At 43.5% G+C, this 244405-nt stretch overlaps 13 protein-coding genes across 20 annotated transcripts; 8 read left to right on the plus strand and 5 right to left on the minus strand.

Annotated features, from left to right (window-relative positions):
• Window positions 1-32109: 32109 nt before the first annotated feature.
• On the minus strand, window positions 32110-34453 carry foxd2 (forkhead box D2). Its single transcript, XM_070961153.1, has one exon. The coding sequence runs from the start codon at window positions 33978-33980 to the stop codon at window positions 32877-32879; it is 1104 nt and encodes a 367-aa protein (XP_070817254.1). The 5' UTR covers window positions 33981-34453; the 3' UTR covers window positions 32110-32876.
• A 5506-nt stretch (window positions 34454-39959) lies between these two features.
• foxe3 (forkhead box E3) lies at window positions 39960-41219 on the minus strand. Its single transcript, XM_070961495.1, has one exon. The coding sequence runs from the start codon at window positions 41217-41219 to the stop codon at window positions 39960-39962; it is 1260 nt and encodes a 419-aa protein (XP_070817596.1).
• Window positions 41220-48878: 7659 nt separating this feature from the next.
• Window positions 48879-53313, plus strand: haus8 (HAUS augmin like complex subunit 8). The gene is made up of 10 exons (XM_070961863.1): window positions 48879-48975; window positions 49385-49449; window positions 49948-50009; window positions 50230-50356; window positions 50693-50803; window positions 50890-50993; window positions 51514-51672; window positions 51754-51895; window positions 52129-52270; window positions 52397-53313. The coding sequence occupies exons 1-10, from the start codon at window positions 48911-48913 to the stop codon at window positions 52521-52523; spliced, it is 1104 nt and encodes a 367-aa protein (XP_070817964.1). The 5' UTR covers window positions 48879-48910; the 3' UTR covers window positions 52524-53313.
• sac3d1 (SAC3 domain containing 1) lies at window positions 53147-56728 on the plus strand. 2 transcript variants are annotated; one of them, XM_070961861.1, is made up of 4 exons: window positions 53147-53262; window positions 53976-54393; window positions 54960-55242; window positions 55638-56728. In XM_070961861.1, exons 1-4 carry the CDS (start codon window positions 53234-53236, stop codon window positions 56102-56104), a joined length of 1197 nt encoding a protein of 398 aa, XP_070817962.1. In that variant the 5' UTR covers window positions 53147-53233; the 3' UTR covers window positions 56105-56728. The 2 variants fall into 2 exon arrangements, with proteins under 2 accessions (XP_070817962.1, XP_070817963.1); XM_070961862.1 differs by having other exon boundaries at window positions 53244-53486; window positions 55638-56595.
• Window positions 56729-56974: 246 nt separating this feature from the next.
• On the plus strand, window positions 56975-98141 carry cpamd8 (C3 and PZP like alpha-2-macroglobulin domain containing 8). The gene is made up of 44 exons (XM_070960459.1): window positions 56975-57591; window positions 59607-59758; window positions 60244-60266; window positions 60900-61065; window positions 61389-61441; window positions 61962-61979; window positions 62588-62642; window positions 62819-62932; window positions 63366-63450; window positions 63648-63756; window positions 64011-64238; window positions 64370-64540; window positions 64627-64755; window positions 64915-65113; window positions 65225-65403; window positions 66488-66637; window positions 66928-67089; window positions 67191-67333; window positions 68020-68082; window positions 69006-69237; window positions 70917-71070; window positions 72471-72601; window positions 72762-72813; window positions 72951-73249; window positions 74128-74205; window positions 74293-74449; window positions 74614-74790; window positions 76344-76425; window positions 80335-80491; window positions 80804-80878; window positions 82703-82868; window positions 83414-83500; window positions 83669-83805; window positions 83957-84112; window positions 84919-84981; window positions 88376-88665; window positions 88761-88848; window positions 91603-91677; window positions 91904-92009; window positions 92215-92325; window positions 92405-92617; window positions 93910-93984; window positions 96159-96360; window positions 97030-98141. Coding segments are annotated over exons 1-44 (5649 nt in total). The 5' UTR covers window positions 56975-57505; the 3' UTR covers window positions 97031-98141.
• Window positions 98142-99856: 1715 nt separating this feature from the next.
• On the plus strand, window positions 99857-102213 carry cimap1d (CIMAP1 family member D). The gene is made up of 4 exons (XM_070961239.1): window positions 99857-99896; window positions 100690-100800; window positions 101249-101362; window positions 101641-102213. Exons 1-4 carry the CDS (start codon window positions 99857-99859, stop codon window positions 102126-102128), a joined length of 753 nt encoding a protein of 250 aa, XP_070817340.1. The 3' UTR covers window positions 102129-102213.
• cks2 (CDC28 protein kinase regulatory subunit 2) lies at window positions 102184-104279 on the minus strand. The gene is made up of 3 exons (XM_070961240.1): window positions 104080-104279; window positions 103450-103577; window positions 102184-102747 (listed from the first exon to the last, which is right to left on the minus strand). Exons 1-3 carry the CDS (start codon window positions 104136-104138, stop codon window positions 102704-102706), a joined length of 231 nt encoding a protein of 76 aa, XP_070817341.1. The 5' UTR covers window positions 104139-104279; the 3' UTR covers window positions 102184-102703.
• Window positions 104280-107618: 3339 nt separating this feature from the next.
• On the plus strand, window positions 107619-122328 carry shc2 (SHC (Src homology 2 domain containing) transforming protein 2). Of its 2 annotated transcripts, none has more exons than XM_070960900.1 (13): window positions 107619-108626; window positions 111973-112043; window positions 114741-114801; window positions 115056-115175; window positions 115339-115392; window positions 115597-115648; window positions 115947-116073; window positions 116764-116944; window positions 117561-117654; window positions 118988-119161; window positions 119275-119603; window positions 119799-119950; window positions 120612-122328. In XM_070960900.1, the coding sequence occupies exons 1-12, from the start codon at window positions 107865-107867 to the stop codon at window positions 119925-119927; spliced, it is 2154 nt and encodes a 717-aa protein (XP_070817001.1). In that variant the 5' UTR covers window positions 107619-107864; the 3' UTR covers window positions 119928-119950; window positions 120612-122328. The 2 variants fall into 2 exon arrangements, with proteins under 2 accessions (XP_070817001.1, XP_070817002.1); XM_070960901.1 differs by having other exon boundaries at window positions 107865-108626; window positions 119799-119970; window positions 120612-120709.
• A 220-nt stretch (window positions 122329-122548) lies between these two features.
• ankrd24 (ankyrin repeat domain 24) lies at window positions 122549-135499 on the minus strand. Of its 4 annotated transcripts, none has more exons than XM_070961342.1 (21): window positions 133732-133850; window positions 133334-133464; window positions 132717-132805; window positions 132567-132631; window positions 132381-132438; window positions 132123-132193; window positions 131908-132014; window positions 131208-131380; window positions 130546-130568; window positions 129733-129855; window positions 129532-129651; window positions 129295-129424; window positions 128951-129129; window positions 127838-128001; window positions 126554-127314; window positions 126142-126458; window positions 125639-125872; window positions 124146-124322; window positions 123914-124075; window positions 123752-123817; window positions 122549-123006 (listed from the first exon to the last, which is right to left on the minus strand). In XM_070961342.1, the coding sequence occupies exons 1-21, from the start codon at window positions 133798-133800 to the stop codon at window positions 122938-122940; spliced, it is 3288 nt and encodes a 1095-aa protein (XP_070817443.1). In that variant the 5' UTR covers window positions 133801-133850; the 3' UTR covers window positions 122549-122937. The 4 variants fall into 4 exon arrangements, with proteins under 4 accessions (XP_070817443.1, XP_070817445.1, XP_070817444.1 ...); XM_070961344.1 differs by lacking the exon at window positions 133732-133850 and adding an exon at window positions 135431-135499 and having other exon boundaries at window positions 122567-123006; XM_070961343.1 differs by lacking the exon at window positions 133732-133850 and adding an exon at window positions 135431-135499 and having other exon boundaries at window positions 122813-123009.
• Window positions 135500-138835: 3336 nt separating this feature from the next.
• Window positions 138836-160607, plus strand: shdb (Src homology 2 domain containing transforming protein D, b). Of its 2 annotated transcripts, XM_070961492.1 has the most exons (8): window positions 138836-139059; window positions 139742-140125; window positions 141974-142124; window positions 144826-145041; window positions 152685-152762; window positions 153527-153695; window positions 155740-155859; window positions 159097-160607. In XM_070961492.1, the coding sequence occupies exons 2-8, from the start codon at window positions 139793-139795 to the stop codon at window positions 159281-159283; spliced, it is 1254 nt and encodes a 417-aa protein (XP_070817593.1). In that variant the 5' UTR covers window positions 138836-139059; window positions 139742-139792; the 3' UTR covers window positions 159284-160607. The 2 variants fall into 2 exon arrangements, with proteins under 2 accessions (XP_070817593.1, XP_070817594.1); XM_070961493.1 differs by lacking the exon at window positions 152685-152762.
• Window positions 160608-168416: 7809 nt separating this feature from the next.
• On the minus strand, window positions 168417-171981 carry s1pr3a (sphingosine-1-phosphate receptor 3a). 2 transcript variants are annotated; one of them, XM_070960972.1, is made up of 2 exons: window positions 171644-171981; window positions 168417-170884 (listed from the first exon to the last, which is right to left on the minus strand). In XM_070960972.1, the coding sequence occupies exon 2, from the start codon at window positions 170758-170760 to the stop codon at window positions 169561-169563; it is 1200 nt and encodes a 399-aa protein (XP_070817073.1). In that variant the 5' UTR covers window positions 170761-170884; window positions 171644-171981; the 3' UTR covers window positions 168417-169560. The 2 variants fall into 2 exon arrangements, with proteins under 2 accessions (XP_070817073.1, XP_070817071.1); XM_070960970.1 differs by having other exon boundaries at window positions 168418-170884; window positions 171729-171981.
• A 21852-nt stretch (window positions 171982-193833) lies between these two features.
• mier2 (mesoderm induction early response 1, family member 2) lies at window positions 193834-202439 on the plus strand. The gene is made up of 12 exons (XM_070961803.1): window positions 193834-194012; window positions 194097-194262; window positions 194976-195089; window positions 195212-195323; window positions 195996-196075; window positions 196354-196423; window positions 196502-196653; window positions 197059-197140; window positions 198711-198805; window positions 198906-199036; window positions 199692-199834; window positions 201454-202439. The coding sequence occupies exons 2-12, from the start codon at window positions 194236-194238 to the stop codon at window positions 201906-201908; spliced, it is 1461 nt and encodes a 486-aa protein (XP_070817904.1). The 5' UTR covers window positions 193834-194012; window positions 194097-194235; the 3' UTR covers window positions 201909-202439.
• An 11638-nt stretch (window positions 202440-214077) lies between these two features.
• plpp2b (phospholipid phosphatase 2b) lies at window positions 214078-231744 on the plus strand. The gene is made up of 6 exons (XM_070961585.1): window positions 214078-214479; window positions 225002-225153; window positions 225394-225656; window positions 225756-225813; window positions 227499-227675; window positions 228661-231744. The coding sequence occupies exons 1-6, from the start codon at window positions 214419-214421 to the stop codon at window positions 228817-228819; spliced, it is 870 nt and encodes a 289-aa protein (XP_070817686.1). The 5' UTR covers window positions 214078-214418; the 3' UTR covers window positions 228820-231744.
• Window positions 231745-244405: the final 12661 nt, after the last annotated feature.

A 244405-nucleotide genomic window follows, 5' to 3' on the forward strand; every position in this document is an offset into this window, starting at 1 on the left:
AAAAACACGAGCATATTTGTTCCTTGACTAAATCCACAAACTACACACCCATAATACTCTGAAAAACAGCCTCTTTCATCTGTTTTCTTTTTCCTTTGCCTGTGTTTCCTTTGCCTTCTATTGGCGCATGTGTACTGTCTACTGTCAGCATACTCCTTTATACTTGTTCATTTACAGTTTTTCTGTTGATCAAAGGGCAGAATGACTGGTCTAGTCCTCTTTACAAAGGCTTTGAAAAGAGAACCAGGAGAGTTGTTTGGGTTTCCTTTTATGTTGGTCAGTTGCTTTGCAACAGGGCTTTCAAAAGTTAACCACAATGCCGTGCTTCTTTTGAACCTCACATGTCACACACTCAGAAGTTCCATTTGAAGGCAGCACAAGGTGTCTTGGTCATGTAAAATATGACTGAAATGTATAACTTGGATTGTAAGTATGGAATAACAAATTCAGAACATTTCGACAGCCAGTTTACCGTGAGGTAAGAAAACAGGCTCCCATAATGATGGCGAGCCTTCTCTCCTCCAGGTTGGCCCTTCCACATCTATACCTGAAGTAAGACACTTGATTGGATGCTACTGCACCTGATGTCAGGGTAAACAGGCTAATTTTGAGCTAGCTAATGTGTTTAAGTGAGTGAGAGCCCCTTCTTGTCTGAATATGAAGTGTGACTTGTGTAACATCCTCCAGTATGTGCGCCATTCAATGCAGTTTAAAGTGAAGACTCCAGCGATGCTGAACAGTGTATGATATCTACTGTATGTGTGTAAAGGACAGCATGTCTGGACTGATTGATGGAGTTTACAGGGGGACTGAACCATCAGTGAATGGAGACTTGTGTCACACAGAGAGCTTGACCTGCTCTCAGCTGAGCCCACAGCTGAGATTAACACTGTGATAGTGTGGAAGGGGCCTCCTATCACAGATAATCACCGCTTTGAGCAAGATGCCGCTGAGTTGAATGACCCCACTGCTAGAGCCTTGTTATTTCTTTGTCACTCACACCTGACTGTGAAAATACAGCGTGTATTCTTTTCATTATAGTAAAGCTCAATATGACAAACTGGTTACAAGCAGGATGATCATTGTCACTCACTGCTATGACATGAGAAATTATTTCAAGTTAGTTTTTAGAATTTATCAGATTAAGGAATTCAGACAGTGGTGTTTAATTCCAAATGCTGAATCAGGTTTATTGTTATTTGAATTGCGCCTTCTTATCACATAATCACTAAATAAACTGAATTCCCCCCCCCCCAAGAAAACAAAAAACAACTAACTAGCTTTTCCTCAGCTGCCTCTGAGTGTTTATGCATGACACCAAATCATTACCCCCGAGTGCACGCGTAACGGTGCCTCATTAGCTAATCAAACCAGAGTCTCGGGCATGTGAGGAGAGACGTCTCATTAAGCACGAGAAGAGACGATAAGATGAGGGAAGAGCCATCTTGAGGATTATCTTAAGCTGTTGTGCAGTTATGTCGTTCTCGCCGCGCCCCGACACAAACTCGAGCTCAACGAGCGATCAGGATCGTCACTTATGAAAATCTCTTGTACCAAAATTTGCTCAAGGTCAAAGTTCTGATTTAGAAGTGATTTACAGAAGCGCTAACGTCTAAATCAGCGGTTTGCTTTAATCTTATTTTCCCAACATTTATATACAGAAAACTGTTGACCTTGTTTTAAGTTGATCTTCCATAGGGGAAACCAGCTTAGAATCCCTGACAGTCACTGCAACAGGACATAATTTTTGTGCGTTTTCATTCGTAATGATTTTGAATGACGCTGAAGAATACGGGAAAACACACGGCTGCTCCACACGTCTGCGGGAATAGAAAAGCAGGGACAGGTTGATGGAGTGTGCCAAGGGTCAGCTTTGTTATGGGTATGGATTTGAGAGGGCTGGTGCACATTAATGACCAATGTTTCATCCACTTGTGCTCTAAAGCATGAAAGTACAGTCACATAATGGAGCCGCTCAAGTGTTTGTATCAGAGTTTTTAGATATAACGTGAGTCATCACAGTTTGGAGCTGCGCACGGGGAGAATGGAGTTATTTCGGGGAGCAGCGAACATTATTGATTATATCATCACTTAGGCTTGGAGAGCAGAGTTATAGTTCGTTGTGACAAAGGTAAATGTTATGCAGGATGTTTGTGCTGTGTGTTGTTCCTGCTACTATATAGTAGAGTTGGGCGGTATCCAAATTTTGATACGGTCAAACTTTCCCCACATTTTCCCGGGGTATACGGTATTACCGTGACTAATTAAAAATCACTTTGCAGGGCAGCGTGACATGCGCGCAGTTCAGACAGTCAATGCTCACGCGAAGAAGCACCAGTCCTAACTTGTAGCATACCAGAATGATGGGGAGAAACTCAGTTAAAAGCCTCTACCAAGCATTGCGACCCAAACGATACATAATTCATACCCCACGAAATATGTGCAATATGTGCAATTATATGTGCATGTAACGAAAGCACGAAAATAGTGCACGTCAAAGGCACAGCATCTGCTGATTTCACCACTTCACGCAGACCACAAAAGCCCGGTATCATATGAAATCAGAGAGTCTGATGATCACGAGATGTCTGACTCCACACTGTGCGACGAAAACTCGGCGAGCTAGCAGCCAAAGAGTAGCAGAAAAAAACTTGGCTAAATTCTAAAGTATGTTTTATCTTTGCTGTTTTGTGGTCAAAATTTATATTCCAGCCTGAAAAAACGTTGCTAATGTCTCCTCCTATGACTCTGCGTTAGTTTGAGATCAATCACGAAGGTCCCGCTTGTTTACATAAAAAGGAGGGGGTTTCTAGAGTGGAGGGAGCGCTCTTCATGCAATAACCTATCTCTGGGGTTACTTCCTTCTGGATCGTCATTGGTGTTTCTATGATGAATGTGGGCGGGTGGCTGAGCTATTGACCGGCGTAACCACGCAGTTAGCTTCACCGCTCCGTCTCATGAAAGAGCTGAGCGCTCACAGAGGACTCTGCTGAGCAGCCCGAAGTGTTATTTTACTGTTTTATTTGCATTTCGTCCTTTTATGAGAGCTAAGAATAATAGCAAGCAGAAAAAAGGCTGAAAAAGCGTTTTCAACAGAGGAGTTTCTCCGTATGCTTGGACGAGATAACGGTACTCTGCGCCTGGACATACCTGTGTTAAAACACCTGTAAAACTGCTCAGGTTCTTTTTGTAGCATGTACTTTTGCACAGTCACCTTTTTCTCGAGTAAATTCAACCAGATACATTGAACGGAGTGGATTTCATTTGTGTTATGACATGCTACAATTATGTTAGACCCCTATAGACCTATATGTGCAGCATTTTTTTAATGACGGTAATGAAACTGATACTGTTGCTATTTTTAGATACCGCGGGATACCTTATTACCGGATTACCGCCCAATCCTACTATATAGTGATGAAGAAATCTATAAGAAATGCCAAGTCTCTGACTGTTTCATATTAAACATTAACTCATGCCCTCAGCTCTTTACTTTTTACCAACCAGCTTTAAAAGCACTAAATTCCTTTTGTCATACACCCATCCTCCCTCCTTCTGACCTCCTCTTGCTATCGATACTTTCTTAGCCTCTCCCTCCTCATGTAGTTTTCCTTTCTACTACATCGCCATTACGCTCCTCCTCACCTAACCACGATATGAAGTGCTTTATTTCAAACCTTATCAGGTTGTGATACTGTGAACAACAGTCATATGCAGCTACTGCAGAATAAGATGCCAAGTCTGTCTGCCCCTTATCAGCTGTTTACAGTGACAGTAAACATAAATCCTTTCCACCATTCCCACCATCACAGGCATCATCATCATCACCATCAGGCATCAGAATCGCTATATCCACCTGTGTAAAGGTGCCATGAGTACAATCTTAGTGTGGGTGACAGAACAGCGCCCACTACAGCTGGTTAGTTTGCACTGTCATCTCAATCTTTTGGCTCTCTACTCCATCCTGCTGCCTTTAAACTACACTCTAAGGGTGTCTGGTGGTATGTTCCCTACATGAATCTGGGAGGGTGTCATATCAGCACGCCCACCTGTCTCCTTTCCCTCTGAGGAACAATAAGTCTGTGTGGACAGGAATGAGGAGCATCTGAAGTGATGGCCGTGGAGTCATCTTTCCCTTTCCAGTCACACTGGAATGTCACATCCATCTGTCTGTCTGACTGTCTGTCTTTCTATCTATGTAGCCTACACAATGACCTAGACCAGATGTTCTACTTCAGGGATCCACAGAAATCTGTCCAACAACAGCAGCAGTTTTCTCCCAAGAGCAAATATTGTGCTATGACTTTTTATGATTGAGTGATTCAATGTTATACAGCATTTGTGCACTTTTATGACGCGCGTGAGGCCCAAAATGCTCAGTGAAGTACAGTGACAACAGACAGTAACAGAGAAAAAGACCATGACGAAAGCAATGGTACAAGCGTAGGCAGGGGGAAAAAAAGACACAGGAAAGGAAAATTTCTGCTTCATGAAAGTAACAGAGACTTTTACAGACTTTTGACTGAACACATCATTATCTATAAAAACTGGAAACCTGATCCAAGTGAAAGGAGAAAGTAAAAAGACAAAGAGAGCGAGGGGAAGACAGACAGCTATGGAACGGGTTGACGTTTGTGAAGGGGAACATGAAGTGGCAGACTGAGTATTCAGTGTCAGGGTTGGGTTAGGTTTCCAACTTCAGCATTGTCAACACTTTCACTCCTTCTGCCTGGCTTTGCGTCGCTCTGCAGCCCACCATGCATTGGGCAGGATGGGGTTCGCCCTCAAAACAGGAGCTGGCGTCGCCCCCCGTGCCAAAACCACTCTGACTTTACAACACATGGAACCTGCGAACATGACACCGGCGCTCGGTGGAAAACAGCATGCAGGAACAATTCTGTCACGGCCCGGGCCATCTGAAATGAATGTTCTCGCCCCACATCGCTTGATCTTGTTGATCCGTCCCCTTACTCCTGCCAGTTTTGGATTTCCCCCCTCTCACAAACACATTTTGTCACACATGAACCCTCTGGATCAAAGCCTAATAAATTTACAATGCTTCACTTTTGACTGTGTTTGACTTATGCAGGCCTATTTACCATGTGTGCATTTGACAGAGATATCCGCTTGAGAGACAGCGCAAGAAGTGAAGGAGTCAGAAGATCAAAGATGCTGGGTGCAGACGGCGTAAGAGAAAGAGCTGGGTGGGAAGATATGAAAAAATATTTCTCAGTGTAATACCGAAGGAGAGAGAACATGTGTGCTTGTTTAATGTTGGTGTGGGAAGCCGATAGGAGTGTAGTAACAGGGTGAGAGGGAATAAGTTCTGTGGCTGCTAGTGTTTAGGTTCAGCAGTGTCTGATGACAGCTAGCTGTTCTTGAATGTGGCTACGTGCTGCCCACACTGCTGCTACAGCCTGAATAAGAATTACTGTGGACTCAAAAGGCTGCAGGAACACTTCAGGTTACATATGACTGACAACTGACAGATAGATGATGAGCATGACTGGGGGAATGTATAAATAAGTAAATAGGTAAATAAACTGAGTCAGTGCGTGTGTGTGTGTGTGTGTGTGTGTGTGTGTGTGTGTGTGTGTGTGTGTGTGTGTGTGTGTGGTAAGTCTGTCGATCAGCTTTGAATGTGGGACAAATCAAAACTGAATGAATTTGAAATAGTTTGACATCTTGGGAAACAGGCTTTGTCCGTTCTGGGCTACTGTAGAAACATGGCAGTGCAATATGGCTGGCTCCATGGAAGAGGACCTGCTCCCTCTGTGGATATAATGTGCTAATTCTAAAGTGACGAAACCGCAATTCTTATTTTCAGGTGATTATAAACTAATGAAAATATAGCTCTGAATGTTATATTACATTTCTGCCAATAAATGCCCCTAAATCCTCCACACTAGACCTTTAAATGAGATGACTGATGTCAACAGTTAACCGCTAACTGGTTAACCACTGAGAATATTTTTGACCAGTTACACATGTCGATCAATAGCTTAATTTGCATACACACAAATACTCTGCTAACCATTTGCTTAGCCTGAAGGTAAAAGCTCCCTTAGCCTGAGGCAAAGTGCTGTGTGAAAAGCCTATGAGGTAAAAAGTGAAGCACCCAAAACGAAGCTCAGCGTGGGAACAGTTCCTCCAGAGAGGCAACTAAGTCAAATGTAAGTGTGTGATGCTCTCTTCAGTTTAGTAGTAGTGGTAGCACTATACTGTTCAGCATTAAGAACAAGCAACCAGCTGCAGTGACCAAGGACAGCTCGCAGCCAAAGATCACATCGCTGCTAGCCGTGGGGGGAAGTGTGATGCTGGTCCAAGGCCATCGCCCAGTTAGTGTGATGAATGATTGCGATCGATATGCTGCCAATCAGCACGAAGGAGGGCGAGGGACTCAAAGAGGCAGGGTTAGGTTTGGTACCTCAACCTTGAAAATGTTATGCATCAATACAATGTGCCAAAATAATATTCAAGACTAACTAACCCCATGTAATTATGTGGCCCCACAATATCATTTTTTCTATTTCTTTGATCACATTTTTAGTGAAATACTGACGTTTAATTAATTTAAAGTCACTCTGTACAAAAAAAAGAGTATATCCAGTGTATGCAACATTAATGTCCTCTGCCACTCACATGCATGTTTAAGTGTTGAACTGCAGCACTTGTGGTATTTTTCAGAGATGGTTTTCATACCCGTGCTACAATTTTCAATCTCTGTAGCACCAGTGCTATGTACAAAAAAAGTGAGCATTACTTTTTCCATAAGTATTATGTAATGAGTAGTTAATTCCATTCAGTAACTTGTCAAACATGTTAATCAGTGAGCTTTAGAGGTACTGGTAAGGACTTCTGGACTGAGCCAGGTCAGCTATTTCCTCATACTTCCAGTCCTTATGCTAAGCTAACCAGATATGAGAGCGCCGTCGATCCTCTCATGTAATTCTTGGCAGGAAAGCAAATAAGCATATTTCCCAAAATGTCAAATTATTCCTTTAAAAGCACAATCCCACATCCCCAAACTGAATATGGCTCTCTGCTTGCTGTGTTTTTCTTAGCAAGAGTCAGTATGAAGTGAAACACTTAAGCTTTCAATACTTGATGCCTTTTTTATTAAGCCTGGATATTTTATGGTCAAGAGGAATGAATTATATTGGCTAAATGCAGTTGTTTTAGGGCCTGGTGGTTACTCGATTAGAGTAGTCATTTTGGTCTACACCTCATTCTGCAGCCCATAAAGAGTAAAACCTCAGAGAATGTGCATGTGTAAGCTCTGCGTGGAATAACAATGACACAAGAATAGAAGTAACTCTGTGAGGAAAAGAAAACTGATTAAAAACAAGACGAGAAAGAAAGGATCAAACAGCCCAGCAGGAAATATGAGATGCTTTTGATTACTCCCATGGCTGAATACTTAGCATACGGAACTCCTTTCGCTTTCTGACTTTCTCACATGTACACACAGCCATTAACACACACATAAACACACACACAGGTCGCCGATCATGCTGACCACCCAGCCAGTGGCCCCTGGCCCCCACCTCTCACCTCGCTCAGGGGCGCTAAAGCTGAGAAAAACTACACCATTCACTTCCTTCCCTCCTCTCCTCCTCCTCTGCTTTTCCTCCCTCCCTACCTCATTCCTCCCTCCCTCCCTCCCTCCCTCTCTCTGTGCTCCCATTCATGTTGCAACAACTCGTAAAGGAAGGAGACTTTGACCCCCTCAGTAAAAAGTTCCCAATCTCTTTCGTTCATCTGCTCTGTGTAGGAGGCTTAGGCAAATTCAGACCGACTCTCCTGGAGTTGACGGCTGTGTACTGACTTCCTGTTCAAAGTTCCATTGTAAATGTCCAGCTGCTAAAAGTGGTTTTAGAAAAATAAACTACTGACTTGTATTATGACCCTTTGCAAAGGCTTAAGACTTATTTTAAATGCCATGACTATTCCTTTTGAAAGCAGGAAAACCACCCACAAAGTTTGTATTGAACTGTACTCCCTGCCTGTACAATATTAGAGCAACCTTTCCGATTTTACCAGTCTGGTAGTATTATGCTAAAGAATTAGTAACAAATGAATCTTCCAAATCTCTTATCACTGGGATGCTGCATCACTCTGTTTAGTCTACTGATGTACAGTTACTGTTATACCACTACTTTGACAAGCTTGATGTTTTTCAAATGAGCTATTGAATGAGGCAGCGTGTTTTCAGTTTACGTCACTGTGGTGTGTTGTTGAGATGAGATTTCATTTGTCAGCCTACCGAGAGTGAAATGCAAAACCCAACATGCCTGCAATCAGCTGCACATGAGCAGCAAAAAAAAATGATGGAGCATATCCAACATCAGCCTCTACCCTGTATCGAAACTCTCCCTTTTCAGGGCTGTGGGAAGGGAGGAAGGAATCAAGGACACAAAGAAGGAAGGAAGGAAACAAGACAGGTAAGAAACAAGAAGGAAAGAATGGAAAAAAAAATGGTCCAGTGTTGACAAGCTCTGTAAGCACCTATGGGGAAAGCTAGCCAGCCGGCCAGTCATATTCACTGACCCCTCTTACCAGACAGTCACACTGACCACTGCAGACAATGCAGCACACTTCAGCAACAATGGCAGAGCAAAGCCAGGGCCACAACTGAAAGATATTTTTAATTTTCTTTCCACTGAATTTGGCAAATCATGCAGCCAAGGGGGAAATGTTCATAATATGACCAAACCTGCATGGGCATTAACGTTATGAAACACACCATCATCAGCTTTTATGAAAAGGCAACCAGTTTGATTGAAGCAAGGACAACAAGCATAACATTACGCATCCAAAGCAACAGAAATACCAGAACTACCACCAGTGAATCTGGTTCCTTCCAATCATTGCGTTGAAAATGTCTCAGGTCCATGAGTCAACAACAGACCTAGTTTTCAAAGGGCAAGTAACAGGGTGAAACTCATCCTTCAGCCTGTTAAAACACCCAACCACATGTGTTGCAACAGCAGTAACACACTTGTTCATACTCTTTAACATGTGCATCAGTAATTCTGCAATTAAAACAGGCTGTGTTTCACCTGCAGGTAATCAACTTGTGCATCAGAGATCTGTCCATGGCATATGAATGATAGAGAATCAAAAACCTCTGCATGTGCTGGCGAGCCATGCACAGCTGTTGTGTTCACTGCTGCTGGTTGAACATGAACACAGACGTGAAATAGGGGAAGTTCAGTGAGCATGCAGTGTGTTTTGGACTCAGAGAATTAGCTTTGTTTTAGCTTTTGGAGGAATATGATGACATTACAAACACTGAGGGTGGAATTTCCATATCTCATATATTAGGGTGGACATGACCTCCTATCCCTGCTGCAGTATATTCCTCTCTGAGGAGCAGGACAGCAAATCCCACAAGGGACTGTCTTTCACGCTGTCCAAATTGTTATCTTCTTCCAAATGTGAATGTTCTTGCTCTTTAAACTATGTCAACTGGCTTCCCCCTTTGCTTCTGTCAAAGTTACTAACGATGAATTGAAATATGGATGGTAATAATCCACTTTCACAGACGTCCTATACGGCTGTTTTCTGCTGAGGACGGCTGTATTTAACATCCAAGTGAACAGGCATGATACGTATACCTGATGTTGCTGGATTTGTTGCATGTCACATCTCAATTTTATCATCCTTTGACCGAGGTGTGTCACCTTTAACATGACTTGCAGATAAACTTGCCTTGAAGACTATAAAGCCTTGACCTTCATGTCTTATCTGTTGCCCCACGAACAGAGGTGTCTCTGCTGTAAATTAACTTCGCTGAATATATCTCATTGACAAAAACATTGTTTAGTTAAACTGTTGCTAAAATACTAAAGGCTAAAATTATAAACATATTATCTCAAACATTATCTATTCAACTTTGACCTGTTGTACTTTCCGTAGCTGTGTCCATGCAGTTTTTCAGTGCAGTGGACAGTTATGACAGATTTATATGGTGAATACAGTTTGTTCTCTCCGGCTACGACTGCCTATATCTTAGTGCAGTTCAAATGTATGAGGCTATTTCTTTTACATGTACAGTATCTTTTGCAAGTATGGATGACATGACATTGTTTAGACAATGCACAGAATAACTGATTTTTATGTGAGAGCTTTGACAACAGTACTTTCGTGATTTCTAATTCCAATTCTAAATTAGTTGGAGTGATCACAGTTAATGTTTAGAACAATTTCAACAAATTTAAAGGCCATTTCTTTTGTAATGATCTGTATCCTGTAATTTAAATGGTTCAATAAAGTGTGGAGTGGGCAGACAGACAGGTGAGGCAGTCAGTAAGACAGGGATACACAAAACAGCATGCATGAAGACAGTCAGCCAGACAAGACAAGTCAGGCAGTCATTTAGCGAAGGCAGCCAGAGCCATGTGTGGGAGCAGTAGCTGGGGAACCAAACAGAGGTCAGAGGTCAGGTGGGATTTGGATTTCCGGCTTCCAGACCCCAGTGGGGCTCAAACATGTGTCCCTTGCCTCAGAAAACCATCATCTCTGCCTGGATCTGTTCTGCTCTGCATCCTCTACGCCTAACACACCTGTGTTTCTCTGTTTTTATCTAAATATTAGCAGAGCTGCAACTGCACCTGGACGAATTCTGTAGTGGTCATTTTCTGAAGAACGCTGCCTAAATGCTAATATTGAACACGCTGCCAGCCAGAGGACTTGTATGTCATGAAGATGAGAATGGAGACACTTCTCCTCAGCTGTGGTTGAGGGTATCGTTCCTTTGTTTTCCCTGCTCGGTGATTATGTTACAAAAATGAAATGAACATTATATTTCTCGCTCTCTCCACTTGCACTAGCAAACATGCATGAAAAGCATGTCAAACATGACATGGTGTGCAGCTTGCAAAATTGTATTTCTTGTAAGGACAAAGCCACAACAGTGCGTTTCTCGTGTATGTGCGTGTTTATATATATTTTTTATGCATGCCATTGTTTGCATTACTCACGTCTAGACGTACACATGTGCGTTTTTGTATATCCTATGTACTGTGCAAGTGTGTGCATGTGTGTGTTTATGTGGGGGCAGCTCCCAGAGCAGCACTCTTTATAAACACATCAGTTGGGCTGACAGTGCACAGCGGGAGGGAGAGAGAGGACCTTAAGACAGCCTGGGACAGAGGCCTCATAAAAAATCACTTCTAATTTATTTCCCTCCAAATTGGAAAGTGCACGCTCACACCTGACTAAATCATCACGCGTCAACTGGAGACGGCCCCCCACTGCACGCTGACGAAACCTGATCCCAGTTTTGCCGCGCAGGCCCAAGCCAGGTCTGGCAGAGAAAACACAGCGTCACGCTGCATACATATACACTCCTTAATGGCTTTTGCAGATGTGCTGCTCCCGATAGCCTCGTCCCCACCCATCCCTCCCACCCGCTCAATCTGGCCCCCTCCAGCCAGCAGGGCTTCATCAAATTTTTCATTTCAACCCATTTCTTGTGGTTTGCGTGGCCTCCACATGCCCTCTTGCTCTTTCCCACCAACTCATCCTCCTCTTTCCACCCCTTCACTCTTCTTTCATAGTGATTTCCCCATTTCATTTCCACTACGCTTTTAGATCTGTTTTCCCTCCCGTGTCTCATCTGTCACTCTGCTACAAGACCTGAGCTCCACAAAGCTTTGAAAAATCTTCTTTTCCTCACTCTCTTTATCTCTGTGTCCATTTCTCATTATATACTCCTCCATCACTCTGCTGTTCTCCAAGGTGGATCCCCTGCTTTTCTAATGTGAAACACGCAGGTTTAAGATGTGTTTCTGCTTGAGTCTACTGATGCCACAACAACACAACAAGGACAACAAGGACATGGGAGGTCTAAAGAGTAAGGAAAAACCTACTCAGACATCATGAAGTAACACACTTGGTGTTTTCAGTACAAAGGACCGATAGAGAGCTTCATCACATGGTGCAACGACAATAACCTGAAGCACAAAATCAGCAACACCAGAGAGCTTGTCATGGACTACGATGCTTCAAATATGCATGTTGCTGCAAACAATCTACAAATTATAAAATGTATATGCTTCACACACCTTCAACCCAGCAGCGCAGGAGATCTATACAATCAGCAGTTTCGAGGCAACACCCAAGATTGGTGTCACCATTTCAGCATCTGATCAAAAGTAAAATATGGTCACGATCTCCCCTTCTGCTCCAGATTTATGGTGTGGAACAACAGCCAGAAAAGTATTTTTGCAGAACATTATGATGTCACAGTGAAGCTGACCTCTGACCTTGTGCATATGAAATGGCATTACTTCATTTTAACGTTTGAGACATTGGTGTGAAATGATGTCCAAATTAGCACACAAATTCTTGGATTAAGGCCATAAATGTGTTTTGTGTGGCCACGGTGACTTTTGACCTACAAATTCTTCCACCTGAGTCCAAGCGAACGTGAAGAAGATGATTTTGAAGAAAATGCTTCATGAGATACTGCATTCATGAGAATGGGACATATGATCAGACAGACAGACAAAAATCTGTCACCCCTGGCCATTATAAATTATTGAACACATATCACAATAACCTCTGCCATGACCGGAACTGCTTCTCTTTAGTGAGGTGCTTGATGTCAGATGGTAGTGATGATGATGATGATGATGATGATGATGTTGCTACCCTTTTCCAGGTTTGGATGAGTCAGTCTTGAGCTGAACTGAGTCACAGTCTTAGGATGTTGCATTGCAGCTCAATGATTTCATGTTGTAGGTTGTAAGGCACATCAGCTGGTCCACACAGCAGTTCTTTTTGCTTACTATAACCTCTCACCAAATGCCTGAAGAGTACTTGGTGATGTCCACCATGAAGGCCAAATCACACAGACACTTGCTATCACAGAGTTTCCACATCAGGTTCTCCTCCATCTCCATGAACTATTCCAGACAAAAGTGACACTTTGGAACAATTTTCATTTGTCTGGTGTGAGCAGCTCCACAGCAGCAGCAAGACTCTCCTTCACAAATTCTCCTTCTGAAGGAGGTTTCAGCTTCTTAGCTATTAGCTCACTCACCACAAAACTCGCCTGTCTAACACTGTCTGTCAGAGTGTGGTCTGGTGAAAGCTGCTTGCTGGGACACAAACTCTGCCAAAGAGCGTTAACGTGGGCACACTGACTTGGCTTTTACTTCAACAACAAAAAAATATAAATGTTTGTCCATTTAGTCTTGAAAACGCAGCACCCCACTTCAACTTAGGTTTTATTGACAGGCGCCATGACACGTTGACGTGATATCAGCTGCTCCGTGTGTTGCATTCAAGGACCGCGCGAAATAGGGTTACAGTACAATTTGATGTTATTTTCTTCATTGATGAAGAAAACATGAAAGTAGTTGCTTTTTTTTTTTTTTTTTTTGTATTTATGAATTGCCTCGCGGATCAAATAATGAAGAGCACCGTCATGCGTTTTGTAAAATATGCCACATCACACAGAGGGCAAAAACGTTGCAAGCAAAGAAGATACTGCAAACTAAAAGGTGCTGAAACATGCTCCACCAATGACACATCACCACACATCCCTCAAGTAATGAACTAAATGATGAATTTATATGCCCTTTTGTGTTTACATACACATAATGCAGGGATGTTCACGGCATTTCACTTTCAACCAGCTGTCTGATTCTGACCACCTAATTGTCATGACTTATTTAATGCAGAAACTAACGTTAGTGAACACAATCCTTGTTGCTCTGATATTTTAAAGCAAGTGGCTGCCCAGTGGTGATTTTAGGATTCAATGTGTGTACTGCTGTCTAAATGTACCAGGTAAGTGAACATTGGTAAGGGTGGTGGGAAGGCCCAGGGCGGGGAGCAGGAAAACTTCCCTTACTTTCAAATCCCATAGTGATAGATATGGTACATGGTTTGGGTGTAGTGCGGCCCATTGTATAATCCTCTTCATTTAAACCGATGAAAATGAATAAAATGTTTACCTTACAGCTGTTTCAGTCCTGTCGAGACGCTTGTGCTGGAGAGAAGAGCAGAAACTTCTTGGAGGGACCCAACTGCTCTTCCGGTCACCAATGGCGCTATCTGACTTTGTGGAGGTCTCAACAGTGCCGTGTCTGTCTTCATCAGAGGACCCAAACAGTTTTCCCGGTCACCAGGAGGTCCATCTGGATTTGAATCCAGCGTCAGGTCTATGCTCGCACTGCTACTGCTAGCCGATGCTACCAATACTTTAATTAGCAGCCTTTAGCAAAGCGGTTAGCATCGTTACTCCAATCTTAGCGGCTAACCGCTATACATTGTTAGAAAGTCGGAGACGTTGACGGACACAAACATTAACCTTAAGCCTAACTGAATGAGGCAGGTAAAAGTGCATGTCGGCGTTGTAACCTGCGGCTACGGTAATGTTATTATTTTTCCTCCGTTTGCGGTCCGTGTTTTTGTGTCCAGTATACTCTCACCGTGGTGCGTTTACTTGCCCTCTCCTCACCCACTGTCAGTCACAGCTACTATCACTGACTGACCACTGATAACACAAATAATAATAAAGAATTTAAGCTATTTAAGCTCAAGACGCCATTTGTGTTTTTATTTCAGTTAACTTCTCTTTTTGTTCCCAGATTTTATTCAAAACTAAATTACTTGCAGTTTGAATGTCCCACAACTTTTTTTCACTTAACTTTATTTTGAAATAAATTACTCCAATTGCTTACTGCTCACAGATTCTTAGAAATAATCCAAATCTATCACATAACATTTACAACAACAAAAAAAAAAAAAACTGAAACTGACATCTAACTCGCTTCCCATCCCGAAAACATTCAACAGCTGTTTTTGCTGATTCATCAGTCTGCATAGCTCAGCATGGCTGGCCGACCAGTCATGCGTGTGTATTCCAAACACTGTTGTGACCTCCACCTTCCCACCACAAATACTCTTCCCCTTCATTATCTACAGAAGACTGTGGCTGAGGAGTTACAAACCAAGCAACAAATTCCAGCATGTTAAATAAAAAACAGCATGGCGAGACAGAAGAAATGTGTCATACGCATTCCCTCAAAAGATCTCAAGTAAATAAGAGACTGCTGATAAATGAGGCGAGGACTTGCCTATGTGCACCTGCATGGGCCTTCACATGCAAACAGATCTCCACACAACATAAACTCAACATATAAATAAGTAGTACAAACAGAGGCAGACAAAGAGCATGGCAACATGCTCTTGTGGAAAGGGTTTCTCTCTGCTGAAGCAGACTCTTTGCTGATGTGGCTGGCTTGCATTCGTAGTGCTGATGTCTGTTTTATTGCAGGTAGAGAACAGAGCGGTCAGATGTCGAGTTCACTAAGGAACAGTTTACAAACTCACCCCAAGGCCTCGAGGTCAGGAGCGGAGGGCAGCAAAGGGCTGGGAGGACAGGACAGACACACTTTTGTTTTTACAGTGTCGTCTTGCTGTCCTTTTTTTGCCTTTCTGCTTCCCTCCTTTTTCTCTCCCTCTCTCTCTCCCCCTGTGTCTCGTTTTCTTATTTAGGTTCTGTGGCGTTTTGTTGCTGGAGCTGTCTTGCTGGATTTGTCAAGAACAGCGAAAGGAATAACAGCAGCATACTCTATGTAAGGCAGAGGCTTTTGCAAAAGGCATATCGCTATTGGATAGATTATTATACCAACTGCCATGTTATCATTTGATCCAAGACAAATAACAGAGATTTGCGCTTTGTTTTAGTTGCTCAAAACGTCATACAGTAAGAGCTGCCCATCATAGTAACTCAGGATCATGAATCCCCACTAATGTTGCTGAATGAAGCATTTTGATTTGAGCTAAGATTAATCATGAAGATAAGATTAGAGACTAAATGTTTAGTTCAATGCACATTTTAGAGTAGACCTGTATTCACTTACACATTTTTCTAAGTCAAACTTCCTGCAGACGCTTAAGATCATAAGGTGCATACGGCTACACAGACACAGCTGGGGTTGCACACGCATCCCTTTGAATTCCTCTTTCTCACCACTTGTCAGTGAGAAAGAGGAATTGAAATACTCACTGGTATTTTAGTGTTGATTTGGTAGAATAATAATAAATATTTGGCTCTTTGGCTTGCAAGATGTTGTTGACTCTTCGTGGGACTGACAGTACACACAACTCTAAGCCTCAGACTGGTTGACATCCTTTTCAAGACATGAATAATTTGCAAAAAGTCTTCGTCTTCTCATCTCTGTGTCTGTCTCTCTCTTGCTGTCAGGGATGAGTAACTCTATCTCTGCTGTCTTTGTGACCAGATGTTCAACTCTGTATAACCCACGGCTGGATAATCCAGGCAGATCACAGTCCGTCCTCGTCTTGCTCTCTCCACTGGCACTGTCATGTCCTCATTCAGATGAAGCCAATACATTATTAAATCACATCACTTCACAATAAAGTTCCAAATAGTACTTTCCAATTATTTCATCCAATGCAGCATGTTCAGTATGTGATGTAAATCAAATTTGTGTTTGTTATCAGCATACCAGAACTGACTCACACCCACGGTGCACCCACACACAAGATTTCTGGGGGGGTTTTTGCCTTTGGGGCATTAACGGTACAATATGTAAGAACTGACCATCCGCCAAACTGATACGCCAAAAAAATGGGCATATTTCCAAAGTAACTGCTAACTGTAGCTGCCATTTGCTAGTTAGCTCAGTTGTAGAGTAGCTTATCTGACTGAAAACTCCCATGACAACAGGACATGTGAATAAACATTTTGGTATAAATGCAGTGAGGTTTGTTTGTGGTGGTGTTCTAATGGGAATGGTCTTATTTTAGCACTGTGGCAGCTATAGCAGACAACTGTGCTTACAGTTGGTGCTAACAAGGGTTTTAACATAGAGTGCAGTGTACTGGGTTAACTGGTTGGCCTACCCAGTGCAGCTGTATTCAATAAAGTACTAATAAAAAGTCCCAGATCTGAGCATTTGCAAGTACACTTTTATTCACAATAAACATTTAGACTTGTTATAGCAGTAAAAGCACAGGTGTAACTAATAACATTAATGATGTTTTATTTGATTGGGGTGCACCAGGAATCCACTCCAGTGAGCCAGCATGTGCAATACTGGCTCTACAGCAATGTAGGTTGTTTCTCTGGTGTGTATAAAGCTTTAGCCTGACATGACACAACCCATCTTTTACTGCATAATCACTGAAAACATTAAAAGAAGCAAATGAAGAACTGTTAATATTCCTGTTTATGCACATCAAGTAGAATCTGTATTGAAGTACTGTACACATGGACACCCCCAATGCTGCTCCTCCCCTGCTGGTATTGATGTAGATCCCCAGAGAAGTGACCCAGCAACCTACAGGCCAATTCCCCGTCCTCTCATATCCTGATGTGTGCACAGAGGCCACTGGCCCGTCCAGGGCAGGTGAAGCCCTGAACTCCATTACATAATGACAGAGGAAGTCATCCGTCAGTGTAGTGGAGTGGGGTGGCACTCAACTATGTCCCATTTTGTTTTCTCTGTGGGAGCTGCAGCTTCCAGCTTGTGAGGGTGACAGAGCAGCGAGCCTCAAGTGTTTATGTAAGCCTAAATCAGTTTGAGAGAGGTGGAAACAATCCAGGGGGCTCAAGGCTGTGTGTGTGTGTGTGTGTGTGTGTGTGTGTGTGTGTGTGTGTGTGTGTGTGTGTGTGTGTGTGTGTGTGTGTGTGTGTGTGTGTGTGTGTGTCTGCCTAATGATTTATTGTGACAAATGATCAGCCATAAACAAACAACAAGCAAGCCACCCGTCGGCCCACACAAACAAACAAACTAACAAACAAACAAACAGAGGAGACAGACAAACAGGCCGTCACACAGGCAGCAGAGTTTAAGATGATCAATCACAGTTAGGAAGAGATCAGTGCGGGCTCATTTTGCAGGGTGTATTGTTGTATGTATCTGTGCATACATATGCTCACATACATGATGCAGATTCTCCTCTATTTACTTGCATGTGAACACATGGTTTTGGTATGAATTTGTGTGCCTGTGTATGAGGTTGCCAGTCTGGCCCATCATATGTGTGCGTTTCTGAGCGAGCAAGTGTGCGTGTGTGGGATGTAACCTAAGCCAGAGCGGCACAACACAGCAGCATGTTCAAAGGCCCGTTTGTATTATTACAGCTTGTCCAGCTGCTCAGGACAGACAAACAAGACTTAGAGCTCTGAGCTGCAAAACACAGACCTCCCACCCCATTGCAGAAACCCCTGTGGCCCGGCCCAGCCCAGCATTGTGGTTCAGAAATGGACAAACAAACGCCTACAAATAGACAAACTGCCAGGCTTGAGGGGAAGTTTTGTCCTGAAAGGATGAAGGATGAATGCAAATTCAAATCATCATCAAAAGCAGCGCGTTTCCGTGTTTTCTTGTTCTTCCACTGACTGTGAAGAAATTGGCCATCTGGGATGTTTCTGCTGAATCTCCACCAAATTCTGTTCCCCGTTTCACAATCAGCCTCCCAAACTCATAATTCATATGTGTTCTAGTTGAATGACTATGGGATTTTCCATGATGCAAAGCTTTGTTTCTAAATAGGCAATGTTCATTTATTTAAAACAGATATGGTATACTTATGTCAACATTTTTGTAGTGAGTGGCAATGCCCCCCTCCCTGCCCTATTCTCTTCCTGTGAACAGTATGGAAAGTGTGTATACGTTTCTGCACCACACTTCAATGAGTAATGTTACCTCCTGTACAAATATTGAGTCTCCGTTCCACATTCGCTTTTCAGATCTCACGTACTACATTGAGCAATGATCCCAAAAACAAAATATTGCTTTATATACACAGTGATCGACTTAGAAAGCTGCTGAAAATTAATGCCTGTATTTCTAGCGCAGACTTTTTGCCGCAATATTTCTTCTGGTGTGTACTCAGTGTGCACTCTGTTGCCCTCAGAACAGCTCTCTCCTCTGGAGATCTCCCCAAATGGATCTGATGGAGGCGATTAAGATCAGAGTAAGCTAACACTCTCGCTCCCTCACACCTCTCACTCTCCTCCTCTGTATGCTCTTCTTTTCACCTCAACTTGTACCATTCGTCCTCCCCTCCATCCTCTATCCTCGTCACTCGTCCTCCATCCTCCTCACTCCCCCATTCCTCATCTATCCTGCTCTCCTCCTCCTCCTCCTCCTCCTCCTCCTCCTCCTCCTCTCCCTGTGCTCCTGCTCCCTCTCTGACTCAGGGTCCCTGTGTGCCTGTATGTAACATCAGTAAAGCTGTCAGGCAGCCAGGCCAAGGTAAACAGCCCAGCGCTGGGTTCAGGGGTGACGGGGGCCGAGATGTTTTTCCTCAGGAACCCTAGGACCCCCGGAGGCTTCTGGCTGGGGCCAGGGAGGGGCAGAGAGGGGAAGATGATCCCCTCGGTTGCCCCCCACAAGAACACACACTAGCCAATCTTTTTTTTTTCTTATTTCTCTCATTTTATCTCCATCGCCTCTGTTCTCTCTTCTGTCTCCTTCCTCCTCATCACTCTCTCTTTGTGGTTCATTCTTTCTCTTTTTGCATCTGTGTACACAAAGTTCTTCAACAGCAGCTTGACGCATGTACAATCATTCATCAGCACTCTCACATACTCCTACTCTCATGCTTTCTTGCCTCAATCATTTCTGTGTTGGCATAAAAGAGCTACACACATGTATATGCCTTTAAATATAGCCCATTTATACAGCACATAGTATATGGGACATGTTGGAATCATAAATACCATTTTATTTCCAAATACATGCCTCTCATAGTGGAATGACATTTTTAAAGGTAGATTTGGAGTGGGATTTTGGCTTGATGTGCTTCTGGAGGTATTCAGCAAATCAATTATGTCACTTGAAGAGGAAAAGAGGGAAGGAGAAAAAGAGAAGGAGAAGGGATGTGTGGAAAGGAGAACAAGAAAGAAAGAAGAGAAAGAGATATCAGCAAAAGAGAGGGAGTTAAAGGCTGAACAAGGAAAGGAAAGATAGAAGAAGATAGGGGAGAAGTGATATCCCTCACCCAGGCATGACCCCTCTCAGCCCCAGTGAGCAGCTCCCTCTGAGGGAGGCAGACGGCCCGGAGAGGGAGAGCAAGATGGGGTACATCCAGAGGTTGCAAATCAGAGGCAGCACTGAAAACACAGCAACTGGGAGCAGGAGAGACAGAAAGAGGGGAGAGAACAGAGGCAGAGAATGCTGGGAGTTGAAGAAGAGACTAAAAATGAGGTTTAAAAAAAGAGAGAAGAAGGATTTAATGGAGAAAGCGGGGAGGTCAGAGAAGAAAAAAGAGGAGGCAGAGAGAAAAAATGTTGAATGAAGACGGGAGCCGGTCAAGCCAAGAAAAGCATGTAGAATTGAATTAGGGGAGGGGGAACCACCGAGCACACCAACAGGAGAGGAAAGCAGGGGTGCAAGGAGGAAGAGGAGGGCCATTACCCCTCGTACATCAGCCGTTACATCCCTTTGCGGCTGTCGGGGGCAATGGGGGGGGCATCACAGAGTGGATGGAAGGATTAGGATAATTGGAGAGGAGAAAGAAAGGGAGAGCAGATTCAGCGGAAAGAGAGGTTAAGACCAGACTTTATTTGCAAATGCTGTTTGTTTTAACCTTCTCTGAGTAGCAGGTGGGTGGAGTTAGGAGCTCTGCTGGGAGATGGGGGAGACTGAGTGATTTTAGGGGGTGCAGAGCGAAACAGAGTCCCTGGAACATGCCAGAGATTATAGATATTATTATTATAGGTTCTGGTTCTGGATGGCACTTTTCAAATAGTCAAAAGCAATCAAAGCCAGAAAGTCACTTTAACATTCCCTTTCTGTAACATAATAACTCACCTGACATCATCACAGCTGTGATGTTGTGGTCTAAATATTTCTAAAATGGTATGAATCATTTGCTCTTTAACGATTTGAAAAACAATTTGGCCAAAGTCTGATTTTCAATCCATCGTGGTGTTTTTCTTCTTGTGTCAGACCAGATGTGAAGCAACAACTCTTTTGCCACACAAGTTTAATGGGAGCTTGACTTAGAAGGACACTTGCCCTGGAAATTCCTGATAACACATGAAAAAAAAAGATTAGGGAGTGTTTGGAGAGCCTCCATCCAAGAGCACAGTATTATCATTTTATCGATGTCCAGCAGACGCTGACATTCAGGTGCTTGAAAGATAATAACAGCTGGTTAACATTCCAGTCTACTGACATTAATTCGTGATGTTCTCCTGAGTATTTTAATTCGTTAACAATCATGACATAATTTTCATTTAATGCCCTGCAAAGCTTCACATAACCTCTCATCTCCATTTTCATTTTGGTTCACATCTCTACCTGCAACTTGAGTTCTCTTCCTTCTCGTCTTCCTCTTCTCACCTCCTCCTCTTCCTCTTCCTGTTTCCTAGCAGCCCTTAGTCATCCTGTTGCTGCTTCTCATCAATCCCACGCTGCCACAATGGTGTGTGACAGCGCTCTGACAGGCCCATGACAGGCCCGCCACCCGGACGGCCTGTCCCAGCCAGCCTGCCTGCCCACACAATATGGGAGAAGACAAACAGACATGAACATGCACAACTCGCTTCCCTCCTCCCCAAACCCTGTTGGCGCCTGGCTGTGAGGCCCAACCCTCTCCACTCTTAGAGCCTCTTTCTCTGAAGCCACTGCCCACTTACCTGCCTGCTGGCCTGGATCATGTCCTCCCTGTCATACTGTACAAATACTGCAACGTGGTTCCAGCAGTGGCAATGTCGGCCTGTCCCTCGCTGCACCACTTTGGTCCAGACTGAAATATCTTAACGGCCACAAGATGGATTGCTGTGGAAGTGTGTACAGACATTCATGGTCCCCAGAGGAGGAGGTCTGCTAGCTTTGATGATCCCATGACTTTTCCTCTAGCACCACCATGAGGTTAAAATTTTACTTGTCAAACACTTTGGTTTATGACTAAAAACACGCAAAATTAATGACATCCAGCCTCAGCTCTACCATGCTAGCACATGGTGCTAACTAAGACCCTAAACCAACATGCTAATCTAAACATCAATATTTTAGCACGGTTACTGTGAGCATGTTAGCATGCTAGAGTTAGCATTTTGCTCAAACTCCAACTCTGTGCAATAGTGTGGCTGTAGACTCTTTGTGTAGTTTTTGTATCTTTGTATTTAGTGGTCCTGTGGAACTGCAGGTTTTTGACTTAATTCCCATTTGGATGTTGCCTTTCATACTATTGCATTATTTAAACAAGCTATATTTGTGAGGTGGCACGTACTTATTACTCTCGTGTTGAGTGATGCCTTAATCTCCAATAGCTTTGTCTCACTTTCTTACCAGGAGGCTTTCTTCTGTTGGTTAACCTTTAATTTGCAGAGAAGGTTTTTAACTATTTTGCCAAACTATAAACCAACCATAAAGTTGTCGTTCTAAACTTAACTTTAACCTTTCATCTGAGTTTATGGTTTCTTTCGGAAGTTAAATTTTAGCATTAGAAAACAATACAATGACATTGCAAAATAGTGATATTGATACAAAAAACAGTTGGTTGTGTTGGCGAAACGGCACGTTCGCGTACTTTGTGTCCATGTAATCATTTCTGTGCCTTAACTCTGTGGACTCAGATTTTATGGGACTGAGTTGGCAAATTAAGTTGAATTTATTATAAAGCAGTGGAATAAAACTGTATTGACTTCAGAACCTAGCAATCAAATATGATCCCTAACTGGAAAAGTTTTGATTATAGCCAATTTGTCTTCCATTTTGTTGCTGCCAGGTGGAATGATTATTCATCAGACACCAGTGCATAAAGCAGAGAGTGCAGACTGGCTTTTTAAGGCTACAGACCCATCGTCTGAAGATTACCCACCACTAAGAAGCGTGCTCATCATCCACACACTGTCGCTTGCTTCCTTGCTAATACATTAATTGTCGTGTTGTTCATTTTGAGAATGTACATTTGCAGGGGATGAGGAGCTAAACTAATGTAAAATACATTGGTTTGAAAAGTTTGAAATCTGCCACAAATACAATATTCACACTATAATTATGTCTTGGTGGCACTCTCTGAAATATATCAAGTCTATTTGTTCCCTCTTTCCCTGTTTCTCTCTCTCTCTCTCTCTCTCTCTCTCTCACACACACACACACACACACACATACACACAAACACACACTCTCCTACTCTTGATCTGCTTAGATCTGCAACATCTAACTGCCACTTAACCTCACTTTCTCTACTTACCCATCTGCTCGCCCCTTCAGCTTCCAATCCATCATCCAGCCGCGCCTCTAGCCCTTTGAAATGACTCTACTAGTCATGAACAACATTAAGCTCCCCCCATCCAAATGCACACACACACACAACACACACACACACACACACACACACACACACACACACACACACACACACACACACACACACATGCACAGACACATGCATGCATGTGATCAGATGCCCCCTTACCTCTGCTCAGAGTGCAATCTCAGGCTACTTCACCCCAGCATCAGCCTCTCGCTGTGGAGGCTGTTGTTTCTCTGCGCTGCTTTCCTTTCTTTATATGTGACATTGCTCCTCCATAAGGAGCCTCAGAGTGGCCTTATCATCTTTGGCCTTTTTATTCACTCCGCCTTTGAACCTGGGTGTTCTGTCTCTTGCACTCACATACAGTCACGCAGACGTACTCACAGACGTAAAAATGCACTCCACTTATGATACATCACCACTAATTGGATTTCAACCTTCGAACTGGCATAGTCTTGCAATGAAACACAATAATGCAGCTGTCTTTATCACATTATTATATATGAATAGACTTGGGCGGATAACGTGAACAGAGAAAATTAATTTAAATAAAGGCCATCCATGCTTTGGAGGCTCAGTTTGATAAATCAAGAATTGCCGTCTGTAGTGTGAGTCGACATATGTGCGGTATTTGAAGAGCCGCTCTTTGTAGAGGGAATATGTGCAGGCTGCTATTCATAAGACTTTTATTATGTTTTGTCTACCTGCATGTGTGAATGGTTACAATTAACCACATAAAAGCTGAGCAAGGCCAACTGATATGAAGAAGGTTTATGAATTTAAACCTCCTGACGCACACTGACTTTAGCACATCTTCCATGTTACAGGGAAAATAGCAGTGTGTGTGTGTGTGTGTGTGCATATCAATGCAATATGAGTGTGTAAGCATCAGCAAGGGACCTCCCTGCACATGAGACCATTTAGGATGCTCTGCAGCGTATTTCCTTGCAGATGAAAATAAGTCTCCTCTGCTCTAAAATCAACTATAAAAAGTAATAGACGTAAGAAGTCTTGATAATATAGCTTTTTTTTTTTAAACTCATTCTCTCTTTATCCATCTCTCCCTGTGTTTCCGCCTGTCCTTTGACTCTTCCTGTACACTCTGCCTCTCCAGTGAAGTGGCTGCTTGCAGGCTGTGATGCTGCCAACTCCATAACTGCTGTTGTGGCTCCTCAGGGCTCTCATGTGCTGAAGAATCATATGGGGCTATATTGTGTGCAATTGTACAGGCACTTTTGGCCAATAACTCGCATAAAAAAAAAGATGTCCATCTTTGGAGGCTGATGATCTTCATACTCCTGCACTAAGCAAATTTGAGCAAGATCATTATACAATGTGGAGCCAAAGAATTTTTTTTGTTTCATACAGAATTTGAGTTTTTTAGAGAGGAAATGTTTACCAGTGACACCTGAACATGATATCAATTTTCACTCACGAGCCAATGTTTTATCCTTTAAAAAGGATTCTGTCCCTCTGAATAGTCACTTTTAGCCCTATTGAATTAGGACCACACAAATAATAAGTGAAACTGTAAATTAACAATTTAATTAAATATGCTGAATGTAACTGAACTCACTCAGTTGCTCATTCTACATGGGAAATATATTTGCAGCCACCAGAATGATACTAGTCCTCTGTAATCTGTCATTAATGTCCATAAAGAAACGAAGCTGTCACTTGACAGAGGGCCGTGGCCTCCAGTCTCTCCCTTGTGTATACATGCGCTTTCCTCTGGGCACTCTGTGGGCACAGTGCGCATGTCTGCACAGCCGCCTGTGCTGCAGCAGTGTCCAGCCTGCGTCTTAGATCGACGTTGGTGGCGTGGTGTGAGCTGCCCAGAGGGGGAGAAAGTGAGGTGCTGGGGGGGACTCCGCTGCTGAGGTGGTTAGGGTGACGGGGTTATGGAGGAGAGATGGTAAAGATAGAAATGGACGGCACGGACACAATGTCTAATGGCAGATCCAGCTGCGAAAACAAAAATACCCAAGGAACACTAAAACCTGAGGGGTAAAAAATATGCGGGTCTGGCGGGAGGTCAGATTCCCCACCGTATCTAATTCAATTTTACAAACTGTAAGGAAACACGCTGCTGCTCTCCAAGCGCGGGGGAAATGCGCTGCAAATATGGGCCGTTTTTACACTTCACAATGAAACTTTTTTTTTTCGTCTTTAAATTAGTTCAAAAGTCTGGTGAGACAATGCCACTTTCTCCCAAATGCAGTTTCGCTTTTTTGGCATGTGGTGTCAAGATTTTAAAATAAGGTGAATGGATTGACCCAGAAAGCAAGAAAGCTTGGTAAAAAAAAAATAAATAACAATAACATAATTTGGACTTTCAGGACAATAAATAATAGGCTAGGTTGGGACTTAATACAATATGAAAATAATTGTTTCTAAAGATGGCGTTTTTATTTCAGTAACATTTTTTAAGTCACAGATGAAGCAGTAAAGTCTATAAAGTTAAAATATCATCAGAAAATTTTGCTGCAACTGCATAAAACAAGTGACTGTTTTACAAAAAGCAGAATCTCATACGGTCGTTTTGCTTCGCATCAGACGTTATATTTAAATTGCAGCTCATACAGAATGAGGGTAAACTTTGTCCACTCATTAATATTCACTCTGTTTTTAATGCTGGGTTATTGTACCACAGTATGTTGCCCTGAATGCAGCCCTGTTATGAAAAGGCCACAACAGGCTGCGGGGAGCTGCGCGCAGTCCTGCTGGTGGTCTGCTCAGGCCTGGTAAAGATATTAGTGCTGCATTCTGGGGGAACGGGGAGTCCCATAGACAGCGCTCACTTCTCTAAATAAACATTAGTCTTAAAAAGTTTGGCCCCGCGACCTCAGCATGATCGCATTTCACTCTGGATAGTAAACTCCAATTTTATCGCGAGGTTTTCTCTACTTTTCGAAAACACACTTTCACGCTGAAAAAGATTAGATAAACAAAGTTTCATTTTCACTTTTTTTCAAGGGGCACAGGAGACTGCAGTGTCCTTGGTATTTATTATATCACACCCAGAGCTGACTTTTGTTTTACTTGACTGACTAACCTCCATGTCTGAGGTGTAATTGTTACACTTAAGAACCATTAGTGACTCTGATAGGTAAGAAAGCAGACAAATTGAAGTACTTACATCGTCTTATGATTGTGCTCTATGAAAACGCTTGATGACTGCACAACGCTGCTGGAGGAAAAGCAATGAGGAAAAAAGCAACAGCTCGCATTTTAATTGGCCTTGATTCATTGGACTATATGGGCTCAAATGTCTTACGCAGAATAAATATGAACATACTGTTTATTTTGCGCATTTCTCACCGTTAATGAAGTTGGCGCAGGACGCTTAAAACGGTTTATATCAAGAATGAAACGAAAGGGTAAGTTTTATTGTCGACGTTCAAACATCTAAACATCGCCTTGTAGACCTGCTTTTGTCAACTCAGAGCCTCTATCTATGACTAATTTAATTTAATCCAGCAAGACATGTTAATAACTTTTATTGTTTGCTTCATAGGGAGAAAACTGAACAATTTCTATGCACAGTGGATATAAAGAACCAAAAACCGAGAAATAAAATAATAAGAAAAAAATAATCCTAAATCAATGATGATGGGGTGCGGTAAATGGCAGTGGATCCTGGCTGTGAGTGTAATGCGCTGGCATCAAAGGTCAAATGGGAAGAAGCCTGGAGAAGCGCCCGCATGACGCGCTGCTCATTGTGTGTGAGAGCGACCAAACAGCAGCTGCGCCTCCGAATCAAAGCAAGAAAGAGACGTGCTGCACGCTCTCCTTTCCTTTAGCGCGTCCTGGTAAAGCCAATCTGAGAGGAGGTGATGGAGAAAGACTCACGTTGACCAATGTGAAGCCCGAGGACCGACAGGGGACGTTGGAAAGCACCATAGGTCCCCATTGAGACGCAAAACAGTTTAATTTACATAAACGAGCGCGTGAATGTGCAGAGATTTTAGCTATGGTTTCACGCCAGTGTTGGAATAAAGCGGCGGCAGAGGGCAGCTCTCCACCTCATGACACCACCTCTCCTGTCCACAGCCCTATAGATCACTTCAAGTGCAGAGATCACAAAAAAATGATAATTACATTACACCATTACTTTTTGCAAAATTTCTACTAATTTCTTCTGCCATTGTAATAACAGATGGACATTTTAATCAAAACTTGAATCAAGCTTCTTAGAGGAGCCCAGACTGGAAATAAAGGGGATAAAACTGCAGGCAACAGTGATGGTGTCTCTACAAAAACAAAGAAAGTAGATTTTCTCAGCATGCCTAACTGTTTCTATGTATGGGGTCTGTGTTATTGGAGAGGTTTTAAATTGTTTAACACTGCTCAATGGTCCCATTGTTAAGCTTTTATTGTTGTTTCTTAGTCTCACTGCTCAGTATTAAATGTGCAGCTCCAGCTCTGTCTGGCGACTTGAATTATCTCCTGGCATTTGTGCGTAATTGTGCTGGTCAGTGGTTCAAGACACGCCTCCTGCGTTTCATGTGGTGCCCAGAGGTGCGTAATTTGCTGTCAGGTCAGGTCACGTGGCCGATCTGACTCATCTTAATCATTTGCTGCAACTTGTGTGGACACTCAGAGCAGGGTAATGTGCTTTCATTGTCATGTAAAGCAGATGCAGCTACAACTGCACGCACATGGCGGAAAAACAGGGAGAGTGCTTTGTATTCTCACATCACTGATGTATGTCAGTGCCGTAAGGTGTGCCAGATTTCACACACAGATGGCCACAGACAGGCAGACCTTAATTTGAACGCAGCCGCAGTAGCAGCTTTAAAAGCCATTCCACCTCAACGGATCTAAAATGTTTAAGGGACAGAAATCTGGCCAAAAACTTAAAACAACAAATAGGTTCTGGTCAGAAGGCATGATTTAAAAAAAAATAAATAAATACACCAACCAGACTTTACAGTAGGCTAAACACACGTTCTCACTCCGCTTAAAGAGGCCTGAATGACGGGTATCACCTGCTATCATATTCTGGTGATCTTTGCAGGATAATATCTACAGTCATTAATACCCCTGCCCCTACTGTGTGTGTGTGTGTGTGTGTGTGTGTGTGTGTGTGTGTGTGTGTGTGTGTGTGTGTGTGCCCGTGCACGCGCGCTCTCGTCTCTCTCTCTCTCTCTCTCTCTCCCTCTCTCTCTCCTGCAGCAGGTGTTCGTTCAGTGTGTCAGAGTCGGCGGGGCGAAGATCTTCCAAAGTTAATATTGTGTTTCCAGAGATGATGGGGAGTTCACTGTCCTCGCTTTATTTACACATTCTAAATTAATTAAGCGCAGGATTCCTCTGTCTGTTGCAAAAACACGGAGGCTTGGAGGAAGACTGGGAGCAGCGAGGGGAGGCTGTGATTTATAGCGGCTGTGCAGCTCGGGCCGCGGCTCGCCTCACCTCGGGGCCGGGGAGCTGCGGACCGGGCCAACATTCCTCTGCGGGGGCGTGGAGGCTCGTCTGCCGCGCGCACAGCCACACACACAGGAGAAGGAGAAGGAGGGCGGAGGGGGTATGGGGCATAAGATATGGTCCTATTTGTTTCAGAGAAAAGTGAAAGAAGTGGACAAGTGCGCACACAAGTTGGTTTATAAGCAGCAGAGCGGCTGTCTCGTCTCCACGAGGCTGGGACAAGTTTTTGTGTGTGATCGGGAGGGGTGAGGGTTTACATGATGTCCCAGAAAGTAAAAAGTGAGTGGTTTATTTTGATTATTACTCCCTAACATACAGCCCAGCTAAAGCAGTTTAGAGCGTTTGGTGCATTTATCCTCCAGAACAAAGTTCACGAGAGTCTCGTTGAAGGCTCAGAAACTAGTCGAATTTCCGTTAGAAGAACAAATTATCAAAGCTCTTACGGTTCATTTCAGAGGGTCTAAAACCCTTGATCTTCAATAGGTCTGTATGCATGCTGTTCCCCACTATGTTAATGATGCAGCCCTTCAGTTACACCATTAGAAAAATGTAATTTGGAGGCCAATGTGCATTTAATATAAGCCTGTGGGCCTAAACTTTGCAACTTCATTATTATATTATATTATATTATATTATATTATATTATATTATATTATATTATATTATATTATATTATATTATATATTTTAGTTAGTGAAGAATGGCTTCAATAGCTTCAATTGACGAGCGTGACCTTGAAGAAGAGTAGCCTGACATCTCTATCACTCTCTCTCTCTCTCTCTCTCTCTCTCTCTCTCTCTCTCTCTCTCTCTCTCACACACACACACACACACACACACACACACACACACACACACACACACACACACACACACACACACACACACGCACACGCGGTTTCCTTGTGGTGTCAGCATAGCCTCTGTCCTCGTGTCCTTCAGGACACAAGATGCATCGATCAGGGACGTAACGTTATTGGCAAGGCAGTGAAAGATTTAACTAGAACGATTTCATTTAATCCCCTGCTGTCAGGCGCTGTTGAAAGGAACGAAAAAGTCTTAATAATAATATTAATCATAATAATAACGCACTTACTATAAGCGTTGCTTGTCGTTCCCGGGACTCCCCCTGGGAATCCTTACAGGAGAAAATATTTAGTAAAAGATATAAATCTATATTTATGTTGACATCTAAGTCTATAAATAAATTATATTGGCACGGAATATGGGTTTAAGCGTGCTTACGCCCAAACAGAGCATATGGGAGCGCTTAGAAAGAGATGAGAATTGCCTCGAAATGTATAAATGTGTTTTTGGTGACTGCTGAATCATTTGCCTGTCACTTCGCATATCACTCACTTCTTATTTCGTTTGAGAAAACGCCACGAAAGATGACGAACGTCGTCGCCTAAATAAAGACACACGCTCTGGTGCGGAAGCCGTGGGTGGTCCCGAAGTGACAGCCGAGCACGGAAACCGGGATCCGTCTGAAGCGTCGACGCGTGAGCGGTGATGATATCCCATTAGGACTAACATGAAAAATTAAAGGGCGTCTTGAAAGATGCTCCCCGGATGTCTAATGTGTTCAGTGTTTGTGGTGGTTTGAAGAAGAGCAAGTTCCAGATCTATTCTGGTCGCAAGCCTGTAATCTTACAGGCAGAGATGGACAGTTTGTGCGCGTTTGAGCTGAAAATCCATAGAAATGGGTTCACTCTCAAATCGTCCATTTTCAAAGCTGGTGCCTTTGGCTGGAGCTCCCCGTGGCAGATCCAGTGTGTGTGTGTGTGTGTGTGTGTGTGTGTGTGTGTGTGTGTGTGTGTGTGTGTGTGTGTGTGTGTGTGTGTGTGTGTGAGAGAGAGAGAGAGAGAGAGAGAGAGAGTGCGCGTGTGCATGTGTGCCTTATGCTTTGTGTCTGCTGATTTTTATTGGCTTAGTTTTCGTCCCTGCCGTTATTTAAATGGTTTTTTAACCAGCTCTGCAAACGCTTCATGTGGATTTTAATGGACTGATGCGGTGAGTAATGACTCCCTGTCAGGGCGAGTGCGCGCAGAAAACTTCAATAGTCTGCTAATGTTTTTCCCCCTCATTTACTCTGCAAATTATACGTGCAGGATATCAATTAACGTCGTGGACGTGGCTGGAGAAGCTCTAATCAAAATTATTTCCCAAATCCTTACGCGATATATCAATTGTCCAATTTGCGCTCGCAGGGAGAGAGAAAGAAAAAGAGAGGAAGAAAGGCTGCGCCTGGAGAAAGAAAGTAGTCATGTGTTGGTTTTCGTTTCAAAGACTTTCAGTGAGCTGCGCTGAGGGAAAACAGAGGAGTCAGCCCTCCCACCCTTCATCCTTAATAATCATCTGTCAAAACACCCACAAACTCATTTAACCATTTGCACACAGATCTGGTAAATAAAGGAGGCTTTACACCCCCTTCTGTCTGGAAACATGTGCTCCAACAACTCTGAAAAAGACCAATAGGCCTGTTTTCTGTAGCCGGACGAGTCCCACTGCTTCTTTTATATGTATCCCGAGACAACACAGATGACATGAAAGCGGAGCAAACCGAGGGCCTTTAGAGAAGATTGCTTTTCAGGGTCTAAATGTGTGTGGCTGGTCTCACAGGGGGACCGCTCGCTGTGCGCACATTCACTCCCTTGGGCCAGGGGTCCACACTGACAACATCAACAAACGGCCAAAAAGCCGCATTATGGTGGATTAGGTGCCTGATGAAAAATGCTGCTACAAATTAGCAACGAAAACCCAAAAGACCGTGGGTATATCCTTGTTCACTTTCAATTACAGACCGCCGAGGCCTGCTGACGTGCCCCATTCATTTAGGGCCTTTGTAACTGGCTAGAAAATGGTCCTTTACAAGCGAGCAAGAGCCACACAAGAGGAATACTTGCCCACTGTTGCGTGATATTCATGACTGTTGTATACAACAAGTCGTGTTTGAAATATGTAAATTTGGTGCGTTTCTCCCACCTAAAAGAGTCTTAATGAACTGCTTCACTAAGAGACTTTTTTTTTTTTTGGTCTGATCACCTTGTTGTAATGAGTTAACTGGATTAATTCAGATTAGAATCTTAACTCTTATCAAGCTATTAATATTAATTTTAAGATCTGACCTTAATGTGCAAATTGGTAAATAATAAAAACCTCCTTTTACGAAAGGAAAACAAATAAGACTGATTTAATATGAAACTACATACATGTGAGTTCTTTCAAAATTGTTCATTTCACTTAAAAATTAAACAAAAAATTAAAAACACCATATAGCCTGACTGAATTTACTTCACCTCATCAGCTGCTCTTTAGTCTATTTTACTCACCCTTTTTTTTGTGGAGCAAAAACTTACCATGCAATAATGATAAAAAAAAAATAAAAATTACGATTTTCTTTTTTTTTTTTCAAATTCACAAACATTTATTATTCTTGTCGTTACAACAAAAAGAATGACCTATGAACATTTAGGTGTCTCTCTATGGGCAACACATGACATACTGTATGTTTCACAGATTAAATTGTGAAATAGATAGGAACGAACAACAATTAAAAGGTTGAGAGAGGTAATGCGCTCTTTTATACCAAAATCACATAGCCTACGTGTCCACCGACAACATGAAATGATATTGTCACAAAATCACCACAGAGGAGGGGGGTGGGGGTTGGGGGGGAGTGGGAAAATGGTTATTTTTGTGTCAGACACCCTCCCTTCGTCTCCATGTGCTTTCTAAGTAAGTAAAACCTGAGTTTGCCGTCTCTGTCAGCCTATGTCAACAACAGTGCCATTTTCTCACGACGCACAAAATAAAAACAATATAAATCATATTAAAATTCTCAATTATATTTTAAAAAAAAATCGGGTGTCACCTTTAACTTATGTTAAAATAACATGATATCTTTTTCCTTTACTCCCACTGACACGTGAAGGCCACATGCCAGATCGCAGACCAGCATTGTTAAAAAGTCCCTTTTTTCCGAATTTCTCTTGCTTTTGTCTCTCAATATTATACACATATTTACAAAGCATAAATAAACCTTTCTCTCCTCTTACGTTGTTAGGAAACGGGGAGAGCCAAAACCTCATTTCACCGAGCATGTACAGCCTACCTTCACATAGGACGACGCCACAATTGGTTTTTTAATAAAAGATTTTTCAGCCGGCGATCTCGCCATTTTTTCTAGAAAGGACAAGTGTTCATAGTCGGGGTTTTGCTGGAAAAAGTCTGACTCTGTGCCCCGGGTTGTAATATGCTGTCCTGTGAAAGGTTCAAATGGTTGGAAGCAGAGGCCAGTGCTGGGGTCAGCATGGCCAGGATCTGCGCCTGGCTGCCCGGCTGTGCGCTGTAGGAGGAGGCGGTGGAGTTGGCCGCACCGATGATATTGTCAATAGAGAATGACGGCCGACTCGGGGCGCTGGAGTCTGTCTTGAGAGGCGGCAGAGACGGGCTTAGCTGAGGATAAAAGGGCTTTCTTAAATCGGCCCCTAACAGGGAAGGCAGTTGATGCGGCGCGGGGAATATGGAGGATGATGGGGGCAAGGTGCAGGGGGCGTTAGGGAAAGGGAATGAACCACCTGTGTGGTGTGGGTGATACGGGTTGTGGGCTGCGTGAAAGTTCTGCAGCTGAAGTCCATAGTTGTATCCGTACGGGCCGTATCCAAAGCCGGGTAGAAAGCCACCGGTGTCCCTGAGGATTTCATTAGCTTGGTGCCTCTTGAAGCGCTTCCTCCTGCGCAAGAAGCTCCCGTTGTCGAACATGTCTGCAGAATCCGGGTCCAGGGTCCAGTAGTTGCCCTTTCCGGGGTTGCCAGGCTCTCGTGGGATCTTCACGAAGCAGTCGTTTAAGGAAAGGTTGTGGCGAATAGAGTTTTGCCACGCGGGGAATTTCTCCCGGTAGTAAGGGAATCTATTGCTGATGAACTCGCAGATCTCACTGAGAGTGAGACGTTTCTTGGGGCTCTGCAGGATGGCCATGGTGATCAGGGCGATGTAAGAGTAGGGCGGCTTCACAAGTGCACTTTTTCTGGGTTTGTCCCCGATCACGGTCCCGACCTCTGCGCCGGACCCCATCTGGTCTGACGGGCAGTCGGAGCTGCTGAGCCCGGGAGAGGAAGCCCTCTCGGCCGCGTTCTGTGTGTAATTATCGTCCGAGTCATTGTCCAAGTTGAACTCGTGGTGAATGTACTTCCCGTCCTTTCCCACGGATATGTCACCCCCAACCACATCGATGTCCACATCTTCGGACAATGCAGAGCTGTCGGACATATCCGTCCCTAAAGTCATCCTTGGAGACGCCGCTTCTCTTCCCCCTCTCTCCCAGATTTCCTCCTCCTCTAGTCCGGTGAGGCTACTGAGCGTGAGCGCACACACACACTCCCTCTCCCCCTTACAACCACACCAGACTTTTACCGCAGCTTTATCTCCAACTACTGAATGCACACATGGCTAGAATCTATTGAAAAGATAAAGAACTCTTTGACCTGTGGTGGATTTGGCGACTCCTGGGCGTCCGAGGCTGGTCAAGCAGGGCCGTGCGAGGTTCTCATCGAGCACAAAACTTCTGCTTTTCAAGCGTATATGAAAAAAGAAGTCAAAGATCTCGCACCAGTCTGGGCTTGTGTTGCCTTCAGATGCGATCGTTTCCGTCTGTGATCAGTTTATGCTGCAGGTCATTTAAAAAGCTACTTTTGGATATCCACGTATCTTTCCAAAATATCTTTTACGCACGGGATTGGGTAGGTATCCAGCCAGACTATCACACTATCCTCCTTAACTCTCAAAAGGTATTTATAGGACCACGCTGATCACGTGGTCTTTGAGTCACTGTTACCAGGAACTGGACGAAATTACCCTGCAAAAAGTAATATTTGGATGTGCTCCCTAATCTTAAAATCATATTTCGTTAAGAAAACCTTAACAAAAAAAATTTTTTTTCAGCTTTTTTTGTCGGCTTTATAAACTGGGAGTATCATGTGTTCCTGTTAAGGTGAATTTAAGAATTAGAATATAAAGCTTAAGAATATGGTAGATTTCCCTCATTATGTGCTTTATTGATATAGTGACAGTTTAGAAACAAAACATGAATATGGATAAAATCCATAAGAGACAAAGTTGTCTGACAACCAAACGATTTCTCTTTTAATCATGTAGACAGAGATGATTTTATTTCTGAACAGGAGGTCGCGTGCCTCAATTAGATGGACTTTTTTTTTTTTGCAGTGGGAGGTGAGAGAAGCATAAGGTGTCCTCGGATCATGGTGATTGTGATCTCTGTGAAATAACCTTCAAACACGCAAAGCATGTGTCAGAGTTTTCAAGGTCAATTCAAATCTCCCATTTGTTTTATTGCGTGATTACGGGTAAATTATAAACACGTCAGCAAAATATCTGCACTTCACAGCTCAGGGAAGATAATGATGTGGGTCGATGTGGGTAAATCCGGGGAACATTTAAAAAGTCCTTATGCAGAGATGGTCAGCGGTACAATTATTATCATTAATAATATTATGATTATTATTATTATCACGATTGATGATAATTGCATTTACTTTTCAAATGCAATTTATATCCTGAATTTAGAAATGAAATACATGCAATTTGCGCCCATAATCTGTTAAATAAAAATCAAGTTTATAGTTTCAGGATGTTGCCACATTCATTAAAATAAGCCTGTTATCGCTCTTTTCGCGTGACCTTTAATTCTTTAATTCCTATTTTAAAATTTTCTTTTGATTCATCACATTTTGATTTGCTGCACCAGTGGTTTGTCAGCTATTCCAGGCGTTCAATGAATGCAACTCAAACGGAGCTCCTCGTCTCTTCTGTTCCCTATAGGGAGCCAGTTTATTATAATAAACTGGCTGATTTGGCCGGATTGAACCCCCCCCCCCCCCCCCCCAAAGATTTTTGCCCAGTAGCCTAATTCCCTGAACCCTTCTCACGGGTTTTGTTTTCCTTGTCAAGAAGTCACAACATTATCCATCTGCATTTTCTGCATAATTCACCAGGGTGCACAGGGGTGCGAGTCAGCTGCAACCTGCTCCAGTTCGTCTTCGTCAGGAGTGAAAAGGCCAGCGGATGTGTGTGTGTGTGTGTGTGTGTGTGTGTGTGTGTGTGTGTGTGTGTGTGTGTGTGTGTGTGTGTGTATTCAGAGCAGGCTGACATTCCACATCATTACGGTGCAGTAAGGCATTTACATCAGCACCCCATTCATCTTACGGGTCGAACAACACACAGACTGTCACATTTTTTGTGTTTAAATTTTATTTTATTTTTTGGTTTATCAACGAACAACAACGTTTTCATCCACCTCGACACCATATATCTGTACTGTTCGTTTGCTGATTTATTTATAGAAGTTTGCATTTCTGTGCTTTTTCTTTATTGAAGGAAACGACCGATCCACGGTGGAATTAAGTGCAAGTCAAGCATGCAACTTGTTAAACAGCCCACAGGAGCCCTGACCGAGCCGTGCGTCCTCCTCTCTGACCTGCCTGTCACAAACCTTTAAAATCCCACACAGACGCACTGACACCTGCCTGACAGCTGCGCGACACACACGACGCTTCACTTTCTCCAGGTCTCTCGAGATGCCTGTATTATGACATACTTCTCATTTTAATCACTAGACTCGCCAAAGTTTTTTGGAGCCTTGGGATGAAAACACTGCGCACATTTTATTTATTTCACAGCGTGGGCCTAGCTGGTTTATGTGGCTGTAACTGCCTACACTTGCTGATTTATACTGCATTTCAGTATATTTAAAGATATGTGACAATACCGTGCCTGAGGCAGCATTTTATTGATTCTTTATTTACTTAATTTTATCGAATTAATTCAAATTTAACTGCCTACAAAATGTGCGCTTCAGATATTTCTTTAAGTTTGCAAACGTTCAGTGGGATTTTGGTTCTTAGGAGCCATGATTTGCCTGGTTGGAGGGTGGTGGTTGTGGTGGGGAGGGGAGGGGTCTCTCATAGTTGTAGTTAGTTGTGCTGAAGCGCCCCCTGCTGTTGTTCACGTAATGAGTAAAACGCCAAATGGACAGGTCATATCTGTTGTAAATATGGCCCAAATAGTAAAACTGTAAAGTTTCCACTAAACTGAGATTGTGTGCAAAGTTATCTTCAAAGTCAAGCCAACTAAGCAGCATAACGTACATAAATTGTTAACTACATATTCACATGCCTTTCCTTTAGAACAGTAAAGATTAGATCACAGATTGTGAGATCATAATAAGCATCTTGCAACACCAGAAGGTTAAATGAAGCAAACCGTTCCAAATATGGTCCAATAGAGGACTTGACTTTAAGTGAAAGAGGCAGTCTGCATGTGAGTTTGTGACTGTTTTCAGTTCATCACAGCGTAGCAGTAAGTGTCAGTAAGACACATGACAACAAGCGACAACTGGAGAACAAGAATGGACAGAAAGTTAGATAGTTGCACAAAGAAACCCAGTTTAAAAAGCAGCTCTGCGTGCATATTTGTGGATTTTTTTTAAAGTCAAAGCAGCAAGTCCTGCTTTTGAGGCCAGCCCCTCGTAATTCTTTCAGTCTAGAGTCCAGGTTGTGCTCATGAAAAGGTGACTTTATTGTCATTTTATTGCAAAGAGATTTAATCCAATATGACAAACAAGAACTGATAACCATTTCTCAGCTTCCTAAGAATATCTCAAATTCTATGCAAACTTCCTGCTTGCATCAAAAGTCATAAACAATTAGCAGTTTCTTGCTCTGCTATCGTCCTTCCCTTTTCAGGTGAAATCAAAGTTTAGTGCAGCGGTCTCACAGCGATTCTCTTGTAATTAACAAAAGCAATTCTGGGACAAGGAGGAAGTCAAAACCTGAAGTATGACCGAATTTATGTTGGTGCTTCCTCACACAATAAAAAGTGTTTAAAGACTTCAAAGTCAAATCAGTTCAGCCAAACACAATAAAAGATTCATATCATGCCTTCAGTTATTCCGCTGTACAGATCAACAAACTGTCTGAGCTTTTGGAACAAATGCAATTATTATATATTATAGCCGCTCACTTCAGCAATGATTTCAGTACTGACTGTTGACCAGAATAAGTGTAATTAATTATTGTTACAACAACAACAAATTGCAAAAGAAATCCTTATGGAAGAGTGAAAACAATCCCACAGCTTGAACATCTTGCTGTTGCTTCCATCTAGTGGTGGAAAGTTTCAACCTCTTTAATCCCTTAAAGGCCAATGTGAACCATCATGTTGTCTGATGCAACATGGGTTGATCCATTCATACTGAGCGAACTCCACAGGAGTGATCTGGTTCAGCTGGTTAAGAGGAGGCCGACACTTGAATTTGACAATGCTGCTTTCAAATAAATATGAAATATGTGGATATAGATTATGGATATAGATGTTTGGTTTTTATTAAGATGCTGCCCTGCTTATCAGAGACCGTCTTCAAACCAAACAACCACCTTTGTAAGTTCACACTTACGACTGCAAACTGCTTCAGCCCCATATTTTATCACGTGCACGTTCAGACTGACCCACCAGGTGGCCCTGAGGCAAGGATGATATGTTTCCTTCTGCAACAGGTAGGAGGAACAGTGGCTGGGACTCCAGAGGAGTATGAACATCACACAATCCTCACAACAGTGCTGAGTGTACCATGGGTCCGTAGCATAACTTACATCTACCGCTTTTATGCATCAATAGTTTCAGTGCGGTGCAGATGTTTAAAGGCCTCAGTGTCAGACCAGGATGTGGAGCTTGTGGTGCTGGAGGGCTAATAGTTCTAACTTTCATCTGGCCTGTAAATGAGTTATACATACAAATAAATCGGCATATTATTGATAGCTCATTTTATGAATGTTTTTTATATATTTGTGTCTCTATATTTAAATTGTTTTGAATAACTTAAACATTTAATCAGGCACAGTGGCTGCATTACCTCTCCATGATGGGAATTGTCCGAGTTGAGTTCAAAAACTGAATTTTATCTGTCATCATCACCACAGAAATAGTGACAGAGCACTGAAATGGTATATATTACCTGTGCATCCACACCTTTGAATTAAAAAAGATATTTTTAGGAACTTAATGTTCCTAAAATGACTGACAGGTAAGCATCCATTTAAAAAGTCACAATATAAGATTTTAATTAAGAAAGGGGAAAGAGTAAATTCACATATTCTGAATAAGAACTTGGTGGAATTAGAAATAAATAAATTAATTATGCTAAAAAAAACTGTGATGGAGATTGTTTCTATGCTTTTAAAAGTACAACATCCTGTGGTATGGTCACCATGTACTGTCCTAGTCCTACACTGCAGTTCTTAAACCCAGTTGCAGCCAAACAGACGAGAACATTCTGCATAATTTCTACTTTATTTCTACATTGTTTGAGTTTGATTAATAATTCCTGTCCCTAATTTCCTGTTAATTTCTCTAATTTCTAAAAATATCTGATTTTTTGAAGCATAATTGATTTGTTGCAAATTTCTAAGAGCTGAATGAGGGCCTATTTGGAGCTAGTTTGGTGTGGAATGTCTTCAAATATTAACAATATAACAATATAAATTAAATAGCACATGTATAATGTAGAAACTACCACCTGCCGTAGTTCTAAATGAAACGATATCATTGTGCATGAATAAAATAAGGTGTTTTTCTGACTGATCGGGTGCATAACCTGCAATTACACTAAAAACAAACAGAATGAAAACAGATTTTAAATGTGGTAAAGAAAGTCCAGATTCATTTTACTGCAAAAAATGAATTTATTTCGGGCGAGCTGTCGTCAGCAACAATAACACTCTATTTTTATACATCAACCAAGTATTTACAAGAAAATCAGCAGACGTGAGTGATAAAACAAACACATGTAAACTTCAAAACACACTCTAAGACAGGAAATATGAACGAAATGTGGCACAAAAAAGTATTTTCTGAGATACAGTCATGGAATGTGACAAACGGAGCTTAAATGGCTTTTCACCTTTTAAAGTAGGAATGTTTGATCAGGAGGCTCGGTCGTTTTGTGCCATTGATTCTCTGATTTTTGCCAAAAAAATATGAGAATAATGAGTCCATGGAGATATTCTGGAATATAAGCCCTATGTCAGTCTATAACATCCCAATAATAGTCTGATCAGGACTGTTAATGTTATGATACAAGACCTACTGTATGTTTCATCTCATGTGGACTCTATGAGGGCAAATTCCTTTAATATGGGACTATTTAGAGGCCTAAAATTAAGAAGGATTTTTTGTTTTCTGGCAAATAATGTTTCACATATACCGCTCTAGTCCTGACGCAAAGTTGGCTTGTCTCATGTAGGTGTTGTTGTAGGAGTTCATGGGGCTGGAGAGGCCCAGCAGCTGCTCCGTGTGCTCGGCGCAGGAGCCCGGGCGCAGGGCCGGCAAAGACAGCCGGTTGCCGGTGCAGTACACTTGAGAGCTCCCCGGGGAGAACCCGGACTGGGTCATGGTGGGCAGGTTTGGAGGAGAGGCCGAAGAGGAGTAGGGGTACCCGGCAGCCAGGTTGGATGAGAGGTTCCCGCTGTTTCTGCTCAGCATGTTCGCTGAGGGGTTAACAGTCTGGGTCTGGAAGCAGGCAGACGGGTCGGCGCCGGTGACCGAGCAGCTGGAGGTCATGGTGCCCAGGTCACCTCCGCCCAGCCCCAGTGCTTGGGAGTTGAGCTCTCCCCCTGGGCCGCCCTGCACCACCGTCTGCTGGCTGATGATGTTGTCGATGCTGAACATGCGCGGCTGTCCTTGGCCGACCCCGGCGGAGGTCTGATAGTGATGCAGCATGGCCGGATGCGGGGATGTGGCAGTCAGCTGGGAGCCATAACCAGAGCCTATCCCCGCGTAGAGCGTGTTTGGGTATGACGGCCTGCCCATTGGGGTCGGCGTAAAGGCGCTGGAGCTTTGCATGTAGCCGGGGTAGGTGCTCACATCTGTGCGCTTGAACCTTTTCCTCCTCCGCAGAAAGCTCCCGTTGTCAAACATGTCCTCAGCGGCGGGGTCCAGGGTCCAGTAGTTGCCTTTACCTGGCCTGCCGGGCTCCCGGGGGATCTTCACAAAACAGTCGTTGAGGGTCAGGTTGTGGCGGATGGAGTTCTGCCACTTCTTGGAGTTCTCTCTGTAGAAAGGAAAACGCTCCATGATGAACTTATAAATGCCTCCTAAGGTGAGCTTTCTCTCCGGGGAGTTGGCAATGGCCATGGCGATGAGAGCGATGTAGCTGTAGGGAGGCTTCCCCCTCTGGACGGGCCTCTTCCTCCGGCGGCTCCCGGTGGGCAGGTGCTCCTCAGTCTGCCCCAGAGCGGCTCCATCCTCCGTGCTGGGGCTGCTCCCGCGGGGCTCGGACTTGATCAAAACATTGTCCTTCGACCGGGCCTGCAGCATCAGAGGCGGCGGAGGCAGCGGCGAGTCCAGGCTCACATTTGGAGACATGACGACAGGACTCGCATCGGCAGGCGAGTGCTGCGTCTCAGCGGTCATGTTGCACATGCCAGAGAAGTAGGAATAGTTTGCCAGATTCATAAAAGAAACAATGTAATGCGCTTCTTTTTTGTGGAAATGATCGGCTGGGGAAAATGCCCGTGAAAGACTCAAGTTGGGTGCGCCTGATCCCCCTCCCTGCCAAAAATAGCCCCTGTCCTGGTGTGGTGTTTGTGTGTCAGTCCAGGTGAGAGAAAGGCGTTGACAGTCTTATAAAGCAGGACACGGATGACGCCACTGGCTCGCTCGTGACGATGGAGGCAGGAGGACAAAACCCCCCCAAAAAATCTTAATATTCCTCATACGCTATTTGACAGTAAGACCTGATGATCGTACAGTTGCGGAGTTTGGGTTAGTTTTAGCTACAGTAATAAATAATGTGTCCTAGTCAGACGTCAGTATAGTTTAGTTAGTTAATAAAAAAACAATTTTATTTTGAAAAGACCCTTTGTCAGCTCAATAGTAGCAGAGAAATAGTGTTGGGTAGCTTACATAGATTAGAATAATACTCATAGCACCTTAGGGATGTGTTGAAAGCCATACTGGGGCATTATTAGCTGAAGCCTTTAAACTTTGAGATTGTCCCCCCCCCCCCCCCCCCCCTCTCTCTCCCTGCTGGTCTCTGCCTGCTTTCACTGACAGCTCTGTGTATATCCAGGGTAGAAACAACACTCACAGAGCTGCTCTGTGCTACTCCAAACCCAACAGCCAATCCACCAATTGAAAAATAATAACAAGCCACTGAAAACAAGCAATTGAGCTATCAAAGCTTTTGGGGAAGAAAAGTAAATATCCCCTCATTTCATTTTCAGTTTTGGAGAGCGATAATCAAACAGTCCGCTGGCTAGAGAGCAGAGGTGTTATCTTATGGATTTTTAAGTAAAAACACAGTTCTGCACACAGTTGATATGCAGACAACACCATGCATGTGATAGTGCTTCTAATTGATTATTTAGGCAAATAGAGGGTTGGAGTTAATTACAAAAGGTAAGATACACAGAGAGGAGACCCGCTGCCATCACTTTTAACAACGTGGGGAGTGATGTTGCGAGTGATATGTCTGGACTGAGCCCAGCAAGAACACTGATGTCATCATGTCGCATTTAATACTCAAAGGACACAGAAATAGGTAACAAATTGAAGGAAAAGATGAATAAAAACTCATCATTGGAAATGAAACATCCAAAACAAAACAGTGTGAATCATATGAAGTGGCTTCACAATCACCGGAGCTCAAGCTAATCAAACACGAGGAGATTTTGGACCAGATTGTTTGCCTGTGTTTTCCACCACCGTCAACAAAACAGCAAATGAGGGAATATCTTTGAAAAGAGTGATGTAGAATCTGTGCTGAAGTGCACTGAAGCTGTTCTAGCAAACGCACGTGTATTGGTTAAACACCTTATTAAGAAACTTAATGTTAGTGTTGATGGTGGTGTTTTTCTGTTGTTTGTCGCCCATTTGAACACATGCATCCACGTAGGAGGACAGATTGAGAGGACTGAGATGATGAGATGACAACATGGCTAACTGTTCTGTCAGCAGGCCTGATATGAAAAAATATGGTGGCAATGATCAAACCACAGTCATTAATCATAACCGCCCACTGCCTTACTGGACGTCTGTTTCCCCGTCACCCTCACTCCATCAGCACAAAGTAGCCGGCATTCCCCCCTCCCCTGAGAGATGATCGGACCCCTCCCGACCCAGCCGCAGCTCAGACAACACTAAGCCCAGCTAGCTACTCACAGCCAGTGGCTAACAGCTTCAGACAGGCGTGGGAGCGGGGCTGTATCCAAGCAGGATCTGCCCCCAGAGCTGCCAGGTCAGGCAGGACAAACAGGGGCTCAGGCCAGGAAACGGGCCCTCTGCCTCAGGGCCTGCGGCCTCTTGCTAATCCCCTCTCCTCCTAAACCACCCCAACATCCCACCAAAGCTTCCCTGTACCTCTGCGCACCATGTGTGCTTGTCCTGGACTGTGGTCAGTTTATCTATTTACGATTTTAGACTCTGTGCCAACACGCACATGTGTTTTTTGTGCACGGGTAAAAACGTGTTAATATGATTACAAAATGACCCTATAGGCAGATGCTAGTGACCTGCAACACTGGGGACTACATTAGGATCTACAGTATATAAATTAAAAGGAAAGAGGATTAAAAATGCCATATTTCTACTATTTCACTGCTAGTTTCTGGGCTTGTTTGCATCCTCTTCTGCAACAGCTGCAAGAGAGCCTCGTGCAACAATGCTCTGTTTTCATATTCTATTATTTACTCAACAAAAGTTACCTTCAGCATGGCTGAAGTCACTTTTCATATAGAGCAGGTCTAGACTGTAGGCCTGCTCTATGTGATGTTATATCCAACAATTGTGTGGTTGCAGACAGTCAGAAGATGGGGGATTCCCTGAAGCTGAACTCAGCAGGAGCTGAACTCCTGCTGATTCAGGTTCGTAGTAATGATGATAATTGTAACTTTCTGGTATTAAGTTTATTTCACTGTATTGCCTCAAACAATTGTGTTTTATGTTATCTTACCAACAGTAGTTGCTGTTTTCTAATTGTAACCTCAATCACATTTTAACATGTAAATCTGACTAAAGCATCTAGAATATCATATTTAAGGCAATGCCTAAAACAAATGACCATGAATATGTTGTTTTGACATATTAGAACAAATAACATTGTCATTATCTACAAATACATCAATTCAATACAAGCATGTGGACTGACACAGGGACTGGAGCATTTAACAGTTTGAGGATTTATTGCTTTTTCACATGCTTTTAAATGAGTATGTCCTGTATTTAGAGAGAATTTCTCAAATGCTGCTGATGCCTTAATGCATTTTGTGGACATTTACTACCAATATAGTCTTCATTTTGTTAGCCAAAGCTAATGTCTTACCATCAGCCAGGATGTGCTTTTGTTTTGGTACCTTCTTACTTCTGTCATACAGAAAAATAAAACATGAGAAAATTAAATGACAAGCTTCTAGTATTATTTCTCTTGTATTTGTTATAAGTTGTTCATTAATATGTAAATAGATGTGTTCTATAGAGCATGAGGTCTCCTCCTTGAAATGGCATCTTACAAGAAAGGTTTTATTTTTACATCTAGATTTCAACCCAGTGAAACGTGGCTGTAAAAGAAAGTGGTTGGACATGTCTGTGTCAAAATGTCCCTGAAAGCTTTAAAATAATATTCAAACGACTGTTGTATTTGTGACAGATGCTAATCACAAGATGTTTCCAAAAAGAGAGTGAGCTGAGCATCGTCTCCATGTGTGCATCTGAAGTCACCGTTGCAGGGATGTGCAGTGCATCCCCTGACATATTCTCCTGTTTTCTGTAAGATGTTCACCTTAAGTCTCAGGCGGTCTCTGGTGGTAGTTGGTCTGCAGGTTCTCTTCCTCTTATAGATGAAATCCTGAGAAATATAGAGGGACAGGCAGAGTTGCTGAGCAAACACTTGGAATCCATTCATTCGCAAAGTGGCTCCAGGGGACGGGGAGGAGGAGGGGGAGGCATGAGAAAAAGAGGGGGAATAAAAGAGTGAGAGACAGAAAGAGAAAGAGAGGGAGACAGTGAGAGAGAAACACACGAGAGAGCGCAACCTTTTTCTTGCTCAAGCTCATCAAGTACGGGCCAGGGCTCCTGAAAACGCAGGGATTACCAGGGTACTGGGGCTGTCCTGGCCTGGGCCGCCTCTGCTCACTCCTGCACTGCACGCTACACTGCCCTGCTAAAGCACTGCACATGGTTCTCACACACACACACACACACACACACACACACACACACACACACACACACACACACACACACACACACACACACACACACACACACACACACACACACACACAACCAGTCATGCTTGCTGTATGGTTCTCATCTCTCATTCGCAAAAAGTTCACATGGATGCCTAACACATACATACAAAAAGACAGACTCTCTCTCTCTCTCTCTCTCTCTCTCTCTCTCTCTCTCTCTCTCTCTCTCACACACACACACACACACACACACACAGTATTTCAGGATTAAATAACTGAATTAAAAATCTATCACACAGTCATGTACATATTTGACTTAAGGGTCATTTTCGGCCTCAGCTTATGTGTTATATGTAAGGTTGGCTGGAGAAACAGACTCCACTTGGTATAAGGACACAATTCTGCAGCAATTGTGCAACTGGACATTTATTGCAGACCATAAACCTTTGACCTGTAATGATGCAACTGAGGATATACTGTTCTTAAAGTTTCTGCCTGGATAAATGTCCCACTGCCCCCAAGACACCTGTAGGAAATCCCCCAGCCTCCAGCCCTGCAGCCAGGGATGCTACAAGGTTCACCCAGTGAACACCAAGCTGGGGTCACGTCCTGTGAAGATAAGCACAGTAATTAAACATTTAGGAGTTGAAAACCCAGAGCTTCAGGTCATTTGATGGAGTGCGTGGTGTTGGTTTTGCTGGACATTTTGGACTTATTCGCTTTCTTGCCAACTTAGATAAGAAGATTGATACCACCCTCTTGTCTCTCCCTCAGATGTGAAGCTAGAGCCAGGAGAGAGGTAGCTTTGCTTGCAGGAGGACACGGCTAGACTGGCCCTGTCCAAAGGATTATAAAATCAACCTATCAGCACCTCTAAATCTCAGTAATTTAACACCTTGTATCTACCTGTGGACACCTATGCTAAGTTAACTGTCTTCTTGCTACATATGTTGAACAGACAGATATGAATGAAGAGTGATGTTGATCTTCTCATTTACCTCGTGGCCACAAAGTAAATAAACCCTCTTTAACCATAATGTTAAACACTCCTTTTAAAAACCATATTCTTACATAATGCTAATTTCACTGTGTTGATAACTGCTGGTTTTCAGTGAGAATATTGTCTATCATTGCGACATAGGCTACCCGCAGTTATACACCCAAAGTATCTGGATTTGGAGATTATAAAGGGACAAAATGGCCAGCAGAGCCGCCCAGATGATGTGAAGCTAAGAAGTAAACACTATCCTAAGACTCCATTGCTTACCATGGTTAGCCTACAGAGGCCGGCTTGTTAAATCTTTCCTATAACAAGGGCCAACAAGAGCAAACGGTAGAGATCACACACCCGTTTGCTCTGGAGAGCTAAAGTACTAAGGACTGAAAGGAAATGAAAATATACCCTCTGCCTGTTAAGATCTTGATATACGGTATGTAGTAAAATACAAACAATCACTGGTTCAGTAAATGGCCAGTAAGCAAAAGCACTATTACATGATTATTAAAAGCAAAAGCATTAAAATCAGATTTCAAGAAGTGCGATTTAGTTCAGATATCCAACTGGATGCTGTAAATACTGCCTGTTGGCTTTACTGTATGAGGCACTGTCTGCTTGAGGCATTCCTGGAGGGCTATGTGGACCAGACTGGCAGACTGGGTAGTGATGAGTAACAGTTTACCGCAAAGGGAAGATGGGCTGGTGTGTGGGCTGCATGGGTGGGTTGTCTGTGTGTGCATAATCACGTGTACATGCATGTGCTCGGAGAGCTGGCAACAATTTTGCCTTCACTTCACTGAACTGAAGCTGTTTCATCTTGAATTCTAATCACCCTAAATGTCCTAAAATGCAGAGCAGAGTATCAGTGAGGTCACAGTGACACAGACGAATCCTTCATAAGACGTCAGAGTTTCGGAGCAGAGAGAAACGCGAGAGAGGTGGGCTCAATAAAGAGACAAGGACTTTCATTCAGCGAGTCCATGCGTCTTTATGGCGCTGTCTTTCAACATGCACTTCTCACTCTTGCACTTCAGCTCTTCAGCCATTGGAGTGGATCTCTTCCTTTACTCCAGAGAAAAATAAAACCAAAATATCTTACCAGTAAACATTCCCATTATTTAATCACATAGTATTACTGATTGAATCCAAAAGAGTCCATGCTGCTCATATCACATCATCAATGGCACTTGTTGTCCACCTCAAAGCAGCTATTGGTTCGGGCATTGCTTGGTGGTGAGAGATGGACAGCCAGCACGCGGACACTCAGCAGCCGGCCTCAAGGCTTTATTACACCGAGAGAGAGCGAGGAGAGCAATGATAAGACTCGGCCTTTAAAACAGAGCGATAAAGTAGGACGCACACGCATCACATGCTTGGCACACGCACACTCATACACACACACAAATACAGTATGAATTTGTGTGAGATTTGTTTTAGTGCCAAATGTTCAACCTTTATCATGAAAATTCATTAAAGTGGAAAGGTCAGAATAAAACTAGTTTCAATACCTGGATGTTATCCAGCAGACACACTTTATAAAGATCTAATTCAACTACTGCTTAAAAGATTATATTGAAATACAATTATGGGATGCTTGGTGTAAAAAATTCCCATGCAAATGCCTGTGGAAGTGACTTAGCTGGCCAGTGTTTACCACCCAGTCCCACACCCTCTCTCTTCCCATTGTCCTTCCTGTTGTCCGAGTCCAGGTCAGACGGGTGGGATCAGCACCCATTATGTTCTTTAAGACTCATGCACACAAGCTCACAAAAAAATGAGAACGTGCTAAGCAGATACCCACACATGGGATGAAGGTACACACATGCAGGTAGGTGCAGATGAGTGATGGTCATCTTCACTGGTTTACAAGAGCAAGTTTGCATCTCATATGTGGGTTACTTTGGGTGCTTCAGGTTAATGTGTTTAAGTATGCACCTTAAGTGGACTGGATGCTCTAAATTGGCTGATAGCATCTCATCTGGTTACCTGCTCAGAGTTTACACAGCCTTTCCACCATGAATTGCTGGCTAGGATTAGCTCCACCCACTCTGACACTAAATGGTAAAAAAAAACAACTGATAGATAAATCTTTATTAACTTTATTTTCAGTCAACATATAATAGAGAGACATAATCTTTAATGTGGTCTGTACAAAGTGAAAGCTTATTTAACTTGAAAGGATTGTCACCAGAGTGTGTGTTTACACTGACAGTGAATACAGACCCTTACACCCATCTAGTGGTTACTAGAACAAATGTAGTTTGACATCCCTTAAAGTTAGAGTAAAACAGATGTTGCATTGTGTCTCTAACATATAGTTTTTGGATGAATGCCAAATAAAATATCTGTCTTCATGAACATAAAATTTGAATATTCACACTCCAATAATGTCAGACAATAACAGGACCACTGAAAGTGAATTAGTGAGTGGGATCAAACATAAATATATATATAAATATAATATATAACATGTCTGTGTCTTTCTTGTGTTTACCAAATGAAAGTAGATTTTATGAAAAAATAAATAATAATAATAATAATTTCTATCAGACCGAGACTATAAGTGATCAAATAACACAGTGTGGGGTGTATGTAAGGTTGAAGGTTGAAGCATAATTATGAACTGCCAGGTTTTACCATTGGCTGGGGCAAAACAGGGCAGCCATGGACAAGATTAGTATTTATTTATTTATTTATTTATTTATTTATTTATTTATTTATTTATTTATTTATTTGTCTATTTGTCTATTTGTTGTTGTTTTTTTTAATCAGTATGAGGATTATTTAGTACCACGAGTCTGACTGTACACACTCCACTACAGTAGATGTCAGCATAGACTTCTAATGTTGCTTTGAAATTCGGTCTAACCACACAAAGAAGAAAAGCGGAACTAAAGGATCTCTTCTTGTTTCTGACGGTTTACGAAAGTGGGCGTTCAGGCGGTTTGCTTCAAAACATTATGGCGTCGAGAAGAGCAACAGTTGCGCCCAGTAGTTTTAAAAGTGTCTCCAGTGACGCTAAAAGGTAATTCTTGACATGCTTTTTTTCTTTCTTTTAATCGACTGTCGTACATTCCGCAGATTTAGTAAATTCAATTTTCGGAGAATTTGACGTAGAGAAGACCCGGTCAGGTTCAGCCGCTGAGGTTAAGACGCTCTACGATCTTTTATTTAGCATTAGCAGTAGCTCTTTACTTAATGTTTCCACACTGCTGAACCCGAAATATGGTTCATAGGCAACGTTAGGTTACAAGTAAATTTACCCGCCTTTTATTCTTTATTTGTTACTGTTCTTGTGCGTTGCAACACTAAATTAACGGTAGCTAAGCTAACACTATAGCTTAGCTTTGTGTTTAGTTCGTTTCTAAATAAAAATGGGGGTTACTTTTTATACATTATTGAATTTGACAGTTACTTATGTTACTTGTTTTCAGCTCGAAAAGTGGGAACAATGCTAATAAAACCAATAACAGTGGAACTGGGAAGAAAAGCGTTAAATGTAAGTATTCGCACAAACCATGGGGTCCCGGAGTCTGGTAACGTAAGGTAATAAATTGATGGTTGTAGTGCTGCTGTCGCGTATTAGACATGAAAACACAGCATGGCATAAAGCTATCCTTCCAAAGTGTCTCTACAGGATTGCCTTTCAATGACACAAAATAACCAAAATCAGCTTGAGTTGTGTTTGTTAATATTTCATTGGTGAGAAGTGTAACAGTAGAAAAGTATTAAAGTATACAAAGAAGCTTCTTAAACCGTTCCTGTTATACAATCTTCTTTTTTGATCATCCGTGTACTGAATATAACTGATATTATATACGGTATTACAGTGCAGTCATCCCTCATGATTTGTAATATTTTATATCACGTATTGTTTTGCGAGGCTGTACTCCTCTTTACTGGTTTCAAATTGTTGAATGAGATTCAACTAAGCCTCATCACTTTCTTTATTATATTCTTTCTTTATTTGTTCATATGTTTTAATCTTCATCTTTAGCAACGGGCACTATTGTCAAGTCTCGATATATGCAGGCAGCTGAGAAGTCATCTCTCTCAAAGGTAAAGCTATTATTTGTACTATTTTTGTTTTCATTTAACATTTTTCACTCATGGTAGTCAAACTACATTAGGTGTCGTTACTTAAGAAATGTATCTAAACTCTTCTGTGAAAATCTTGTATTTGTGCAGTTCAGGTGTCTTCATTTCTTTCTGTATGTTGTTGTCACACTTATGTTATGTAGTTGTATCTCACTGGACCCCTGTAACTAACTATTTACAGAGTAACTCACTGACAAACGAGTCTATTGCTGTGCCGCCGAAGCCTTCCTCACCTAAACCCAGTGGTGTCAGACCAAAGGTGGGCACTCCACCAAGACGCTCAATGGCCCCACAGGCTCATCCAGCATGTAAGTACTTTGTATCGCGATAATTGTGAATGTGTAGTCACACAGTAATGATAGATACATTTCTCATTTTAACAATGTGAATTTAAATCAAAAGAGTATTTGAAGTGTGCACAGCAGTGATGATGTTAAGTTCCAATTTTTGGAACTGCTTTATAGCAAGTCTTTATTTTTAGGTATAAAGTATGCTGTTGATAATTGGATTGTGTATGATCGTAACTGAGTTAGTTATTGATGTCTTGCTGTGAAATCCAACAGTGAAAAAAATCCTTTTAATAACTTATTTTTATTCTGAAAGAGAACACTGAATTAACAGTTTTTATGTTATCATCCGTACAGCAATGGCTTCATGTGAAACTGAGCCATCACTGCTCGGGAAAAGTTTTCTGCAGTCCACTTTCTCAGATGGACACTTCCTTCGACCAGATTTTGATATTTCAGTCATTAAAGGTAAACTGATTTAATCTGCTAAAATGCTAAAGTTATTTACATATGGGGTAGTCCTTAAACAGCTTTTTTTAATCTGTCTCTGCAAGATAAAGCAGTGACTGAAAATGCAGTTGAACCTGATAGAAATCCAGAGAATGACAAGAGGCTCATTGAGATGCAAACTTTCCTCCTGGCCTACCTCACAGCTAAGGTGAGTCAGTTTTCCAGTGCGTCTGAAATGCTATAGACTGCTATTGATGTGTCTGCTTTGTTAAATCAGTTTACAGGACTGATGCACGGATTGACTCTAATGTCGTCCAACTCTGAATGTACACATCAATCATTCACCCACCCAAAACAATCGTTGAAAAGAATTTCAACAATTTAAAGACCTGCACCTACATTAACATTTCACTACATCTCTCCAGGTCTGTGTAGGGTATATTGCCTCTTAAAATATGCCAAGCAATGCAAGCTTTCCAGCATTTCTTTTTGTGTGCTGGATTGATGTAGTTTATTTTTTATTGGCAGCAAAGATGAAAACAGTAGTTTCAAAATTGACAGGACAGAGAAAACTCTCCAGAGAAAGCAAAATTATTCTTTTAGCTCCAGGAATTTTTATATTATCTAAGTAGTTTTTGTGACTTCTTGATTGTGTACTCTGGGGAATAAACCTCTTGTTGAGGCCATGTGTTGTGATCTGGCTCCATGTCTTTGATGTTAAACTTCAGATGGAGAGTAATACTGCAAAGCTTAAGGCTGAGGCGGAGGCAAGGATCCTGCAGGAGATGGGGGAAGAAGAGGTGCTGCATAATGAGGTCCAGGAGAAGAAGCGTCAGTACCTACTCATGGAGAAGGATAGGCTAGTGAATGAGATGCTGGATTTGCAGGTTAGGAAACCACCTTCCTTTTTTTTGAATAGTATTTTGAAATGTAAATCTCATCCTACTGACATTATCTTTTTCCATCAGATTGCTGCACTGACTCCTGTGGCCGAAGCTGCCAAGCAGTTCACAATGGACTACAAGTGTTTTGCCACAGCTGTTGACACCACTCGACATGAGCTGCCTGTCAAGAATTTCTACATCGACGGGGACAGAAGGGAATTTTTAGGTTGTTGTCACTATGTTAAGACTGTCTGTGGCGAGATTACTTCAAAATTTCATTTTAACAGCTTGTTTCACGATTCTGACCATTTGTTACGCAAGCTGATTGATTAGACAAATTTCTTTCAGTTGTTCTACATGATATAACCAGACATAATGACATAATGTATGTTATATGTATTTTGCTGGAACTTATAGTAAATGTTACCATAATCATCCACCTGTATCCACCCGTTTTAGATAAAGCTGAGGTTTGCCTGAAGGAGAGTGAGAAGTTGCTGGAGGAGTGCACAGAGGGAGATCATAAGGACAACAGCACTTCTCTAGAGTGCCTTAGGGACATAAAAACGACATCAAAGGACATCAGTAAGCAACTATCAGGGTAAGCACATAGATAGAACCTGGTGATCCTTAATCATTGCCAAGTATTGGGTAGCACCTGAAAATGCATCTTGACTCTTATCAGGTTGCGCCTCTACTCAAATATTGGTGTTGTCCATTTTACTAGTGCATTTGCAGAGCTGCTGGAGCTGACATCGTTGGTCTGCCGCCACACAATTCATGTCCAGCAGTCCACAGAGGAAGAACAGCTTGGTACTACAAGAACCCACGAGCTCTACTGCCCCAAACAGTGAAGGATTACACAGCATGGGATACACAGTACATGCACTTTGGATACCCTTCCACCTCAGATTTCCCCTCAGTATGGATATATTTGTGCCATTTTAGTATTGTTTTTATGTACAGTATACTGTTTAATTTCTTTGCAGCTGTATTATGAGATATTGTAAATGTTGAAAAATGACTGATATTGTTTCAGAGATGTAACATTGTTAATAAATTTAACAAAAGCAATGAAAATATAAATGAGCGGTCAACATGAAGCAGCAATGTGCAACAAAGTGTTCTAGTTTTTTAAGATAAGATTAAAATACATAATGTTAAATACAGCTGCAAGAAATATCAAAATCTGAATGCATCTTACTACTAAAAAAACATCGACTTATGAGAGTTTGACAGCACAGACAAGTTTATATACATGTTAGATTTATGTACGCTAAGGGACACAATCACAATTTAATAATCTAATTCAGAAACAAAGTCCAGTTTGAAGGGTTCCTCAATCCCCACTGTGCGCCTCATCTATATCACAATTAAATGTAACAGGAGAGGCACAAACTGCGGTTGGAAATGGTGTTTCAATAGTAACTGAATTCAAACAGTGCCACCTGCTGTTTACAAACCATCGCGTCCAATTCCGGATGTGACGTTGCGTCAAAACAACAACGGCACATTCTTATTGGCTGATGATGGAAAGTGACGACCGGTTTGCTCAAAAGGACCAATGAACCGCAGGAGAACGCCTCGTCGGATGTGAGTGCATGGATTGTCTTTCACGTATATCAAATATTTTGATCAAAGTGGCATCTAAAGACAAGTTTTTTCAAAGTGTCTGTTAACGTATGGTTTCGTTTAACTTGAGTATTGTTCGACCGTAGAAACGCCAGTCGCGCGCTCAGTCGTTGGTAGCTAGCTAACCGTCGTAGCTAGCTAATGACTGGATACTAGCCGGTTGGTATAGTCACCCAAACTTCGAGGTACTTGCATCTAACTAGGAAATCACGTTATAGTGGGTTTAGTTAGGCTACCAGCTAATAACTGGTAAAACATAGCCGTTTTAGTGCTTTGTAACATTATTGTATTCAACATTGCGAACGAAAACAGTGCCGATGTAACCTAGACGACTGATAAAACCGTTTGCTTTTTCAGACTCAGTTATATTAAAGGATGTGCTCTAGCATTCATTTAACGTTAATTAAACTTGACTCAAAGATTGACTGGTTGATTGATTGATAAAAACATTTTGACTTCATGGGAACGTTAGTTAGTACAAAGAAATGCGTAACTCCACAGTAGAGAAGGTAACCATGCCCAGTCAGAGCTGAACTTTAGGATATCAGAGCAGGTACAGATTGTCAGATGTCGATGAAGGCCACCACACATGAGAGGAGGCAGTTTGTGTGTATCCTTATTGTATTTAATTCTTAATGGATTACAATTTAAGCTTTTACCTAACCTGTTTGCAGCTCTCACTCTCAGAGGAGGGATGCACCAACAGGAGAGGAGTGGAGACAGAGAAATCAGGATGAATGGCGAGGCCGAAGCAAAGCACAGGGGAGAGAGCCAGTGGAGACTGAGAGACATCAGCAGCAGGGGAAAGAAACTGCGCCCAGGGGGGCCTGCCAGACCATGTGCCCTGCTCGAGAGCTGCGGGACCGTGAGGCGCAGAACCGTCTTCACCGCTTTGAGATGTTAGCAGGCACAGAAAGAGATCGACGGCCCAGGGGAGACCCCTTGCGTGCAGTCAAAGAGTATTCCAGACCAGCAGCTGGCAAAGACTCAACCAATCCCACTGACCTCCGCCCGCCTGCTGTGTTGTTGAACACTGTGAGTTACCTCATTGATGACATCGCTGCCTCCCCCCATCTGCATCCTTGGACTGAGGTTGGTAGGATTTACACATCATTTCCCCAGTCGCCCAGTTTTCATTATTGTCAATTTGACTTTGGTCAAGAAAAACAAACTTTCGTATGTGTGATTTTTATTTATTTATTTATTTATTTATTACATAAAATTGAAACTGTTGGTGTTAACTATGCACCCTTAATGACAGTTCAAACATCTGTTGTCTTTCATTTTACTGCGACACACCGTTAGTCAGGACAGCTTAATGTAAGCCTGTTCCAAAACAACATACATGTCCATGTGCCTATTCTTTGAGTGCCAAAACAGCCCATAATTACCATACATACTGTATGCAGCAGTGAGTAAATATGCCTAACAAAATGCCAAAATGTTGTGTGACCATAATAGTTGTACATAAATATCTTATGTAGAAGACTAAGGTGAAACATTAGATCGAGGATGATAGCTAGTGAAAGTGATTCTGTCATTGCTAATGTGTCAGTAGCCCAGCAGGAACACAGTAAGAATGAAGTTGCATTCAGGAATATGTATAAAAAAAACTCTTCACAACAACTTCTTTTATTAAGATTGAACTTGTCTTCCAGGTGTACAGCTTTGTTTTTGATCGACTGCGTAGTGTGAAGCAGGACATGATCATCCAGAGGATGTCTGGGTTGAACTGTGTGGCCATTTTGGAACGGACAGTGCGTTTCCTCATCTATGCCTCTTACCGGCTTTGTGGCGAGCCCCTGAGGCTCTACGACCCGTGCATTAATGACACACATCTACAGGAGAATCTGAGCTGGCTGTTGGATTGTTACGCAACTGGAGCAGAACCGTATCCCAACCAGGAAGAGTTCCAGGCTCTTGGTCTGCTGTACAACTTGGGTAAGTTACCATGTTTTTTAGCTTTAGTACTTGAAAAGGCTTTTGTGTAATTGCATGCATGTCTAGGCATCATGTAGATTAAAGGATTATATGTAATAGTTCATTGTTGCATAAGCACTCTGTTTATGCAGGGATCCAATGAAAAATGTGTCTTTATGGCAACAAAGATTGTAACTCCAGTCAGGGGTTTTCACAGAGAAGAGATTTTGTAAACGTCATCCTCTGAGGCAGGCAAACTGCAGCCTGAGTTTTATCTGTAGCTCTTTCTGTTATCCACGCTTTAAAAATCCCTCCATTTGAAAGGTGTTTTAAAGGTTATTCACCTGAAAGGTGCTCTTTCGACATTATTAGGATCATTTCGTCATGCTTGCTTTCTTTTTCCTCATCTCTCCCAGGCTCAGCTCGTGCCACACAGCACATCATGGAGCTCCCTGAGCGGCTTCGCAGCTCTCCTGCCATCACACTCGCTCTCTCCATCAACAGAGCTTTCCTGGAGCGAAACCCTGTGTGTTTGCTCCGACTGGCTCAGAGGTTGAACTTCTTGCAGAGCTGTGCTCTACACCGTCACCTCATGGCATGTCGTAGAGATCTGCTACTGATATACAGCCACGGATACAACAGCCGCAGCTGTCGCTTTCCTCTTGACAGACTGGCACAGCTCTTGTCCTTGGACACGTCGCTCGCAGCCCGACTCTGTCAAGCATATGGACTGGAGGTAAACCCAGACAACCAAGTTGTTTTCTCCAAGGCTGCTTTCACTGACCCTGAACAAGGGAAACTGTACTGCAATCTGTATCACAACATAGTGGCTGAGAAACAGAAAGGACTCACTATTGAGAACATCATTCATGGCTGCTCTTGAGACAAATAAAAGGTGTAAATGAGTAAAGCAAGTCATTTCATCCTCTACTGGAATTCGTTGGGACATTGTGTGTTTGCTCCTGCTAGAGAGGTATTACAGTGCCGCTCGCATTCAAAACCTTGTTTAAGGGCACATCAGCACTGAAGCTGTTTTGTCCTTAAGTCATTTCATCTACCTACTCATTTTACCTATACTGGATTTGAGCCTCGAGGCTTCCTTCTGAGATGCCCAATGCCAGTATGTTTTACCAATAAAATGCTTTAGATTGTACATGTTCAACACAGGGGTCAGGGTTGTTGTAGAACGAAAGGTCTGCCATGTTCAGCCTGAGAGAAGCTGAACTCAGAAAGAGGTTCCCTGCACTTGGTGCCTGAGTTACTGTTTTATTTTGCTGCTCATGTTGATACTGTTTAAATATTAAATTAATGCCATATTGTATTTTACCAGTACCTTAGAAGCATTTCAATAAATTTTGCAACCTATGAGAGAACTACTTTGGTCCTTCATTTGAACTCTTGTGGCTCTTGCTGCATCTAAACTCATGCACCAGTAGAGGGCAGTAGACATCTGCAGAGGGCTTCAACGCACTCCAGCAAGTACAAAAATAAATGACTAAAATTGATATAATCCTGCCTCAAGCACGTTTGTAGTGTTGTGTTTTTGAACTTTTTCCAGCTTTGCAGTCTTGTGGTGTTTTCCAACGCAGAAGGATCTAGTCGGAGCTGGTTGATCTTTCGATCTGTCATCTGAACCAAAAGTATGTGAAATGTGCCGGTAATTTATAGTGGTAGAACTGCAGGCTCCGCGCCGGTCCTTCCTCTGGGCTTAGTCATGCTCCTGCAGCACAGAAGTGAGAGGAGGTATTGAAGTGAATGAAGCGCAGCCTGACGCCGATCGCCTCCCGTCTCGCTGCTGTAGGAGCGGAGGAAAAAAAAAGGATCCATCGACTTGAAAGAGATCACCAGGAACAATCCGGGGAAGCAAGAAGTTGCACGGATTTTACATGTCAAACACTTCTTTACAGTGACATTTCTGCTCGCTGAAGTGGGAGGACGCTTACAATTTGTAATGCTGAAATATGAGAGAACGGAACCGGGGCGGGTGAAGGCACATGGGAGAGGACTGTCCGTGTACTCTGGGCTCTAAAAGAAAAAAAAAAAAAAAAGATTTTCTTGGAACTAGATTTGGCGAAGTGGAATGATTACAAAAAGTAGATCTTTGGTTCCGGGCGAAGCTCTGCACACCTACCACGCCAGCCAACCTCAATGGATAGATAGACTGGGAGGGCTGTAGGCACAGACTGTTGAAGTTTCATTTAACTTTTCATCAGCGCTGGAAGATCCAGCCTCCTTCAGAGAGGAGAGCCGATAATCCAGCATTATCTCGGTTACTGAGGCCAAAATGTTGCGGTTGTCTCTGACAGCTTTGAGTCTTTCGTGGACTTTGTTCATCTGCAATGTGAGCAGAACTTCTGCACAAGAAAGACAGTAAGTAGCCTCCGCTTGCATGTGTTGTCTTTGAAGCGTAGTGAAGCGCTTTAACGCCGCTACGAGCATTTCCGATGCTCTCAGTCGGGAACTGCAACATCTAAAACTCTAAATCCAGCCACTAAGTTTCTCATAAACTGGGAAAATAAAGTGATTATCCAGTTCATGTAACCTGTGGTCATTGCAACATTGGCCGTTCATTTCATACATGTGCAGTAAAGCGTCTTGATCATAAGTTTATTATATTTGCTGGATAATCAATCTGTCCTTACTGTCATGTTGTTGGTGAATACGTATGAGAATTTCATGGCATTACAGATGGTGACATTATCCTACAAGACATGTTTTTTCAGAGCGTTTCATTCACTGATGTGTTATTGGACTTGTGAGCATATTATTATTGAGACTGCGCTGCTGTTGTGTGCAGCTTTTGGAGAGTTAATGACAAATATTTAAGGTAAATTCACAGATTCAGTGTATCTCTGCGGTCCCAGAGGTGAAACTGGCTTTTGACTCTTTGATGCCATCAGTCACCTTCCTGTCAGCTGAGTCCTGACCTTGAGAGTAAAGAGTTGTAAACAATTCTTCCAGGTTATCCTTGAGTGCAGCTCTATGCACCAAATTCACAAAATTACCGACAACTGCAAGCTTGATTCACAAAGGAGAGCTTAAATCTAGTGTTGAGTATTAAACCGCTCAGCTGAGGGTGAAATTTGGGCAAAAAGCAAAAAAAGGCTAAGAGCATAAAACCATGTGACTGAACTAAATAGAAAGGACTGTTGAAAGACTTCACCTACAAAAGGGATCACAAATCCTTATCAGGCAGTGACCAGCTCTCAGCAAAGGACAAAAGTTGGCCAAAAACAATGAGAAGTTGAGTACATCAAGCCATGTGACTGAAATAAGCATGGTCTCCACCACCTGATCCAGGCTCATCCAAGAGCTGGTTAAACTCACTGTAGATCAAACACACAGAGTCAATTTCCTCGTATTATCTTCCTCCTCCCGAAGCCTTATTTTCCAGGGGATTTTCTCATGACTTTCTCTCTCAGGAACTGCAGTTGCCTCCGGCTATAATGCTGTAGTGCTGTAATGCCAACCACCTGATCCTTCTCTCAGGCATGCAGTTGGGTTTGTGCTCAAGGCTTTGCTCACTCCTAATTTGTGTGATCTTCAGTTAAGTTTTCAAGGGGGTGAGTCGGCCCAATTGCCTTAGAAATTGGAGTTGGAATGAGGGTGTCAGCACTGAAACAAAGAGATATTTAGGCTTATATTGTTTGACATGGTCTGCCACATGTGCGTGGATGCTTGTATCAGCTGCTCCACACACCCCTAAGAGAGCACCTATTATTCTCTTTGTTACCTGAGACATATCTCAGCACCAGATGGCATATTATTCTGTCACCCAAATAAAACTTAAATTGGGTTTTTCCCCCCCAGACTGTTGATTAGCATCAAAGACTGACCTTTGCTCTGTGGCTTCGGTGACACACTCCTTCCCTCAGTTAAATGTCAGAGTGACTGTGTGGAATCTCAGTCGTTATTCTTTTAAAACAGATGCTAAGGCTCGGTCAGAGGTGCCACCCAGAGAGAACACAAGAGGGGAAAGCTCATTGGCCAGCAGGTACTGGTGTCCCTGGTTGCCGTTGCAATCAAACCTGATCTCGCCGCACAAATCCGTGTGGATCTTGTGTTTGTGGGTGTGTGCATGGGTCAGGGAGAAAATGCAAAAGACTGGTTAAATTCTCTCAGGAATCAGGGATGGGAAGTGGCATCAGTGCCCATGGTATTCCTTCATATGCATCATGTATTTACCTCTGTCCTCCTTGTGTCTCTTTGTTCTATGACCTCTGACCTTTACTTTATCTCCTGCCACCACCTCTCCCTCTGCGATACCGCTTCTACTCTCTCACTCTTAATGTCTTGATGCTTTCCTTACCCCCCCTCCTTCCCCCTGCTTCCCCTCCTCTTCATCTTTCTCCGGCTCCCCTTTGTCCACCTCGCTCTTCTCTCAGGGGCTATTTAGTCGCTGCACCATCGGTGTTTCGAGCAGGCGTGGAGGAGAGCGTGAGCGTAACCATCTTCAATGCGAAAGCGGAGACACGCGTCCAGGTGCAGCTGTCAGTGAAGGGACAGACGGTCGCCCACAGCCACGGCTCAATGCTGGGTGAGAACAAATTCAGGAGCTGAGGTCATGCTGGCACAATGCATCACGTTTGGAAGGAAAACTTGCACTAACAAGTTGAGCAATGAGACATCCCCCTTTTGTGTGATTTATTCAAAGGATGTTGAGATCACACAGGCTGGCAAAAACATAGAGGTATATTGAAGAACACACAAAGTGAGGCTGCTTGTCCTTTGCCCTCATTGTGTGCTACTGACCAGCAATGCTTTTCATAGACATTATCTTTGATTGGAGGCATCAGCTCAGCCTCCCCCACCAGCCACTGAGTGTATACAGTGTGTGTTTTGTTTGACAGCAACATTAATAGATGATGCTAGCTCTACCACATAGTGGCACAGAGACAGGCTGCAGCTGGATTTCCTGCTAACCCAGTCTAGTCGCTCTCATACCTACTGGATATTAATAGCATTATACAGATGTTCATACAGATTTCATGACATTAAAATGTCTCATTGTTTCTGTTTTAGACAAAGGCACCATCAAACTAAAGGTGAGTCTGTAACTGTGTGTTCATCTTCGTTTGTTATCTCAGCAGTGTCCCACAGTATGCGCATGCTGCTTCCCAGCGCTGTTTAGCGGTGACAGCTGCACAGTAGTGAGAGCCCCTTGTCCGTTGTGTGCACATTCCTCAGGCAACATGCAAATCAACACTAACATTATTTGTAATGCAACATCTGTCTCTGCTCATTCATTGGGAATAAGGTAACAGCCTCAATATAATATGCAACAGCTGTTGACGTGCATGTATGGTCCGCCGCCCCCGAAGGCTGGAATAGATCAATCTAGTATACACAACTCGATTCTTCCCTTCTGTCTCTCTCTCTCTCCCCTCCCTGTAACCTCCACCCTCATTCTCGTGAAATACAGTCATGTGTAGTGTGCTGTGTTATAGCTTGGCATCTTCCTCTGGTGTTCAAATGTAGGTCTTTTCTTGTACTGTAGCTTTTCTTCTGTAAAAATGTACTAAAAATGTTGAATCAAGGTGAATAATTTCAAATTCTGCACAGCTGCCTAGAGTAAACATTTCAATCCTTCCCCCGTTGACCTAATTTACTTTCACTGAGTCCAGCCCTGATCCTCTTTGTGCTTGCTTTTGTGTATGTTTATGTGTGTTTTCCACCAGGTTCCCTCTGGGTTAAGGGGCCAGGCTCATCTGAAGGTGTGGGGGAACCGTCACCTCACAGAAGGAGGCTACATCTTCCACAACTACACCACCGTCACAGTGGAGAGCAAGGGCACGGCTGTCTTCATCCAGACTGACAAACCTGTCTACAAACCCAAACATAAAGGTTCCCTCATAGTGCGCTTGGTAGCTGATCAGTTAATTGCTGCACAAAAATGTAGAGAGTTGAGGATCTTTTTTAGGGTTTTGTCATAGAATTAAACTTGGTCAATGAGCCAAAATTGTTGGGTGTCATGGCCTACTTCTAATCGGATGTAGCATTTTAATTCATCTAATTAATCTAGACTCTCAATTTAATAAATTTGTTCAAGCAAAAGGTTTTTAGAATTTGGTCCGACACGAGTCAAAGATTCCTTGATCCAAGGAAAACTTTCAGTAATACTGGATAATATACCTTTTTTATAATGCTGTTTCCCTTTCTGCCTTTAGTGCTCATTAATGTCTACACAGTCACCCCCGAACTGAGGCCAGTAAACGACAAGGTAACGGCAATAAAGCTGCAACTCCAACACATGCACCAAAAACATCACAAGCATTAGACACAACTGGTTGCAGGCAAACAAACAATAAAGAACGGGGTAATGGATTTTGGTCAAAAATGTCCAGATACATTCATATCACTTTGGAACTTAATATTCAGCACGATCTGTAATCACTGGAATTAAGAGGGGAAACCTCGTCTCCAGTGAGTGCAGAGAATTGTACAGTTACCTATTTACAGAAGCCAAGCTAGAGTCATTTCTCTTGGAATGTCAGCAGCGGCTCCAAATATACTGTGCAACTGTGCAGACAGACGGTTTATTGATGTTTGCAGCTATAAAGGTCTGCTGCTGGTAAAAGGCAATACTCACTTTCACAGATGGATGATTGTTGGATAAGGAAGGAGTGGGGAGAAGCGCGGGGAAGAGAGGCATAGGATCCTCTCTCTGCTTTGCAGTTTGATTCATCGTGTCTTGTACTTGTCTTTCTCCTTTTTTTTTTCTTTTTTCAATTTCTTTGCAGATTGAGGCGTATGTTTTGGTGAGTGGAGGCTGGCGGGACCACCCAGGGGACACTGGCAATTTTAGCTCCCAGCCTGGTCGGAGATTACAGAGCAGAAGTCAGGGCAGCTCACCTAGATAACAGGGTGCTCTTTGGAACAGTACAAGGATAAACAACATGAAAGGAACCTCCTCTTTTCTCGTCTCTTCTCTTGGTTTTGTCTTTATCAGTCCCCCCACACTGTGTCTCCCTCTCTCATACTTACTGACCTCGCTCATTTATTGTCTCTCTTCCCAGATCTTGAGACGATTGCGGGGCAAATAACAAGCTGCTGTTTCATAAGAAGCTTAGGGAAGCCCATGCATGACTTATAGCTAGCGACAAGCACATCGATGTGTTCTTTTTACTACTCTCTTGCCTACAGCTTATGTATCACCTGAGGAAAAGCTGTAAAAGTATTTTGACAGTGATCTGAGACAGGAGCCAGGCCTCTGGGTCAAGTTCAGTTCAAGGACTGTCAGACCTGACTCAACAGTTACAATATATGACATTGCTACTGCGTAATAACAATGTGCAAATGAATTACTAACATACAGTCATAGTTCAACACTTCAGCTGGTTTCTGAACTTCTAATTTGATCTCTCAGGATCCAAGAGGATCCAGGATGGTCCAGTGGAAAGGCCTAAAATCTATCTGCTGTGGTGAGCCACATCTTCTACAATGCATTTACATCATCTTTGTGCAGCCTGTAGATTCAAATTTAATTGCAGTGTTTCTCTCCTTGATAATATCACTGAGTGTATGTGTGCACTACATGGTTCATCACTCCCAGGCATACGGGCATCGATGGTGTTAACTAGATTTCTCTGTCCTGAAGGTGTTGTGAACATGAGCTTCCCTCTGTCGGACCAGCCTGTGTTTGGAGAGTGGTTTATCTTTGTGGAGGTGCAGGGCCACACCTATAACAAGTCGTTTGAAGTGCAGAAATATGGTGAGGTGCCGCACATGCGAGAGAGTTCTGCACAGCGGTTGATAGCATTGTTTAGCAAGAGTCCTTTGTGTTTTATTTTATTTTTACATTTTAAGCACTTTAAATTGCCCTGTAGTTAATTCTTGTTTTGTCTTTGTAGTAATGATATGTTGATATTCCATGTTTGGTGGATTTTTTTTCCTTTGTGGAGCAAACAAAACTTAAAAATTGAGTCTTTCAGAAATTAGTTGTACTTCATTCTGAAAAACGTCTTTAGAGAAAAGTAGAGGAGCAAGTTTTTTTCCCAGAAGACGCACTCCTGCAATGAGCGTGGTTGCAGAATGACATTACTTAGTGCATCACAGACAGGCCAGAAAGCTACTGATGAGCTGTACAGGATATAATACAGCAAAAATTAAAATTAAAAAGTCATATTCTGTCACCTTCCTCACAGTGATGCCCAAGTTTGAGTTGGTGATCGATCCGCCGCGCTACATTCGTGATCTGAACTCCTGCGAGCAAGCTACAGTCAGGGCCAAGTAAGTCACTGAAAATACAGCATAGAATACACCAAACAGAAATCTCCCTCATCTGTGTGAAGGGTCACTTTTGTTTGGCTCACTATCCATTTAACGCTGGTACCTGTAGCTCTGTTTTATTACGTTCATGGAGCTTTTTCCATCGATTCTTGATTCTCTGACCTTTGCTGCCTTTTACATGTGTCAATGTTGTACAGGTACACCTTTGGGAAACCAGTGGCAGGGAAGTTGACAGTGAACATGACAGTGAATGGAGTGGGCTACTACCGGCATGAGATGGGTCATCCTGTAATTAAAACCATGGAGGTCTGTTTACCTATTCCCTGACACTGCGTGTTAATGCTCCTGTCTTTGAATTTATAATCAAATTCAAATCTTGAAATGAGATTGTTGATTGTGTGACCTGAATTGTTAGTTTGGGCTGAATTTTGAACCCCTCAAAATACTATTATTATCATACATACGTTGCACATAATTATTATTATGGGTGATCCAAACCCTGGCACTAGAATTATGTTCCACAAGTTCACAGTACCGTATCCCTCCTCTGCTGTTCTCAGATCAAAGGCTCTGCAAACTTCAGCCTGTGTGTCAAGGACATGATGCCCTTGGATGTAGCTGATCACTTCAGGGGCTCTGTGAGCATTTGGGCTTCAGTGACCAGCGTAGATGGAAGCAGGCAAACCACATTTGATGATTCAACACCCGTCCATAAGCAGCTCATCGACATCAAATACTCCAAGGACACACGCAAACAGTTCAAGCCCGGTCTGCCTTACAAAGGGAAGGTGAGGCAGCAAAATTTTGCATTTGACACTGTAGACACACAACCACAGTATGGACTAAAGAAAACATAATATTTGCCATCTTATAGCTATAGTTAGCTGTTATTGGTTCATGTTTAACCCTCTCCCTGTAGATTGAAGTGACCTACCCTGATGGGAGCCCGGCTGATGGGGTGAGGGTGCGTGTCAAGGCAGAGCTGACCCCCAAGGACAATGTCTACACCAGTGAACTGATCTCCAAAGAGGGCCAGGCCACCTTTGAGATCCCCTCCATCCCTACCGCTGCCCAGTATGTCTGGCTAGAGGTCAGTGGCTGTAGTAGCAGAAGTGAGAAGGTCATTTAAAATATATCTTATGAAAACTTAGTTTCATTTTTTATTTTTTGGCATAGACAAAGGTGACGTCCATTGACGGCAAGACAGTAGGAGACCAGTATTTGCCCAGCTACCTGTCAATCAGTAGCTGGTACTCTCCCAGCAGGTGTCACATCCAGATTCAGAGCCCCAGCGCCCCACTCAAGGTAAGAGCTGCCTTCTTTGCAGTCTAAATTTCCAGGCAAAATCCTCTGAATGTGCTCTTGTTCAGCATTAATGTTGGAATTTTTCTTCAAAAGCATGATGGTACAGTATCACCAGTAACATATTAATGGCAGCTGATTTGGCTTTTTCTGTTTGTGTAGGTCGGCCAAGAAGCAGAAGTTGCTCTCAAATCCACCTGTCCCTGTAACTTCACCCTCCACTACGAGGTGACATCCAGAGGGAACATCATGCTATCCGGCCAGCAGTCGGCCAATCTGACAGCCTCTCACCGAGAAAAAAGGGCGACAGTCACCTTTGACAAGAACATTCACACCACCCACCTGCCTCCGTCTGCCTCTGGTACGTATCCCCTGGATTTTAATAGATTAAAGATGTACAGAAAACTTGTTCTGCAGTCCTTTTTAGGACATCTGATATGTTTTTTTGAATCAGCCTCCTCTGCCGTGTCAGGTGTTGCAGGCTCCTCCTCCTCCCAGGCCGAGATGGACAGCTGTGTGTCATATCTACGTTTCCCAGTTAGCCACAGCATGGCACCCCTTAGCCGTCTGCTTGTCTTCTACGTGAGGGAAAATGGCGAAGGCGTCACAGACAGTCTGCAAATCCCTATCCAGCCTGACTTTGAAAACCAGGTTTGTATTATCTTGAAATTGTGCAAGGCCTTATTCCTGCCTATTTGTTTACTCCACACATGGCTGCAGGGAAAAGCATTTCATCTGTAGCACCCTTTATTACCCTATTAACGCACATTAACGTTATGATAAGTGGGAGTAATTTCCTTGGCCAAACATTGATGTTGGATATAAATGAGTGACTGTAAAAATAGTTTTATTATATAATAATTAATAAAAACCTGGAGAAAAAGTGGTGCAGCCTGTGTATACATTTTGGAGCTGAGCCCAAGTGTCCATGCACCAGCTCTGTCCACAGTGTAATGTCTGTAAACAAACAGCTGTGTTGGCCTGGGAGAGCTCCCCAGTTCCTGCCTGCATTAGGTGGAGTTAACTCCCTGAAGTATTTACAGCTCCCTGGTATGTCATTACAACACTCTGTGTGTGTGCGTGTGTGTGTGTATGTGTGTGTGGGTGTGTTGGAGGAGGGGGTTGTGAGGGCATGATTAGACAGAGGCCATGCAGGCTGCAGGCAGATGAGTGGGGTCGTGACAGGAGAGGATGACAGGTTACAGAGTGGTGAAAGGAGGGCAGCGGAACCGATTAACGGGGCTAATTTGTGACTGCGCGCTGCTGAAAAATGGTTTTGATGTGTGAAAGTTTATGGCCGACTCTCACCATCCCTCCTTCTTTCAAAGCCTGTAGTTTTCCACTCTGTCCTTCCACATCGTACTGTCTAACACTGCAGGACTGACGCTCCTCTACTGTATACGACACAAACATGCTGAACAACTGTCAGGCAACACTGCCAGCTACTGCTGAAACATTTAGTCAGTTAATTGATTCGGTATGTCTGCAGAAAAGTAAGCAAAAGCAACTTTAATGATTGATTTATCGTTTATGTCATTTTAAAATGCCAGTGCTGGCTCCAGCTGTTCAGTGAGAGGGTTTGCCGTATAGATTTTGAAATATATCATTAGTTGCATCCCTGCTGCCAACTGTTGAGGTTTAATCTGCAATATTGTGGTCTAAAAACTTTAAAAAATGCATGCTTGCCCATAGAAATGCTTATTTTATGATTTGCATATCGTTTGTTGGTTTGCAGGTGTCTGTTTCTCTGTCAGCTAATGAGTCCATGCCGGGGGACCCTGTGACCCTGCATGTCCGGGGAGAAAAAGGCTCCTGTGTGTGTGTGGCCACTGTGGATAAGAGCCTTTATCTACTAAAGCCTGACTTCCAGCTCAGTCCAGACAAGGTCGGCCTTAAGTTTATAGTGATGTCTCATTCATTGTCTAGCTGCTGTTTTGAAAATAATCTGGCATTCAATGATGTAGTTTTGTTTTGATCTGAGCATCCAGCTTCATATATTTCTCTCATTTCACTGTTACTTTTTATACATATTTGCTTTGTCTTAAAGCAGTGATTCTAGATGAAAATGTGATGACTTTTGACCTTACATATTGATGTATATGCATGTCACTTGGAGCTGCATTTGTTTGTGTAGCTGTGTTTGTGTGCTTATATGAATGTGTTTCGTCTGTGCAGGTGTTTAAAGAGCTGGCAGACTTTGACGTTTCCGATGCCTTCGGCATTCCTAAAGACGACGGGCACTTCTGGTGGCCTGGGCTGTCATCGAAGAGACGCAGGCGGTCCTCCGTGTTCCCGTGGCACTGGGACATCACCAAAGACGCTCGCTTCGCTTTCACAGTGAGAACACACACTTGGCTTGACAGCCCACAGCGAGGACACGGCAATACAAAAATAGTAATCTTAGCATGTGTTTTTATTTCTCCGTATGTTTAACTCAGGAAACAGGCCTGGTTGTGATGACAGATATGGTGAGTTTAAACCACCGGCAGAGTGGGGGCATGTACACAGACGAGGCCGTTCCCGCCTTCCAGCCGCACACCTCCACCTTAGTGGCTGCCATGCATTCTCGACCCTCGACCAGGTAAACGGCCTTCTGCAGAGAGGTCAAAGATGGTCTCTGGACATCAGCTGACCACTCAGGTCCAGAATTGTTTATCTAAAAGTGAGATTTTAGGTCTTGCTTAAAGAAATTAAGCTTCTGACGTTAACATAATGGCTGTTAAAAAGATAAAAACTGGCCTTTCTCTGTTAGCATTAACCCGTATGTGTTAGGATGGTCTCGCTCATCATTAAGGATGTCTGTGTTGGAATGCATTGCTTTTTAAATGACCCTGCTGCTTATTCCACTCCTCTTAATGCTGCATGGCAGAAGTTATCGATGTGTTATTGATACTCGACCACACACTCAGATACATATGCGGTCACTTCTCTGAAAAGCAAGCTCATGAGAAAGCAATGATTACTTATTATATTCTAGCAATACACAGGATTTCTCATGCTTGGGTTGAACAAGTTCTCCAAAATGAGTAATAGGCACGCAGAGAAAAACATGACAAAACAAATTAGCTTTGTTAGTTTGTCCATATTTTAGGCCTGCATTCCTTAATGCCACGGATACTTCTCATTTTAGTGATGAACATTAAACACATGACGTGACTTAGTGAATGTCAGCGTGGAATTCAGAATAATACATTTTCCAATTATGGTATTGCTTTATTGTGAGCAGCTGAAGCCTTTTATTGATGTCAGCTTGTGTTTTGGTTGCAGAGCAGAGAAGCGTAGGCGTACATTTTTCCCAGAGACTTGGGTGTGGCACTGTCTCAACGTCAGGTATTTCAATCTTTATATAAATATTTCACTTGTGTGTGTGTATGTGTGTGTTACATGCCTGTGGCTAGATATATCAGGTGCACCAGATTGTCTGTACTTACATGGGATTTAGTCAAAATCTAAAGCGTGTAGGGGAGAAGCAAAAACATGCAGGGATGAAACAGAGGCAGGAGACAAAAGGAGAGAAGTTCATGGAGTGAAAGAGGAGATAAGGAGGAGACAGAACAGAGGGAGAAATCGAGGTGTGAAGGCAAGAATGTGGGAATGGAGAAGAAGAGGGGAAGATGGGAAGGAAGGATAAGAGGGAGGTGCTGGAAAGGTGCGAGCAGAGTTCGTGTGAGAGGACGGATGTTCCATCACTCCAGCAGCGTCCAGCATTTCCCCCCTTTGGGTGTGAATGTGCCTCATTTAAATTGGGCGATCTTGGAACGGACTTTCACTTTCTCAACAGCTCCTTCCATTCATTTTCAGCCAATATAAATGAACTGCCCATAGATTTCCATACGCTTGATTCCTTTGGATGGGACTTCAGCTCTGCCTAATTTCCTGTGAAGTCCAAAGCTCTGATTTCCCTTAAAAGTCCATTAAAGCGGATTTTGGGCAACTTTGATCAAAAGGAAAGGCGTACATGCAGTTTTTCAAGTTTATTATGCCCTGTGACAGTTTGCCAAGACTAACATTAAATATGTGTTGCCAATAATGATCTCAGCCCATTTCATTCAAAGAAACAGATCGGGTCAACACCTGACTGTACCTCACGCCTATCCATTTTACAGTGTTTGCTGTAGTTACACTGGTGCAGGTGGTGGTGTTGACACAGGTGTTGCTAACATTAAACATGAAAAGGATGCTAAAATCTCTTTTACTGCACTGTGCAATTAAGTCTGCTACTCAAGTTGTATCTCAACATGTGTCACTTACAGCTCTGAAAGCGGGGAGGCTGAGCTGCGATTCGACGTGCCGGATTCGATCACCACATGGGTGACAGAAGCTGTTGGCCTGTCAGAGGAGAAGGGGCTGGGCATAGCGAAGAGAGCCGAGCTTCGTACCTTCAAGCCCTTCTTTGTTGACTTCACGTTGCCCTACAGCTTGATCAGAGGGGAGCAGACCAAAGTTCCTCTCACTGTCTACAACTACCTGCCAACCTGCTCTGAGGTAAAGTGATGAATGAGAGGGCAGATGGAGAGGAAACAAGGCTCATCAGCATTCGCCATCGCACAGCACAAACCTCACACTCTTCATCTCAGCCATATTTCTGAACATGGCAAGGGGATCACTTCTTCACAGGAAGCAGGGATGCAGCTTATAGGGCCAAGCTCATGTTTTGCAAGTTTTAGCCCATTACCTACAATTTCTGAGCATTTCACCTTACTGTCAGCCATTTTCCAAACATGCTTTTAAAATCAGTGCAAAGGTTTTCAGAGTATCTGCAGGGTGATTTCGATATTTCCTGCTTTTTTCTTCTGTTTTAAAACGTTACATGAAACAGAGTTAATATAAATGTTTTTACTGTGGTGAAACATTGCATACAGTAAATTAACAATGATCTGATAAAGCTTGAGGCACCCTTGGCCCAGCCTCAAGGCACCCTGGGGTGCAGATTATCCATTAATCCATTCATTTTCTGCCACTTATAAGGGTCCAGATCTTGTTAACTTAATCATATCATTAGGCTTCATTGTTATATACTGCTGGAAAACACCGAAACAATTCATATGCAATGATAAATAATTCAAGTCCACATTTTCCCTCCTGGTTTGACCAGCGAAACAGGTAATAGATTGCATTTTATGTGGTATGAAAAAAGTCTTTAAAAACCCTCAATGTCAAGTGAAAAAAAGTCACTGGCGACTTTATATGTATGAGACAAGACACACCTCTTGACCATAAGTGGGAGTCAGCATCAACAAGGATAGAGCACAGGAAATTGTCCACTTAAATAAATCAGAAAAAGGGTTAAACTGCTAAACAAAAAAATGTCTTAGCAAGTTGATTTTCATATTATATGGGCATTAGTAGATAGCAGAGGTTGTCTGGAAAGTAGGAAAGTCAGTCATTTTATACAGCTCAGTATTACAGTCAACACATGATGTGCTTCACAGGTGATGGGCTAAAACATACAAACCACTGTGATGGTCCTTTTTTTATTTCTGCACTTAGAGCAACCACTGTGATGTCAAACCAATGTGATAAATGATGCTTGTTATGGAATAACTGGAGGTGAGTAGGCCCGGGGATACTGAGGGATTGGAAATGGTGGCCAAAGGAAAGCACAGGTTTGTACGGAGGAGATATGAGATTAGCCCAGAAGTATGTTTTAGTGCTCACTTTGAATAGCCCTCTAAGCTTCGTCTTGGCCTTAAGTGGGTCCATCCTGCACTCCACACAGATGACATCATGATGTTTGCAGATGAGCCTGTAAAATGGCCTGTGCGTGTGCTGTCCTGATGACATGTTAGGTGAATATGCAAACCAGCGTAGCCCTTCCTTTGATGTCCACCCCAGCAACATGTGATTCCTATATTTTCTGCTCAGTTATTTATGACTTGTGGCGTGTGGATAAAGAACAGTTAAAAGATCCCTCTGCATTACCGAGCCCTCTGTGAAAATTGGACGATGAGTGGAACTTAATCCTTCAGGGAGCTTGAGAAGCATGAGTCAGTCAGCATGGAAAATTCACAATGTGATTTAAAAATTCTCCCTCGCTTTCAGAGCTTTGAGGAGAACACGCTATATGAGGGAGGGGCGTACCGGCAGAAATGATGTCATTGTGGCCTGTCAGAGGAGATCAATTGCCTCTGATTTGTCTCTTCCTCTCCCCTCTCCTCTCACAGGTTCATGTTAAAGTCTCAGTTCCGAAAGGCATAAAGTTTGTTGGCCACCCTGGAAAGCACCACCTTACCAGGAAGAAGTGTGTTGCTCCTGGAGAGGCTACACCTACATCCATTGTACTGTCTTTCACTGAACTGGGGTCAGCAAACATCACAGGTACTGTAGAATAAGGGAAATTAAATTGCAATAACTACATCTAACTATGTGCTTGTCTGTCAACTATTAGTATTACATCATTTTAAATGCTTTTCTAGGCAGGGTGGAAGTATTTTAACATGATCTTGTTCCCAAAAGACACTCATTTTTTCATAATGCGATCACACAAATTTAGGTGAGATGATCAGATATCGTATATTTTCTAAAGAAAAATGTTGCTATTTCATTAAAATAGGTACGAAGGAGCTTTATATTTGCTTAAAGACATTGAGTAATGTTAAAATACTGCAACAGTTTAAGATCAGCTGTTTTAATATCCCACAATCCCTTTGGCATGATCGGAAAGGAAGCAGCTGAGCCTTTGTTTTCAACATCCGCGTCAGAGTTTTAATGCTCATGTAAACAATGCAGATTAGATTGTGCTGGGTCATGGAAATAGTGTTATTTGAATTCTTAAATGGCATGGCACTTAAAAAAAAAAAAAAAATAGCAGCCTTTCACCATGACATCAGTGCTCTCTGTGTGATGCCTTACAAAAAGGCAAGCCTTTGACTTAAGCGAACTCTGCTGGCCAAGGAGCTGAGCTGTGTGTGATCTGGTCACCCACCCAGAGTTACAAACAGTCCCCTCCAGAGCGCATGTGAGAACAAAGCGGGCCAGCAGTGGGGGAGCAACCAGAGCTGTGCTGTGACACTCAGTGGCATGTTGATGAGTTTGCAGGTCACTGGCGGTCAATGGGCCCCCCATGGCCCCACTCCTAGTCCCCTGGCCCCTTGTGTTTCCCTCTCAGTACACACACACAAAGAGACGCCACTGGCACAGGGCCACATTTCCAATGTGCTCCCCAGCAAGAGAACTGGGAGTCCTCTTACAGACATGTTTGTCCTGCGTAATGTATGTTGATGTCCACAGTTGACATTAAAGATGCGGCCTGATCCAGGTAGTAGTGATTTTTGACTTCATAAACAAATGTTTTGATGTTTTTTTCAAATCCTTGATGTTTTATCAATATCATTATGATATGTATGCTGCATATTTATTAAATCCCCCCATAAAGAGTGACTCATAAGTACTTCAGTAAGATGGAGGTTAATGTGTAGATTGAAAAAAGGTCCCTCAGCCCCAGTGCTCCCAGCCCAACCATTAGCATTTTATTAAATAACATACTGCATATAGAAGTGGACAATAACTCAAACATACTTTTCTCTGAGTGGGTAAAACCAATAATTTGTGGCTTTGGAGAGCGATGGCCACTTTACATGTTCTTCAGGCTCTTTAGGGACTAGCAGCTGGCTTGGGCCGACGTTCCACAGAGCCTGTAGACAACCAAGAGGGGTGATAATGTGCTGTGACATAACTGAAAGAAGGAAAGCTGATTATGTTCTCTGCTGGCCCGATAGCCCGTGCCATTGCCTACAGTGAACCAAGCTGCTGCTCCGATGGACTCCAGACAGGCAAAACGGGCAATGATGTGGACGAAAGAAGGACCCCAATTGGCCTGGACTATGTCCGCAGGACTGTCCAGGTGGAGGTAAGAGAGCTGATATTGACTAATAAAGAAGACTTGCATTTATATATTTAATTTATTCAGCATTAGGTTAGAATTTTGTTGAGATAATCTGTCAGAACCTTTTATATTTTTTCCATTTATCCCACTTTTCCTTTTTCTCGCCCTCTCTCTCTCCTTGTAGCCAGAAGGCCTTCCCAGAGAATACACCTACAGTGTCTTCTTCTGTCCTAATGGTCAGTGCTTATGTATTTTCTTGATATAATTTTTCTCCCTAATTACATATCTTAAACTGATTTGTGCATAATGTACATACTGTCGATACTGTCACTAAACCCAAACAACTAGGTATATTTACTATTTCCATTCACAGAGAGAATCCACATTTCCACCCCTAACAAGTACGAGTATCAGTATGTGAAGAAGCCGGCCAGGATGAACCAGTTCCAGGTGGCAGTCAAGACCCACAACGATGCCCATTTTGCCCTCTCGGCCAGCCCCCATGACAGTGCGGAGATGCTAGAGATCGTTCTTGGGGGAAGGCAAAACACCCGCTCCTGGATCTCCTTGGGCAAGATGGGCGAGCCCTTGGTCAGCACTGCCACGCCAGGCATCCTCTCGTGGGACGAGTTCCGCAGCTTCTGGATCAGTTGGAAGGGAGGTGTAGTACAGGTAAGGAGATCATATAGTTATGTAATAATATACATGAAGAAAACATATATTGCTTTAGATTTACAACTCCCAGTACTGACGCTCCTGTGAGTCAGTGGTTGGATGTATAAATGCATTGGCAACAACTGATCAACTGTTGAGCAGGTGAACAGATGAGCGCATAGAAAGATGAAACCTCCTCCAACAGATTTGTGTTCAGATCACAAGTGGATGCTCCTGACACAAAGAGAGGAGAGTGAAAGAGACTCAGCAGGCCATGGGGTCTGTGTGTTAGGAGGACTGGCGCCACTTTTACTGGCGTGCCTTCCCATAAGGTCACGCTTAACGGGCTGATGTCAGTGAGGACACTCAGTGATCCATGGCCTGGTGCTCGCATGGCACCCTCTGGCTGGCACACTGCTCCCCAGTCCCAGCATTAGCCTCGCACCATTCACCAAAGGCAGCAGTTAAAAGCCTGCATATTACAGCCCAATAGGGTTCATTTATTTTGCAGAGGGGGGCGGTGCGCTGGCATTTTGGGCTAGATGAGCTGTGGGGCTCGCCCTTGCATGGTCTTTGGTTTAATGCGATTACACAATGAAACTCTAGTACCGGGGAGGAACTGTGCTCTACGTGGGTCTGTTTGTATGTTGTGTTTGTGTGTGGGAGGTGAGTGAATCACACTGGCATCACTGACACTTGGCAGAAGGACGTTGTTAGTGCTCAGTATGAGGGAGTAAAAAAAAAAAAAGAAAACACCAGTTTTTTTCTGAGGATTGTGATGTTTTCCTGTTGACTGCTATCTATTTGTGGTCTGATTAGGGAACAGTTATAGTACCACCAAAGAACACGAACAGATGCGATGGGATTGATCATGAATGTGTTTGCCTTCTCTCCAGGTTGGCCATGGTTTACATCCATCCAATGAATCAATGATCCTCCAATGGGCAGTGGGCAATGGGCAGTTCCCTGGCCAGGTTCGACTCCTTTATGGCATTTTATATACTAGTTGTATTCATTTATCTTGAGAGATCATTTCCAACATTTTTTGTTTGTCCATCCAGGTGCGTCACATAGGTTTCTCAACAGGCTGGGGCTCAGTTGGGGAGTTTAAGATCTGGAGGAAGGAAGACTCTGATGAGAACCACAATGAGGCCTTCACTCTAGGGGTCCCACACAACATGGTGCCTGGATCTGAGAGGGCCACCGCATTTATGATTGGTAAACTTTTTTTTATGTGTACCCAAATTATTGTCTATAAGAAACATGTACTCACCTTGAAGCTTTAGCTTTAGATCAGTAAAGCTGACATTTGAATGAAACTAAAATACATTTTGAAATGTGCATAAATGTTGTCTTTGTGCGTGTGTGTGAACCTGTATCAGGGGATGTGATGGGGCCAACTCTTAATAACCTGGACAAGCTGTTGCGGCTGCCCTTTGGATGTGGGGAGCAGAACATGATCCACTTCGCCCCCAATGTCTTTGTTCTCAAGTACCTGCAGAAGACCAGGCAGCTGAGCCCTGAGGTCGAGAATGAAGCAACTGACTATCTGCTGCAAGGTAAAGAAACTGCAACCCAACCACACTCTGGTTTCATAACACCAAACATGTAAAGCAAACTTACCCAGTGGGTCAAAGATGGCGTCCTCACTAAGCTTTAAAACTACCATTGCTCTCCTTACCAGAGGTTTTACATGCATGTGTCAGGGAAATATGGGTTTCCATTTTTTACACTTTCAATTTTAGTAATTGTCTTTAAGAAGTTTATTCTACTTGCTGTAATGTGGTTTGGATATGATGTCCGGTAAAATGTTTCAAATGCAAAGATATTTATTAGAAGCAGTGTATCAGGAGGACCAAGAGCTCTTAATTCATACAAACTGTTTTCCTGGACTACTTACTTTGGACATACCTGAAGCAGTGATCTAGTATTGGACACCGAGATGAAGGATCGCCTTCGATACCACAGATTCCACCTGTCTGGATGACTGGTTCAGATAACTGATGAGTGTTTATCCAAGATGCGCTGCATTCCCAGAATCCTGCTAACGTACCTCCAATTACCTAACAGCTGTTTAAGCAGAGGAAACAAAAGCATCAATTAAGCTCTCAGAGTGTGCCGTGAATCTCAACAAGTCAAATCCCTTCAAGCCCAACTGTGAGCAAAGTGACTTAATGCTGAGCGGAAGGAATGTTTTCTAATTGTTGGCAAACTGTGTGTTGTTGTTGTTGAGTTTTCTGGAAACTGCTGAAGTGAGGTTTACCTTGGATAAAGGTTTTTGTTTGTGGAACTGTTGATTTCTTGACAGACCAGCCTTGACCTGGCTGGCACTTAAAACTTTGGCTTGTGGACTGGAACATGAAGCTGGATGTGGTTACTCAGACTTACCAATCTTTTCCCGGCCTCCTCTGTTTTCTCCACGTACCCCCACAAAGACTCACTCAGTCACCCTGACAGTGGAAATGACATTGAGACTGACTTGGCTGTCTTTGATGACAGCGTGGGACACCTGGACCGATGACGCACTTTTATACATACATGCAGGCGCAGCTCGCTCTGCACTAAAGAAGTTCACTTTGCCCCACGTCAGTTATGTGCAGCTTATTGCATCCCAACTTTGCACCATGTGCACTGTGCACTGCCTGAAAATACCACAGAAATGGCCAAAGAGCATTTCAAGGTCAGGAAAATACCACATGTTGAAGTGCTGCTTTTGCCAGTCTTTGCACCGCCTGTCAAATGGAGCCCAGAGTTCAGTCTCACCTTGTTGCTTCTCATTTCCTGCCTGAGCTTCAAAGATCACAGGATGACAGGAGAGCCCTCACTTAATACCCTGACACTTTTCTACAACATTAAATACAATTTACTTTAAAATCTGTTAACTCTTATTATATTACGACTTCACCTCGAGCAGTTAGCGTGCATTTATCCTATTACATACAGTATGTGAGGGTCCTATCCAATGCTGTTTTAAGCGGTGGCAGCACTGATGGACAGAGAAAATGTTCAGTTCCAACAGACTTGACAGGCTCTGTACAAATCGAACAAGTATGTAGAGTAAGTAAGAAAGTATGCTCTCCCATCACCTCTCCCCCTCTTTATTCCTATCCAGGCTACCAGAGACAGCTGACCTACAAACGGCAGGATGGATCCTACAGTGCCTTCGGAGAAAGGGATTCCTCTGGCAGCATGTGGTAAGTCCTTGTAGGTGTAGCTGTTAAAGTTTGCTCAACTCATACCAGCCAAACTATACTTAGCCGTAGCCACATTCTTCACCTTTAAGTGAGACATAGGTTGCTGGCCAAAGCAATGAAGTTTTTATCAGCCTCTCAGCACACAATGCTCAAATTAATCTATTCCTGTTGATGTGTTTAAATCACTGGTGAGTGTTTATTTCATGTTTACACTGCCTGGGACCAAGCAGGCAGACAGAACCATCTCATTATATTTATAAAACTGAAATCAATGCTCTCAATGGGGAGCTCCGCTGCTTGCATTTGGAGGCCCATGCACAATGTGCATACCTCTGCTTGATTTATGAGCTGAGGTGGGTATTATGATATTTAATAGAGCTAACGCTGTGAAACAGCAGGTTACATAAACGACAGAGAATCATAAACAAACTGCATAATTGGATCCCTGAGGTAGGCAAAGCTGTCAAGATTTATTTGCAGTTAATCAGGGTTCATATCCGTGGCACCGAGCGGACCCATGCTGCTTTGGCCCCACAGACGAGCTCTTAATGCCACAATTGGAGACATTGTTCTAAGTTGTCTGGAGCCACTTCACCAAATGGCTCTCTACCCTTTTTTTGGACATGGCCTAGAAAATCGAAGTGGAGCATGCCTCTTAATGACTCACTACCTGGGTGTAATTGGTAACATTAAACTCCTATGGAAACCTTGAAGTCTTCCCGTGATGACTGTGAGAGGATATGAGGATGTAACAAGCAGAGGTTTGGAGTTTTCCTTGGCGCCCAGGGCAACAAGTGTGGGTTGTGGGCACAGTTTAGATGGTGAACCTTCAGTAAACCTGCATCAGACACTTTATGAATCCATCAGCAACATGTTTGCATCCAAAACAAGCCCAGGTTTTGTTTTAGATCCAGAGTTCACGAATAGAGTAGTGCATTTACTGCCTGCTTAAAAGCACCCGTAATGCAGTGTTAATGTATTCCAGCTAGTAAAATGTATCTGAGTGGAAATTGACAGGATCTAATGAAAAGATTGAACATAATGACAAGGGCTGGCAGTAATGCTTTGGTTTGCAGCGCTGGCTGTCTGTTGCCAAGGCTGTTAAATCTGCACAGTGTGGACTGAGGGTTCACTGACTTACTGTAATTTAAAGCAGGGAGACACTGACGAGGAACGATAACGGGGGATGTTTTTAACCCCTGGCTCCTTTTCATGTGGAGTTCAATGAGAACTACCTGCCATTTTGCAAATACAATAATACAGATGTTGGGTGGAGGTTTGTGCATACACGCATAGGTTTTTATTGCCATACTTGTGAGGACTTTTCATTGGCTACATTCATTCTATAAACACTGACCCCATGTGTTGCCCTTTTAACTACATCCTAATCTATCCTAATTTCAATCATTACCTTAATTCCAAGTATAAATTCCCCCCTTTGGATTTTGTAATGTTTCCATCTTCTACCATTATTATCAGCATGAGGACACACACACACACACACACACACACACACACACACACACACACACACACACACACACACACACACACACACACACACACAGCATCCCAGCCCCCCATTCTCACTGCATACCTCCTCTTCCTGTCCTGCTGCTCCGTGCCCCCCTGTGACACCTCCACATCCTATTTTATAATACCAGCCCAATGTGCAAGTCCATAAACCTCAACTGTCTTGCAAACCTTCTTAAAACGACAGTTTATCTAAATAATCTAATAAAGCCTCCAATTTCCATGTGTTCTTCCATTTTAGCAACAACAGAGAGAACTGAGGCTACGGCTGAACTAATGAATAGCTTTTAACAGGCTTGTCAAAAGTGTGCTCTCTCCTTATATAATTATTTTTAAAAGTGGGCCAGGTCTCTTTCTTTCCTCATTTTCTCTGACAGTCCCAGTTCTGGGCTCTACATGTTGAGGCTGGCATGGCATTTGTGTCTGCCCAAAGACTGATCTGACAACGTGAGCAGGGTTGGGGGGCTGAATACCAGAGATTGAAAGAACTGATATCTGCTGCTGTATTGACCTAATAGCTATTTGCAGTCTTGGGCCAAACTGGTAAGCCGATCTTATTTCTTTTGCAACAGCGTGGCTATAGAGCCTCTGAAGGTGTGTGTTCGTAAAATTAAAGCTATCTTTCGTCTATATGAAATATTAAGGCTTGTTACAAAGCTATAATTCAGAGACAGCCTGCAAAAAGTAAGCCCTAGAACTGAAATATAGCCACGTCCAACAAATAGTAATAGAGAAATGATCAGCCACAGCCAGACATTTGCTAACATTTTACATGTGTCTTGATTTAATTTCCCCGTTTAGTAGCAGCTGTAGCACCTAATCCATCATTTCAGCCTCAGAAGCCTCGTGGCAGCTACCCCTAACCCTAACCCCTCGTTAGCAATATGTTTGTGTAATCAAGATTCATCTAAGTTTAAGTGATAGACCCCGGGATGCTTTCCAAATCAACACACCAGCAACACCTCAATAGTAAAAGCGCTTAATCAGGGAGTGGGGAACCCGTTCTCTGAGTACAACTCCCGACATTCCCCCTTTAAGCTTGTCAAGTTAGGCTTTATCATGGAGCACACCCGTGTATTGTCTTTCAAAAAAAAAATCCTTCAGATCTACCCTTTGAAGCACAGAGCTGGATAAGGGTAGCTCAGAGAGGGGATTTAGAAGTGGGAAGTCAGAAAACAGGAGAGAATGGGGGGGGGGGGGGGATCCAGAGAGGGTGACCCCAGCCAAGGGCTGAGTGGTGGAAGTGAGGTTGTCTAGTGCTTCCTTCCTTCCCCAAACTAAATCATATTTACACTTTCCAGTACCTTTCCCTGGGGCCCGTGATACGATATTACTTAACATTATAAAAATTCCAACAGGCTTGCGCCTCCATCCCTACTTTTGTCTCGGGGGAGGAATAACATCCTGGTTCCAGCCAGGGAAGATTTAATGTTTCGCTTTATGAGAGCAGGGCTCATTTTTTCATACTCATCTCTCCTGGTGCTCTTTCTTGGATTGTGCTCTCACTTACGAGCGGTGCTGAGAAACTAGAGCACAACCTGTTTGTTTATTTCTTCGTTTCCATCTCGCCTTTCTTTCTTTTTATGGTAAGCAGCTTGCCTCATCCTATAAGTCAGTCATGGTCAGGGGTGCTGTAATGGAATGTCTTGCTGTCACTGAGGAGTTGTTGGCCAAAGTCTGCAGCTTTCGACCACTACCGGGAGGTCTGTTGTTTATGGATGAGTGTGTGTTTATTAGCTCAGCCGTGTCCCCCAGGGCTGACCTTGGCCTTTCTCCGTGGTTCCCCTGGTCCTTCTCCATCATGGCCCACTAAAACCAGGCCTCATAAACTTTCAGTCGCACACCCAGGCAAGCCAGATTCACAAACTCGGTGCCTGGGATTTGTATAAGTTGCAGAATGCTTTTGGGAAATCTCCAACAAACATGCAGAGAGATACTGTACATGAGCGGCCTGTGTGAGATTTCACATTCTCAGTGGCACAGCTGCCGCATCCTCTAGCGGTGATCAAACCCTGCCGCACCCATCTGCTCCCCTCCTCGCTTCCTTTCTTTTTTCCATTTCCTCAGATCCATCTATACATACCAGTCCTTTCTCATTCTATCTTTGACAAAAACATCCCTCCATCTGCTTCTCTATCAGCCCCGCTCCCCCTCTGTTGACAGATTGAAAGAGTGCGACTTGTTGGAAAACTCCTCACTCTGTTGAAAAACTGATTGCCGTCAAACTCCTGATAGTTAAGTATTTTTGCTGGATTTGCCAGCACATGTTTTAAAGGATCTTAGATATCTCTCCTCTCTTATCTTCTTCCGCTCCCCCCCCCTCCCCATCTTTATCTCACACTCCCCCCACCCCACCTCCATCTCCTCTCCCTTTAGGTTGACAGCATTTGTGCTGAAGTCCTTCGCTCAGTCTCGGGGTTTCATCTTTATTGACCCCGAGGAGCTTCGTGCAGCCAAGTCCTGGCTCATCAAACATCAGAGAGATGATGGCTCCTTCCCCGCCATGGGACGCATCCTCAACAAAGACCTGCAGGTAGGCTTGTGTCTTGGTGGATGTCCAGTCACAATGGACTGCATTTATGTCGTGCTTTTCCAGTCTAGTTTAATCACTCAAGTGCTTTATAACACACTCTCATTCATACACACACACACACGGCATCAGGAGCAATTTAGGGTTCCGTATCTTATCTAAGGACACTCAGACATGCAGACTGGAGGGGCAGGCGATCAAACCACTGATCATCTGATCGGTGGTCCACCTGAGCTCCTCAGCAGGGACAAACATAGATGCACCAAGTCCCAACTGAAGTCCTAACTGAAAGCTGAAGTGTGCTTTTGTCCACAGGGAGGGATCCATGGGAAGATTTCACTTACAGCATATGTGGTAGCAGCTCTCTTGGAGACGGGGATAACCACAGAGGTAAGCAGTAAGCAGCTCAGCATTAAGCTAAACTGTGTTTTAATGTGACGGCACTTCAACAAACCCATTAAAGAAACAGGTACAAATGTTCCCCTTTGCCTGATCTGTCACTTAGAGCAGATGCAGTACAAAGTGTTTCACGCCGCCAGCGGGTTAAAAGGTCTTTTAATCATTTGGAGCGAAGTGCAGCGCGCTGCCTGTCCCACTTGAACCACTTACTCCTGTAGCCCATCCTACCAGCCTGCTGTGGATTTAAGCACAGGTCGTGTGTGGACGTATCTCTGCATTCCTGATAGTTGTGAAGATGGATGTGCTGGCAGTCAGCCTACTCATATTTGTTCTGCCCCAGTGCTGCTAATCTAATATCTAATCACATTTTGGACTACATCAAAAGATTTAGTGCTGACGTGCAAAGACAATTAAGTTCTGTGAAAAGACACCTCGGCTGCATTCCTCCCCTTCTCCTTTCTGCTTTTTCCCCCTTTGCACTACTTTCCTTCACTGCATGATTTTACTTTACTGTGTTACTAATAGCCATCCTCAGTAATCAAATATCGGCACCATATGTGCCGTTCAGTCGGTGAAAGATGTGGGAAAAGGAAGAGGACCATAAAACTGGTGAAATCATCCTCACAATCTTATTGCAGCCTCTGAACCTCTGATTGTTTTTTTCTTCGCTCTCCATTTATTCACATACTTGACTCTTTATTTAGCATTTCCTCCTCCTGGCTCCTCTCCATCCCATCTGTCCTCCACCTCCTTTCCTCTGCTATCTATCCCAAAGGGCTTCTTCTGAGAGTCTGTCCTTTTACAACTGATAAAAACTGAAAAGGTATCCTTCACATCAAAGCGGAACCTTTAACCCCCCCCTCCAATTTCACTTAATTAAAAGATGACTGCTGCAATTACAGTGAGTGGCTCTGGAGGCCTATCATCTCAGGGATGAGAGGGAAGGTCACATCTGCATGAGATGAAAGTCAACTCTCAACTTTTTAATGGCCAGAATGAATGTTTATTCAACAACTGCATCTGAGCAAAGGAGACGAGGGAGAGTTTGGACAGGACCGCCTCTAAACAGTGTGTGTGTAAAAGGTATGCCAGAGGTCATGTTATGTCATGTAAGAGGCATATCTGGTGATCTCAGGGGTATTAGGTTGCCACAGCACAGAATACAAAATAGAAATAGAATAAAAGAAAAACTCAATCCTCTAGAAACATTAAACAGATGCTGTATTTTCTAATGTACTTGTATGATAAACTATATTTGTACTAGAGTAAACTGTACTATTATTGTCTATATAAGACATAATAAAGCGTGTAATATTGACAATTGTCATTATAAAGCATATCAATGTCCTTTTTCCGTTTTATGCTCGTTTGAAACTTGAAAACTTCACAAATACTGAGTGAAAAAAGATTTTATTACGTTTCATTTTTGTTTCCTAAACAGTCTGTGGGGCCATGTTTCAGGAGCTGGCAGTCACTCTTGTATCTATTGCCTTACAGGACAGCTTCCATCAACACTGGGCTCAATAATCCAAAATCCTAAAATTTATGTATGAATTTAGATATGTTGACACTTTACAAATGAATGGTGTTTTAATCAGTTACTCAGATTGAGTAAAAAAAAAAAAAAGCACCATCAGCACATTCACAGGTTTAAACAGCAGGTTATCACTAGTGGAAGAATAAATATACATAAATATCTCCAGGCCTGCTTGCAAATGCACCAATAATTAGACTAAATTCTAAAAATTCTAACAAAAATGACTCTCATCACATGTTAATTTGTGTTTGTCTAACGTCCTGTCATGTCTGGTCCAGGAAGAAAAGGTGGCGGTGGCCAAAGCCAAGGATTTCCTGGAAAGCAACACCTACTCTGCCGACGACCCTTACACCACGGCCCTGTCTGCGTACGCCTTGGCTCTGCTACGCAGCCCATACGCCCCGCTGGCTCTGCGCCGCCTCAACCACATGGCCATCACACAAGGTGCTGCCACACTCTCTCTGTGGAGGTTCTTCCACTCAGAGCTTAGTAAGCTGGACAGCAGATGTTGAATGCAAGTGTTCTGTCACAACAAGGCTAACGAGAATATGTAGAAATTTATAGCTCATTTCTTTGGTCAGATAATTACAATTAAAGCCTCATGTCTTAAGGCTGCTTGCAGGTATAAGATGTAGGACATAAACAAGGGTGAACGAAGCAGCTGTAGTCCTCAGCAGTGGTTCAGTTCACTCCTCCCTTTCCCCCTCTGCTTCTTATCTCTCTCTCGGTTTCCTTTGGCCATTTCCTCCTCTTCCTCTCCACTGAAACTTTCTGCAAGTTTTGGCAGATTTGACAGAGTTGAGGGGAACACGACAATACTTGATCACAATCATTTTATTCCCCGAGTACACCGAAGACACAGGGCTTGGCTGCACAGTTGCTGAAAGATTCAGACAATTAGGATATTGATACAGTGAGTCATATGATCCAGGATGCCGCCCCTGCACCCTCACCACCCTGTCTTCAGCTCACTTTGTTTGTCTTTGTAGATGGACTCACCCACTGGAGTCTGACTGGCAGTACTATGACAGATGAGGACACTTTCATGGGCTTCAGTGATGGCCTCTCTCAGTCAGGTATACTGTTCAACTATTAGATTTAATATTACCTATTGGAAATATATGACTGCTCCATTCATACTGGCTGCTTCCTGTCATCCTCTTGTGCAACCACACAAAGCTGATCTGGTCTGAAAATAAGATGTAGAATCCAAATATGAATCTTCATAATTCATTTGTTCCCAGTGGTGTCAGCAGAGGTGGAGATGACAGCCTACGGTCTCCTGACCTACACCCTCCTAGGAGATGTGGCCTCAGCCCTGCCTGTGGTCAAATGGCTCTCTCAGCAGAGGAATGCCTTGGGTGGCTTCTCCTCCACGCAGGTAGCCCTGTTTCTCGAGCTTCTCTTGTGTTTTGGTCCAGGCACTCTGTGCAGTTTCTCTCTAAATATAAGTCACAATCAAATAAATGAAAATCAAACTAAAAATGCATTTACTCAAGCCTAAAGTAGATCTGTCTGAAACTCCTGTGCAGGACACGTGTGTAGCTCTGCAGGCTTTGTCCGAGTACGCCATCCTGTCTTATGTCGGAGGGGTCAACCTCACCATCTCACTGGCCTCCACCAACCTCGACTTTCAGGAGACCTTTGAACTCAACAGGGACAACAAGAAACTCCTCCAGAGTGCCAAGGTAATCACGGCCCTGGAAACAGTGATTAGTAGAAATGATTCTTTTATGGCGAGCGTGCTCTGCGGTGTTTTTGTGCGCAGATGAGGCACGACAGGCGGTTTGCCGTGCTGCTGCCTCGAGATTGTTTATCTAGGTTGACAGCGCTCTATCAGCATTAATTGTCAGTTCCAGTAATCATTACCAGGTCGTCAGAGGGAGGCATTTCACCACAGAAAAGCCCTATTATTTTCATGCAATTAAGAAACTTTTCCCTCTCGACAACAGTGATTGATGAGCATCTATGTACCAGAGCCACACTCTGGCACTAACATTAATCTCTGTGTTTCTGTGGCTGTTTAGTAACCAGGACCTTTTTCACACTGCCAAACCAAACCAGGCTTAACTGGGCTGGATTTCCCAAAACCACCTTGTTGGTCTGTTGATTTAATAGCTGTGTTTTATTGGCCCATTTGCCCACACATTGCAAACTTGACAGCGTGGGCGTGAATTACCTTGGCCGGGCCACTGTGGCATCGGGTCATTGCTGCTGTGTGTGAAAGTGCTCCATCAGACAGCCAGAGTGGTTCAGGTGAGAGTGCAGTGCGCTCTCTCTGCCGGGCATGTTCCTCTGCTGTGATTAGTGGTGTCAGCTTAATTGGGGGCAATTAAGGCCTGCTGGTTAGTAGCCAGGGAACCACTAGTGGCAGCGCAGCAGCCTACAGCATTCATTCACTTGATAAATGACTCATTCACCTCTCCCTGCCCCCTCTGACTCTCTTTGTTTCTCTTCTTTCTTGCGTTTCTCTTCTTTCCTTCTTTTTTTCCAGATCCCCAGTATCCCCACAGGCCTTTTTGTCAGCGCTAAGGGAGAAGGCTGCTGTCTCATGCAGGTATTGTAGTGCTCACACACACAAGCTCACATAAACAGACACATTTGCTTTCTTGAACATTGCCAAAAAAGGAACTGTAATTCTTACTTCATGGGTTCTCAGCAAGAATCTGGCAGTAAAGGGGAGTCAGTCGCCATTGCCCCATAATGCCCAAATTCCTCCCTGTAAACTGGAGTAATCTGGTAGAGTTTAGCCAGCTGTTTTGGAATGTGTTGATCACTCCTGTTTATTCCTGTGGTCCCGTGGACAGGATGCTGTTTACTTCCACGTTGAAACAAGGTTCATCCAGCAAAATGCAGCTGAATGTGTTTTTGTGTATCTGTTGCTTTAGAGACAGTGTGTTCTGCTGCAGTTCATGAAGGGTTTAATGGAATATTTTTCACATGGATGTGTAAAGTACTTGGTGTCAGCGGAGATAGAACATTGTGCACCGTGGCCGCAGCGGAAAAAAACTGTGGGTTGATTAGACGGCGGTGAGACAGCGTTATGTGGTTTTCTAGTGTCAGAATGAAGCCGTCTGTCTCCCAGGTTGTGACGTTTAATTGTGATCAGGGGAGGCACAGCTGATATTTAGACATGAGTTACAAGTTTCATGCTGTTCCATCATTAGAAGCAGAGTTTATATATTGCAGACAAATCAGTCCGCTCTCCTCTATCACCTCTCAATATCATCAATATATTTTTTACCAAAAGGCAGTCTTGAACAAAATGTCTTTTGGAGTGGTTTCTGAACAAATTTCTCTTCCCATAAACCCAAAGCAGCAAAAGCACCGCCCCTAGCTGTGCAAGTAATAGAAATCCAAACACTTAAAGAAGCTCGTGATGAGAATCATTTCTGACAGTCTAAGTAGGACTTCGGATGTTTGCTGAGGTAATGGGTGAGAGCATCGAGACCTATTTCATGATGTATGCATGTATACAGGCTCTGCAGGCTCTTGGAACACTCTGGTAATGTTTAGTATATCAACAGTGTCTCCAAGGAGAGACATGAGACAAATCTCGTAGCGAAGAATACATGTATTCAGGGGGAAGGGGGGATTGATGGTGGAATTTATGTACTTTGCACAGACCATAAAAGACAGGACAGTCTAGCTCATTCAGCAAGCAGGAAGTCTTTTTCTTTTTCTGTTGTCCATCCCCTTTTCAAAGCAGAGCCAGTGTATTCATGAATTCTTTAAGTTGTCAGTACGGTGTTTGACTTGAGTTCAGTAACACTCCACCTCAGATAGTTGACTTCTCATGCTAGAGTTGTGTTGCTCAGAATCCATAACCACAACTGGCACGGCTTTATCACTGATGATGTCTTTCCTAGATCCCAGATTGTCCGAAACAAAAGAGCAAAAGAACACAGACTCTTTACAAGGGAAGCTCAATCTGAAAGACAGACTTGTTCTTGCTCTGATGCTAGAAAACCACCTCACTCTGTCTCCTCACTGGTTTACCAGCCTGCAGATCATTTCCACTGAGGCCATCGTGCACAATGCTCTAGCTCATTGGACAGCAAGTACTTTACTAAAACAGGCTCTGAAAAAATTAAATCCTTCATTAACTGCAACAGCACACGCTGTCTAAAAGCTGGAATATCCCTGTTGACAAAAAAGCTTTAAGGTATCTTTTCTCTAATTTGTCCCACTTAATGGATGTTTTGTACTTGTGCATTTATCTTTGTAACTTTAAACAGAGGCCTGTGTTCTTTTGTTCATTTGTTGGTGACGTGGAGTTACGGTTGTGGCACTTGGACACTGACTCTGGCAACTTTCACCCTTGGATTCATTATCCAAACATTTGAAAAACCTGGTCTAGGTTGATTATATATGTTGTTTTCCTCATGCCTTTGTCCAAGCTGAAGATCCAGCAGTGCCACAACGTCTGTCTGTTATCGCTAGTAAAGGCTATGAATCAATCGGTGTGCTCCGTCCTTTCTGTTTACGTCCCATGATGTCACAGACAAACAAAACCCCCTTTCATAAACAACAGGAGTCATTTTTTCCTCTTTGTTGGATGACATTCTGTGCTCTCATCTTATCACTCATGTTGAAACGCTTGTCTGCTTGAAAACCAAGCAGGACGTAAACGAAAAAGCATGTGTGATCAAAGATGTTTAAAATCCTTTTTTTCGGAAGCCCGTATGTGAGATATGACTTGATATGACGGAGGCACAGTCACCCAGCGCAGCGGATGTTGCGATGCCTGAAACGTCCTCCAACTCGTTCTCCTCAGCTTGTTTCTCACACACAAACACACAATTTCTTTCTTCACACCTCTCTCCCTCTCTACTTTCTCTCCATCCACACCTCCCCATGCGTCAACACACCCCTCTGACAGCCCCTCGGGCCAGCAGCACCTGGGCTCTAATGAAATACAAGAGCGGGGCAATCAAAGAGACCTGTCAGTGTGTGTGTGTTTGCAGACATACTGTATGTGATGAGTTTACGTCCTGTGCCTCAGGATTATTATTTAGTAGCTTTGCAAAGGTCTCAAATCAGACTGGGTGATTTATTCAGAATGTGTACAGGTCTGGGAATAATAATCTTCTGTGAAATTATAAAGAGCATCAAAGCAGCGAGTTGTCCTCAGGCTGAAATACTAGTAGTCTTCTGAATGCATGTCTTGTGTCCAGTGAATATGATTTGTGGTTTATTGCTTTAAAGTGCAGCCAAACTGCCTTTTTTTCCTGACTTTCTAGTATTTTCAAGGCCGGAGGTCTTAAATATTTGAACTCCAAGTAGTTTGTTTCCAATCCATGATGCCAAATCGTATTAATTTTGTTTCTCCATACACATTTTTTTTTTTTTTTTTTTACAAATAGCTGCCTCAAACACATACCAGATATTTGGCGAGCAAATGAAAACTTTGATAGCAGACAAAATGACCAACTATCACGTGATCTGGCACACTACATGTTGCTGCTATAGGCCTACACAAGGCCTCCGCTTGATGTTGGTCATTTCTGCAAATGAAGAAGTAAAACTAATGTCCTAATCTCCTAATCACAAAGGGAAAAATGACAAAATCAACAGCCATGCAACTGGCTCTGTCAGGCTATGTTTGCTCATTTGCACTAAACTCAAAGTACAGCTGAGGTTGATAGGAATGTAATCAGTTCAGCAGGTATTTGACCCAGTGATAACATTAGATTAAAATTCAATGTACTTAGGAGACATGGATGTGTGTGCACCACATTTTACCAGTAGTTCATCCAATAGTTATTGAGACATTTCACTCAAAACCACAAATTTAAACCTCATGGTGGCACTAGAGGAAAACTCTGAAGGATTCATCCTCTGGGAACCATGAATGCCACCCCTAGAGCCAATCAGGTGCTCCGTCTGAGCATGTAAAGTCTTCCCGGATATCATTCTTAAACACTGCACTGCTCCCTGTTTGTCTGCAGATTGATGTGTCTTACAACCTACCTGACCCAGTATCCAAGCCAGCCTTTCAGCTCAAGGTGGACCTGAAAGAGCCTTTTCAGGAGCGACACCTGCAGCCCCCCTCCTCCTCCTCCTCCTCCTCCTCCTCCCCCTCCTCCTCCTCTTCCCGCCATCCCTCCTCACGCTCCCGGAGCCGTGCTGACAACCGCTCTGAGCTTAACCGGAAGCGGCGGGCGCCCATTGATGACGACGACCCAGCGGCCCACCAGGACAAAATGGACTTCCACATTTCCTTAGAAGTCTGTGCCAGGTAGATCACACACACTACGCATAAATAAAGATGTTGACCTCACACATGTGCACAGTTCTGCTTCTAACAACTTACATCCCCGACTCTCTGCCAAGGTGGCTCCATTCAGGCTCGTCCAACATGGCCGTCATAGAGGTTCCCATGATTTCTGGTTTCCGAGCAGATGTTGAAAGCCTAGAGAGGGTATGTAATCACATTAAAACACACGCACACACTTTGCCAAAGGGTTAGAGATTGTATATCCTGAACATACACAGACCCATAGACCCCCACTGGCTATTATTCTTGGTTGTAGCGGCTCACAGATTGTGGACAGGCAGGGCAAGCAGTCAGGTAAGTGCCCAGACCCAAAAAGCAGGTAGTAACAGAGACAGATGCGTCCACATCTGGAGGCCATTCGATGAAACGCAGTATGTCATGGAATTCATCAGACTCCTCCTGTTTCCTTTGCAGACCCGCTGTGAAAGCCACTCACGTGTACACATTCACACCCACACAGGATGCATCTCCAAACACGCTCGCGTAAACAAGCTCACTTTGGATACGGATATTATTCTGGTGGTGCAGTAGAATGTGTTGTGTAAATATTTGTCAGAGCAGCAACGAGTCAAGTGTTTACCTGTTATGCTCTCCATTGTAAGAAGTTGTTGGATAGAACAGCTCCTGGAGACTTCCATCTAATGGGACAGGCTGCGCAGATGTGCAGTGAGAGAGTATTTCACGTGTTTGTGTGTGTCATCGTCACGGGAATGGTCGTTAAGGTGAAGGTCCTTTTTTATGGTGTTTTTTTGGGGGGTATGATAAGAGACTAACTCATGCGCTGCTGGGTTACAGTGTCCCAGGGTCAGAGGCCATCGGGCCTCTCTGGGCCTACAAGACCAAAAACAGCCCCCTCATTGGGCCACGTGAGGTAGAGCCTTAGAGAAAGTTTACAAAAGACAGAGGGAAGAGGCAGATGTCCTGTAATAAACAGAGGATCGGATTAAAGGTGTAACAGATGTAGGATGGATGAGTAAATTGAGGAATGGTAAATACTGATGGAGAATAAGAGAAATTGACGAGAAATTTAAGGATCCAGGTCAGCTCCCCAGCCACCCATCAGAGGCCTGTCCCTCATTACTAGACAGTTATAGGGCCTTAGTCTGCAGGCTCCCACCTCTAAAAGAGTCACCTCTCTGACTACCTGGGTAAACGCACACACATACACACAAACACTGCTGTGAGTGTGTCAGCCGAGGCTGACCCGAGCTGTAGCGGCTAACAAGCTCAGTTTACACCCCTGCTGGCCTCCCTTGGAGTTTTACTGCTGCCTGCCCGACTGCCACTTACATTCCTCAATTTATGGTGGCAAGCTTGGCTTCTACAGTCATGTCTAGTTGCTCTCGGGGAAGCTATAGTCACGAATGATTAGTCCGGTGACTGACTGGGAGCTACCACAGCCACGGCCTCTTATCACCCAATATAATGAGCTTTGTTTAACAGCTCAGCACACACTGTGGATATAACATTTGAGCTATGGGAGTTCATTGGCAATGTTTAGTTGCTAGATATACAAACAATGCTTTCGTAAACAGAGGGACCAATTGTGTAGCGTGTGTGTAAGAAAGAAAGAGAGAGAGAGAGAGAGAGAGAGAGTGTGTATGTGTGTCTCGGTGGCGCCAGCTCAGGCTGAGCACCTCATAAACCCCTGCTGTCCAAAGGCTGCCACCTTTGACAGAATAAAAAAAAATCCTCCGGTGGGGGGAATTAACTCTGCTGGCTCTCTAAGCACACGCTCACATTTGCAGTAAACAGCTTCCCCATTACTCATTCATACACATTCTTAACTACATTTGGTTATGCATGTCTGACCCAGCTCTACGTTTGCGCCCAAGCTTCACAAACACCAGAAACTCTCTCGTAAGAATAAAACAGTGATTAGGCGATCCCTGAGGAGAGCTGGGATCCCTCGCTGATTTCGACTAATATGAAGTCCATGATTGGCGACCTGCACTTTTTCCACCTCTGCCATCGTGTCGTGGTCGAGTGCATGTGGTTTGAATTCCACTTGTGGCTCACAGAGCACATTTAAATGCAGACCATGTGGACTCTGACAGGCTGGTGATGAGGGCACTGTACAGGAGGTGTAAATTATGAATCAGTCGGCTGATTCGAATCCTCCTGTTCTCGTCAGTCTGATTTGTAGTCGCTGACTGTGCAGTTTGTTCTCCTTTTTGTCTGAATGAAGTGGTCACACCTCTGTTCAGATTCACTTCAGTACGAACAGCAGCAAGTGAGCACATCACCGTTCGTATCAAGCACCGTCGAGCACTGTTTATAAGGTTAATGGCTCACATCTTGTCACATGTTTGCGACATTTATGACGCCATTCTTGCTTCTGTGGTTTTCGCTGTCATTTAATAAGCTTTTAATGAGGTCATGTAATGTATCTCAACTGAACTGACAATGATGGATTGTGCGAGGGCCCCTTAGTATCAACATGGCCAAACGGCTCACAGAGCCTTTAGGACATGTCAACCCAGGGTTTCATTACATATTTAACACTTAATATTTAATCTCAGTGAATAGTAAACCCTAGTTAGCATGAGATGGAGCTGTCCAGCCCACTGTGGTGCTGATTACTATTTATGTCCATTTCCATGTCCATGACTAGTTGTTGTCCATTAATGTTGGAAACAAATGTACAGTTGGTTTGACTACAAGCCATGCGTTCTTTGTCCATTTTCTACCATTAACCAGTTAAAGAGTCAAAAGTCACCGCAGAAGTCTTTCAAACGTTACGTCCCACTGCAGTGCCTCACCAAGGACATAAACAATACTCTCACAACGTTTCTGGACCAATTCCAGGACTCAGCCAGGCCAAACTCTGTCAGAATCCAGTTGTCTTGTGTATTTTTCTGCACACTGAGCTTGATTTTCTCATGTCTTCCTCATCAGCTGCTGATGGACAAGCGAGTGGGTCTGAAGAGATATGAGCTGAACGGAAGAAAGGTGTTGTTCTACTTTGATGAGGTGAGTCTTATCCGAATCCCTCCTGGTTGTGTCCATCGTGGCTCTGCTCATGCCGAAGAATAATGTGCATGCGGTGATGGTGGATGAGGAGGGGCTCGTTCACCAGTGTTTGCACAGGGCTGGGGAGGATTTGTGTGTTAGTGTGAATATTTGCATTTCTCTACATTTGTTTGCTTTTCTGGGTGTTTTTGCACATGTTTTTTCTGTGTTTGTCACCCCTTCTTAGATCCCCAGCCAGTGTATGACGTGTGTGGCCTTCCAAGCTGTCAGGGAATACATTGTGGGCAAGACAGCGCCTGTTCCGGTCAAGATCTATGACTACTATGAACCAGGTGTGCCTCTGATGAATATTTTAAGTGCTGCTCTTTAAAGAGTTACACAGCAGGAAAACGTCTAACTCAACATGATTTATGAAGTGGCTTCTTTTTTGTGGAAATGGGACTTTTTAAAGTTTATGACCTAGTTATGGTGAGCATCATCGTTGTTTTGTGTGTGGATGTGTGAACGTGCCGGTGTGGGTCTGTGCTTGTCATGCAGCCTTCGAGGCCACCCGGTTCTACAACGTTAGCGAGAGCAGTCCGCTAGCACGGGAGCTGTGCGATGGACCCACTTGCAACGAGGTGGAAAGTTCAACCAACCAGTGGATAGGTGAGACTCATGCTACACCCTTACAGATTCCCTGACACCCCACTTCCATCATCGCTTAAAAACGTATTTCTTTCTGCAGGTTTTGTGCAGGCGAACCAGTGCAACAATGTGTTTGGCTGTCTGGAGGAGGAGCAGTTTGAGCGCTGCACTTGCTACAGAGACTGCGGTTACGACGGGGAGCCAGTATGTGGCTCAGATGGGCAGCTCTACCAGAACCAGTGTCAGATGGAGGTGTTTGCCTGTCGAAACGGGACTCGCATCAAGCAGGTTCCGCTGTCCCAGTGTCCTCACAGTAAGAGCTCTGTCACCGCATATCACTGCACCTGGTTCCAGAGCTGCATCTCAGATTTGTTACATTAAAACAGGTCTGCTGGCAGGAGAAACTACTGATTGGTTAGGGCAAAGCAAAACACAAAATTGGCTGCCATGAACACAAAGTTGGGCTGAATGAGTGAAGGTAGTTCAGTCTGATTATCATGCTAACACTACTAGACTTGGATGGAAGTTATTGCTTAGATGTTGACAATTATTTTGAAAGAGCCACAGTCTGATTATACTACTGTTTATCATATCTTGCTGCATGCACCCATCCTTAATTCAGTGAAATTTAGAAGATTAGGTTCAGAGCAGGAAATAGCTGCTCTATTAGCTTATATCAACTGTATAGCCATTTATACAATGAGTGGACTGTAATTCACAGACATTTACAGCATATCCCAGAACTTAAAGTAGTCTGTAGTATGAGTGTGTCTTCACAGGAACTCTTGTGACACTTTATTTTATCAGATACAGTCAGTTGCTGTAACTCCATGTGAGTGTATAATGATCCACATGTCCGCTGTGTAACGTATCTGCATGCATGTCTGTTCGCATACACATGCAAGTGCGTCTATGCTCCTCCGTGTGTGCCATGATCTGAGCTGTAGAAACAGCTGTTCAGGTGTTGAGCTGATTACTGGATGAGTTTTCTGAGGAGAGCTACCCTCCGTACCCCCCCCACCCTCTCTCGCTCTCTGCTGTATTACAGGGCTCTCTCCAAATGACAGAGTGCTTTTGTCCAGCCCTTTGAAATCCTTGTCACATTCCTTTCCGACGCACAGCCCAACAACAAAGGAGCCTTCATGTTGTGGAGCAGATTGGGAAAAGGCATAGACAAAACTTTGGTGGGAAAAGACCTCGGTTTGTGCCAAGTGGTTCATGCTGTAGATTATCAAAAGAATCGTAATTTCGTTTCGAGCTCCCTGACCTTGTTTGTTTGTGTATGGTTGTGTGGGGGAGATTCATGCCACCATTTCCCTGTTTTGAAAGGGAAAAAGATACAATTTGTTTCCACACACGGCCCCTCTGGCTATGGTTTGGCCCCTGCTATTTTTGGAAAGATTTTAACGCAGGCCTCTGCTGAGGCTGAGTGTACATCATTGTTTTGCCAAGAAGTGTTGCTCAGTGGGGTGGATAATGCTTCTGTGCAGCATTTAGATTATGCAACACTGAAACTCTGTTGAATTCATTACTATTTTTTTTTTTTTAGGTGCTGTGGCACATAACCGTAGATAATCCAACGTGTGTGTGTGTTTGTATTTCCAGTGGAGAAAACGGTGGAGGACAGACAACCAGTAACGAGCCAGGAAACCGAGCAGCCCTCAGTGCCTGTACACACAGGTAACCTCATCTACCTCACCTTTCCCTGCTCACACACAGCTATGCATCATCTCCCCCATGCACTCTCCTCTCAATTTTTACATTTCACCCCTCTTTCCTTTCAACCTTCCCCCATCTGCCTGCTAAGGCCAGCTGCAGAGGCAGCGCTGCTCTGTATATTTTCTGCCTATAGTGGCTTCTACTCCTTCACTTGATTGTGTGTGTTTTCTTTTCTAACGTGGAGAATGGGAGTTCACAAGGGCAAGAAGAAGAAAGAGTGAGAGAGAGAGAGAGAGAGAGAGAGAGAGAGAGAGATGAAAGGGTGTGTTAGGGGGTGTACAGCTGAGAAAAGAAAGGGGAGAAAGACAGTCAAAGAGGGATGAGCGGGAGGTGAGATGAAAGAAGAAAGAGAAGGAGGCTAGAAGGAGGGAAAGGATGTGAGGAAGTAAGTAGATACGTAGGTGGGGTGTGTGGCAGCACATTCCCCTGCCACCACATCATGTCTACAGTCGGTGTGATAAATAGGTGGATAGGTTTCACACTGCAGGCTTGATTGTAGCTCTGCCATGAGCTTAGATCAGCTGCCACTTCCAGAGAGGCAGCCAGAGAATTCCTGATAGGATGTTTGGCTGCGTGTGGAGGGAGGACGTAGCTGTGTTACATTTGGCAACAGAAACATAAAAAGACGCTGCAGTCATTCACAAGCTGCATACTGTACATGCACGCTGCGTGTGCACGGATTGCATGTGAGCTGATGTATAACATTAAGTTCTGCCTATATGAATGTCTGAGTTATGTACAGGTGTGTGTGTGTGTGTGTGTGTGTGTGTGTGTGTGTGTGTGTGTGTGTGTGTGTGTGTGTGAGATGTGGCACAGCCTGCACTGACTTGTTTCCCAGCCTGCAGCTCCCGGTAGCTGCTGCTCACAAAGCTGCTCTCAGTCAAAGGTCTCTTTAGTACAAAAGCTAACACTTCACACTCACCACAGGAATGCTGTTATGCACTCACACACACGTGTATATCTATATATGCACACACACATTCACGTATTGCATGCTCACACAGGCAATGTCCTCTCACTCGCGCACACACACACACTCAGCTACAGTATGATAACCCTGGGATGATTAGATTGAATTAGTACTGTAAAAACACTGTCATTGTAAACCATTAGAACATCGACGACATGCCCGCTTAGTGCGCTCAGAGTGTAATAGGTGAAGGTGGGCTGTGCCAAGGAAATGACAGTTTCCACTGGAGCAGCAGAGGAAGCTGGAGCTCTGGAATTAGCTTCCCTGTGCAGACTTGTCTTATTAGTGAACTTGTACCAGAAGACAGCGTACAGAATAATGGATATGCAGACTTGCAGGCTTCATTTCGGAAGCTTTTTAGCCATGTGAACCTTTAATTCCCCGCTTTAAAAAGCAACTGTTACATGTTCATTTTGTGTATGCAATTGTGTGTTTAGACCACACCATTAAGTCCAATCTGTACCACAAACTTCTGATTGTAAGATCTGGTGGTAGTGGACTCATAGTAGGTACTCATAGTAAAATGAACATGTAATAAAGTTATACCCTTATCCAAAAAGTGTGATTTTGGAAATAGCGTGCCATGTGAGAATCCACCATTTCAAGCAGGGAGGGACCCCTACTGTCTGTGATGGGGTATTGCGACCAGAGCTTCAGATGCACAGGATATTAAAGGTGCCCCGTGGAGTTTTCTTGTAAACAAACAAAAGCAATGTTCGTATTCAGTGTTTCTCACCAAAAAAGCGTTGAGTTCTAAAAAACAGTCTGAATGCATTTTCTTCCTTTTTGACAAGACAGTTTCTTCTAAGTTTGAAACCTGCTATGTTTACTGTTGGCTTCCCTCTTTGTGTGTTAGTTTCACCAGTAGATCACTGGAATAAAATAAAACCATTGGTGGGAATGTGTATCGGATCACCTGCCTGCATGTTGTTTCTGGACACACTGCTCCATAAAGCTACTAGTGGTCAAAAACTCCACAGGGGCACCTTTAAGTCTCTATGACACCCATTTCTTTCATCTCCAGCAGCTAAATGAAGTACTTCTTCACTGAATATTAGATATTGTGATCAACCCGTCAGTGACTCCCTTGTCAAAACCCAGTTTCTACCTGCTCTCATTTGTTTTAATATGTCTCAACATCTCATCCCACCCCCAATCTCCCCAGGTGAGGAGGAGCAGGGGTCCATGGCAGAGGTGTCCTACTACTCCTACGAATACGACCCAGATTCAGAGCCTTTCCTCGCTGACGCAGAGGGAGGAGACCATTTTGACCTTCCTGAAGGTGGAGGGCATGTAGGACAGAAGGCGCTCCTGCCCGCAGATACCCAGCTACCCACACTGGACACAAAAAACACCCCTGAGCGATGGTACGAGCCGCACCATTAATGCTTTTGACTTAAGATTGTTCAATATGTTTCTTACCGCCAACAAAACTCATGAAAACCTAAAAAGCTGTCTCTCAGTACTTGCTGAGTTCCCGACCCTTTAGCTGTAGCTGTCAGCCTAAAGCTCATTCACGCCTACAAAAATAAATGTTTAAAAGGGCTCAGTTTTTAGAAAACATCAGGCAAAGAAGAGTAAACAGGGTATTTGCTGGGATCTATTTTCAGGCGCTCTAATGAGTATTTACAGCAGCAGGGAGATGTAAGTGGGATCGACTCAGCATAAACTGCACTGCCCAGCTTCATAATATTGAAAGAACATGTCAACCAGTCTGGCTCAGTGAAGTCTTTTTAACGAAGCTGGGTACATAGACAACATTGTCATGCAGTGTGTGCGTCGGTCTTGTTGAAAATATAGAAATTATTCAGCCTTGTCCTCAGAATACGCTGCAGTGAAACTGAAAATGAACTGAGGTTTAATCTCTCGTCTAAACAGCTCGATCACAGGGTCAGAAGCAGTCTTTTAAAAGCAGTTATGGGTAATGATGTGCAGGTTTGAGGTCTGTCCCTGGGGATAATGCTAAAGAGAAAACAGTTTCCTGCCTACAGCAGGTCTCACAACGAATGTGTGTCCCGTTTTCTTGTCGTCCACAGAAACGCCCGCAGAGTGAAGCCATACCACCTCCAAATTGTACATTATTTGTGAATATGCTAGTGAATGGAAAGAGAAGAGAGACTTGGGACCTGCTCAGCCTGAAAGGAAGAGACGGTGGAGTCTGGAGAACGTGTGACTTCGTGTGGGAGTGTGTGTGCTGTACGCTGTTTTGAATGGGGTCTGCGTGGATGCATTTATACGTTTGTGTGTGGATGTGACTGTGTGTGACTGCTGTTAAGCTAGTGCCCTCCAGACTTAAATTTTTCCTCCTCCAGACTCCCAGTCACCAATAGGCACCATAGCTTCTTTGTTATTCACTGTACTGCCTTTATAATCACTAGAAGAAATAATCAAGTATTTATGTTTGTAATTACACCTGACTTTAAGCAAAATATTTTGTTATATTTTCTATCTGTGGTATTTATTTGTAGCTAGAGGTCATATCATTTTTATTTTTATTTTATTTTATTTTATTTTTTTTTGTCATTGCTCACCCATACAGTCTACTTTCGCCCTCGTGGTTCTTTGAGTTCAGAAGGTATGTGCTGTCAAAGGCTTTTTTTTTTTTTCTTTCATAGCAAGCTTTAACCCAATTATTGAAATGTTTGATGAAATTCCTGTGCTGGTATCCTGCTGGAAAAAAGACATATGCTAACCATATGCTTTACAGAAACATAAGCTCTAATGTTTTTCATTTTTAAAATTTTTCTCGGGCTTTTAGCCTTTATTAGATAGCACAGTAGAGATTGACGGGAAACATAAGGAAAGAGAAGGAGACTGGTCTCTGGCCGACTCAAACCACAAACTTTACCGTTACAAGACACGCGCCTTGCGACCGCTGGTCCTCTTAGGATGTGCCGGCCCAAATGTTTCTGGAACCTTTATCTACCCTCAAGCCACCTTTCACCTTACCTACCTTGAGATTTGATTGTACAGTTCATAAGCTATTTTGTTTTTGTTAAATTTTGATTCGTGAAGCAATCAACTTAAAAAAATCAAGAATGAAGTTTTGAATTCCTGTAAATGTACCAAATTTGATTAAATGTAGCCCCTATTCATATCAAATATTGTGCTTTTTCAAACAAACGAGAATAAAATTTGTATACAATCCAAGGTTTTGCTTTCGTTGCCTTTACATTCAGCTTTTCAGCTGTGGTGAATAAGCGGATGAACCTCGCTCGTGTGTCCACTCGTTTATGGGTTGCCTGGTTTAAGGAAACGCCTTTTACCCTTCCTGCTTCTGTTTTAGCCAGTGCACTTACACTTTGTATAACAGTAGGAAAGAAATACCTTGACCCTTGCTGCTTTTTAGAACAATCTGATCTCTGCAGACGCGGCTCGGTACGTGTATCTGCTCCACGAGCGGAGGCTGTGTTGCTCCATTTCCTTTGAAAGGCTAGTTAAGTCTGGAGATAATTTCCTGTCAGCAGTGAGCTGTATTACAACCCTGCTGTTTCACAGGGCCCTCTGCTTTGATAACTGACTCTCTGATCCCAGGCATGCCTCTGCGTTAGAGACAGAAAGCATGTACGTGTGTGTATCAGTGTTGTACACACTGTATACATCTCTTAAGTGTTTGTGTACGACAGATTAGTGTTACCTAAGCAGCAGCCTGGGAGAGAGTTAAAGCCTGTTAATGTTTAATGTTTGTTTTCTGCACGTCGCTTGTCGACCCTCTCAGTTACTGTGGCCTCTAGCAGCCCAGGCCTTTAAACGGGCCCTTCAAATCCCAACTACAAATCATCGCTGGGATGAGAGGGGATCAAAGAGGGCAAAACTGGAACTGTTTGCTGGGTTTGACCCTCAGTTAAAGATGAGAAACCAGAGGATTGCATGTTGGCATTTCACTCAGCCTGTAACAGCTCCAGGTGTGCTGCACTGCATCTGACCCTGCATCTGTGTTTGGGGGAAGAAAATGTGCACAACACAGCGTGCAGTGTCAAGGCAGTATTGTGCATGTACTCACAATTCACATAAAAGTTTTGGAACATGCCAACAACTTCACCCCCTAAGCTTTGGGCAGATGCAGCAGGATTTCCTCCTCCGGTCTAAATGGAAAAACTTTGTCCCAGTGGTGACAATAAGCCAGCAGTGCGGGGGACCTGGCCGTGGCAAACTATCCACAGCAGTCTCTGTGGCAACCGCATGCATGGCTGAAGAGTGATATTGCGTCTCCACACATGATGAGCAGAAAGAGTGAAAGGAGAAAGGAGGGAGAGGGGGATCTTGGTTTCATGGTTTGCAGGGGAGAGGGGGGGTAGCATTACACGAGAGAGAATCGGAGTGATGACATTGTTCCCGAGTACCAGCTGAGTGCACCTATACATCCACCTCTGTGGAGGAAGGGCTATTCACCTGTCCAAGCCACCACAGATGGACAAAGGGACAAACAGGCGGACAGACAAAACCCCTCCAGTGCACGGTCAGCTCTGCTGTTGACGCGTTGATGTGTGTTATTCGTCTCAGGTTTCCTGATTGTTTTCAGAGGAAATTAGGGATTGATTCTGGATCATGCAGCGTTCTGGGTTTCACTGTCAGCCAGGGCATGAGTGATGCCGGGTCCAGGAGACACAACAATCATCTGAAGACAGTCCAGCAGGAGGGACACGGATTAAGGAGTGAGGTCCTGCTCTGATGCTCATCAGCATGCAGCATGGCTCAGTTCCAGCTGAGAGAGGGAATTACCTGTGCAAAGGTGCCTTTTTGATGATTTTAAAATCATTATTTCTTCAGTCTTTTGTTGTTATCTTTAACGTGTGAATGTTTCAGTAGGATTGCTGCCTTTGAGGGATTCCTGAAGTATCCATCACTTCTACAAAGAGTCAAATGGAGAGAAAATACCCAGAAATTGCAGGAAGAGAAAAAGGTAAGTTCATCGATAAAAGAACAGTTCTTCCACAATGCTTCTCCAGGTGTATAAAGCTGTTCATCCTGTGTTAAGGCGTCAGTATCACTCGTTATGTTCCAGTCGCTCATTTCGTAATGTCACAGGGGGAATACTGACTTGAACAGAGTAGAGGACTTCTCGGTGTGCAGACCTGCCGGGACTCGCTCCTTTCTCTGCTTGTGCACATGGAGCTGAACACTTGTATGCTGATGTAATGCTTCGCCTTAGGTTGTGTTTTGATGTGCGCTGCATCCTGCTTGCTAGCTGTTTGTCTGACCCAGCATACACAATCAGATGGCGGTCACAGTTATTCTGAGTTTTGCAAAGTTCAATAATTTTGCATAACCCAGCAAAAAAAATGTCAAAGGTTTGCTGATTCCAGCTTCTTAAATGTCACGACTTGCTGCTTCTTTGTCATTTATGATTGTAAATGAGGAGTCTTTGTTGCTTGGGCCAAAGAAGCAAACTGAAGACATCACTTTGGGCTCTGGGAAATCGTGATGAGCAGTTTTTACAACCTTTTATCATTTTACAGACTAAATGATTTATTGATTATTGTAAAAATAATCAGTAGATTAATCAGTAATGGATATAATTGGTAGATGCAGCCCTAACAGAACCCTGGCAAAGCTGCTTTCATGACTACAGAAGTTATGACAGAGAAGCTGTTGCTACTTCAAATGACAACATACATGTGTTATTTGTGCATCGTAAATGTATTTGATAGCATGTGATGTGCGCTTGTGATATTTCCCTCTGTTTCTGTCTCTAGGGCCAGGACCTGGGCGCTATGGGCTTCCTCCCACTATTGGATTCATTGGCCATGACTTCACCAAGCCAACAAGCCCTGCCTATTCTTTCCATGGCAGGATGAGTGACAATAGTGAGTTCTTCATCTCTGCCTCTAACTTTGAGACTATCATATAACTACAAAGGAACCATTTATTATTCATGTAATTAAACACTTTGATACGGTCTTGGTCAAAGCCATAAATCTTGTCATGGTTAAGAATAAAAAAGTAGAGCAGGTGCCAAAAAGAAACATCACAATGAGTTTTTCTATATAATTTTTATGATTACAATTATTGATGTGCTCATCTTTTCTGAATGATTTCACCTCCTCAAATGCATCATATGAGCTAAGTCGCTGAGAGGTGCAGGTTTTCAGTGGTGTAATGTCACATGAAAGCCAGTGGGGGGAGACAACGCCTCATAGTTGTGTAGTTGTTTTTCAGCTGATGTTCATCTTGCCTGTTTGTCTTAGGACCACTGCCAAACTGACAGAGGAGGCATCATGTTGAACTGATGGTAAATGTTTACTTCCCTTGCAGTGTATTGTGTTGACTCAAGTCCAGGGCCTCAGTATCGTATTGATGCAAAAGTCACTCGTTTTGGAAGGGACGGCACGCCTGCATACTCAATGTTGGGCCGGATGAAAGCAGAGAGTAAGTTCCAATACATAATAGTAAAATGAGCATTATTTTGATAGTTTCATTGATTCGTGTGTATGTTGTAATGATGAATTTTAAACTAAGACCAAATGAATAGCTCTATTATTATGAAAGCGTGAACCCTTGTACAAAGACATTTGTTGTTGACACCACTTCTAGAGATCCAGCGTCAGCTGTTACAACTGACAATCTGAACCCTGCTAAGTGTGCACACTCTAACATATGGTGTTGAGTTGATGGTTTATGTTATTCAACGGTTTTCTGTTCACTAGAGGAGCTCTTCCAGACACCTGGACCAGGTGCATACAGCCCCGAGAAAGCCCCACCATGCAACCTCCAACGTAGAGCCCCGTCCTACACAATGAGCTCTCGTACACACTACCGGGGCATCGACTCAGTACCTGCTCCTAACAAGTACTGTCTCCCTCCGATCATGGGCCCTCAAGTCCCAAACAAGCCAGCCAGTGCAAGCTACACAATGTCAGGTAGTTACAGCACAGGGGGACCATCTGTGGATTTAGCCAAGACGCCAGGGCCTTGCAGGTACAACAGTACGGACCCAAGTGTTTATTTACACCGACAGCCTGCTTTTTCCATGTTGGGACGCCACAACTTACCCAGAGATGCCACCAAGAAACCTGGCCCTGGAGCTTATAACCCAGAGAAGGTGACAGTCCACAAGGCTCGGGCACCAGCCTACTCCCTGGGTATCAGACACTCCGAATTTGTTACTCCACTAGTTGTCAGTGTTTCTGACTGAACATCACTCCGGCAAACATATTTCTGTGATCTGGTTGAAAAAAATATTCATGAGTAAACGCTTGAAGACGTACATTTTATTTTGTTCTTGCAGCAACAAAGAACTTGTTGAATCAAACATGACTCACTGTCAAAATTTATAATATCTAGAAATAATATTATGTACACAACAGAAACAAAAGTTTAAAGAACAGGAAATGTCCAAACACAGAAAGCTCTTTTGGGAAAGTCTTGGGCTTGAGGAAAAAAACACATCCCTGTGCATGTACAGACTCCGTAAATAAACCAATCAAAACAAAATGGCACCAAAAGACATTTAAAAAAATGTATTAAAATGTACAATTGACAGGTAATCTTTCACCTTCATATTGTTTAGATGTTTATCATTCACAGTGGAGTCAAGCCATTTGCCTCTCATTACCTCTAAAAATTGAGGGAGTTTGAAAAGACAAAAAACACAACTAAAGGTTTTCTATGCAATAGAACATATATAGAGATGTATGTAGGAGAGATGTATGTCCCAAGACAGTACAAATCAGCAAAGATGATAGCAGGCATTTTATAGATGGCTCCCATTTAATCCTTTGGGAGGGGTCTTCTGAAAAGCAGTATGTGTGGCTCTGGAGAGTAAAGCAAAGGAGAGGCATCTTTAAGCATCATCCACTGCGCTGCGGTTACACCATACAGTGTCATGCACATAGTTGTGGTCTCTGTGCATACAACTCTCATCACAGTTACAACAGGGTTAGGATAGCTAGTTTAGGGCAGCTTCAGATATTGATCTACGTTACTACAACGCCCACATGTTGATGTAAAACAAGAGTTACTGGTCACTGTAATCATTCCACTTATATTCCATATATTGGTCATGAAGAGATCCCTTCATGACCTCTGAAGCTGAGCTAAAGCTAAAACGAGGCTTCAACAGTATCAGTAAGACAAAACAAAGAGTTTTTTTTTCCAAATTTACAAGTCTTAAACAAGTCAAAATTCCATTGTTGGATTTCTCTGGTTAGTGTTTCCTTACTGCGCTGCATTGGAGTGATAAAGGGGAATTTTGTTCTAAAAATACTACAGCTTTGGAAATACCCATGCAGCTGCTGAAACCATACATTGCCTTTGGCTGAGCACAGGACAGGGATTGTAGATTTTGTTCCCCATCTGGTGTCGAAATGGTAAGAAAGAATCTCTTCATAACCAGTGCGGACAGAGAGAACACTTAAAATGATCAACAGCTCTTTCGGTAAACACATCGGCTTGTTAGCATTGTTTTAAGACTCGGAAAAAATGTGAATCTATCCCTCAAGTCCACGGTTACCCACCTGGTTTGTGGATCATGTAGTGAATCCAGCCCTGGCTTTGCTGCACCCCGAGTCCCCTCCACTCGTCCTCTGTCATCAGGTGGGAGGTGGGCACCAGTTTAGACAGCTGCTTTGGAAGCACGACATGCCTGAGGAGACATAAGTAAAACTGTCAAGAATGACGAAGAAAACGTATTTTACAAACGCACTGTTTATCAGTAACTTAACGTAACTTTAATGTTAGCGTTGAAAAGGTTACGACACTCGTAAGTTGAGTTAAATTAACATTAATGTTAACATTAATGAGTTAATGTTAAGTCTTTTTTTAACATAGCAATTACAATAACTGGCGTCATCCACACGACGTTCAAACCAAACCCGATCGTTAAGGTAGCAGTTAGCATGGCTAGCTATTAAGTGGACAAGGGGGTAACGTCGAGCCCTGTGGTTTGTATGTTTTGCTAAGCTAAATTATATCCTCAGTAGTTTGCTAATTCACCCATACCGAAATTAAGGTGCCAGCAGACGTTAACGTTATGTTGTACCACGTACGTTAGTTAACCAAACCAACCGTGCCTTTATTTTGACGTTAAGCTAACGGACTTTTGAAAACAACGTTAACAGATGCCAAAAACGGTAATCATACGTTACCTGTACTCGAACTCCTCGTCGTTGTACTTGTCCGAATAGTAAATTTGTTTTTTCGACATTTTCAGTGGAGGACAGAAGTCAAACTTGACGTCCAGAAAACTGTTTTCCCCTAATGTGGTATAGTTAGCTCGGAGTCTGAAGTTCTAGCAAAATAACCGAGCGCAACAAGCTGCTGTCATCTGCCGCTGTTTTCAGAGGATAATTCAAACCCCAACGGTTGCCCGCATCGCCCGGGTTGGTCAGAGCAGCAGCACGTGAACTTCCCATTTGCTGAGATCGTCTATGTTTGAGAAGATGACGCACTCGACTGCGAAAGTACAACTCTTCAACGAGGAAGTACGGTTTGCAACAGCGGTTGTATTTCCATGTAAATTGTTTAAAAAGATAAGTTTTAGCTACCATTGCAAGGGTTTTTTTTTTAAATAGAGTTAAAAAATTTTAGCGTTTGAACGGAAGATATTTCATGTATTTGAAAACGCTTGTGGTCTTTCGCAAGAGAATTTGTGAAGGCGAAAAGGAGATCAATGAGAGCTCTTCACTTCCTCTTCTCCTCCGCTACGATGCGGCTCCGCCTCCCCTCGTCACCGCGGTGCGGGAGGAGGTGTGGCAGCAAAATGTCGCCGTGAGTGCAAAAGTTGTCCAGTTGTGCTGAATTCGACAACAAATATAAAACATTTAGGACAATATTGACCACGTGGGTGAATGTATATGTTATACTGACAATTAATTATGGTGCAACCACAAAACATTACTTAAAAATCAACCTATTCAATGCAAGAAAGTGGGCATAGCTTGCAAAGCTATACATGATACTAATGCATGCATACTGTGAATTTGGTTGAAAATATTTAGTTGGAAATCAAAAATAAAGGCCAAATGGAATTTTGCCTGCCGAATTGTCAATTATAAATTTTAATTGCATTGCATATATAGAGCAACATAAAATATATGTTCTGGATAAACATGCTGATTTGCCTGACCACAGTGACTGCAAGTAATACTTAATATTTTCTGTAAGTACTTAAAAAAGATAGAATAGATAAAAATAGAATAGAATAAACTCTTATTTCTATTTGATGTATTTTAATTGACTTAATAGATTGTATTCTTGATACAACCATTTCAGTGGTTACATCATAATAGGCTATACTGAGAAATACATCAGTCACCGGTTATATTTTCTCTCTATTTCTTACATAAATATGTGACTTGTTTCAGTCAATGATTTGTAAGTGCATTGAAAATAAACTCCCCCTTTACATGTTAACCAAACAGTATAGTTTGAGGATCCTGTGCTGCACATAACCTATGTTGTTCTTAGTTGTAATCGCTGTTGTCAAGGTAATGCCTGCTAATGAGTGGTGGTATATTCACAGCGTGATGTGTTCCACTTGTATATGCAAGGTACTAAAGTCAGGAGGTAATTATGTTAACTCTTCACTTACAGAGACTTACAGTAGAGCTGAGCGATTGAACCTATAAGTGTAGCATCAGATGCAGTTAAGTATTCTGTTGTTATTTGTGGAAATTACATCTTTAAATGATTACTAGTGCGTCTATTAGTTTTTAAATACATTCAGTCAGTTTGGTTTGAGCTAATAATGGCTCCAAATCTGTTTTGCAAAGAGTATGTTGCCTGATGAGTTGTTTGTTTTTTGACAGAAAAGGGGGACAGATCTTATTGAGGAAGGCCAGTTTCATGTGCATCTGCCAACATGCATTGATTCCACCTAGTTTATCAGTAACTTATTATCCTAACAGGTTATAGCAAACAGACCAGAACTGATTGGCTGTTTGGAAGAAGGTGGGATGGCAGTAGTGGTGGTGTCATGGCATTTTTGATGGTGGTTTGTTTGTGTGTGTGTGTGTGTGTGTGTGTGGGGGGTCTTTCAGTGTGTGTGGTGTGTCGTAAAGTGGACTAATGACACTGAATTATTCTCTTATTCAACCGCAGCTGCAGCCTCTTTGTACTATGCTAGTTGAAGTAAACACCTTACTTTTCTCTGACGAAAGACATTGGAAGTTCATGGGGCTGGATCTTATTTTCATCTTCTTTGTCCTCAGAGTTTGACGTTCAGGTAAGCATCCCGCCTGTGATGCCTCTCTGAATAACGTGCAGTTTACAAATGTTGCAGCGTTCCTGTTTGTTTATACATTGTTTACTGTGCTGTTCTTCAGTTACATTTTGTCCACACTGATTATGGCACAAAACAAATTGCTTGCTTTATTGAATTTAAGCAGTTGACAGGGACATAATGAGCCTTTCCTTGTCTGTGTAGGAGGCATTATTTACTCAGTTCATTACCCCTCTTTTTGCATAAGAGATGACCCTGAGTCTTATTTCATAATCAATGCAGAGATCGCTCACATCTGTGTGGCAGATGCCTATTTTTGACCACCTGTTTATGGCGCTTTTCTCTCCTTTATTACCCCTAACTGAATTACCTCTGTGGCTATGGTAGCTCATTCCCGATATGATGAGATACACCGAGCTTTCTTTGCGCGTGCACGATCTGACCACCACAAAAAGAAAGACAGAAGTTGCACAGTGCAAATCCTAACTCACCCTGTGTTTCCCGCTGAGAATCCTGACTGCTGATGCCTTTGTGTAACATGGGAAAACACAAATCTTGAGTGCAAAACAGTGAAGAAAGCAGAGTGGAAATGCTTTGCCTGAGAATGAGGGATGGAAAGGAACGGGAGGGGATGAGGACGGCATGAGGAGCTAAAAGGATCGTGCTGAGATGGCTGATTGCTCTCCAGGGAGGCGGCTGGGAGGGAAGCTGAGAACAGAATTCAGACAGATGGGATAGGGTGGATGTTTTCAGACACGTAGTCCCTTATGAGTGTGGCTACATTGTTGCCTTTGTTAAATTTTTGTCTACTGCCAGGGCAAATGGAGTTACACCCCTCCACACACACACACACACACACACACACACACACACACACACACACACACACACACACACACACACACGACATCGACTCACAACATACACTTTAACTAATTGGATGAGACTCATGCTGGTATCGACTCACAATGACAATCGATGTCTTAGTTAACGTTTTTATTTTGCATTTCATTGACCTTTACTGAGACTAATTATGGCAGATTCTTATTAGAAATTATTCTTCAAGTGAGTGTTGACGTTGCTTTGTAACCCAAAGCAATATAATCTCATCTATAACCTTATATTTTTTTTTTTTGTTTGTCGCAATTCATACATTGATGGCATTGTTCATTTTGAGAGACTGGAAATATTTCTGCTAACCTGGCCTAAAGGTAACGTGCACGGACACGCTATTCATTTGTGCAATCTCCTTTATTCAGAAAAAGTGCTCTGTAGTGTGTGAATATGTGTGTGTGTGTGGTTCAGGCAGATGTGTTTTTGCTAATACAGTCTGAGAGCAGCCGGGCAGGGCAGGGCTAATAGACCCAATGACATCATCCAAAGAGAGAGAAAGAGAGAGAGAGACTGGGAGCATCCGAGCGAGCTTGCCTAAGGCAGTGAGAGGAAGCAGGCCGGCTCAGACAGAGAGGAGAGTGGCATGAGAGCGGGACAGTGTGTGTGCGTGTGTGTGAACAGGAGAGGACCAGACAACATTCACTTGACAAGGATATAGGACTACACCTGGAAGATTGTCCCTCCAGTTTTCTCCCCTTTTTCCATTGCACCTCTCCCCCTCCCCTTTCCCCTTTCCCCTCCCCGCCCCCCCCTCCCTCCCATCCTCTGGCAGTTATCCCCCCCTCACAGCTCCTGCTTCAGGCGGCTCCTCCGGGCATGCTCCTTAAGCCAAAGTATGGCCGCTTTCGCAATGAGTCTGTGACCTCCTCCGACGACCTGATGCAGAGCTTAGCCATGAGCGGCAAAGTTGTGGCCACACCGGTGGTCCCCTCTTCCACCCCGAGCCTTCCTCTGCCTCCTCTGCCTCCTCTGGATCCCACTGCCCGATCATCTAACTCTGCTGGGGCTGCAGCCCTGGCTGACTCCCCTTGCCTGGATGGAGAACAGGATGCCACCACGACCTTCTGCATGCTCATCCCTAAGATGCCCCAGTGGAAGTTCTCCAACTCCCTGCTCAGCCGGAGCCCGTCCAACTCCAGCTCCAGCTCCAGCTCTAGCAAGGACTCGAGCAAGACAGCAGAAGCTCCTTCTCAGGCCTCCCTTTCTTCATCATCACACAGGGCCAGTGGTGTGACCACAGCCAGTGGCCCTGTGGCCAGTCTCGCGGCCGTGCTTAACTCCTGTGACCCTGTTTGTGTCACCCCCTGTTCCTTGCAGGCTATTCGAGGGCAGAGAGTTGTTGCAGCAGCAAACTCTGCCAGCCAGGGGGGGCACGGATTTGGGGCCACGGAGGCCATGGCGAGCCCTGGGGGATCCAGCAGCTCCAGGTCAGGAATGAACCGCAGGACAAGGGTGGAAGGTATGTGGCTTGGGGGAGAGGACTTCACCCAGAAGGGTAGCTTCATCCACAAACCCTCTCAAGGCTGGCTGCACCCTGACAAGAAGATTGCAGGACCAGGGGCCTCTTATATTGTCAGGGTGAGTCAGTGGGAACCTTTTTGTAATGCATTCTGTATTTCCATTGTGAAGGCACAGCCACCTAATTTAGGATTTGTTTTGAAAGTGTGCAAAACAAAAAGAAACAACTTTTCTTTTTCTGGTGCTCAGATATTAATTAAGTGCTCATATGAGCCAGTGAACCACATAATATTAATGACCCCCATTGAAAGGTTGCTCTATCTGGGTGGGAAACAAAAGGACACCACAGTACCAGGCAGTTTGTTATGCAGCTCATGTGGCGCGGGCTGGGGAATACATAATTTAATCCAGATAGATGGCTTGGTGTGGCTGGTAGGGAGACTGCGTCAGGATAGCACACAGGCGTCAGGGTGGAGAAAGATAAACCATGAGATTATGTAGACAGACTGTAGTGAGGATCAGTATTCTGCTGCGCTGTTTATCATAGGTTGTATGCATAATATACTATACTTTAAAACAACGCCCATCTGTATTTATAGTGCATGTAACCTATGTTTGTTTGTGAGCTTCCACTGTAAGCTTATGGGAGTGGTGTTCTTTGTGTGGTTGTCAGGATTGTTTACATTCATGTGAGTAATGATTTTATTCATAAAATGTGATTTACAATCCTTCAGCAGGGTGAATCCCAGTCTTTATCATAGTTAGTATCGTTTAAGAATGCTTAAGGGGTGCACCGACTCATTGTGTTTTGTTGAAAATAAGCTCTGGCTGCATAAAGAAGTGGATGGTTGGCTGTCCCAACAGAGGGACAAGAGTGATGTTAAATTAAAAAGGCAGTTTTGTCTCAAGAGAAATCGTAATCTGTACGTGCTTGTGATTTGTGTTTACAAAGGGTTACCATCCCAAGCAGACTGCTTGACGTCAATGTCACTGATCTCCCCTCAGCGATCCCCCACGCCTGTTCACCTCCTCCCCTCTTGCACCGCTCTTCCTCCCTCTCCTCCTCAAACTAATGGCGTGGCTCTTGATTAGCTCAGTCCGAGGCCCAAGCACACTTTCTAAGGGCATTATACAGGCACCATTCATTCGGAGATTCAATTATGGTTAATCACAGTCATTTGCATCATGTGATGTGGAAGACGTATGGGAGGGGTCCAGTGATGAGTACATATGAGCTCTCATCACAATGCAGGACTTTCTGAGATTCATAACAAGTGCTGCTCTAATATTTGATTGATATCTCACTAAACAAGCTTTTAACAGCTTCTCTGAAGGTGTACCACACTAATTTTAGGTGATCCCTGTATGCTAATGTTTGAGATGCATTTCATGACAGCTAAAGCAGTGCCATATGTGCAATCCAGTGGTGGCTCTGTGCAGGGAGGAGTACTTGCTGCATGTATTAGTGTCAAAGTGACAGTAGATTTCTGCTGTGCTGTGCCATTTTTAATCAGCACAGCCACCACAGTGCACAGCTCTCTCTCCCTCTATTTCTGTTTCAGTGCTTCTCTCTCTCTCTGTCTCAATCACACGCGGTCACTCCTCTGCTGGTAAACACACAGATATGATTCTTAGCAGCCTATTGGTTTCCTCCTTTACACTTTCTCTTTGTCAGGCTCTGCGTCTGGCCTGCATCTGCCATCTTTGACAGCCAGAACACTGCAGCAACCATCAAACAAAGCACTGCAGCTGCCAAAGCAGCCACCATTGAGAGAGCTATATTAAAACCAGGTTGCTGTCATTTTATTTTGTCCCCTTACAATCTGGTGCACTCCTCAGTCAAATTCTGAATATCTGTAATGTCATTTTTGGTTGCTATTGGTGCGGTTTTACAGAAAGGTGCATTTTGTGGTCTAAAATCTGCTGTGAGAAAGGAACATGAAAGATTTACGTTGGTGTTACTCATAAGATTGGATTATTAACAAGACAGGACTGTATGTACTGAACATAAAAACAAACCCAAACATTCCCCATCTACAATATCCAGGTACTGTTTGTTACCATGCAACTGTCCTTAGCATCTGTCCATCATCTGCCCACCCCTCGTTACAGGTTTCTTGACCTTGCCTTGCTGTAATGATAAGATGAGAAAATATTAGATAATGAGCTGGGCTAAGGACATTTTCTACATTGATAAACAGTAAAACCACTATCTATGATTTATCTCGAAGGCGGCAGCCATGATGCTACAAAGTTTGAAGGCCAGCGTTATTAAATTTCAGCGGAATGCTTCTTGGAAAGTCAGTGTCCCTGTAGTCCAAGAAGTAGTGTGCTGGAGACTTGGTCAAGAGGACAGGAGTAAGGATATGGTGATAGAAGAGGGAGTGTGTTTTATCAGCAGATGAATGTGGGACAATGGAGGCATTGGCAGAGAGGGGGAAAGAAAAAAAGAGGGAGACAATTTTCCTGATGGAAGACTTCCCCCCCGGCTCCAAATCTGGTTAGAAAGCTCATTAAACTCTCAGGCTCAAAGGTTGCTCTCTTTCTGTCTCTCTGTTTGTTTGTGCGGCTGCTGTGTTGTCTGTCTGCTGTCTGTTGCAATCACAGACAATCCTGGAAATTACGCTAAATATGACCTCGACTGAGCCAAAGCGCTGCAGGACAGAGAGCACGTAAATAATGTAGCACCAAATCAGTTTCACGAGTTCGTTCATTTGCTGCGGCGTTTTACATCACTAAATTTTGCATGAGATTTAAGATGAGTTCTCGTATAAGAGGTCCTTTTTCAAACAGGAGAATCAATGCTCACATTTATATCAAAGTCACATGATTAGTTTACACAGATGTTCATTATGTGCATGTTCCATTTTACTGTCTTGATACTCACAGAAATGCGACGCTGTAGATGTTGATCTCCACTCCATCTTTTCACTAAACCTCGCAGTTAGGCGAATAAGTACAGGGCATCCTCATATACGTTGATTGTATACACAAACACACTCACACTCGTAGCATCCCCCAGAGGCCAAAGAAGCTGCAGTTTGTCCATGATTTGAGCTCTTAGAGCTGCTAATCTAGTCAAGGTGCCATTAGCACCTCAACCTGACAGCCATTAGGAAGCTGCTCAGCTGGCTGCTCTCCGCTTGGAGTACAGTTTAATGGCCTGTATGTGGATTTGAGTTAGGTTACGAAGCATTGCTGGAAGTAGTCATACTTATAATAGAGGATTACATTTTATCTTCTCAGGGAATGTCTACTGACATACTGCACTGAAGTTTTACTCCAAATGCAATATTTACTTGTTTTTTGATGAAATATTTTAAACATGTTTATTCATTATGTAAGTTAATGTCCTTTTAATTTTGCAGCATTTATTTTTGAAGTGATCCTGCATTTTTAAAATATCTAATTTCTTAACTCTCTAAACGTGCTTTTGTTTCTCTGTTTGGTTTGTTTCTTTTTACAGTACATGGGCTGCATTGAAGTATTAAGATCAATGCGCTCCCTGGACTTCAACACGCGGACTCAGGTGACAAGGTAAGCTGGTGGCCACCTCTGTTGTTTGATACTGGAGAATTTGATCCAGCATGTATGAGATGAACCATAGTATCAGCCACTATGATATCAAACTGCTACCAGCGGTGTGTCAGTTCTGGGCATTTAGTTTTTATTTTCATATTATTATATCAATGTGACGTGAGGAATGTTAAATGAATAGAGTCACTCCTGTAGCTTTTTGTTTAAAACAGTTAATATTGCAAGAAATGTAGAGAAACTTCATTCTGGCTTCGCTGACAGCAACACAATTTTAAAATTTTCTATTTTTTTGACCTCTTATGCCACTGTGTCTGTTTTTTGTAACCTGCTTGCTGTAACAACTAAATTTACTATCTATCTATCTATCTATCTATCTATCTATCTATCTATCTATCTATCTATCTATCTATCTATCTATCTATCTATCTATCTATCTATCTATCTATCTATCTATCTATCTATCTATCTATCTATCTATCTATCTATCTATCTATCTATCTGGTAGTAAACTCAGCTAGTTGCAGTGGAAATGTAATGACAATGCAAGTATAAAGCATGTGAATCAAAACATAAGTCACAAGGTTTTGCACAAGGCCAGCGATGTAGTGCTGTGTGTCCCAGTTAAGAGACAAGCAAAACTACTGCATGCACTGGTACTGCACTACTCCATGTGTTCTGTATAATGATAGGTCATGATATTTTGTGTATAAATCCTCAGGGTCTTAGTATGTCTGTATGTTTTTATGCTCCACATGTGCTACTGTTACAGAAGCAGGGTTCGTTGCAAGCCTCATGGGAGAAGCGTACTCCCCCACTCCCCCTCTGTGTCTCACCCTCCTCTCTCTCCTCCACGATCGATCGGCAGTAATCGGAGCCCACCCTGCATCCAAGGCTTAAGTGCAGGGGGAGGAGGCAGCAGAGATGGAGTGATAGAGAGGGAGATCTATTATTGATGATGTTTGCTAATGACTGTGGAAAGCTGCAGAGGCCCCCATGAACGCGCCGTGCTGGATAATGTCTGCGGTTGTAACTTCTTGAGGAGGAGGAGGAGGAGGAGGAGGAGGAGGATGATGAGAGTTCAAAACAAAACAGCAAAACAAAACATTCGCTAAGGCAGAAACAACACCGAGCATAAGCTGACGACACCAGGTTGTGTTAGTGTGACTGCATGACATCAGTTTAGTCATCACTGTTTCAGTGCATTGATGACGACTGTGTTCTGATTTTACATCCTTGCGGTTTGTTGACCAGGCGTTTGACTTTGAGTGTGTTTGGCCTTAGTTTAATTTGCTGCAGCCTTTTCCATTCAGCTGCATGTGTAAGGCAATTTATCAATGACAGCTTTAAAACGTGCTGCACTTCCAAATGTTCCAGTGACGCTAACGACACGAGGCCCAGGTCTCTGATTCCCTGGGGAAGGTGGGACCGGCCATCTGTCCTGCAAGACAAAAATCAGTGATTGTCTTAATCAATCAAGATGACTTTACAGATATTTCAGCATGTGTGAATTGTTGCTGGATTCAAGAGCAGCATTTTAAAGTCAGAGCCTTTAGTACGCGTCCTGAGCTGGCCTTTTTTTCACCTCGCCGACTTGTACACAAGTTAATTTACTCCCGGACAAACCACAGCTAAACATTCAGTGCTTGTCAGAATTTTAAAAATGCACTTCAGCTCTTAGATTTGAAGAAGCTGCACACTCCCAACAGCACTCTCTGTGTCACGGTGTTGAACAGCAGCACCAGTGATAATGAGGGCTAGCAATTTATTGCAGGGCAGATACCGAAGCTGCAGAGAAAAACAACAACAACAGCCCATCTCTCTCCTCCTCCTCCTCCTCCTCCTGCTGCCCTCTCATCAGCATGACTCATTCGAACATTGTGGTGTTTTTTCAAAAATCCCTGAGAAGACCTTTACTCGAGATGGGGCCCAGGACGCTGCTTTTTAAATATTTACGAGCCACTTGATAGGGGCAGCTGGGTTCTTGACTGCTGTCCCCGCTGTCCCCTGGCAGCGAGAGCGCGAGCTCCAGCCTCTCTCCCGCCATCAGACACACAGGGGACAGGAGCTTTAAACGTCCATTAGGCAGCCATTCCCAGGAGTTATGGCAGCGTCACTGCAAAGTGGTAACAAATCTGCAGAGAGAATTGCACTGCGGAAAATAAATGTGACTAATGATGCCGTAAAGAAGCGGTGGGAGATGTGGAACTGCGCGGACCCTCTTGGCTCAAATGATGCTGTTTATTCCTCCCACATTTGACAGGGAATTGAACATGAGAGTAATAAACACTGTAGATGATGGTGATTGTTTTCCTTTTGCGAGGTCCTTGAGCATCAATGTTAAGAGCTAGTTTAGTAGTTGTGAACAGACCTGCTGGAAGTCTTTGCTTGACCTTTGAACTGTGATGGGTGTGTGGCCTATGACCTCAGCCCGAGGGAAGGAACACAAAGCTTCTGTTCATGTTTAACCTCAGGTTTTTCCATCATTGTGCTGCAGCGGTTGTTTTGCAGCTTAACATGTAAAAGTTTAAATCTCGGTTATACTCCCCACACTGCTGCCACAGGATGGTTACTATCTGCACAGTTAGCAGGAATCTGTGTGACTGTTAGAGAATAAATGTGTCCTTGTAGATGTTTGCTCAGTTGCCAGTGTGTCCCACCACAGTCTGACCACTGACCTTTCTTCATTCCTCTAATTAGGGAAGCCATCAACAGGCTGTGTGAAGCTGTGCCAGGCGGAAAGGGAGCTTGGAGGAGGAAGGTTAATAGTAAACTTTAATCTTACAGTGTATTTCATTATGTTAGATGGGCTCAATACACCACAGAGTGTTTTTAAAAAATTGATGTATGATACTCTGAATTTCGAATTTTCGTTTATGATAAGTGATTTAAAATATGATAATCTCTCAAAACAAACGCAGTAAATAAAGGATGACATTTCTGGTTTCTGAATGTAAGAGCAGTTTTAAATCTGTGATGGTTATTTCCACTGTACTCTTTTCCCTCTTCATGTAGGCCCTGAACAAAGCTCTGCAGTCCATCATGGGGAAGAGTAACCTGCGATTTGCAGGCATGAGCATTGCAGTGAATATTTCCATAGATGGCCTTGGTCTGCTTATCCCTACAACACGACAGGTATGATGGTAAACCACCATATGTTCATCTGTATAAGGATCAGACTGATATAATAGCCTTTATCTTCTTGTCCATCTGTGTTGTTAATATGAATTAATAATGAATTGTTAAAGTAGACTACTGGCAAACCTCTGCCTCTCTTGTATCCACTTGTCTCTTTCAGGTGATAGCACACCATCCCATGCAGTCTATCTCATTCGCCTCCGGGGGCGACACAGTGAGTGCAGCGTTTAACTCCCACCTCTCCTTCATGTTGTTGTTGTTGCTGTTGGAATGGAAATGTTGGCAGACTGCACATATCTGACTGGACTCCATTTTACTGGTTTCCAGTCTCATGACCGGAGAATCAATGAGGGCTTTAATTTAGTTACATAGGTCTAATTTATCTGGTCAAATTGAATTTTTCTCCCGTCTCTTGCAGGACACGCCTGATTATGTTGCATATGTGGCCAAAGACCCAGTGAATCAGAGGGGTAGGTCCTGAAAAGCTTCTCCTTCAGCTGCCTGTTTCATAACCATTAATACAAGGATTACTCAGAACACATCTACAATTTATTTTTGCAAAAAGAATTATGTTATCTACCAAAACATAATTCTCCAATGAAGTTATTCCTGATATCAAAATAAACTTTTAGAATGTAAATCAATGATGTTTCTCAGCAAATTATCACAACAATTAAAAAGGAAAAAATTTAAATTACCATACAGTGTTTTGGGGAAACAAATGCTTGAAATAGTGGGATTAATACTACTCTTTTTTGTCCCCTTCAGCGTGTCACATCCTGGAGTGCTCAGACGGTTTAGCCCAGAGTGTCATCAGCACCATCGGCCAAGCCTTCGAGCTGCAGTTCAAACAGTACCTACACAGTCCTCCCAAAACCATGGCGTCTGTGGAGAGGTAACAAGCCAAACTTATGGCTTCTATGAAAAGATGAAAAGCCTTTAAAGAATTTTTTTGTCACTGTCCTCCATGTATGTGGCATCCGTGGGGCACTGTGAAGGTTGCTCTTTTGTATTTATCATACTAATTTTGACATAAATACTCACCACGAGTCCTGCATAAAAGAGCTCAGTCACATTTTCCACCACAAAAATCTGATCCACTGTGCAACTCTCACGTTCCTTTGTTATTTATGACAAGGAGACGCGATAGTTTGTTCTTGTATTACCTCAGGATCCTTCCTATCGTATTGATCCCCACAGATCTTCTCACCCCTTTGAGCGAACTTCAGGTGTTGCACTGATGCCACTGCAGACACTCCGGACTCTTAGTCTTTTTCTACTCTGGTTTCAAATGAACGCCTTCCTGCTGGTGATCTATATAAATCTCTAGCAGATTTTATAGATCACTTTCGGATGTGGAGATGTCATCTGATCGGACTGAATCCATTTGAGAACACAGATCTGCTTATCATCATCATCATCACTATTAATATCACTGCAAAGAGTAATAATGAAATCATAACTATCAGCGTAATTATTGTGTAGATTGTAGATGTTGTGGTATTGATTATGAATACTAATTCTGCTTTCACTGTAAGATTTGCACCTGCATAAAATGCACCTTTCTACTTGTGTCCCTCTTTAGGTCTGTGAGGGCAGAAGAGCCAATGTGGGGGGAGGATGAGGACTTCTCGGACCACGATTACTACAACAGCATCCCAGGGAAGGAGCCTCCTATTGGGGGAGTGGTGGACTCCAGGCTCAGGCCTAGTGGAGCCCTGCTGGGTCACATCCACACCCAACCACAGAGCAAGGCATCAGCACAGGTGAGTCTCCAGGCATGATTTTTGCAAAGGTCACCATCTGGATTCTGGTGTGTTAGCCTTAGCTGTACAGTGTAGTTTTTTTTTCTTCTGACTAATCACCATATGGAAGTATGTGAGCATGGGATGCAACCTTATCATCTAATGTTATTACAGATGTAATCAAAGCTACTTCTGGTCATTATCAGGAAGCACACAACTATCCTTTACCAGACACTGACAGCCAGACTCAAGCTACACTCTTAGATGCCCACCTCCTAACCTTGTGACTGATATGTTTTCCTGCTCCTTCCACGTATTGTTTACATGGAAGTAAACAGTAGGAGCATAAAAATATACTCTATATCTGTGTTCATGATGTGCCTGCACCAAAATTGCCAGAGACAGATATGATTAGATCAAGAGCCTTGGCTCCTCTGTTGCCTACCGGGTGAGAGGAATCATCGCTCCCTCCCTGCAGCTTGCTCAAACATACGGTGACATGCTGTAGCTAATGTTTCAAATAGAGTGCTTCGAAACTACATTAAGTTGGGATAAGACATGAGAGAATTGTCCACTCAGGTATGGAGACACAGATGTATTTAGGATGCGTTCTTCTGATGTGTGTGTGGGTTTGCAGATGGGCTCACCAGCTCGCAGGGAGCAAGCATCTTATCCCCCTGGCCAGCTGTGCTATGAACTTCACTGGGACACTGACACGACAGGCAGCTCAGGTGAGACACCCTGTGGCGGCGCACAGGTATAACAGCTGAAAAAAATGGATGGACTTGAGGGTGTGTGTACTTGTCTCTCTGAAAATGCGGTACAAGTGCAGTCATCGCTGCACTTTGTGCCCTCGATGAAATTTACTTACCTTCTGGCACAGATAGTGTTTGGATCCTTCTCAAGATCAGCCTGATAGAATGAGGAGCCTTTTTAATCAGGGCGGCCGCACAGATGAAAGACTTGGCTTAAGACTGTCTGTCATCTTTGATTGGAGGGAGGCTTGGATCGTCCTCAAGATTCTCTGAATTCCATTTGGATTGTTATGACAGTTAATCTTGAGAAATTATTTTTATTAAGTTTGCGGAGGAATTCAGTGCAGACCACACCATTCTTTTCGGGAGGCATGGAGTATTTGTTTCCACAGATTTCTGTCATGGTCTCATTTTCTCAGGATAAATCCTTTATTGAATTTTTATAGCATTATTAAAAAACGATATTAAAAAGATATTCATTTAGATTTTTTTCTAATACTAATATTCTACATTTCCAACTCTCTCACTTCGCAGTGAATGAAGTTAAAATAATAAATGGCTTCAGTCGAATGTTATTTATCTACATCATCTTTCGTTCAGATTAGTGCAGTTCAGAAGTACTTAAAAATAAATGCAAAAGCAATCATTAAAGGTCCAATAAGAAGAGAATGACAGTCATTATCACTGGAAACTACATAAAACAGGTTCACAGGCAATTCACGTTCACTTTAGTGCACACTGCAACTGCTTTAATTATATCAGCTTATTTATGGACAAAAGCTACAAACATACTGTGGTGTCTAACAAAACTCAACAGCGGCACGGTGGCGCAGCAGGTAGTGCGCGTGCCTCACAGCAAGAAGGTTGCCGGTGAAGTTTGCATGTTCTTCCCGTGCATGCGTGGGTTCTCTCCGGGTACTCCGGCTTCCTCCCACAGACCAAAAACATGCTCATTAGGTTGCTTGGTGACTAGGTGTGAGTGTGAGCGTGAATGGTTGTTTGTCATGTGTGTTGCCCTGCGATCGACTGGCGACCGGTCCAGGGTGTACCCCGCCTCCGCCTCCGCCTCCAGCACCCCCGTAACCCGGAATGGGATATGCGGTATAGAAAATGGATGGATGGATGGATTTCAAACACTAGAGGAAGCCAAAAAATAAGAACACACACACACACACACACACACACACACACACACACACACACACACACACACACACACACACACACACACACACACACACACACACACACATCATCTACATGTCTAGTCATGAGTCTGAAGTGTACTGAGAACTCCTGTGCTCCTCAGGTGTGACATCGGATGGTTACCTGTGTGCTGACGGCCAGCCACCAGGCAGCAGAGATTATGAGGAGCATCAGTATGTAAACACCCAGAGTCTGGAAAACCTGGATTCACGGTGGCCTGAAGGACACAGAGGGACCAGGGTACTCGACAGTCCCAAAAAGGACCTCTTTGACATGAGTAAGTCCTGAGAGTAAGGGTGACGCGTTCCGGCAGATGTGAAAGGAGTACAGTTTGAAAGGAACGGAATGAGTGACCACGCTTGTTTTTTTGAAACATCGCTGTCCCTGTAGGGCCTTTTGAAGATGCCCTGAAGCTCCACGAGGCCTGTGGTGGAGCTACGGGGTCCGGTATGTCTGCTGCAGCTGGAGGCGTGCGGGTCCTGGAGGACCAGTGGCCCAGCCCTCCGCGCCGTCGAGCCCCTGTGGCCCCAAACGAGGAGCAGCTCCGCAGGGAGACGTGGTACCACAGCCGCATGAGCAGACGGGACGCAGAGAGACTCCTGGTCCGGGATGGAGATTTCCTGGTCCGGGAGAGCACTACCAACCCCGGACAGTACGTGCTAACCGGCATGCACTGTGGCCTCCCCAAACACCTACTGCTGGTGGACCCAGAGGGAGTGGTGAGTCTTATAGCTGCACTCTTTCTCATTGCAATTAGACTTTTCATTTGCTGATCACCTAATTCTGAGAAATTGTTTATTGGATGTCATCTGTAAACACTGAGCATTAACTAATGTGACAAACTGGGTGTATAGAAGGTTTGTACTGTCTGTGGTGAACACAATAACTTACGTCCTCCCATCTGTTCTACACAGGTCAGAACCAAAGACATGTTATTTGAGAGCATAAGCCACCTTATCTCGTACCACCTGAAGAACGAACTGCCTATTGTGGCGGCAGAAAGCGAGCTCCACCTCAAACAGGTGGTCAGGAGGAAACAGTGAACCACCTGACCCTGCGTGGGATGGTAAGCATGCAGGACACTTTGTATGTACAACCAGATTGTAAAGACTGTTGGCTATTGTGTAAAACATAAACAAAACAGAATGTGATCACTTGCTAATATATGCTTTTTGACATATGCTCAATTGAAAATGCTAAAAAGACAATATATTTTAATGTTTCATGTTAAATATATGCTTATTCTGAATTTGATGCCAGCAACTTGTTTCAAATAAGTTGGGACAGGAGCAACAAAAGACTGGGAAACACCTGTTTGGATCATTCCACAGCTAAACAGGTTGATTGGTAACAGGTGATAGTGTCTGGCCATGAAAGGGGCATCATTGGAAGGCTCAGTTGCTCACAAGCAAGGCTAGAGTGAGGTTCACCACTTTGTGAACGCGTGATTGTACAAAGAATATTCCTACATGAGCTCCGGGACACTTTTTAAAAGCAATTGGAGGCAAACACAGTTTGTTTGCCAATGATTGCATTTTGTCTTAATTTTTTGTTTTACAGTGTCCCAATTTTTCTGGAATTGGGGTGGCATGAGTCCCATTAAAATGCATTAAAATGAATTGAAATATAATAAATGGAAAAAACAATGTACATACAATACAATACATGACTGTTTGACCTTTACTCAGTGCTTAAGATTTTCCCTCTTTGTCTGCTATATTTCACAGGTGAATTGTTGCGTCCCCATGCAAAAATGAATGGAAATCATTTATCCCGGATGGAGATTTATCTTGAACAAAGAATATCACTGATATTTTCTTTCCATGAACAATTCTACAAAGGAGAGCGAGGCATCTGACACCTCCTTGTACTTTCTCTGCCTTTTGCCTGCAGGATCAACCAAACTATCCCTCATCTGTCACAGACTCCTCAGCATGCAGCTATTAAGCTAACAAACCAACCAGAACCCACAGCTTGACTCATTTCAGAGTCGGAAAATTGTCAGCCGCTGTCAAAAACTGAAAGCGACTGTCGGAAGACGACTCAACTTCAGGAAATGAAATGAGGATTTCTTGCACAGAGAAGTACTGTCCTATGATTTTGGTAATAGCGAAGAGCTTCCAGTATACCATGACAAGCCCAACCAGTCAGTCACAGGTGGTCCACCGAACAAATAACGGACATCGCCAGAACAAAACTGTGTCAGGTTATTCAGTAGTTCATTTCTTTATAAAAGCAAGAAATGAAAATGCTGTGACTATAAGAGACAATTTAAGAAATGTCTGTTTCATTGGACTTTAAAGACTGTTTGTTGTTACACGTGCACAGGTCTGCAGTACTTGACTCTGAGATGGCACAATGGAAACACACTGAACACGATTCAGTGCTGGATTTCTCAAGCAGCCACACATTCCTCCGCCTTTTTGTTATTTGTTTGTGTCTCCATAACAAACAAAAAAAATCATGCCATCTTCATACAGACAAGCGGACGTACGGTACATTGTCTTGAAAATGGGACGTTTTGTCACATTTACCGTAAATATCTGTCATTCGTGCATTCGTAGGGGCTGTTCTTAATTTGTTAAAGACATGCTGTTTGTGTTGTATAAGCCTGTGAACATTATCGGTCAGACTGTACTCACATCCTCATCAATACCACGTCTCGGGTTAAAACCAACTACTCTCCATGCACACTCAGTATATCCACGCCTGTGTTTCCACAGCCCGTCCAACTTCAGTGCCTTAATAACTACAGAGACAGGCATTTGTGTCAGAGTGTATATAATGTGCATTTATGCTCCTAATGCAGAACTAGTTTTCTTGCCATGCCAATGAATGACTGAACAAACTTCAGGATGATTAAGCTCTTATACTTGTCAACAGTCATGTAAGCTGCTCTTGTTATACTGTCTTATTGTGTGATGGCTGTCGTTGTCTTTATGTGCATCCCTCACAACAATCCCCTCAGTGGACCTTTTTCTTAGAAAACACTAGTGTGCATTGATTGATATTAAAGACAGGGGTTTTGGACTTGAAATTAAAACCTTTATTTGTCCCGGCTCAGGGGAATACATCACTTTATTGATTTTCCTCATCCCACATCTGTCTTCACATCATCTTGTGTATTTCTGCTCCTTGGCTGCAGTGGCAGAAAGTTTCCTACACTTTTTTTTCCCCAATCTAACGCTGGAATCTTACTATGCTTTTCGCATTTCTCTCTGAGTCATTAGCGACATATCTTCAATCAGGCCCTCCACAGTTCTTAGCTGCAGCCTCATGAACGCACAGAGAGATGAGGTGAGCTGAAAGGCTTCTGGTGAGGTCCAAATGATTAATGTAATTATTTAATCTCCTTCTTTTTGCTTTCTCAGGAACTTCTTGGATCTTTGATTAAATTTAATGGCTTTTTGTCAATAAAACTAATTGAAAAAGAGGGTACAATTCAAAGTGTGTGTTGTCGTTTGTGACTCTTCATGTGTGCCTGCTAATGAGGCGGCTCCAGTTAAGCCCAACCATTCAACTTTCCACGCACACATGCTGCAGCCAAATTAAAACTTCAGATTTCCATCAACCAAAAATAGATGAGAGGAAACATAGTTTAGTTAGTTTGTTCAATCAGTTGTATCCATGCATGAAGCAAGTTACAAAAAACAGGAAGAGCAGCTTGGTTTTGGTTTTTATTATAACAATATAATATAAAATCAGTACGCTTGTCACACAATCAATGCACCTGATTCTATCTTCAAAATAACAACTCTCTATTCACATGGACTTTCTGCTACCACAAACCCCTGACTTATAGGCTGTTGTCATTTCAGCTATCCAGCCATGAAGGCACTCATTACTTTTCTATTTGCTCCCTGTTTGGTTACCAGTCGAGCCTTGAGGCTGCTGTTTAGGTTACTGTATTGTACACATGCAGATATGTCTTTGCACAGATCAGTTGTATTTGGCTTTCTTGACCAGGTCTGAATGCTGCTGGTCCCGTGGGAGCTGCTTTATGCTGACCTGTAAAGGGACTGGATGGAGAGAGACTTGCAGATGTAGGGAGGTTCAGTGTCCATGCTGTGACATCCTCAGGATCTGGAGCAGCAGGTCCTGCACCTCTTCATCCATTCGGCCCTGCTGGGCAGCAAACATCAGTGTAAGAAAATTACGCTTCTACATTGTGTTACACATTGGTTCCTCGTTGTATGAGCACAGGCAGAGCCCCCATAACGGGCTCTATAGGTTTACCCACTCACCTTGCAGAGCGGCACACTGAAATTTGCAGGTTTTAGCAAAGGACACATAAGACATAACCTCACTGGGCACTCGTACCCAACCCTGCCCCAAATCAAAGAGAGGCTTGGAGGGTTCGAGCACAATACAAATTTCTCTTAAAGGTCAACGATACCAGAACAATCTCTCATTACAAGCGACATGACAAAAAGAAATAGCTAATGTGTGCGCGTTAATAGTGGAATATGATGAAACTGATAGAACCGGGAAGTGAGTCGGGCTCCTTTTCCCCGCACCTCTTCTGAAATTTCATCCACTTTGTCTGGTAAGCAGAGAAGGTGGACAGATCATTCCAGCTCTTTGTTGTCTGCACCACAAAGGGGGGCAAACTCAAATCCAGCAGTCAGTGCCGTTCACAGTCCAGACTGTGAGCGGCTGTGCAGCAAGTTGCACAGACAGCATTTCATTGATCCACCCTGACACAGAGCTCTTCCAAACCTCAGATACAGCCAAGACAGTGGTGTCATGTGCACATATATTCTCACTACGAACATGGAAATCCTCAATTAAATTACTTTTTGACATCTCAAGATAAAGATTTAAGTCTTAATTTGTGCTCTAACATGCATGTGCGCATTCAACTGACCTGTACAGCTGCCAGTAAATGGGAGCGGTATATAGCCACCACCTGTTTGTGCTTTCTCTCCCAGTCCTGCAAAAACATCACAGAAAATGTTACTGCCAAGTCAAGGAAATCATGATATTTATTTCTCACTTCATCCAGCCCTAGTGTCAACATCCTCCTCACCTGGAGCTGCTGAGAGAGTGTGGCGATCCTGTTCTGCAGTGCCATTTGCTGCCCAGGGTTACCATGATGGCTAGATGAGGAGGAGGATGTGATGCCCAGAGGAGGTGACAGAGCTCCCAGAGCTTCCTTTAGCCGAAACACCTCCTTGGACAGCTCTGTTATCTGCATGAAGATAAACACATCAGTTTGGCTACCTGATTGGTGCTTCAGCAGCAGATGTGTGAACTCTCACCTTACGGTCTTTCTCCTTGACCAGGCCCTGGGATTCCTGGATGTCCTTGTGGAGCTCCTGGATGTGGCTGGATTGGGCCTGTAATTCGGCCAGCTGCTGCTGCACCGTGGCCAGCTGGGCCTCTGCAACCTGCCGCTCACTCTTGTTAAAGAGAGCCTCCCTCTGCACCTGGAACACCTAGACCAGTAAAACCAGCAGTGGCACCCTGTCACTACAGCAAAGCTGCACAGTCAGGGCTCCAATCCAAATCCAGTCTTTTCTGCTTGTACAGAGGTGGCAGCAGAATAGACAGTAAAGCTGCTGCTGTAACTAATATCAACAGGTTCATACAGACAGAAATACACATGCAGAATCAAACTCAAGGAAATTGACTGACTGTAGTTTTTATGTGCTGCCTGGTAGAAAAGCTTCTTCACTACTTTGCTGTTTAACATTTCCACAGTAACGTCTCATGTACTATGTCTTGTGTCTGATTTAGTGAATAAACACACCCTCCTCTATAATTCCTGTTTTAATCAAAAATATCTATTCCCAAAATGACTGTCATCTGAGTTTTGCTCATTTGCACGCTTGAATACAAATAAATGCAGTCAACCACGCAACTGTGTGTCTGCACATTTGCTTTTGGTGACTAACACTACAAGCACAACCTTATATAAGGTGTGTGTAAGCATTTACCAACACTAAGTTCCAGTGTTGGATTTGGGTTCCAACCAGGCCATGGTTTTGTATTAAAATGCCTTCTGCTTTGCAGGAATCAATTCGTGAACTACATGAAAGCCTATTTTAAGATATCATCCTTTGTGTGAACGCGTGCGTGGCCCCTTATTAACGTCTCTGTGGGGCAGAACAATTAATGGAAATATTACTGAATTCTCGATGTGGCCAAATGCAATATCCAAATCACAGAGGCTGCAGTTCTTTGAAAAACATGTGACAAAACAGCCTTACAATGAAGCACTGTAGTGCAGCAAAGATGCCCTGGCCTATCAAATCTTGTTCTCCAGGTGTAAGAAAACATGTTTGTTTGGCACAGAGCCCTCATGATTTTACAAGTTTTTCATTGAAAATGAAAAATGTCATGCAAATCATATTGCAATCATGATATCTGTCAAAATAACTGCAATAAGATCTTTTTTGCCTTATTGTGCAGCACTGCTTCTGTTGGAGAGGCAATAACTCTGTTTACAAGGTGAGAGTCTGAATGCCACTACACAGGTGGGTGGGAATTACTTCTGGAGTGTCATCAGAAGCCTCGAGTGCACGTACAACACTACTTGAGTGCATCAGTAAGCACATATACAAAGGGACTAATGAAACAGGGAGGGACTGAATAGAGAAAGTAATACACATATGAATAATGTAGAGGCAGGAAAGAGGCCTTCATGGAACACAGCTCACTTTGTGGCAGACACAATAACATCTGATGTGGCTTTAGGTGGCATTAGACGGCAAACACAGCGTGGCACATGCGTACGTTCTCACACACACACCTCAGTGCAGGTCTTCTCGTGCTTGCGAGTCAGATCGTTAAAACGGGCCGTGACGGCGTTGATCTCAGCCTGCAGAGAGAGCCGTAGGGCCTCGTGGTCCTCCTTGGAGATCAGACCCTGTTCTGCAGCCTTCTGGGACTTCAGCTCTCTCAGCTCCATCTCCTTCTCACTCAGAGCCTCCTGAGCTGCTGCTGCACTGCTCTCACTGGCCTGCAGGGAGCGCTGGAGCTCTGCCTAAGAGGCAGGAAGCACAACGTTGACCTGATTAATTCTAAGAAACACTGAAATGCAGTTGTTCAAAACCATCTGTAATTGACACAGTGTACATGACTTGGGTTGAGAAAATTCTCCTACATCTTAAGTTAAATAAATTGTGTAACTCACTTTTTAATCTTAACCAGTAACAGCTGCTGCAAACAAGTTTCAGATTGTGTTTCCCTTCCAAAACGCCTTTTTGGATAACTTATTTTGTGAGAACTAAATTTCAACTTTCAGTTGCTGACCTTCACTTTCTCATGTTCCTCTTTGGGTATGGCATCCTGCATGGCCTGCAGTCTGGCCGCTAGCGTGGCGGCCTGCTCCTCAACCTGACCATGAAGGGTTTTCTCTTCCTGGAGCTCCTGCAGTGTCTGAGCGAGCTGCTCTGACACTGCAGACAGTGCCTCCTTATGTTTTGAGAGCGGCACAGCGTCTTTCAGCTGCAGGGCGTCCTGTGCCCGGCCCTCCCGCTCAGCGCACAGACAGTCCAGGGCCTGGGCTGCTTCCTGCCTCGCCACCTCCAGTTCTTCTCTCACTGCTGCCAGGGAGCGTCTGGAGTGATCTGATTGGACAGACGCACAATCATTTACAAAATGAAATGAGAAATATTTTTCTCTAAAACCCCAAAAGTAGAAATAAAAACCTAACACTGCACACCTGATATGACTGAGGGCTCCGAGCTCTCTGAGTGCTCCTCCTCCTCTTCCTCCTCTTCGTCATCTCCATGTGGAGGAGGCCTGAGTCTCTCCAGATCCAGGAGGGCATCGTTGAGCCTTCTAGCCACGTCCGCCCTCTCCCTGGCCAGCTGTTCACACTGGAGCCCCAGAGTGACCTGCACCTCCTCCAACTCTGAGCGGGGCACACACTTTCTCAGCTCCCCCTCTAGCTCTGCTAAACGCTCCTGGAGACGACGGACTTGATCTCCATCTCCTGCCGCTCCTCCCTCTTTCCCTGATGCCCTGCTCTCGGCCAGGGCTGCCTCCAACTCAGCCACTTTGTTGTGGAGGCGCTTCACTGTTTCCGTCTCTTCTCCTTCGCTGTCTTTCTCGCTATCATGTTTTGTAGACTCTCTCTGGGCCAGGGCAGCTTGGAGCTCCTCTACTTTCTCTGTCAGCTGTTTGATTGTGTCACTGTCCTGGCTGCTCCGACCCCCCGCCTCGCCCCGTCTCTTAGCTAGCTCCTCCTCTAGCTCCGTCACCCTCTCTCTCAGCTGCTGTGCCTCTTCTTTTGCACCCTCAGTCCCACCACCTGCCGCGACAGTACCCCCTTCACCACACTCCACAGAAAGCACCCCAAGGCGCATCTGCTCCCGCAGCTCCTCCAGCTCAGACTGGGAGGAGGTAAACTGCTCCTCCAGCCCTTGCAGCTTCTCCTTCAGAGCCTCCACACTCTCTCCATCCTGAGACTTCTCATCGCCACTGCAGAACAACACAAAGATTATCAATCATTCAAGCTAACTCAAACAATAAAATGAGCAAATTAATCACATTAATGAAGAAGTGTAAAAACATCATACCATTACTTGATACTAGGCTTTATTTTCAGCACTGATCAATATGTGGATAACAGCATTACATTGCATTGGCATTAACGCTATGTTATTGAAGTGTATAACTGCAAACTGTGATAAAATAAATACAGACATTTTCAGCATTCCACACTACAGTATATAAGCAACAAATATCATAATAGAGGTCAAGACACCCTCAAATCCATGATGTCATGAGTGCACATTTTGCACCTCAGCCTGTTCAGCCTCCAGCATACTGCAGAAAAATATAAATGCTCAGCACTTTTAAAAATGGCCCTGATAGAGGCAGAAGTGGATACTGCTGAGACTTCGGAACTGATATTAACAAAGGTGTGCACACATCTCAGAATAGACCTGATCTAATACAGTAGTGTTCTGTTGCTGCTTCAGTCAGAAAAAATCGTTCTTACTGTTCCTCGACCACGCTGGAGGCCTCGTCTGAAGCCTGGGCCTGAGAGAAGCGCTCCTGAAGGGCTTCAAACTCCTTCCTCAGGGTCTCATACTGAACTATGGGGACAAAGTCCGAGCTGGAGGTCTGCATGTCTGTATCATCCTTCTCAAACATCTCCAGCATCTGTGTACAACACAGAGGAAACAACTATCAATAACAGGCCTTGTACTGTTTATCAGTCAAGGATGAGTTATGTACTATCAGCTAATACTAAACAGAATTCACACATAAAACTTGAGTATTGTTTCATAAGTTCCTTCCTGCCTGGCAAACTCCCATGTTTTCACAAAAGCTTTCTGTCTGGAACGTATAATTTATTGATGAATTAAAGCCCATGCAGACGTAACCCTGGTGACATCATCCCATGTTATTTTCTCAGACTTGACAAAGCTCCTGCAGAGCCACAGAGGACACTGTACAAATGTTTTCACAGGCTAAAAAGTACTCCCAGTGACTAGTAAACTGACACGTATGTGTAAAATTGGTGGAGCTGCCCTTAAATTAACTTAAGCCAATATGAGTTATGGAATCTTAGCCTTCCCTCGACCATATAAATCACAGCTGGAGGTTTTGCTTCTACTTTACTGCTGACCTTCTTTCACAGTCCCATTCTCTCTTAGCTCTCATATGAGACCTCAGATTTCCCACTCTTCATGGCCTGGATCGCTGCTTCTCACAGTGGTGACTGAATCACACCAGAACAGAATAATCCAAACAAACTTCAGAGGTTCACCCAGCCTGACCCAGTTAGTGAAGAATGTCGACAAAATTCCCCCATGCCATCATCAGATGCTCTATTTATACCTGTATGAACACATCTGCCTTAGTGCATTAGTGTACCAGAGTGCAGCATTATAAAGTTTAAGTGGACATGACTAATGCTTGAGTCACGGACATTAAGCCTCTCTTGAACAATTTAATAATCACTTCACTATCAATTTATCCTCCTTAAAAAGGCCTGCGTGTATATGTATGAGACAGTTGGCTGAATGAGTATCTCTTCTGTGCATGTGTGTGTATAGGAGAACACAATAGGTGTGTATTTGTGCATTTGTACTCCGCCTGACCTTACCTGCACTTTGAGAGCTAGTTCAGAGTTTTGTGAGGTAAGTTCCTCTATTTGTTTGTGCAGCTCAGCAACAGTTCCTGGGTCTGCAGGGGCAGGAGAGGGGTGGAGTGAGTCTGCTGCCCCTTGACAAGTGGCCTCATCCGGACCAGGGGAGGCTCTGGAGCGCTTGGAGAGCAGCTTCTCTAGAGGGAAAGTTCAAGACCAGCAACAAAAAAGATAAATCTGTGTACTTCCTGAGGCGATAGACACACAGGAATTCCCAAGTGGAACAGCAGAGACACATGCATGGAAGTACATGCGTGCTTTCTGCCATGGCCTGGGAAGCACATGTCACATAGATCACATACCTGGGAAGTCAAACATTTCATCCATGTCGTCAGAGTCACTGGCCCCAATGCCATGACCTCCCTTCAGCTCCTCAAGCAGCTTGTCTCTCTCTGCTTCTGCCTCCTCTAGACGCTGCTTAAGCCGGGACAACTACAGCGCGCGCACACACACACACACATAAACAGACAGTTCTATTGAAAAGGTAGATGTTAACATAAAATTCCAAAACAGTGAATAAAAATGGGTGCTTGCAGTACCTCCTCCAAGGCAGAGAGGGCACTCTGTTGCTGCTGCTCCAAGGCTTTGATCTTCTGCAGCAGACGGCCTCTCTCCAGACGCAGCCGTCGAATCTCCTCAAACACCTCCTCATCCTCTGCCTTGTACATATAAATTTGGCACTAACATGACACGGAGGAAAAACAGAGACGATAACAAAAGTCAAGATTTACTGTGCCAACCTGGGCGGGTTGCTGCGTTTCTGGAGGCTGGGGAGAAGGAGACGGAGACCGGGGCTGGGGCTCAGGGGACTGTGCAGGTGGTGCAGGACTCCGGGGCTGTGGAGAGGGTGGCAAACCCTGGATCTGTGTGATGGGAAAACAGAAAAAAATTCATCTTTGTTACACATCAAATATGTGAGACCTCTTTAGTTTCTCCATCGAGAAGCAATGCTGTGTTACAGAGATATTACCAAAGAAATTATAATTCAATTAGCATAAATATGGACACCTTTGTATCTTCATTGCTCTCATGTAGCTCCATAAAGGGCAACCGTTTTAAAACTGGCCAACTAGCCATTTTTTCTTTTGAAGGGACCACATGCTTAAAGGTAGGGAGCTGATGATATATGTGAATGTATGTGCTAACAACACTGTAAGGACAGCCTGTGCTTGTGGTATTAATGTGTTTTTCCTCCACAGAGATGCTTCTCACAGTACCTGCAGAGGAGAGCGAGGCGGTGGAGGAGCTTTCCGTTTGCGGGGGGTAGTGCCCCCTTGAACTGATGAGGCGCCTGAGGGGACTTTGGGGGGCTGCGTGCGAGTGGGAGGGGAACCACAGACAAGCAGAGATCAAGCTCAACGTAAAACGAGAGAACAGAGGAAACTACGATAAGACAAAGGGTCGGCAACAAAGGGGGACGAAAGCCAACGAAGAGAGCAGCACACAAAAACAATGACCTCATATTGGAAAACATGCACAATATGATCAGCTAAAGTGGGCCATGATCGCGTTTGATGGAGGGAGTGATCAAACACACAGTTATGCAACATTACCTCCTCGCCTGTGCCCTCAGAAGCTACGTACGCAGAGGGAAAGAAGACACACAGCAAGACATTTTTACCCCTAAAGGAATGAGGTTCAGCAAACAGATAGAAGCACCATACATACACTCTCACTTCCTGTCACTTTCCCTAACATGTCCTTTATATTAGTACCATTCATGTATCTTGTAGATAATCAACCAAAATCTGCAATTATAGAACAAAAACTTATACGGTCGGGCCATCATATGTGCACCAAACTCTCTCCTTCATCTCTTTTTCAAACTAGCCACACATCTGGTTTTCATACATCAGCAGCGTCTTTGTTGGGAGATAAAAGTGGAACAGGCCTTTCGTGTCTCTCTTTTTTCTTTTTTTTTAATCCCTCTTCACAATTACACCCAGCTGTCCTCCTGGTCCACTTCCTCCTATTACAGTCATTTCCTGGAGCAGAGATGCAGCCAGGATCGGGAGGAGCATGGCCACAAACAGAAGCAGTACCTCGGGTCTGACGATCTGTTAGATGTCGCTACCACGTGTTTCATTATGACGCCACCACTTTATTTTTAGAGAAAAAAATGGCTGTCACAAGCTGTTTCATTTATTCCAGCTGATTTAACACTTGGCACTTCTATCTGTCCACATGTAAAAAGACTTGAGGCCTCATACTGCACCTGGAGGTGCTCCATCCTGCAACATCTGCATGATGCACTGGTTGCCTGTGGTTACGCCGTAGTCGCTGGCTTTGTGTCCAAGGGCATCGACCAGCTGTGTGTTGGCCCCCCCTCTCAGTAGAGCTTCTACGGTCTCGACGCTGTCACTCTCACACGCCAGCATCAATGCAGACCTGCACAACGGCAAAACAGCAGTACTGAATGCATCAATTTTACATCTTCATGTGAAATATACGGCCGGCTTAAACCTCCAGAATTTTATATTCATTTTGGTCAAGGAAATTTTTCCATTTGATATAATGATGCAGCCTGAAATGTTGGTTTTTTCACCTCTTTAACCAGCAGATAATTCTCTAATCATCCTCTGCAAAGAGACATCCAAAGCCAAACTGAAAGCTGTTGGTCCCTGTTGGAGGTCTTGACCCTACATCCTTCCAAATCTACCCCACGCACTGGAGACTGTCTATGGCAATCCTTCCTCTATCCTGACCCAGACAAAACCACTGCTGTGAGAATAATCCTGGTTCTGGCTTAACTAAGAAGTCTGTTTCATGCTGCAGTCTGCCTCAGCACTGCCGAACACTCTCTGTCATTCCATCTGTCAGAGCCTCAGCTGCAGCTACAAGAGATGGACTGAGGACAGTTAAGAGCTCCAACTGCCTCATCGGCCCCAGAGGAGGAGAAGAAATGCCTCCAGTACCTTCCTTGGCTGTCTTGTATGTTTGCATTTGCATCTCGACCCAACAGAAAGACACACAGCTCCACTCTGCTCATCTGGGCGGCTAAAATCAAAGGGGTGGCCCCGTCCTGACAGAGAGACAGGTATGATCATTCAGACATCATGGACCAACAGCAAAGACATTTGATAATGTTGTCTAATGTATTTAACTGTAAAAAGCAAATTGTTAAACCTACCCCATCCTGGACATCCAGATTGGCTTTAAAGTCCCACAGGGTCTCGGTGCAGGACAGGCAGCCACTGACCGCTGCAGGAAATGATGGTCACTATCAGAGATTTACATACAGTATAACATGCACGGTGCAGATTTTTGTGTTCGTTTAGACCTGCTTACTTTTCATAATTAAAATATGTTAAATGGGATCTATCAGAGGAATCTGTTGCATAACTGTTATGTAACCAAACTGCCTCATATTTCAGTTCATTTCATTTACCTGCATGATGAAGTGGTGTTCTACCAATGCTGTCGGTGCAATCTACAGCTAATCTCTCCTGACAGGGAAAATAGAAATAATGATAACCAACAGCAAAAGATGATCCATCTGTAACTTGTGGATTCTTAAAATTCATGAATGCATTAATATATTTTACAGTATTTGTAGGTTAATTCTGTGTTTTACCTGTAAGAGTCTCTTTAAACACTCTGATTGACCATTTTTGGCTGCTAGGTGGAGGGCGCTGAAGCCTGGAATAAGTTATAGACACTCATAAACAATCCATGACACACATGAATCGACAGCCTTGGCTTCTGGGATAATTGAATACCCTACCAGAACCATCAGTGACATTGAGGTCTGCTCCTTGAGAGATGATGACCTCCAGGCAGTCTAGCCGGCCTCGGGACGCACAGAGGTGGAACCTGCCGGAAGGAAGAAGAACAATACATAGTCACCAGTGATGAGAGATGAGAAATGAGAACAGGTTTCTATTTAAAGTGGTTCATTTTTTGATTAGTTGAAAAAATTCACCAAAGTTTAAGAGACAGTAGGTAATGAAATTTTACCATTTGCCAAAACTTGGATAAAAGGGGGAAATGAATGCATTGCTGTACTTTACTCAGCAGTATATAATTAGCTCAACTTTAAAACACTTCACTAATGCAGCAGTACTGTTAATCTAAAAACATCAGATATAATAGTAAAACACTGACAGGGAAGATTTCACTGCAGATTGAGTACTTTTGATACTTAAAGTACATTTTGCTGATAATACTTTTACTTAAGTAAGGTTTTGAATGCAGGACTTTTACTTGTAGTGAAGCATTTTCTGTGTGGTATTAATACTTCTACTAAAGTAAAAGATCTGAATACTTTTACTGCAGTTACTTCTAATAACTGAATTCCCTCCTGTGACTGAGAAAAAGCTCAAAATTGGGTGTCCAACTTACGCCGACTTGCCCTCAGCATCCAGCTTGGTGGGACAGAGACCCTTTTTGACGATGAGAGCCGAGACTTTGTCGGGTTCGTTCTGCTCCACAGCCTGCAGCAGCCTATCATCACTCTTACTCCAGTCCTGACTCTGAGGGGGTGAAGCCAGAGAACAGGTCACCACCCCGAACAACCCCAGTGGAAACTGATACCACGCTGCATAACTCACAACATACAAAACAGGAGATGGCTGAGCAGCTGAGATAAATGTAATGCATTTAGGAGACAACCAGAGATGTTGTGCTTCAGATCATCATCAATATGAGACACCAGTTTTAACAAGTTACAATAAACTACTTTTAAGACAGAAATATAAGGAAAGAGGGATGAAACTAATTAAGAAAGAGGAGATACCTACTGGCAGCGGCAGCAGGCTGAAACAACACAGCTGCTTCATCAGGCTAAAAACAGGCTGCTGAGGATCCATAATGGCTAGCAGGACATCACACACGCAACTAAATACAGAGCACCAAGCCAGCACCGTGTGTCCATACACACTGCTGCCTGGCTACATAACAAATGTGCACATTTACATCAGATACTGTTGAGAACTCTCCTACTATTAGTTTCGACCAGATACCCTTCAGAGGTCACAGCAACGTCATAGTACAGATCTACATACCACAGAATTTATGCTATCCACGAACTCACACCTCCAAAGAAACGGGGTGACATGCACACAGTATCACTGCTATTTGCTGTCCTCACAACAAAGTCTCCCTGTGCAGTGCTCCCTGTCCGCATCCAAAACGCCATCCTATCATCCTGCCTCGGCTGCTAGCGGGGACGAAGCCGCTCTGCCCACTGCACCTCACACGCTGCCACCTCCTTCTTTCCTCACTGTCCTCCTTTCTCTAACCTATTAATTTCTCTGTAGCAGGCAGCCTCCTTCTCTCCAGTAGTTTTTTGTCAGGTCCTGCACGGTGCTCCCCCTGGCAGCGTCATACTGTAGGTCTGTTTCTCTGCAGTTACAGAGCGGGGCCTGTGTGATGTGAGGACTCAGCAAAAAGAGGAGAAACAGAGCTGGCTCTGCTCTGCTGGTTCGGATAGTCATTTACAGGGTAGAGGGGACATAATGAGGCACACATACCAGCTGAAATCCAAAATACCCCCTTGGGCTATGAAATGGATGGGTGTCTCAGGCTGAGGCGAGGTTTATATAGGTGGAAAACCCTGGGAGATGTGTGCATGCAGGATAGTTATCAATCTATCTTATCTGTCCATTTGACAGTTGGACCATAATAATAATAATAATAATAATAATAATAATAATAATAATATCAGACAGAAGATCATTCTTGCCACCATTGTTGTGGTAATCACCAAGTTTGATGGACAGTAACAGGTTGTAATGGTGCCAAAAGCATCATCAGGATCCAAATGGATGGATGGATGGATGGATGGATGGATGGATGGATGGATGGATGGATGGATGGATGGATATACGGATAGATAGATAAGTGGCTATAAGGCGCTGGCAAAAAAGTAAAACTTTAGAAAAATAGTACATGAGGTAACAAGGTTAACCCCCAGCCCTCGAGAGTAGCATCAGGATGACAGAAGAATAGTAGGTTTGAGTGTGTGTGTGTGTGTGTGTGTGTGTGTGTGTGTGTGTGTGTGTGTGTGTGTGTGTGTGTGTGTGTGTGTGCGTGCGTGTGCACATATGTGTGAATAATTGAAGGCTACCTGAGATCTCTGGTTATAACAGCAGTCTGGAGACAACCCTGCTCTCCTGCTGCTGCTCAGTGACACTGAATCCCAGTGCCCCCCATACACACACACACACACACACACACACACACACACACACACACACACACACACACACACACACACACACACACACACACACACACACACTCACAAGGAGCAACTTGGGGCAACTTGGGATCTATATAAATATCTTCTTAATGTAGAGCACTGAACACTGTAATAGTAGGTGAAAACACAGTTTGCATAGCTCATAGCTCTAAGTAGCTTGAAGCAATAGCAAACAGGTGTACTGCTTTTAAATACACCTGTAAAGCTCCACGTGCCCCTCAACAGATGGCTCTTACCTCATTCTTTTTAAACTTTGCCTTTAGACTCTTCATTATGGTTTGATAGCCTCTGTCTCAACGGGAATACTGCAATAAACAAGGCAAAGAAACAAACTTGAGTGTTATTTTCAGCTGATTAAAGCTTGTTATTTACAGTTTCTTTCGTTCACACATGACTCAGTGGTCCCTAGTAACATGTGGGTGTACCAAGATCTTTGTAATACATGAGGAATGTACCAACACTAAGCCAACAGAAACCCTAATGCAGTAAAGACACAAATATATAATGACCTGCAGAAACATGCAGCCTACCTGTGAGGGAGAGTCCCGCTCCAGGTGAGTGTGTCCCACCAGCTGCTCACAGCAGAATACTGGAGTCACGGCAGCCCGACAGGAACGAGCCCGCCTCAATCATAAATTAACCAATCAGCAATGCGCAAAACGCCGGATCAGCGTTTGATTGGCGATGATGGATGATATATCGTGTCCGTCGCGTGCAGTAAGGCCAGCAGACGTGGTGCGCACTTCAGGGCGCGTGCTTAAGGGCAGAGTCGTTGTTTTGTCTTTAGCAGGCGGCTGGAGGCTGTGGAGTCGCAGTCCGTCACATACGACTTGTCATTTTGTCGGTGTCTTCCGTTTCGACAGCACCTCGAGCTCACAATTCAACACAGGGACGTTGTTGGGGAAAGTTCCTTATTTTTGACATTTTAGCCAATCACTGAAACCTAAAAGTGAATTCAACCAATGGCAACACTGAAGGACCTGAACCCGGAAGCTAACACTTTTGTACTGTAATGAAAGAGAGAGGTGAGTGAAAAATAAAAAAAATAGTCATGCGCAGGGCTAACCTGAATGTTACTCTACTATTTTAGATGTTACTGAGTTTATATGCTTATTTAAGCTCATATTTTACTGAGGCCCTAACATTAATGCCTGTGTTTTCTCTAAATGTTAATCAGTATTGCCCGGTTCATAGTCATGAATGCATAGGTCTGCTAATTAGTTTGGGTTTTTTTTCACAACCTACGGTGTTCGATGAAACCTGCCTCTGTTGCTATTTCTAAATGATGCATGCAATACACACAAAACACCAAGCGAGGGCAGTAAATGCAAAGCAGAGGAAACGATGGAAATCAGTTGCTCCTACAGTACATGTCTGTGTAGCCTCTTTTCCAGCACCTAAATTCAACCAAAACACTCATGATCATATTCAGATCACATTCACGGCTTTGAAAGAGAACCTTTGTTGACGTGTCTCGGGTTGCACATGAATGTCCTCAGCCACCGATGCTCTGCAGCATGTGTACCTTTCAGATTCATAAATGATGCTGTTCAATGGGTAAGAGCAACAACTAGAAGCGTGAAGTTCAGAGGAAATGTCACATCCATATTTAGGTCTTTATAATGAGGGAGACTTATTAATTCTCTGCATTATTCCGCACTGCCTTGTTGTTTCCGTTTGATTCAATTAAATCTTTGGCTCGCATGCAATAGTGTTTATTTTGCATGAAAAACCACAATGACTTTGTACATGTCTGTGTGAGATTATCTCTCGCTGTGAGAGATCCTGATTTTCCATTTCTGTTTTCCTCCCCTGTGTTCTCCATGTGTCCTCCTCTTGCCGAGTATGACAGCTTGCCTGTCTCTATGTCTCTGATTTTCCATCTTGCTCAGTTTCAATCTTTTCTTCCACACAGATCTGGCTCTCGGCCCGGCCAGAATGGAAACAAAAATTAAATGTATGCTCAATATGTTACTGGGATGTAGGGTGTTAGACAGGATGTTAAGGCTGAGCCGATTGTGCAGATGAAAAAGGGGAATGTCTTGCAGAGGCGAGGGAGGAGAGAAGGAAGATTATGGGTACATTCAAAGATATGACAAGAGATAAAAATGCAAAGGCAGGAACGAATGGCAGAGAAAGGGCAGGGGTAGGAAGATAAAGAAAGGTACAGGAAAGATGCTGAGTCCCTGAAGAACCAGGCGATCGTATTTCTTTGAGATGTGAAGGAAAAGATCATAACATGTGAGAAGAAGTTATTATTTTACAGGCACAACATCCCTAGACATTGTGCAAATTATCTTGTATCAACATCTCATGTTGTGCCAACAAGATCTGTATCGGTGTATTGGATGAGTGAATCTCACTCACAGAAGGTGAGACCTTCGGCACAACATATTGATCTTGTGTGATCTTGTTCCCACAATGTATGAATCTTGATCCCACCAGATTTTGTTCAGTTAACTTTTAGAAGGCCAAGAAGGAGGCATTACATAGGATTTGCCTGCAGAACTTCTTTCCCGCTGCAACAAATTTGATGGCCTTTTTATCACCTGATGTCATGAAATTGATCCTGTCTTCAAGTTTACAGCTTCACCTCTTTAAATGATTTAAACTGCACTGAAGGGAGGACGAGATGTGTCCAATGACACACCCTCAGTGACTTGAGATTCCCCTCACAAACAGTTTGGGACTTGTTTATGATCCCCATGGCCCTCCTTTCGGTCTGAGGCTGGTGCTTGGCGAACACTGGAGCTGAGGCAGGCAGGAGGAGGAGGAGGAGGAGGAAGATGTGAAGATCTTGATGGGATAATGTTGATGGTTGTGGTGTTAGCGGTGGGGGTGGATTCTAGCTCAGTGACCTCATCCAGTCTCCCGCCCCTGGGAGAAAGTGAGCTCATGAGTGTCGTAAAGAAAGAAGCATTTACAGTCTTTTAACAGACTTAGATGGCCTTACCCACTGTAGCACACAATCCAATTTAACAGCTTGGACCTTGGATAATGGGACATCTGTGAGGGGATGAAACACGCTCAGAGAGAGCAGCAAGGATGAAACAAAAGGAATGAAACACACACTCAATGAAACACATTATTTTTCATCCAGGGTGGATAGGCTTCACTGCTTCTGTCATCTTGTTTTAGAGATAAGGAGCGTTTTTGTGTCTCCACTTCTGTCCAAACTTCACTACATCACCGTTCATGCTGCCCAGGGGATGATGGGATTCCTCTACTCCACCAAACCCTTTTTATGGAGGACCTCATAACAATTCACCCTTCAGGCTTTTGTGGTTAGACTTTCTTTATAATATAACAATTTCAGAAACCTTCGGTGAAGCTAAAACAGGAAAATTCTCCAGTGATGTCATGTGAATAAATAATGCACATCTATGGAGCACATTCGTGAGAGCTGATCCCCGCCACATACACACACACGCACACAGTTTCGGATGTTTTCCCCATGCAGTTAGTGTGATTTTTGAAAGAGGATGTATCTCTTGTTGCAGCCGGTGGGATGTGCAGACATTTCAATGAATGAACGGTCGGCTGACTGTGAAAGGGGAATAGGAGGATATTCCACTGGGAATGAAGCACCTCCCCTTTAATCGCTCGGCTGAGTTTGTCTCGGAGCTGTACTCGCTCTCTTCACTCGCACGTTTGCCGTCAGTCGTCAGAGGAACTCTTGGCAGATTTGAGTGCTCCTGTTTTGTTCCAGAAAAGCTGCTCCTTTTCTCTTTTTCCTCATATCCCTTTTTTGTGGAATTAAAAGCGGTGGAAGGATTTGTCACTTCTCTGCGCCGTCTTATTGTGATCGACATGAAGAAACGTGAAATAAAGCACCCAAAGTGGCTGAAGGACTGAATAGGCTTCGGTAAGTGAGTGTGCATTCGCAGCGCAGCGCTCGCTGGTATTTAAATCCAGTGTTTTTGGGAACTGTTTTGAGTGCAAGTTCAACAAAAATGAGCGTATTTTCTGCTTGCGTTTGCAGCTTTCCACATAACTCCGTGCCAAAACTGAACATACTGTATTTTATGTTGGTGCAATTACAAAATGAAAGCGCATGAGGTGTTTAAATTTAATGCAACTTTGATTCCTCATTGCGTTGATATTACCTTTCAGTCTTCGTCTTCCCTTTTTTTTATTAGCATGTTAACGTCGCACTTTATTGCATGGGTGTGAAATGTAATTGTAGCCTTTGGGCAAAGTCCAGATGCCAGACGTTATTGCTCCCTGCGTAAAACAAAAGGAGTGCGTAAAGCCCAGCTGTTGGTCTAGTTTAATGACACACGAGTGCATGGAAACGCACGCTGATTGTGGGTCTGTGATCAGAAGAAAAGTTGTCTAGCACAAATATTAAAAGAGGGTCAGGACCTGTAGATTAATATTGGTTTTGGAATAGAAAAAGAGATTTATTTATTTTTTTTTATCTTTTTGTTGTCTTTCCATGATCACAAAAACACGAACGCACATCCAATCCAATCCCTAGTTGACACAATCTCCTCAAAATAAAGTCAAGCATTAACCCCCTGCCTGTCCCTGTCTGCCCCCTGCAGCCTCCTGCTCTCACTTCACCACACACCGGCACATTTGGAAGCAGAGCTGCGATGGCCAAGTGGCTGAAGGACTACCTGAGCTTTGGCAGCAGGAAGGTGCCACCACAGCCGCCCACACCAGACTACACGGAGAGTGAGATCCTGAAAGCCTACCGGCTCCAGAGGGACCTGGACTTTGAGGATCCCTATGAGGACTCTGAAAACAGGTCCAGGGGCGAGTCTGGGGCTTCTGACCCCGCCACACCTGTGTATGGGTCTCCCATGAAGTCATCCAGTGTGGACATGAAATCTCCCAAACACAGACTGATCAAAGTGGACTCCCAGGAGCTGGGACGCACCAAGATCCTCCTTAGTGCCATCTCTTTAGAGGACCAGCAAGAACCTGTAAGAGCCTCAGTTTGTTTGTGGGTGTATGAAAAAAGCAGGTGATGAGAGGTTCAGTTTTTTTATGTGGTTCCTGTCTTAAGAAGTGGGGGGGCCGGGGGGGAGAGTGAAGCAAAGGCAAGCAAGTGGTGAAGGATAAAAACACTCTCCTGCTTCTCTTTCATCTCATTTCCATCACCGTGACAGCTTTATTGATCAGGCTCCATAAGCAAGTGACTGGTAATGTGTGTCACAGATATGCATTGTTTACATAAATCACATTACATCCCATGCGCCACATAAATTCGCTATCCTCGATGGAAGAAAGAATTATTGATGGCTTGAGCTGACCGTTGAGTCGGAGAGGGTCACAGTCCCTTGAGTTTATGTCCTTCCATAAATAATAAATGGGGTTTGGCTTTGCAAGCTGAGAGAGACCCCCGCAAGAGCACATGTTAGGGGCCATACACAGTATGCTGCATGGTGATATGTCAAGGGCCACAGGGAGATATAATTTATACTGTTTGTGTCATTGGGGCTGCAGTGCTTTCCTGGCTGTGTACCGTGCATGTTGTGCTGTAGGAAACATGTACAGTTACTGCGAAGAAAAAAGGCAAACAGATGTTGAGAGAGAGCAACTGGAGCAGAAGCAAAGCTTTTACAAGGAAATGGTCTTCACATTAATTCAGCTCACATATGCTGGGTAAGTTAAGGAGTATTTCAGGGTTTTCATCGCTGCAGTTAAATCCATGACTCCGCTCGTGGAAAATGCTACAAGTGCGAAAGTCCTGAAGTGGATTGAAGTAATAGTCTTAGCTCAAGTCGATAGCTGCCCCTCTCTGCCTCGCTCTCATTAATTTCCCAGGCTCTGTGGGAACATCCGCATTCTAATTAACATTGCAGATTCCTGTGCATCAATAGGTAACCTGTTACAGAATCAACACGGGATTAGGATGTGATGTTTGCGAGGGTGTGTGCATGTTGAGCAGGAATTTGGGAAGTGAGCCTGGTGACGGCAGTTTCCTTTGTCAGAGAGAGAGAAAGCAGTCGGAAGAGAGCACTTTGGCAGAGGTTGTATGTGTTTGTAGGTAAGTGCACATGTGTTTGTGTGAGTGTGTGTGACCATATGGCTGCCTTTGTAGCTGTCACTGTGCCAGCTGACCACTGTTTTCCTCCTGTGCTTGCATGAAGGAACAAACGCTCCCAGCCAGCCAACCTTCTCCCTCTTCACTCTCTGTGTTCTCCTCCTGCAGCCAAAAAGCACATCATCCTCAGACAGGATGATTTGTGGCTGCATTGCATATAGCTTCAATGAAGCAGCAAAGATACAATTCAGTTCCCACTTCAAGGGGTTTAAGAGGGAACTGTGTTGCATAGCTGCTAAATATACACAGCATTGGTGTGGTGCTCTGATGTTGCACACTAAACATGCAAATTAGTGTCTTGATAATACTCCAAAAGTGTTTTGTCTGTAACCAAACATGTATTTAACGTGCGTTTCAGTGAGGATTTGATTGCTTGTTAAGAGCGTTGAGCTGCTCTCTCCATCTCAGGTCTTGATGAGGTATTGTCCGTGCAGCACTCCTTCCTTTTTAGCATTTATGCATGTATTACAGACTGAATTCTCTTAATTCCCAGAAAGCATTTGGATCCTAGGTTGCTTTAACTCAAGTGTATGCGGTGCTTTTACAAAATGCTGATTTGAAAAAGTGAAACTCGTTATGGCCTATGATTTAAATTTAAACTCTTTTTGCACATGTGCCTGCGAGACAAAAACATTTAAAAACAAGTGGTTTGGATTTATTGTATTAAGTCAAAAAGTGCTGGCAACCTTTTTCCTCACGAGTATGTGTGTGCTTTGTCCTTCAGGTGGTGCCGTCTGCTCCGCTGGCAGGTGACACAGATTATTCAGACCCATTCGATGCTCGCCTGGACCACAGGCCAGAACCAGATCTTGGACCTGTTCCCTGTGAGAACAATGGCTACATGGAACCGTATGAGGCCCAGAGGGTCATAACTGGTCAGTGGACTTACCTATATTGCTTATCAGTGTTTCAGTGAGCCACATTAGAGGTACTATAACCCTTCCCTCGTACCGTTTCCTTTTTGCGTTACATTTTTCATTTTAAGTTACTTCTCTTAGTTATATTCACATATAGTAACCCCATACATCCATGCATATAATGAATCAGAATAGCAAGCATGATATGATAGCAAGCAGATACCCTGAAGGGTAAGATTCAGACCTCTTACCTGACGTATAAATCACAGTCAGGTATTTTATTGGATTTCAGATGCACCAAATCATGAATTAGTAATCTTAATAAGTAATATCATCACTGATCTATTATCTGTCAGCAGCTTCTTTGATGAATAATTTTAAGATAATCAATGTCCTTATAATGCTTTATCACCCTCCTCTTTCTTACTAGCGAAATATTACAGAATAATGTGTCCTTATTTCTCAGGCTCTTTGTTCTAAAAACGCTGCTGCCTAATGCAGGACTGCTCAGTGATTCCAGGGTAATGACTCCATTTGTTAGTTCTGCAGTCCAGTCTTGTAACTGTCCACCGTGTTTTAGTTCATCACGGGCTCAGCCTCACGAAATGTGCCTTTAAAGATGTCTATCCAGCACCCAGTCTCAGACCCTCCCTCCTCCCTTGTGATTTTCTCCCACATCATCTAGCTCACATCTATCGTTTTCCATTTGTCCCTGCTCCTGTAATGTCTCTGTCTGCCCATTTCCCCCCGCTCTCTCCCTGCTCTGTCCCAGTCATTTAGTGTAAAAGCCTCCCCCCTCCTCTCTCTCCACCTCTCTATCTCTCTTCATCTCGAGGGCTCTCCCCAGCCCCGGAGGGGAGTCTGGCTGTCTCTCTTTAATCTGTCCTTCAATAAATTTTATGTCCTGCCCTCTCTCCGTTGTCACATGTGCTGCCTTTTTTGTGGTCAAAGGAAGATTGTAATATGGGGCTTAAAGTGTATGGAGCATCCATCGCTCTCCCCAACTGAGAAACCTTGAGGGAAATCTTTCCTTGTTACAATGGGATAAAGCCATTGGAGGGACTAGATTTGCAGCAGGGAATGGTAGAGTTTGGCAAAGCATTGTCACAAGCTCATTGATTTTGAATTGCACCTGTCGTTCCAGGCCTGTCTGTCTCCCTGCTTCTGTCTGCCTGTTTCATAGTCTGTTGTTGCTCATTAAAAAACAAAGCAGAGCGGCAAAACACAGATGTGAGATCGGAATAGTAATTATGCCTCACAAAAGACACCTGTGTGCTTTTTACACTGTACTTTCAGGGAAAAAGCATCATCTGTGCTTATAGTTGAAAAGACCGGCTGCCGTTTTCCTGCTCCTGCTTGCATCTGTATGTCTAAACGCTCCTCGGTCCTCCCCGTCGTCATTCCCCTCAATCTTCAATCTTTGTCACCTTTCTGTCAAATTGCTATTTTCTTTCCCAGCCCTGCATGTGTTTTCCACCATCATGTTTCCTACGATTTTCTCATTTTATTTCCTACACGCCTGTTTTTATCTCTCCGCCTTCATCTTCTCCATCTCCAGGCTGCCGCTGACACTGCGGGTACCCAGCGCAGGTAGAGCAGCATTCAGCCCCGCTGCGCTTCTGTCTCAATGACTTAACATCAAAGGCTGTTCCCCCCGCTCACCTCCCTCCCTTGTCCTTCTCTCCCATCACCCCTCTCCTCCGCTTGTTTCCTCGCTGCTTCCTTTTCCTCTTCCTGCTCCTTGTCCCACCACCTCCTCTTCCCCTCCTCCCTTGCCTTGCTCCTCCTCTCTCTCCAGTTCCCCTCCACCCTCTTCTTCATAACCTCAGGGCCTTTCCCCAGGGCCTCCACTTGGTCGCCATGGTGACAAAAGGGCCGCCCAATAGCGGTGTCTTGTCGTGTGAAGGTTAAAGTTTTCTCTGCCTTTCACCAGCTCACCCCTCCATTTAGTCCTGTTCCCTTCTCACGTGAGTGCACCTCCTTTGCAGGGCTGCTGGCTGTGTACACAAAAAGATGCCTACTCCTTCATTTTTTCCCCCATTTTCTCTTCTTCTATACCACCATTTTTTTTTTTTTAAATGGTACATTTTTGAGGTCAACATATGAAAGCGCTATTACTGATTGCTGCTGCTGTTGCAGCTTTGAGGCTCCTATCGATGCATTGGGAAATCAGATTTCGCCCTCTTGCCTGCACCAATAATCTTGAAGCCTTTTATCTCATGGCCATATTCGACACCGCCTAACAGTTGCAGGTGCTAAGAAACATGTCTTTGTTGTAACCTACTGAGAAAGTGATGAAAATGTTAATAAGGGAACATGGATGCTGTTGTGAGCCATGCGAGATTGCTGCTGGGATTCGTGATGGCCAAGAGAAGGGGGGCTGGGTTTGTCTACAGTGTTGCTACTCAGCATCTAGCCCAAGGCCTCGTTAAGCCCCACTATATGAGATTCTGAGCCCACGGCAAGCTGCGCAAACATCATTCGTCTCTCTCCTCCAATTCTAGTCATGTCAGAGCTCAACAGGCGTTCTTGATTTACTTTGTACTACAGAATAATATCAGAGTTGTGTTTACGGGAACTTCATTGCTTCGGGCAAATATTATTTCTTAACATCGCCTGTTTTTCTTGCAGACTGACTAAACGTTACACATCCAAGAAAATGTTGCATCACGTGTTTGTCTAAGTATGAAATTGCGCTGTTTTGCATATGCATCAACAGAGCTGCAGCGCGGCCCAGGAGGGGGGCGGCCGCGGGGTGGGGTGCAGCTTTACGACACCCCCTACGAAGATGAGCGAGGCCAGCGCCTGTTGTATGCGGAACCTCAGGAGGAGGGCAAGGAGAGCAGCAGGCTGCCGCAGGATGACGAGAGACCTGCTGATGAGTATGACCAGCCCTGGGAATGGAAAAAGGATCACATCTCCAAAGCTTTTGCAGGTAACCTGAAAAATTATGACAGTATTCCAACAGTAAAGTCGGCAACAGTTGAAGTTACTGTAGCCTGACAAAGCCCACTTACACATATCCTATAGGCTGTACAGTATGTAAACCCACTTTGGATGAATACTCCATAAATTTGATTGTAACTGGTCTTTGCTAATAATCTGCAGAAACAGAAAACTCAAGTCAAGGTTTAACTGCGGAGCCCTTCATTTTGTTGAAAGTGGTTGTTTTATACACATGGCATCCAGCTTTAAAAAAAAAAAAAAAGATTGAGGTTGTGACGTTTCGGCTGGCTAACCAGCGTGCAGGAGAAGAATTTTGACTGAACACCCAGCCCACATATTGGCAAACATCCATTGCATTGAAGTGTCTTGTGAAACAATGAACCCCTACCACCTATTGTACAGACGAGCGGTCCTGGAGCTTCTGGGTGTCAATCAAAAATCAGAAGGTATCTCACAAAATGTGCCTTTTTTATTAGAAAGGAAATCATTAAATAGAATTAGTGAAAATAGTCAAGACGGGGCTCAAAATGGGCTGTTTTTAAAGGTCAAAGCCCTCCCAGGAGCACACAAGAGAGCCCAGCTGCTGATCTGATGTGGTGAAATACTCATCTAACTGTCCTGACCTTTAGTGGAGTGTCTGCCCCCACATCTCCACAGCCATCCTTACAGGATGTGGAGAGAGCTGTGACCTTCACTGCCTCAGCTCAAATGACACATATCTTTCTCTCTCTTTTACCACATTTAAACACCTTCTGGTGACTATTGATTTCTTTCCTTCCTCTCTCTCACACATATGTCGGACCACGCTCACAGCAACCTGTGAGATGATCATTAGAACTGATGGAGACATCTTGTGTGTGTATATGTATGAGATACAGTAGACGTCATAAAGAGAAGGTCAGCAGAGGAATGAAAAGAGAATTCATTTTCTTTTATAATCATCATATTAGCTGAAGAATTTTTTTACAGTAATTGCTTTACAGCAAAGTTGCACTGGCAGTGCATGTCACATCCTCATGTTTCATCTATTGATTATAGTTGGAGCAAGAGAGGGAAGACAAAGTAAGAGAGACAGAGAGGAAAAGAGAAACAGCACCAGACTGATAGGTCATTTAGAGTGGATCAGTGTAAGGCATGCCAGGCCAAGTTGGCTTAATTGAGCTGCATCTCCAAGTCACCAAGGTCAAGGTGATGGGATAATAAATCAACCTTGCCTCATATGCACTCCCCTCCATCCTCGCTCTCCTCGCCTCCTCCCGTCCTCCGTGTGCTCCGTCTCTCCTCTCAGTTAATTACGTGCCTGCATGTGCATGACTGATCCAGTGCTAATAAGAGAGTCATGGTCAGCACACCATTGTGTGAACACACACGGAGATACATCCATTCACACCGTGTTCATGCTCAAATCACATTAAGGAGCCGCAAAGAGACGGCGTAACTTATTGGAGAGTGGAGACGATTCAAAGGGAGGTGCGTGGCAGTTAATTTAAAATATCACCTCTCACCTACTTAGCACTCATTCGTGCTTTTTTTGTCATTTTCTTCCCCTCTTTGTTCCACATACAGTATGCACTCCTGCAGAGGAGTGCTTACAGAACCATTAGAGAAAGCAGTGGAGGAAAACGCTTGTGTGCCTCGAGTTGTCTGACCCCTTGTTTTTTCCATTTGGAGTCAGCACTCTGGGCTGGCGTGCTGTCTGTCTGAGCAGACCAAAGCACTGAAGTGTAAACACACAAACAGTATTTTCCCTTCTCACATTTAATCCATATTCCCAGACCCTCTCAGCGTTGCTAGGCACGACCCACATGTGAGGGAGGGGAGAGGCAGGGAGGACGGGGATGGAGCAGAAAAAGAGGGAGATGGCAGAGATGGAAAGAGGAGGGAAAAAGGAGATGAAGAGGAGGCATGAGAGAGCGAGATGGACAGAGAGAGAAAATAGATCGAGAGGCTCCAGAGAAAGGCAGCTAGAGAGGAATGGAAAGGGAAGGAAAGGGAATACCAAGGTTATGGTATGTTTTGGTGGCAGCTCAGTGGATGTTTGTGGAGGCCCAGTGCTTCTGAGGGGAGGGGCGTTGAGGAGAATTAATGGTCGGGGGCTGTGGCGAGGTGAGGCGAAGGGAGAGGAGGGGGAGTCAGGGCCATTGTGGCAGGGTGCAATCAGTCATCCACTAACACAGGCACACTCTCTCACACACACCAACGCTGCAGCGGTGACAGGGCTGTCCCCGCAGCCCTCCCTCCTTGCGGATGTGACACACTCACTCAGATAACCCGCTACAGGGGGCAAAGGGGGCCATCGCAATCTGCCAGCAGCCCCTCATCATCACCTCCAGAGAGGCGCATGCACATGTGCACACATGTGGATTGTCGGCTGTGTTTTCCAGCTCTGATTATCACGCACCTAATTCAAGGGTGAGAAGAGGTTGAGTGCGTGTTGGCACAAGTAAGTGCGTGTGTGTCGTGGGGGCAGGGAGGATTGCTGTTACATGTCGTGTGTGGATTTGCGTGCATTACTTTCATGCAAGCGCTTCTGAACAGAATCTGTCTAATTATGATTTTCGCAGCTTGCCGGGGTGAATATTGCATGTTGCAGCTATTTTTTGAATAGTGCCTCCAAAGCGTTTTCTTTGTTTTAACTGGATTTGGAGTCCACTTCAGCCAGCTGTGTGTGGGTGAGCCCGGTGGTCCCTCAGGGGTCTGACATGACAGGCCTCTCTCAGTCCGGTGGGTTTTAATTACAACGTAGCGAAAGCTGTCACCAGTCACCACCGTCCAGCTCAAATTACAGCACTCATTAACTCCTGGAAGTCAATAGACGGTCCAGCACTAAGATATTGCCCCTGCAGCCATTCAACACTAATTAGTGAGCTAATGAAAGTAACAATCTCATTAACTCTCTGATGGCCACACCTAATGAACAGATGAATGGGTGTTTCAGGTGTTTCATGTTTGTAAGTTTTATAGTGCAGCACAGTAGCTCTCAGCCGTTTGTAGCAAATGATGGTCATCGAAAGATGGACGAGTGGGCACACGATGAGAGAGCGCACAAGCAGAAATCTGGATGGAGAAGATAAATGAATAACATTGCCACCCCGAGCAATTACTGTTATGGTGCCATTGAGCAAAGCACTTATCCTCCACTTGTTCCAGTCCAGCTGCTCATTAGGCAGCAGCGACAGACAGGGTGCTGTGCAGGGAAGCTCCTGGATGTATGTGTGTGCCCTTTCTGGTGTTTTTTTTTTTTTTTTTCCTAAAAATCCATTTAGATAAATGCTTTACAGCACAAAAGAATGCTGAGGTGGGTATCTTGTGGTCCTACCATTTATTTTGATGTACATTATAACTGCTTTATTGTTTTATTTTTTGACAGAAATTCAATTCCTGTGCATTGAAAATACATAAATAACTGCTCCTTTAGATTTCACTGTTTGTAGCCATGCTAAAAAATGGTCTACCACTTTGGTCAAGGCTGAAATTTGTCAACAAACGTTGGATGGATTCACATTAAATTCTGTACGTAGTCATATTCCCCAGAGAATGAATCATACTAACTTTGGTGATCCTTTGACTTTTCATTCAGCTCCATCATGAGGTCGTCATTTGTGGATTAAAGTGAAATGTCTTGACAACTATTAGATGGATTGTCGAATTTTGAAGTTCAGAACAGACGTAATAACTTTTTTTAATTTGTCCAACACCTGCAAAAGCAATAACATTCCCATTAGCCTCAGTCGTTGTGTTCTGAGCTAATTGGCAAATGTAAGCATGCTAGCATGCTAATCCAGGACTTTGAACAATGTTAAACCTTTAATCTTCTACACACCAGCATGATAGTAATGCCACTGAAAGTTGTTAGTATTCTGGCATTAGCATGTATCTCAAAGCGCTTCCATTCCTGAGTAACCTCACTGAGCTGCTAGCACGGCTTTAATCAATAAATTCTGAATAAATAAATAAAATATCTTGACAGTCATCCGGAGCATTAGATTACTTTATCCATTCTGGTATAAGTAGTACTATTAGCTGGATGTTAAAAGGTGTTTTAAAGTGTTAATTCATTGGGAAGCAAAAGTTCAGATCAGCACAGATGCACGTGTATATGTTGTGTCTGGTTGTCTGTGCATGAGAGGACAGCACAAGGTTTCCTGGGCTATTCTACACGTGTGTGTATGTCCCTGTAGGAGACTGCAAATGTGTGTTTGTGTGTGTGAGCGAAATGAAAAAAGAAAAGAAAGGAAATTAGATTTTCATACTGGGGTGATGCTGCGTTTAGTGTCTGGAAGCAGGCCCTTGGGCCATCTGACCAGCCTCTTTATCAATTTACTGCCACAGCGGAAGGACTCTTGTTGCTCTCTCTCTCTTATACTTCTTTTTCCTCTTTGTCACATTTCCCCTCTCCTGCCCCTTCCCTCTCCCTGTCGCTCGCCGCTTTTCTTTCTCCTTCAGCCTGAACCCTCGCTGACATTAATGAAAAGGCATGTCCTTCACAATTCCCTCTCGCCGACCAATACGAGAGACGGGGCGTAGAGATGATGGAAGTAGAGTAGGGCAAGAGAGGAGAGGAGCGAGGGAATATGGAAAAAGATATAATGCCCCACTTACAGGGAGGTAGGTGAAAGAGGAGGGATGAAGAAAGAGGGATGTTCGATAAAGAGAGAAAGATGGTGAGAGCAGCACAAAGCCTCAGGGGAATGGATGTAATGAATTTCTGGAAAATGGATACACCGACTAGACCGGTGTGGATCCATATCGAGGAAGGGGAACTTGTTTTTTTTTTCTTTCCTTCACTGGCATAAGGTGTTAATTGTTTGTCCTTATGGGCACCATTTTGCCCAGCAGAAGGTCTTTGTGTGCAGAGAGGAGACGGGATGCCAGGGCTGTTTGAAAAACAGATGTCTTCATTAATGGACCTAATGAAGCTGCTCTGTTGTCTCTTTATGACGAGGACAGAGAAAACAGCTGGTGGGCTCGAAATGTCAGTTATCCATCACTCATGTCGTTGTGTCCTGTTTGCAGCGCAGAAAAGGAAATCCTCGTATGGCCACTCCATCCCCACTCAGGTCATTTTTAATAATAGCAGGTAGTTGAATTGCTGCCACCTGTTTCATCAGTGGGGTTAAAACGGGGGTCAAAGCTGATGGAAAACAAACTCTTTTGTTTTAGCCTATGTAATGAATACAGCGTAGTGGATTTTAATCATCAATACAGGCCGGGAGCGCTGACGTGAGCGAGGCCTTTGTCCGTGAACCATTACTGTGTCTCATTGTCTTGTATTGGAGAACAAAGCGGCGCACTCACAGCCTTCTATGTCTGACAGATCCACAGGTTCCCATTAGAAGTGAATGGAAGCCAGATGTTCCCTGGTAGTGAATGAGTGGCATGGAGTGATTGTGTGCTTGGTATTCAGCCTTTTGTTATCAGAGTCAGGAGCTCAGGCAATGTTTTTTTTTTTTTTTTTTGGTGTGTGTGTGTGTGTGTGTGTGTGTGTGTGTACATTGAGCCAGTGAAGAGAGCTGCCACTAGTTAGCGTGGTGGAGCCTGCAGGTTTTTAATCTAAATATATGTGAAAATGGGTGTCTTGATTTGATGCGTTCTGACACATAGTGACATGATTCATCCCGTGAAATAAGGTAACAACATTTTAATACTGTGAATTAACTCGCAGCACATTTATCAGCACATCACACCAAATCCCTGAGCAATATTGTGAGTATAGCAATACCTACTAATACCTACATCCTCTGTCTGTCTTCTGTTTGATGCGTGTTCGCTATTGGCTGTGTGTGCGGGTTTTTGTTTTTTTGTTTTTTTTTCAGGTCATAACATAAGCCACAGAGACACAGAAATCTGTTACGGGGTCTGAAATGTAGTGACGGTATCTTGATATGAGAAGCAATAAGGTTTCAATCCAGGATTTCAGGCCCCAGTTGTCTGCCGGTTTTCGTTCCCCTCATCTCATCAGGGAGTGATTTACTGCTCAGACGCAGGATAATTCAGCTAACTACCCTGAAATCTGCCTTATTTCAATTAACCGTGAGTTCGTCAAGATAAATGGATGAAGCTGCCAGAAATGGGTGTTTTGTTCAAAATGTGCCGAGCAAAAACTTTTTTTTTTATTTTTTAAAGAGCACAATTTTAAGATTCAGACAAAATGACTTGTTAAAGAGGGACAACAGCCACCCAAACTGGCAAGAGAGGAACTGTGATAGAATTTTCTCCTTTGTCCGTGTGACACCACTACCTGAGCTTATCTCTCGCTCAGATGGCTGAGCACATTTCTGATCTGTAATAAATTGTCTTGGCTGTGTCCATTCTCTCTCTCACTTATTTCTTGTTCCCCTTGACTTGCTTTTGTGCGCTTCTCATTTACACCCCTTCTTCCATCCACACGTCTCTCTCAGTTTTGCTTGAGAATTAGAGGTGTGAAACGTGCTGTGGTGGTGAGCGGACAGGCAGCAGAGTGTGGCAGTGATGGTGTTATGGACGTGTCAGGTGTGTGTGTGTGTGTGTGTGTGTGGATCTGTGTGTTTGCGTGCTTGTCTCCCATTGAGGGGTGCCAGGCCACACTTTAATCCTGGCTTCAGCGGAGGTGCGGCCTGCTCCAGATGGGGCCATTGTACTGCGCCATGCATCAATAATTCACGGAGAGCCAGAGAAAGTGGCAGAGTGTGTCTGCCTGCTCAATAATTAACCAGGCCGGGTGAGAGGCATGTATGTACAGCCCGGGTCTCTCTCCAAACGCCCATTCAAATGGCCTTTGATGTCGCGGGCCTGGGGGGTCTTTGGATTTGTCGGCTCATTAAGACGTCACCCCTCTTTTCCTTCTATTTGTTTTGTAATCCGTTTTCGCTGTGAGCAGGAGCTGAATGTACGGTGTGAAAACGGCAAATCGCATAATGTACGTGTGTCTAAGGCTGCAGTAAAGACTGTTACAGTAGATGGCTGCCTGCCATGGTAGATAATGAGCTATTTTCAGTCCTTTCTCACAGTGCACCTTCTGCCACTCTCCTGCTGTAGGTAGGACAGTGAATGGAGCATTGTTCTGCCCCCACGCTCCTCAGTTCCTCTGTCACACCGCGCTGTGGGGCACAGCTCTCGAGAAGTCACGTTTTGTTTTCATTGCATCTCCTGCTACTAGACAATTCCTTAAAGTGGATTCGTTCAGCTGACTATAAATAATGCAGCCTCTGACCTCTCCTGTCCTCTCTGCTTCATCGTCTTTGCTTTCCTTGGTCTTATCGCATGTGATAAATGACTGTAAGTGTGGGGACTGGAACACTTAGACTGCGTTGTGATGAAGCAAGGAGGCGGGAGGTTGAGTTTATAACTCCTCTTCATGACAGGATGTGTAGTTAACTACATTTCACGACACCACATCCCTGTCATCTGCGCACACATCCCGTCTCACCTGCTCTCAACAGGGCTTCCCTTTCTTGCACCTCTTCCACATCTCTCTTCTCACTTACTCTCACACTAAAATCTTGCCCCCGATTTCAGTCTCACTTCTTAATCATCACCATTTCTTCTCGCACGTCTGCCTTTAGTTAACTTTGTTCCAACCCATCTGCTGTTCTCTCACTCTGTCGCTCCCTTTTTCTCCCGCCTCCTCTCCCCTCCCCTGCCTTCTATTAGAAATGAGGGAGTTGTCGGAGTTGCCCTGGCCTGCCCCAGTGGGTCAGCTGGAGGACGAGCCCCCCATCAGAGAGCAAGGTGACCTCCCACCCCTAACACAACCTCCCTCCCTACTGTGCCGTCCTTTATCATCCCGTACAGGCGCATATGCAGTCACCCTGACCTTCATGACCCAAGCGGCTGTCCTACATCTGCTCTGCCTCCATCCGAAACCCCCAGCGGCCTGCATCCGCATCACCTGCATCTGTCCCTGCCTGTTGTGGCTGTTGAGTGTTTAGCTTTTTTGGGTTGAAAGCACTCCCTTTTTGCCATATTGCACTCTTGCATCATGCATGCATGAAAAGCTCCCTGTAAATTAGGATGTCTGCCTTGTTCGTGCCAGGGTATTTAGTAGTGCTGTGATACACTTAATGTTTAATTACAAGGTCTGTAGATTGAATTGCACCAAACTCAGGCACAAAAAGGGTAAATAACACTTCAGTCCGCACATGTAAAATCATCAGCAGCAAGTAATCTGCAGTATTGTCTACAGAAGACAAAGACGTGCACGGCAGCCAGGCAGGGAAGACGCCAACTTTCCTTTCTCTATTTGCCCTCTGGGTCTCATAAAAATGTTGATGATGGTAATTGTGAGGATCCTGATAGTTTTGAAATCTGTCTGACCAGGACCTGCTGTCCTCCAGTTCGACCCGTCCATGAGAGGTCTCTCTGCTGCGTGCATGGTTGTGCAATAGCCGGATGTCTGATGTTTACCCAGCTCTTGCTGTGAGGTTTAATCTCTTTTGATCATGGCACTGTCTAAATACTGTGACTCACTTTTTCTGTTCCCCTTGTGCCAACAGTGCAGTTTGATGGCGCAGAGTGGGACCGTTCCTCGTCGCCCACATTGCGTGCTCCGGGGCCCAGGTCCAGCCCGCTGGCAGGAGGAGGGATGAAGTTTCGAATGCCACAGGAAGGCCTCTCCATGGTGGGGGAGAGAGTGGATCCGACTCTGCCTCTGGAGAAGCAGGTGTATGTATGCAGTCTTCTGTTAAACCCATAGGAGCTATGTAGTGTAGGCCACACTCCAGTTCAGATTTAATCAGATTAAGAGGTTGACATGATTTAGTATTCACTGACTTTTGAACTTTAAGGATTTCGCTGTTGCCTTTAATTGAATTACCTTGAATATGACAAAGGATCAGGAAATTGCCCTGTCTCAGAAGAAATACAGCAGTAATAGTGCTGGCCATACAGTTGACATTAGCTGATATCAAATTCTACCCATAGTGCTTTGCAAGATTGAATATTTGCACATGGACTTAGCAAGCAAGACTCAGCATTATTCTGAGTTATGATGTTTAAATGCATCAAACAAATCTGGATTATGCAGTTATTTGTGCATGGAAGTACAATTAGCATATGCTATTAATCTCTGTTTGCTGTAAACGTCTCTGCATGGCCTTCACACACACACACATTTCTCATGCGTTGTTATTAAAGTGATTTTGAACATTTGGGGGAGAACGGGGTTGTACATCCCACAAATTAAACCAAAAATCCATTTTATTGCACCACTTTGATCCATTAAGGGGCGTGGACACATTAAAACGAAACGGTTATGTGTTTCGGCTAAGCAGCGCTCATCAGAGCTTACAGAATTGCGAAAGGTTAGAATGAGAACTAATTAAGTCAGAACATTAAAAAACACACATTTTCTTTGGTCTTGTAATTTCAGACAGCATTGGTGTTATTTATGTGGTGTTTCTGTGCACATAAAGGGCTGTTTTACTAATGAAATCCAGGCACGACACCCCTTAAGCACACATGCACACACACGTGACACACACAGTGTTCACTTGAGGATGGCACTTGATTATTATGCCCCATTACTCCCTGATGATCTCTGATGAGGTTTCCTTCAGCTCAGCTTTAAACAGAGAAACAGCACCATTGTCAACCTGTAGCATTTGGTACACCTGGCCAAGTCGTGTCCAAGAAAATCTCATCATTATGGCAGGGATTATTTCACCTACTGGTTGTGTTGGTCCCAGACAGTTTTGTCTTTTACTATAATACTTTTATTCTGCTTTGGTGAAACGCTTTCTGTACGTTTAGCCACACTCTGTGAATGGTGGCATTGGTCTGTCTGTAGGACGGGGAGTTGGTTGGTCCACCACTTGGTCCAGACAGAATTATCTTAACAATTACTGGATGGATTGCTATTGAATTTTGTACAGAGACATTTGGTCCACAGAGGAGGAATCCTAATGATTCATGCCACCATGAGGTTGACATTTGTAGTTTTGAGTGAAATGCCTCAACAGCTATTGAATAGATTGCTAGAAATTGGCACAAATTTCATCTTGCGCCATCCTAATCAGCAAAGATTTTAATTCATCCACTACAAGTTTCTGACCAAATACCTGCCAAACTAATGACATAACAATCAGCCTCAGCTGTATTTCATTTTTTAGTGTTAATTAGCAAATATTAGCATTCTTGCATGCTAAGCTAAGTCGATGAATGGGCTAAATGTTACCCTCTCAGCATCTGCATGTCGGCATTATCATTGTCAGCACGTTAGCATGCTGATGTGAGCATTTAGCTCAAAGCACCGCTGTGCCAAAGTGCAGCATCACAGAGCTGCTTGCGTGACTGTGGGCTCTGGGCCTTGTTAGAGCTGTTGCTCAAGTGTAATGTTCAAGACCATGCACTGACGGACCAGCAGCTGAGTGCAGTGGTATTAACGGCTGTTAGCAATAATTTCACTGCTGTGAAAATAGAGGCCAGACAGTCTATTTTTTATTTAGACTTTTTCTATTAATCTAAAATAATAATCTTTAGAAACATTCATAGTACTAACGATTACCTCTTGTATCATCATTGCATCCATGATCATTGTCACGCTGTGGATTGTTAATCTGCTGTAATTATTAGCTTTTGGAATCAAATCAATATGTTTCTCTGCCAGTGTCAACGTCCAGCAGCAAAAAGTGTCACAATATGTTGGAATCACACTTAACATTACCACTTATTATCATCTTATTTTGTGTGTGTGTGTGCTGTTGATCAGATGGTACCATGGTTCGCTGTCGCGCTCGGAGGCAGAGTCGCTGCTAACGCTGTGTAAAGAGTGTAGCTACCTGGTGAGGAACAGTCAGACCAACCGCTCTGACTACTCCCTGTCTCTACGGTAAGACTTGGACTTGAACACACACGCACATACGCGTGCACACTGACTTAACAAATGAAGCCGACACCTGTTCACCTTCAGTATCGTTCTCCAATAAACAGCTTTACAGTTTAATTGCACACTTGTTATTTTTTCTGCCAGTTGACTGAGGAGTGTGTGCAAAGCCACCTGAGCTACGGCTCTCATATTGCAGTCTCCACACCTCTCCATCTGTCTCACCCTCCCCTCTACCGTCACCCCCACTCAAGATCACTGCCGCACTGATTCCTCTCCCGATACTCATTTGCAGGGCACAATACTGCTTATCTGGTCAAATCTCTTCCTTGTAATTACTACCATGATCCATCGTGCTGGCCTTGCAGTGCTCTACCATCATCCCTCTGTCCTCACCCCATCCTTGGCCTCTCTCTGTGGCCTCCCTCTTTGGCCCCAGCGGGCCTTCTAAGTGGTAATCAGGCAGGTAGAGCACACTCCAGTGCACACATCATCCTCGCTGTAATCGCTAATGAATATGAATTACCTTCTGTGGGCCACACAAGAAGGGAATCAGGGAGGGGAGGGAGAGGGGCTGCAGGAGTGTCACTGTGTTGTGCTGACACATAAACAAGCTCATGCATTACTCATTTACATGAGTAGAGTGGGTTTGACATACACATACACACACAGGCACGCACACACACGCACATTTGCTCAAGCAACAAGGTCACTGTTGGCACCGGTTCCCCAGCTGGCACATGTGGGGGTTTAATATCTGTTCTGAAATACAAAGTCTATCAACCTTGCATCATTTTGGATGTTTCAAACGTGGAATTGTGCTTCCTGCACATTGACCCTCAGAGACTTTACAAAGTAAAGAACAGCATGGCACAATCTGAAAAGAGTCAAAGCCGCTTAGATCTTTAATCTTCTCAAAGGGAAACTTCATACAACCTTTATCTTCTTAGTATTGGGCAAGAAACAAGCACAGTCTGATGATCTTACAGGTTTAAAACAAAGCTCCTAATCAGATAATGTATTTGGAAGATAAGACTGAGCCGATATTATCTCATAAATATCCATCACAGTTTAAAGACCCTGACTTGCTTTGACCTTCCTTCCTTTCCACAGTTGTGCATGCATATCATTTTCCTGTGTAATTAGGGATTTTAACCAGCGCTGATGGTGCACTCACTTTCAGTGTTAACTCTAAATTTGTTTTTCATATCATCATCAAATGTGTGTCTCCCTTTTCATTGTCTTATACAATGCATTGTACCCCTTGTCTACCATCTTTGTAGTCCACACATGCACATACCCTTGACTGTAATCAGATGTTTTGCATCGGGGCCATTTACTGGAATGTATAAACACTTAAGTGCTCTTGCATTCTGTTTGTCTTACATGCCTCAAGAGGGTTTATGACTGAAAAGCTTGTGTATGTAATTCAATAGTGTGTGGAAGGTTTTTTCTGTTCCACTTGTTATTGTCCTTCCAGCATCTGGCCTTTCAGCCAGGTGAGTGGTGGACAGTCTAATCCTGTAGGTTCTTCCTCAAAGTTAAGATAAAATAGTTTAACAATTAGCTTGTTTGTTTGATCACTGGATCACGTGTGTTTCTTGATGATATCTGACCTGGAATTTTCCATTAATGTCTCCAGAAAGTGTCATTTCCTGTCACGTCTGTATCTAGATTGGAAAGAGGCTGAAGGTCAGTCTATATCAGGGTGTTGTGGCTGGTTTGCTGGTTGCTGACACTCCATGCATGATGTCAGCATACCCCTCAGGAAGGACAGCTTGTGTAATAACAATTGATATCAGCTTGATTTTCTGAAACACCGCTGCATCTATTTGCTTTTGTTATTCTGGCGTTCCTTGGAAAAACTGAACCACACCCACTGCGTGTTAAGATTACACAGTTATGTGGACAATGGGAGGAATGACGAAGGTTGTTTGGTGGAGACAAGACGAAGAGCCACTCCAAAATGAGTCAGACAGATTTAAACCAACATGAATATTTATGAAAGAGCACTGGTAGCTTCTAATGTTGCATGAGATACAAAGAGTCCCCAAAACAAACAGGACTGGATGAAAGCAGCCTGTCAACTGTGAGCGCTGATGTGAGGAAGCGTCAGTGCTCTGAGGCTGGTGGGACCATCATAAACTGCCTGTTGTTTGGCTGTTTGTAGTCACAGTGAGTGTTTTTTGGTTTCACTGCTCTTCAAAATTTAATTTGGTTTAGTAGAACAATGACAATTATGGTGACCGGTTTCAGCCCTTGTCTTTCCCTCTGCTTCTATAATTAGATGTACATCATGACAGGCTGGCTGGCTCTTAAAGGGAAAGTCCTGTCCTGGCTGCCCGACACTTAAAGGGAAGGAATCAGTGTGGTTCTCCTAGCAAAGCGACTTTCACAGTCCAGCTTTGGCTTTGTCCATCCCACCATGTGCTACCACACCACTCATTCATCCATCATAATGTCCCTTCCTTCCTAATTTGTGACACAGTGTTAAACCTCGGTTTGAATCATGGCCCCAAAGTGCAGGAAAAAGACGTGGACATAAATCCAGGCTGTCATTTCCACCATGTCATTATGTGACAAAAAGTGTGGAAGGCTGCATGGTGTTTAATGTGCCCCACATTTCATGTCATCCTTCTTCTTCTCTGCACGTCTGTCTCACTTTCATATTGGATCTCTCCCACTCTTTCTTCTTTTGTCTCCTTCATTTTTATTTCATTTGCTTCACATATAATTACAAAACACAAGAATGAAATATAAAGGTTACCCGTGAAGGAGTGCTAGAAACCATCCATTAAATCTCAAATTTCATTCCACAAGAGAACTCCACGATATTTGATGGAAAACTGACAACAGGGTGTTTTTAATATCTAAAAATATAAGATAGCTCTGTATTCTTATGTCTCACATTAAAGACAAATGTACAGATTTGAAGAATGTTGATGTCAAAAATAGTCAACAACTGCAGTTTTTAAAAGAAAGGTGCACCCGGCACAACATCTTGGGAAAAAGTAGCTAACATAATAAACTGTTTCTGCAGCAGCAATATTTGCAGAGAGGTTGCCCATGCAATATTACAGTATGTTAAATATGTGTAAATTAAACTATAATGTTAAGAAGCATCTGTTGTGTACAAAACCTTTTAATTTTCTCATAATCACACCTTCTTGCAGACAAAACCAACCTGAGTCATCAATCAGAATATCTAAAAAATGTTCCCTTCTCGCTGTTTTTTCCTCACAGGAGCTGCCAGGGTTTCATGCACATGAAGTTCACCCAGTGTAAAGACGGCAAGTACGTGCTGGGACAGAACAGCCCTCCCTTTGACACCATCCCAGAAGTCATCCACTTCTACACCACGCACAAGCTCCCGATCCGAGGTGCCGAGCATCTGTCCCTGCTGTTCCCTGTGCTGGTGCAGACACTCTGACTGACCCTGACGCTCTTCCCGGACCTCTGGGATTTCATTGTGATCGGACACGTAAAGCTTGAATGTTTGGCGGGAGCGTCCCAGCGGGGGGCCAGTACTCTCTTCTTGTTGGACTGGACTACTTTTGATGATTCAACACAGCAGGGGCTAATGCCCTCACCCACCACTGCTGTTGTACCTGTGCCAAGTGTCTCTAACACCCAGAGGATCGATTCACATAAAATGCAATACCTGAACTTTAGGCCACCTTTGCTGTAACTCCTCTCTCTCATCTTCTTGTCAAACTAAGGGGGCCGACTTCAGGACATCTGAAATTCTCCGTTTCCTTATTACATGTCTTTCACAGCTGACTGAAATGCAGAGGACGTTGGCCAAGATGTAGCTGGGAGAGAGTCTGTATAATCTGAATATTCTGGTGCCCCAGTTTACAGAAGACCTGCAGACAATTTACATTTAATTACTGCTGTTTCACAAAAAACACCTCATGGACACTGGTGAAAATATTGCTGTTGTTAGGTGAAAACCTCACAAATCATATTTTGCTGATTTTTCATGTTTATACCAGAGACGATAAATTACGTTGTACTGTGTAAGATGAGAAAGCTTGGGAGACCCTTTTGTAAATGTTGGAAAACTTCTTGTTTTCCATTCAAACATCCAGTGCTATTTTCAAAGATCTAAGGTTTTTACCAACAGCAGTGATATTTCAGAAGCGTTTCTACACAATGCCACACCTTAATGTTCATCCAGTCTGTTCTGCACCGTCATGCTGCTGTACGTTGACCATTTGCCCCACACGTCTCCATGTTACTTGTTGGTTGTTCATCAACAGAGAAGTTGTTCTGTATTGGTACTTGTGTTGACCTTGCTGACCTGTATCTCTTGTCGGTTGTCCTACGTTGCGTTTGTAAAAAGCAATCTGTCACTGCTGCCGCCGTCTTTTCACTGGCTTGAAGTGAAGGTTGGGAGCTGAGCTGGAGGCCACATATGAAGCAAAGAGATGCTTATCAGGAAACGCTGAAACAAACTCTCAAATTCTTTGGGACTTTTGGCCACGTTCTCACACTTCCTACATGTTTTCCGCCGGCCAAGTCATTAAATGCTGGTTGGTGAGTTGTATTTGAGTTAAATGCCTGCCATCTGGAATGGGTTCCCATGTCTGCTGCCTGGTTGCAGCGTCGTGTGGCAAAAACTGATTTCAAAGGAGAGCCAACTTAAAAAAAAGAAACACATTTATCACCATTGGAAATGACGGTTGGGTTGTTTTAATTGTTATTATGGGCATTTTCTGTCACTAGTAAAAGATGAAGGGATGTCTAATTTACCTGCTGTGTTGAAGCATCTCATCTGTATCCACAGCCTTTTTAAAGTGTTGATACTACATGTAGATCTTTATGTAGATCAGTGGTTCTCAACCTGGGGGTTAGAACCCCCCACAAGGGGTTTGGAGATGAATAGTGCTCGGAAATAATGATAAACTAAATTATGCTTCACAAAATCATGTTTATTTACAGAATCTTTCTGACTTGTGCTCATTTCTTGTGTGTTTTTTTTTTTTTTTTTTTTTGTTTTTTACCTCTTCAGGCCTCTAAAAATGAATCCAAAATAATTGGAGAGGGATAAATTAGTGCTGAGCTGCTCACAGCTCGCACAACCTGTGAGTGGTTGCAACATGTTACTATGGGGTCACCTGCAGTAAAGGTCAGGAACCACTAATGTAGATGAGAAATCCTTTTGGTCTTGTGTTTGATTCAAGAGGAAAACACTTGCAAAATATTCAGATTTAAGAGTGTAGCTGATCAAATTTTATACAAAAGACTTATTTTCAACCAAGAAAAAAGGAAAATAAGCACAAAGGACTTGGCAAGATTGCGTGCTTCACACACTTACACACAAGCACACACACACATTTGCTTTCCTTCATCCATTAACAGCAGGGTTGGGAGGGAGGGGGTGAGGACTGGGGGTGAGGTGTGGCTGAGGAGGGGTGAGGCAGCCCTCATTATTTGGGCTGCGCTGCAGTGAAAAGCACTGGGATTGCTTTCATTACTGAGCCAAATGAAATAGCAGAGGCTGATTACCCGCGTGACGGAGAGAGGAGACGAGCTGGATCACTCTCTATTGGGGAGAAAAGAGTGAAGGAAGAGAAAAAAAAAGGGAAGGAGGGAAATGAGGGAAGGGGGAAGGAGGAGGAGGGAGACGCTGCCTGGCTGTACTTCCCCAACAAGACTCCAAACAAGTGTGTGTGTGCGCATGTGTGGGTGTTTATGAGTGTAAGAGAGAGACAGTGACGTGGAGGGGGGGCTGCTATAGTCCCATTTTTCAAACAAGGCTCCCTGGGGAGGGATATGAATAATAAGGACGGTAGCAGTGCAGCATGTAAAAATCAAACAAATATCACAGTCATATTTCTCTGCCTTTTGTCTAGCTTTTACCTTATCTCTGCATTTTCCTGCATGTCTATATGCTGATATCTACTAGCGCTGAAGCTAAATTTTCAGGAGCACATTTGGAATGAATGGCGCCATTCTTGCAGAGTTGCACCACGATTCTGATGTGTGTAAATTGTGAAATGTGTGTGTGCAGCTGTCATATCTGAATCAGAATGTGTGTAATGTCAGAAGTGGGGGGTGTCAACGATTATGCGGTGGTGGCAGCTGTTAATCCATCAGACAGGCTTGGAGGAATGAACACCTGTGATCACCGCAGAGCCAGAGAACATGTTAGGAAAGCTCATGACATGCACACATGCATGCATGGCCATGAAAGAGTTCTGTTCAGTGGGTAGAAACCGTTTTCACATAAGGCACATTTTGACATGTCTCAGTGTTAAAAGCACAGGTGTGAATGGAAATATTCATGATGGCTGAATTCCATTTAGCTGCTGCAGTTTCAGGGTCCTGGCATTGTTCGTGCTGGTTCACCGTCGCTGTCATGCCTTACAGGGACGCTTGCATAGAAATGAGCCTTGTTAATGTTATTTTTCTATGATGCATTTAATTCAAAACAAAAGGTTGCCGGTTCGATCCCCGGGCGGGGCCTTTCTGTGTGAAGTTTGCATGTTCTTCCCGTGCATGTGTGGGTTCTCCCCGGGAACTCCGGCTTCCTCCCACAGACCAAAAATATGCTCATTAGGTTAGTTGGTGACTCTAAATTGCCCCTAGGTGTGCGTGTGAATGGTTGTTTGTGTATATATGTTGCCGGTGATATTAAATGGTGTCTATGATTTTGTTGAAAAAAATACATCCAAGGTTGAAGGTCAGGTAAGATTTATTTTGAATCCTTGACTAACAAAGAGATTTGACCTTCATAGTAAAAAAGCTTCTGTTGAAACTGGGCCACTTGTGAGAGACGGATTTTAAAAGAAGGAATAGCCAAAAGCAAAGCAGGACAGGCAGAGCTATCCTGACTTTTAGTCATTACCGTGGAGGAGACAGCTGTTTTCACAGGCTGAGCAGCTCTCATCCTGGATTGTTGCTGTACTGTACAACACTTAAACACTCATGCTGGCCTTTAAAAGTCCTGAATCAGTCCTACATAAACACACACATTTGCCAAACATGGAGCAGTTTTTTTATGCCACCAAACTGGCGACTGTGGCTGGAGGCACTATGTTTTCCAATTTGCCCTTCTGTCGGTCCCGTTCTAGTGAACACCATGTGTCAATTCAAAGGAATTTTTTAGAATTGGGCTTAAACGTGCACTTGGATTACAGGATGAACTCATTAAAATTTGGTGGTCGAAGGTCACCGTGACCTCACAAAGCACATATTTGACCGTAACTCAAGATTTCATACGCTAATTATGACAAATTTGAACAAAAAAGTCCCATACTGTAGGATAAAATGATGAAGTGATGACATTTTATATCCAAAAGGTCAAAGGTCCTCTTCATTGTGACATCGTAATGTTCTGTAGAAACACTTTACAGGCTGTTATTCAACAGCATAACTCAGGAACAGAAGACAGGATTGTGATCATATTTCATATTTGATCGGATACTGAACTGGTGATGGTGATCTTGGGTGTCCACCTTCAGACTGTGGAGACTTTGCAGATCTTCTGTGCTGCCTGTTTGAAGGTATGTATGAAGCCTCCACATTTTACATGAGTGTCATGAGTATCCGAATCAGCTTCACTCTGCCACTGCTTGTTGTGGAGAGGGTGAGAAGGGTTATCCCGAATGGCTTTGACTTTGTCCTTCATCTTCTACTGTGTCCAGTTTCAACCTGATCACCAAGTTGGCCTTCCTTAACAGCTTGTTGAGACTGCAGACCTCCAGCTTGATGTGAAGAACAGCGCATTGGCTATTTTAAACTGATAGGAGATTTGAAGTAGCCTGTTACACTGATGGAGTCTCCTCAGGAAGAAGACTCTGCTCTGTGCCTTCCTGAAGAGGGCTTCAGTGTTGTGAACCCAGTCCAGTCTTTTTTTTTTATTATTGATTTGGACCCCAAGGAACTTGTGTGAGTCCACCTTAATTACTTCACTTAATCTCCCTGGATGGTAAACCAGGGCAGGGGGCCTCCTGTTCCTGTGGTTGTTCACCAAAAGCTCACTGGTTTGCTGGCAGCAAGACAGCATGTTTCTCACTGTAAATTGTCAATATAGAGATAACATCCATTTCGACATCCTTCACTGCATATATTATATGAGTCTGGACAGACATGGATGTAAACTGCAGCTGCTGAACAATTGTGAGGCAGTAATTCTTGTTTCACATGAGATATTGGGTGTGTACTTTGAGCTTTGTACTTTGCTTATATTGCAATCAGATCAATCCACACGCTCCTGATGAAGCTGATTGGGTGAGTTAAACTCTGAATACCAGAGGATGGGTTTTTTTTTTCTGAACTTTAACTTTGATTTTTTGCTCATTTACTCATTAGTGTTCAATGTTACTGAGAAAAACAAGTCGTCAGGGGCTGTAAGACTTGCACGAGATGCATATATGAAGTCTCATGTGGCTGTCTCCACCTCCGGTTGCTCTTTCACACAAACCTCCAGGCTGCTGGCATGCACAGAGGCAGTGAACCAACCAGCTGTGCACACACGCTCAATGCCACAAGTGAGGGACGGGACACGTATGTCAGACTGAAAGGCCGCCGTCCTCCCTCTCACTTATCCCCTATATCCAGACATGCTAATCCCTGCAGTTGTGGCTGGCAGGCACGGAGGAGATAGATTGGAGGTCAGTGTGAGCAGGTGTGTTCATGCCGTCAGGCCCTGCCAGAAGTCTGCAATCAGAGAAGGTCTTGAGAGAAAGCAGCTGCTGTTTGGGGAATTTGGGGAGAGGGGGATACTGAAGGGAATAATTTGGGAGAGATTGCTTATCCACTCCTGCCATCTATCTGTTATGACGGCATTGAAAGTCTGGCTGTAGCAACTGATGAATAGAAAATGTGTATATATAAAAAAAAACACCAGTCACACACAACCACATAGCATCAGAGACAATCACACATCTCTCACGAAATATATTTAAATTCATGCACTTTCCAGTCTTAATGTCCATTGAAGTTCATTCAATTTAAGTTGCAAACTACTGGAAGGAAGTCCGGTTCAGTACTTACTGGTGTGTTGGCCAGACCTGGGATCTGTTCTGATGAACAGTACTTCTAATGTGAGATTGAACATACTGAGGCAGCTTATAGGACACACCTATAAAGAAAAATGAGTGTGTAGTTCTCCTCTTGTTGCCAGTGGGGACCAGTTTACTTTCTCATGTACTGTAGTACACAGTGAGGAGTGCAATATTTATCTCCTGTAATGAAATGCAGCACAGTGCAGAGATGAAAAACCCATCAAGTTATTTTAAGGTGGAACAAGCTGCATGGAAATAAAAGATATGATGGTCGAATGGTTTTCCAGTCCTCGAGAGAAAACATACTTTATTCTGACATAAACACATATTTGTGTTTAGTTAGTCGCTGAGACAGTTGTTCGATTGGGTAATCATGTAGATCATATGAAAAGCCAAAATGGTGGCAGGTTCTCTCTTTGCTGCTCTGCTTTTGTGTGTCTTACTCAAAAAAAAAAAAAGCAATTTGAAAACATCACCTTGGGCTCTGGGAAATTGGAACAGGCATTTTCACTATCTCCTAGAAACCAAATAATTAATAAATTTATTGAAGAAATAATGAAGATATTAATTGATCATGAAAATGAATTTTAATTGCAGCCCTGCGAGGCACACGTGAGGCTCGGGGCTCCCATATGATCAGATATCCCAGAAATAGATGTTTTTGTTGTTGCTTCAGTGGAAAGGAAAGAGAAATAACATGATTTAGCTGAGAGATTAAAGTGATGACTTTTTTTTATTCTAGTATTCCTGCTGCAACTCAACTTGATCAGCACGAGGCAGGAAAATTAATGGCAGTGGGGTGTTCAGGGGGATGCTGGGAGGAGTGTCTACCAATCCAAGTCCCAGCCAGCTCCTTCAGATATCCTCCCATGAAGTGACCTTTGCCTTCGCTCCCCCAGCTGCTCCCTGGATAAAGCCCTCTGATCCCTGGGAGCTTATCAACCAAGTCTGCCTGGGTCTTCACTCTCTTTGTTGCACGTGTAATTACACCATATTGAATCGGAGAGCTGTGGAGGTGAAAGTAGGGGAGGAGAATCATCACACACCAGATGAAGTGTGTGCCTCCCTAGGAGAGAGTGGTACAATTCAGCTGTAGAGGAGAAAATGGCTTCGGCTGGGGGCTCCCTGCGTGAGCAGCCGCCTCAAATGGGACCCCTCGCCGCTCTCCGCCTGGCCACACTCCACCTCCGAGCTGCTTCAAAAAGGGAGTTCAGAATGACAGAAGTGTTTCATACTGGCACATTCAGTGGCTCGGACCAGATGGAGTCTTTGTTCTCGCTTTGAAACACACACTGATGCGCACACACATACACGTCTGTCTGCACAAAAACGTGACACATGCAAATGCGCGCGCACACACATGCGTGCACTCTTCCTCACCACACAGCAGTATAAAGCCAGGATCATGATGAGGGGGGTAGTGTGATTCTCTTGTCCTCTGCCGTGTTCACATTAGTCATATGCAAATAGGCATTGTGCACAGAGAATGACACAAATCCACCATGTCTAAATCCTCAAAGAAGACTGGTGACGGCTATTTAGTTAACATGATTTATTAAGGTGTTTGACCCATTTAGCGCATGCAGCCATTACATGGTGTTTGTTTCAGGTGTTTGAAGAAATGGAATCTGTCACAGCCGGAATTTGAGGACATGAAGAAGATTAAAATGAAAAGGAGTTTATTACTGTTCACTGAAAGAAAGGAGGCAATGATGAAACTAAGCAGTGTGAAGAGTCTGAGGATGAGAACAGCTGGGATGTGCAACACTTCATTGTGTGGCTTGTTTATTATTTTCATAATTTGTCAATAATTTCTGTGGTGTCCACAGGGGGATTTTTGTGTCTCCATGTGTGAAGTCTGACTGAACAGGAAGATTAATATGTTAACGTTTTGCCTATGTGATCACTCACAGCTGAGGTGACATACAACTGAAGTTTAACTGAACTGACCTCTTAAGTACCTTTAATGTAAGATCTTTACTGCACTCCCATTTTCTTGACCTTTTTCATTGGATGCTTCTTCATTTTTGACCTGATTCGTCCAGCATTTGTTCCACTAAATAGCAATTGGATCCATATTTTAGAAGAACTGTCTTCTTGGTGTTACTGGAAGTTTTTTGGGAACACAGTCTTATAATGGCCTTTTCTTTTATCTGTTTTTGATCAGACACAGTTCTTGAATCAATTGATGAGGACTGGCTGGAGACACAGAACTTCAGATACAATTTAAAGCAGAGCAAAGCTGAAAGCTTGAAACTGCAACGAAGCCTCTGTCCTGTTTGGAGTAAGTCTACTCTGACATGTTTTATATTTCAGTGGATCGTCTGTTTAGCTAAATTACTGACAGTGAAAAGTGCTACTTTGCTGTGTTTTATTCATTCGTGAGGTTTCCTTTCCTTTCTTTCAAGTCAGACAGGAAGGAGCAGAAGAAGACTGACTGCAAATGACGCTTTACAGCTCAACGTTTTGGCATTTTCTAATGTTCCAGATGGCATAAAACCACCATCATCCCCGGCTAATTCAGGAAGGAGAGTGTTCAAACATTTCTGACAGGAAGCAGTCAGTGACCTTTAAGCTGGAAATGCTCGGCTGGTGTTGCGTCCTCGCTGTCTTTTTTCATCAGACGTGGAGGTGGGGAGCAGAGACACGTCCTTTAGTTGAGGTATGAAATGCCAGTCTGTCAGCTCCTGTCTGGTCTTTGCTGTGCAACGTGGTATGAACAACAAACGCCGCTCCAATCAGCTCATCCATCGGTTCAAGACAAAGTAACCTTGACGGCTGCAGGTTTATTGGAACAAGAACAAACACATGAATCGAACGTCTTTGGTTATCAGCATCTAAAAAATCTGACTTGGATCCACTTCTGCTTGAAATACTGGATCGTCTCTCAGAATTCTTTACACGGACAGCTAAACCTTTTCACTGAATGTGTGTGTGATGTGATGATGATTTATACACAAAGATAATTTCGCGTCTCCAGAAAATACACAACAAACACTCTTCCAGTATCTGATTCATTAAACATAGCACATAACTGTGGTTCGTCACACTAAGCACTGGAGAATTTGTACAATGACGGGACGTATTCCACAATGACAGGAAGCTCTTCAAAGTGAAATTCATGCTGTATACCTTTCATGACTAATAGCTGCCTGGCCTCACTGAGCTGGAAATCCCTAGGTAAAATAAATATCAAAAGTTTCTCTGCATTATTCATCACTGGCTGACCAAGGTCTGCCTCTGAATGGGAATAAGAGACTTCCCTTTAGGATATTAGATGAGAGCAGCAGGTTAAATCACATGACATTTCTCATCTCCTGTCTGAATTGCAAATGATAAAGTGACAAATCAGAGAATTCCTACATGAATATTAATAACGCTTAAGAAGTGGCAGGAGCAAACACCTACCATTAAGAGGTGCAGATCCTATATCCTGAATATGTATCTTGACATTTCGTGCAGAGGATCAACACAAAGACTAGGAGGAAGGGGGTTGGAAGCAGGCAAGTCATTGATTTAACATAAAAACATGACACGTGGAAATCTCATAAAAGGGAATAGGATTTTATTTTATTTGCTTTATAATGGTATTAGGCATTACACCACCCTTGGCAGAAATGTCATTTACAGTCTACCACCATTAAATAATTCACATCCAACACTCCTATTCGCTAGTGGTTAGTTGACGTGTGAGTGGTTTCTAGACGTGCTGATGAGAAGCAAAAATGTCCATGGGTGTAGTTGTTAGCCAGGCTAACTCAGCTCACAGTGCAGCTAGTGCTGACAAAGTGGAGCTTAGACAAAGATGAGTCAGTTCTGGTAATGTGAAGAAAATCGCTCTTCCTGTAGCACCACCAGGAAAATCTTTACACGCTGACAATCTAAGAATCAATATTATGTCTCCATTTTCTCACTTATCTGGCAGTTTTGCTTTGTGGTGTGTAATGAGCATCACAGCCTCAAGAGGCCGCTAGTCTGACAAACGTTTGGTCTTGTTTTCTCTCGCAGTGCATCTATCAAATCATTGCAAAATCATTAATAAAGTCCAAGTACCATGATAGTTTTTTTTTATACACACAAGCTATACCAAAAAATTATACCAACAGTATTAAGATGGCAAATGTTTTCATAGAAAATAAATAGTTTACCAAGTCAAGTTGTGATGAAAAATGCAAATGTTTTAAGAGTACTTGCCAGAAAGTGCCCCAATGTGATCTTTTCTGCTTATAATGACAAAATAAAATGAAAAAAACAAAACAAAACACACTGGCAGACACAACACTAATGAGGTTAATTATACTCTGTTGTTACTTGAGGCATTACCAAGACTTGTTTCAGACATGAATTAAGAGATTTAATTTGGGGCTTGGTTTAGTCCACGTCCATGAACGTGTCTTATTGTAGTCATAGTTTCAAACGTCAACATTAATCACTGTGTCACACAAACACAACATATCAGCTACAGTACTCCGCTGTTGTGAATAATGTTGCTGTGTTGTTGTAAATAGTGGCTTTAGATTATTTTGATTGTACTCTAATCTGCATTTATGTGGTTCCGAACTGAATATCTTTACTTGATCTTATCCATGCTATGCTGGCCGTAGTGCATAAACAAAAAGTGGCTGATAGCGGGACTATGTCAGTTCTACATGTACTTCAGTGTGACTGTGAGGCCTCATTAAGGTGCTTCCACTCAGAACTTGCTGAGAGGCGGCAGCGCGCCCGCCTTCACGAGCACGGCTGACAACAGGTCTGCAGGTCCAGAGGGATGAGGCACAGCAGTGGCTGAGGGATCTCCATGCTTGTTGTCAGAGTTCATAGGTGTGGGAACCTTCCCTCTATTCAGTGTGGACTTGCCAGCCCCGCTGCCCCCTCCTCCACCCAAACTGGTCTTGCTGTTCTCCGCTGTGGGGATGACCGTGCCCAGGTGGGGGTTGCCCACCACAGGAGTTCCAGTGGACTCCATGCTTGTCTGACAGCAGCACAGCAGCCGGAAGAAAGCCGCCCTCATCTCCCTGCTGGACAGAGTGTATATCAGAGGGTTGAGGGCAGAGTTGAGCACAGCCAGGGCGATGAACCAGTCAACCTGGTAGAGCACAGGGCACTTATCTGGGCTACAACCAACATCCAGCAGCAGCAGGAGGAAGAGGGGGGTCCAGCACATGACAAACACTCCAAGGACAATAACCACTGTCCGCAGGAGGGCCAGTGAGCGCTCTGAAGGCCGGCTGCTCACCCTGCGGCCGCTAGAGGTCACCAGGCGGTAGATCCTGATGTAGAGGATGATGATGGCCACCAACAGGGCGCTGAACACACTGATGCAGAAGGCCACGTAACTCTTAGCGTAGAGCGGCAGCACTGTGGAGCAAGAGGTCATATTGTTCAGGCAGTTCCAGCCCAGGCTGGGCAGGGCACTGAGCAACACTGACACAAGCCAGCAGGCTGCCAACAGTCCTAGAAGTCTCCCCCGCCCTGCTGTCTCACACGGACGCAAACGCACCATAGTCATGTGCCTCTCAATCCCAATGGCCAGGAGGCTGAACGTGGACGCACTGAGGGCCACGAACATGCTCCCCTCTCTGGCCAGCCACTGCACTGGTGTCAGGAAGAAGGTGTTGCGTCCTGAGGTGAAGATGTTCACCACGTAGGCCACACCAGCCAACAGGTCTGACAGCGCCAGGTTTCCAATGAGGAAGTACATGCGGCTGTGGAAGCGTTTGTTCCTCCAGAGAGCGAGCAGGACCGTGACGTTCTCCAGAACAATCAGCACGCAGATAAAGAGCAGCACGGCCATCTTACAGGCCCCGCCGCTGCGAGGCCGGTCCCACTTCCCCGAGTGGTTATAGTGGCTGACGATGACGGTATTCATCCCTTCCTCCAGTATGTTCCCCATGCCGCCTGCCCTTCTTGGCCTTCCTCGGTCACACAGCAGAGGGAGCCACAGCACTGGACACGGCAGTGGGAGGCTGCTCAACCTGGCAGGGTCACGGCTGGCATCTTAGAGCCTCATACAGGACCTGCCAATCAAATGCAGAGAAGAGACAACACTTTAAAATGATATTTAACACTTTAAAGTCAGAAAGGTTACATTCAATGATGTTTTGTTTAATGTAAAAGACAAATAGAAAATAAATACAAAAAGCTACATGTGAGGACTGCCTGCATAACATTACTTAATTTAACCAGCAAAGTGCATTAGTGAGATAGACATCTCTCCCAAGATTGCCCAAGACAGCAGCACTAATAAATTACATGGAACACAATATAAAACACACTTATCAATATATATAAATCTTCTGAATAAAAAATAAAGAGGAACCTGCAGATTAGCACATTACATTATTTTTTTATTGTCCCTCCTAATAGCAGCAACTAGAGCAAACAGCTGTGGCAGTTATTGCTGTTCATAAATCTTATGCCATAAATGTTATGACTTCTGACTAAATACATTTCTAGTGAAAGTGCAGTAGCCTCCTATCCAGGCTGCCACTAAAAGGTTACAAATGAATCTTGAAATTATGCTTTGGGCCACATGTAATCCTGAGGCTGGGTGAACAGGTTTTTCCTCAACATTAAACACAATTATGTGAATCCCGAATTAATACTCAGCAAATGAGGCAACTTATTGGCTATTCTCTTTTTTTAATCAAAATAAAAATAATTGGCAACGTTTCAACGGTATTTTAGCTAAAACAAGATGCCTACTCATGAAGGTCTGGGCAACTTTTGGAAAAGTTGCTCAAAGTTAGTCATTTGGAAACTGATAGCACACAGACCTGCAGTACTTGGCAGAATTAAGCGTCTGGCATAAATGCGCAGTTGGTTTAATTTTCTTCACCACAGCTCTCGTAACTTTCGCACCTTTTGGAGTTACTGGTCTCATCTATACATCCCGGTGGTGTGGAGAGATTTGCAGTATCTGGAAGGTGTTTTTCTCTCCTGCGTAACGATGCGCTGGCACAAAATACGGGCTCGCCAAAAATGGATGATCATCGACCTGGAGTCAAAAGTCCATATGTTGTCCTCGCCTGTATGAAAGTTTCCAATCACTTCAGTATTTTCCTCCAGACATCCAGTATGTGCTGCCTCCTCAACTTCCCGGCGTCCCCTCCTCAGTGACTCTCTCTGGCTCTGTGCGTACCTCCCTCACCCCTCCCAGCCGGTGGGGCGGGATCTTCCCTTACCTCTCCATTTGGTTGTTGCCATTAATTATGAGTCACCAGAGAGGTCAAAGCCACGCGCCAGAGGCTTAAATGTTGTACAGATGTGTGACTTTACATTTCTAACCTTTTTTTCTTCTTTTCAAGCAAGCAGCAAGATAATTGATTTTGTTCATTTTTAAGCGCAGTTTAAAGACTCTTTGTCGTGGACAGCTGACTCTTTCAGACAACAACAACTCATTTGACTGTGTCATGAAATTGCTGTACTTACTTGTCCCAACACATGTTACAGTTTTTTGCCTCAAGGCCATGTTGTGTCACTCTCTAATTGACGCCTTACCTCTACCAGTCACCAGTCCTCTGTATCAATGTCATATTTTCATTTCAACATCTGAACATGTAACTGCTGCATATTTTAGGCTTGAAAATAACGGACTCCCAACAAACCCTGGGCCCCTAAGGTTCATTTTGTTAACACAGACAGCAAAAATCCATCCAATACTGTCATCCTATTGCAATGTTGACAGCGGTTTCATAAAAGAACAGACTGACATGTGTTTATTTGCCTTTCTGTGGAATTCATCCCCTCCACTGACAGGCCAAGAAGTTGCAACCCGTTTTAAATCTGTGATTTGATGACTCATTGTTTTTAATGTTCAAGTAAAAGATGACACTGGTCTCTTTGCTCCTTCAGAGTGTGAGATAGGTCAGACCTCTCCCATTGGAGCCAACTGGTCTGTATGGGAAGGGAAGAGTCACACTTTCCTTGTCCTTTTATGCACTTTCTGAGTGTTATCTGAAAGAATATTTCACACATGAAGATAAGAAAAAGACAGGAGTCTGGGAGGCTTAATATTACAATATTGGTACTGCAAATGATGTTATCTGCAGCCCACAGGGTTGCATTTTCAGTTACAAAGAAGAAGTTGGGTCATTAGTTCAAAGGAAGTCAGAGACCATTCAAGTGTTCAGCCATTACAGAAAGATCTAGACGAGCAGAAACAGCGGTGGACAAAGAACACAGAAACCCTTCATTTAGCAGAAAATTTAAGAACAAAAGCAAAGCTAAAAGTTGTCCGTGCTGCATCCCTGCGGACCTGCTGCAACTTCCTGCTGTTGTGTGACTTAAGGAACCGACCGGCAGGTGACAACACAACAGAGGAACCACAGCTGTATGTTGATGGTGTGGACCCTGCCTGACCTGCTAACACCGCCTCTTTAACTCAGCTAATCCACCACCCACACCAGCACCCCTTTGCCCCTCTCTGAGCTGGCTCTGCATTGTGCTTAAAAAACAGACCACACATTCCCATCGAATTCCCTAAAGCCGTTACTCCAACCACTGGACGGTGCGGTGGGTGGAAAGAGAGGGGTTGGGGCAGTTACTTCTCATTGAGCATTTGCATTTCATTACAGTGTTCCCAGATGACGGTCACTGACTTTAGATACCATGGATTCACTCTCAGCCCGGGAGAGTGAGAAAGAGAAAGGGAGAGACAGATGATGAGAGAGAAGTCAACAGAAATCTGAGCAGGAGCAGAGAGAAAGCAGAAAGACCGAGAGAAAGTGTCAGTAAATTGGAAGGAGAGAAGAACAGAGCTGCTGGTTGAATTAAGTGGGTCGGTTTTGGTGCATAACACAGTTTTTTGTTCCTACATTCTCTGATTTAGATTAATTTACTATCATTATTTTGCATACAACCAGTTGTAGAATCTACATTTACTCAAGTGCTTGAGTCCCTCCATTATATGCTACTTTGCACCTCTACTCCACATCTATTTAGCAGTTTTAGATACTGGTTACTTTGTAGATTGTACATACGGATATATTTGACATACAAAGTATATTCTCAATTTCAAAATATAATGCACTGTTTAAGATTAACTACCAGGCAAACTGATGGCCAAGGGGTTAAAAGACCATTAACTGCAACATGTGTATCATGTCGTTCCTCATCTCTTCCCTGATTTTCTGCCATCTCGCTTCTGTTGTTTGTCATTTAAAGACACAAAATACCCAAAATATACCTTTTGAAAAACATTACATGCCCATTAGTATGTCCTTGTTCATCAGCTCAAACATTACAATATAATAATAATAATAATATTGTCAGGGCATCATTTCTTGCATGATGAGTGCTTTTACTTTTGATACTTTAAGTACATTCTTAAAGCAATTCTTTCACTACTCTTACTTACAGTTTGAATTCAGGACTTTTACTTGTAAATAAGTGTTTTACTGTTGCTACTTTTTCTCAAGTAAAGGGTCTGAATACCTCTTCCACCACTTCAAACAACATAATATAAAGTAATAGTCCACATGAACAAAGAAAGACGAAGCTGCTGAGCTACAATTTCATTTTTATAGTAAAAGTATGTATGAAACAAAACTCACTGTTGGAGCTCATGTGGATTGAAAATAAAACCACATTGTCCATTCAATGGCTGTTCTGGGGCCTTTGATCGTATTACATAATGTTCCTCAGCAGATGGAGTGACCCGTTTTGTGGTGGAAATTGCCTTGTGGTCAGATTTGAGTTGTTTTGTTTTGACAACTACTGCCCTCATGGTCAAAGATGAACATTAAAGTTCAACTTTTAAGACGTCATTGACAAAAAGTCCTTAAATTGCCCGGAAAAATTAACCATGTATAATTCAGTGATAGCTGAGTAACTCCATATGCTCAACTTGTTCTCTTTTGACTAATTTGTACCTGTTTACTTATCGCTTGAGGACATTACATAGAAAATTTCCCATGCATGTAGTAACATTTTGGAGGAGAGAGCAGGACCTGTGTGTAGATATTGGGTGTTGGTATTGATGCAGCCCATTGCAGCTAAATAGAAATGTGATGCTAAGCTAAGGTGACCATCCATTCCTAATAGCATGGTTGGGAAGTGTTTCTAACAATAGCACAGAGTCCACTGTGTTTTCTTTTCGTCTTTCCTCTTTGCCACTTTGTTTTTCAAACTGCCCATCTCTTGTGTGTCATTGTGTTTTTTTGTTTTTGCTGGACCTAATAGGCTGAAATAGAATAGAACAGGCCAGAAATTGAGACTGTGACGGATGACAGTGAGGACTAATGGAGACCGACGGCGTAACAAATGTTGATAAAAAGAAGGGGAGATGGAAAGAGACAAGACAGAGCAGGAGAGTAAGGAGCAGCAGAGCTGACAGTTTTCCCTTATTCTCTCCCTCCTGCTCTCAGTCCCTCAGGTATCACTGATTGTGAGAGGTTACCAGCAGTCTGGCCCTCTTGCCCAGGCACTGCAGATTAATGAATGACCCCCAGAGCTGTTGACTTTACCCTGAGCAGCAAGAGATGTACAGACACTCTGACAACCCATTTATAACCATGTAAAAACAGCCCAAAGGCCTTGGCTCTGTGTTGTTGCAAGCTGGATACAGATTTCCTGGATGCTTGGTGCTGTAGTGGAAAAAGGAAATGTAGCTACAGGTCACCAAATCATGAAAAAAACAGCCTTGTTGCCAAGTCCTGTAAAAGTTTGTGCAGTGCTGATGCTGTTGCGTGCGTGTTTCTGCATCTTTTTTGTGTTTGGCCGTTTGTGTGGTGTGTGTGTGTGTGTGTGTGTGTGTGTGTGTGTGTGTGTGTGTGTGTGTGTGTGTGTGTGTGTGTGTGCAGCTGCAGCTTGTGAGTCAGGGCACACTGACGTAGGCTCAGATGGTGAGTTAAATGTTTGGGAATGCAAAGTGTAGTGGGAACGAGGGAGGAGCAGCATTGGTGGAAAAGGAAGGCCTCCTGGGCCCTCACCCCACTGCCCTCCACTCCTGCAGTTTACCCACACCCACTGAAAAATCTTCAAGCATTAGACGAGAAAGTTTATTCATCACTCCAAGCTCTAGCAGTACACTGCTTTAATTTGACATCGGGTAGAAACATAGTTGTACATGTTGTAGAAGCTCACACCTCTTGGCAAGTTTTGAACAAAGCGTTTTTAACAGCAAACAGCGTTTTCAATCATACAACTCAGCGCTAGTTATTAAGGAGAGAGGCTAGTTTATGAACCCGACTGAACAACAATCTGGCACACCCCATCATTGTCTAAGTCTTGATGCTTCTGGTGGTGATGGGCATTGTTGGAGAGAACAGCTCTCAATGTTTCAGGGGGCTGGAACATGCAAGGGACTATAAATACTATTCATTGTGTCAGAGATTAGTCAAAAGTTAGTTCCCTGACTGGATTTTTGCTCAGCTGCATTTGAAGAAATATGGCACTGAAATGTGGGGTAGGCTCCCCGACATTAGACGGGGCAAGGTCCTACCTAACAAGTTGAAACTATCTTGTTTTTCTCAGGGTGATCTGTTCAGAAAGAGCAAATTTTTCTTGTGCTGTTCCGCAAGGTTTAGTACTGGGCCCCCATTCCTTTGTCTGTACAAGTTGACTTCAGATTTTGTTATCATTGGTAACCCATGGTACATGTTCTGTTGCTATGCAGATGACAAACAGCTTTACATCTCTGCCTCACTTGGTGATCTGAGGCCATCAACAATTTTGCAAATTGCATTTCAGAAATTAGTGATTTAATTAACTAAAAAAAATGTCATCAATTAAAGACAAAACAGAATTTTAGCTTTTGGGAAACAGGTCAAAAGAGAAAAACATACATTCTGAATGCCTCTTAAGTTACCTTTTACCACTTCAAGGTCAAACTATTCTGTCACAGGACTGCAATGAAAAAATCAACTATAGTTTGCAGTCATCTTGATCACTGTAATGCTCTGTTCAGAGGCCTTTTTGCAGTAGGAACAGGCTCAAACAGCTACAGCTGTTTCAAAACACTACAAGCAAGATCTCGACTAAAACTAAACTGATTCACCCCTGTACTGAAATCTCTCCACTAGCTGCCTGTGAGCTACAGAATTGGATTTAGGATGCTTATAATTATTTTCAAATCACTTCACTGCATCACTGCAGACTGCAGTGACCTCCCCACAGTTTAAATTTGAAGCAGATCACTGAGCTCTGGTGACTCTGGAACCAAAACCAACAGAGAAGCTGAATTTAATACATACAGTCGATTTGAGAACGTGCACCTCTAAAATAAAACTTAAACTCATGATTTCAAACGTGTTTGAAAAAGTTTACCATGCTTTTACCTCATCCACAGTTTTAATTGTAATTCATTTACTGTTAGATTTCTTTAAATCCCTCTCTCCTTTCCATTTTTGCCAAATTATTATTGTTCCTTTTTCTTTCTTTATGTGTATTTTCCATACTTTTCCATATTTTCCATCTTTTGTGTAGCCCATTGTTATTATTACTGAATTATAATCTCAGCAGACTATCACAACAGAAGAAACAACCAAACAAATGCTGTTAATCTTAGATTATTGCATCATTACTGTATCTCCAGGACCATCACATGTTTTCTTGGGTGTAATGTGGACTACGTCTCTGTTGGAGGTCATTAGTTAAGCTCTGAGGGCTGATAGTGTATCTGGAGCAATGGTGCTGCTGGTGGGTTATCAGTGGAGGTCTGGGGTCTCTAAGGGCACAAGGTGACTGCTTGTCTGAGAAACAGCCTTTCTGGTTCTTTAAGATAACCTTTTTATCTGCATCTAGCTCAAAATAGAAACATCAAAGGATGCACAGATGGAAGGTTGAATGGATGGATGGCGGACAGATGGATGTACAACAAATTTTCATGGGAAGTTGATCATTTTATTAACGTTTCTCTGCAGAACATGTTATTAGTCCTCTGCTCAATCTCTCTATTACACACCTGTGAAAAGATAAGCAATTGCAGATATGAAGGCAATGAGCTGACATTTCATCCTGGTTGTAAGCAGTTGTCAGTAGGGAGGAAAAGAGGAATTATCAGTAAGGAAGAGGAACCTCTTTATTCTGTATCTTTCAACCAAGGTTTAGCAGTCTTAAATTAATTCAGTCTGGTTTCTCAGCTTTGGTACGCACAACCTTTTGACAAGGCAATTTAGAAATGATAGAAAATCGGAGACAGGAGGGTCAGATCATGAAGCTGGTGAATTTCAAATACAGCAATTTCAGTAAAGCATATTGAAAGCACTGAATCTCAAAATGGCATGAAGTGCTTGCAAACATGGCTCCATATCTGAACCCTTCATCATGGCTTCCTCATCTTTAAAATGTCACCATGTCTGTTCTCACACAGTCACTCTGGAACTTCCTAAGTCAAGATCTTTATGGTGTTATTTATTTTCTTTACAATAGGAGACCTTAAATTCAAAATAGACTTCAAGCCCTCGCTTTGCCAAAATATGTTAAAAATAACTTTGACCTCAGTCATGTAAACAATCATGCCCGATTTTCTCAGAACTGCTTCTCTGATGTCTGGGAAAGCTTGTGCAAAATTCCTGTGTGTGTGTGTGTGTGTGTGTGTGTGTGTGTGTGTGTGTGTGTGTGTGTGTGTGTGAGTACATGGCTGTGTGTGTGGATGCAGGACAAATGAGGGTCTGTAGCAAATGGGTTGACCATGGGCATGATGCGTGTCAATGCCCATTCACTCATGTGTTGGTGTTATCGTCTCTCCTTCACACCAGAACCATGACTTTACTTAATGCAAACATCAATGGGTTGACCACCGCAGAGCAGAAAACATGCATCCTATTTTAGGAAGTCTGTATGTCTTGGCTGGCTTTGTTTGTCTCATAAGAATGGGTCAAAGGTACATTTCCCTTGACGTGAGGACAAATAGTCACGCAGTCCAGCATGTTGTGCTCCACACATGGACCCCCCAAAACAGCCACCATCTACTATGCAATAGAATCTTTACTGGCCTAAACAAAAAAACAATTAGGCAACTACAGCTGATTCAAAATGCTGCTGCACGAGTCCTTACAAACGCCAGGAAAATGGACCATATCACACCAGTCCTCAGATCACTACATTGGCTTCCTGTGATTCAAAGAATAGGCTTTAAAATCTTACTGTTGGTCTACAAAGCATTAAATGGTCTAGGACCAAAATATCTTCTAGATTTATTAACCCCATATGAAGTATCCAGACCCCTCAGGTCATCAGGGACAGGTCTATTGTGTGTTCCCAGAATGAGAACCAAACAAAGTGAAGCAGCTTTCAGTTATTATGCTCCTCACCTGTGGAACATTCTCCCTGCACACCTGAGCTCTGCACCAACTGTCAGCTCATTTAAATCAGGGTTGAAAACATTATTACTTGCTAAAGCTTTTGATTAAAGTAAATATATCTGCTCAATGATTTTAATCTTTCTAAATGCTGAACTATTGTCTTTTACTGGCTTCTGTTTTTAATTTTCCTTTAAATGTATTTTATTTTATTTTTATTTTTTCTATTCTCTTCTAATTTCTCCCTTTCTTTCCCTCATTCTTTGAAATGTATGATTTTAATGTATTTTTATGCTTCTGTAAAGCACTTGAATTGCCTGGTGTATGAATTGTGCTATACAAATAAATTTGCCTTGCCTTGCCTTACTACCTGCAACACCAACTTTACCACCGAACTCCCCTCCTCTTTTCCCCTGCCCCACACCCTCAGCTCTCTGAAGAAATGCAGCAGGAGCCTGAGAACGAAGTAACCCACTGACAGAGACAGACCAGACTCCATATGCCACCAGTACAGATTTAGAATCACTTTAACCTTTCAAAGACATATTTTCTTCTTTTCTATCTTTATATTAGCACAACATGGTGCAATGACAACAGGACCTCACAACTGCCAAAACAGATACATAAATTAGACAAAAAAACATACTATGTATACATATATACATGCATGTATTTATATGAAAGTTTTATGTGCCTGCTGAAGGCTCAGACACAGATGCACAAATATAGCTAATGGACCAGACGCTCCATTTAAGAGGAAACTTAATTTCTTTGTTTTATATAGTAACTTGTCATTTCTAAACTGAGGCTTCTAAACTGAGTTTTTTGTACAGATTAAACAAACAAGATAATGATTTAATGAGTAATTAGTCTTACTGAGTAATTAGCTTCAGGGGTGCTGGTAGGTGGATTTTATTGTCTTTAGACAGAGCCAGGAAGCCCCCTGTTTGCAGCCTGAGTGCTAAGCTGAGCTAACCAGCTGCTGGCTGCTACTTCATATTTACCCCACAGACATGATTGGGGTATTGATCCTCTCATCTGTCTCTCAGCAAAAAAAAAAAAGCCAGTGAACGTATTTTCCAAAGTGTCCAACTATTCTTTCAATATCAATATAATCATCTCTTTCTCTCAGGATGCTTCAAACTAACCTGACAGACAGCTGAATAGATTTTGCAGTTGGATTTTTATCGCTGATAGATTTCTCACCATTGCTGTTACGTAATAATGTCTGGTTGTTATATGAATCTCTCAAAGACCAAACATTTCCCAGGGAATATCTGGGGGGAGGGAATATCATAGTTTTGTTCCAAACAGTGCATCAACACATTGTCAAGTGTATTGTGGTGCAATGGATTCAGATAAACAGCGAAACCTTTTAATACTCCACGCTGAGAAGGCTGGAGTATGTGGGCATATTTGTGATCGCATTCACAGTCCAGTGGCATTTTCCCCACATGTGACCCTGCCATAGTGGCTGTACGAAATGAATGGTGTGTGTTTGTGAATGAATTACTGTGTGAATGGCAATCAGTCACAGCCGGGCTAGCAGCCTCTCACACTGACAGTGGGCTCTGTGGCCTGTGACGCGGCGATGATCCACATAAAGAGCGGCTTGATAGAGATCTGCAGAGGTAGTAAAGGCTACCGTGGTGACCGCTCAACCAGCAACAACAATAAGACAGGCCGGCCATCAGGCACGGCCATCCTAAAGCTCCCTGGCTCCAGGGACACGCTGGACAAAATAAAGGCTAAAAACACACACTTCACATCTCATTAGACAGGGCCACTGTGACAGCTGACTGAGGGCCCAACTTTAACTCAACTTCACCAAGTAAACCCAACAAAATGTGTATGAATAAAAAAAGGTACAGGCTGATTTTGAACATATTTTCACAAATTGGGGAATGAAGTCAAGCAAACCCTGCTGACACACTTTTCTTTTAGTATGATGTGTTGGAGGTTTCCTAGTCAAGGTCTGTTTTACAACTCTGGTCTCTGAAGCTTGATGTTTTAACATCCACCATAGTTGTGACTTCCTGGAATTGTAATTCCATGTACTTAGGAACAGGTTGTACATAATAGCAGTGTTGTCATCATGTTATCATTGAAGATATGATGTGCTTTGTAATTCACTGCATTCGCTTGACAGGTTTAGTTGCAGTTACTTTGCAGATGAATTTTTATGTATGAAAATTCTCATCTTATAAAATATAGTAGTTAAGATTAACTTCACCTAAAATGCTGTTCATGTGGAAATAATAATAATTCACCAGTAATTATACGCTGGTTACTATTATTTTTGCACCACACTGTAAAAATATTCTGTTGGTCTTTCATTAAAATCTGCCTTTTCAAGTGTATTATCAGCAAAACATACTTAAACTATTGAAAGTAAGCATACACGTTGCAGCAGTATGCAGTCAATTTCAAGGTTATATTACTATAGAAGAAGCTAGTAGCCATAGCTGTCAAATAATGTAGTGAACTAGAAATTTAATGTAGCATAAAATGCAAACTTATCTACAGAACTTAGATGTACTTAGTTACTTTCTATCACTGGTAATTTCCATAATAACATAACACACAAAGGAAGTATGTCTATTCCTGTGTCAGTGCATATAGAGTCAAACTGTACGTTTAGCCGGCCAGTAAAGCTAATTCTGAATCTTACTCCACTGCTAAAGGGAAGGATCTGAGTACATCTTTAATCCAATTAAAATACACCCTGTCACTGAGTGGTGACCTCATGATTGATATAACTGACTTTCAAGGTCTGTGGACAAGTATTCCTAATAAGGAATTATCATGTGCGCAATGCTGCACAGCAGTAATTAATCCTCTTTTTAACCACTGTACACAATATTTTGGATAGGTTCTGGGCATCTGTGCAGCATGTGTTGCTGCAGTTTGTCTGTGGAGTCACACACACGTCCTCACTTACACAAGCAGACGCACACACTGGAGTCCCTGGTCTGCAGTGCTACGGTCTGCCTGTGTTTATAAGTCGAACACATGATGGTCCAGCAAATTGCTTAGATCACAGCAGTCTCCTCCACCTCCCATCCAGCCAAAACCAGTCATCCCACATCTGTCCCTCCTGTACCTGTCAGTGTGCTGTGGTAGCTTTGGTGGTGCACAGCAGCCGGAGGAGGTCCAACAACAGTATGCTTCAACGGTGGACGAGAAAGGGCGACTGTGATGGTCATGGGTTGTTTGTTGATGGAGTGTGAATTGAACAAGGGAGAGGGTTGGAAGAGGTGGACGGAGGTTACGTGGAGGGAATGCAGTGTGAAAATAAACGAAGAGGGCTGCAAACAGTGGAGCCAACAATGGTGTTTCAGATCCAGGTCTGTCTAAAGTTTATGTGCCCTCTGTATAAACGCTAAAGAACTGTCAGCTTTCTGAGATCATCCTTTCCAACAGTTCGGCCTTTGGGTTGGACCACCACAAACCCAGTATCTCCACAACATCTTTCTAGCAGAGCTAAAGTAAATCTAACATATGCACAGCCTCATGCGCGCACACACACACACACACACACACACACACACACTGCTACAGCCTTGCCCTCGCCTTGGACCTCTGGACTGTTCCCTGGAGTCGAAACCAAAACAATCAAACCACTAACACAGGAAAGTGAACATATGTCTCCAGCACATCCATCACCTTTACAAGCCGCCACCAATGCCTAAAAACTGACAGGCAAGCATTTCTCAAGCACGGTCCAAGTTCTAGATATTATCTTTAAAATGTTTCAAAACACAAGAGCTGACAAACAAGATCTTATCAGGTGCATTTAGGCATGTGTTTGACTCGGGCATACAACTTCACCCTGTTACACTGTGACATTCCCCAACACTGTTTTATTCTACATCACCAGGCTGAGGGCCTCCTCGGGATAAGGTTTTATCAAGACAGAACGAAAACATATTGAAACTTTTATTTGCAAAGAGTTTAGGGTTTTCTGGACTTAATGTTTTCTCTGCGGCTCTCACCCTGATGGATTGTTTTTCATGGATGCAGACCAAAAGATAAAGACGTGACCTCTCAGTGGACTGCCAGCTCTACAAGACCGTCACCACAAAGGCACTCGCTCACTTGGCATTCTTGCTGCCTTGGAAAATTTCAGTTCAAATATAGCCTTAGAGGGTTGGAATGGAGCAGTCTTTGTGGAAAATTAACAAACTATTATTGCTGAAAATCACAATTGAGGACGACACAGCCTCCGGAGGTTGATTTTCCTGCGTTGAGCTTGTGTAAATTAATATCTATTATGAAAGCCTTGCACAGTAATTATCACAAAAAGATTATTTTTGTGCAAAAACATAATTTGGTTTGTTATCTATTTGCTGTAATTGTTACAATGCACTTCAAGGGTGCAATTTGGGCTCATGAATATATGAGATGAATAAAGAGTCATTAGAAAGCCAAGCAGTTGCAAAGCATATGAACAACATGCACAGCAGGTTCCAGCTTGTAAGTCGTAAGATCTTATGATTTATATGATTCAGAGCACTGAAAATCAGTGACCGTTAGTGATGTAATATTTCAAACAGCCCATATCCACTCTCAGCCCATTTAATTGTGTGGAGGTAAAAGGGGGCTGGTCATGATCTTGGGTTAACTGTGGATTCAAACAGTAGACTGGTTGTGTGCTGTATCTATGGCACATGTGTGCACACACAGCGGTGAGTCGCGGGTGTGAAAGGCCTATGTGTCTGGGCGTCACTGACTTAATGACACCACTTACTGACCTAATTCACACTCAGGTTCTTGTGCAGATTTGAAAAAAGCAACACGCAAGGAAATCCTACCAACAGAGAATCAGTTGTGTCAGTCAAATTGGAGGTGAGCACTTTCGCTTTCAGGTTTTCGTGCTTTGATGCTTCCTCTGGGTCGAAATAGATTTCTGTTTACCCTTTTATCCGGCAGACATCATTTGGCCTGTTTTCACATGGGCAACTTGAAAAGTGACACCTTTCAAAAATGGAATACTTGTCCACCAAACTTTGCTCTTGAACTACTTATGAAGTGAATTAGGGCCAAAAAAGGTAAATGTGAGGAAAGGAGTGGTTTGGCCTGAGAGTCACAAACCAGAGGGAGCGATACAGGGGTTGGAGGGTGGAGAGAGACTAAAACAGGACAGGGCAGAGCCACACACACATCTTTCCACTCCTGTGTTTTTATTTGAGCTCATTGCGCCTCACAGGAAATGCCCTCCACTGTTTCCATGAAAACTTCTTCTTCTATGGTAAAAGTGAAGCAGACTATTAATAAAATGAGAACAGAATGCACAGTGAGATGACTATTCCCATTATCTATTGTGACACTGCAGTCTGTGGCTATCATGATAATTTATCAAAGGATTCATTTTCTGCAATAGCTGAAGCTCAGTAGCTAATTTTGTCCTGCCTTTACGTCTAAGTGTGAGCCCTCTTTCTGTGGCTGTACACACCAAACCGTGCTTAGATAACTCTGACTTGTGTGACATTGTTTTACCATGAAACAACTTGTACTCATGATTCAGATCCTGTGCTCCACATACCCCAGCTCAGCTAGGCATCTGATATTAACTGTGGTGAGTTCACACGCACAGCACGACAATACACGGAAACAAAAGTCTCCTGAGCCTCATGATATCACCTTTGAATGTCACCATCATTGTAGCCTGAATTATGAGGCACCATAAAGCTCTGTGCTTTCAGGCTTGGTTCCTCTAGAGTGACAATCCTCGCCAGCACATCAGGACACACTTATCAGTTATTATCTCCTTTAGATAACAAGTGGGGCAGTCAGAAACCTCTCTGGCCTGTTCCTTCATATTGGCAAATTCATCTGTCCACTGTTTGTCTTGCAAAGACAATATTATCCAGTTTATGTATAATATGAGGCAAGAAGCAAGTTGAAATAAATCACAGAGGGGGAGGGCAGGCTTCACTGTCAAGGCAACAGCGACCCAGGGGAAGCATGCTGTCGGCTGCCTGACCTCCTGTGTTTTGCTGTCTCTTTCGGTGTGTTGGTTTAGTGGGGAATCCGGACAGAAGCCCTAAATCCCAGTTAATCTGTCACAGCGCTGGGAGAACTGGGCACTCCGCAGCCACGCTATCTGATCATCAGCTTTGTACTGGTCTGCTCCCGGCAGCCCCGCTGAGACACAAACATCCTGTTTAGAGAGGGAGCAGGAGAAAAAGAGGGGGAGAGAGAGAAATAACAGTAAATGGTCAGTAAATGAACAAGAAAGGGTGCTGACTGCAGGGTCTGTGAAACTATGCAATGGAAGATCGACAGGTACTCGTAATGGCCACTGTGGTGTTTGTTTAGCCATCTCATCGTTACACAACAAATTTTCTGTCAATGCAGAAAATGCAAATTGTAGACAGAGATGGAGTGAGTCACGTTAGTATGCATGCAGAAACCTGAGAGCAAACAGAGCAGCCAGCAGACTGAAAATTAGCCCAATTATGACTCCGCTGCACTGCTGGTAATCTCTTATCCCATGTGAACCAGACAAAAACGCATTCACCACATATACGACAATGCTATCAGGGTGAGCTTGTTAGCTTTACCATTTTGACTCTCGGTTTGTTGTGTGCAATTTGGCAAAGTCGTGGAAGTAGATGTATGAAAATTGTTTGTTGGCATGTGGAAGTTTTGAATTGGCATGAACAGGACAGCATTGCCCCCTTGTGGAAAGGTAGTTACAAAAGTAGAACAAAGAAAATATGTTTAAAGCACAAACTAGCAGTTAACTTGAACCACAGCTAGTTGGATAAAAGAGAAACCAGAGCCAAGAGGAGAGAGCAAATTGGTCTCTGCTCTGGCTTCCTGTAACAATCAGAATAGATTTTAAGGTCCTCCTCCTTGTACACAAACCCCTTCATGGGTTAGGACCAAGCTACATCACTAATTCCCGTTTTTTACTATTTGCCTTCAAGAACACTGCAATCATCTGCTGCTGGTTTATTGGAGGTTTACAGCAACAATTAAGCATGCAGGCTTTGTCCATTATGCTCCAAAGCTCTGGAGCACATAGATATCAGGGAAACCAGCTCGCTAAATATTTTTCAAAGAACGCTAAAAACTTTGATACAGGCCTGATACTTTCCCTGTTTTTTGTATTGGTGCATGTGATTGGAAACTCTGGAAACATTGACCAAATAATACAAAAGCTGAGTGATTTATGTTTATCCAACAGAATTTTAAAGAATGTGTGCTGTTCACGCTGATGTGGAGGTTTTCTTTTGCACTGTTCCAGAAACTGTAAATGCAGCAGAGCTACAGTACAGTATGTGTTAAAATTATATAAGCTACATGATGATGGGTGGCTTACAAAAACATGTGCGACAGCATGACATTCACATGCACAGACTGACTGCAGGATGACTCACTTAATGGGTCAAAAGCCCTTCACCCCCGACTCAATTTGAAGAATTTGTCTTTAAAGTGTATTTCAGTTTTTATTTTTAACACAGTAATTAACCATGTCCATAGAGTGAAACAATCCACGTATTCTCATGATGGAGCAGAGACACTGAAAAATGTTTTTATATGGTTGGAGTTTCATTTTGTCACTGTGGGTGCGCTGCGGTGTGAGCCTGAGTCCGCTGATGACCACGTGCTCTGTGTTGTAGTGTTAACCAGAAAAATACCAAAAGTCATTCTCAGGAAGTAACTTGAGGAATGAGGAAATAACTCCTTCCTTCCATTCTTTTCCAATTAGCTGGTCAAATAAGGAACTATATTCGGCGTTATTTCATATTTGATTGCATAGAAATGGTGGAATGGCTCAGTCTTGACTGTGTGAATTCAAACTGAGCCCAGTGACCTTTAATGTGTTGCATTACATTACATTATATTGTACTATATTGTATTATAGTTCTTATTCTCCTCTCAGAGTTTGCCAAGACCATACTAACAATATTTAGCAATACTGTGGCACCTTACAGTCATGAAAGCAGCATGTCATTTCTTAATAGCATTTAACTACATAACATCTTTCCAAACGCAGCTGGACTTGCTTGTGGTTCTAGAAGATGTTTCCCCTCTCATCCAAGGGGCTTCTTCAGTTTACTGAAGAACTTCCTGCACCTTTCACACAGGAAATTCAGCTCAAAGTGCTTTACAACAAAGAAATCACATGAACCAAGTGCTTCACATACAAAAGACAGACTGAAGATTCAAAACAGGGATAAAAATAATAATGAATAAATAATGAAATAAGACAGAATAAAAACAACTTGATAATACTAATAAAAATAAGATTGAATAATTATTAAAATAGAATAAAGAAAATAAACAGCATAAGATGGAAAATGAAACCACTGAATTATAGTAATAAAGTCATTAAATTAAGTTAGAGTTGAAGAATAGAGGCTTAATAGAGAAGAGTAGAGGCTTCTTCAGTTCTTAAGTAGCCTCTTGGATGAAAGGTGAAACATCTCTAGAACCACAGGCAAGTCCAGCTGCCATTGAAAAGCACTTAGAAGTACTCTACTGTTGTCATTAACAGCGATATGAGGTGTCATGTGGTGACGTGTGCGGTGCCCCATGGAATCACACGTTTAGGTGGCATACGTGTGGATGACATCTCAGTCTGTGGCAGACTCTTGTGACAGCTCAGTGGTTGTATGGTGGCTCGTAGACAGGCACACACACATTTGGAAGTCATGGATGGATCAAGGAAAAGGTCAACCCTTGGTAGAGCAGGTTCACACTGAGAAACTCTCCTGGCAAATCGTAAACAGTAAATTTGTTATTATTATTTGCATGCGGGCAGAGTGATCACTGTTCACACGCATACTCATCAGTCCATCCTGACCTCCCCTTGCGTCACCATCATCATCATCATCATCACCACACAAAAGCACCCATACCACAGCAGAGTTAGTTTTTGTTTCTGTGTGTCTTGTGTTCTGTTCTGCAACAGACCCTGATGTGGGCTGAGGCCTGTCAGCTGACTGCTACCCTGCAGCATCTGGCTGAGGCATCTGGGTAGTAGCAGGTTAGCAAAGCTCTCAGCTCAGTCTCGGGTGTCCATCCTCTTTACACGCAGAAAAATGATGACAGAATGAAGAGGGAAAGCAAATGAAAAGCATTCTTATCAAAATGTAAGAGAACAGAATTAACCTCTGCACGCTCTAATGAACATGTGGTGCTCAGTCACAAACCACAGACTGAACTATGAAGACAACCATAATGGAAAGTGCTATTTATGGATAGCTCTTTGAAATAATAGTATAACAGATCACAAACCACATAGTAACATAAAAACTAAAGTATCATCAGCCTAAGCATAACCTGTGCTTCACATCTGCCTTTTATCACCGGGCGGACGGGAAGTACTCGTTGCCACAGCAGGGTGTTATGGGTCATGGGTCAGTGCCCAGTTCCCCATGATGCACTGCAAATTCTTCTCCGCTATCGCCACATCCAGAACATGACCATACTGCACCCTGTGGACCAAAGTCTTCACTGCACCCGTTCCACATTGTACTGTAACAATCTGCTCTCCCATTGCAATAGAACACATACAGATGTTTTTCTGGACACACTTTCCATGACATACTACACTCTATTTATGTTAAAAGCAGGCAAATTTCCACTTAAATGTGTTAAATAAACTCGCCATGTCTGCCTACCACAGAGTCTATGCATTCTCCTTACTCATCTCTTTCTACACACACTGCAGAGGAGTCTGTACATCTGAAGAGACCCACAGTCAGAACTGAAGGCCTCACCAGTGGATACTGCACCGCCATGTCATGTCAGGACGAATACACAACCCCAAAACCCCTCCAGTATGCACTCAAATTCTCAGGTATTGGAGGTGTGCGGAGGGACTACTGTATTTGCTTAAGCTTCCCTCAGAATCTCCCTGTGCGGCAGTTTAGTGAGTGAGAACACACGCACGCCATACAGCAACCAAACGCTGAATCCAAAGACGCCATTTTTAAATTTTGATTGTTTTCCAGTAATAACCTCAATATTAGTTATTTCATAACAACCAAATTTTCACACAGGGTGCTTTACTCCATCACTGTACTTATACGAAACTCGTATACTAAAACCTTTGCTTCAGCTTATCCCTCAGAGTATTGAAGTTCAGTCTTAACCTTCAAAATCGTACAAACAATCCCAACTCAAGGTTGACTTTCTTGCTTTTTCTTGAGCTCTCAATTATAGCACACAGTGTTGAGCAGTGGAGATGGATTTGTTCAAGCTCAGCTGTTATGGTTTCATCGGCTGTCTGTGTTGTGAAGGCTGTGGAAACTTAAGAACAAATTTTCATGTTTAATCTATGAGCCAGCAAGGACAAGAAGTCATAAAAAAGGCACTTATGTGCTATCTTCAACCAAGCAAACTCCATCCACTGATAAAAACCATGGTTGAAGGTTTCAGGAAAAGGCTCAAGTGGACCTTGAGTTGGGATTGATTTGTCAAAATATATATAGATTTTTCTGGCTCCATTTAGCTATCCCATTTTTCCCCACACTTTCTTAGTACTCACATTACTGTCCTGTGAATGTTTAATGGGTATCTGGTCATAAAATAAAAAAATAGTTGGTGTCATTTATTTTAAAACTCCTGTAAAAGGAAACTTGTCAAGCCCTCGTTCTGAGACTCTTATCCATTTTTATAATGGTTACATTTTATTGCTCTCCCATGTATAAACCAAAAATACGCTACATTTGTGAGTGTTACACATTTTCCTGCTTTCTCCTCTTGAAAAACTCAAAATTGTCGTACATACCACCAACAAAGCCTTAAAAAAAATTCACTTTCTTCTTTTTTTGAACAGCTTTTCTTATTCACATGAAACACACAGAGTTATAGACCATTAAGAAACTGGAGTAGACAAATAAAGTTTCCTTGCTTGTATATAAAGAGAGGAGAAGTCTCTCAGTGCCTGTGGATGAACACTTTAACTACTGTCCCGATCCAGCCAGGTTACTGTTACAGCTGCCATATGAAACTGAAAATACGAGATATGCACATTAAGTAAAGAAGCAGATATGTATGGATGCTGTAACAAAATCTCCTGCTATAACCGACAGTTTTTGTTATTTGAATAGTGCATGCTGTCTGGCCATGTCTACACTGCATGCACACAGGTCAGCAACTTTTTGTTATCCTGTCAGCTCCACACTGTGACAATGTGTGGCTCTGAATTGATTTCCAGTAGGTTTACATCTATTGTTCAGTGCAGTATATCCTGTTTATCCTCTAGTGTTCAAATCCTTATTGTGCAATAAAGACAAAACCAACTAAGCGACTACACACCCACTGCGCTGAAGAAGGAAAGCCATTCAGACCAGCTCACCTCTGAATTCACCTATTACTGGCCAACACGCAGGCACATTCAAGGACACACACCCAGTAAACTAGCCAGCACAAACCTTTCCGTGGCATTCATTCATACTAAATTTCTTTATACTAAAAGTGGAGCAAACACAGAGTTTGAAAACCCAGAGCATTTTTAATTCTGAATGGTAAACACTTGAGCACATCAACAAGGAGACGCAGCTGTAAACAAACATACAAGTGGGTGTTTTTACAATGATGTGGATTATACTGTGAAGTGCACATTTACTTTACGCATTAGCAACTTAATGAGTCGCCATTACTTTACTTAAATGAGTCAACACTTTAAATTCAGTAACATCGAGCTGAAGCAGAAGAACGTGTACATTAATATTTCAACACATTTCACTTCTGGGAAAGTGCACTACTGCCATCCTTCTGTTAAAAATAATAACACTAATGATTTATATATAAATCAGTAAACTTTATACATACAGTACATACATACTTTATACACAGAAGAAACTCCAGAAATGAAGATCCATAAAATTAACAGTTTATGAGACAATAAAACAAATGTAATCTTGTAATGTTATCATTAATATCAGTGAAAGACTTAAGGCAGAGAGCTCTTACAAAATAAATGAATACCTATTTTCATTTTGCAGTATAAGTGCTTTTTTCCACCCACATTTTTCTCCGTTTTCTTAGTTTATTTGTCGCTTGAAGGCTGTGACTGATACCAGGACTCAGTTTCAGCCTGTTTGCTGTGCATGGGACGGATGAGCTGAATCATCAGCAGCAGATCTGTCCTGTCTGTTGTGTTTATTGTGGTTGGTGTGGTTGAGTAATGTCACCTGTTGGTCAACACATACATGAAGTCTGTCTGTCATATCTGTTGTTGTGATCTTTCATTGCTGAGGACTTCTGTCTTTATCTGTCCTGACCATGTCCTGTCCCTCCCTCATTCACATAACAGACTGCAGGCACCACAATGATATTCAAGTCTAACATCAGTATTATACTCCATACGTTTAAATAAGCAAATAATACGCTAAATATAAAATAAGTAATAACCACCAACATATATAACCACGAGCTTTAGCTTCACGGTCAAGTTTTTAATAAAAAGGCTAATTTAAGAACTGATACCGAAAGTGGGAGGGAACTTGTGGAAAAAGTATGGGGAAATTTTCTAAAGTCAGCAGTCAAACGACGCAAAAAAAGAAGCGAAATAAAGTTGGAAACAGCGAACGTACGCGTGCACCTCGCTGTGGCTCAGCCGCTGTCGCTGAGTCGTTGCGGCAATAAACGGAGCAGTCAGAGTAGCAGGCCTACAACATCCGGGCAATAGTAAGCTTGCGCAGAAACGGAATGGCGGAGGTAAGTGAGCGAAAACGAGGAATGTAATGACCCAAATGATAGAGAAACTGGGCCGAATTTAAGACTTGTGGCACTCCGGACGGTACACACGGCTGTCGGCGGGTTGGCCGGCCGGTGAACGCCGGCTGGAGGAGGGCTACGGTGGGCATTTTGACTGAGAAGCGGAGGAAGAAATGGAGAAGCTCTCCGGCGTATCGCCTCTCTCCGCGTTCTTGGCTTTAAAGAGCCATTCCCTCTGCCTTGATAGTTAAGCCGTAGAAACAATAGGGAGCCCGGCGGGGTTTAACACGGGGGTGCTGAACTATTTCAGGTGCGCCCCGCCGACCAAGTGGCTTCAGTGAGTGAAAAAGTTAGGAGAGATGTCACGACTCGGCGGCGGTAAACTCCGACCGTCTCTTTCGGAAATATTGAGAAGTACTTATTTCCTTCTTGCGCCGCTCGTAGTGAGCCGGAGAGAGGAAGAGACGTTCAGCACCAAGTCACAGGAAAGCGCCCCTGGTCAGCCAGACAGCGCCCGGTGGCTTGGACGAGGCACAGCTCATTAATATTTAGGCTTTCGGTGCACTTTTACAACTTCTGTAGCAGGAATGGAGTCGGCAGAGGTGCGGTGTGATTCAGTGAGTGGTGGGATTGTTGACACCCTCCTGTAGGCTGTCCTGCAGCCTCCTGCACCAAGTTTTTTCACTGTGAGGCAAACTGGTCTTCTGTGGCCTCAGCGTGTCTTCATCAGAGACACGGCACCAGTCAGAAGTTTGGACACACCTTCTAGTCCAGTGTGTTTCCTTTATGTCGAGCTTGTTCTGCTTTGTGCATCAGCTGTGAAGCTTCAAAGCTATGAAATAATACGTGTGGGATGATGTAAACAAAGTGTTAAATGAGCAAAATATGTTTCACAAGAGGCTTCATGGGGTCAAATGACAAAAGGTGATCAGTGGGATTTCTCGCCTTCTTTGTGCGGTTGAGACTATTAGTTGTGTTGTGATGAGCTAATGGAGAAATGCTCAATTACGTAGAGACATGAAGGTCAGTCAATCTGGAAAATTTCAAGAACTGTTGAAGGTATCTTCAAATGCAGTTGAACAAACAGGAAAGGAAAGACCAAGTTCAGTTACAGAAACCTCCAACTAACAACCACAAAAGAGCTTCACAGAGGTCATGTAGCAGACACCTCAACTGTTCGGAGGAGGCCGTGAATCAGGCCTTCATGGCTGAAAAGCTGCGAAGAGGCCACGACTGAGGGAGACCAACAGGAAGAAGAGAAATGCCTGGACTGAGAAACACAAGGAAAAGACAGACCGGTGGGAATCTGTGTCAGTGTTGGTTCCGACCGTCACATCTTTGTGAGACGTAAAGAAGATGAATGGAGTGTATCTGCACCGTGAAGCGTGGAGGAGGAGCGGGGATGGTGTGGGAGTTACTTGCTTTTGGCGATTTATTGGAAAGTCAAGGCATTTAACCAGCATGGCTGACGCAGCATTTTGAAGACATGGCATCCCATGTAGTTTGTGGGACCATCATTAGTTTTTTAACACCACAGTGATCTAAACACACCGTCAGTTGATGTCAGGGCTTTCTGACTAAGAGGGAGTGCAGCTCCAGGTGACTCCACAGTCACCCAGTGTAAACCCAGTGGGGTGGTTTGGAAGGACTTGGACCGCGAAGTGAAGGAAAAGCAGCCAAGAAGTGCTCAGACTATATGGGAACCCCTTCACAAGTGTGTCAGAAAACCGTTCCAGGTGACTCCTCGTGATGTTGGTTGGGAGAGCGCCAACAGTGTGAGACTGTCACCAAAGCTACTTTGGAAATCTAAAATATAAAGGATCATTTTAAGCAAAGCAAACATTCTGTGGAGAGCTGTCTGATTATTCTGTAAGAGGTTTAAACAGGCTGTAAAGTAAGATTATATTACAGTTACAATTGAGTGTCATGGACTGTGGATTGCACAGTGTGATCGTTTTGTCCCTACAGCCGCTCTCATAAGTTAAAAAGGGCGGTTTCAAAGTCAGGAGTCAGCTGAGCTGTAATGGGATGAGCCAGGATCAGCCACCGTTTGATCCCACATGTTGCTTGTGTGTACATGTGTGCACCACAGACGCGCAGAGGAATGTGTTGCCATATTGTAATGCACCCCCACGCTGGTTTACATGACTTCACATGAATTGTTGTACAAATAATGCTCTGTGTGTGTGTGTGTGTGTGTGTGTGTGTGTGTGTGTGTGTGTGTGTGTGTGTGTGTGTGTGTGTGTGTGTGTGTGTGTGTGTGTGTGTGTGTGTGTGTGTGTGTGTGTGTGTGTGTGTGTAGGTGGGTGAAAAGCCCCTGAAGATAAGTGTGGAGGTTGCGGCCTAGTGGAGAGTGCATGAGCTACAGTGATGACGGCCCTCAGCAGGAGAAGCACGAGTGTTAACAGGCCTTAGAGGAGTCGGAGGAGAACTTTCGCCCCATGAAGATGGCAGCGCAGTCCCACAATGTATGGTCAAGTTCAGCCATGTCAAAGCTAGCTGCTGTGTGATTTTGGGAACTTAGCTGCAGGGCGGCATGCATCAGATAACAGTCAACCCATTGTAAAATATTCTTATTATCACTTCTGGAAATTTCTGCTTCTGCAAAAATAGAACGTAAACAGCACAGCTTTCAATGAGTCAGAGCACCAGAACCATCCATCAGCTCAATGTGGACATGTTATTTGAATACAAACAGATAAAGCCCCCCCCCAAACAGATACAACTGGGATTGTTTCATGCAACTTTTTCCTGGATGCTGCAGACAGAAAGCCGCTGGACAAAATTTGCATTACTGCCATTTAGATTATATGTTCCATAACCACCTGAGAGTGCATCTGGCCTGTAGCAACGCTCTGTGTCAGAGCCCAAAGTAACACCCAGAGCTCCACACACCTCACAGTGTCGCTGTCTTTCCTTTCTGTCAGCATTTAGATGGAGCACAAGCGAAGCACTGTCTAATCCGCAGCAGCAGTTATCGGACGTTGATGTTAGATTTACTTTATAATATAACGTTACGTGTGCCCAGTGTCAAAAAGTGCGAGCTATGACGATATTCAGGCCAAAGAGGGGGGAAAAAATGTTAGAGTGTTCTTGAGATCATTGAAATGACAGATGTAGGAGTAACCCAATCACCTCCCTCCACCTGTCGCTGTCTCCCTCTGCTGCTCTCTCTTTGTAGGCCAGTGAGCTTCCTTTGGAGGAGCTGCTGGCTCTGTACGGCTACACGGTGTCCGATCCAGAGAAGGAGACCTGTCGCGTGGCTGCCAGCCTGCCCGACATGACACTGGACAAGGTGAGACACAACAGAGAACACAGAGAACCGTTGATTTCTGATCTGTTATTGGTGGTCGCATTGTTTTTTTGTGCTCTTTGCTAAACTGTGCTGCTCTATTGTTCTTTATGTGCTCTGTACAGGATCAGATAACTGAGGATCTCTTTCCTGGGGAGGAGGAAGAAGAATCGTCAGCTGATGACCTCACCCCTTCAGTCACCTCAAACACCTCAGATCTGCTGCGCCGCCTCCAAGGTGTCCAGCACAAAGTCGTACATTTGCACATGACATTTTAAGTAAATTTCCCACTAAAGAAAAGTTATAAGTTGGAGGGTTGACTTCATAAATTCTATTCTATCTACTGCTCTGTATGTCTGTCTCCATATGACTGAATGATGTCAAACGCACTCATACATTTCTGAACTGGAGGAAATATAATCAAACAGTCTTTCTTTGGTAGTGATTCTGTTTGAAGTGAGTGACAATATTGGTGCTGAGTCCACAAAATATAATGAAAACTGGATATAAGGCAGATGCGCTGGTTTTATATCCTTGATGCACCCAGGAGAAATTAAATGGAAACTCAATTTCTTAAAAGATAAAGGAGAGGAAGAGCCTGTTTCTCTCTCCTTCTTTTCTCTTTTCCGTTGGTTGCTTTATCCTGAATTGTATTTTATACATTAAGTTATATATATTGAATTTGTACCTGTCTTTCTATAACTTCCAGTGCTGCCTGCTGCTGTCTTGGGTGGGTTTCGCTTGAGAAACTGATTTTTATCTCACTAAGATTTACTTAAATTAATGAAACAAGTCCGAAGTTTCGTAAAGCTTTTTTTTAATAACATCTTTGTGGTTTGTCAGCAGAAGGACATGACTTTAAGATGAAATTTTTTGTCTCATCCTGCTCTCTGATGGTTTGTCTCTCAGGTGGAGACAAAGACACATTAGTCAGCTCATCAGAGGAGGACTCTGATGATGCCTCTGTTCCCTCCAATGAAGAGCACAAGGTAGGCCACCGAGGCCAAAAACACACATCAGTTTACTCAGTTTATGTAAGAGACGTTATTGAGCAGTAAGTTACCGCTTGCATTTCGCCAAGCACCTTTTGAAAAAAGTGAAACAATGACAGAAGATTATTTCTTTAAATGAGCTCTTTGGTTAATGGTCTGTCTCGCATTTGGTCCAATGAGTGGGCGGTTCTGTCTGAAGAAGGGACAGACTTGAACAAATGGTTCATATGACACATTTCATATTTATGACAGACTGTCTTTGCTCTCCTTTTCAGGAGATCATGGTTGGCTCCATGTACCAGGCAAAAATCCCTCCACTCGGTTCATATATGTACCAGGACAGAGGTGAGCGTCTGAGAAACATCACAGAGCAAAGTGTAGTTGTATGAATCTCACCCTCTTTGCGTTTCTTTGTTCTTCTAGCCTACAGCAGCGAGGACCAGTTGCTGTGGAGGCCCGGTGTTCTGCCGGTGCACGAAGTGGAAGAGTTCTTGCTGTATGCACACATGCCGCGTGGCCAGGAGGGGGCAGCATGCACACGAACACAAGGGGACACTGTTCGAGACAATGAACAGGTACACTTTAAATTGCATCCCAGACAGAGATTGTGCTCAGTGTTGTATGTTGAGCAGGAGAAACATGCTGTTTAAACGTATTGAGAGAAACTGGTGGTAATGAATGCTTAGAGGGCTACTAGTATCTGAAGCTGCGTAGCTGCTGACTCAGCATTTATAATCAGCTGCACTGATTATATCACGGACTGTGTCCCAATCATCTCGAGACTTGAAAATCCATCTTGAATTGATCTCATTTATCTCCGCTTAATGATTAACCTACTTCAGCTAACTGCAGTCGATAGTTGGACGGTTGAATCATTTGTCAGTGGTCATTGAATGAACAGGAGATCTTCTGCGTTCCACTCAGTGTCAAAACAGTCTAACCCTTTTGGCTCACCCTCGTCCTCTCCTCTTCATCCTCAGGCACTGTACGAGCTAGTGAAATGCAACTTCAATGCAGAAGAGGCACTGAGACGATTACGCTTCAATGTTAAAGTGTTTAGTGGTAAGAGCCTTGCTGCTGTCCTACAGTCACAGCATACAGTATTTTCTCAATGTTATTCAGAGTAACTTCTCACAGCTGTAAAAGAAACTTATCTCTGCTTGACTCCAATGATAAACCTCGTAAAATGGGGGGGGCATGCCTCCTTCGGGCACCTTGAGTGTCTCATATATTATCTGCAGACAGGTTGAAGGCAAAATATTTGAGACACCACTTTGACACTTCACATGTTGAGCAAGAGCCCAAGTTTTTTTTTTTCAGGGAAAAAAACTGCAAAGCTGTTGTTTTGACTCTGTGATAAAAGCCACACACAACAAAAGGGGAATCAGTCGTCCCTGCTGCGATTGATGTGGTTTTCATCATGACTCATGAAGCAACTGCCAGCAAACTGAAAGCTGTCCCTCTGTCACGCAGCACCATTGAGTACATTGTATGTACGTGACAGACATTTTGCTCTGCAAAAGGATGAAGTAAGTGACAGGAAGAAAGGCTGTTTTTTGATATCACTGTCAGGTTTGTGTTGCAGATGACGTGAAGGAGGATTATAGTTGATTTTCATCTCTTCCACTTCTTTGAAAGAGGCTGATCTGAAATCGGAGGACTTTGAGGGGATCAGCCCAGACGGGGCTTAGACAAAAGTGAGAAGGCTAGGGGGTGTCAAAGTGCTCATCAAGTGAGCAGTCAGAAGAAGAAGACATCCTGTATTAGTCACAAACAGCACAACATGCAGAGTTAGGGGGAGAAACTGCTCACATGAATTTCACATGCTTATGTGAAATTCTTCTCCGCTTTTGACCCATCCTTGGTCCGTCTTTCCTCCACGGCATACCAGGAGCGGTGGGCTGCCAGCCGACCGGCGCCCGGGGACCAGTTCCTTTATCGTCACCATTGGTCAGGTGGTGATCTTCTTGCATGTTTTTAGTGTGGGTTTTTTATGGAGGACACGCCAGGTGAACACAGGGAGAACATGCAAACTCCACACAGAAAGGCCCCTTTCCTTGAGCAGCAGGCACTGAAGGCATGGTGGAAGACACGCCCCCCCAGCACCCTAGGTGGGACTTGAACCCGGGACCTTCTAGCTGTGAGGCGACAGTGTTACCCCTGTTCCACCGCGCCACCAGTTGACATACCATTTGATATGAAAAGAGCCACTTGCATCCAACCTGCTGAATCCTCCAAACTGTAGGATGAGATTAGAATCTTGGAAAAATAAGGGAACTCAGTGTCAGTGCACAGTTGCAGATCAGCAACTCAAGCCCACATTTGAGCCCCAGGAACGCATGTGTGCTGGGGGATACTGCAGAATATGGCTGTATCTGCTCCCCTGTCAATGGTGTGAACTCGTGATGTCTTATTCAGCAGAGAGGCTCCAGTTAAATCTACTACCATCAAGACAAAATTCAGGTCAAAACCGAACGTGGAGTTACATTCTCAGAGCCCTGCTTTGTGATATAATCTGCAGCACAAGCCTGTGGTTGCATTGCATTCATTTTCTTTGATTATTAGATTAAAATAATGAATTGAAATTGATGCATTGTGCTAAAATGCTCCCGGTGCTTTTCCCTCTCTTTAGAAGAGCTGTGTGCCTGGAGTGAGGAGGAGTGCAGGAGTTTTGAGCACGGCTATCGAGTTTACGGGAAAAACTTCCACCTCATTCAGGCGAATAAGGTGAGTGTTGAGGAGACAACACGTCAGCTGAATCTTTCCTGACTGATGATCTACCTACATGCTGTACTCATCGATCTTTGGGTCCCTAAAAACTCCTCAGGTACGAACGCGCTCGGTTGGGGAGTGTGTGGAGTATTACTACATGTGGAAGAAGTCTGAACGTCACGAGTACTTTACCCAGCAGGCCACCAGGCTCAGCCGCAAGAAGTACAGCCTGCAATCAGGAAGCATGTGAGTCCTGCAGGAGCACTGATGAGAAGATTCATCGTCAAGCTGAATGTGAAAGATAGATAGAGATAGAAAGAGAGATCACGCCTGAGCCAAAACATTCATCTGCAAACAGGCTGAATCTTGCAGTGTGCAACTCAACGTCATGCCGTGCCCCATGTTAAAAACCATACATTGTGTGCTGATGGGGTGTCAGGTAATGGGCAGTATTTCCAACTTCATGCATCCGGTGCTTATTTATTTCAAAACAGTTTCTGTTGCGATTTCGGCTTAACTTGAATTCAAACTCATATTTGTTTAGTGGGTAGACCTCTGCCAGTGACCTCAAAGGGTTGGTTCAGCCAAAAAAACAGAATAGCATGTGTGGACCTACTGTTTACTGAAGAAATGAGGTAACAGGGCCACTGATTCTGGAAAGGAAAACCGTTGTGTTGATTTTATATTGTCATTTTTTTCAATTCTTTTAGCACCAAACAAGTTTCCATTTACTTCCATGGTGTTGGGAGAGCAGCAAAAATGCAAGAGATAGATTTAGTTCAATAAAACAAAGCTCTGTTAAAATCAAATTGAGAGATTGGGTGCAGAGGGAGGACTTGAAATGCTCGTTGTTGATGCCCACTATACTGCGCTAACAGTGTTAGCATGTGGTGTGTTGCAGGGAGGACGGAGACCAGGACGGGGAGGTTGGGGAGCTGGAGGGAAGCAACAGTTCTTCAGGCTTGTTGTCTCATAGCTCCATGGGCACCGGGCAGCTGGAGTCCCCTTTGCCTCCCCAGTCGAGCCTGGATCTGGACAAGCAAGGTAAAACTTTGAAGTCCTTTCTTACAAGCATCTGGTGGCGATGGCTCAAATTCTGGAAACTGTTGCCAGTACAGTAATTTGCTCTCTTACAGATGCGACACCATAAGAGTGAAGCCAGTGTTACATCCATAATACTCTGAAATATTATTTCTGTTATCTCATGTTCACAGCAACACAGAGTCACTTGACAAAGAAGCACATGTACCGTTAAAGCTGTGAAGATCTCCACTGATTTAATTAGAGTTTCCTTTGAAGTGGAAGCTGCTCGTAGAGCACTTGACTGGACCATTTGCCAGATAGAGCGTGTCGTAAACTCGTCTCTCACGCAGTGGACTTAAGGGTCACAAAGAGCTGCGTCACCTCACCCGTCTGCAAATAAACCATTGACATACCATGTCACATAATTTCTGCTATCCATCGTGTTTTACATGCAGTTCTACGGACTTCATTTCTGCCTAACGAATGCCTTATTTTGATTACATGGTTTTCCTTTTGTTTTGACATCACGTTTTCATTATCTTATGTTATGAATCATTTCTGTGTCTCTCCTCCTTTGTTTTCCCTGCTGTTTTCTTGCTTCTTGTGCATCTTGTGTTGTTGTGTTTGTGCGTGCACATGTGCATGTCTGTATCTGTATGTGTGTGTGTGTATGCACACCTGTTGCCATGGTGCTCCAGAGGAGGAGGGCCGTCCCCGGCGCAGACGAACCCCCCGCTTTCTCTTAAAGCCATGAACTCGGTCCAGACAGGCCTCAGAAAGCAGGCTGGGCCTGCAGGTAAAGAAGGTGACAGGAGGGAGTCAGAGAGAGAATATGAGTAATGTGTTGATTGGGAACAAATGTCATTAATATTTCCTGCAGCTGATAATCAAATTCCACTTAAGACCAGAAGATACATGTATATACATGTGTGTACAGCCTCCTCAAATGATGTTACAAACAATGTCAGATATGTTGAGCCATTTCAGGATGAATTCATGCCTCACTCTCTTGACTTTTTCTGTGTAAAATTCAGTGAAGTGCATTCGATGTTTTCCATCACATGTGCTCCAAATGTAACTCCAAATGGAAGTTAAATTCAAAATAAATGTTCATGTAGCGTGTAACATTTAACCATAACCATATTTAACAACTAAAATCTCTAGTGTTTACTAAGAATGAGTTTACAGTTTGTCCAAATGGCTGTGGTGCATTCACTGTGCACACAAACGGAATCTGACCTACAAGGAGTCTTCAATGCAGAACAAACAAAAAAATGACATCTTGCTGCCCAATTTAGCAGATAATTGTTAACATGTGGTTGGCAAGACAGAACGACTCATAAGGCCTTATGCCAATTTAAGAGTTGGAGTTTTCTGCTGATGTTAATTTAAGAGCCAGTTCGTTGAATGTCTCTGACAGTTGTTGCTAACGAGAAACACACTGATGCCAATCAAATCAAATCTCAATCTCAGTATCATTAAAGAGTAATTCTGTGTGTAGACGGTTTTTTTTGGATGATAATTGAAAACATACATAAAACACAGTATGTGAACATTATTAGAACAAATAAATCAGTAATAGACCACATGACTGCAGATGTGCCTCATCTCATGCGATGAACTCCTCCACATCTGTCCAGATGGTGAGCTGGTGATGGGGCTGTCAGACTTGTGTGGTGACGGATGTCCTCAGCAGATGTTTGGCTGCCCCTTCTCTCTCCCGCCCATGGACGACCTGCGGGATCCTGGCTCAGGCGGTTGTTGTCCCTCGGCTCCGGTTCAGCTCCAGTCCCAGCCCTCCCCTCAGAGCTCGCAGTGGTCCAGCGGGAGCCCCCCATCCTGCCATGACGACCTTCACCTCCCAGGCTCCTGCTTCTACCAGCTCCACATGCACGGTGGGCCTTTTGTTTCTGAGGGCCCTGACTGTGGTACAGCGGGCGGCGGGGCTGGCTCCCCCCGTGGGCTGCAGGTGGAATTTAGCCTGTCTCCGTCCGCCTCGCCTCCCTCATCCGCCGTCCTCCCGTCACACTTCCAGGCATTTGGCGGCCTGCTGCACCCCTCTCCCGTCCAGCATCCCCGCTCTCTCACACAGTGAAGGGGAAGATCAAAACTGAGTTGAACTCTTTGTGGTTCGCCCCGTGTTGAGATCTTTAACTGGCGTTCCTATTCACGCTGGGCTTGAAGAAACCAGGACAAAAAGTGCATTTACTCAAATGTGTGAAAAAGGATCGGACCGACTACCTGGGGTTACTCGTCTGTCTGAACCCTCTACTGAGACACTTGAACCCTCTGTCCATTGCGGAATGTTGAGTGTTAATCACCACTTTCAGGTGTTGATTATGTGTTTATTAACAGTTGATTACCTGCACCATGGCAATGCTATTGATTGACTGTAATTAATACATACCTGTGAAAGCACAGTGCAGGTGACGAGAGCTGCAGCAACCATGCAAACAAACCGCACGCAAGTGGCCAGCAGCCTGTTTTTGAAACCGATCAATGCTTGATGACGTTAACCACTGTTGCTTTGTTTTTGTTTTATTTATGAGGATGGAAAAGTTGGACTGCAGCTCAGATTTCTCCCAACTTCTTCCAGGAAGAGCAAATCATGTGTTTTTACATATGTTCTTTTCTCTCTGGAGAGCGCCGCAGAGTAAAATCTGTCCCTTCAAGCGAAGAAGAATACTCCATTTTTAAACATCAAGTGTGGAATTGGCTCCTCGCTTTCAGCCTCACGTCTGTTGTGTTGTCACGTCCCGCCTCCACCTGTCTGAAAGCTTAAATATAAAGAGCTGAAACATTCAACAGCAGGTTGAGATTTGAATACGGGCGGAGGAAAAGGAGCACAAAATTTATACATATATATTTTTAAATTTTGCTTTTTGTGGAAGTTTTCATCTTCATTTTGAAGATTCACAAAGAGATTTATAAAAGTTTGGTGGTTTGTCATCAGTTCTGACCACCTTTTTCCAACATGTTGAATATTTTAGTACCATTGAGAGCCTGTTTGACATGCAGAACAGGCACACAATAAAATCAATGTAAAACATACAGGGGAACATAACAAAGTCACTGAATGCAAATGCAGTTTCTCAGGTTCTGTAACTTTGATCTCCAAGATGGCTGATCAATGAGTCAAACACACTCTGGACTGATGGGATGTTATTAAAAGTTTAAGACACAGCTTGTTGGTGTAAAAGTAAAACGTGAAATTTAAAGTTCTGGCACCTTCTGTTTGCTTCTTACAGCCAAGTGTCGTCCAGTCGGTGAACATGTGCGAACAACGGTACAAAAGTGATATTTTTAGCGGCAGAGTGCAACAGATCCAGACTGTGCTGTGGATTAAACGAATCTTTTTCCTTTGCAATGTTTCCTTCACTGACCTCTGCTGGACAAAATTCAATATACTCATTATGCTGTTAACGTCTCCAATAGTAATATATTTTATTGTGCCAGTCTGTTAAGAAGAGTCTCAATTTTTTTCTGCCCCAAAGTCTCATGGGCTCCATTTAGAGTGGAGTTTTGAGAAGTTTTATATTCTCAATTTACTTTTATCGTCTCATATTATTTCATGTGTTTTCTAAAGCGCGGCGGGAGCTTCAAATGAATTAGTGCATTAGTTCACGTATTGAAAGAATCTACCAGTTCAAGATTGATTTGATCATTTGAAAAAAATGTAACTTAAAACAGCTTTAAAATGCCTCTTGGGGCAACTTGGGGAACAATTTCATACATTTTTATTCATTCCATAAAACAATGTATTGATTTGTGCATTCATACACACACATTTGGCATGTTCTTCTTTATAACAGTACATTTTACTGTTTCTAAAGGAAAAGTCACAGGGAAGGAAAGGATTTAGCCCCACGTTCTTCCTCCCATCTGTCCTTCTATTTATTCTTTATTTCTGTCTATAAACGTAGGAGCTCTTCCTGTAATGTCTGTTAAAGGCCAAGCCAGCTTCAGATCGATGATTGTTTTCTGATCCCTCCACGCTGGCAGCAGCCATGGTTGGTGGAGGCATCATATTTTCGGGTTGTCCATCCATACGTCCCATCCTTGTGTGAACAATATCTCAGGAACACCTGGAGGGAATTTCCTCAAACCTGGCATAAATGTGGCCCAGTCACTCAAGGATGAGCTGATCAACGGTCGCTGTGACCTCTCCAAACACACTCAGAAGAGGAGATTGTGAGCATATTTTACATTTGGTCAGATGCTGAATTGCTGCAAAAATCTTGGGTGTCCGCCTTGAAGCTGTGCTGATTGTATAGATCATCTGTGCTGTTGGGTTGAAGATGTGTGTGAAGCATCCATGTTTGACAGTTTGTAGCTTCTTTGCAGCAGCATCCATATCTGAAGCATTGTTGTTCAGTTCAGGCTCATTGGGTCTGCTGATGTCGTTGCACCATGTGATGAAGCTCTCTATCAGTCCTCTGTCCTCCTCTAAGTGAAGACAGCACGTTTCTCACTGGAAATTATTCACTGGAGTCATACGTGTCCATTTTGCCAAAAAATTACACTTAAAACCTTTCATTAAATTCCTTCAGAGTCTTCATTACACATATGTGTCTGGACAGACATGGATGTAAACTGCAACAGGACTGGTTGTTGTTTGTTGTTTGACTGTTTACATGGGGGGGGGGTTCAGGACAAGACCATGAGGGCAAGAAAAGGCGCTGAATCACTGCCTTTTGTTAATTCTTTTTTTTTAACTTTTATTTTAAGCAATTTATATATTGTACTGCTTCTGTTTTGTTTGTAATTATTATATTTTGTAAAAAAAAAAAAAAAAGGAATGATTAAAATGAAGATGGGTGAAGTAAAATGTACTGCTTCAGTATTTGTTTTGAAAACTGATGCTGTCGGGATTCTGTGTCTCTTAGGCTACGTTTAGGGAAAACGCACATGTTTTCATGTGGTTTGGCTTCTCGTATACACACAAACAGAGTTTTTTTTCACAGAAAACAATAATTTATAAAACTCCGGCCAAAGTGGAGATTTCTGAAAACGCTGCTTATGCGTTGGCGTGTAAACAGGGTTAAACGGCGTTTTAGGTTCCGAAACGTCACAACATGCGACTGAAAATACTTAACGTCATGTGAGCGACCTATGTTTACACTCACACCCATAGGGTTGACGCTCCAAAGCATATTCATCCGGGGCCAAAATATCCGTTTTCCAAAACACCCTGCTACGTGTAAACGCTGGCTTAATCTGCTGCCCCTGCGGAAGTGGCACTCCCTCCTTGTGTGTGTGTGTGTGTGTGTGTGTGTCTGTCTGTTTGTGTGAGTGGAGACGGGTGGAGACAGGCGTTCAGGAGTCAGAGCTGAACCACACCAGCTGCACCTCATCTCAATAATCAAAACCTCTACAAACACTCAGATGCCAGATTGTAGATTGTGCTGTCTGTCAGCGTTACTTCACTTCAAGCCTCTTCACCTGCGTTTATCCTGTTTTCTGCTTGTTGCCTGGTTCCCCTTGCCTACTCTGTTTCTGCAATGTATCTGTTTACAAGTAGAAATTGTGAAATTTGGAGCATTAATTTGAAGGCTAAACTAGCAATGAAGTCCACAAATGCAACATAGCGGACTGACAAATGTGCATATCTGAAACAAAGGTTTGATCTGCATTGATCTGATTCAGACATTTCCAAATCCTGCATGAGGTCTTACACTCTTCACTCAAAGAGTCGTCAGTACCATGTCCTTGGACATTCAAATGGAAAAAACCTAACTCTTCTTAACACGACGGCAAATGCAAAGACACCTAAATGCACCGTCACTAACCTAATGCAGGGTTAGTGACACACTCCTGATTACTCTAGTCTGCATGTTCCCCCTCATCTAACACACACATCCAAAACCCACACTCACCTTTGACATGCTCAATGATGGAGTCTCGCAATTCACATTTACACCAGTGTGTTGGATTTAGTGGCATCTAGTGGTGAGATTGCAGATTGGACCCACTGAATACCCATCACCTCAGGAGAAGCTACGGTGTTTGGTTTGTCCTTTCTGGGCTACTGTAGAAACAGGACAGACTCTGTGGAGGAGGACCTGCTCCTTCTGTAGATATGAAGGGTTTACAACATATCAAAACACATAGCTTAACAGAACAATGCTAGAATGATTACCTCCATGTTGTTTTTAATGATGTATTCAGAGATAGTTGTTAGTACCTGGCTCTGACTGACTTTTGTCACGACTGGGACTCCATACTCAAACCACTACTGTAACATCCATGACAATGTTCACCAAATCCAGAAGGTGGCGCTGTCACTCTGCTGAGCCTCTGAGGACACCAGCCTCTTGGCAAAACAACAAGTCGACAGAGACTGACAGCAAAGACCGAGATTACACCGTACATCTTATTCGAGATGTTTAGATGCAGGAATTCTTTATGTCAGAAGTCGTACTTGTAGTACAAGTAGTAAGTACATTCATTCAAGTACTTTACTTCAGTATAAATTTGAGTATTTCCATTTTGGAAGCAGTCAGTCACACACACAGTTAAAAGCAGGTGTTCCTGATGTTTTCCTGGCACATCTGCAGAGCTGATTGCAGCATGGTTTTAGCGAGCTGCAGTGCATTGAAATTAAATGGGACTGTGTTCATATTATCAACGACATAATTTTTTTCCAGGAATGCAGTACTGTGCCGCCTTGATTTTGGTACACTAAGTATTAAGTATTTTAATTGTGTACTGATGAGACAGAGATGGTTCTTCTAGAGCTTCTGATTAGTCTGAATGTTTTCCTTCAGCTTGCGATTTGTTTTCTTGTTCACGTTCTTTAAGCAGAAAATAGCAGAAATGTTTTGCTTGTTTTGATTCCTCTCTATGAATTCGTATTTGTTGTCTGTTTTTATGGTAGTAACTGATCTCACATGGAAAAGTCCTGCTGAGCGGCCTAAAGAGAACAGAATGATCCCACACAGTTCAATGGGTGCATTTAGAGTGTGAGCATTTCATTGACTCTCCTTCACACGCATTTTATTGTAATTGCACAGTGCACTGCCCACTTCACATTAAAAACGTATCACAAGTGGGATGCTCGGTAAAGTCTTCCTCTGTTGGCCACACACCAGCTACATTGCAGCATGTTGGAGTTAAATGTGTTTGCCAAGAGCACTTCAAAAGTAGTCAAGAAGTGTTGAGGGCTCACTTCCCCTTACCGTAGTTTCTCGCTGGTATCCTGAACCTCGTGGACAGGTTCTTTACAAGTTTCTCCTTGTATGCAACAGTGCAACTACTGCATGCCAGTGTAGTATCAAGTCCAATATTTGATCATTTATTTTCATTTATTATTGATGTTTTCATTTTAGAGGGACATCAGCAATTCAGTGCTCATTTCTCAAAGGTTACAGCAGTGTTATTGTTTTGCAGACGTGTACGCTGAACCTTACTTACAAAGTCAAGTACAAATCTTGGGAAACATCAAGTACATTCCTCTCGGCTCAGAAGTCACATGTGTATGTGTGTAAATGTAATGCATGTGTAATGCATGTATGTTGCACCAGGATGAATCAGACACACTGCTCCGCCCCCATGAGCTGTCCTGACAGGCTGAACTCCGTCAGAGTCGCTGCCCAGAGCGCTGCAGCAGCTGCCAGCTCACCAGCCCTCTGAATCAGGGCTTTAGATGCTGGACATATGTCTTTTATTTTAGAAAGACACTCCAGTAGAGCTGTGGAAGAATGGATGAATGCATATACTGTAAATATGGTTTCAAAAATTTGAAAAAGACTAGTGTATGTTTCGCATTCAATATCTTCTACTCAGTGAAAAAGAAAGTAATGGTATGCAGGCTTTTGATTCATTCGCCTTCTTCGTCACACTTAGCACGACTTAGCCAAAAACGACCCGTTCTCTTGAAAGTAAACCATTGTCAGCGGTTGTGTGCTCAATCTTCACGACAACAAATCTCAGCCACTGCTTGAGTCCTTCCTCTTTCTCCTCAGCTGTGGCCATCAAGACATGACAGAACTGTCTCCACTGTATATTTCTGCTTTTTGTCCGATCCTGTATCAGCAGAGTGTTGAGCGTGTCATGGTGTCTGAACATCTTTTCACCAGTATTCTGCAGCCACACTCCTTTACCAATGCATCCTCTATGCTTCTTTGATGCAGGGCTATTGTCAAGCCTTTAAAAGAGCCCTTTTTCCTACATGCTCAGCCCGTTGTTTCTGCTTCTGGGTCCTCATCTTGTTGAATAGAACCATGACAATGATGGAGTTCATAACAAACTGAGCTGTCGATGCTGGAGTTTATTCTTCACATTTATCTCTCGTCTTCGTTTTCTTCTGCCACTCAGCTTAATAAATGCCCGACGCTGACACAGAGGAACAACTTTTCTGTGTGTAAAGCCACCAAAGACGTCAACTAACTAAGAGTGAGCCAGTAACAGACAATTTTCATTTCCGCCCCATGCATGTGAACAACCTTGGAAAACCGCACTTAAACCCAATTAGTTTGAGATTAGGTGTTAACAACACTCTGAGTCAAAAGGTTAAATAGCTTCTCTCATCCATTCTTGTATCTCAACACAAATTGACTGTAGAACTTCCTTTTTTGGGGGAGATTACACCATCGCCCGCTGCCATCTGACTCAACCCACAGATAAAAACATCAACCGCTGCTTGAGTTGCTAAAAGAATTGTGCAATTAAATTAATGGACTATAATGATCTGCTCAAGGAAGGAAGCTACATCATCTGCTGGAGGTTTCCTCTCTGTTGATTTAATAGAAGAAGAATCGTACTTTTATTATCACATCACACTACATGTTGCACACTACATGCTTCCCATGAAATTACTTCCTCCACATTTGACCCATCCTGGTCGTCCTTCCTCCGCGGCAGACCAGGAGCGGTGGGCTGCCAGCTGACATCCAACAGCAGCGCCCGGGGACCAAACTCTCCTTGTCACTTTGTGGTGATCTTCTTGCATGTTTTTAGTGGGGGTATTTTATGGAGGATACCCCAGGTGAGCACATGCAAACTCCACACAGAAATGCCCCTTTTCCTCGAGCAGCAGGCACTGAAGACCACCAGCGCCCACTGCGGGATTCGAACCGGGGACCTTCTAGCTGTGAGGCGACAGTGTTACCACCGAGCCCCCCCGCGCCACCAAATAATAGTTAAGGTCTCTGCTGAATGTGTTTGTGGAGCTATTGATGCCCCAAAGTTTACAGCGTCATATGATCAGTTGATGTTCTTTGAAAGTAAAACAGTCAAGCAGTTTGTAGTTTAATGTCAACGCTGACTCTAACTTCCATGTTTGTCACTGCTGTTGGCTAACTCTCCACTGTAACTGCACTGTATTCCTGTGACAGACAGTGGACTCGTGATGGAGTCTCACATTCTGTTACATCTGGCTGCTGAAATGATGCTGTTTGTCATGTCCCTCAGCCCTGTGATGTACATGTACAGTGTGCATATGCTAAATATACTGTACATACATAGATGTATGTGTAAAAAGCATATACAAATAAATGCATAGAGTATTATACTGTCTGTACACTGTTACGGTTAAATCAGGATCAAGGGTTCCTCTTAATCTAATGTGGTAAATGTTGATTTTCTGTGTGAATCACTACACAGCAGGCTCAGTCTTAATCTCAGCAGTAACCTCAATGTTTTCTCTCATCCAGTCTCAGTCAGAAAGCCTGCACCAGCCTGTGCTTTAATGCCTACTGTCAGTCAGAGGAATCCCACAGTGCACTGCAAACAGAGAACTGCTTCTACATTACATACACTTCCTGTCAGGTGACCCTGCCCGTGGACCAATCCTCGCAGCTCCTCTGCAGCCCACCTCACCCTAGCAGCAACCACACACACGCATGCACTAAGCCTCTATCCACAAATGAATTCATTGAAAATACAGATATTTTGTGCGCAAATAGCTCAGAGTGCATTTAGCGCAGCGCCAGTGTGAAACTGCTTGTTTGAAACATAAATGAAGAATGTCATTGAGCTCCTCATCATTGTCACACAGTTGTACAGATAAATGGAGAAATCCTGCAGTATTTCTATGATTTTTATTTCAGAGCTTTCAGAGAGTAATCGTTCAGTGAGGCTCTGACTCTTGCCCTCTTCACTGCTAGCTGCTGTCATTAATTCTATCACTGCTGATACCAGTGCGGAGAATTAAGAATGTCTGCAAATGCAATTCTCCCTTTAATGCACTTTTTTAATCTGATTGCCAACAGAATCAATTAATGGTCACATAAACAAAGCAAAGTATGTCTGTGTCAGTGTGTAAGCCATGAGGAAAGCACCTCAAATTAATTTTTTTTTAGTTGAGAGAATTGACAGGGTCTGCTAATCCTGATTGCTTTCTTTGCAACAGAAGAGTAACACATTTGTGTTTTTAAATTCAGCGTCATTCAGCTTTAACCAACACACAGCGGTAATCTGTTTTCTCCTGAAATCTGGGACATAATGCATGACCACAGTAAACGTTAACCTCGCTACAAAATATGTTACAGTGCAAGCTGTTGATTTATCTTTGCACAACACATTTTTGTGATTACACAGTTGGCAGTGTTCAGGAAGTGTTTTTAAATTCTGGTTTCAGATTTGTATTCATATCTGACGACACATTGCAACTGTAAGCCCTGAATTTGAAGCAGTTTGAACTCAGAGGTAATGTATCTGCAGACCTTCGATGAATGTGACCTTAACTAGTGTGGCATATACAGCCAATGTGCCTTTACATTTCATCAGACTCTAGTGCCATTTAAAGCAGCAGTCATGCATACTGGGTCAAGTGGAATGTATTCATTAAGTGCCTTTAGCATTCTCTGCCTTCACTGGAGAGCACAGAAAATGGAGCTATTATCTGTCACCTGATTCCTCTTCTACATTTTTTACTCGGGCTACAAGCAAAGGAGAAACATAACAAAACATATGTACAAAATGAAATGATGTAGAGAATTTTATGTCTCTGGTGAGTTCTTTTGTTTCAGCACATCACTATTTATCATCTCACCTTATCCCACCTTCTCTGTGCCTCCTCTCCTATAAGGAAGCCCTCTGTCTGGCTCTCTAGTGCCCTCTGCTGGCCCCCAGCTGCAGGTGAAGGAACAGAGCAACACTGCAGTCTTTGTGGTGTGGGAGTCTGTCTGTGAGGCACCAGCATGGCCTCATCACCCAGTGCAGCCTCTACAGACCAGAATGAACAGGGACGGAATTGCCTTTGTCACTTAGTTTGTGAGACAACTGTATTAAGTCAGAAAAAATTAAACACCAACTTAAATGGTCTATAAACACATCTCTACAATGTGGACCCCTTTTTTAGGTTAAGTGACTACATTTGCCTACAGTTCCAGCTTGACACACGTTTATATTTACACTTTTTTTCTTTTTTATATATATATATGATAAAATGGCAGATGATTTAATGATAATTGTGACTATTTATTTATTTATTTACTCATTCTGGTGGTTTAGCTTTACCTTTAAATGTTAGCAAGGAATCACACAGTGAGACCATACACAATGAGAGAAGCTTGTTTTTTAATGTCTGGATAATACTTTCAGCTTCATTAGTACATGCTTTTAATACATAAGACGGATATGGGAGAATAAGAAGTGCATGCGGAGTGCAGTACAGCAGGAAAAGCCTGACGTAGTGACGTAGTTGCAACCGTCCCTCTATCTCCTCTGGCCTCCTGTTCTCCAGGCCAGGTTTCAGTGGTTGATTAGAAGCTTCGCTGCTGACTATGTGAGCTGCTCATTTGAGGAGAATAAATGCCAAGTGGGCATTTAAGACGCTTCTGGGAGGGCAGTCAGGTAACAATTAGTAGTATAAATGTGCAATGTACAAGCAGAAAATAGATGCCTTGTTTTCTCTGTGTACATTTGCACAGTTGTCTCCACAGAGTATGAGTGAGTGCCATTCTGTGTCGTCTCTCATCAGGAGAAGTGTTCTTTATTTGCATTTCAGGTGACTGTAAAACAACACTGAGCTGATTGATAGCTATCACTGGTTGAACAACATTAACAACACTGTTTTTTTTATCATAGTTCAGACAAATGCTGAAAAACGCCTTCTCTGGAAAACGTTTGTCACAATGCAATTAATGGCCCCTGAACAAAACTTCAAATGTCAAGGCTGCCCTTTACAGCCTCTGCTCCTGTTGCCAGGATAAAGCAGAATATCTGGCCTCCAGTTCCTGACCCTGCACTCTGCAGTGTGACCGCCCGGATCTCCAACTCTGAACACATGCTGAAAAACGTCTACTGTGAGGCAGCGGATCACACTTCAACCTCTGAACTAACTAATGGACTGTGTGATGAAGAGGAGAGAGAGAATTCTAATTAATTATTATAAATGTATGAGCATGCATAGCAGAAGAAAAGCACATGGGGATGCCTGTTGAACCTTTGCCTTTTATGTCTTTTTTTTCTGTAGGCCAATATGCAAAGCACTTGTATCCAAATTTCTATTCAGTTGGTTGCAATCTGCAGCCTCGCCACTAGATGTCACTAAATCCTACACACTGGTCCTTTAAAGACAGTGAGACATCAGAGACAGTTTCCTGGCATTGAGCGGGAGGACACATCAGGGAAAAAAACTGTCAAGCTTAAAAATATTGAGATTTGCTGCATATCAGTGGTAATTTTGCATTGCTTTGCTTGTACATAAGTGCAGAATCGAGAACTTTTTAATTACATTAGGAGCTATGTGCTCAACACACATTCCCATCTTTTCCGCCTCGTCCTCTGCTTTGTGTTGATGGGGCCTTTTCTTAAGTGAGGATCAGTCTCCTCTTGCATGTGAGAATACCTGTGAGTGTATGTTCACTGAAACAGAATGAACTGACTTAGAGCATAATGCTGAACGTGAACATTTAGTGGCATTCCCTTCTGAACTGGGACCGTATTTGTGAGGCTCTTTCCTGCACAATATGTGAATGACAGGATGTCTGATTACTTATTACACTAAAATGAACTTGCTACTGATAGAAACACCCAGAAGGGGGCAGAGAAAACTCAATTTTAAATGTAACACTCTTACACCATACTGGTCTCCCCCCTGATATTCTTCTGTAAGTTGTTGATGTTTCTGTTGCATATCATCAAGTTTTAATTGGCAGTTGGATGCTGCTAGATGGTCTTATTTTAATGCATTTAATTCAACCGTTTGCAGGAAGTCAAATAAAGCTGCAAGCCAGAGTTTGTGCATGTAAGATTATCTACTTAGCTCAAGGGTGCTGAACTAATAGACTTGGGGGTAAACATGGTGTTTGTCATGCAAACAGAGTTAACTGTTAATACACACAAATGACTCTTCTATACACATGGCTGTACGCAGCCAGCAAGCAGTAGCCTGATATTGACTGCTGGTGGGGGAACATCCTGGCTGCCTGGAGCAAAATAACAGAGTGGCTCGGAGTCATGCTGGTGTTAAGTCATGCTAATTTTGCTTCAGTCCCAGCAGTGCTTGTTAAAGTCTCCCTGCTTTTGTTGAGTTGGAAGTTTTGTTGGTTCTATTTTTTATAATCACCCACCAAGCGTGCTCAGCGTGGGTCCACCTCCCAGTGACATGAAGCTGTTGACTAATATGTTTGGACCATATTAAGAACCTGTTTGCTTTTTAGTCAGCTTCAATATAAATCCCTCTCATACATGGGAGGAGAGTGCACTCTGGGAAAGGTTAAGTTCTCCACTAAAGTGAGCAGTTCAAGTGTTTGTCCTGTGGGGCTTTCATGGGGAAAATGAAGTGCATGATGGGATGAGATCATGTAGGGCTCTCATCTATACGTGAGGATTTCATAAATGGGGGCAGAGCTGAGTCCCCAGTTGAAGCCACAGCCTTATTGTAGTGCATTTAAATCCCATGATTGTAGGCTCTTGATTAAATCCAGATCACTTCAGATAATGAGGTCAGGTGTAATGACAGTCATTTGCGTCAGGCTTTGACGTTTCCCCCCTTCTTTTTCTGTCTTCCTCGGGGGTATTTTTGATCTGACAGCACAGTTTGTCCCTGCTCTACTGCTGCCAGGCACCTCCTCCTGGTTTGATCCTTACAATGTTTGAGAAGACATTTTTAAAAAGTTGGTTTGCAAAGCAGGGAGAGAAGCAAACCGCAAAGAAGTTTTCTCTCTTGCTCTTTGCACGCCTGTGCGTAAAAACTTCGAGCCTGGCGCTGATCAGATAGCCAGAGAGGAGCCAGACGAGGAAGTGGGGAGGAGGGACCAGTGCAGTGGCGTGGTGTGCGCGGAGAGGAGTTCACACTGGCTTCTCCGGACGCCTCCAGCGCTGTGAAGTCGGAGGATCTCTCCAGTTCTGGTTCTGTACCCAAACCAGCAATGCGCACGAAAGGACGCAAGACTCCAGCGCTGCTGCGTCTCTGCTGAGAGTTTCTAACACGCTGTCTTTTTAAGAAAGCCACGCACCTATGCTGTCAATGTCAGCACAGGTACCGAAGAGGATCCCGGAAGAACTCGTAGTGCAGCTTACCTGTTTATCTCCATAGTTTGAACTTTTATTCCAAAGCGAGCGAGCGAGCGCCGATGGACTTATTCACTTTATTCCAAAAGTAGTTTTTTCTCTCTCTGAAAGTTTTTGATTTTAAGGTAAACGCAGGGGGAAGAAGATGAAGGAGCTGAGGAAGAAGAAGCTGTACGTGGTGATGGACGTGCTGTGCGTTTTAGTTGGTAAGTTATGGACACTAAGTACAAAACGTCAGCTTAATCCGCTTTTATCTAGGAATCGCACCTCAGCTTTGGCAGCAAGAAGAAGATATGATCTGCGGTTTTCTGAGCACTGGTGTGTTTGTGTGTTCTTCACCCGTGACAGCAGCTGAGGATAACGACGACTCTGACATGTTTGACGTTTGTTTATTTAGAATTATAACGAGATATTAGTTTTTAATCGAACCAACGATCTTTAGGACAACATAGAAGCTATTTCATCCCAGACTGGATTTCCAAGTCTGAGTCCAGCACTAAAAGAGCAGCCTGTCAGCCGGTTTGTTTATGTTGTCCACGCTGAAATGTGACAGTAAAATGCACCGTGGTGAAGAGGAAATATCATTCTCATCTTCCTCACGGGGCTGCAGCATGCTCCCACCTACACACCGAAAACTTTGCAGGACTTTGCAGAGCCTCAGGAAGCTGAATGTTTGTTTATGGAAATTTGATATGCATGTGTGCCCCGCTTATTCCTCAGTTTCTCCTTTCTTTCTTTTTTTTCTCCTTCTTTTTTTGTATGTCAGGAATCCTCCCAAGAATGCCCCCACACCCCACATACAGTGCATGTCTCAAGATATTGCTTCCACATTGCTCCACACACCATTGTTTTGCCTTTAACATCTCATGTTGGCTCTTTTTTGACTTTCCATTGCTGTGGTAACCAGATCCCAGCATTACTGTCCAAGTTTTTGTCTCCTTCCCACTCTGGGCAATGAGCAAATAATGACATGTTGGAAAATGAATCATATCAATGACACATACTGTGGTTATAGTTGACAGCATTTCTCTGTTTGCCTTTAATCTTTAATGAATAGAACTGACTATGAAATATACAGAGGGCCAAAGGTGTCAAATAAATGGTTATGAAGCATCCTATTAACTGATATCCAATTGGACAATTAAGCAGGAATTAATGAAAGTGAAAAAAGATGAATGAAGGATCCATAATTAAACAGCAAATGAAAAGCTAATTCATTAAGTGATATTTAAAAGGGCAATAAAAAAAGGTGATTTCCAAAACTTATAAATGAATCCCTTAATAATAACAGCAAATTAAAACATGTTTTCTAAAAACACCATAACACAATCAATAAATCTACCAGTTACAGACAGACTAATTAATGCTTGAATAAATAATGGCATTCCAGACTTGACGCTTGTGGTCTTCCATGGAGATAATGATAAGGTTCTCATAGTAGCACATGCAGGAGCTCCTCACCACCTCCCGCAGAAAAAGCTGTTTTCAGATGCAGCCTCAGAGATCATGTGTGTATGTGGAATGTACCACCACGGTGGGATGTTGGTTTTCTCTATTAATGTCCCTGACACACGCAGGTTGCGTAATGGTCTGGTGTTGGGCGGCACGCTCATCCCTTGTTGTGTCTGCGCTGGTGACAGTGGTGAAGTTGGAGGCAGATCGGAGGCAGGGATCTGCCCTGCTGTGCACTTTCAGCCCCCCACGCCCACCCCCGGATTTTCAGAGAGCTTAGGGGTATTTTTCCGTCTGTGGGAACGTCCGCAGACTGCTGAACTTGATAAGCCTCGCCATTTCGCTGTCACAAGTCTGGGATTAACGTCTGGATTGGGTTGTTCGGTCAGGTCTGGGTAGCTGCTGCATCCCACCCTTTTTGCCTCTCCCTTCCCTTTTGCCACCCACGTCACCCACCCAGATAATCATCAAGTCAACCCCAAGCTTATGTGAGGTTGCCCGAGCCATGTAATAACAACGTGGTCGAGCTTGTAATTAGGCTGACCATTAGCCTACATGGAAACAGAGCTTGGAATTGAGATTTGTCTGCATTTTGGGACTATTTACATTTCTTATTGTAAACCAAAAACTTCACATGAGAACCTCCCAACGCTGTATTCCTCTCTGAGTTAAAACTGCTGTGAGCTTTTCTGCTCACTGCTGTTCATTTCTTTGTCTTTGCTGCATTCACTACTGACTCTAAACATTAATTCTCCACTTTGGTGGCGTCCGCGTGCCTCCCTCCGACCATCTTTTGTTATGAAATTCGAAGGCCAAAGAAAAGCAGCAGATGCAATCACAGAGCGATTGCTTTGGCACACTCTCTGTCACTCACACCCTGCCTTGCCTGGGTCAAACTAAAAAGTGATGCGCTGAAGCTCTTAATGGAGAAATCTGGGTCAAAATGGCTGCCTCGAAGAGTGGTTTACTGGTACCTTAGACACAAACTCTATCTTAGAAACCTGTGTGATGCATCATGAGGGACATTTGATTGGTTTTTGCTGACTCACTCCTCCGTTTGTTGTTCATTGTAAGCTCTCGGCCTTCTCCATTCTCTCTCCAGTGTGTGCCTCCCTCCCTCCCTCCCTCCCTCCCTCCTGTCAGTGTAAGTCTACACTCAGCACAAATAGACGGTGGGTGTTGGCTGGGAGCACAGCGAGGAAAGACCGGGCTTTAACCTCTCCCTGCCCACGGCTCGCATTGTGCGCTGCAGGTGTAGGTCGTTCAGGCGTCATAGCTCGCATTGCTGCGCGACTCGGGCGCTGCTGTAGGCGATCCGAACGGCAGCGAGCTGCGAGTTATGATTGACATGCTAAATAGAGGTAAATAGCGTGTGACTAAAAGGCCGCGAGGCAAGGCCTTGGTGCAGCACATGCACGCGCACGCTTTTGTTTGTCCGTGTGTGCGCTCTTTGTTGTCCTGTAAAGTGCACTGTGACAAACCAGTTCTGTCAAAGTCTATAATGTCATAGATTTCACACACATGCACACAAGCGTCCACTGGATGCAGAGGGAGCAGCTGAGGTTCAGCTTTCCTGGCTGGAGGGAATTTTCTTTTTGATTTCCAAGGACGCAACTGTGCTAGAAAGATGACACTGGGTTATTGGTGTTTCACCAATTTGATTTGACTCCAGTGAGTTTTAGCTCACAGCTGCCAGAGAACCTACATACATGATTCATTTATAGATGTGTTTTTTCCTCTGACTCACTCAGTTTCAGATTCTCTTCCAAAGCTTGAACAAAGCTTGAAACTGTTCTCATATCCTCACTTTGGCTGCTTGTTTTAACTTCATACGATAGAGTTTGGCCCCAAAGCCCCTCAGCTGTAAAACTATCAAGGATTTCCTACATATTTCCGTCCATTATTTCCATCTTATTCCACGTAAAAATCCCCACATTCTGTTCTTTGACCTCCCTGGATGTCGGTTAGAGTTTGTCGGTGATACAGCGTCGTTGCTCCAGCTGGGCCTCTCATGCGGTTGTGTTGGGAAGGCTGATTGTCCCGAGTTCTCAGAGAAAGGCAGTGATGGGAATCGTTTTCCTCAGGAGAGCTCAGTCATGGAAACTGAAGCCCTTTGAACAAACAGGCATATCCCTCTGAGAAATATGAGCCTAGTTTATTTTCTCTTCTTCTTCTTATTGTTGTTTTTCTAAATATCTTAATTGCACAAGGGTTTCTGGTAAACCAGTAAAGTCTTTTATCAGTCAAACTTTCAAGTGGATTAGGATCTTTTGTCACGGCCGCTTTGAAAAACAAATCATTCGTTCGCGTTGATTTTGAGACTTAAAAGCCACGTTCCTCGAAACTGTGGGCTCCAATGAGGAAGTGTGGCTTTTGATATAATTAGAATAGATAGTATTGTTTTTAAGACATTACAGAGGAGAAAACTGACATCTCCTCCCATTTTACACTGTTTTGGATTTCATGAGAAATTTCCTAAATTGCTCTGCACCTTGTAGCAGTGAGCGCCTGCTGTTCTCCCAGCGCTATCCCAAGCTTTCCAGTTTCTTTCAAAGGCAGATGATTAAAAAGCTGGAGGAGTTACCTGCCGGCATGTGGGACAAGTGAGAGAGAAAACATGTGCATTGAGAGGGAAGCCCGAGCGAGTGGGGACGATTTTGACAGGGGCTGGAATTTAGCAAAACGTGGCCCTAATTGGAGAAAGACTAACAAGATGACTGGTGTTAGACAGCAGCTAAACATAGTCCGCATTTGCATACAGTAATTATACAGAATAATATATTTGGCTATGATCTCTAAATGTTCTGCAGTGTGGAAACTCGCCATTCATGATAGTTCTACCCTTCATCTCCTGCAGACCTTTATGGTTTGGGTTTAAAACCTGTGTGGCTCACTTCTTTGATCCCCTCCAAACCCAGACTCTTTGATTTCCAAACCAGATTTAGCTGCCCTCCCACCGCTCGTACGACCTCAACTGCCACCCTGTCTCCTTCTGCGCTGCTTGGAGCAAAGCATGCGTAAATGATGCACGGAGCAAAACAGCAGGATTAAAAATAAAGAATGGGCAGCAGCAGGATTTGGTGTGACTGGTGAAGTTGGGCGTTCCTCATGTGAATTAGAATTCCAGAGGCCAACGCCGGCAGAGGTTGTAGGCTCAGCACATACCTTCCACATTAGTCAGTCCAGCTTGGGGTGAGACAGTCGGAAAGAGGGAGAATTTTGTTGTTTTGTTACCGCAAGCCATCTTTTAGAGGCCTGAAACATCACCTGTGCTGGCACACTAAAGAGCTTTGGAGCTCTAGGTCTCTTGCTGTCATCTCAACAAAGCGTGTTTGAATTGGAGGGAGGAAACAAAAGAGGAAAGAAAAAGAAGTGGAAACACTGACTGCAGCAAAAAGAAAAAAAAAAAAAGCCTGCCTCTGTCCTTGTCCACAGTGGGAGGGGGTGATTGTTGGAGCCATAGTCAGGTGGAGTTAATGACAGAAGAGAAAAATAAAAGAAGCGAGGGATGGTGTTAATGCGAGACGAAGCGCGAGCTCTCAACAGAAGGATGAGATGGATCGTTAAGGGGCAGAGAAACACAGAGAGAAGAAACTCGCTGAGTGACCTTCGCGCTGGAAAGACGAGAAATGAGAGTGGAAGAAATTAGATGGAGGGGCGAATGTTCCAGCTGTGACCCTGGAAAGTTTTAGACCACGCAGGGCAGCCTGGGGGCATGAGAACACCCCTCACACACACACACACACACACACACACACACACACACACACACACAGGCTTTACACGCCTTGAAAATATGCATAATGAAAACCCAGACTGTATGTTTTTCAACTTGAGGAGAATAATTGTTTGTCCACATGGCTTCACAGGTGCAGCAGGTTATGTCAGAGAAACCAGGGCAAGTAGGTGTGGAGTACTCTCACACTCTCCGAGACAGCTTCCAGATGATCGTGGCAGTTTGGGTCCAGGCATCGACCTTTCTTTAGTAGGACAGGCGAACAGAAATGTCAGAGAGGACAAAGAGAAAAGCGGAGGTAAAAACAACTCAACAGAGACCGGCAGAGAGGGGACGTGACGAGCCTCGAATCTCAGCCCCACAGTGCGATTGTGGTCCGAATGGTCCTGCGTAATTGCACATCTGCCAGCTAAATAAAGCACCATCCCATTGAGGCCTCTATATTTACAACAGAAGGAGAAGTGTGTGGGAGGATGCTGCGATCAAGAGACTGACAGGCAGAATGATGGAGCTGCACGGAGAAGAATGAATGACTGTGAGGAAGAGAGAAAAAAAGGCAGAATGGAGGATGTGAATCAGCGGTGGTGGAAGGAATGGAGGAAGGAGTGCGGATCTCTTCTTACACTGACATCTTTGTTTGTCCGTGGTATTAGTCAATGCTAAAATCTTCCGTGATGCCCTTCAGACCTCGTCAATTACCCAGCTCTCTGTTGCACTAATACGCAGGGGAGACAGCGAGGTGCCGCTGTGCATGAAAGCTCATTTGCGGGCAGGTAAATGAGAAGCCTTGAACTTCCCAAAATGGACCCAAAGCCTCCAAAATGGGCCTTTCTTAATCTGAGACAGGAAAGCTCGAGTCCTGCATCCTGCAACTTCAAACAGGCTCTCCATTAGAGGAGATTTCTGACTGGCAGCTGGAGATTAGCTTCCTGGCTGCATTCCAGACTTCCCTCCCCTCCATCCGTAGAAGCAGGTGTCTAGAAGGAAAGCGCCTCCACCCCCCTCCGTCTACCTTCCCTCTGTATCTTTTGGGTTTTCTTGACAGAAAAATGCACCATAGATGTCTGAGTTCAGCTCTAGTCAGAGACGCTGCTTGATCTTTAAGTAGAGGCAGCTCTAGAGCAGTGTCAGTTTGGGTTGTGGGGTTGTCTCGTGGTGTCCTGGAGGCCTGTTTTGTGTACCGATAGGTCTATTTTTGCCTCGGAGCTGCGTATGTGTGTTTTTCGAGAGAGTGGCTGGTTTGTTTCTTGCACATATTCACCACAGAGGCTCTGCTCATGAGACACATTCACACACCACAAGAAGCACCGACAGTCCAGACTGTTTACATCACTTCAGTTGAGCGCTTTTATTTTCATCCAAACTTCTAATTTATGACTAACAAGTGTCACCTGTATTAGTGCTCCGTTTATGGACGCAGAAATGAAAAATTCATGTATTTTTTTACGAGCCTGGCGAGGATTATTTAAGCCCAGGTGCCCTGACTTCACTCAATCCATGAACTCACAGTTCGGTTAAGAGGATTTTGTTAAGCACAAAAAAGAAAAAGAAAACTTTAGCATGTGACTAAATAGACAAATTCAAATGATACTTAAGAATGTAATGTTGAGGTACGTGCAAAACCTGTTTATCTTTTTGTGGGTTTGATAGGTGGAAGCAGGCAGTATATTTCACTAGCTGCTGGCACCTCTCTTTGAAGCTTCTCCTCCTGTGATTAATGGCCCCGCTCTGGCAAGTTTTAAAAGCTTCATAAAACAGTTCGAAGTTACTATACCATGTGACTCCAGTGCAGAAATAATTATGTCTTTCTGCCGTTTCAACGTGACATTTACCATTCTGTATAAGTAAATAGACATTCCCCCGGACTTTGTCCAGGCCAGTCTTACGTAAACCTTTAAAACTCGCTGTTATTATAATATGTGTTAGTATTCGGTCAAACAGGTCTTTCCTTTGCTTTTGTTTGCGGTTCCATTTTTAATGTTGTGCTAAATGCAAACATCCCACACTGCGTAAAACGTTGGCATTAGCTGACGTAATATGTCCAGTGGAAACAGATTTCATGTCACCATGTAATGAGAGCAAGCCATGGATCGAAGCCGCAAACACCAGCTAAGGGCAATGCTTGTTTTCATGTGTGTTACTGCAAACACTGTTTTTAAATCATGGTTTAAGGTATTTGACAAGCTGTGTAAATTTCATCCCCGTCCATACTGGATGTATGAGGAGTATGGAAATGTTTGAAACAGTGTTTTGCAGATTGACAGAAACTGTGCGTAGCTGAGTAGTCGTCACATTAATGACTCCTCTAATGACGCTCTGTCCCACATGGCTCTGTTTGGTTTAAGTCCAACCATTTGTCAGCAGCGGTGAGATGCAAAAGTAAACCACAGGCAGGTTTTTTCTTGTCTTTTTTTCCGGGGACATACAGCTGTGTTTCTTGCCAGCTGGGTGGCAGGATACAGATGTAGAAGCTGCCACCCCAAAGCCACATCAGTAAATCTGTATCGGGACGCTCCCCTGAGGCGACTGAGGCGACTGAGGCAGGATGTCGCTGAATACAAAAGACCCTATATTGTGTTGTTGCAACAAACAGGATTTCGGAGGAAAATGCGTGGGATTAGTCTTAATACACCCGGTTTACCACGTCCTGACATGGCTGGTACATGTGTAAACAGGGATCCAATAGGCGCCGGGTGGCTGGTGGCCAGTGGGAAGTTGCCGTGCGGGGACAGGTGTCATCCAGCTGCTGCTGCTCACAAAGAGACGAGGCTGAGGACGAAGAGGGGGAGGTTGAAGAGATGCATCGGGCATATGTTGGCTGCTGAAACTGCCTTCAGGCACTAAAATGTATTGTTAAAAATGACTGCATGTGTTGGTTAAAGCCGTTGTTCTACATTTTGGGAAGTACACTTATTGACTTTGTGGCGGAGTTGTTGTTTTTAGCCTTTGGTTTTTGTAGTGACTAAACAAATGAGATATAATGTGGAAATCCATGAGCTTCAAAGGTCGCCTCCAAGGTTAATTGATTTCTGATTAACCTTTCTCTGAGTCTGAACAGAACATTCATTGATGTTTGTGAGACGTTTTGTTCTTCACCTGTAAGTTTTGTTTTGTGATTTGCATCACGGAGAAGTGGAGCCACCTGCCAACAGTCTTTCAGTTCAGTGAAGTAAACACTGATAAGCCAGATGTAGAGTTACTTTTAACAACTTGTGTTGAAACACTGAAGTTTGGAGTTGTGTTTCCTCCCTTTTCCACATCTCATAAGAAGATTACAGCTTTTTTGTGCATGAATACTGTGTTGCAGTCAATTGTTATCTCTGTCTGTGTTTTTGCCTTCCCTGTTTGTCTAGTCTAAACCCAGCTCCTCAAGGTCGGGTTACCAGGAGTCCAATGTGCAGTGATGTGTTTATCCTTTAGATCGCTATTGTTTATTCTCCTCCCAACACAAAGCTTCTATTTTGCTGCTGCCCTTGCTGCTTGTTGCTGAGCCAATAAGACTCTTTGTCTGTATAGAGTCTGTGTGGAACATGTGTTGCTAAACAATGTCCACCCTGATCTCATGCCACCTTGGATACATGCGACAAGAGCAAGACTCCCCCTGCACGTCACTGTGCAGGTGTAATTTTTTATGGTTTATTATGAATTAGTGTTTTATTGCAGACATTGAGAGCTTTTGTTTTTATTCTCAGAATTAAAAGGAATCGCTGTCTGTGAGCTAAAGTTTTAGCTTCATACATCAAAGCGCTGTCAAAATTCAAATCATTAACGCGTTATACTTCCCGCTTCACGTCCCTTTGAACTGCTCCCGTGTAACATGTCATAAGTTTTTTTGTGTTTTTTCAGTCAGCGTTCATACATTTACAGTAGGCTGTTGTTCCGTATCCATCATGAGGGGTGTTACAGAACGTTCACCTCAGCTGAATCCCGATCCACCGTCCAGTTGTATATTTTCCTTTAGTCTCAGTCTTCAGCGCTCTTGGTCTCTCATCAGTCAGTCTCGCTGGACGTCCTCCTGGAATTATGTCAGCTGCAGACATTTTTTGAAAGAATGGGAGGGGTGCACTGCTCATTTACACAGGAATGTAATACTATTGGTGAGTGTTTTTTTTTTTGTTTTTTTTTTTACACGTCTGTTTTTCTTGCCTTCAGTATGTGGCCATATGGCATTTCCATAGTGGCCCCAAGACTGCCTGCCTGCCTATTATGGACAGCAGCCGTGGAGAGCATTCCTCAGCAGGGCTGCAACCCCTGAGTATTTTCATGTGTTAATTAATTGTTTATGCCCAGTATGAAATGTCAAAAATAATGATAAGAACCCATCAGAACCCACTAGAGCCATGTTTTAAAATCACTTTCTTTTTCTCTAACACTCTCAAGTATTAAGTTTACAGTAACATGAAATGGAGAAATGCAAGTTAACTTTGACTATAATTTCTGTCTGTCAAGGTCTCTCTCCCACATACTGTATCTATTAAAGTCTTCTCCGCCTAAAATCTTTTGTGTATGTTGAGTACGAAACACTCAGCAACGCAGGCTTAAAAATGCATAGTGTGAAGTGAGAGGATATGGCCAGTTACAATGGATCCCAGTGGTGAAAAGGTTTCGCTGCTGGGAAAAAAAATGATCATAACATCCAAAGGAAATCTCAAACTACTTGCAGCAAAGGCTACTTCTCTGTTACCTCACTATATCCTCACTGTGACTAAAGTCTGCCTGAAACTCTCCTTCAGTCTGAGACAATTTGACTTGAACACATCTGCAAAAGTATTCATCAGACTGAGTTTATCAGTCGAACTTTGTATAAAACGCGTGTCCTTGCACGTCTGCAAAATGCAGTGAAGTGCGTGTGAGACAATGAGAGGACTCATATTTGGGATGGATGTTTCGCAGAATCTCAAGGATATCGTTCGTGCACTCGGCAGCCTTGAGCGGCTATATATGGTCTTATTTTTGGACAGAGCCACATCATTCAAAAGAGCTGCAGTTGTGTGTGTTTTGTCTGCACCAATTTGTGTAGTCTTGTTTATACACTCTTGTGTGATGTGTGATTTTTACATATGCCCACATGCCTGAGTGTATAAATACTATTTTGCGCTGTGTATTTTTGCATTTCCTTGCTGTGCATTTCTACCCTGACATTTACTGTAGGTACTGAATGGTTTTTTTTTGTCCTTCTTGTGGGTTGGTTTCATCATCGTGCTTTTAGACCTTTAGGTTCCTGAGGGAGAGAGAAAACTATTTAGCTTTCCTTAGAGAAACATTTTCACTTCCCAGCTTTGGAAATGATGTAATGTCTGAAAACCTGCAGGAAGCGAGACAAATATGTTATTCCAAAACATTTTCCTCAAATATCAGCGTCCATTAACTTGGATCAATCTCGTTCCTGGTCTGTCTGCCCAGTTTTAATCTTGGCCGTGACCAAACATCACATATCACTGAGAAAAACCAATGCGTTGGTCTCATTTCACGTTTATTTCTCCAAATATAGTGAACATCCTAACCCACCTCATTGGACTTCTGATTTGTTTTTGCCACAGCGGCGCTGCCCTTCATCATTATGACCATTGTGTTCAAGCCATATCAAAGAGGGGTCTACTGTGACGACGAGAGCATCATGTACCCCATCAAACCAGATACCATCACCCATGGCATGCTAGCGGCTGTCACCATCTCCTGCACGGTCATCATTGTAAGTTTTCCCTCAGAGCATCAGTCTCCCCTCTCTTCTCGCAGGGAGTTTTATTACGTATCACCTCAGTAAAGCCAGAATCGTGGAAAGTTTACAGTCATTTAACAACATCCTGTGCTGTTTGCTCCATTGCTGGGCAAAGTGTTGATGTATAAAGAGGAAAAGTCATTTCATTCAACTGATGCAAAAAATTAACAAAGCTTCAAAAAACCTCTTTCCGCTGTTCGCCTCTTCCTTAAGATCTCCTCTGGAGAGGCGTATCTGGTCTACAGCAAGAGGATTTACTCCAATTCTGACTTCAACCAGTATGTAGCTGCACTCTACAAGGTAGTGGGCACCTTCCTGTTTGGAGCGGCTGTTAGCCAGTCGCTGACCGACCTTGCAAAGTTCACCATCGGCCGCCCGAGACCGAACTTCATGGCCGTATGTGCCCCCAAGGTCTGCACGGGATACATGCAGGGGATCAACTGCACTGGCAGGCTTCAGGATGTCACAGAGTCCAGGTAGGAGGAGAACATCTCAGTATTCCAACAGGTTTTACATGATAATGATGCTGAAATATCCTGTGTGAAGCATTAGATCTGATTCTTTCTCCTCTACAGATTGTCCTTCTACTCTGGTCACTCCTCTTTTGGAATGTACTGCATGCTCTTCCTAGCGGTAAGTAACGCATGATTATTAAAAGTCTTGATAAATAATGGATATTTGGATCTCTCTGTGCGATAAACATGAAAATATCTTCATGCGAGTAACAGTCCCCAGATGAGCTCATCTGACAGCAGCCTTAAGCATTTGGATCTGTGCTCGAGGGCTAATTGTTGAGAGGAGAAAAGGCTCATAGAGTTGGTTTGTGCTAGAGGACATAAAAGGACAAGGCAGTAGTTCAGAGGAGGAATGTGTATACTGAGAGAAGTGATCTGGAGGCCTCTGCTGCCTTTTTCCCAGCAATGATGAAGGCAAGGCATGTGCTGTGTTCTGTCTTCCAAGCCTATCCAGTTCATTACCCTTGGCCTCATCTCTTTGTGTTAAAAGGCAGGCACCAGTGCTAGACAGCCGGCTTCAGGAGGCCAAGCAAAGCAGCACTGTTCAGCTCAGAGACAATTCGAAACGCGCGATATCTTGAGCTGGTGTCCCTTCCTGTCAGCGTCCACGCTTTCTGTTTCGCCAGGAAAATACTGCAAACAAATAGAGCTAAGCTGTGATATCCAGCCCGTGTCCTGCAGTGTTCAGTGCAGAGTGCGACTCTGTGTCTGGGGGCTGTGGTGTGATGCCAATTTTTGCACCTTCAACAGCAGCCCAGCAGAAGCCCAGAGAAGCCTGTACTGTTGCCAGGTTCATAATTTTTTGGCATCTGCTGTTTTCCAGTAAAAAAGGGGTTTCAGTCCATTGCGGACATAAATTAGATTTGAACTCAACACCTTTTTACAGTTAAATCCAATTTGAGACGTACCAGCCACTGCTTTTGCTTTAGAGAGACACAAACTCACACTCCACATAAACTGGCTCTTTTGTGTTTGGAGTTTGGAGAGCGATGCCATCCGCCCTGGAACCTGATAGCAGGACCGGCTGTGTACTTAAGCAAATATAGAGATGACTTTTGCAAAGCAGAAATTTGACTGCTGCCTTATTTCCCTGCATTGCCAAAATATTTTATTCCATTTAAATACAACTCAGATTCCAAAAAAGTTCAAACAAACTGTTTGTTTGATTGGTACAGCTTTATAAAGTGTTCCTGAGCTCATGTAGGAACATCCTTCATACGATCATGTGGTGAACCTCTCTTCATCCTCGCTAGTGAATGACTGAGCCTTTCCAGGATGCCCCTTTCATACCCAATCGTGATACTATCACCTGTTACCAGTGAGCCTGTTTACCTGTGGAATGATCCAAACAGGTGTTTTTGGAGCATTCCACATCTTTTCCAGCCTTTTGTTGCTCCTGTCCCATTTGTTTGAAACGTATTGCTGCATCAAATTCAGAATAAGCATAAATTTACAAAAAATTAAATATATCGTCTTTGTTCTGTTTTCAGTTGAGTATTTGTCTGAAAGGATTAAATAAATGATCACAATCTGTTACATTTATGGTTTATACAGCGTGCATGTAACACTGTCAATGCAAAATGATGACGATGTCGCTCCTGACATCAACTACATTCTCCTAACATTTTATGATGTGGTTCTGACATCTTTTTTTTTTTTCAGTTGACAGTAACAACAGGAAGGAGTTTCTGCTTAAACACACTGTCTCTCCCTCTGATCTCTCTTTTTTCTGTCTTTTCTCCCATCAACCCGCCCAACACTCTACCTCCCTCTGCTCCTCTTCCGCCCTATTTCCCCCTCCAGCTTTACGTGCAGGCGAGGCTGGTGGCTAAGTGGGCCAGACTTCTCCGGCCCACCATCCAGTTCTTCTTGGTGGCCTTTGCGGTGTATGTGGGTTACACCCGAGTCTCTGATTACAAGCACCACTGGAGCGACGTGCTGGTGGGGCTGCTGCAGGGAGCGCTTGTTGCTGTGCTCAATGTGAGTCTCCAAGACAACTTCTTTCAACTTCCTACACAATATTTCCATGATGATGTGATCTTGTGTCAAGACGCTGAGCTTTACACAGTGAATGGCAGCCACATTTTTTGCCAGTTTACAGAATTTTTGCGGTTTTAGACTGAAAATATTATGATGTCATCAGCTCATGGCTTAAAAAAACACTTATCTCAGAAATCATGCTGATGCTGAAACATTTTTTTGACATTTCGTTTCCTGTGAAGTAGCTCCAGCCTCTGACCTGCTGACATCTTCACTTTGAGTCTTCCTCCTGTGGTTTCTGGCTTTAGGAAAACCAAACATGGGTGGGACTGTCCAGATCATAAGAAATATTATTGAATGGAGATCCTTCTGTCACTGATACTCCCTTCAAAGTGGAACAGCCACTGAAGAATCCATTTTTCAGCATTATTTCAGTCTCACAGTAAAAATCCATGTAGACAGGAAGCATGATGGGAGTGTGACGCCAGCAAGGTGTGACTTGACACAAACCCACACACTCACACTGGCGTGTTCTCAGGCAATAAGTCCGTTCTCCTCACTTCATCCAGCTGGCCTTCTTTATTGTTTGGCTGTTTCCCTGTTTTGAGTGAGCCACTGTCAGCACTGCCTTGTGGAAATTCTGGAGCGGGCGAGTGTGCTTTTGTGCATGTGTGCGTATCTGTGTATGATTAATTGTGAAGTGAGCCTGCGCCTTTGGCCTTCACAGTGCTTTGCGCAATTAGAGACCCTCCTGGGCATAGTGTTTTATGGCCTACAGGGGTTGTGCCTTGCTCTCTGTGTGTTCCTCTCAGATGTGTGTAAGTGTGAGTATCACTTAACAGCTGTGCACGGACCTGTCCAGACACATGTAATCACAGTTTCCAGCCCAGCCCTTACCTCCTCTGAATCCCTTACATGCTTATACTCCAATATCTGTGGGAAAAATGACCAAAGCTAACGTCTCCTCCTCTCCCCTTCCCCGCAGGTGCATTTTGTGTCAGACTTCTTTAAGAAGCGTCCTCCACGTTGCACTAGGCCAGACACAGCTGATAGCGAAGAGCCAGAGAGGAAACCCAGCCTGCAGATTGCAGACTCCGAGCATGGAAACCATTACAACTATCACCACAATCCAGGCCCGGTGTGATAGCTCGTGACATTCGGGAACAAAGGCTGCAGCCTGCAGACCCCAAACCTGTGTGATAGGGTCCAACTCTGGGGCCCTCAGCCTTGATTGTGCAGTCAACAGTGTTTAGATAGATAGCCTGGGTCATCTGCAGTCCACACTGTGTAAGCTGACTCCTGACGCTATGTGAGAAGACCTTTGAGTGTGAGATGTTAAATGTTAGTGTCAGTATGATTTCTGCAGCCCTTTGCTTATCTGTTTGAAAGGAGAAAGCTGGTCTGTAGCTTGCAGCCTTCAAGCCCCCAGCTCCCTCCCTCTGTGTCAACCACTCACACCCCACCTACTCCCCAACCACTGGACTGACTGAGGGGGCTGCATCCCATCTACAGGTGCCTGAGCCCCCTCTCAGAGACACCATGATGACCTCCTTTTCTCCTGTAAGAGAGAGAGGAGTATATTGTTTTTGATACATCGTTGTTGATGTTGAAGCGTATGTGCTTAAAGCTGCATTAAGCGAAAGACTCCAAACACACAGCAACAAAGCTATGATGTAGATATGACACACTAAGTGCTTGTGGCTAATGTGTTAGCAAACAAGTTAACGCACAGCAGAAACGGAGGAACACGGGCATCCCAATGAGAGTCCTTTCCTGCCGAATGACAAAGGAAGGTCGGGTATTTGCTCACCTTTATGGCACCACCTGCTGAGAAAACATGTTCTCTTTGGTTTGATGTGCGGAAATGATACAGGAGACAGCTGCTCACCCTTTTATATTATCGCTCAGTGAGAGTGGTTGGACTTCCGCTATATTGATTCAAACATGGCTGAAACCTGCAGAGATCCAGGTGTGAATATGTTGATGCTCAGGAGCAGCAACTCTTTTACTTTGAAGGAGTTCTTTGAGTTAATCGCTTTTTAATCGCTTAATGGAGCTTTAACATTTTTTGTATGATTTTAATTTCTGTATGTAGAGAACCAAATTTGTTTGCAGTGATGAAAAAAATGTAAGAATGTTGATGCACGTTGGTAAAAGCACAGTTTGTTGATTGATTAGCCTCACTTTAGTGCACTTTAAACTGGCTTCACACTAGAAGAGTGCTACAAATCATAACAAATTATGAAAATGGCAACCAGTTTGCGGTAGATGAGCTAATTTCCTCCATATATCATGTCACAAACTAAAAACATCAGCCGCCGGCCACCCCAAAGCTGCTTTGAGAGGAGATGTTGACTTAACCGACATGCCAGACTAGAAGCAACATTCAGCAACGTCTGAAATCAGCTGACAATACATGTCTGCCAGCTTGTCTAACTGCCACACAAACAGGTCTGGGTGTCTGACTAACAATATAATGTTTTTAAAAGTCACTATACAGGCTTGTCGTACCTGGTGACTCACTACTTTGATCAACTCTGATTCACTTGTACCAGTGGAATTAAACTCCCAGCAATTATTCTGACTGGCAATGCTGAAGTGTGATGTTGCGTTTCTAACCTAGTTTGTCAGATAAGAGTCTGGCTTGTTGAATCATCTGGCCAGTTCCAGCTAGTCTGAATCCAAGGACAGACGCTGAGTCTGGGTTAGATTCATCCTCAGCAGTAGTGTTGCTTCTCTGAAATGTATAAATGTAGTTGTGGAGTTTGTGAATGATTGATGTTTCCCGTGTGTGAAATGGACTGCAGAGGTAGAAACCATTGATGCAGACAGCTTTGAGTCCTGTTGGACTTTATGTGTCATACCACTACTATATTGCCAATCAAATGTTAAGAAATTTGGCCTCTATCTTGTCTTCTTTTTCTGTTTTATTGTGTTTCAATTTCTCAAACAGTAATAATGATAATCAACGAAGGATGAGACAACCATTTTGAAAATGGTGTTTAATTTATTTTGAATAAAAGAAGTTCTTTATCTACTCTTACAAGGTTGGAAATGCCAGCGCTGTTAAGGTTTTTGTGCAATCACCCCTGCTTGCCACTATGAGCCACAAATACTGTATATACTAATGCTATGAGACATGTTTCATGTTGCGTGAAGGATGTATATACATGCTTGTATGTTTTTATTTCACAAGTAGGTACATTTTTAATTTCACCTGTACAGTGTGCTTTGGCCGGGGCCTTCTCAGACTGGTGGCTGTTAGAGTTGCCACACAAATGGATCCAATTCCACATCCAAACATAAGCCAGATGCCTTGGCAGGGCTTTTAAAGGGCTGTTGTAATGATAAAGGGTTACATACCCAACTGTGTTTTTTGAAGCTAGTAACACTGCTCCCTTCCCACTTCAAAGATTCGTCTGTGTTCCTTTTCCCCTTCCTGTGCTGATAAATGGGGTTAATTTGTGAATAAGGTCTCCTGTACAGTTCGTGTACAGCATGCAGACCCCAGGAGGACTGACTAGAGATCAGACAGACCACAAACCTGATAGGGGGGAGACAGGAGGACAGAGAGAATCTCACCTGGTAGTCATTCTGAAGCCCCGAAGCCGAGCTGGGACTGGAGAAAGGCTGGGTCCTTTAGGGGGTGGGGTGTGGGGTATACCATGGTGAGCCTCAGTCCCTGGGGTCTTCTACACGTTCAAAGCACAGATTTATAACAAGAAACAGCTGGAACTGGTTGCGGTGAAGTGCTGTGCTCACCCCCTCCCTTGCTGCCTACATCTAAATCATCCGTGTATTGCTGCAGCCAGACTAATAGCCCAAATGAGGATGAGGATGTAGTCATGGTGTTTGATTCCCCTCCAGCTTCGTGGAAACAAAGGTTCTCAGCTGGTGATGTGGCTCCATGTGTTATTAAGCTTTATTGAATTAGTCCCTTAAAGTAGGCACTGGTTGGCCGGCCTCCTGTTCATATGTCAACTTGTATGATTCATGTTTGCTTTTTGTATGTAGATTATATCTAGGCTCCAAACCAGAGAATTCTAAATAAAGATATAATCTATCAGTCATATTGTTTTATTTTATTTACACATTTAATGTCACTGATGTCATGATGGAATTACACTTTCTAAATTGTTGACGCAGAGATTTGAAGCATAATGTACTTCATGGCCACAGCGCTTGATAGATGGTGTTGGTTTTTCCCTTTTAAGCCACAGATAGTGAAATCTTTGAAATGAAATACGAGAAACTGTTATTGCAGCTTCAAGATTTCAAGATGTTCTTGGCGAGTTCACTGTAATCTTGATGGTGAGCCATTTTTCATTGGATTGATGCAAATTAAAATTCTTCAGAAGGTCAGCACACTTGAAACTGGTGTTGGAGCAAGGCGTGGAGGGTACCACTGGTTTCATTCAATGTTTGTTATCAAAAATGAGTCGATTTCATAATGAATCCACCAGAATGATATATAGCATCTGCTCTCAGAAACAGGTCTCTTTGCCCCCCCCCAAAAAAAATCCTGGTTTTCTGACATAGCTCATGTTATTTTGCCATATAGAAAGTTTTATCAGCTCAGTCCTGGAGACATCATCTTTAAGAATATAACATCCACAGTACAGTGAGGGTAAATGAAGTTTAGTTTGTGGTGCTAAAAGTAAAAAAAAAAGAAGAAAAAAGACATTAAGAAAATTCCACAGTAAAATGTCTTTCCAGAAACTGTCTCTGGTCGGGCCACAAAACACATGTTTTTCTGTAATTTGGGTGAACTTGCCCTTTAACATCATAAATTTTAAGATATCTTTTCCCTCCTCGGTTAATCATTCCTTCAGGCAATATTTCACAGCGTGGGGAAAATAAGACTCACCAGCATTTTCTTTATTCAAATGCTTAAACCAATTTTGCCTTGTTAGTTTGCCAGCTTTTAAATGCACAACAAGTTTAACGCTGTCAGACAATGATTTACACTCTTTCAAAAACATAAGCGCTGACGTACTCTGCAGGGTGGAGAGTGACAGGAAGATTCCCACAACTCATGTACAATATTCACAGCATATGGTGCAGATTGAGCGCTCGTGCACTGCAGTGCCTAAAGATTTACAGTTTTACCTCTGGAGACATGCTGTCAAGTGACCAATTCATGACTTTCTTGTGCAGTTTTTGCAATAAAGAATAATTAAAACCATGCACTGGGGATTTGGGAGGGGTTAATCAAGACTGCCTCAGTGCATCCAGGCCGGAGAATGGAACGCTCCACAAAAATAAACACACATTTATATCGAAATAAACATCGGACCTATGGGGACATTTGTGGGAGTTTTGCTGGCAGTGGTATTGAAAACCACTGTCATCCCTTATTTAAAACAATATTACTCACTTGCATGCTGTGAAAGTTGTGCGTACGTGGGGCTATTTTTTACTGTGGTGTCCAAACAAGTAGGAATGGAAAACATTAAAGTGTTTTATTTATGTGACCATTTAGCCATTTTTTTCTCTTCTTCTTCTTCTTCTTCTTCTTCAGGGTGATTTACAGTATGTGAGTTCATAGCTTTGTCATTAATTTCTCCAGAGATGCATATCATACCCTTTCTGAATATATTATCCTTAAAGCTGGTGTCTGAGCTTGCTAAACAGCATGTCCACCTGTGGTTGTAAATAGTGAGATGCTATCTATCTGCAGGGCATTATCTAACAAATACATCAGATCTAGTATCTGCGTGTAGGATTAAATGAGGCACATGAAATAGGTACTCTACCTGGAGTAGTTAGACAGACTCCTGTGGCTTTGCATTATCTCTGCAACTGCTCACCAAGCCAACAGCACTCTGTGACATTCTGTCCTGCAATATTGTTCAGCACACTTCGTAACAGCAAAATATGGCACAAGACCTTTAGGTTTTATGTCAAAGTAATGCGCTGTGTCTTATCTGCTGACAAAAGTGTTGACACAAACACAGCAAATAGAAACGATCACAAATCATGAATGGTCTGGTCCACAGGGAAGGAATTCTGTGAATGACCCAGAGCCTGGTCAGAAGTGGCTCTTGAGATGAGTGGGTTTGGGAAAAACCTCAGCACTGGAAGCAGTAGAGCATGACAGAAAGACTCTTTGCCAGTATTTTGATGCTGCGGTAGACGTCGCTGGGTATTATATACTTGACCGTTCAGCCCACTTTGGTCTGTGTCCCTGTGGGCGACGGCTATATGGTTTCAAGCTGGAATTTCAGGACCAGAAACAGAAGTGAGGAATGAATGTGGGACAAGGGTGCAGCTAGAAATTCTAGGATCCCCGAAGCTGATTTAAAGTCCTAAAATAATGAATATTTGTCATCTCTGGCATATTCCAACTGTTATTCCACTTCCTCTCATTCCTTGTTAAAGTTCCTCTGCTGGCATTGATTAAACCCATGAAATTACATATTTAGAAGTTCTTTCCCAGAGAGAAAAAGAAAAGCTTCATGCCTTAAAATGGCTTAGATGTAACTGTACACCTTCGCCTTCATTTAGTATGTGTGAATCTATGAATATGCAAGTAGTCCCTGCTTCTATCCTCACCCACCACCCGCCTGCAGCTCAAGCATGCCTGCTCACCTTCGACTCTGCACATCAAACACATGGTGCGTTCTGGCAGAAAGCCCTGAAGGAAAATTTCTTCCACTTGCCATATGCACTTGGAGCCTGTCCTCACCAGAAAAACAACTGTATAGGTTGACTTTGCAAGTACATTATTACAACCCATACTTAAAGTTTTTGTTTGGCGGTAACTATGATGGGAGCAAAGGGGGAAGCCAAACAAACACAAGACTTTCACCCTGGAGACTGCTGTTTGTGTCCCGTGTGAAAGCAAAAGTCAATGCAGACTTATTTTAAGGTACATAACATACTTCATTACATCACATACGTAACAATAATACACTTATTTTAACTCATAAAACCTATCCAAGTACATTTGTTTGCTAAATGTAAGTAACCAAGTACTTTGTTGGCTAATCCTAAGCAAACTGCAACCATTTCACAATGATAACATGAGGACGAAGGTCTGATATGATGAAGGTCTGCCTTCAAGGTCTGCGTCTGTCACACTGGCCTATCGCTGGTACCCTGGTAGTATATGTCGTTTTGAGTCATGAGTCATTGGCAATCAACCAAGTCAGTCATTTAGGTTTGATGATGTGTTGGAATTAAAAAACCTTATCTTGCCAACGCGATACAATCAGCTTATGAGGACGGCCTTTATCATGACATGTTTTCTTGACCACAAAATCATGTGAATTTTTCTGTCAGAATTAGTGTAATGTAGATAGCGTCATCATATTCAGCATGTTAGCCATTTGCCAAAGCTAGCTACTTTCTTCATCAACACCCCAAGCCATAAAAAATGTCCCGTCAGCATTTGACATGAATCATCTTGGCAGGCTAATGCTGACTAGCATTATTTAGCACATTGCAGATTTGTTGGACAAAAGCAAGAGATAAAACACAAGAAAAATAAACTTACTGGATGACAAAAATGTTGGCTAGCACTCATTGTGTGCACAGTATAAATGGATGGGACAGCGCTGGGCTTCAATACAAATTTTGTGGCATAACCCATCTGTTTTGGTGTAAAACAAAACAGTTTTCTGGAAAGTGGCTACTACAGCAAATCCAACTTTTCTCTGTCTCAGATTTTCAGATCCTTTGGTAATACATGAAGGCTCACCATTTCTCCTTTCATAACCACCCCGCAGAAAGCCCAACCCCATAAGTTGACAGGAATGGTTCCTTAGGTGTGTGACATATGAGACCAGGCTGTCTGAATCCATGTTTGTGAGTCATCGGTCCACTGCTGTTCCAAGGTGGAAATGCTCAGGCGTGGCACTGATTTCACTCCCAATATGTCCTGTAGCATATTAAAAAAAACTCCATTTGGACATGTTAACAAGGTTAAAAGCTTGTTTTTCATCGGAGGGGAGTTTGTATCAGATAGGAAACTGTTCAATAAGTTAATGAGATTAGATTGAAGTTGGAGTAGAAGTGGTATCATCAGATGGAAATCAGTAGGTGTAACAATCAGATGAATCAGGGAGCCCTGAGACTCAAGCTGTTGGCTTTGTCCCCCCGATGTCCTGGCAGACGCTGACAGAGAGGACGAGAACGGCAACATAAGCAGCAAATGGAATCAGAGGGAGGGGGTGTAAAATTGAAACAGACATGGAGGAGAGCTGGTTTACATGATTAGAACTGGGTAAATGGGAGGCACAGTCATTTTCCAGTTTTTCAACCTGTGTTAAATTTAACTTTATTATTTTGTGGCTTCCATTGAGATGGAGCTGTTTACATCCCGTTTTCAGCACTCAAAGGGGGTAACCGCCTCTGTCAAAGTCACACATCCACAGTGCTGCAGCCTGAGAAACTGCCGGTGCTTCTGACCCTCTGTGTCTGAGGATATGAGGGGCCTTTGGCTGAGCTGTGTAGTCTGACACCCACAGTGTGGCCGTGGCTTCTGTTCCTATGTGATGAATTGAGTGAGGGAAAGAAGAATTTGTGCCTACGACAGTAACTTTTATGACAGTAGACGTCAGAAGTTCTAGTTTTATTTGGTGCACTCTGTGTAAGTGCCTTCATATATTTCTGGCAATTAAAGTTACTCTGCAGCATTGATTCAGAGGTGTTACAGAGAGCAGCTTCTGTTACTTTCTCATGCTGCAGGCCAGTGGAGACATTTTTAGCTTGGCGCTGTATTCTAGCAATTAAAATGCCTCCAGAAATGAGCAGCTAGTCTCTGTTGTTTTTCTCTTCCTATTATAGACGGTAGCTAGTCTTCCTGCTCCATTGCCAAAAGTATTGCTTCTCCGAAGAGGCACACTAATTAACCCCTTTTCTATTCAACACACAAACATACACACACTCATACCAACATTATTAATGCAGGTTCATCAGCCAGTGTCAGGGTCTTGTGTAATTTGAAATAACAGCATGAATATGTTATTTTATAATTAAGCCCACAAGACTCAAATCTCATGGACTGTCTGTTCTAACCTTTATATGTGCTGAGGGAATAATTTTATGATCAGAGTTTTGAGATCATGCTGAAGTTCAATGTGTGCATTTCAATAAGGAAGCTACTACTGACTACGTATTTTATCAATTTCAGCCCCAATACTTGCTTTCTGAGCTTTTCATTGAAATGTGTGCATCAACAGGAAACCGTCACCACCCGACTTATATAACAAACATGTTTATGGTGTTTATTTACGATGAGTGAGCATCAAAATACCCAGTTCATTTTTCCACAGTGCTGTCATATAGACTGTTTACATTTAAATGGACCATGAAGCTTTTTCCTATTGGACAACGTCCTATTTTCCTTTTCATTTACAATTAACTCACTTATGGCATGTATTTTCAGTTTAATTTCCAGCCCACTAACCTGCAGCTGTTTTGCCTTTGGAACGGATCCATAGATTTAATCAAATTTAGTGTACTTATAGTTTTTTTTCCTTTAATGACCCCCACACCTGTGATTAATTTGTCCTGCCATAGCAGTGATTAGATTGCGGTAACTATAATTACTCAACAAAGCTGCGGGAGACTGAGGGAGATGAGGATGAGGAGTCTGGTAATGGTTATGATGATGGAGATGACAACAATGATGAGGATACAAACCATGACCCTGACAGCCAGACTGAGTTGGGGTCAGCAGGGGCCCTCCACCATGACAGACAACTGCAGGCAAGCGTTCAGCAGCACTCCAGACCTGCAGGCCGAAGCCCACCTCCTCGTCATATTCAGAGATGTCTTATTGAGATCTTGTTATTAAGGAGTTTTATCATAAATTATCTTGAAACCTATCTAGCCTTTGTGCAAATGTTGCTCTTATCCTGATTAGAACTCAACAGGGGTCAAAAGCGGCTCGTTCCCAGCTCTTGAGTACTGCAGTACTCAGCCACTACAGTACGTCCTCAGCTGCTGACAAAGTGAAAGTGATGATAGAGCAAGAGATTAGCCACATCTAATCTCTAAATCTCTCACTTCCAGTATGCAGTTCATTGCAGTTTTCCTGCACATTTCCGAGGAGGATATTCAGCAAAGATCACAGTGATTTCATGCCTTATTGTCATATTTCTATTATTCACAAAAGGTGTGCTCCATAACTTGGATTTGTTGGTTTTCAGAGGTAAATGTAAATATAGCGGCACGGTGGGACAGCAGGTAGTGCGCGTGCCTCACAGCAAGAAGGTTGCCGGTTCGATCCCCAGGCGGGGCCTTTCTGTGTGAAGTTTGCATGTTCTTCCCGTGCATGCGTGGGTTCTCTCCGGGCACTCCGGCCTCCTCCCACAGACCAAAAACATGCTCATTAGGTTAATTGGTGGCTCTAAAATTGCCCCTAGGTGTGAGTGTGAGTGTGAATGGTTGTTTGTCACATGTGTTGCCCTGCGATCGACTGGCGACCGGTCCAGGGTGTACCCCGCCTCTTGCCCGCTGACAGCTGGGATAGGCTCCAGCCCCCCCACAACCCCGAAAGGGATAGTCGGTACAGAAAATGGATGGATGGATCTGTAAATATCAGTTAGCCTGTTCTAAGCTTCATGATGATGTCAGCCATTATGTGATTTATTATCATTATCATTATCATTATCAAAATCAGATTGTAGTTTGACATTCGGCCTTTAGCTTCAATTCAAATTCAGTTGAGTATTTATTTATATAGAACCAAATCACAACAAAAGTTGTCTCATGACAATTTCCATATAGAGCAGGTCCAGACAATAATCTTAAATGTACAGAGACCAGAGGCAGAAGGCTGAAACAGAACCAGACTCTGGGTGAGCATCACGCAGGGTCATGGCAGTAGGTGCAACCGTGACCCGCAATCCAGGTGAAGCCACGATCCATGAAAACCTGTGAGATGAGAAAGCAGAAGGACTCCAGGGGAAGATGCCAAGTTAGTAACATGTGTTAATGGGATATGAGTGGATACAGATGGAGTGGGAGAGGAGGAGAGAGGAGCTGAGTGTATCATGGCAAGTCCACCGGCAGCGTAAGCCTATAGCAGCATAGCTAGGGTCTGGTCCAAGGCAAGCCTGAGCCAACCCTAACTGTAAGCTTAATCAAAAAGGAAAGCTTTAAACCTCTTCTTAAACATAGAGAGCATAAAAACCATGTCATTGTCTGGTTGCTGCAGAGATTTTTCACCAGTGGGTCACATTACTATCTACTATCTACACTACTACTAAGAACATCGGGCGTTATGTTGTTCATGTCTCTTGCAATTTTGCATCTCTGAGAAGGAGTTCAAATTCAGTTGCACTCTGAACTACTAAAGGGGATCCTTGGCTTGAGTGATTCATTTTCTAGAGATCAGTTTAGTTTGAACTGAGGAATGCCTACACAGCCAGACGTTTCATTTCACTGGCAATGACCTACTGGAAAGAAAGAAGTAGTGAGGCAGGAGCAGCTTTTGGCTGTAGTAGAGGTGGTCGTAAACAGTCTGAGGAGGTATCTAAAGCGCTCTCGTCTCCAGCTTCCAGTCTCCAGTCTCTTGGCCTTTGCATGTTGTCTTGGACAGCAGTTCTGTGCTTGGGGGCCCGGCTGCAGGGGCCTCGCTGGATAATGGCATATTTCTTTCAGGCAGCCTTGGGAGAGCGAGCCAGAGAGGGAGAGAGCAGAGCAGCTCATCTGGCTGTGAGCCATCTTCACCACTACGACCAGTGACCCTGATGAGGGATATATATATTAATATATTTACACACACACACCGTTCCTCTCGCCTCGGCCAGTCATGCAAGACTTTATGATCGAGGGGAAAACGTGCCCCGCAGTGGAATAGTAGCGACACTGAGAGGTAAACAAACCTCACGTACGTCGCTACAGGCCGTGTGTGACAGGGCCTCTGTTGGGAAACAGCTCAAGGTCCTGTTCCAGGCTGGAATGATGTCATTCCAAAGGGACCGGCACCACGTAGTCCAGTCCACGTGGATGAATACCGGCTGTGGTTATTAATGCACAAGAGCGATAATCAGGAAAGGTGGAGTTTTGTTTCTGTCGTGTGCTTACACAAGAAAATAATATACAGTGTTATATTGTAAATTGCTTCTGCATGGGCTCATGCAGAGACCACCCATCTCATCAGCCAAGAAGGTTATGTGTCTCTCACAGCTAGGCCACACTATTCAACCCCAGATATTTTAATAATGCTGTTCTGTTATGTTTAAGTTTCCAGATTTAGTTTGCACAGAGTTATGTATGATCTTATGGGGCCAGAGAGGAGATGCAGGCCTAGCATAACATGCATGTGGATTTAACCCATCAGTGAGCTCAACATGCACGATTCAGACCCTCTGACTCAGTAATTCACAAATATCAACACGTTCCAAAATGACACTTTCACTACATTTTTGTGGAACCCAAACTAAACTCTGGCTATGTACTAAATCAGTTACATTGAAGACGCAGTCGCTCTCTCCCTGTGGGGTATGAGGGTGTTGGTTATCAGTCTGTACTTGTCATTTAACACTCCTGTTTACACAGTTACTCCAAATGAGGTCTGTCTTCGTAATAATAAATCCCCAAACTGTGTAGAAGCTGCTTTAGGCCTCTAAAGTTTAGAATTCTCTGTTAACACAATACCGCCAGAAGCAGAGTCAGGACTCATCGACAAGCATCTGACATCTGACTCTCTTTCTTGCCATAAATTACATTAAATATGTTTCTGTAGCCTCTTTAGACTGTCATTAATTGATCTTTGACCTTGACCACAACTGGTTTAAAGCTGGCATTTCTCTTCTTGTGTAACGGTTGCTCTTGTAAGCTGCAGCAGAGAAAGAAGGACCACAAGGGGAAGTGGAAGGCCTGGGTCTGCTCAAGACAGCCAGCTGGTCTCCCCTGGAAAATACAAGATGCCTTCCTGTGCCAGAAAGCTGCAGATTGAGAGGGAATAGTGAATGAAAGAAGGGAAAATATTCTGCTGCCAGCTAAGAAGGAGAAGGTGGTTCCTATTCCTAAAATTCAACAATCTTCTGAGGAGGGGAAAGTGCTCTAAAATAAGGACTGGAGGAGGAAAAGGAAGGAAAAAACTGCATATACTTCAATAATAAGAAGGTGAGGTAGTTAGAGAAAGACAAACAGAAACTTTCATGACTGAGTTCTCTGATTACATTATAAAAAGTGCTGTAGATGAAGCATATAATATGAAAGTTTTGCTTTCTTGGATTGTCATGAGGTACACATTATGGCTTCAAAGGCGCTGGACTGCAGTGCCATTGAAAAGTCCTCTGCAGGTTGACCTTATGATACAGCACTTAGGAAGTAAAAAAAAAACAACAGGATTTAAGAGGGTGAAAGCAAACCAAGCTCTCCCTTAATCACAGAATGTGGGACCCAGACTTGTCACCAACTCGATGATATTGTTGGAAAGTGACCAAATACATTTCCTCATGTTCAGCACACATTTGGTAGACGTGTACTTTACAGAGTTTTCAGTTTTACGCTACTTTGGAAATCACTACATTTATTTGATACCTTAAATTGCTTTGCTTTGCATTTTACATATAAACCATGTGATCAGCTTATAAATAAAATATGATGCACTCTTACAACTTACAACAACAAGGAGTTAAAAAATGGCTTCTGCTCGAATGGCTAACAGTGACATTGTGAAGAATTCCTCATTAAGTTTTCAGGCCTGGCAAAGACAATTATTGGTTATAAAATGGAGAGCTTGTGGCTGTCGAAATTTAACAATTCACTCAGGGATAATTGCTGAACACGGCATCGCATTTCTGTGAAGAAGAAGAAGAAGTCTGCTGATGTCAAACAGCTGATGTCTGTTTACAATAACAACTCAACCAACTTTCTCTCAGGTTTAACCTCGATGTCAAGACATCTTTGGACTTTAAAAATCACTGAATCAAACCCTGCTGGCATAGTATTGTTAACAGCTGCTTCTACCAGCAATGATAAACTACAGATCTGCTATTGATGACATGAAGCCATATGCAATTAACTTTGAGAGACAATATAATTATTATCTGACAAGGCAATCTTAACCATCTTAATAATCTAACAGATGATAGCAAGTTTATAGGAACCTTTTATTAAATCTAAACACACAAATATTTGCCTGAGTATGTGAAAATGTGAGGGTTTGTCTGGGTGGTATAGGAGTTATATAAATCAGTTTTTGAGCTCCTCTGTTAAAGCAGTCTTCCATCTAAATTCAGGCTTCGTAGCTCAGTCCACAGGCACCATATGGGTGAAGGGCACCAGCAACGGTCCAAGCCAAGATCTCATTCTGTTTTGACTGCCTTAACTGATGAATTATGATTATGATTAGGAATTATTATTATTATTATGGGTAAATTCATCTGTGTTATCCCTCTTATTGATGGTCAGGATTGTGAAAGCCGCTGAGAGGAAATAATATTCCCAAATTTAACTGCACGTGTGTCTCACACATCTGTGCACCTGTGTATTGACTGACATAAGTGCTTCTTCTCGCGGACACCACAGCGTCACACACACGCACACACACGGGTTTTATGCGCCGTTCAATGACAGCTCGGCATTTACGGTGTAATGGCGACACCGTGCGTATATATGTATAATTGCAGGCTGCTGCCAGGAAATGGCGTCTTCACACAGTTCAGCCTCTACCTCGCTGCTTTCTCCCAAAGAAAGTTTTCGGTTTCTCACGAAGACACGCAGATGTTAAATATCTAAATTATCTGCAGGCACAGTGAGGAGCTGCTTGTCAGTGTTTGTTCATCAGAGGATTTCCTGGACTTCTTCCTGAGCAGCAGGTAACTTCCTCCTGGAAATGAAGGCTGCACCGACATTTGAAGGCAGGTCGTCACAGGGATTAAAAATTGCCATCACAGAGCTAGTTCATCTCCCTGAGTGAACATATATAACTATATAGGACATATTAGCATCATCATATATTGTGTTGATTATGATTTAGTAATTAAATTGCAGCATTGCTCCCTGGAATGAAAGGCACATTATGCATTCAATCAGGCTGCAATGCGTCTGCTGAACAGTGGGTGGCAGTATGATGCAGTGTTCAAGCTTGTGTGGCTACAGGTAGAAATCCACAATAGAATCTACTCTACACAGTATTTGAGGATGAATATGGGGGGTTGTCTGGTAGGCAGACATCATGTTAACTGTTGAATGCGTACATCCAACAACAACAATGCATGTATTCCATTATTTAGCATCTCTCTCTTTGAAACGTGGCTAATTAGTTGTTCTTTCAGGCAAAGTTCAGTATCTCTCTAGTGTGATTTGCCAACCATAAATGTGACTTATCTACTATCTTTTTTTAAAATTGCTCCTTCTCTGTTTTTTTCTGTTTTGTGGCCTCATTTTGGAGCCAGACGGCAGACGTCCAACAAATCATTTCGCTCTCTGCTACATCCCTCTGCATGAAAAAATAATTTATGCCTTCTCCTTCCGGTTTTAACAGACAGATTAACACCTGACCTGCACTCTCCAGCTTGCCAACACTCATGTAAAGTGGAAACCTGTGGCACTCGCTGCATACTCTTTTTTTTTTTGCCAGAGAGCATCTCTCGACTGTGTGAGAGATGAGTGACAGCACGCGCAGAGTGCTGTCAGTAGCATTTGCAAGTCAATGCTCAGATTTAACCTCTTCACTCTCCCCTCAGTGTGGATTGACTGCCTGAATTCAAAATCAGCCACTGTAAAGATGCTCTTTTCTGACTCTGCCCTAAAAAGCGTCAGGATTTGAGAATATTAACCATCGCGCTGACTTTGTCGAGGAATCCCACTGACACATGTGAGGTTAACTTTTTGCATCGGGAAAATATGAGGAAACTCTGCTTTCTAAAAGTCCTCTTGCCTCATCACTACCTCTGAGAGCACGCAGAGCAACGTTGGATTTCACGGCCAAATTGTGCAAGCTGGTGTGTTCACAGATATTTGCAAAGTCAAAAGGAGATCGTGCACCACTTCACTGCATACAGACATGAATAAATCATCCCATTGTTCTGATTCATTAAGAAAAAAAATCCAGTGAAAAGGAGAGGCGTTCATCGCCTCTTCCGGAGATTACAAGGGGTTACGATGAGAACTGGGTCCTCTTTACTAAAAGAGAGATCTATTTAGCAGATTTTATGGAAGTTAATGGTTCAGTATTGATCTGATCTTCAGTGTTGTGCTAAAGACTGGAGGAGGCTTTCGAGTGGGGACGCAACGTTACAGCACAGCACTGGAATTCCCAGACACACATGCCTGTGGGCGTAAATGTGTCAGCGTCTGTTTTATGTGTGCATACGTGTGCGTATGTGTGTCACAGAGGCTATTTATTTTATATCTGCCTGCAAGGGGAATGGGAGGTGTGTGTGTGTGTGTGTGTGTGTGTGTGTGTGTGTGCATGTGAGCATGGCTGCTGCTGATGTGGGTCATTACCCCTTCTTTCCCCCAGGGGCCATGCAGCAGGAGAGGACAGAAGGGGAGGGGGTGGATGGAGGGGTGTGTATGTGTTGGGGGGGAGGGGGGATGGGAAAAATGGAGGGTGGAGGAGTGGGAGTGTGAGGAGGTGGGAGGGGTTGAGATTGTGTGTGGATGTGCGTGTGTGTGTGTGTGTGTTAGAGGAGGTGGTGGTGGTGGAGGGGAGCACCCAGGAGGAGTAGGGACCAATAAATCACTGTGCCGTCTCTGCACTGACACCCAGCTTGTCTGATGAGGGACAGGGAAAGGGTGGGGGCAAAGTGAGGTGGGGG

Source organism: Chaetodon trifascialis, chromosome 4 (genome assembly GCF_039877785.1).
Source record: "Chaetodon trifascialis isolate fChaTrf1 chromosome 4, fChaTrf1.hap1, whole genome shotgun sequence".
Taxonomy (NCBI): Eukaryota; Metazoa; Chordata; class Actinopteri; order Chaetodontiformes; family Chaetodontidae; genus Chaetodon; species Chaetodon trifascialis.

Bases quoted from the DNA above. Each gene is read 5' to 3' on its own strand.
- mier2 (XM_070961803.1), top strand. From the start codon at position 194,236: ATGAAGATGGCAGCGCAGTCCCACAAT. The intron at 195,090-195,211 runs GTGAGACACAAC...TGCTCTGTACAG, and splicing joins CCGACATGACACTGGACAAG to GATCAGATAACTGAGGATCT. The intron at 195,324-195,995 runs GTGTCCAGCACA...TTTGTCTCTCAG, and splicing joins TCTGCTGCGCCGCCTCCAAG to GTGGAGACAAAGACACATTA.
- sac3d1 (XM_070961861.1), top strand. From the start codon at position 53,234: ATGAACCGCAGGAGAACGCCTCGTCGGAT. The intron at 54,394-54,959 runs GTTGGTAGGATT...CTTGTCTTCCAG, and splicing joins ATCTGCATCCTTGGACTGAG to GTGTACAGCTTTGTTTTTGA. The intron at 55,243-55,637 runs GTAAGTTACCAT...CATCTCTCCCAG, and splicing joins TGGTCTGCTGTACAACTTGG to GCTCAGCTCGTGCCACACAG.
- s1pr3a (XM_070960972.1), bottom strand. From the start codon at position 170,760: ATGGGGAACATACTGGAGGAAGGGATGAATACCGTCATCGTCAGCCAC.
- plpp2b (XM_070961585.1), top strand. From the start codon at position 214,419: ATGAAGGAGCTGAGGAAGAAGAAGCTGTACGTGGTGATGGACGTGCTG. The intron at 225,154-225,393 runs GTAAGTTTTCCC...CTCTTCCTTAAG, and splicing joins TCTCCTGCACGGTCATCATT to ATCTCCTCTGGAGAGGCGTA. The intron at 227,676-228,660 runs GTGAGTCTCCAA...CCTTCCCCGCAG, and splicing joins CGCTTGTTGCTGTGCTCAAT to GTGCATTTTGTGTCAGACTT.
- cimap1d (XM_070961239.1), top strand. From the start codon at position 99,857: ATGGAGAGAAAATACCCAGAAATTGCAGGAAGAGAAAAAG. The intron at 100,801-101,248 runs GTGAGTTCTTCA...CTTCCCTTGCAG, and splicing joins TGGCAGGATGAGTGACAATA to TGTATTGTGTTGACTCAAGT. The intron at 101,363-101,640 runs GTAAGTTCCAAT...TCTGTTCACTAG, and splicing joins GGGCCGGATGAAAGCAGAGA to AGGAGCTCTTCCAGACACCT.
- shdb (XM_070961492.1), top strand. From the start codon at position 139,793: ATGGCCAAGTGGCTGAAGGACTACCTGAGCTTTGGCAGCAGGAAGGTG. The intron at 140,126-141,973 runs GTAAGAGCCTCA...TTTGTCCTTCAG, and splicing joins TAGAGGACCAGCAAGAACCT to GTGGTGCCGTCTGCTCCGCT. The intron at 142,125-144,825 runs GTCAGTGGACTT...ATGCATCAACAG, and splicing joins GGCCCAGAGGGTCATAACTG to AGCTGCAGCGCGGCCCAGGA.
- ankrd24 (XM_070961341.1), bottom strand. From the start codon at position 133,800: ATGGATCCTCAGCAGCCTGTTTTTAGCCTGATGAAGCAGCTGTGTTGT. The intron at 128,002-128,950 runs GTAAGGTCAGGC...TGTTGTACACAG, and splicing joins AACTAGCTCTCAAAGTGCAG to ATGCTGGAGATGTTTGAGAA. The intron at 125,873-126,141 runs GTCAGCAACTGA...CCTGCCTCTTAG, and splicing joins AGGAACATGAGAAAGTGAAG to GCAGAGCTCCAGCGCTCCCT.
- foxd2 (XM_070961153.1), bottom strand. From the start codon at position 33,980: ATGACTTTAGGGACGGATATGTCCGACAGCTCTGCATTGTCCGAAGAT.
- cks2 (XM_070961240.1), bottom strand. From the start codon at position 104,138: ATGTCGAAAAAACAAATTTACTATTCGGACAAGTACAACGACGAGGAG. The intron at 103,578-104,079 runs GTAACGTATGAT...ATGTCTCCTCAG, and splicing joins GACGAGGAGTTCGAGTACAG to GCATGTCGTGCTTCCAAAGC. The intron at 102,748-103,449 runs GTGGGTAACCGT...TTTACTCTCCAG, and splicing joins CTACATGATCCACAAACCAG to AGCCACACATACTGCTTTTC.
- foxe3 (XM_070961495.1), bottom strand. From the start codon at position 41,219: ATGAATCTGGCAAACTATTCCTACTTCTCTGGCATGTGCAACATGACC.
- cpamd8 (XM_070960459.1), top strand. From the start codon at position 57,506: ATGTTGCGGTTGTCTCTGACAGCTTTGAGTCTTTCGTGGACTTTGTTC. The intron at 63,757-64,010 runs GTCTGTTTACCT...TGCTGTTCTCAG, and splicing joins CTGTAATTAAAACCATGGAG to ATCAAAGGCTCTGCAAACTT. The intron at 88,849-91,602 runs GTATGTAATCAC...CTTCCTCATCAG, and splicing joins ATGTTGAAAGCCTAGAGAGG to CTGCTGATGGACAAGCGAGT.
- shc2 (XM_070960900.1), top strand. From the start codon at position 107,865: ATGCTCCTTAAGCCAAAGTATGGCCGCTTTCGCAATGAGTCTGTGACC. The intron at 114,802-115,055 runs GTTAATAGTAAA...CTCTTCATGTAG, and splicing joins AGGGAGCTTGGAGGAGGAAG to GCCCTGAACAAAGCTCTGCA. The intron at 116,074-116,763 runs GTAACAAGCCAA...GTCCCTCTTTAG, and splicing joins ACCATGGCGTCTGTGGAGAG to GTCTGTGAGGGCAGAAGAGC.
- haus8 (XM_070961863.1), top strand. From the start codon at position 48,911: ATGGCGTCGAGAAGAGCAACAGTTGCGCCCAGTAGTTTTAAAAGTGTC. The intron at 48,976-49,384 runs GTAATTCTTGAC...ACTTGTTTTCAG, and splicing joins GTCTCCAGTGACGCTAAAAG to CTCGAAAAGTGGGAACAATG. The intron at 50,357-50,692 runs GTAAGTACTTTG...TCATCCGTACAG, and splicing joins CCCACAGGCTCATCCAGCAT to CAATGGCTTCATGTGAAACT.